The sequence below is a fragment of the Drosophila nasuta genome, chromosome 2R (genome assembly GCF_023558535.2).
Source record: "Drosophila nasuta strain 15112-1781.00 chromosome 2R, ASM2355853v1, whole genome shotgun sequence".
In the NCBI taxonomy this organism is placed as follows: domain Eukaryota; kingdom Metazoa; phylum Arthropoda; class Insecta; order Diptera; family Drosophilidae; genus Drosophila; species Drosophila nasuta.
The window spans coordinates 4,203,667-4,428,092 of record NC_083456.1 but is presented as its reverse complement, the minus strand read 5'-3'; the positions used below and the strand labels follow the sequence as shown (position 1 = coordinate 4,428,092).

Genomic DNA, 224,426 nt, shown 5'->3' with positions numbered 1-224,426 from the left:
AAGCGTAGAGCCTGTGGCCTTGTCTAATAGAATTAAAACCCAACGGAAGTGCTCCAAGCGAGCGTGGTGCAAAGGTCGTGCCGGATTTTAATGGTACACCCGATACCGCCACCTTCACCGCCACAGAGACTATAACCTTAACTCTCAACCCCCCAGACGGATGCGGACGAGTGGCATATGAGTGAAAATAATAATAACAGTAATTTGAATGCTCAACTAGGCAAAGTGCAAGAGGCGTTAGAGTTCAAAATTCATATGCAAATGATTTGGAAACATTGCTAAAAAACAGTTAGGGCATGAGACTGATGGGAACAAGGAAATCCCTTCCTTTTTTGTAATGGGTAACCCTTTCAGTCGTAAATTGAAAATAAAGCATTTATCGTTTTGCTTTTTACTATACCAAATCATAATTTAGGATTAGTCGTAACTTATTAGCCCCACGCCGACTCCAAGGTTAATGGCAACATTTGGTCAGGTCGTCTAAATTGCTTTGGTCACCCGTTTGGCTAAAGATAACGTTATCGCATTGTAGAATAATATTCTCTATTAATTATGCACAAACGTGCTATGAGTAGAAGTGTACACAATTTAATTAAATAACAAATATCGTCTACAACAATGTATTTAACTATGATAATAAAATTGTAAGTCGGAAAGTAAAAAAAAAAATAAATATAATATAGTTAATGAAACATTTAGCAAATAGCGATTGTGGAAAATAACATTTTTGGGTATGAGATATCTTGAATAGTATAATATATATATCTTTTGGTACCTTTGTTGGGTATGGTATATCTTGAATGTAATAGTATATATGTATATCTTTTGGTACCATTGTTTCAATATATATATTTGTTATTTCAATTGAGTACTGGTTCTCATTGAGTACATACGTCTGAAGCGAACATTTTAATTCTTGAATTTGAGACCAAATCATCGAACAAATGTTATATTAATCATCAATTTGTTGTTAATAACATTTGTAATTATAACAAAAATCTGCCTTTTAAAATGGTAAATTCAATATATTTGCAAAGTGAATAAAGATTGTTTAGATTTAGATTTACATTTTTCTCTTTATATTCTATATTCTTATTTTAAGGTGAATGCAAACTTACGCCTTGTTAGCAACACCCATGTCAAAGTAAACATACTTTTGCACATTTTTTAGTCTAGTTAAGATTCGTATCGTTTAACTTACTTAAATTAAATGTAACATTTTTCTGTAAGCTCGCAACAAACATTCGTTGTGAGGCAATGCGGTGCAGTGAAGCAACCCACGCTGTCGAAAATAACAACAGACACCAGTTAAGAAGCAGTTCATGGCAAAAGAGACTGTTGTCGGGCATCTTTTCTATCTACCATACTCTCTCAGTCACCGCAAAGTATGGCAAGTAAAACAAACTATTGCGGCAATCTGGCAATGACGCAATACAAGAAATTGAATGTGCTCAACTATGAAATATCCGTTACCCATTTTGAGTAAAAGCAAAACAGTGCAATACATATATACCGCAAAAATATTGAAATATATGCTATGTTTTTGGTAGATTGATAAAGTGGTACATTTAAAATATACCATAGATTGAAAAATACCAGATTGTCACCCAAAGCATTCATTTTTCCCCATACAAAAGTATTTCCAAATACCATCTACAACATTTATCTGATCTGTAGTTATGATTATACGTACTCTTGCTTCAAAATTGCGCTTGTTGCTCGATATTTGGGGTGGACGTGGTCTCGTCAGAAATTAGATGTTGACGCTGAATCAAGAATATATATACATTATGGAATCGGAGACGCCTCCCTAAGCCTGTTACTTACAATTCTTGCAGGCACAATGTTATAATATCCCTTACAAAATTTAAATTTCAGATATTTCCATATAAATATTTTTGTTTTCATAGAGATTATTTGTTTTTATTCTACTTGTGGCGTTTATATTTCTTAAGAAATTATTTAAATACAAATTTTTCCGCACACATTGCATATCTAAAATTGTCTTTGCCATAGTTGTCTCCATCTCAAATATTAATAGCAGTCGTTTTTAATTACAAGTGAATTTTCACTAATTAAAGCAACGCCTGTTCTATAGAACCAAAGGATATCAATGACTTCAAAATAGATGAAACAAAGAGCAAAAATTATTCACGCAACATAATTAAAACAGAATGCGACAGAAAAGGGTTGAGGTTTAAGCTTTGACATGGTGTAACCACAGGCAACCGCAATGTGGCAAAGGCAAAGTGTTGTCATTTGTTTTGGGTATTTGCAAACAGCGGGGCAGGATTTAATTACACACAATTACCGGATACCACAAGGCGATCCATTTACACTTAAGCTCCACTGGGCACAGCCGATGACGCTTTCAAGGCAACAGGTAAGGTTCTCCCAAGCCTCACACTTCCACTAGCTTGCTCATTAATGCCGTTAGACATTTTAACGAATTTTATGCAAATTGAAAACGGAAACACTTTGAAATCGCGACTCAGCTGTCTCCCTTGGGTAGTAGAGAGTCGCACGACCTGAGCTATGGATTTTTGATGCTCCCGTTCAACTCTTTCGCCGGATGAAAGTGGATCCGGTATGGCAGGATTATTGGGGAGGGAGAGAGTAGCAGCTTGTCGCGTCGTTTCGTGTTAGTTGAGTTATTATTGTATGGTAAATTAATTTCTGTTCATTAGATTTTAAATTGTCGCAAACTTTCAACACGCAGCTGAGACTGAGTGCTTTGTTAATATTGGATTGCTTTGCAGTTACAGAAGTTCATTGGGACCACTCTGCGAGATCAACTCATTAGGGAATATTGTGTATTACTTTTATAAAATACTCTTTGCAATGAAGAAATTAATAAATTTTGGCAATAAGAAAGATTTAAAAATATCCTTTGCAAAATTTAATACATCTGTAGCTTTTGTATTCACTCACACACGTTTTAAACCTTAGCCTATTGCCTTTGTAACCACACACACACATACACACATATGCAAGGACAATAACGTTCACCCACACACGCACATATGAAATGAGCTGTAAATAATCCTTTTGAAATGCCGCAAAGCAAATTAATTAATATGCCACACAGCCGGAATTTATGGCATGAATAGCGAAGTGTGTTGGAGCTCAGATGTTACAGGTGCATACATCTGGGGGAATGGGAGAGGGCTTGGTTAGGCTGTGCTATCCTGGTCTGGTGGTTGGTTAGTGGTGGCGTGGACTTTACTGCCATAATTACTGGCAACACAGATATAGATACTTATGTGTCTGTTGCCCGTTGCCCGATGCCCGATGCTCGATGCCAGCCCTCAGGCTATGCAAATCGATGCGATTGAAACTTTCACCGCAAACTCGTTTTGCATATTTTAGTTTTGAATTATGGCTGAAAGTTGGCTTTTAATTGAAAGTACACACTGAGTTCCACTCTGGCCGTTATGAACTCATTGATATCTAGGCATTATGAAAATGAAAATGTTTATTATTATCATTTTGTGCATTTGGTCCTGACGACATCGAGATGACAAAGCATAATAAATTGCCACTCTCTCTCGACGCGAGTTTCAGTCCGATTGTGGACCCCATTTCAGGCTGTGGGAGTGCACAGAGTTTTAATGAATTTTTAATTAGTAGCAATTAATATGGTAATTTGTTTTAGTGCTAATATATACTACCAGATTGATTGCTTGATTTGAAGGGTTGAATGCTAGAACAAATGTGTTATAAATGACAGATTTTGAGTAAGTTGTAGATATAGAAATAGGTATTTTGGTGTGGTTATTGCTAATCGATTACAAATATATAAATATATTACAGATATATACGCATGTAAGTTAGATGTTCTTAATTAATTTCTTCATTAATGATAATCTCAACTGAATCTTTACCATTTATTTACACTCCCGTCTAGGGCTGAGGAATACAAATGCGCACAAACAATTTAATCAAACTGGAAGGCAAACCCTCCAGGCGAAAGTCACGAATTCAGCTGCAGATTAATTGCATTAATTAATCGCTAAAAACAAAGTACACAAGCAAACAGAGCACTCCCTGTCTATCTCTTCTCCCTTCATTCCCATTATGACTAAAGTCTGAACTCTTGTAATAAGACGTAGAAACTTTCGGGACCGTTGATGAGGATGCAGAATAATGTTAAAATGGGAAATAAAACAAGTGGTGTTTCCGTTTTTCATTAAGTCGACCAGACGAAATCCGAATCAAAATGTCTAAGCATATCTCAATTCAAAATAATTTGTTTGCTGAGCTCCATTTCAATATAGTACTGGACAAGCAAGTATAACAGAATGTTTTTATATGGTATATGCAGTGTATGGAACAAAGCTTAATTTCATAATTAACATGGGTTTCATTCCATATCCATTTCAAGCAATGCAATAATCATAATAATCAAACAGTTCCACCCTGAATCTGAATGCGTAGACTTGTTCGTCCATGCTCAGTCAGTTGAATGAAATAAAATGTGATTTCAATTGATTGATCATTCCCAGCGGGTGATGCCCTAGCTAGCCCACCCGTTGTATGTACTTGCTTGTAATGTATCGAGTGTAATCCTGAAAAACCTGCACGAAATTCACTCAGCTGGATAGCAATTATTGTTCAGCGATTTCTTTCATCAGTCAATAGTTTAAAGTTGAGTAGTTCAATTAGCTTCGACCTAAAAATTATTCCTATTGCAACTATGGCAAAAATTGGAAACTCTCAACACTCACCTATGCAGATATTTCTTCTCATTTGCACAGAATTTTAGAAAGATACCTGGATATCATATACTTATCTGATGACATCAAAAGTCAGCGAAGTAAGATTTATCTACCGTATCTTCATCCTGCCCACACGCCACGTCCCAAGAGTCAATGGAAAAACACAGGGAGAAATCAAAATCAAATGCCATAGCAAAGTGGATTTTCCACCCTTTTTATTAGCAATTGTTCAATACCCTTGCCTCTCTCCCTCTTAATGTGAGCTTCATCGCCAACGCTCGTTGGTGGTTGGCAGAGTGTCTAGTGGTTGTGGTTGTGGTTGTGTTCGGTAATCCCACAATGAGCTGCCATAATAGATGGCAAGCAAATTGAAGAGCTTTGTCGACGGCATCATCGAGTGGGTCTCGTTGCGGTTGTCGCCGTTAAAGTCGGTGGGTTTGTTTGGGTGGCGGCGTTGACTTCTGTGTTGTGCTTAACATTTGCGGTTTCGCACTTTTGCAACAATTCGACGACGACGACGTCGACGACGAGGACAACGGTTGTCGTTGTCGTGTGCCAGCGGGTGACCCAATGCCACTGCTTTTTCCATAACCGTGGCTCGCGTTGATTGTACGCAACAGGGTGGAAAGTTGAAGTGCATCCGGATGGTCAGTAAATGTGGTTGGATGGTTGCTCTTTGCTGCCTGTTTGACGTTTGTTGATTTCCACAGCCTAAATAACGAAATGAGACTTTTTGTCATTATGCGAATTATACACTGGATAAAAGGTATTAAATATTTTGGTCATCAGCCGTTCGGCTGTTCAGCTGGTTTTAGGCTAATTGAAACCCACCCATTTATCGCTGTGAGCCACAGCTGGCCAACAATTTGGGCAATTTGCAAATGCGTTTCTGTTCGGACGCAGGTCCATTAAGGAGCCCGAAATGATTCTCATATTTTAATAACTAACTTTCATTTCATATTCATTGTTTGAAATGCTTTTGTATTTAATATTTCAATATATACTAAAGTGCAATGAGTTTTCGAATTTTGATATTTTTTAAATTTAACAAATTCAACTATAATAAGTTAGGTGATTTTTTAACCTCTTTTATTTGTCAGCTTTGGAGTTTGTATGATCCATTGATTCCATACTCTCTATTCATTTGAACTCTTTGTACATATTTTGTTATCAGTTATTCATGCATGACATCGCTCACATGTAAATCGAATCAGGACTGAAGTTACGTGTTAACATTACTGACAGTATTAAATTTCAATTTTGACAGTTGGTTGATGAACTCATGTTAAGGTTGACATTTCGATTTAGATAACTTTAGATTGACTCGAGTTCGAATACGAAAAAAAAGTACTTTTGATTTTTAATATGTTGACTGCAAAAAATGTTGAATTCAGAAAATCAATTTAAATCGTAGGAAACTACTTCTGATATATTTCATGCAATATCTACTAAAAACTGGCGGACTAAAATAAAACAAACTGCATTAAGCTTGAGCTGCAAAGAGGACACTTTGTGCCTTCATTTGCATCTGGCTGATATGTGTAATTAAATTTTGAATTGTGACAATTCATTTTACCCTCTTTTTTTTAGGATTTAACACGCATGTCCAACCCATTCAGTGTATATCTTCGCTCTGGCACTGTCAACTCCCCTCATGGGCGAGGAGGTTGAGTGTTGCTACATTATCATCGACATCAAGGAGCGTTGTCCTTATGCGTGTCCTCCCCTGACTTTTGTGCATAACTCTGTCTCGCCAAACTGTTTGTAGTCGTATTGTATGACATCGCTATGAAGTGTTCTCAAATGGCGCGTCTCTTCGCTTTTTAACGTTTTAATGCAACCGCGAGATTTGCGCATTTTAAGTGATTTAATGGATTTTGCATGCATTAAATTGAAGCTAAGTTGTTAATTGCATGCGAATTTATTATTATTATTCATACATGTGTGTATGCAACTGTATGGAGATAAGGGAAATGTGACAAATTTGAAGAGCCCTGCAGAGTGCAATGAGCCGTAAAGCTTTTTGGTATGGACAACAACTCTATTTAAATAGGGTTATAGTTAATGGAGATGCAAAGCGAAGTGGAGGGGTTAAGCCTATACCAAGCATAGCTTTTTAATTTGATTCCTTTTGCATTTATACTACTAAGCTGTACAACTAGATTGAGCAATTATAAAATATTGTGGAATCTAGCTCCTCTCCTCGTATTTAGTACAATCTTCATTTGAGACAATTGAGCAATCAGTTTTCTTTCTTTATTGTTCGTTTTCTTGTTGTATCGTTTTGCTTTCTTTATTTTCGTCGCAACGAATAATTAAAGAATAACAGAAGAGGCTGCGAATCGAACGAACGAGTGAACGAGCGAATACGAACAACAACAGTCAACGAGGCAACATTCTATCAAACTGTCAATAAGCAATTCATTTGCAAATGCGATTGTCAATGGGAGCAAATAAGAGAGAAAACTGAAAAAAAAGATGAGGAAACCCGCAGAAAACACTCCCCAAACAGTAGGTGAGTCCATGTCATTGTTTGTCAAAAAGCCATTGCGCTTAGTATCGAATTTCAAGTAGCGAGAAGAATAAAAAAATCACTATATGAAAAAGTGCATCACTCATGGATACCCTGTAAAGTAAAGAGTGATCTTGTGTGCCATAGGTCTGACACTTACGTTTAAATATGATTAAAATACGTAATTATTGGGAAATCAGAACGTAGAGTAATCAAGTATTACCTATTAAGAATAAAGTACATCTAGCAGACTCCATCGATATACCACTCATTTTTAATAGGTAAAGGGTATTGAAAATTGACAGAATAAAACTGAGTTTCCAATATGTAAGAGCAGAGCTGATGTATAAAGCTATATTGTTATATCATAAGTGAGTAAAATTCTCTGGTCAAACATTTGGGTTGAACTGAGATGATGCAGGGTGTCAGTTGGGTTGGAATCGTCATGGAAAAAGTGCTGTGAAAAATACTCCCCTGGTTGTTGTTGTTGGTCGTTGGTTGTGTGGCAATCGCATGTGACAGAGTCGACGCGTTTTGGCACTCAGACTCCCACATCGATGAGCAGGCGAGGCAGGAGTTGAAGGAGCTATTGGTGTTGCCGGAGTAGTGGGAGGGAGGATGAGGAGGGTGCGATGGCATTTGTTGGCAACCTATCAGGCCGCTGCCATCTAACCGAGCGTTGACATTTGTGCCTGTTCGCTTCATGCACAATCAACGGTTCGATTTAATGGAAAAAATGAATTTCACTCCACGCTCTGCGGTTTTGGAGCCTTTTGTGTGGCACAAAAGAACGACGGCAAACGAATTTCCATGAATGTGAAAATTGGTTGGCAGCTAGGAAAAGCGTTTAATGAACTTTTTTTGCTCTTCCTATTGGCTGAGTTGAAATTCTCTCGCACAACAAATCGAAATTGTAATTGAAGCAAGTTTCGCAATCGTACCGCAAAAAAAAGTGATAACACTTCAGTGGCAGAATACTTGACAAGTAGATACGCTGTAATCGATGTTCACCTCAATTATATCTATAATGATTTAATATAAAATTTTATTTTTGTGAAAGCACTTTTTGTGAAAATTTTAGAAATACACAAGTTTCGGAATGTAAGGTTTTTATATTGCCTTTTTTAAAATTTACGTAAACATAGGGTATGATAAGCAGTACATACATACATAAGAAACGGTCTATGAATATTTGCAACTGGTTTTGTTGCATTGTTGTCAAGAGTTTGTGCTTAATTAATTGTGGTTTGGGGTTTGTGTACAACATATCACAAAAAGTTTAGATATCCGTTAAATGCTTTCCACTTTATCGTTTTTCCCCAACACTTGATTTAAATTTAAAAAAAAGAACGCCAAAGTTCATTGTAAAAAATTGTCAATTTTTGACACAATGCGGCTCCGATAAGCACACACTGAAGCGTATAGGAAATTAAATTTTTTTCCAATCAAAATCATTTCAATGGCAGTTCACACTTGCGCCCAAACAGAGGTGTGAGAGGCGAGAGAGTGAGTGAGAGAAAATGTAGAAAGAGATGACAATATTGATATCAAATCTGTACTTACACTCCCTGAACAATTCATTCGAGTTCGGTGAGAATGGATGTCATATATTTGTAAATTATAATATGCGTTAACATAGTGTATACAACATATTTTTTAATATTTTGCTGGCGTTTTCAATGACACAAATAATATAGCAATTTATAGAAATTGTTGCAAGCACTGAAATATTCGACAAATAGAAAAAGTGTATTCAAAAGTCAAAATGTTTGTTGGATGTCTATGGTCAATTTCAGTCCTGAAACAATTTATTTTATGAAATTTTTTAACTTCTTTAAATAAGCCGAGACTTGAACTCTTTCTATTAGTTAGCTTATATAAATGGAAACATTGCTTTTAATTTCTTTAAAAAAATCTGTAAGTAATTTTAAGTAAATCGCAAATTTTTGGAATGAAACATTTCAATTAAACAGCATGCATTAATATCCATTAAATTTGTTGGGCTTCTGGTATATGAATATGTATGTATGTGATATCCACTCGAGGCTGGGGAATGGTTCGAAAACAATAACATTAAATCACTTAAAGTGTCAACGTTGCTGCAACAGTGTGTGGCGCCCTTGGCAGGCAGGCTGCCCCTGCTCAGTGTCCAGTGCAGTCCAGATGGTATTCATTATCATAATCTGCAACATCATAAAGCAATTTGGAGCTGGAATGGCGTCGTGGAACGGAGTGTGCACTACGCCCTGAGTTGTTTGCGTCTCATAGAGCGACTTTATGGATGTGTGACTGGTATTGCGGGTGCTTGTTGTCGTAGTTTTTTTTTCTTTTGGGCTTGTAACTGTGGGGGGAAAAAGCAGAAATCTTAATTACTTGCCCAAGCGAACGCTTGACCTCGTGCAGCATCTGAACTCACACGCCCAGGACGATTGTTGACTTCGGGCTTAGCTTGTTGTTGGACTTGAAGTGTTGGGTTGAGTGTCGTCGTCGACAGTCGTCAGTCGTCACCCACAAACTCAGTCGCCCATAATGGGGGTTAATTGGGCTGTGTGCACGACACGCATACATCTTGGTAATTAACCAAAGATGCGACTGCTAGGCTCATCCATGTCATGTCCAGCGCAAGTGTCCGGCGTCGGTGTCGGCGTCCAATGAACATGTGCCTTGTGGCTGCTTTCCCTTTCCTGATACGTCCACTAAGTATGGGCAATTAGGGCTATGCCCATTCTTTCACTGGCTGTGTGAAACTGTTCACTTTCACTTGTGCTCTTTGCAATTGTTAGAGATAAGCATCAAGAGAAAAACGTTGGACACCATTGCCACCCATACATATGCGCATTTCAAATTAATTTATGAGGAGTTACATTAATTTTGCGCTTTCTCTAGAATTTATTACCCGACCCATGATAATATTTATAAAAGTACGCATTGTAAGCTATGTGCTTGCTTTCGCCGTCCCCTCGGCTATAGTATGATAATAAACGCATTGTTTGTATCATTGGACTTTCTTCGGAGTACATTCGCAATTTATGGTTCCATTATGTTAATTATTGACAATTGTTGGTCAAGTGCTAATTAGTTCTATTTGCTGCATTAAGTGAATAACCTTAACGCATTCTTTCTGTTAATGCGAATGAAAGAGACTTATTTTGCTGCACAACAAAAACAAATAAGAAAGCTACAGTCGAGTGTGGTCGACTGTGTGATACCTGTACTTTTATTTAAAATCAGTATTAGATTCTTAAAATATATCAAATTAATACACCGCAAAAATACTCTATTAGCTATGTTGACATATTACTACATTTAAAATATGGGTAATTCTCTGAGGGATGTCGCGTGCGACCAGCTTTTCAGTTACAAAAAAAAACATATTCTGAAACAATTTTAAAAATAAGTAAAGGTTATTTTTATAGCTCTAGATTAGTACTTTAATTAGAGCTAAGAATGGTTTTGGAATTTTTTTTTCTGTTTTGTTTTCTGTTCTGATAATTACAAAAATTAACAAACTCGTACGCAAAACCAAAAAATGAACGAATTTATATATTTTATCGTAAAACAGAAAAAGTTACTAAAATCAATCTTAGCTCTAAAAATAGTGCTAATCCAAAGCTTTAAGAAAAACCTTCACTTAATTTTAAAATTGTTTTAGTTTATGTTTTTTTTTGTCACTGAAAAGCTGTTCGCACGCGACATTTACCAGAGAATTACCCATATACAACATTGTCAGCCAAAGCAGCTAAGACCCGGAGTAAGTAGACGTTTATCCCATTCAAAAGTATTTCTTAAATAACTTTTACAATTTTCAGGAATCATAAATACTGTTTTTGTTATTTTAGATTCCGAAAATTAATTCAAAATTGCGCTTACTACTTGATTTTTGTTAATTTGGAGGGTCGGATGTGGACGTGTCAAAAATTTGAAACAAGCTTGATCTGCGTGCAAACATTACGATTACTGTCTAAAAAAATATGTCTACATCTTTTGTAGTTTTTTTAGATCGACATGTCCATGCGGACAGACAGACAGACAGACCGACAGATGGCTATATCGTCTCGGCTGTTGATGTTGAACAAGAATATATAGACTACATTTTCTGCAGGCATAAAGTTATAATACCCTTCTCCCCTATTAGTAGCGGGATGAATTAAATGAATTAATTTTTGAAATATTAGAAAATGTTTTAGGTAAAAGTTTATTACTTTTTGCAATTTTAATAATAGAAAGAATAACTAGAAAACTTTACTTGAAACTGTTAAGAGCTGACTGAAAAGTTTTCGTTATAGCTCACAACTAACAATAGCTCCATTATGAGCAGTGCAATGCATAAAGTCTACCGAAAACCAGGTATAATAGAAAGTGGGAAAAGTCATTGTTAACCAAAAAAAAAAAATTGGGCAATACTGACCACAAACATGTACGAAATAATGGACATTAATGGATGTTCTAGGGCGGGAGTGAAGGACAATGAGTGACAGCGTCTAACAATACGACGCTGATGTGAATCAAACAAGCAGATAAAATGTAAATTTCAACAGAAACACCAAAAAGTCAAATAACAAAGTTGAATACTTTAAAGTGATTAATCATGTGGAATTTTCCACACTTGAATCACATTCTCACTGAGATTTCATTAGCCAACTGTCAAAGGCTCTTTACGGTGCTGCACATCCTGCCCCGGGGGGTGTTTTACGGAGGAGGGTGCGAGGTTGTTTGGTAGTCTTAATTGTTATTTGGACAAATTGTTTTTCGTTAACAAGCCAAGGATTAATGATCTGGTCAGTCAATAAATGGCACAAAGGGGACAGCTGACTCAAGTGCTATAAAGCGCAACGGTTGCCACAATTTGAGACATAGCCTTTTATAGCGGTTATGATTTTGGCAATTAAAGCCGCACTAATTACAAAAAGTCAGACACTTAAGAAAACATGACTTCAGCATGGAAAATTAACAATGAGAAATTGTAAGAAAAGGCTGAAAACAAGTGCAAGGGACAGCCTAGAATTTTCAGTACCCCATAAAAGGATTGAACCAATCTCGAAATAAAAGAGAATGAGATAAAATTTATTGGCCACAAACAAAAGAAAATCTCACAAAATTCAAGAAGATGCTAAACATGACGTCATAGACATGGAACGACAACTGACAGGATATCATTACGACATCGTTATCCCACCAAAATTATTCATTAGCCAAGGATTACCCATGATTCTTGGCGCCCACAAATGAAATTGCAACATCAACAAAATCCGCTTTTGATGTCTCTTTAATCAGCTTACAGCATTTTTATATTGCAGCGCCAGCAAACCGTTAAGAATTGTCCACCTTTTAAAGCTTTGTTCGGGCTTAACTCACAAAATTGTCTATTGTGGTTTTACCCTCAACGTGTTCACCTGTTTGTGTGTGTTTTCGGGCTGTGAGCCCCATACAAGCCCTTTGGCTTTTTGGCTGCAGATAACGGACGCAGTCGTGTTCGAAAAATGTCGCGGTCGGAAAAAAGTTTTGCGTCATAATAAATAATTTCAACGCATTCGTCTGGAAGGATTAAAACCGTAACAAAAACTCTACAAGCTACCGGCTCAAAAATATCTGGATTTAAACATTTTTTACTTTGTTAAAACCTTAAGCTAAATATTTAGATTTTTTAATATGGTATGTTTACATCTCACTCATTGTTATGAAAAACTTGCAAAGGTAGAAGTTAAAAATGCAATCAAACTAGATAGTTGTGACGACGTGGTTTTTTCATGTACAAACTATGTTTTTCTTACAAAAACAACTAATTTTCTACTTTTAAAGAGCACTCAAAGTAATTGAACACGATGACTTCTTATCACAGAAAAGTATGGGCAAGGAACATGTCACTATTGCAATAAGCTATGTACAATTTTTTCAACTTTTATTAGGTACTTGGACGCGCTTCAAATGTGAGCCTCTTTAGCTCAGTGGCAGAGCACTGGTCTTGTAAACCAGGGGTCGTGAGTTCAATCCTCACAGGAGGCAATTGTAAGTCCTATTTTTTTCGTATTGTTTTAGTAACTCGAACTAATAACATTACTTTTTACTTATGATTGAATTGGAGTTAAATGATAGGTTGATTTGAAATTGTAAGCTGAAATATATTGTACACAGATAAAAAACGTATTCCTTTGCATAAATGTTTTACATTTTTAATTAGAAACTCATGCTGACACATGACAACCACAAGAATATACAAAGCAGCCATGTGTGACATTATCGCTGACATAATATTAACAACATCAGCTACACGACGCCAGAGGGCGCTTGTTGACACCCCGGCAGCGGTAACATTTGCGCTTTGAATTAAAGGGCTTGGATAAATAGAAACGGACGGGGATGTGCGCTGAGCGTATTCAAGGACATGCTAAGGATACTTGTGCTATTAGCTGATGTCGTCGCAGTTGTTGATGTCAAATATTTGCCCAAATGTTTGAACAAAATTCGACCCGTGCCGTGAGTTCAAAACTTGTCCCAATGCCGACAACTTTATGTATTTTCTATTTGACTTGTTGTTCGCTTTTAATTATGTTGTTTATTTTATCAATGGCCTCATATCTTTGTCATCTATTTGTTTATAATTAAAACCGTGCTTTTGACATTTGTTTTTTGTTCCTTTCGATTCCTATCGCCAAGCATAAATCGCATTCAATTCGATGTCATTCAGTGCCTTAATTAAAAATCAACAATTGACAGCGAAAGCTTTGTTATTAATTAATTTGGCCTTGGCCATGGCATGAAATGCGCATTAGCCAATAAATCGGAGAGTACCGCATTTATCGAAGCCTCAATATGTATTTCGTATGTATCGACTGCATTCTTTTGTTTTTCTGACAATAGCCCCAAAACGATTCCCGCTGTTGTGACGAGTACATGTTGAGATTTTAAAGGGTTCGTTTATAAATTTTAAATCAATGAACGATTTTGTAAAACCCATTAATAATAAGATGATACAAGCTTAAAAATTTCATATATTATTATTAATTCCGTGATAATGCAAAGAAATCGATAATAAAAATCCAATTGGATTTAAAGCGTTTCGCCCGAAAGTATGCAACACTTATTTTAGAGAGAAGCAAAAGTGCAGCTTATGTGCTTTGGGTGTGAGAGTGCCAATTTATCATTTTATAAAGTTGGTTGAGTTTGTTGCAACTTGTTAAGCGACGGGTGCAAGGGCGACAGACACACAGCACAGTGTTGACGGATGGTGCACAACGCGCTGAGCAGAAAACAGAAAACTCGGCGTTGAGCTATTGTTTAGGGGTGAGTCGTTAGAGGGCGCCAGTCGCTGGCTTATTGCCCTGTCGCCGAGACCCGCTTTTAACTTTTGAGCTTACCTCCCACAATTGGCCTGCACAGTGCCGCTTTGCTTCTTTTGTAATTAATTTTGATGGACGACACGTTCCGCTTAGTTGGCTCCCAGCTGCGCCCAGGTAGAAGAGCAGCATAACTTTTCACTGGTCTAAAACTTTTCTGCCAACAGATTAATCTGACCAGAGTTTTGAGTGTCAGCTGCGCTCCACAATTTTTGGTGTTTTAATTTTTTGTGGTCGTTGTTATCGTTGTTGTTGTCGCAGTTGCTGTTTGGCTGTTTTTGTTTTGGGTGTTTGGCTGGTCCATCAATGTCTGGCAAGAGACAAAAAGCTATTAAGGAAATTAAAAATACATGAAGCTAAAAATGGGGTTTTGCGCTCGCAACGAACTGAACTCAACCAAAATGAACCGCATGCAGTTGCTAGACCTGATTCCTAACTGCCTCGCACTTAGCTCGCACTTAGTTAATTAGACCGAGTCTTTGGCATTTTGCTAGTACATATTAAAATTTTCATAATTCATACTGGAAATTGTTTACGTCTTGTGGTCTATTCTAGCAGACAGCTGCTAATAATTGCATGTTGTCTATTTTCTCCAAGCATCGAGCAGCAGCAACAATTACAAGTGGGTGGCAGCAATTGCCACTGCAATTGCAACTGCCAACACTGAAGCCGTTTAACTGTTTGTGCACTCTGCCTGTCTTGCAACGCCTCCCGCTGGCAATGTTGCCAGTTGCCTCATTTAGTTATGTTGAAATTACAACCCATCATTGCTCCCGTTTGTCTAATTTGTGTGTATATTTCTTGGGAATTAGAGTTGAGAAATTATAAGCACACACACACAGACCAAATACTCAGTCACTCACTCATTCACTCACTCCTCCATTCATGCACTCATACATTCGTTTATTTATTTATTCATCTTGCTTAATTGCGAAAGACGATGACTACAAAACTCTCTCGTCACTCTCACACTGTTCCGCATGCGGCAAAGTTGTTTTGTGTCTATGCTCTGTTGGAATTCTCTGGGTGCATTTCTTTAATTGTTCTATTAGTTTTAATTGATATACTCTCGCATTCACTCGCTCACTAACTGCTTGTCCACCATTTGTGAATAAATAATGTTTGATTAAGCCGTTCATAAATATCAACTTACATGCATTCTTCAAAAGTCTCAGACAAAATAAATAAGATATTCAAACGAAAGTGAAGATCACCCAGATATATTTCGTTTATAAGTTATATATTTCCTTCCCTTATTATAAAATTACATATTCATCGAAAAGAAAAGATAAAAGTTTAGTTATTTATTAAAGAATATATATTATGAATTTATTATTCCATGATAATTAATATTTTGAGATCAAAATATATATCTCGTAATAGTAATTTATATGTGATAATTTTTTGTTAAAGAAAAACCACACTTTCCAATAATATTCTCACCAATTGAAATTCTCATATTTTCATTAAATTTTTTTTGCATATTTTCTAAAATTTCTATCCAACTCATCTAATAAAACTATATTTTTTTAAAAATATTTTTTGAGAAACTCACCAAATTTTTTAGACAATATTTGCAAAATATTTTAAGGCCACTTTAAACATATTTTGGGGCAACCACATTTGTCTTATCGGTATTGTTGGCGACTACCCCAGCATATTGGTCAACCATAGGCCAAGTTATTGATGCCGGTGATCAGATAAATTGTCAGAGAGGCCGACAGAGTTGTTTGAACCAGAAGCAGCTAGCGTTGTGTCTTCTCTGCTTGCCGCATTGCAGTCGTGTTTATTCATGTTGTTGTGGTCGCTAAGATGCATCTTGATATTTTTGTTGGCCATGGGTTACGAAAATGTTGATGACGTTGCATGTGTGACACTTTTGGTACCGAAATGCTTCCTCATCCTTGGGATTCCTCTGCTGACTGCCGCCAAAAATTGTGCCACGCTGTTGTTCTTGTGTTGTCGAGGTTGTGGTGAGAGGAATTATGGCGATAAACGATCAGCTATCAGTGATCGGTGATCAGGGATCAGCTGCCCGCCCGCTGGCTATTTATAATGCCCAAGAGGTGCTAAACTTTGTCTCTCTCTCTCTGAGCGAAGCAAACATTATTTTAAGACATTTTTTGCATAAGTTTGTCGCAATCAACGACGGAGGCTGCGGCAACGTTAACGGCAAAGCAGCTGCTTAAAGTTGAGTCCTTAAAAACCCACAAATTACCTTTGCTGAACAATCCGATTACCTGCACAGTTGGCTGTCCATTTGTTCATTCATTTGGCACCCGCACAATAAAACTCTCTCTCTCTCTCTCTTTGACAGGACACACATCCACCCTTGTAACTAGCATCTTAAGTAGCCCACAAGGTTTGTAAATGTCACACGCCTCTTCAGTACCTATCTGCCCTTTGTTTTTTCCCGCTAAATTTCTGGCTACTTTTCTAACAAATTGATTCAGCCCAACTGGACAACGGTCACCCGACCAAGGCACGAACCGAGCTGGCATATGGCGCAGACCTTCGCATCTTGCCAGTGATTTGCCTCAAAGATTAGCCTCTGGTTTGCTGCAGTGCTTTGTCTTCTTTACAGCATTGTCATGGAAATGCGTATGGCTTGTGCGACTGTCCAGCTCCAACTGCAACTGCAACTGCAACTGCAACAGTAACGGCAACTGCAAATGCAACGTTCCAGGCCTTGTGACATTGTCCCTAGGCAGCCGGAATTGTTTTCTTTAGTGAAATTTGTATCGCCTTTTCCAAATCTACTTAGCACACAATGGCGATGAAATAGTCTTATTGCTTTTTGAGTGGTATTTGCGAAAGATTTATGGTTTGATTTTCTATTTACGAATGACCAAAAACTTATTGCCAAAATAGCTAAACAGGCACGCGAAGGAATAGAGCAAAAATAGGAATATGTGAAATTTGAATATGTTTAGAACTGATCTATTGCATAAGTTTAACATTCTTCTCTTTCAAATTCATCCATAAAAAGTATAATACTTTTTTAATATGTAGACTTTATTAGTATTTAGTAGTATTTGTTATTTACTCAGATTCAATGATCATTTAAAGACAGCACGTGCAAAATTTGAAATGCCCGGGTCAATTAAAATCGCCTGACTGATGAGTTCAAACTCGTGATTTGCAGGTTTATTCTTTCACCAACTCAATTTTGCTTGCGATGAACACAACTTGCAGCACAACCAATGACTACCAAACGATATTCAAATGATGTCAAAATCGAAGATTATTCAATTTGAGACGCTAACTACCGTTCCAAGAATGCCAAACCTAAACACACACACACACACACAGATACACACAAACATACACTCCCACACCTATCCAATCACTTGGTCGATAAATTTCACAAATCTTGGCATCGCTGGGTATCAAAAGCGGCAAAAAAAAGAAAACAAAAAGAAAAAAATAGAAAGAAGAAACAACAAGTAAACCGACAGCAGCGACAACAACATCAGCATTCGATTCTGGTGAAAAACAGTTTTCCTTTGCTGCGTCACTCTATAGCAGAGAGCTTCAGTTTAAGAGTCGCTTTTGGGGTCTGGACCGAGGTTCGTATTTATGGCATTTGCATATATTTTGCATAACGCAATCGATGGCATCGACATGGAAAATATGTTTACCTTACGAGCAGCTACTGCCAACTATCTAACTCCTCCTCTCACTCTCTCACTATGTCTCTCTCTCTCACTCTCCCTGTCATCGTTTCTGTCTTTCTCTCGCGCTCAGCGGCATTCTTGGGCTGCTTGAGCTTAATTCGGTGGATACAAGAATCATTTGCATAGCATCGAGTGGGAGATGCGCATAGATTTGCTGGGAAATGATTATGCTGTGTGTCTTGGCGAAATTTCGCCGTGGAAAGTTGGCCAAATGAAACAACTTGCAGCTTGCAACTGGCAGCAAATGGCAACTAGACTATGCTAGCTGAAAGCCGCCCTCAAAGCAGCCTAATGTATTATGTATAGAGTAGTAAGTAAGTCTACCCATATTACAACAAAAAATGATAATTAAGTCTACTTGTCGTCTATCTACAAATTAAAATCTAAACAAGATATTTTTCATGTTCAAGTAAAATTTTTGAGCTACAACTAAAACGTGCGCTCAACAAACTTTATAGTCTACAAAGCCAAAACTTCAACACTGCAGCAGCTGCTGCAAGGCGAAGACGGGGGTGTTGGAGAGATTATGGGGAGGCGGTCGATGACGACAAACTCAAGATATAAAAATTTAAAATGCAGTAGCAAACTTTTGGCACGTTATTGTTTGAATAAAAAATATCGATGCTTGCGATTTTTATCAAAACTATTTTTGTGCTCGACTAGAGATACTCAAAAACAAAATTAAAGACAACAACAGCAAACAAAATAAATAGATTATTGTGGCGCCCTCGTCTCTTTATCTACCAGCTGCACCCTGCCCTTGCCGTGGTTAAATTCAGTAGCCAGCAGTTGCTTGACCCGTAGCTGAACTCAAATTTTAAGCAAATTGCAATGCCTTTGCTCGTCGTCGCCTTCGTCGTCGTCGTCGTCGACGTCGTCATCGTCGTGCTACTCAGTTGTTCAGTGGCTCGGTGTTGTTCAGCGTGGCTTTCGATGATTGTCTTCAAATGCGAGCAACCGCAGCAATCAACATAAGACAACAACAACTACAACAGCATCAACGACAATAACAATAGCAGCAACAACAAAATGAAGTCATGTTGGTGCAATTGAACTGCAATTGCAAACTTTGTTCAATTTGTTAGTAAAACAAAGTATACATTAATTGAACCAGGAATTTATGCCATAATAAATAAATTAAGCTACAAGAAAAGTTCAAGACAGTTGCTTTGTAAGCCATTGCTAAATAGATAATATCATTTGCATACTCTAAATATTTTCAACTGAAAGTAATATTTCGTATTAGTAGATGTACTGCTGCAGTCTTAAATAATCTCGTTGTGCGTGCAACAATAATAAGTGCAGTCAAAAAGATTGTATCTTTATCTTTTGTAGTCTTTGCGATTTAAGTGTTCATACGGCCAGACAATGAGATGAACAGACTTGGTTATATCGACACAAGAATGCTAAAACTTTTAGGATATAAATCAATAATAGTGTGTATCTTTGTTAAGACAGTACTTTTGTATAGATTGCGTTAATTAATTAATGTATTAATTATACTAACCATAGTGTAGAAAGTTATTACAACTTTGTACATGTAGGACATTCATCTAACAGGCAGAAGGAAGCAACTCCGACCCCAAAAAGTATATATTTTTGTTCAGTGCTAACAGTCGAGGCGATTTAGTCATGCGCGTCTGTCCGTCTGTCCGTATGGACACCTTGATCTCAGAGACTATACAAGATAGATATATACTTTTCACACAGCATTTGTTAATTTTGTGAAACTACAGTATTTATAATTCCTAAACATTTAGTTTCGATTAGATACAAGTTTTAGAAATTATTTAAGACAAGCTTTTGTATGGCAAAAAACGCCTACTGAGATCGGGTTTAAGCTGCTTGGGCAGCATATTTTGTACCCTATGGTACATTTTGTACGTAGTACTATATCAATATACCAAATATAGCCTTTGGTATATTTCAGAATTCTTGCGTTAATACGTTTAATACGAACAACTTATGATGTATACATGGCAATATCATTTTATAAAAACTTATTGAAATAAGTTCAACATACATACATATTTATATTTAAATATATACACCCATATTGTATTTAAATATATATATGTATGAATTTCCCAATTTATGTATGCGTCATGCGCATCTTTACGAAGATCAGATCTGCTTACATCAGTTTGAAATTTGCGTGTGGCTGTTGTCGATATTTGAGTCACGTACAAGTTGCAATAATTTGCAACACGTTTGCAAGTCCCTTCTCCAGAGCACGACCAGCATCGGTATCAACGCCACCGCGAGCAACAACAGCAGTAACTACAACATTAACAGATGCACCACGCTGCAGCATTATTATGGTGCAGTCTTCAATTCGCAAGCGTATTCTAATCGAAGCAACTGGATGGCTATAAATTGGCAACCAGAGCTTGGTCAGGGCAATCAACACCTGTCCAGCGAGCCACAATAACAATAACAACAACAACAACAAGCGAAGAGAGAGAGAGAGCATAATTTAGCACTGAGATATGGAGCATCAGGTCTATTACAAGTTGATAATCCGTGACGATCGATTGCCAGTACTCCATTCTGGTGATATCCTTGGCATTGGCAATGCAATTAAGTAATGTTGCCGGCAACAGTGCAACAACAGAGCTTGCTGCAGACACCTGTGTGCGTATGTGTGTGCTTGCATGTGTATGAAATTCAAATTACATTTATTACCAGCACTTTGATCAGCTAATTTAGTGCACTTATCAAATTCTGATTAGTTTTTGTTAAGAACTTATTTCCCTTAATGTTGTTATTAGGTTTATTAATGGTTGCGGTTGAGCTTTTGATGCACACAATTGTGCATGTTATGAAACCAGTTGTGCAAGAACCAAGGTTAGTTTCACACCAAAGGGTACTCGAAATGGAGCCCAACCCAATAACAGATTCTGAACCCATCTCTGCGCATTTCTAGCGAAAAACGGGGCCAGATTTCAGTGAGACTGCAGTCAAAGTATTGCCGTTTGCCTTTTGCCTCTTGCAGTTTGTTTTTTTGTTATTTTTATTTCATTTTTTGGTTTTTCAGTTTTCCGCTTTTCCTCGCGGTCTCACACAGCGTGCAATTGACGCGTGTTGTTGATTGCCAAAGCCAAAGCCTTTCCATTTAATGGTGTCCATATGATTCACAGCGCACAGCGCACCTTTCCAGCCAGCCCAACAGTCAGCAGTCTCTTGCGTCGACATCAGCAGCGCCATCATCATCGGTATCGGCATCGCCATTTGGATGCACAGATGCTTTTGGTTACTCAAAAATTCGTTAAATACAATTGGATTTCTTTTGGGGCTGAGCCTCGCTGTCGCTGACGACTACGACTACGACTATGACTACGACTACGACTACGACGACGACGACCAAGCTGATGATGTGCCTGTGTGCCCAGACCTCGTTGTCGAATCGTGTCTGGGCCCGGGTTTACTCCTTAGCTGCCTTGGCACTCCCCCGCGGTGCGGAACCTACTCGATTCCCACTCTCCCCTTAAATCGAAAAGAGAGAAAAAACAATTGCAATTTTCAACTAATGCTTATTGCTGGAAATCAGTTTAGAAAAGCCAAAGGAGCGAGCACCCAGTCGCTATCAATACATGTGAGACTGTGTGTGTGTGTGTGGCAATACAGCCAAGTCTGGTCATAGAGCCAAAGCCAGCGCTATAGCTATAGCTAAAGCCACAGACAGAGTCCAGAGTCATCGTCACAGTCACCCGGCTGAACTCTGCGCTGTTGTGCACTGAAAAGGTGAGTCCAGTCCACTAAAAGTCGCCTCTTTGATGAAAACTGTAAATTTACGAACTTTACTTTAATCACCAAACATGAATCGCGCACAGCATGCAGCATGGGGCATGCAGCCAACCATGCAGCATGCTGCTCTATGAGAGCCTTAAACCTAGTTCGCTCTCCCTTAGTTGTTGCAATTGCGCCTCTTGTAGCAGTTGTTGTTGTTGTTGTCATAAGTACTATAGTTATTATTTCTGGTCCCAACATATACATAGACGCTTTATTGGTGTGAAATTTCCAATCACATCTGATTTTCACTTCGCTTCGATTATTACTATTTTAAAGTTTAAATGGATTAATGGATTATTCTTCTCAAATTCAAAATTTATTTAAGTATATTTATTTTTTAAGTTTTATGTTGAGGCTTATATACCTCTTTTCCGCTTGTTGGGATACCATTTAAATTATCTCATCAGAATGATATTTATCCAAAATATATAAACATTTCACTTTAGAATAATAATATATTAAGCTATTTAAATTTTTGACAAGTTTTAGTATCGAAGGAAAGTGTTTGTATTATAAGGAAATTATTCAAATAAAAATATTTTAAACTAATACTATATATGAATAATTTTAATAATAATATTAGAACAATATAAGCTTATAACCGCATGAATTATCCATAAAATAAAATCTGATAATTGTAGGGTATTTAATTGTCCTCTCTTCTGAAATAAGTATTTGTTTTTGGTTGTTTCTTGTTCTTTTTATTGGTCAAGAAGTTTTTGAGTCGTTGGCATCTTTCGAGTCGTTTGGTCGAAGGCAGTAAAAATATTTCTTAACATTTCAACGCATGTTGAGAGTTTTGTTAGCTGTCGTTGTATTCATGTTTTGATATGGAACGCTCCGGGGTCCTTTTGTCTCTCGCACTGCTATTGGCATTGGTAGCAAACAGACGACAACTGGGAGCAGGAAGGCTCTCATTGACTTTGCCCTCAAAGTTGTCATTGCAACGGCTGCGTTGTGCAGTTGCTTCCGTCCCGACTTTTGGCCGATAACCGAGCCACACTCGAGAGTGGCGAAGAGCCTGGTTCAGATTTAGGTTCAGCTACACCCAAATATACAGCTACAGATACAGATACAGGCTTGAGGTCGCAGCATGTTGTCAGTGTTTATGTTGCAGCATTTTGTCTTGTACGCTTTTGCTTTTTGGGCATACTTCTGGTCATTTTGAGCAGAGTTACGTTTTGCTTTGTTTTGCTTTGCTGTGTCTTTTTTTTGTTTGGTATTTCATTCTTTTATGTCGTCAATTGGTTGGGTACGTGCTTTAGTGCCATCTCTTTCGCAGAACCACTCGAATTGAAGTGCTGTGTCTGTGTTTTGACTTCCCTTCTCTTTCCCACTCTATTGAGCTGATAATTTATAGCACCGCTCGGGCCAAAAACGGTCGTGTGCCTGAGTGCCTGAGTCCTCCACTCAGCACATGAATGTCGAACCCGACCGAGCAACTGAATAGCCGCCAATTCATGCGGGCTCTCCAATGGACTGGTAACACCTTCGCATAGCATCTGTTGGCAAAACAACAACTACTTTGGTAGCCTGATACATTGCTAGTGATTTGGTCACTGTGTTGATACAACTTTGTTCTGACCAGGGTTCTCTACTCTTATGTCCTGCTGACTGTCTGTCCGCTGCTGCTCCTGCTTCTGATGCTGTTGGACAACAATAAAAACAAATGAAAAATGCACTTTTGTTTTTGGTTTGTGTCGCCTGTCGCATGGAATTAGTAACTACAAGTATGTTAAAAGGTTCATTCCAGTTGCGCTTGTTCTCGACTTTTGTCTACTTTGTCACCTCCCTAAGTCAATACATTTATGTTACGTCGCCTTTAATTCCGCAAATCTCAAACCCATTCGCATCGTATCAGTTTCATGGTCTGCTCTTGTCTGTAAATTGATAGTCCCCAAATAGCTCGCATATTTGGCAAACACAATTTGTTGATTTCGTTATGGTCTTTTTTTCGATTTTATTTGGTTTCTTGCTTTGTATCGATAAAATCTAAATACAACAGATTTTATGCACAGCAAAAAAGTTTACAAAGTTGAATACATGAACAATTTAATTAGAAATATACATCTAATAATAGACAAAATATTGGCATAATTTATAATCTCATTTCCAGTTTGACGTTTGAACATTTCCATACTTGGTCTTCTGATCCTTATTAACATTATAGAATTCATACTTATCTTCATTTTCTTGATACGTCTTAATTCCTTCCTCAAATTTGATTGCATCTTTATTATGGTCATAGAAATCCGGGGTTTCAGATATATGTTCTGACCTTAACTCATCAGCATAGTAATTCTCAACGGGCTTATCATTCAGACGAGACTGGATCTTACCATCCTTAAAATAGTTATCTGGTGCTGAATACAGTACTTTTTGTCTATCATAGGAAGTCGTCTGTTTTGTACCTTTTCTCGGGATATATTTCCTAATATTTGCTACTTGTACAAACTTATCTTCACCTTTGATATTACCATAGTAATGTGGAACTCCAGAAATCTGTTTCGATTGACGCTCTTTTGGATAGTGAGTTTTAATCGGATTATTTGTCGGTAATACGGGAGATTGTAGTTTATCATTGGAAAAGTATTTAAAAGTTTCCGGTAACGCATAAGATACTTTAGTCGTTGTATCATAAGAAGTCGGGAGTTGGTTCTGGATATTTTTCGGGACTTGATAAACTTCAAATGCAGGCTGATGAATCTCATAGACCTCGCCGTATTCCTCATTTACTGCTTGAGATTTTTGTTGATGCTGTTGATTCTTTTGTGTGAAAGACGCATGGTTATAGAAGTTTGTCTTTGGTTGTTCCGAGTTGTGTTTAACTGGGGACTTCTTTACGTATCCTGTCACATATTTCGTGGTTGCCTTGGTATTTATAGATACATCTTTTGGTAAGCTAGCTTTGTTAAGCTTATTCCAAGAGCTTAATGCCAAGTCAATGCGTTTCTCTTCAATGATTAAATTTTGAATAGTATTAGCAATAGCAGTTAAATTTTTATGCGCTAAATTTTGTAAGGTTTCACTTATTTCTTTTATCTGCGTGTTCTTAGCGTTATTCATGTCAGACAATTGTTTCTCCAAATCATTTAATTTTGTGATGGACTTTATATTAATCGTTCTGGTATTATCAATATTTGGCAGTTCAGATTTAAGGATGATCTGAGAGGAGTTTAATCCCGTGAATCGACTTTTTAAGTTAGTCAACCTTGGAAGCACCGAGCGAGTGATCAATTTAGATAACTGCACAATGCTGTCGTCGATAGTCTGAGATTTGCTTAGAATATTTTTCTGGTAATCCTTAAGCTTGTTTTGCATTTGTACGATGCTGTCCTTTGATTCTTGCTGATTCCTTAACAAGTTATCCATGGCATAAGCAACTTGTCCAGTGGCTACACCAAATTTGTAATTTATGTTGGTGAGATCCTTCAGAAAATATATTGAGTTGTTTTTCATCACGTAGACTGAATTTTCTGCCAGCAATTTTAATGCGCCAAGTTCTTGTATATCGTTCAACTGCTGAGTTATACTGGCTGAGAAAAGTATTATTTCATCTTCGATGTCTCTCAGCATATTTTGATTGTTATTTAATTCAACCGTATTTGTGGCAATCAATTTAACAATGAGTTGTTTGGCTGACGGCATTGGTTCAGTAGTTGTACCTAGGGAAGTTAAATTTTCTGTAGTTTCCGCTGATGTTGTAGCTGCAGAAGTTGAAGTTGCAGCTGACAGTGTAGTTGTAGTTGCTTCATCTGCTCCTCTCACGTGAATAAAGCTCAGCAGTCCAATTAAAATGATGACTTTCATCTTCGGGTTTATAGGGGATCTATAGAGTTGTTGTCTGAACTAAACTTTCAACTCAAGTGTCTTCCAATGACCTCGACCTTGGCTTATATACACCTAACGTATCATATTCTCAGTTCTATTTTTAAATGCATTTTTTGTCTTTTTATTTTTTGCTCTTCATATTTTTATCACTCTCGCTCGCTTTCTACTGCAAGTGTGAATTCTGCACGAAGTTGTTGACAAGAACTTTAGCTGGTATGTTTACTTTCAGCTTGTAAAAAAAAAACATTTGCAAAAACGTTTCTAATGTATCATTATCACGAGTCGTATCATCGTACTATTATAGTGGCGCTTCGTAATGATATCGACTTATAGATTATACTTGATAAGAAGTTGAATGGTTTATAGTCAAGTCATTAATATATTACAAACAGTGGGAGATCATTGAATTTGAAATTTGAGAGATTACATTGAAATAAAAGTCTTTATCCCAGTGTAACTGTTAATACACAGAAAGAAAAATCGTGCTAAAATCAAGAATAAAATCTTAATTCAAGATTGTTTGTGTGTCAAAATATAACCAAGAAGGTTTATTCTTAAATCAAGATCGAGAATCTTCAAGATTATAATTTTGTTTCAAGAATCTTTAAATGGAACCAAGAAAATCTTAAATCAAGATCAAACAATCTTAAATTTAGATTGTTTAAAATAAAAACAACAAAAAATGGCGTATTTTTTTATAAATTTATTGCTACACGCTTATGTATATTCTATATTTTTGTAATATTAGTTACAATTTCGTATCTCTTTGTTATATACGATCCATCTACACGGCATAATGAATCGCGATATTTCTACTTAATGAGCTAGCAACAACAACACTAAAAATAATGTTATAATTTTAAAAGAAGGAATTCCAACATTTTACGAAATGAACAAAATCTTTTTCTCTAGATCGAAAAAATATAAATTAAGATTTGCAATCAACTTTTCAATCTAGAATAAAAAATTCTTGACTCAAAATTTAAATCTTCAAATGAGATGTTTTTAATCTTAAAATGCAAATTTAGCATAAAAAATTTGATTTAAGATTGTCTCAATCAAAAAATCTTATTTGATGATTGTTCTTTTTTAGGATAGATAAATCTTAAATCAAGATTTTATCAAATTAGTTTTTCTTTCTCCCATATTCATTAAAACAAAACAGGCTGGTATTACTATTAAAATATACAAAATTAATATGTTGAAAAAATTTTCATATACACCGAATACTATATTTGGTATTATATATAGATATAATATAACATTCAAAATAAATCATAAAGTATTTAATATGCCAGCTTGTGGCGACTAAGGCCCGACAGCAGCCCATTTTGCCGTATAAAATTTATTATTTTCTAAATAAGCTATACAAGTTTTATCTGATCGCAACCAAATTCAGGAATCATATGCTCAAAATTACGCTTGCTATTTAATCTTATTCGATTTGGGCACTCGGAAGTGGGGCAAAAATTTGATACAGACTTGATCTGCGTGCAAACATATTTCTGTCACTTACAGTGTTAAAAATCTCTGTGCTCATACTGACAGACTCACATGGCTATACCGTCTCATTTATTGACGCTGATCAAGAATATATATAATTTATAGGGTCGGAGATGACTCCTTCTGCCTGTTACATATAAGTTCTCATACATTTTTACCCTATGAGGAATATCTGCTAAATTTTTTAATATTAAAAGATAAACTGACTAATTACAACAGATATTATTAATACAGTCAAATATAATATAAATAAACCAGTATATAAGGTAAGCATATGTAAAATGTTGCAGTTGAGAACTCTTCCCATGATTTGATGTTTTCAATGTTTGTTTTTTGTTTTCGTTCAATGGGGCCGACATTCAAGAGTTATTTACTCGCATTAGCCCAATAGAAGTCAATAACGGCAATATGGGGGTCACGCTCAAAGTCAAATTTTAATGAAAAAGTGATTCATCATTTAAGAGCATCGAGCGACATTGTTAGAGCAATTAAAAACATGGTAAACCGGCGGCCCCTCATATGTCTTCTATACGCATTCGATGCCGAGAAACGACCCCAATATGGGAATGTTACTTGGCTTCCAATAAGCGGGTCAAATTAGAATAAATAGTTACACAAACAAGTTGAGACCCCTTTGGCTGGCCCGACTCGATCTTTGAACGTTAAACAACAGAGAGAGAAGGAATAAGAGTTGGGGTAGGGGTTGCATACTGCTAGTGCTCAGTGTGAGGAAATATTGCAACAAATCAAAAAATTAAAAATAAATAAAAACGAATTGAATAATTTGGGTCAGCTACGAGTACGAGAATATGGATCAGCATTGATGAAGCTGCTGCTCATGGTGGTCGGGTTTCGTTGGCCCGGAACTTTGGCTGCTTCTGGGGTTTACAAAGTAACATAATTAATTGACGCATTATTCATTAATTGCATGCGCCATGCCACGAAGAAAACTTGGAATTTTCTCTATTAAAGTTTATGAAAATATTTTGAAAATAGAAATACTGCAATTGCAACTACATATATGTTATAGTAGACCCTTTCTCTATGGTTCTCTCTCTTTGGGCTGCCGTACACTTTATGCTGGTTGACATTTAAGCCCATTAGATGGGAACAGCGTTGGCCAACCTCACGTAACCGCAAATTGCAGTCTCTGCAATCGTTGATGGTGCGGGTGGAGCTGGGGTGGACTACTGGGAGATGCCCTGTTGCATGGTCGTGAATCGGGGGTCGGGTATAGAAAGTAGAGCTGCCGCATGTCGGGCCAGCAATTATGCATTCATCAAGATTATGACACGACATGCAAGTTCCGATCGACTCAGTGTCTTTAGCAGCAAATGAATTTGTACTTTAGCCACATCGTACTACATCAGCTATTGCTATTGCTATTGTTGTTGTTCTTGTTGTTTTGATAGCACACATTTTGCTGAACTGGCGTCGCCGCCGGCGTCGGCACGCGATTTAGAAGCGGCTCGTAATTAATCGTCAAATGAGTTTAATTGTTTATGTCTTTTATGTGAGACTAGGTTCATACAAAGTCGCGTTTTTCAAGTGGTTGGTTAGATGCCAGATAAACCCACATGCACCTATACATACATGTATATTTGGAAATATATGTACATATATAGACATTAGAGTTAGCTATGTAAGAACTAGGTTTATTTTGTTTCTTTATAGACAGAATAATGCTTATTAGTTTGCAAAAAGAAAATCATTACCGATTATTTAGAATAAAATGTGTTTACAAATTAAGAGCTAATTGATTTTTAGACTTAAGCTAAGACGCAATTAACAATTTATAATCTAAAATAAATTTCATGCATTGTATATTTCCGAAATGAATTATTTTTGTGAACATAAGATGTCCTCAAATAAAAAACAATTATATGTTTCAATTACACGCTGGAAATTAAAAAATATGCCCTAGGTTAAGTCACCACTAGAGCGCCATCAAGTTTTTAAGAGATAGCCACGAATGCATTGGGGTCGAAACATACGGAGAGGTTATTAATCATAAGCCAAGTGCAACCGCTAGACAGGAAGTGCCCTTGGGTCTGTAGGATGGTGCTATGGAGGCAAAAGTCTCGCCCTGTTGGGCCGCTGATTAAAACAGAAACAACAAAATTAACCAAAAATTTGCATTTTAATACAAAAATGCGCGGAAAACGCGGACAAAAATTTGTGGTGAGAGCGAAACAAAGACAAGCTAATAATTTTATCAGTGGCAAACAGTTGACAAAATCAGCATTTTTCGTGGTATGAGCTACTCTAGAGGCAAGAGAAGCAGAATCTGCATCCGTTTGGCGTTGTCAACTTAAATTAACTGTAAAACAGACCACGCAGCAAGGACATTTGTCTTGTGTCGGGTCCAAGGGAAAGTGCAGATTTTCCGCGAGTTTTTCTTTATGCATGATATTCCAAGGAAACGACGAAGGCAGAGTGTGTGTGTCTTTGAGATTATTAATCATCTTTTGTGCGTATCTTTCAGTTTTCGGTTGCCCCATTGCTGGCAGTTCTAATACCAGTTTTGAACTTCTTTTTCCATATCGAGAATCGCTCTTACCACACCTTAAGTTGCTTTCTCGCTCTTTCTGAGTCTCTCTCTCTCTCTCTCTCTCTCTCTCTCTCTGTCGTTTCCATATATCTTTCTCTTACTGTGTTATTTACGGAAGTTTCAAGGCAAGCGGCAGGAAATCCTTTTCTAAGGAAATTATTTTGTCTTTACTTTCACAGGTCTTGTATTCTTTTGATACCAGCATTTCGCTAATGAATTTCAGTTCATAATGAACTTCTTAAATTTTCGAGTTAATTGAGTTTCCAGATTTCTGCGTGAGATAGAAAAGGCTCCAGGAGAACTAAAACTGTTATTGGATGGTTTTTAAATGGCAACGGAAATTATGCTCTTAGTTGGTGTCAACCAACATTAGCTTCTTAAAACTTATTATAGGAATATATATTTATTTGAATTGAAAGCAATCTTGATTTTAAATCTAATTCAGCTGAAAAGGTTGACTATCTTGATTTATATACCAGGTAACTATCAAATTGATCGGCAAATGCCGCACAATGCGCTTGGTTATCATTGGTTGCCCACCCGTGACCCAAAATTCACCCCAAGGCTGCTTGGGCTTCCGCTGCCCCTTTTGGAGGGCCCCAGTTGTATTGCATGTTGCATGGCGTTGAGCTCAAAGCGTTAATTCGTAATTTATGTGTCACACATATCGAAATTGAATGCCAAGCGAAATTATGGAATATTTATCATTTCGCACGAGCTGCGCCACACGGATTGGAGCCGATTCCGATTTCCCAGCACCAACCACCTGGAGCTGGAGCTGAGGCTGGAGGAGTCGGACAACTTGGCCCCCCGCCCCGTAGGAGCGTTTGTCAATTCGAATTACGAATTACGAATAACGACAAAGTGCGCTTAACTTATGTGCGTTGTTCGTGTCGGGTATTGCTGTAAAAAGGGTCGCCGCCATAAACTTGATTCCCCTTTAGTGCATGTTTGGGTCTTGGCCCTCTCTCTTGTTGTGGCTGTTAACCGTAAAAATGGTAAAATATTTATAAGGTTCTTTTTTTGTGTTGTGGCAAAGAATGTGCCTGCAACTGCAAATCTTTGATGCAGTGGCAAGTGTTAATTGGAATCAATTTGATAATCTCCCAGCACACACACACACATACTATAAACACTCAAACCCACACACCCAAACGCACATCTTTTTGTTGTGCTGAGTTCATGATAATTTCGCGGATGTGCGATTTTGATTGAAAATTACGCTGTGGGGGGTTGCGTCGTCTGGTTGCACTTTTTGTATGAGGCACGTTTTGCCTTTGGTCCCCATAAGCCAATGCCGTTCTGGCAGCGTCATCCCAAGGCACATAACTCAAATTGTATTAATTTAAATGCCAATTTATTGCCAAAAACACGATTCGGCTTCGGGTTTTGATTTGGTTGTTGTTGTTGTCGTTGTTTTTGTTTTGTTTTTATTGTGAGAACCAGTAAATAAATGGAGCAGAGAATGCAAGATTAAATATGGGTATGCTAAATCCAGTGCTGTAACTGTAAGCGACAGATTGCGTATAAATATTTATGTCCTATACCCATTAAAGCTGGCTAGAAGAGGGAAGATTGAGAGATCCCTTTCAAGACCAGGTCGCAATTTATATTTCGATGTTTTTATACCCACTACCCATTGGGTAGAAGGGTATTATAAATTTGTGCCGGCAGGAAATGTATATAACAGGTAGAAGGAGGCATCTCCGACCCTATAAAGTATATATATTCTTGATCAAAATCAATAGCCGAGATGATCTAGCCATGTCCGTCTGTCCGTCCGTCCGTCTGTGTGTCTGTCCGCCTGTCCGTATGAAACACTGGATCTCAGAGACTATAAGAGATAGAGCTATCATTTTCGACATCATTTGTTATGTTTGCACGCAGATCAAGTTTGCTTCAAATTTTTGCCACGCACACTTTCGCTCCCGAAAATCAACAAAAATCGTATAACAAGCGTAATTTTTAAGAGCTGCGAACTTTGGTGTATACAATAATAACAATAGTAGTTATGATTCCTGAAAATTTGGTTAGGATCAGATAAAAATTGTGGAAGTTATTAAAGAAATACTTTGGTATGGGCAAAAGCGCCTACTTACTAGGGTGTGAGTTGCTTTGGCCGACAATCTGGTACACTGTGCCGTCTATGGTATATTTTGAATGGTGTACTATATCGATATACCAAATATACCATTTGGTATATTTTTAGTATTTTTGCAGTATATTCGGTATATTTTGAAAATGCTACCGCAATATTTTGCCTTTATTAAAAATGGGTAGCGGGTATCTCACAGTCGAGCACACTCGACTGTAGCTTTCTTACTTGTTTTTAATAGAAAAGTTTTTAAATCCAGATTTGCAGTCTTCTTTTCAATCTAGACTAAAGCAATCTAGAATCAATTTTGTAATCTTAAAATAAGATGTTTTTAATCTTAAAATGCAAATTTTGCATAAAAATCTTGATTTAAGATTGTTTTACCCTAAAAAACTTATTTCAAGATTATTTCAATCTAGATTTTTTTCTCTGCGTATAGTTGAGTTCCACTTACCGATTTAGAATATTTTTTGCAATATGAGTTTTCTTTTTGCACATTAGTCTAGTTTTCGACAAGAGTATATGAAAAAAAGTTTTATTTTCTTCTCAGATGTCTTAGATTGCTTTCCAAGTTATATAAATCTACACAAAAAACGTTAAATAATTCAGAAATTTTAGGAATTCTGGTTGATGAAAGAATGGCGCTTAAAATGTAAAACAATCATGATCCAAATAAATTCAGAAACTTGCATGCACCATTAAGGACAGATGAACAGTCAGACATGGGTGAATAAGCCCGGCTTTTGATGTAGACCATGAGTATATATTTTACAGAATAGCAGCTGGTTGTTAAATACATTGTATTTGCACATAAATATTATATATATTGCAGGTTGTGCTTATATCATTTTGTTATTTCCTGTGGAGTATTGATTGGGTTGCAATCATTAGAGTACAGTTAGTATGATGAAGTTTAAATTTTTAAAAGGGTTTCAAGAAGAATGAAAATTACGTTTTACGTATGGTCATTGTAGTAGCTTTGATGTGGACGTATGAAGGGAAGTCGTTGACCTAATATTTTTATAATACGTATTAATGTGATAGTTATTATTTTGTTTTTTGAATTATTATTTTTATATATTTGTTAGTTTATCGTTGATGCATTATAAATAATGAAAATTAAACCGTGCCATGTTTAACTACGAGTCCACTAAGTCCAACTATGGCAGTTTGAACTCTCCAAAAAAGAGTCACAGAAATGTTGAATGCTGAGTAATCGTGAAGGAATCAAAAAGTCCCACCCACATGGCGTATTGTTACGGCTAAATTGCCAACCACCCGCAATTTGATTTGGACCTCAAGCTTTAGCAAATGCTGCCCTGTCATGTGGGTCTGCTGATTAACATATTATGCGACAAAGTGCCACCGCAAAGGACAGTCGGACAGTCCGAGCCATAAACAGAGTCCAACAAACGAGCAAAACTGTGGCAATTCAACGCCTGTCACTGCCTGTTTGCACAGATAATTCACGCCAACGCCAACAGAAAGCGAGATAGAGTGAGAGATACAGAATGAGAGCGAGAGGGAGAGAGAGATAGAGGCACAGTTGCAGATCCAGCTTCAGTTCCAGTTACGGCTGGTGGATAATTGAAAAAGTTGCTGTCGCCGTCGGACTGCGAGTGTATCTCAAATCTGGCGCGATGGCTATCAATGTCAGCGATAGGTGAGCGTTGCCAGTGGCCACAAAATGTCGCTGCGACGTATGGGCCAATTAAGGGTTAAACATTTTGCATATGCAGCCGACAAGTCGAGTCTTCGATTTGCATAATTTCGGGTTGATATCTCCACATCTTTTTCTGCTTCCCTCTCTCGCTTGCTCGCTCTCTGATTGTCGACATGCGCACGATACATTAATTTATTTTGCCAAATGGTCAAAGGGGTGAGGGGTGCGGGGTAAGGGGGGAATGGGACAACGCTGGTGTCCAATTTCATTAGGAACGTCAGCGCCTTAGTCTCGGGGAACGGGTAGATGGTCTGTGCCATGTATCTGTCATTGAAATGTGTTTCCCTTTTTGTCACATTACGACAATTTACATGAAATGGAATACGCACAGATTTCGGACATGTGGCCCTTTTGTTGTACTCTCTTGTTTGTCCTTTTGTCCTAGACATATTTCGTAATTTAATTAGCAGTGCCAACAAATCCCAGGCCACACCCCAAATCTCGACACTCCAGCCTCCAGTTTGACCCGCCAATCCGCCATTGGGGGAGACTCATAATAAATATCTTACGATTTCATAAGCCATAAATTAGGCAATAGGAATTTGTTTTCCAATTACACATATTTCACACCGCATGCCAAAAAAAAAAAAAAAAAAAAACGTAGAAAAATATACAAAAGAAAGCAGAATAAATTGAAAACTATTTCTATTTGATAATTTATAACGCACAGCAGCGGACCTCCAGCAACAAGTACAAATTGTCAAAAGTGTTTTGCTTTTCGGTATTTTGTATTTTGTATCTTGGCCATTGGCCCACCCATGGCGTAGAAGCCAATGGTATTCAGGTATATTCATACTCATGCACTGGGTAACTGCGACTTCGATCCTTGCCCCCGACCATTGCCACGCGCTCTTAACGAGTCACAAATTCACGTTGCAATTGCCAGTCTTGGCCGTAGCTCCCATCATAACTTCGCAGTCAACAACACCTTCGTCGCGCTGGGGAGAAGAGTGGAGTCAAGGGAACTTTGACTGTGACTCTGGCTACACCAAGTTGCATGCTGCATGCTGCATGCTGCATGCCCCATGCTTCATGCCCACCCGTCTAGCCGCGTCGGCGGCCTGCCACCCAACCAGTTGCTTATTTTTGCGTATTAACGCGCGAAATAATATTTTATTTTGACCATCGTCAAAGGATTGAAAAATGCCCCCTAATATCTTTGGGTCTTTGTGACGGCTTTGTGCATGCCTCTGACTCTGTAATTGTGAGTGTATATGTGCATGTGTGTGAGAGTGTATATGTGCGCTGTGGTATACTCAACTCGTCCTGAGCTGCCTAGTCTTGATAGCACCACACACAGTAGTTGACTTACGATTGCCATTTTTCTTTCTATTGTTTATGCCTTAAACAAGATTTCTGCCTCTTTGTCACAAAGATTTTTTTATGGAAAATGTTTAAAATCACAAGAAAGGTTATTATATACATGTAAAATGCATAAGCAATTATTTCACGACAATTACATATTACTAATTTCTTACGTTTTTTCGGAATTCTTAAAGTCATTAACTAAATTATATTAAAATTAATTTTCTAGTTTATTTGATGCACCACTATAAGCTCGGTATGTTAAAAAGATATATATTTAAAATAGGAAAAAAGATACAATCGAGTGTAATTAAATGTAGCTCCCGTTATCAATAAATGAAAAAAGTTTAATATAATTATTTAAATATACATACACAAATATACTGAAGTATATTGGTGAAATGAATTTGTTATATTGATATGAGAAGTGCTCTTCGCGATCAATGTGCTCATAGGCGCAGACGGACAGACAGACAGACGCTGATTAAGAATATGTATACTTTATGGAGTCAGATGTCATCTTCTGCTTTTTACACACATTTTGTCCCAGCCTAAAGTTACAATACCCTTCATCCCTATTTAAATTCTAAAATACACCAGAAGCTATATTTGGTATATCGATGCATTACTATATTAAAAATATAGTATTTATACCAGATTGTCAACTAATGCAAGGACCGGAAACCTGCAGCTTTTTTTGCAATGTTAAATTTTCTTTTGAATAACTTCTGAGATTTTATCTAATTGAAAATCAGAAGTACATTAAAATCACGACTTTAGCATTGAAATTCGTTTATTATTATTGTTTTTCGATTAAGGAGGCGGACGTTGCCGTGACAAAAATCTAAAATAAACTTGATCTGTGTGCAACAATAACAAGTGTTGTAGCCTCTATGTCTGACAGTTTCTCGGCTGTCGATGCTGATCGAATCTACTCTTTTGGAATGAATATCAATAATCACCATATGAGCTTCCAAATGAACGAATATAAATTTATTTTGACAGACATTTCATTGAGATAATATTTAATTACTGAATCTACGCAAGTACTTCGACGATACTGCTTGTGAAATTGCTGAGTAAAACTATAGCGACAGAATCAAGTTATTCTGCAGAATAATTTGCCTCGAATTATTCAATCAGCCGCAGTTTATTCTACATACTCGTAACTTAAATAATTTTTTTGAAGCTGATTTACAGCTCATAAAGATTATAATTTGCTGTACGAAAAGTAGTGCGCAGACACACCTCCAATTCTTTAAGCCAAATTCCCACGTTTCCCAACCGCAGAACGAATCAATCATTTGCCTAGAAAATGCAGCAAAAAAATTCACGCAGACTCTGATCAAGGCATCAAGACATCAAGGCATGCAAAATAGTTGAATCTGCAGTTGCAACGTTGGCGGCGTTGCAACCGTTAACTATGCCAGCCAGCCAGGCAGCCTTGTTGGTGAAGGTGGCAACAACAATAACAAGTTATCTGTGGATTATCAGGCCAATTGGTCACAAAATTTTAACACCTTCAGCGCGAAGACAGTGAAGGCATCAACGATGATCGACTGGCTGATCGGATGATCAGATGATCACTCAGTGGCGACCATTAAAGTCAAATCATTTTTCACATTTAGATATTGGCCGCGGGGCATGTATATGGTAGAGTCTCTGCTGTGAACGGCGGCACAATTGAAGACCCCAACTGCAAGTTTAGCTGCAACGCCAACCCAAACTTCAACTCCAACTCCAAGTGCAACTCGGAACCAAGCCATTCAAAATTAGCCCGATCACGATTTAAAAAATATGTTCGACTGGCGACTGACGACTTCCAGACTACAGATCTCTGGCAACGATCTGACTGGGTGACTGACTGGCTGGCTCACTGGCTGGCTTATAGTCTGTCTGTCTGTTTGGCTCAAGTCGGTCGCTTACATAAAAGTAATCAAATCAACACCTTCATCAACTCCTTTGGATATGCTAGCCAAAATCGTAACCGCAAAATGCCTTCCTTATTTCAAGCAATTTGGACTCACGGCTCGAGCTGCAATTTAATGCTGTCCTACTCCTCTCGTACTTTGTACTTTTCTACTCATTTCTCAATGCCAGCCCCATCGGTGGCGATCGCCTGTCGATCAAAATGTTGTTTTCGATATCTAATTTGTCATTCGGAACCCGCAACGGGCCAATCAAAGCCAAACAAGACTCGCAAAACTTGCCTCAATTTGTACATTGCACTGGCTGGCAACACGCTGTCTGCGTTGCACGATCCTTTTTTTTTCGACTGAGTCCACTGAGTGAGTTGCTCGGAGCAAGCTAGGGAATCCCGGCATTATATGCGACGATTATCTTGTCGGCGCGTGAAATTTCGCTCCGCCTTCACCCGCCGCCGCCAAAAACAAAAAAGAGAAAAAATCGTATTCATGGCGTTGAGAAATTGACCTGCAATTGATACCAATCCATGGCAATCCATTACAGAGGCTAAGCGCGCGAGTTGCATGTCTCATTATTGGCAATTTTGGAGCAGTTCGGGTAATTGCTGGCTTTGACTGCGGCTTGGCTTGGGTTGTGGCTCTGACTCTGTCTCTGTCTCTGTCTTTGGGCCTGTCTCTGAACTCAGCCGAGGGTCATTTGTATAAAGGTCGCTGTTGGGTTCGCATCTGAGTTGAGCATGACTTGAACATTTATTTTTCCCCTCAGCACCACCTCAAAACCAAAGCGTTAACATGATTGAGACAAGAATGAATTATAACTGATTATTATATATGTATATAGGTTTTATTAAATAAAATTAATTTAACTGACACCACACTTGCATGTTGAAATTATCAAAAACTGTGTGTTTTATTATACTGATCAATACCTAAATATATTTGCTTGATTACAGCAATCGACGTGCATTCCTTTTGATGTCAAATGCTAATTCTATTATATTTACACTCACATATGAGTCTTTCTGATAAGAAGAAATATACATACTCGATTATCTACTTGATCTATAATATATATGTACTCGGCTTGTGTCTTTCCAATCGTACGTACTTTAATTTATTTACCATTTTGTTGACATCGATTGAAAATTAATTTACAAATTACGTTTCCAATAACACTAGAAATTGTATTTACACGAGCTCATCAGCTGCATTCAATAAGTAACTGTATTTATTTAATTATCATCTAATATGTCAAATATATTATTTACACCAATTTTACTTATATGTAATGCACAAATCCTATTTTGATTTATACAAATATTTGTGGAATATTATTCGATTTAATTCTCAAAATGTCTCTGACAAATTTATTTACAATCATTTAACTGGCCTTCTCGTTAATCTACAAAATTAATTATTAATATTTGACTTTCACAAACCTTCAAAATCATAAGTAAAAATTAAAGAAATTAAAACAAAAAGTTCGAAATTTGCTTTTATCTCATCAAAGGCAAAAAAGTTGAAATAAAACAAATAAATTTCTTTGAAAACGCAATTTTTATTATTATAAAATATATAAAACGTTTATATTTATACATATAAATAAAATAATGCTTAGTCTAAAAGATCGTTTAATAAACTGAAAACTTGCACTGATCTGGTGTTTTTGCCCATTTTTTTTATATGTTAATAAAATAATAAAAAATTTGCTAAATTTTGCATGCTGTTTTAAAATTGTTTCAAATTTGACACATCTTTGAGATATGCCTTCGATTGGAGCAGTTGAGAATTTCATATTCTTAATTTCATTTAAATTGAATATTAAATTTAAATTTTACTTAAAGTAAAATAAAATTGCTAAAGCACACAAAAAATGATTGCCACACATAAAGTAAAAATATATATTTGGTATAATTCTGCAAACCACTGGGGGAAGAGTAAAGTAAAGTACTCTATATATATAGTATATACATAGTTAGTAAGTATCTATGTATAATTTGATTAGGTAAATGTATGTATATGTTATAAGAAATTCATAAATAGTTTTTTCTAACATACATTTACATTGTCTTTTTTTTGCATTCGTCTGTTTTCCAGGGGAACATTTAAGATATTTTGCTTGTTTTCGCTTTCCGTTAAAAATTAAGTAGAACTCAGTGCCTTTAAATATTATACAGATACAGATTACATATTACAGACTACAGTTTAACGATACAGATACATTTATATAGAAAGAGATGCCACCCATTCAATTGGCAAATGGCAACTGGCAACGACTTTAAGCGTTAGACGCTACATTTTTGGCCAGAATTGATCAACTGCAACCATTTGGCAGCTTGGCGATCTTGAGCAAGACGCGAAACTCCTTTGGTTGTTGGTTGTTTTGTTGGGGGCCTTGGAGAAAGTTGAAATCTTTTGTTTATGTACAGGATACAACGACTAAAGGAGATTTAAAAACAATTAAGCTACTTGATTCATTTTTTTTTGTTGTTTTTACATTTTTCATTAGATATTTTTTTTCTTTTTTTGTATTGTTTTGTGTGTGTGTTTTTTTTTGTAATATGCATAAATAATTACACTACTTGACATCCACAATGAGAGGAACTTCGCTGATATCGATTAAATTTGGCGGCGATGGCAGCGACTGTTGCTGCAATGCTTGTTGCTGCTGCTGTGGCAGCTGCTGCGATGCCGCGACAGCAATGGTTGTCGGTGTCGACGATGCCGATGACAGTGAACCCGTTGAGCATGAGGAAGAGGCCATGACCGCTGCTGTGGCAGTGGCCATAGCCACTTGCTCATTGCTGTTGTGATTTTGGTTGCTGCTAGTATTGCTACTGGCCAGCAGCAGTCGCTGGTGGTGTTGCTGCAGGCATTGATTTGCATTGACAGCGGCAGCAGCCATCATCATTGTGGCAGCGTCGCAGTAATTAGACAGCATCGTTGTTGTACTCACATTGTGTGGCATTGTGGTTGTTGTTGTGGTTGTCATTGTTGCTGCTGTCGCTTGTGTCGCATATGCAGCAGTCGCATTGGCCATGTAATCGCTGCTGTTGCTGCCACTAACACTGCCGCCGCCACTGTCGTTGCTGCTGCTGCAGCCGGCGCCGAGGAAACCGCTTGAATGCATGTTGTTGTTGTTGTTGTTATTGCTGTTGATGTTATTGAAGTTGTTGATTTGCTGATTGCAAATGTTGCTGCTGCTGTTACCGCAGTGGTTGCCTCCGTATGTTGCATGCATGTTGCCTGCAACATTGCCGTGCTCCGCAACAGCATTGACCGCGCTTTCACCCCCGCCGCCGCCGCCTTCGCCACTGCTGTTATTGATGCTAATGCTGCTGCTGCTGCTGGCACTGTTGCTACTGCTGATGTTGTTGCTGTTGTTGTGGTTGCTGCCAGTGATGTTGTGACAGGAGTTGATGTTGAGCGTAGTGTTGCTATGATTGGCTGCCACAGCGGCCGCCACAGCTGCGGCTGATGATCAAGTTGTTGTCAATTGGCGCCACATTGTGTGTCACATTGAAGGCAGATAGGGCCAAGAGAAACTGTTGCCGCTGAGCAACATGTCGCGTATCAGCGTTTCGATGGGCGTTTTACCGACTAGACGCACAAAAAACAATTGCTCAATAACCTAACGAAGCGAAAAATGCAAAAATAAACAAAAGTAAACGAATAATTAGATTTCAGTCTTAAAATAAAGAATGTGACTGCGAAAAGTTTAAGTTTTGTTTAGCTCTACTTACTTGTGAGGAGACGGTTCGCAAGGAGGGCAATCTCAGCAGCAACTTGCCAAATCTCGTGGGCTGATTTGGATACTGTGTTCGACAGTATTCCTCGAGAGCACACTGGGATTTCTCTTGCAGGGATTCAATGTGTGTGACATCTGACAGACCGCAGGCATCTGTAATAGGTACGAAAAAAAAAAAACAAATTAGATATGTTAGAAATCGAATGCAAATGAGGTATTTGATTCACTCTTTCAAATTAGCAGTTCACCTACGCTAAAAATTCGACTCCAGCGTCTAAGAGGAGGGGCAAGTCCATCGTTAAGTCAACATAAATTGCGACCACGCCCCCACACACAACTACAACTAGAAATGGCACATGACGGAATACGGCGATTGCGTCACTCGAGCATGATTTACACTTAATTAAGAGCCCGGACTTATGACCAAACGAACAGACGGACCAACAAAAGGCCATTTAATTAAATTTTGGAAAATTAAACTAAGCGGCAACGCCCTCAGCAAAGTCATGTAGCACTATAATAATGCGGAACCCAAAACCGAAATAGACTGAACCGATCCAAACGGTTGGGGTTTTCTTTATGCGTCTGACTGGTCGTTAAATAAAAAGACAAAGACATTGCGCATACGCAGCGTGTGCCGTCAAGTGTTAATTGCCAGACACAAAGTTTGCTTATCAATTTTTTCGTGACAGCTCGCTGTTTGTAAATGTGCATGTGCAGTTGTAAAACGTTGTAAAAGTACAACTTCGACAATTTTACACACACGATTTTTTTTTGTTTTCAGTTGTACACACACACAAAATATGGTGTATACTTATTATTTTCAGGGTTTGACTATTTGAAATTCAAATTAGACATCAGCATTTACAAATTTGCATAGCTTTGAGCATTTTAAATAGTTGTTAAGAATGCCGTACCGAAACCGCATATTAGTTTGTTTGCTTAATTAGCCAGAATGCAGCACTTTCGTAATTGACAAAACTGAATGATTTCAGTGCTGTGATAGATGCACCAAAGCGCACAAGTATTTGAGTATCTTTTGCATTATCGCGTCGCTCAACACATTACGCAAAAGTTTACAAGTGGCATTAATATCGTTAGCAGCTGCAATTTGAATTTGCAAACTTGCTGCTTAATGAATTGGCCATTTGCTGAAGCTTACGTGCCAATCTGATGGCATCGCTCGAGCCAAAGGCGAATCGCAGTCGCAGTCGCGGTCGCTGTCGTCGTCAACATATCCGATTGCGGCGTGAACTCGAATTTGATTGCATTGCAAAATGCCACCAATGGGACGTAATGTGTCGTTTTAATGTCTCGTATTTCATTATGCGATTTGCTGCATGCCACATGCCGCAAGCAGACTCTAAGTAATGGTTATATACTAGTTTTTAACTACACGCAAGCGTACTTCAAGTTTCCAACTGTCAATTGAAAGTCAATACACTGAGTTACAAAGTAAAAATAAAAACCTGGCGATGGGTTCATTAAAGTTAACCTTCTCTCCACTGTATTGCCGGTAACTGATAGCTAACACTCTGAGACTTCAATGGAGTTAAACTGGGTTAAGTCTGTTTCAAACTTAACGTCTCTTTTAGTTTTACTAAATTTAACTTATATCTAAGTTACACTTACTGACTAATCACTATTTCAAAATTTTATAATTGTTGAAATAAAATATGGAAATATAAAATTTGATATGAATACTGCTTTTATTTATATTTGTACTCTGAAAATTTGCTTAATGACTAATTATTACTAAACTTATTAATTTATTTAATATGCGCTTTGCTATCCATTTATGAAAGATTAAGTGTTAAATGGTTTATACTGAGCTATGTGCAAAAATAAATAAATGACAAATTCTTTGAATGTGTGCAATGCATTAGGAAGTTGTGCGTCATTCGCTAAGTGAATTGTCAACATTGAAAATAAAAAGTGCAGAAATTGGACATTATTTATACGATCAGTAAGTAGCTTTAACGTGCGCCATAAAGTATTGAACCAAGAGAGGCACTTTAAAATAGTTCCATGCAATTGAAGATGCTTTTAAATAACATTTGTTTTTTACTTACTGTTGCCCTTGGCGACAAATTATTTATCTTGATTTACGCGCTTTGTGTGGGGGCGTTACTTAGTAAGTAAGTAAAAAACAAATGTTATTTAAAAGCATCTTCAATTGCATGGAACTATTTTAAAGTGCCTCCCTTGGTTCAATACTTTAAGGCACCCGTTAGTAAGTAAGTAAAAAACAAATGTTATTTAAAAGCATCTTCAATTGCATGGAACTATTTTAAAGTGCCTCCCTTGGTTCAATACTTTATGGCACCCGTTGAAGCCAAACTGAACTAACCAACGGGTAAATAAATAAAGCATAAGCATAAAGACTACATAAATAATAAATGAAAACCAAACTTAACTCAGGTTTACAAACGCCCCCACACAAAGCGCGTAAATCAAGATAAATGATTTGTCGCCAAGGGCAACAGAAATTCAATTAGCAATTATTAACCATTTCATTTCATAAACAAGTCACAACAACAGCAACAATAACGGCAACAATAGTCGTGAACCATAGATACAAATTTGAGTTGGTCCGTTGAGATGAAAAGCTGAGCGAATCACTTCATTGACCATGGTCATAATTGTCAATTATCTTGGCCATTACCTGAGATGCTAAATTGCCTATTTGGAGAACAGAAAGTCAAATAGATGCACAAGGAAGACATGCAGCAAAATACGAAACAAAATTGTGCCACAATTCGAATCAATATGCCATGTAAAAATTGTATTTTCATTAAAATGCAGAAGACTTCGATAACGACGAGGAGGACAAAGAGAAAGAAATTCCAGTTTTAAGTTTGGCCAAAAAGAAATGCAAGCATAGCGTCTTGAAGGCAGCACAGCTTTCTCGGGATTTAACTATGGTTTTGGCTTAACTTGGCTTCGATTTTGGTTTTAGTTTTTGGCTCTTTGGCTCTTTGGTTAACCGTTTCAGTTCGGCTCGGGCTTCGATTTGGGGACCTCTGAGTCTCCTCCTTCAATCTTTTCCACCTTTTGTGCAGTTACTAACTCAGCGCGGAGATCGTGACCGCGTGTTTTAAATGCATAATGACCGTAAAGTAGTTGATGTAACTACGTAACCGAATTGTGCTTCCAATAACAGCAACAGCAACAACAACAACTTCATGCATATCGAAAAAGGAGCACATTTTTTGGTCACACAAGAACGTGGCACAGGCCCCAAATCAAGCTTCCCTATCGCCCCCTCTCTCTCTCTCTCTCTCTCTCTTCCCGCAGCAGTTCTTTTCGGACAGACTCTGACCATAGGAGAGGTTAAGCTCTTTAACGAAAATTATGAATTGCTGCATTATATTTTATTATATAGTCTTATGGTCAACGAGTCCAACTACGAACAGCGTTGTAGAGGGCGACTTCGATGCAGCTCCGTGTCTGCCCAGCAATAGTTATAACTTTATTTAGTTTTAATAAGCATTAGGAAAAATGATTTTAGATATGGTCGAAGCTTTGGGGTCTATGTGAGGTCAACTATGAATTTATTTTCAAGCGGCATTCTTACAAGTTGTTAAAGAAAGTCCACTACAGAAATGACAACTATTTGGCGTAGATCCGTAGATCCATCTATAATTAACTGAATTATTATTTAAAAATAGTTGTTATTTCTAACAACAATAGTTGGTTTTATTTTCTTTTGCAAAATTATAGTTGGAGGGATTCGTATCAGATTAATCTTAGGTAATGGTTGTGTTGGAGTTTAACTAATAAAACCAGCAACATCATATCATTTCACAATGTAGCGTATCGGCTTAAAGACCGAAACGCGCCCAAGTGATGATTCTAATCAAAGATAACTGTTCGAAACTGTTAATTACAAGGCACAGGCACAAAAGGCATGTCTATGGCAATTTTCAGAAAGTAGCGCAGCCAGCTAGGCAGGCAGGCACATCAATGAGCAATCCACAAAACGATTTGGGCATCAGCAACCGAGTGCAACAAGGCAAACACAAAGGTTGCCTGAGAGCCATAGACGAAGCTTAAAACCAACATAAAATGTTGGTCAAAAAGTGTGGCCAAGACATGAAAGCTACAACTCTTAACAACTGCAACAAACGACAGCAATCAGGCGGAGTGAAGATCTCCGACGAGAGGGAGGCTAGAGACGCAGGCGAAAACGAAGACGATGGCGATGTTGATGCCGAGGCCGCAGCCAGATTGGAAGATGCACCAAAGAGTTGCAGACATGTCGTCAACGTGCTGCCGTTGTTGCTGTTGTCGCTGTTGTTGTTGCTTTTGTTGTTGCTGCGACTGCCTGGGCCAAAAAAGCAGAAGATCTTCTAAGTCTATACCCGGTATTTTACTACCACGATCGTGTCTACCAAAATCAGCGGTAAAGGCTGGCAAAGAGGGGGAAATGCTGCTGCGATGCAGCGATTGATCGGCTGCAGTTTATGGACTCATGCAGCCAATTCAAATGCAATTGCTGTGCAACAGTCGAGTCAGAGTTGGAGTCGGAGTCGAAGTCGAAGTTGGAGTTGCAGTCTAAGCACAGGCAACACGAACTCGCGACGCCCCCTCACAACAGAGCCAAACTCCGAGTCCAAAGACAGACACACACAGCGTTTTGGAAATTGGAAAATTATTTTCATTGCTTGCTGCTTTTGCCAGAGCCAAAGCTGGACCTGAGTCTGAGCCAAAGCCAGAGTTTAGCCAGAGTTTCGGCCAAGGAGCAGCAGTTTCGGCTTGTAAGTAAGCGACATAAACGAGTGTTGTTTTAATGTTCATAATGTGGTATCTCGACGTCAATAAACGTCGCCAGCCACAGGGAGGAGCACACCGGAGGAGGAGCTGGAGGGGGATCTGTGTAGTCAGTGTCGCAGATCGAGGACAGACCCGACGCGATGCGACGTGCGCCCGGGACAGCTGCTTGACATGACCAGACAACGGTTTGACAAACGAACTGAGCAGCCAGCACATGGGAACACATTTTAAGAGTTTACCAAGCAGTGCAGCTGACCAGTTGCTTGAGTTGACTTGACCACTGAAAGGGGGGAAAATGCAAAATGGGAAACTAAAGCGAATGTCTTATAAAAATAATCATGAAATTAGCTTAATAATATACATATTTTAAATTAAATTTTATAACGAGTTGTTTGTGTTTATAATAATATTTGCATACAAATATAGTTGATTTATTTCAAATAAAAATCAAACATAGAAATAATATCTAAGACTTAGCTTTAAACCATGTGCCATGTTATTTTAATATTTTTAAATATTTTTAGATTCGCTTATAACAATAAATATGTGTGTGTTAGATGTGAGCAGGCGTGTATGTGTGTGAGTGTGAGTGCAAGTTGATCCCAAAGTCCAGAATGTGTGCCGAAGCCAAGTTAAAGATGAAGTGTGAAGTTGTAATTTGTTTGTTTTTCTTAGCTTTTATTTAGAAAAAAAAAAATGCAAAATTATTAAAAGAAAAATAATAAATATGTAGTGCAAAAACTACGAAAACAGCTTAAACATCATTAATTAATATTTTTTGTTTGTATTACGTTACTCCTTGAAGAAGTAAGTAATAATGAATATTTTAAGCTGAACTCGTAGTTTTGGATGCTTTGAAGTGCAATTGTATGTGAATTAAACAACAAACAATAATTTAATAATCAGAAACCTTAATCAGCATTGTTTTTTTTTTGTTTTAGTATATCATCATTTTAAGGTTTCCTTTTGTTCAACTTTCATTGATGAAACTTCTTGTTATAAGTTTGTTAGTTGTTAAATTAGATCATCAATGTTCAAGTCGTTTATATTTTCATAATAAAATACAAACGACTGATCATTAAATAATACAAAAAATACTTTTCTTAAGGTTTGCAAATTAAGATAAAGAATCATTTAATTTTTAACAAATCTTCATTAGATTCAATTTGAATTGAAAACTTAATTGATTAGATTAATTAGTGATTAGTACTAAAGCATGAACAACTGTTAGTATCCAAAATATTTCAATCGTTCAAATTAAAAGCAATTTAGAAATTAGTCAACAAGCCATAAAGAATTAGTAACAAATAGAGCGAATAAAAACACAATCCAGGATTAATTTGTTTAACAGCAACAGCAGTATGTATATATTTCTTTCATCTTCGAATTCATCGAACTCTCTTCTACTCATCTTTCAATCATTTTTGGTAAAGTAGTTTCTAGTTTGGTTTTTGTTTTGTTTTGTTTTGTTTTGGAATTGATTCTAAGCTAATTTAGAAGTAGAATAAATAAGACTTAGTTTAAGGCAATAAATACATAAGAAGTAGGCACTAAATATAACTTTAAATACTTGTAGATACATAATTAAGTACAGCATAGTTACATAAGATACAGGTAATTACAGTAGCTAACCTAAGGCAATCGACTAGTCTAGAGGTCTACCAAAAACTGTGTTTCGATTGAGAGGCTAGCTGAAAGACACTTTCGAGAGATTCGGTCTACAACTGCCATCTACTGCCGGCGAGACTGTATGGCGAGTATCTATAGCTAGGACTACCAAAGCTGCCACCGCTGCCGGAGTGTGCAGCTGCCGCAGCCGCTGCCGCCGCGTGGCTGACACCGAAGGGCGTGCTGTGGTGGAACATATCAAAGGCCGAGCCAAAGGCGCTGCGCGGCGGCGTCTGATAGAACATGGCCGCAGCGGCAGCCGCCTGCTGTTGATGGCCCTGCGTCTGATATGCTCCAGCCAGCGAGCTGTTCGCTGCTGTGGTGGCCAGGGAAGTGGCGGAAGTGGTCGCGGCAACTGCGGCGGCACTCAGCGGCGAGGCGGCTGAATTAAGAGAGGACGAAGCGCTCTGGGACTGGGATTGGGAATGCGTTTGTGATTGCGTTTGCGATTGGGTGGCAAGCGAGGCGCCAAGGCCACTGCTATTATTGTGGCTGGCGTTGCTGGCGACGCTGGTCTCAGCATTTGCGTTGTTGGAGCTGGCATAGAGTGCAGCGAGCAGATCGACCTCGCCGGCACTGGACTTGGCGCAGGTGCTGAAAGCGCTGCTAGCGGAGGGCACAACAGGAACAGCAGGCACAGCACTGGCAACTGGCTTCGATTCGCTTTGTCCCAGCGGCAACTGTTGCTGCTGCAGCTGTTGGTATTGCTGTTGTTGCTGCTCCGCTTGCTGCACTGCAGCCTCTACGCCAGCCACGCTCTTCATGAACGTGGCCAAGTGCAGCGGGGCCTGCTGCAGCTGCGACTCAAACTCCTGGCGATTGAGCTCGTCGAGATGCTCGCGCACCACGCTGAGCACATCATCGTTGTTACACTCAGCTTCCCCAGACGCCGCCGTTGCCCGCTTGCCGAGGAGTGCTGAAACTTTGGTTAGCAGTGCGGGCACATCCTTGTAAAGAATGTCCAGCAACTTACCGGTGGTGAAGAGCACAATCGCCTTGAGGCAGGAGTACTCCGCTGAGTCGACGTGCAGCGCCTTCAGCTTCTCCACCTGCTCCTGGAAGATGCGTATGTGATCCATGAAGGCAACCACGCGATCCGCCGCCATCGGTGAGGCGTGCAGACCAGCGGCAGCCAGCAGGGGCGCCACATGCAAAGGCATCGAGCATTGGCTCGCATTCAGCACGAACAGCTCCGACCAGACGAGACGCAGCAGCGCCACCTGATCGGTCACCTGCAGCTCCGGAAAGAAGGGAATATTCTTGGCCCACTCGACTGCCGAGAAGAGGAGTCGGGCGGCCAGCTCGCAGATGTTGTCAATGCCCATGATGTTGTTAGGCTGCAGGCATTGACCGTAGCGGGATGTGGGATACGGTTCCGCACGCAGCAGGAGCGAAATGTAGGAACTGAGGTACGAGTGGCCATTGAAGCCAGCCACGCTCATTGGATCGCCATTGGCCAACTGGTATTGACCGTGCATGCCAGCCAGGCCAGTCTGTGTGGGCGGCACGCGGCCACGTTGAACAGCTGCAAGAAAGAAAGAGAAAGAATAAGTTAGTATATTTGATCTCAGCATCTTCAACTGTGTTTGTAATCTTATATATTTTTTGTGTATCTGTGTGTGTGTCTTTTGGGTCTTCGGTAATTCAATATGTGCGCCTTTATGCGCTTATTTTGACCGCGACATCACACGCCGCACAATGTTGCGCCATTCAACTGTTGGCAAAGCTGCCACAACGCACAATGCCTATCGGGCACCTCAATCTGGACGCACTCTTCACAGTCTGCTCTCCTCTGTGCTGTGTGCTCTCTATTGTTCAGCAAAACAACGTCATAAGATACTTTTCTTCTTTGCTCTATGGGGTTGAGAACAACCCTAAACACTAAAACCCTTGCAACTTGCAACCCCTTTTGCTTAAGCTTCGTTTTGTTGCCGCAACTGCTTAGATATGCAAATTCAACTAAATACTTTCAACGCATCTTCAAGATACAAGATACATGCACGTGTTTTCAGCTACGCATAATGATGAATTGTTGAAGTTGATAAACAAAATAAAACATCTTCAAGGTAGCAACAACGATTACTCATTTAAGAGTTGAACTAGTATTAATTGAACGACAAAAATGTTGGGTGCGCTTGAACTTTGGCCCAATATTTCGATCTTACACCTGCATAGAAAGGCTTGGCCATTCCTTAAACGCATTTTCCTCACAATGCAGTGCTGGCATGGCGCAACTCTGTACTTAATGTGATAGTAAAGTGGGTTAGCAAAGGTTTTTACACCTCCAAGTTGGAGGTACACACCTAACATAGAGTCGCATTCACCACACCTAACCCCACTCAAGACATACACAGTTACAGGCTGGGTCGGGTCGTATTTCAGCCTCGACTTAATCGAGCCACAAAATCAGAAATATATTGTGCCTTGGGCGCATTTAAGAAACAAAAATGTTTGAGAGACAGAAAAGCAAATAAAGCTAAACATGATTATTGATCATGCCAAGTGTTGGGTCCAGCCATTGTTTCAGGCACAACATACACACACACACACACACTCACACGCGCTCGCATGGGGCAGGCAAAAGTAACGTCTTTTGTTGCTTGCAACGAAAAGCGAAAGCATTTTTGGTCAGTCGCACAATGAGGACAAGATCCTAACTGTTTCTGCATAGGATCAACGCAAAGGGGAATGGAAAATGGGTTTGTTTATTGCTTTACCCAAGCAATTAAGTTCCGGGGGTTGATGTTGATGTTGTTGTTGTTAATGCTGAAGAACCGAAGCCGAAACCGGAACTCGGAACCTAGACTGACCACTGTCCAGCAATGCAACGACACAATTATTTATACAATACATTTGCGTAATTGTGACCCAAGCACATCTTGGACTATACCTATTCCTGTTGAGCTACTGAGCTCCTGAGCGCTGAGCTGCTGATCTATGGGCAGACAGAAGACACAGCAAACCAGTTCTAAGCATCTCTCTCTCTCTTTCGCTCAATCGCTCTTTCTCTGTCTTCCCACTCTCCTGTCCAGTTTGGGCTTATTTATGCGCCTGGGAAAATAATTCGTTGACCACAGAGATCAGCAAAAGCAGCAACAGCAGTTGAAGTTGCAGTCGCAGTCGCAGACTGACCGCAACTAAGTGTTGCAGATGCCTCACAAGATCAACTCGATCGACTTTACAGATAACGCCAGCAACAACAAAAGCAGAGAACAGACAACAAACTGTAGATGCTGTGGAATCGCTCTTCCCATTGCTGATTACTTAATGAATGAATCTTCGGCCCCCCCTCTTGAGCACGTGCTCAAGTCCTGGCTGCGCTTTTGCGTTTGCAAAGTTCACTTCATGTAATCGAATATTAAAATTAGCAATCGCTCATAGCATATTATAGTCGCTCTTTCAGTGCGTGCCCAAGTGGCTTAAATCTAATTGCTAGGCTAAGTGGCTTAAGCAACTCGTTGATTTCTCTGCCTTCGAATATTGCTTCCGGCCTGCGATTTGCATGTCGTTAAGTAGTTGAAAATTTCCATTCTTAATGCCTTGACATGCAACTGCATTTCAACATTTTGCGTAAAAGTCCCTCGTTCTATCTCTCTTTTACTTAAAAGAATTCTCCTTCACTGGATTTTTCTATTAAAAAATACCTTTATAATATGCATAAATTAAGCGGTGCCTACCCTTGACTTGAATAAAGAATAAATAAACCCGTTTTTGGACAAATTATTTGTCCAGTTCGCTAAGCCACCCCACCGACAAAATCACCATCACTCTTCCGATTGACACTGCAGTTTAATTAGAGCGACCCCGAAGGTTGATTCTATGCGATTTTTCTGGTTTTTCTTGACCGCGGCAAGTTCAGGTCTCTCAGAGGCATAACCTTTGTGCCGCTTTTGTGCTAAGTAGCGTTCAGTAGAAACACACCGAAAAAAGGAACCCAAAATTCCATGCTGAAAATGTATTTTCTCACGATTTTTTAACTCAGATATTTTGTGAATATGTTGAACTAGTTTTTTACGAGGAAGTTGTCTTTAGGACGGTACAACATCATCATCGCAAAGGTGTTGAACTCTTTTGGGTGGTTTTTTTATTAGGTTGACAACTCGTCGCCGGTGACAGCTACAGGTATTCACATGGTACCAAGAACAGGTAGTCCAAAAAGAGGAGAACAAATGTCCGATTCAAGCCATGTGTCATTAGCCACAAACGACAGTAGTTAAATTTGTTTGTACTTGGCCTAGGCAAATTTATCATAATTTTGCGCAATGCCAGCGCGTACGAGAGTCGGTTAAATCAATGTTTAGATACATTTAATTACAATGTTGCTGTTAGCTGCATTTTAATTGCCATCGTCGCCAAGCAGTGATCATATACTTGTATACTCGTTCTTAACCCAAATCGCACTAGCTCACAGTCAACATCTGCTGCTATAGCTGTAACTATGGCTCTATGTAGCTGAGGCATTATTAGCATTTTGCGAAAAACCTGTCAATATTAGTGCAAATAATAACAGCTTTGTGCAGTAACTCGACAGGTCCCCAGACAGACGTTAATTGTTAATGTCGACAACAGCGACTAACCAAACAATCAGTTAAGCAGTCAGTCAGTCTGTCAGTTGGTCAGTCAATCAGTCAGGCAATCAGGCAGTCAGTAAGTCAGCTGGGCAGTCATTGAATCGAAGTCGCTGTCAATTTGTCGTCGTTTGCCAATTTGTGGACAAAACATTTGGCCCAACTATGCCAAATATTTGCTGACAAATGTTGCCCACAAATTAGTTGCATACATTCATTATTTTCCACTGCTTTTGATTAACTCTCAAAATGCACTGAACAAAATCGTATGCATATCAAAAGTATATCAAGAAAATCAGAACTGTGCACACAGTTTTTGGCTGTGTAATACGTAATTAAATTAATTTCAATACATCAATGGCGCTCTACAATAAAGTGTCGACATACAAATTACAATATCGAGATATTTTCCTTGCTCAAGCGTGCTCAATAATTCAGCTATTCAGCTTGTCAGCTATTCATATATTCTCGAGTATATCTTGTTCTTGTAGCTATGGCATTTTTTTTCTTCTTAATTATTAACCAGTGAACGAACAAGTTTGCATTTGATCTCTAGGGTCAGCATGTTCAATTGAAAATACGCATACCCTGTAGCCATGAAAGAGAGTTGAATAAACTTATAGAATTGTACAAGAGTAAAATATTTGTAAAGTTGCAGTTGCAGTTGCAGTTGTCGCTCAATGTGGTATTGATTTTGTTTTTCGACTATTCGAAGCATTTACTCTCATTCAACGGGGTTCTATAAGTCTCAAGCACTTGGCACCCTGTCCACATTCCTTGGCAGAGCAAATATATGAACCATCGCCACCAGAGACCAGAGAGAGCAGATCACACTTGTCAATTGTGTGCAGCATGTTGTACGAATCTGACATTTAGTTGTCCCATTTATTGGACGTAGTCTCTAACCCAAATTCACCAAATCAAATACAATTGTTGTGGGCTCTAGCTAGTCGTGTGCTACTTCCGATTTGTTGTTTCTAGTTTGTTGTTTGTTGTTCATTCTGTTTCTTGCCTTGGTCTCTGCGCATTTAATTTATTTATGTATTTGCCTCACTGTTTGACTTTTAATTGACCCACACACCCGATGCGAGAAATTTCGAATTTCATTCGCTTAGCGTTAAATTGCATTCTAGACCCCAAAAGTGAAACTTACCTTCGCGTCGCATGCCCATTTTGAGGCACTTTTTCAAACGGCAATATTGGCATTGATTGCGATGATGTTGATCTATCGGGCAGTTTCTGCTGCCGCGACATGAGTATGTGAGATTACGTCGCACGGAGCGTTTGAAGAATGATTTGCAGCCTGAAAGAAAGAATGAGAATAAAAATTAGTTTTGGGGAAATAAAAAGAAGAAATTAATTGGTCGAAGAACTTGAAATACTCTTCCTTAAGCTTAAACCCTTCCTCTTCTCTATTCAACTGCAAACAAATTTTATGAGGCACCTTGTACATATTTATAACGAGGCTGAGGAACAAGCGAAGCCCATGTCAGTTGCACCTCCGAAGGCAATTTTGCAACAAGCGAAACAAATTCCATGGCACTTGCATAAAAAACAAAACCGAAACCGAAACCAGCAGAAGTACCGAGTACCGAGTACGAAAGGAAACCAAAAATTTTTACCACTTGTAAAGCAAAGTACCTAAGCGAAGAACATGCCACCAAATGCGGCAAGTCGCGCTACACTTCTCCATGATGCCTGGCAGTTGTCCTAGTGATCTCCCTTAGACTTGTCTCTCCCTCCCTTGCCCCACGAAGTCTTGCAGTTGATGCCTATGTCAATGGTCATGTTACACGTTTCATGGCTTAACGCCTTCCATAAAATTACCTTTAATGGCTTTCAATTAACAAAGTGTATCTTGGGCACGAAGATACGACTGACTGGGGCTCTTAACACACTCACTCACACACACACAGCTGAAGCTGAATTGTTTTTGGTTTTTTGGCTGGCACAACACGAATTTACTGTTAATACAGAAGACTAGGCTACAGCTTGTTGGAGGAGTAGTTGGGTAGTTGTGGTTTCCCTATTAAGTACTCGCTACGATAGGCTTAGACGTAGCTGGCGTGTTGTTTACAAGCTCAACTGCAATTCGATGTCGCCATCTAGCTGAACATGTGTATCACACGAGAGGAGAAACGAAGGAAGGGAGGGAAGAGGGAGGAACTCGTCCTGATGGCAGTCGTAGACGTAGGACTTGGTCGCTTTGGGCCATGCCACACAAAAATTTCTCACAATAACTCAAAACAATGGCATATGCTCATAAAATTCGTTTTAAGCTGTAAAATCATCATCAAACAAAATATGTAAGCACAGTACGAGCTGCAGAGACCGAGTCAGAGCCACAACTATAAAAGATTTTCAATGCGCACTCTTTCGACAGAGCGGAGGGAGCAGGGTGGGGGAGGGAGAGGAAGAGGGCAACAGAGGGGAGTCTGCATTCTGCGATCGTGTGGACGAAAACGTGGTTAGCGCAATGAATGTGCGCTGTGGGTGAGTTGAGGTCGATCACTTGATGCGCTACACTAAAGCTTAAAGCTTAAAGAGTGCAGCTAAGGAAATATAGCTTTCGATTAAGAATTAGCGAAAGTATTTGAAAGTCATATGAATTTACTTGCTTTCTTAAGTGTTTTGTATTTTAGCAGTCGACAAAATGTAATTTAATCGAGAAGGGCATGTCGCAGCTTTGATGCCGCGCTAGACAAGCCCAAGATCCAACTGAAAGGTATCTAGGAAATATCCAAAACACACACACACAGACACACACACGTTGAACACACACTTAGGCTTTTACACCATATGATCTACGAATAACGATATTGTACCAAGTCACGATTTCTGCACAAAACGTACCGTTGCCTTTACCTCTTTTTCCACAAAACTTTGACTGCACTTTCGTTGTTGTTGTTGTTGTTGCTGTTGTGGTTGCTGTTTGTGGGACAGCTGGACAGCTTGGCAGCCTGGCCTGGCTTTGGCTATGGGTTTTGGCCAGCCGTAGTATATGAGTAGAAAAAAAAGAGAATACAAGAAGAATAGAAGAGGAGAAAACGCGGCGATGCAGGCGCTGTCCATATGCGCATATCGCGGCTTTATCTGGAGCTCAGCTTTGGCTGAAAGCAGACGATGCGAACGCTGTGCCGTGTCGTTATTGATGAAGATACGAGCAGAAGAAGCATTCAGCTATGAGTCGCAGATACCGTAAACAAAATCTCAGATGGCATATCATGTTATATCAATAACCGAAAAAGGGTGGAGCCGTAGATACTTGAAGCGCAGATGCAGATACAGATACAGTTGCCGATTGAGCTGTATATAGATGCAGCCAGGCTCTCCCCCAAAAATGTCATTTGCCAGTCCTGCCCAAGGACAGGCGAGGGTGGGAGGGAGTGAAGGTGAAGCCTTAGAGCATCGAGTGCTGTGTCATTGTCTTGCTATGGCTTCAAAATGTATCTCATAAGCACAGACAGTTTAGCCATAAGCCGCAGCGCACTTTGCGGTAGTTTCAATTACGCTTTGGCTTAATTGCGTGCTGTCTGAGAGGCAGAGAGTACGAGAGGCGTGGCAAGTTGTGAACGCCCTCGCGTGTGTGCTACGCGCCATAAAGCGTTCAATACAGTTAGACTTCCAAGAAGAAGAACAGCAAACAGCAAAGCGTTCTATTAATTGAACTTCCCGAGCGTGTGTGTGTGTGTATGTATGTGTGTGGATCTGCACGATACCCGCCACATCATCCGCCCCCTTTCACCCTTGCGTGACCATGGCAGTGGCGATGGACCCGCAAATGAAAGTGCAGGCAAACGCGAGACTTTTGCCGCATCGCCGCTTAATTTAAAGCGTGAAATTAGTTTGGCTCGACGAGAGTGCAAATGCAACTGCGAATAGAGATATGAGTGTCTGCGAATACTAGATATTTATTCACATTCATTCACACAGCAAGCAAGCGCCTCATAATTGCCTATCAGCGAATGCCAATTTCCAATTTTTGCCCAATTTCATGTGATTTGCAATCTGGCTCGACTCAGTTGCATTCGCTGTCGGTGTTGCATTTGCGGTCAATGCACCGTTGCCAGAAGTGTAACACAAAAGTCAATAGCAGCCCAGACACCGCCCCATTGTTGGCTCATTTTCTAATTATTAAACACACACACACAAACACACATAAACACACACACACACACAAAGTCAGAGACTCGGAGCCATCATTAAGTCGCAATAATTAAATGTTAAGCTTACATGTGCAGGCAACTAGTCAAAGTAATTAGCACAGAGACCAAGACTGTGACGGGAGACGTAAGAGGAACGTGAAGGCAGCGAACACTGAGATTCAGTTGGCGGCGGCGGCGGCGGCGGCGGCTTCAGTAACTAAAAGCAGCAGGTAGACAACGTATCTGGAGTACAACCGAAACATAATTGCAGACCAGACACGAACCGCAAAATGCTTTAAACTTGCATGCACTTCGAGTATCTACAAAATGCGCTGATTATGAACGCGCTTGAACTTCAAGCTGATGCGGAAGCGCAGTTGCAGTTGCTGTTGCAGTTGCAGTTGCTGTTACAGGTGGCCAACTGATTACTGGGTAACAGCAGGGCATCCCCATCACTTGTGGGTTGACATTGCCATAAAGCAGCATGCTTTATGCCCCGATATAGGTCAATGGTATCTCTGGCTTTGTGTGTGTGGGAAGCAAGCAGTTGCCACAGCTCTGCAACTGTGGCAAATTTAAGAACTTTCCACTTAATGAAAATGCTGTTGCTGAATACTGAGCGAATCGCAAATTGCTGCGACTCAGATTGAAACAAGCTACGTGCATGCAGCTCTCTCGGATTGAAGCAATCAATGATTCTGAATAATTTTGTATAGTTTTATATATTATATATGCATCAATTGATGTAGTTGATTATCAATGTAAAATTGATAAAGTAGGTTATCAACACTTCGGGTTAAATACTCGATTAAATTCATGTTTTTAAATAAGAAATCTATTCGTTAAAGTTAATCTGTTTTTCAGCTAGCTTCAAAGATGAAAACGGGTTTGCCACAGCAAAGGGTTCGCAATTTCCAAGGCCTGGCCCATATGCCACCATATGCAGAGCAAACTGCAGCAATTCGCACGTTGCAACAGCCGCAGCAACAACTGCGCCGACGACGGCAACAACATCAACAAAAAGCCGACTTAGACTCGACGAAAATAAAGATAAGCGATTTAGCTTTGATTTAACTGATGCTATGTGAAGTTATGCAGTCCAAACTCTATGTTGCAGTTGCAGTTGCAGTACAAGTCCAGCTCCGCGGTCATGTACAGTGTCTGGGGCTTGGGCAATGGCAGCGACACATGGCGATAAGAAAGGTTATTGCTACGGATTTGCACTATTACAGCGATGCACACTCTCTGCACACTCTTTGCACCGCGGGGCATGTCGTCGTCGTAGTCGTCGTCGTCATGGCGAGCCACAAGATGTGGTAAAAATGTTGCAAGTGCATAAGCCACAGAAGATGCCACAAAACGTGCTAAGCAAAAAGAGCAGAAACCAAAAATAAAAGCGAATTTATTTCTGTGGAAGACGTTCAAAGGAGCAAGGAGGATGCGGATGTTGTTCGCTGGTTGCTGCTGCAGCTGATCGATTAGCCAAGTTAGCTGAAAACGTAAATTGCGCATGAAGTGGCAACAACTGTGTCTGCTGCTGCTGGGCCCAGTGTTGCACGTTGCACGTTGCCGCTGCTCGTTGCCGTTGCTCGTTGCAACTGGCCCAGAGAGCCGAAGCTTAACATAATTAATTAAACCGTTACATTATAAAGCGGATCAACTAGCTCAGAGTTGCTCAGTTGCTAGTTCACGATTTTTCCAGCCCAAAAGTTTTTCCACCCGTTCAAAACGGGGGAAATGGGGGGGGGGGGACTGCATTTTCGAAATCACATCGTGTCAGGATGCATTTTTTGCGCCTCATTTGGCAGAGAGGCAGAGGAGGCACAACTTCAGGCTGCAACCGAACTGAAGCAGCAGCTTTATTGGCTTTAACATTTCCTCTAAGTACAGCGATTTGTACTACAAGTCAGCGCTTAATGATTACAATGTCTTGCCGCATTCATGTTGTTGTTTTAGTTACTCTCAGTTTGTTTTTGTTTCTGCCAAAATCTGTACAATTAAGTTTCTGCTGTTGCTTTTAATGAAGGGCTTCGATTTCGATGGCGCTTGTGCCGAATAATTTCCAGGCCAAGTCGCTGGCTCATTAAAATGTTGACAGGAAAAAAGTTAAGCAATTCCCCCAAAAAGAAAACAAACCACAATCGACAAGCAACAACGAGCAACAATTGCTCCCCCAATAAATTCGAATATCAATGCTATTATTTTTCCTCACTAGAATATTTTATTGTCACGTCGTGAGGCGAGTCATAAAAATAATTTGTCAAAAGGAAATATTGCGACACAGTCCTAACGGCGTATGCGTATGTTCGATCAAATCGTACGGAAGTTATAAATGTTTATCAAAAAGCGATTTATTTTCATATTCATTCACTCGTAATAAATGATATTTTTCTCCTCCCTTGCGATGCAATGCAAATTTAATACAAGCTCAAAATTTATTAAGCTTTCCATTGCTAATTAATAAGTAAAATACGTTTGCTGCAGGCGTTACTGCCACGCCCAGTGCGCCTCCAAAAAAAAACACAGAACTGCATAAGGCTGCAACGTCATAAATTGCAGCACGAAACACGAGAAAAAAAGCAAAACAGATCTGAAAAATGCGCAGTGGGCGTAGTTAATTTTTTTTTTTTTTTTTTTGGTTTTTATTTTGCAAGTCGTATTTACTTTGTTGCTCTTACTTGATTTTTTTAATATTTATTTATTTTGTTGCTTTTTGGGGCATTGAGAAGACAGCTAATTGATTTATGTGCGCCTTTGTTAAAGCGCAGCAAATGTGTCGACCAAGTGGAATTTTCATGAAATTTATTAAAGGCTCTCTCTGTGATCAACTGAAGAACTGCCCCATTCAAAGTTCAAAAGTGAAAAGCCAATGATTTTTATAGTACAAGTACAAAATAAATCCGCTCGAAAAATACTAAAGTGAAATATGTTCAAGGAGATAAGCAAAAAGTATAAATATTTAGCAAATTTTATATTAATTTTTTGCCTACTTTGCAGTGAATTCTACTTTCATTGAGTCTGCATTTATTTTGTAACTTTCAGTGTGCGTTATTCGTCCGCTTCTTAATGAAGTAAATTAAAAAGCCACACATGTTGTTCAGCAAAAATAACAAAAAAATACCCAAAAAGCATGCAAATGGACAGCAAAGATACGCGTATGTAGATACAAAGATACATTTATGGACAAGCAGGAACAAAACAACAACTGTGACATTGTTAACATCGAAAAATTTGTATTTTTTGGAAGAAGACTTGACCGTCGCATCGTGAGGTTCCCTCTCTCTCTGTCTCTATCCCACTCCTCATCGCTCTTCCCGCTTCTAAAGATATAATAATAAAACTGAATTCTTGAGCTTGGGTTGCGCTTTAATTGCGGAACGTGGGAACCTATTTAAATGAGTTTACATCAAACTTCCTTTTCGTCGAATGCGAATACGAATGCGACTGCGAATGCAACAATTCTGCCTACAACAGTTGACAAACTGTCTGTGTGTATCTGCGAGATACGCAGAATGGAGTGTAGCGCGAGACTTGAAGATACTCGCACTTAATGCGCGCCGCTCGCGCTTAACAATTAGACATGTTGGCAATTTTTCATATGTTTTTATCAAGCGCCAGTTCGTCATGAGTATTTTCCTTTTAGCGCATTGCATTTTAAATCGTTGCGCGGTGTTGTGGAAATTGTGTCTGCGTTGACTTAGTTTATGTTGATGTGTCAGTTAATTAATTACCTGCCCGGTGGAACAAGTACTTAGTTTGTTGCAACTATTTTTCATAGCTCAAATTTATTTGTCATTTTCATGTGGGCCACGCAGATAAATCAACTTAATTAGCTTTTGACATGGGCGCTAAGATACTTTTCTTGTCATAAATAAACGCACTGCATTCAATTTGCAATTCAAAGTGAACTACAATTGAAGCAAAGTTTCTTGGAAATATGTTAGAGTGAAGTGAGGTGTCCATATCAATGCTCACATTAATGCTGGTCTCGCTGGCCAACTAATAGCCATGACAAATAGCTAAATTAATAGGCGAGAAGTCAACTCAAGACTCGGAGTCTGAGCCTGAGCCTAAGCCAGAGTCTGTGGCTTACCCCATTGCCACATTAGAGGCATGCACTCATCATTAATATTATCTGCAGGCTTTTATCAGCGGGCATTTTTCAGGCGGCTTGAACCGTGACTTTTATGAAAGGTTAGACGGCATTTTGCAGCCAATACGACGAAGAGTACGAGACATGAATCTTCCTAGTTAGCCTCATCTAATGAGTGGGGACTCGAACGTTGTTTTTCAGTGCCTAATTTCAGCAAGTGCGACTCTCGAGAGCAGCCAACGAACAGCTGTGCTGTGTGTGCTGATATCAAACAAGTTGCTACTACAATGGGTTTCCTAGACAGGAACAGGAACAGACCGAAGACAGAGAGTACAGAGAGAAGCGGCAACACGCATAAGCTACAATTAATCTTATGGATAGGAAAAAACACGGAGTGGGGTGGCTTTTGGCATAAATTTCACATACATCGCCGACAGGCAGACAAACGGACAGACGGACAGTCAGACAGCAAGACGTACAAGTGAGACAGACAGCGAAACGAGTTGTGAGAAGTATCTTGCAAGAGCAAAAGTACGTGTATCTTGAAGTGAATGAAGCCGAAAGGACGCGCCGCACATTATGGCATTTGGTTCAGATCCGCAAAACTAAATATCTAACTGCGAAATGATATGAGTCTCGGTCGCCGAGCAACAGAGCGCTTTCTAAGCGCTTCACTATTTATTTTTGATATTTTCTTGTACTTTTTATTGTTGTTGTTCGTATTTTTCTTCGTGTTGTCTTGCCTCAAACTTGAGACTTGAGACTGAAGACTGAGTGTCCGTCTGCGACTGGCGATTGCATAGAACAAAATAGATTGCTATCGTGGCAACATCATCAGCCGCACAGCCCCAAAGATACACAGCTACACAGCTACAGATACATTGTATCTGTGAGCACATGCATGTGAGGCAAGCGGAGAAACACCTTCAGAATGCAACGAGGCGGTCACCGAGCAACATATTTTGATTGTTCTTCTTGTTATTATTGCTATTGCCATTGTGGTAGATGTTGTTGTTGTTGGGCATGCGTACAAAATGCTTGGTGATTAATAATAATAATAGCGCCTACAATGCAATGCACAGTGGATGGAGTTGTGTGCACATTTGAGTCACAGATACATTCCAAGCATACAGTGTTTAAGTGAGTTGGTGCCACTGTGCGGCGTATCTATGCATTGTTGCACTACTCATTTCTCTCTGACTAAAAGCAGAACATTTCAAGAGATACGAATATGACAAGTTCAACTTGAGTTTGTACTAAATGCCAAGCACTGCGTGCAGCGTTAATCTTAGACCTCATGAATGCACTTTTTCCCCCTTCGGTATTCACAACCCCGCTACTGAAACACAACACACAACACAACACAACACAACTGTCTGGCTCTGAATGTTACTCTGACGCTGGCTAAGACAATAAAAAGGTGGGCGCTTCATTTAGCAGGCAGCCGCACAATTTGCATGTTTGCACAACAATTGTTTGGCTTAGTACAAAGCGCACCGTATTTTATTTAGATAATATTTTTTGTTGTATTCTTTTCCCCCTGTTTTTGCTTTTTATCTAGCGATAAGCGAGCCGAACAGAGCACAAGATGCGTGTTGCGGGATCGCGGCAAGCGATTCAAGTGGCTGTAACGGCAAAAGTATCTCTGAGATTCTGCGAAATTCCATTGACTGTAGCGCAAGATATAAAAGTATCTCAATGAGCAAGTAGCTGGTGAGAAAGCCTAGCGACTTGTTACACTGGCAACCATCTAGCAACATTTGATTGAAGCACTGCAATTCAGTTCAGCAAATAGTTACAAAAAGTATCTAAACTGACTGCCAGTCTCCGTCTCCATCTAAAAGTCTGACTGTCTGTGTGACTGCCTGTCTGTCTGTCCGTCCGTCTGTCTGCAATTCGCAAGCACACACACCCACCTAGACAACTCGCCATACATCTCCAAATTTTATTGCCAACTCATCAAACTGCCATAATTCACCGTAACTGTCAAAATCAGCGGCTGGCAGGCACGCTTTTGAGTTTCCCAACTCGAAAACTATTTAGAGTTGGAAGATTTCTGTTTGGTCATCATCCCACAACAGATCTCAGTTCTCAACAGATCGCATTGCGATGCGCAGATTGAATTCAACTGGCGATTTCTTTAGATTAACCCCTCGACCCCGCTTCGCACTTCTCATAATCACAATTACAACTACAACTACAACTACCACTACAATTACAATTATCCCCTGTACTCACCTTCACAGGTAAATTGTCCGTAGTGCTTGCCGGAACTCTTGTCGCCGCATACAACGCACTCGATGTTCTGCTTGGAGTCGATCTGTGATCCGCTGTTACTGCTCTGCGAGTGCGAGCTATTCGCCTGCGAACTGGGCGTGGTGCTGCCGCCTCCGCCTCCTCCTCCGCCGCCACAACTGGCCGACTGTGATCCCTTGATGATGGGCACCAGATCCGGACCATGGCCGGACTGAGCGGAGCTTGTGTGATGTGCGGATGTGGAGCCATTATTGGCGCTAGGCAAACTGGACAGATCCTCCTTGATGACATGGTGCGCGCTTTGGTTCAGATTCGCTGTGGAGCCACTGAGGCCGGACAGATCCTGCTTAATGCCCGCCGACTGCTGGCTGGCCACACTGCTGGGCGTGGTGCCGCCGCCACCGCCGCCTCCGCTGCTGCCTGTGCCGCCAAGGGATCCGGGTCCGGCGGAGGCGTGCAGATGGCCACCCAGCGTGGGATCGTGCCAGGCACTGTGCGGCGGCACGCCCAGCGTCATGGAGCGCGATAGGCCCAGGTCGAAGGCGGACAGCTCCGTGCCGGACTGTGGCCGCGGGTTGAAGAAGCCGGGAGCTGTGGACGGGGAGGCGCACATGACGCCGCCACCGTACACGCTCAACGAATTGTGCGTAATAATTTTGGCGGCCGGATCGGAACACGTGGAATAACTGCTGGAATACACTTTGCACGGTCCTCACTTGGGCACACTGGTCACAATGCAATCAATGAGAGTCGCCAATTCAATTCGATTTTCGAAAAAATTAATTTTCTTTTTTCTTCTTCTTTAATATTTTTTAGAATTTTTCTTTTGCACTTTTTAAATGCAAAGTATTTTTGCTTTAATTTTTCGTTGCAATAATTTGTTGTATTTATTTGATTATTGCACTGCACATTTAAACACAGCACGAAAAACACTTTGCGTTTTTTAAATTTTTTGTTGTATTTTGATTTTCTTTGAATTTCGTTGTATTTGAATTTTAATCAACACACACGTTCAAAATATAAGTAGTTGAAATTTGTTAACTCGCTCAGCGGCACTTGGAAAATATATAAAAATTTTCAAAAATTTTTCTATCTTTGTAAAAATGCGCGTCATGCGAGCAGCAAAATCTCAGCTGTTCTCGTAAGGCCTTTTAGAGCCTGACTGGCAAAACATTCGTGGCAAAAGGTACACGACCCGACCCGACTCGACCGTTTCGACCTAACGACACATCACACAAATCTCTCTCATTCCACCACTGACTGCGGCACCACAGCCACAGCGGCAGCGGCTGCGGCACACAAATACAATTGCACCCTCGATGTCAGCTATCGCTGCGCTGCTTGCACTCCCATCGACCCAACGGCCTAGCTCCGTTTGAGTGGAAATCATCGCTCGCAGTCGCACACACAGCCTGCTGCCTGCTGGCTGCTCTCACTCACTCTCTCTCTCTTTCGTTGTCTCTTTGGTGGCGGGGCAAGACCTTCAATGCGTTTGGCTGATTTGCTCACTGGCGCTCCGTTTACCACCACCACCAAAAGAACTGCCACCACCACCACCACAATTCTCATCTCACAATCACACACATGCTTACACAATTGCGCTCTCTGCTCTTTTTCGTTGAGTGAAACTCTCCCTGAACTCTCCTGCTCATTGGATTTGGCTGTGGGCTTTGGCCGTCCAACAAGAACTCGTTCTCTCGCCTTCTGTTTGCTTTCTTGTTGCTGATAGATTTTGTTCGTTCGTTCTTTCGTTCTTATGTTGTTGTCGTTTTTTTGTGAGCTTATTAGTTCCCAGTTGGCGCATCTGTTAGCTGCCTTTCTGTTAATGTTCTTATCTATCCACCCATGCTACTACTTCTACTCTTCTTAAGTTTCTTAATTTGGGCCATGACTTTAAAATGAGCTCCACCTATCCAACAAAAAAAAAAAAGCAAAGTTGATAAAACATTTTGTCGAATAGGTTTTCTGGTTGGTTGATTAAAGTCTGGTGTTTACTGTTCTCTACTTTTTGCCCTTATCTCCAGCCAGCAGCTAAGTAAGTAATGGCCGATCTGAAAAGCATACATACATATATGCATATATCACAAGCTCTTTCCGATTGGCTACTTTATAGATAAGCTAAAAAGCACGCTTGACAATGTGCGGACTCTGAGACTACGTAGATAGTAAATTATTATTCCCGTAATTTCCGAAATTGTATCAACTAGGAGAATTTCTGAGAATCGAACTGAGATTAGAATTGCTTGAATTATCTATTTCTATCTATATTTGCACTAACCAAAAATTATTGCAGAAAAATTTACAATATATTTATTTTTGACTGTATAAAATGGCTTAAAAAGCTTTATTTTTGTATAAAGTTGAAGGAAAGGAAGTTTAAAGTCAAATAAAATTAAAAATAACTCAATAAATTCATCATTTAAGTTTTTTTTTTTTTAGAATTTAAGCACCAAAATAATATTTCTGAATATTTAAATGAACTTTAAAGTATTTCTTTCTGGCTATTTTAAGAATAATATACATATATCAATATTAAAATGAACTTAAAAGTATTCCTTGCTGGCAGTAAGAGTTCTTTCCTCGATACCGTTACTTGGGGGCATTCGCCCCCTAAACGCAGTACTGAAGCCCATTGAATGTTCTGAGTCTACAAAAAATGGGAATGATATTTTATGCTAATTGGATAAGGTGTTCGCATCGGAGGTGTCGCGACATGCAATACGAGTAGGCGCTACTTGAAAAGTGCCAAAACATGAAATCATAATTTAATTTGATTTTAACGAGCCTTCGTCACTCCCCCTCTTCCTTTGCTACCTTCGTACAATGTGCAATGAAATCTGCAGTTGGGAATGCTAACAGCTTTCAATTACAGACGCCAACATACATTTTTGTATAGCATTATGGAATTAGCATTTTGCTGCAATTTGCACGCAAAGAGCGTAGAAATTGAAAATTTAAATGGCTCTATTGCAATAGGGCCTAAACAATTCTTAGCCACGCGAACTCAGCACATCATTTGTCTTCAAGAGAGAAATTGTCAGGGAAAGAGGGAGCTGCAACTGCCAGTACGAGTGCGAGTGCGAGTGCGATTGTAGATATATTGGAAAAGTGTCGCCCCAGTTGAGGGGCCAAGTAGTGACACGCCACTTGGTACTATTGCTTCTGAGAGGGGGCGTTCCGAGGTAGGGTAAATGTGCATGCAGTGCAAACGTTCAATTGGATGATCAAGGAGCAACTGGCCATTTGAGCAGAGGGTGGGGGGAGTAACTGCAGTCGTTGCTACTAATAAGACAACGCACAACAGCAAGTTGAGTTGGTTTCCAATAAGCGCCGTTCAATTCACTCAACATGTTTCGTCAAGTTTCGTTGAGTCGTTTGCCTTTTCACGTACAGCGCTCTTCTCTCATGCGCGCTTACACACACACACACACACACACACACACACACACACACACAAGCGCTCTCTCACTCAAACGCGATTGCTGGCAACGCCCACTGTAGCTCTTGCTCGCTTGCACTGTCGCAGCAGCTATCTTTGTCGCACTCGCCAGCCAAGTGTGCGAGCTTATCATTAACTGTATCGGAATTCGCTTTCTGTGTGCTCTGTTCAAAGTAGAAAAACAAAAAAACAGAAATAGAGAATACCAAGTGGAAGAAGCTAAAAATGTTGAGTTTGCTTTTTATTAACACCGCTAGATGTCTCTCTCTGGCACCCATTAAAGTCTAATTCAATTGGATTTGGATGCTGTCGCTGTCGTTGTGCCCCAACACCCCAAATAAAAGAGAGAAAAAACACAGTAGAACTAATGAAAAAAAGAAAAACGTTCTGGGGCGCCACCGCATCCTGCTGCCATTTTTTGCGTCCTGCTTGCGCCTTTGCCATTGCTTTTGAACCTAATCTCGTGGTTCTCGGCACCTCTTGTTAGTGCCTCGTATGTTATTCGTGTACACACGCACACACACACACTTATGCATTCACTGCAGTCCTCCCGGTCCACCCTCCCGCTATTGGCAATCCATTGTCGTTGTCGTGCTCTGCGCAGAGTTCGCGCAGCCAGCCAGCACCTCCACCCTTTTGGGTTAAATACTGACAACCCCATTTGAGCGCCTCTTTGCACTCGCTGCTTTGGCTCCTAACCCACAACTTTGCCATCATGTTGGCAACTGGCCAGTTTCCCTTCCTTCTTTACCCCCAAACCTCCTTTGAGTGCCTCTGCCCATTCTATTCATCATCCTCTTCTTCGGATTCTTCTTCTGTTTTTGTTTTTTTTTCCCAGTTCGCTGAGGCTGATGCTTGGACAGTTCATTGAAAGTAGGTGGCTGTCCGGAACATGTTCTCTTTAAATATAATCTCTCTACGAGTATGTGTACCGTTAAGCACAGTGATTTTACAATGCTCTGAGACTTTAATGTATGACATCATTGTTATTTATTTTATTTTTATGTTTTTACGCTATTGCACATTTTTTAACTGAGAAATTTGGATTTAAATTACACAAGCATTTCCTTTTTAAGTAATTCTCCTTCTTATATTTTTTCATTTAACCGTGATACAAGATAATACCGCACAATGATTAATCTTGTATTAATCTTAATTATTAATTATTGCCTTTCAATTTTCTCTGTATTTGAATGTGTTTTAATAAGTGTTTAACATTTTCAAACCACATTTTAGTATTTTATTAATAGTATGGGTAATTATTTTTTTAATTTTCAAGCTTTAATATAGAAATTTAATTATTATTAACTTTACAAATGTATATATTTGTATAAAAAAAACACTTTTTTTGTATCTTGCAATATAAGCTCCTTTTGTAGATTAGATATTTTTAATTTACAAACACATATGATATTATAGCTAGATTATATTAAAGATTATAAAAGAAGATTCGAATAATTCGAGGATTTTGTAGCCTAAATCTATTAAAATATTTAAGGTTTATTTTGACATTCTATTCCTCCAACAGAGTTAATTTGACACTAATATTAAATGCAACTTGTAAAAAATAAAGTTGAAAATTCTTGATTTTATGAACGGTTTTTTCTCTGAGTACAACGTAATATAAAATAAATCTATTTTCTTATCAGCAAAAATGAGAATTGAACCAAGGTACATAACATATATGGGAAATTATGTGATTGCATGTAAAATTACTTGTTAGAAACTGCAACATTGAAAGCAAACTACAAGCTACGTATATATGTACATATATAAGTGTGGTACATTGTATGCTTATAGTACACCGATCTGTATACAAATGTGCAGCTTTAAAAGTAGCATGGAAACTTTTCATATTTACACACCTTAACTGGGAGCAGTTTACAGTTCCGTGTAAATAGTTGGATGCAATTGTACGGATGTGTGCAGCAGGGACTCGGGCAGGAAGTGCACTTACATAACTCTCATGCACACAGCTACTGATACAAATACTATGTAGTACACACAGCTGTGGATACACACATTCTGCAGATACACGTACTTAGACTTTGCACAAACCCTGCTGCTTTCAGTGGCAGACAAAGAAAACTTCAAACTCCTCCTCTCACTCTCTCGGTGGTTCCTCCCGCGCAAGCAACTGGCATATAATTTACATTGTTGCTTGTTTCCTTTAACATCGCACCCTCCCAGCCCCGCACCCTCTGGCTTTTCATCCGCCTGCTCCCATTTGGCGAGCAGTGCAAACTTTTACATTGATAAATTTTTAGTAATTCTTCTTTGGGTGCGACGAGTCGCGTTGCTTGTTTTTCATTTTGGGGCAAGTTGTGGGCGCACTCTGTGGCAAGGCAAGGACTTTATGAATAAGTGCTAAAATGCCAGAGTCCAGGACCGCAATGGACCGGGCCATGTCATCCTGGTTAAACTGACGAGCAGCAGCATCAGAAGCATACCATCTGCCCCTTCCCCCGTTGTGCTACAGAAAAAAACATTTTTTTTTATTTGCTTGTTGTTTTAGCTTGATGATTCATTGGGAAAAGCAGAAAGCAGAGCTGCCGCCGGAAAATGAACCAAACTGTATTCGCGCACTCTTTCGCTATTTTCGAAAAACACACACAGCACCCACAGTCCCACACACACACACACACACACTCTCACGCACTCACACAGCCAAACAAATTGCCATTTGAAATGAAAACCCTCAGACGAAAGTTTGTCAACTCAATATAGTTGATGGCTCTTCGTCTCGATGATGGATTTTGTTTTACACTGTGCAACAAAGTTCGACAGTGTTGAATGAAAACGAAGTATGTTGCAGATTTGATAGTTACGAATTTAATACCATTGTATAGGAGCAATGTAAGAGTACAACTGGAATGCTAGGATTTAAGTTGGCAGAACTTGCATAGAGTTATTATATGGATTAAATAAAAGTAAAGTTGTAAAATATAGAGAAGGTTGGAGATATCGTACTTTTTCATTAAATATTTGTTTATTTAATTATTATCAATATTGAAATACAAAATGATAATAAACTGCTGACCATGACTAACTTTATAAGATAATAAAATATTTTCTTTAAAATGTAAAAATATTTTTGGCAATATTGAAATTCTTAATTGAAATAAAACCAAGTGTATATCTTTGTATCGATAGCTGATATAGAATACAAGCTTTTAGGTAAAGAAATAACATAAATGACCAATAAGAAATGAATGCAGGTTTGAAGCCTTTTCGCCCCATCGAACGGAATACATTGCAACAACATGGAAGCAATTTAGGGGTATCAAATGCCAACCAAACGTATGCACTTTTACGTATGTATATAACATTCTTTATACATACATCGTCTATATATGTACTCGTATTTACGTACATATCTGTGAGTGCTCCCCCCAGAAATGTATTTCGAGCGCGCATGTCAAAAGGTCACTTGAACGCCAGTTTTTGTATACATATCTGTGTATGTGTGTGTGGCAGTAATTACATGCGAGCCTCCCCCTTTTAGTATGAGCAACTAAAGCGCTCCATTTTATTTATGTGTCTGACAACCCCCATCCAGACCGATGGAGCATGAATTCCATTTACGAGTACTTCTCAAATCTCCGACCCGATTCCCGCTGCCCCTTTTCCCCATCTCTGTTTGGCTCTGTGCATGCGTGTAGTATTGTCCAAGGCCCTATGAATTAAACATTTGCGATAAAAGGCTGACACATGGGTAGCTGGGGTAATACGAGTAAGTAGGAGAATTCCGAGCTGGACGAATGGAACATGTCACAAATCATTAGCACATATTCAAATCGGGGACCAGAGGTCAGTCAAATGGGGCGGAGTCCCAAGCACAAAGTAAATAGCTCTAGTGCTTGCTTTTCGACCGACAAGAAAAACATTTTCGAATGCATATTTTTGACCTTAAAAACTTTGCCTAATTGCGGCTACAGCCAAACACAGACAAAGGTCAGAGGCTGCCGGGAAGACGCACAAGACCAAAAAACACAATGCAAAAGGATCTCATCTAATGCAGATGCTGATGCTGGACACTCAGGTACAGATTGAAGACGAACTCGAGTGTCCACGACTGACCCCGTGCTATAAGAAAATTAACCTTTGTGTTGTGGACGACGATCATTCTAGCGACGATCGTTGACAAGTTCAACCCCCAAGGAACTGCGTCCTGGACCCTCGCAATGGTCAGTAAAATCAATTTTCAGTTTTGCGTAAATTTTCTGCTTGATTTTCTTGAATTTTTACACATTTTAATAAAGGGTTCCGCATTGGATTTACCTGGATTGTCTCGTGTTTTGAGTCTTGAATCTCGAGCAGCAATTGGGGGTTGATTTTTGGGTCGATTTTATACGCATTTCATCTGCATTTATTCAGCGTTTTTGCATACGGCGAGACAAGCCAAGATTTTTGGAGATTTGTCCTTTCTGGTCAGCGTGGGAATCGCTACCGAGGGATATTGGTCAGCGTCAGCTTGCAAAGGACCTTAATCCGATTTTAATGAAGCGCAACGTTTTGCGGTCTGCTGAATTTATGCGTCTTTTCCGTGCTGCTTTCATTTTGGTCATTTATTTTAGAGCATGCATTGAAACAATTTTCCTTCTGAGGTTTCCTTAACGTTCTCATACTATATACGTGTCCGAAAGAAAGCACGAAATTGTTAAGGATGACGTTCTGAAGTTAAAGAAATGCAGTTTTTATTTTGCAAGCTACAATTAAAATTTGAATTCAAAGAAGCATAGTTTCTGATATTATTCAAATGCATTAAGCGCATTGATGATAAATTTCTTATACCCTTTATACACCAGTATGATCGTTGAATAAAAACGAAAACAAGTTTTTGGCTGAGATCATATAATATTAAGTACAATTGCTTTAATTTAAAAATGGTTTTAAGCTTGTAATGTAGATTTCGACTTTTTGGTAAATTTGAAACAAATAAATTAAAACAAATTTATAAGATATTTTTGAAGACGAATAAAAATTGCAAGATTTGTTTAACAGTAAAAACAAAGCAAGTCGAAGAGCGAAGTTTAGACAATAATTTGATAGCTCAACAACGATTTACATTGAAAGCACTTATGACTCTTTGGTTTCTCTAGTGTTAGCTGAAATTCAATGCGATGAGTGAAGTTAGTGTGGTTGTTGTTGTTGTTGTTGTTACGAGTATGTGGATGCTTTGGATGCGATAATTAAGCAGTCAAAGTCAAACGATGGGAGTCTGGGACCATCGAAAATGTTATGTTTCATCTCAGGCAACAGCAACAGCAGCAGCAACAGCAGCAGCGCAACAATGGCAACTCATTTCACCCGGTTAGAGTTTGATGAATGATCTCATCAGCGAGGTGTCGGCCCGAACACAGTCGATGATTGGCTTCAAGATGTGGCACAAAGACAGACACTGAGACTGAAGCTAGGACTGAGTTGTGATGTGGCCCCCGTACGCTGATGAGCCTCATTTGTGGCAAAGTGTGTAAAATTTAAAATTTAATAATTAACAATTGTTTTTTAATACCACGGCAGCAAATCTGGAAACTCGGCTCAAATTACTTTCGCCCAAAAAAGTTTGGTAGCTGTCAATCGTCGGCATCAGTTGGCTTCGATTGTCCTATTTTGGACCCGACGCCACAGCCCCAACACACCGAGATCTCTTTGTTAGGCATGATTAATGATGCGAAATTATGAACTCGCTTGTTCTAAGTGACGTGCTGCAAATGTGGCAGGGGCAGAGACAGAGTCAGAGGCAGAGCCAGCGGCAAAGGGAAGGGTAAGGTCAAAGGCAGAGGCAGGCACAGAGTCACCAGCTGGAAGAGCCTCTGTGGCAGTGGAAGTGGAGCGAAGGCAAAAGCGAGGCAGATCGGGGCAAAAGATGTTGTGAGTAGTTTTGTTAATCGGTTAAAGAAAAATGACTTCATTAAATTCATTAGCGCCCATGTGTGAAATTCGTTCAATTGGTACTCGATGGTTAACCTTTGGCTGTAAGCTTGGTCATAATGGGATAGTAAGATTATCTGTTAAGAAAACTTATGAAATTGTAAAACAAATGCAAATAAGCGATGGAGTTAAAATAATGTCTTGACTTTTTCCATATAAATGCTCTGCTGTCAGGTGTACTAATTATTACAATGTGCACATTAAGTTTTCCCTGTAGTCGTAACTCTTCAATTGCATTTCGGGTTTTCCCCATACAAAAAAAGTGTTACCACTAAATCAGGAAAGCAAGCTGCTTATCTATTTCAATAAGATATTAATATCTTCTAGCCAGCTTTACCCACTCCAGTTGCCATCAAGTCGCATTAAGTTTACCACACACTGGCCTTATTTAGTTGCACCTTTCATGGCCCGTTTACCCAGTGATGAGCTAACCACACAACCAATGGAGAACGTTCAGCCTGGAAACCTAATCGTACAATGATTTCCTTGGCTTTTGGCTATTTACTCACACAAAGACCATGGGAAAATCAATACGCAAAAGTCAGTTGGGCAACCGACTGCAAGTAAATGTGCTACATAGATGGATTTACATGGATTGTGGCTGTGTCTGAGTCTAAGACTGAGACTGAGACTGTGCCTGCGACTAAAACTGGACGTGGACCATAAGTCATCGACATTGATAGCCATCAATCGCAGCCGCTTTCCGTTGCTCTAGCCACAAAGCTGCACAACTCGCGCGAAGTGTAACTACAATTAGTCGGAGGCTGAGAGACTCAGCCCCAGAGACTCGGGATCGGGAACTGAGTCAGAGATAGTTTTGCCAGTTGGCCAAGAGGCAAGTTGGAGCCAACACTCGCACTCACACATCCACACACGGTTGCATGAAAATCTTTTTGTTCGTTACGTTACTCCAACGCATTTTCCAAAACTTGGTAATTTTTCTTATTGCACTGCAACGGCGCGACGGCTGTCCCGGCAACCAGCCACAGTCAGCCAGCTTCGGTCTCCAACTCCCCGTTTCGTACGTCACTTTGTCAGTTAGTCAGTCAAGTCAGTCAGTTGGGACGTTTGGAAACGTCTTGTCTGTGCTGTGCTGTGCTCTGTTGACGGCTTCAGAAGTCTGCGGCTCGTTGAACCTTTTTAACCGTTGCTTGGTCAAGAGTTGTTAACCATATTAAAGTGTTCAATGATTAATTACACGCGTCCAAGATTAATTGAAATCAATCAAAGCTGAAGTTAACTAATGGCAACACGTTTGTAATCTCCTCTTACCATATCCAGCACTCTCCTCTCATCCGATCCGTTGTATGCACGCCTGGAATTTCTTATACTATATCACCGAGTCTCACATGCTGTACTCCTACTCTTCTCCTGGCCACAATCACATACCACACAATCACACATTCGTTTTTCATGCCGCATACATAAATGAATTTATTTATTTCTATGGGTTTATTCTCCCGCTCCTTTCCTTTTATTCCCATGCTTAATTACAATTAGAGCTCTGTAGGTTAACCGTCCAAATACTCGTAACAAGTTGGCAGCTGAGTATGTGTATCAGCAAAAGTAAGAGTAGTTCCCAGCGATTCTTCTTTCATTCAATTTATTGCCATTATTAATTTATGCGCAGGTTTTGTTAATTATAAATAGCTTCTAAATAGAAAATATCTCTGTAAGATCTTTCTCAAGTTTTGGACAATCGATAGTAGAAGTAGCAATAAGAAATATCGTATCGAACTAACATCTTGCTTCATCGATACTTAAATACCGGTCAGTCGATAACGTATCAAATGTTAAGTGACTGTTAATTGATCATAACAGAATATTCTTCGATTATTTAGTAGACATGCAAATTGATGAGTGCTCAACACATATTTTAATACTTTTATTGGAATATATTTCCCGTTAAATCTAGTAATTTTGCCAGTGAATGTGAAGATAATTATTTTCTAATAATTAATACTTATATGTAGAAATAATCATCAAGTATTTCACGGCTTTGTGGAACATATTCAACAGATATTCGCTTCAAGCAATTAAGACCACAACGCAGCACGTGTCTCGTACAAAAGTGTAAACTTTAGAATCCTCCACTAATGAAAATTAAAATTTCGTAATCATGTGAGATACATATATAAAATCACACACACACACACACAGGACGGAACACATAGACACAATCTGATTAAGGCAAGTAATATCAATTGGCTGACAGTATGCTAAATTATGGATTATGCCCCTGGGGCGACAATCCGCATATCGGTTACAATGTGCCCACATACCGCACGTGACACAGGAGCTTGCGCATTGCAGCCGTAATCGTAACCGACTCGTTTCCTTCCGCCAAAACACCTCGTTACAAAGGCCTCATTGAGGAGCGGAAGCAGTTGGAGGACGAAACGAAGCAGCGGTAAGAGACAGAGGAGGAGGAGGAGAAGGAGGATTTGTTAAGCCATTGCCTCAACTCTGTCCACATGTGCTTAATTATAATTACGCAATTTTAATATCAAAACATGCCCGACACGAAAGTCTTTCAAGCGAGCCAGGAAGCCAGCTCATGTCCACGCTGAGGTTCAGTTTCAGGTTGAGGTTTAGGTCCAACCTTTAACTAACTCTAAGCGGCCGAACTGGGGGGTTGTTGAGTTGTTGGCTTGTTGCTGACGTTTGTCAGGTTTGCGTTGAAAAGGCGAAAAATGATGAATGAAATACGACGATTTTCAATGACAACAAGCGAGCAAGCAACCCCCGGACTCAAGCAACTGAGCTATAGTACATGCCTGACAGGTTCACCCACACCCATCCACCTTCTGGTCACACCTCACTCCAGCACGCACACTTTGAGCTTTGATTGAGCATATCCGGTGGGATTAATGGGGGGATGTTTGCGGTTATTTATGCCCACAAGTCAGTTTGTCAGGAATCGGCGTAGCCAGGCTACCTTTGCCTTCTCTTTCGCTCTGCCTCCCTCCTTCTCTACACCGCATCGTTCAGCCAACCGAAAAATATTAGCTTTTATGATATTGATAGAAGCCGATGTCTATTGACAATTAAACAATAGCACAACCACAAGGGGCGGTTCTCGGTCCTTGGTCCTCTTCTTTTTTTGGGGGTAAGTACTTGCTAGTTAGCTGGGCGTTCTTATTGCCACAACAAACCTACGAACTCAAGCAGCCATATAGCTCACAGGGCAACTCCGATAGCCATCTAATGTATTGCTGAATTTGGCGCTAAATTAATATGCAGCCCCGTTCTGCGGCTGAGTTTGGGTCTGAGTTTGCACATAATTTGCTGAGAGCTGTATGTTTATTAGCTGGATTATTAAGTCGTTAATATAATCTGGATGTATTAAGAGCATGCTTCGGGTTTGTTGCAGTCGCATATGCCGCAAATTTTATTCAAAGCAAATCAAATTTTATAAGAGTAGTCTTTATAGATATATAAAATAGATATGACAAAACTAAGGAAAGGGCGTTGCACAAACTAGCAGCAACAGAAAAGAGATCATTTTAAAAAACGAACAATAGGTATTTATTTTGTTTTAACATGACAACAGTTGCTCAAGAAATAACAAACAAGGTGACAGAAGCGGAGACAGGACCGAAGGTCATCTAATAAAAAATTCCAATGATAATTATGACAATCGTACGTGATAATTGCAGCAACACAAAGACCAAAGACCCTCCCACACACACTCGCACACCTACACGTTCCCCCAGCACTTTGTGTATGTCTGCAAATGCTCAAGAAAAGCGATGCCGACTCGTGACAGCTCTGGAACATAAACAAACAGACGGCACAGACAAACTTCTAATTAGTAGGTAGAGATATACACAGTTTCAGTTCCGAAAATGTTTTGGGGTCTGAGCAGATGGAGATGTGCAGGGAAGTATTAATAAATATATGAAGATTTGATGGTGTTTATCTTTAAAATATTGTCTACTAGACATTGAGGCATCAGGCACGCACACTAAGATGTGTGTGGAGGTCAACATATTGCAATGGGCGAGGTCAAGTTTTGGTCCATTTACTGTGATAATTTTGGAGTGCACCACGTGTTCTCGTTCAATTTGGTTGGATATTTCACATCGATATGACCTCAAAAATCACAAACACTGTTGTATAAATTTTCAATGGGATTTTATTGTGCAACATTTTAACCATAGAAACCGCCGGGGTATCCGAAACCGCCAAAACCGCCGTATCTGGGGTATCCGCCGTATCCTCCAAAGCCACCAAAGCCATGATGACGATGACCATAGCCGCCGTAGCCGGGTCCAAAACCATAGGGTCTTCCAAAGCCTCCATAGCCTCCATATCCACCATAGCCTCCAAATCCAGGACCAAAGAACTGGCGTTTAGTACGCACTAGCTGCTCCTGTTGGTCCTCGGCATAGACCAGAGACAATAGGACGCCAACAATCAAAGCGAAGAATATTAAAGCGCGCATTTTGGTTTATTTAATTCACTCGACGAGATACGATATTTGCAAAATTTTAATTCGAACTGTGCTCAACCAAGTGTCGGGAATTGGCTTTTATAGTTCGCAGTTGTGTCATTTATCGTCTTGATATTAATGAAATTCAAGAACAATCTCTGTAGAATTCCCCAGTTGTTTACCTAAATCAGATGCTAAACTCGTTTCTCATTGAATGTGTAAACAAAAAACAATACTCGATGTCCACTTAATCTTGTTGATGTTTCTTTTTATTTGTGGTGTGGCTTTAGATTTGACGAAATAAACGTTTTGAAACCTACAAAAAAATAAAAAACGAGTTCACATATACTTTCAGGGGTATAGCCCCATGAACATTGAGCTCAAATTAATAAGTGTTTATTTATGTTCGGCTTAGGCAAATTTACAAATATCTATTCTAGATACGCTAACATGTGATTTAAAGTCATCTCTTAGAATTCTTTTTTAGAAGTATTTAGTATAAGTAATTAAGAAATCAGTATAACTCTGGATAAAATGTTATTATTATGATAAGATCTGTGAATCTGTGATTCATTCACTGTTTCCAGTTTCCGCAAAGAGGCAAACTGGTTGCCATAACTGTGGGCAAGGTATTAATGCAAATAAGCTGCAGAACCGTCTCACAAATTAGTCTAATATACAAATTTAATTTGATTCAAGTAATAAAACGAAGATAAAAGTTAAGTAACATTATTTAATTAGCGTAGCATATGTGCGAATCTCTCCTTTTAATAAAGTTTTAGATAAAAACTTTTAACTATATTCAGTATAATTAAAAAAAATTTTGCATTTATTAATTTTTGTTATTCATATCAAAGAATTAAAATAAGTTAAAATTTTTAAGTCGACTAAGCGAGAAATAATAATTTAAGACGCTCATATGAAATGTGAGTAGGTCTTCTACAGTCAAAACTTACTCTAACTGTTCCTAATTTTTAGAATATTTTAGTCACTACGAAATACAGTGGGACAAATAATTTAAAATATAGCGCAAACTCGTCAAATGGCGAGGAATGGAAGTGAATGATTTCTATAAAGAGACGTAAACCCGCAAACAGGTGTGAAAATATATTTTTGTCACTCACGATTCAATTGTTTTTGGTTTTCTTTATCAAAGCGAAGATTTAGTATATTAGTTGAACGTTAACACGGAAGCTGGAAGACTTTCAAATATTTAACAGAACCACATATATCGCTTAGGGTAAGCACAACATCATGTTTATGCTTGGAAACTCCCAAAGTGATCAATGACTCGATGCTAAGCAGAAGCATATTAAATTACCACAATAACCGAATAAACAAATATTCTTTTGTTGTAGCTGTCTGTCCGAGTGACTTGCTTTGATCTCGTGTATGTTTCTTTTGATATTCGAAGCGATGCGTCAGAAAGATCGCCAAATCGAGACTTCCACTTTGTATTACATTCGATTTTGCGCCATAAATCAATGAATGCATGTGAGTTGGACAAGAAAAGCAGATCGATTGTGGATTGTATCACCAACAGCAAAAGAGAGAGAGAGAGAGAGAAAGAGAGCCATCAGAGATCATTATTATCATTTATACGCTGATATCCATGGTCGAATACTTTATATACTTTGCACGCGGCTCCAAGTTGTCCGTTGTCCGTTGTCTGTTGTCAGTCCCAAGTCCCAAGTTGCTAGTTGCACATGTGCGGCACAGACATTGATATCTTGACAACGCATTTTCTTATAGCCCGACGAGTTTTCACTTCGATTTTCGATATGTGCCGTTAAGATATTGCTCGCCGAATGTATATATCTGTGTGTGTGTGTGGTTGTGTATGTGCGGTTGTATGCTTGTGATTTAAGGGTACCGTAAATCACGTCGCTTGTCTAATTTCGTCTCGCTTGAGATTCCCCACATACTTGCCAACTCAATGGAATTATTTCTTCATCTCTTTGGCTTGTCAAGTGCTTCCAGCATAGTCTCCGACTCTGCCCCACAAATGTGGCACATTTTGCACATGTACACATGTATATCTGTGTGTACTAAGTGTATGTATCTCTGACTCTCTATCTGCCTCTGACTTTGTATCTGCATCTTTATCTGCAACTGTATCTATGACAAGAGTTTTCTGCCTTGTTTTGTCTGCCTACATTTATCGATAGCTGTTTTGCACTTACAACTGAAGACTTACTTTTGTTGCACAACTTTTAAATTGTCGTTATAATTGTCTCTCTTTCAGTAACTACACTTAACTGACTTAATATGTCCAAGTCAGATAGATCATTTCCAATGAGTGCCGTTGTCAGTATTTCTCTCGAATGTAATGAACGATCAATAGCTATAATTTAAGTTGTTAGTAATTTACAAGTTGTTTCATCATTATGCCATCTAAGCCATCTAGACCTCTGCTTAGTAGTTTATTTGCTTGTATGGTAGTTGATTTGCTCGAGCACAAAAAATGTATTTCTCTAAAGTCATAAAGACATTAAATAGAGAGGTTATTTTTTTCATTATACGATTTGAGATAGAAATTTATTGCAAATTTGTGATTTGTTATTACATTCTAAATCTAACTAGTGATGTCAGTACAGCTAATTTATTTATTACTAATCGAGCCCCAATGACTCTAAAACCCGTTACTCAAATTAAATTTTAAGTTGTCGAATTTAATAAAACGGTTACTTCCGCTTATCAACCCATTCAAAATACAAATACTTTTAATGTAGAGTACAAAATATAGCAGATTGTTTCTTTGGCTGACAATCTGGTATATTTTGCACTACATATGTTACATATCAATATACCAAACATGCAATTTTGAAAAATTTTTCAATATTTTTGTGGCATATTATTTTGATATATTTTGAGAACAATACCGCAATATTTTCCTTTTATTCAAAATGAGTAGCATGTATCTTTCTTACTTGTTTGTCATATAAAATTACTAAAGCATGTGAAATGTGAAAATATAGGTAATTGTAATTTTAAAAAATCGTCCATTACATTTAACAGATTTTTTACTATTTTAAGAAGATACTCCAATAAATTGGAACATTTTTTTAGTATTTTGACTCTGTGTGATATTTATTTTAATTTAAAAAATCGAAAAATAAGTTTTCATGGCTGAAATTTTTTTAAAAATGAAAACTGAATTATTATTTTATAACTCAATTTAATAAAAACAAATTTTAATAATCTTAAGAAATTCAATAGCTTATATTTTTCTAACGTTTTTAGAGAACAGTAGATTCTGTGCACCTTAGAACAAGTTTTATTACACGTGTATATCTAACATATGCACATAAATTAATATATTCACATAAATTGTAAGCAAGCAAACGAAATTTCAATGGATATTTTGCGTTTTGAGTCATATTGACGAATTTAGATTTTTATTGAAATTTATTGAAACACCTTTTGTCAAATGTGATTTACAAATGTCTTAAAGTTATATTCGGTATTATAACGAGTCTAAAAGTACAGTTAAACGAGAAAACCAGTGTCAACACTTACTCAATCACGTTAAACATTTAAGTATAATAATTTAGTGAGAACCAAAGCTCTGGTAATACAACATTTTTCATATACATTTATTAATTAGCTTAATAGCTTCATTTGAATAATGTAATTTTACTTATAACAATGCATTATCGGAATTTAATAAACATATTTATGTATAAAAGTAGTTTGAAAGTATGTCGATCGACAATGAACTAGAAACTCTTCGAAAGCGAGAATAAACTTCGAAATATAATTAATATAATTAATTCGTTACGAAAAAAATTAAATTTACATAATTTATTTGTTATACGAAAAACCAAAACTTCAAATTGGTACAGGATTTTCGGAAATCTTTCAGTCCAGTACAATTAACTGTACATTTTATATATAAGTATTTAAAATATACATGAATGTACATTTACAAAAAATATCTTAATTCTTTAGTTGTTATCACTTGACTGCATTCTACTCACTTCTTTTTTTTCGTAATCCAAAATAAAAATGAACTTAAACTCGACGCTCCAGTTGCAGTCCCGGCATTTCTTTGAATTTAAGTGTAACATAATCAACTACTAATAAATCTTCGAATCGGTAGCTTGTGCTAAATTTAAAATTTCGTAATATTTTGGCCAATGTCAGTTTTATCACCATTATTGAATATTTTGCACCTAAAAAAATAAGAGTTTAGAATTAAATTCAAATATGAATAATATTATTAATTATTAATTTTTTCATACCTATACAAGTTCGTTTGCCTTTCAAAAAAGGCAAAAAGGCATATGGATGTTTATCTCGTAAATTTGATGGCAGAAAATGATCAGGATTATATTTATGTGCATCCGGCCCCCAGATGTCTTTACTGCGATGTGTGTGGATAATACTAATGCCAATTTCAAGACCTTTTGGTAACACAATGCCATTTGAGAGTTTAAAATCATGAGATATTTTACGGGCTGTCATTGGGAATGTTGGCATCAATCTCATGCTTTCATTGATAACCATGCCCAAGTACTCTAGCTTTTGAAGATCCTCATATGCGACTTCAAAGTCTCCAGTATTGGGAAACACCGATTTAATTTCCTCAAAGACTTTCTCCTGATATTCGGGAAACATTGCTAAATTCATCAAAGTATATACCATTGTAAGTGCGGTTGTCTCGAACGCTCCAAAAACGATTGTATTTGATTCTTCCACGACATTTGTATAATTAAATAAACGGTTTCGGAACTGCTCAATTGCAACATCAACAAATGTTATGCTCTGAGTTTTTGTTGTATTATTTTTATAATCACTCTCGAGTTTTGCGACAATTATCTAAAAAGTCGTAATGCATAATTAAATTAATGCAATATTGTAAATTTGAATAGCTTACCTTTTTCAGAAATGATTGAATGGTCGACCTGGAATCGTCTACAATTTTTAAAGTTTTACTCCATGGGCGAAAAATATTAAAGTTAATCCAAGGTTTTAAGAATAACACAACCCCTGCTGCAAAAAGACTTTTCAAAAAGACAACATAATAGTTAAAATAATATAAAAATGGTCTGATCTAAAATACCTTTTATATTTATTTACTAGTGTGTCGTTTTGAATCATGTTTTCCTTCTTCACTTCAGATCCCATCGTGGTTTCTGTTAATGAATGTTGTTAATATCATTAACAATTATCTTATTATCTCTGAATTAAATTTCACTTACGAATCGCGGTTCTAAAAGAAAAATTTTGAAATCGAGAAAGTAACTCTTTCTCTCCCTTGCCAACAAATGCGTCCAACTCTTGAACTAATGAACTCGACTCATCATTGAAGATAGTCATAAAGCTGAGCAGGATATTATGTCCAAAAGCAGCATTCAAAACCCTGCGATGCTTGCTCCAAACGGGATCTAGAATAGGCAAAATGTAACAAAGCAAAACAAAACGCAGTACGAATGTACAAGTGCAACATACTATCAAGAGTTAAAATGGCAGAGCCAAGAAGCTGTTGAATAACGCCGAAAACTAAACGACTTTTGTTAATGGCATTGGGTACGGTTAATAGTTCCTGAATCAATCTTGGATCACTGACTACATACATAGGTGTCGGACCCATCCAAAACAAATATGATGGTCCATACGTGCTCATTAAATTTCCCAAAGTGTTTACGCCTTTAAGTAAAATAAATTAGAAACCAAATAGACGACATTTTTTTGCATACCTTCGTTATTCCATAACTTGTGTAAGCTGCCTAGAATGGGATATCCAATTGGACCAGGTAACTGAAACATCACTCGGTAAAAACCTCGACGTCGCCATAACAAATATATCCAGAGAATCACTAGATAGACGAACAACAGTTGGATGAACAACATGTTATGGACCTTTAGCTTTGAGACATAGAAATATATTGACCGTTTCAGCTCTTCTTCGAAGCTTATATAGGTTTTTAGAGAACAAACGAGATTAGCTGACGGCCTTCAACTTTATTTTGATTTTATATCGAATCTCGAAGATAGTTAAAATAGTTAGCAAACCGGTGTTAATGAATAAATATTCAAGCTATGCAAAGGGTATATTATCTTAGTGACAAACGAATCTGTGTTCATTCGCTCTGGTTTTATAGTCAAAAAATGGGTATCGGATATTTCGCGGTCGGGCTCAATAAGCTGTGGATTTCTTAGTTATTGTTAATGGGGATATTGACCGCAACAAGAAATTGACAATACAGTTTTTACATATTTATAAAGTCTATATATATGTTACACACTGATCTGTACAATGCGTACTGGAAAGATTGATTGTGTTACATGTAACATAAATCGAAGAATTATTGCTTAAAATAATTTAAATGAATCATTAAACGTTTATTTTGGAATTTGAGGAAACTCGTAAAGTAGTTAAAGTTTTCTGATTATGTAATTGCGTTGTTATCGGAGAGCATCAAAGATATTTTGGGGGACTCGTATTTATAAATATGTATAAGTTAAAGATTATATTAATACTATCATTAAGGATTTTGCTATTTTTTATTTGTATATTAGATATGTGTAGAGTTAGGGTATATCGCTGTCGAGCATTGCTACCCAGACATTATTAATATTTTTGCAAGTTTACCATTTTGTCGCGTATCGTAGAATTTATCATTGATTATTTGTAAAAAAACGTCTGCTCCAGTCGGGTCTTAGCTGGCAATCTGGCATATCTGGTTACTTTATGGTGTATTTTAAATGTAATGGTATATAGACATACCAAATATATCATTCAGTATATTTTTGTATTTTTCAGTACATCCTTTTGCTTTTATTGAAAATGGGTAGTGGGTATCTAGATATACTTATATTATATTACATACAGACTAGTTAAATGCTGATTATTTGGTCGATTGAGCATGATTTTATTTTGCATGAAATGAAATCAATATTCTTTAAACCATAAATAAAATGTCAAAAATAAATTTGACAAATTTGTTCTTAAATTGGAGAATAGTTGAATTTATATATTTTAATTTTTCAAGAATTAATACAAAATAAGAGCATCCAAAAAGTTTCTTTGTTATTAGAATTAACCAATTATTAATGTGTGTGAATGTGATCGACTGTTATATACCTGCTATCCATTCTTAATAAACACAAAATATTGGGTTGTTTAACCTTTGAAATATTCCACACAAATATATTAAACCATTCCATACATTCAAATTATACCATACAATGCAAAATATATATATATAAATGTTTACCAATTGAATTAAACCCCTGCAGATTTATATGAATATTTGATTTAAAGTTATTTATTGGAAAAGTTCTTAGTTTGTTATCAATAAATATGCAGAAAGCATTGAGACTCTTGCTTTAATTAAGCTTTATATTCAACATTAAGTCTGTCTGTTCGATTTCATTAATTTGCAGAAGGTGGGGGCAATGTCTTATACAAAGTTGATGTTTTTTATATAAATAATGGTCGCTCGTACTCTTATATCCGGAAATGCATATACAGGCAGTCAGACAGGCGGCAAGATAGCTGTTTTTGGACATTTCGGTTGTTGGCGATCAAGAATATATTATATAAACATTATGAAGTTGAAGATGACACGGGAATAATGATAAGCTCGAAGATATCTTCAGTATTTTAAATCTAAAGAATATCGCATAATTTAGGCAAATAAGGGCTTAGTATACTTTTCATGCAGAGTAGATGAATGATTGGTTTTTATTTTTTATTTGATAACAAAAATAAATGTACAATAGTAACTGTAAAGATTTCAATTTCGTCGATCTAGTTGCAATCCAGGTAATTTCTTTAATTTCAGTGTAATACTGTCGACAAATTCTAGATCTTCAAAGCGAAATTTTGTGGTTAATTTATAATTTCTTAATATTTTTATCAATGTAATTTTCATCGAAATTAATGCATATCTCCAGCCTGAAAATATATAAATTCAATTGGGCTTAATAAAATATAGGAAATAATAAAAATATTAGTTAGATATACCTATGCAGTTTCGCTTGCCCTTCAGAAAGGGAATAAACGCATATGGATGTTTATCTTGTAGACTTCTGGGCAGACAATTATCTGGATTAAACATATCTGCCTCTGGACCCCAAATGTCTTTGTTGCGATGCATGTGGAAAATACCAATGCAAAATTGAAGTCCCTTTGGCAACACAACTCCATTCGATAGCTTTACATCTTCAGTAACTTTTCGTAGGGACAATGGAAGTGCTGGCATCAGCCTCAGGCTTTCATTGATGACCATGCCTAAGTACTCTAGATTTTGTAGATCCTCATATGCGACCTCAAAGTCTCCAGTATTGGGAAATACAGATTTAATTTCCTCAAAAACTCTCTCCTGATATTCGGGAAACATTGCCAAGTGCATCAAAGTGTAGGTTATTGTAAGAGCGGTTGTCTCAAATGCTGCAAAGACGATTGTGTTTGCTTCATCCGCTACATTTTGATAATTGAAAACTTGGTTCTTAAATTGATCAATGGCAAGATTCACAAATGAATTTGTCTTGACCTCTGGTTGATTATTTCTAGAAGCATCCTCTAGTTTGTTGTCGATCATCTAAATCAGAATTAGATAAAGAAATTAAGGGGTTTTTGAAAGACATTCTTACTAACCTTATTAATAAAGTTTCTAATATTCGAATTAGAGTCTTTGACAAGCTTCCCAAAGTTGGTCCAGCAGCGAAATAATTGAATTCCAAGCCATGGTTTTAGGATCATTTCTATTCCAGCCTCCGTACAGCTAATCATAATATTTATAGTTTTAAACCATATTTTAAATGTTCAAGTGATAAAATTACATTTGATACTTCTCCATTAATGTTTCATTTTTATATATTTCTTCTTCTTTGACATCAGATCCCAAGGTAGTTTCTGTGCGTGTGAATAGGTGTTAATTAAGTCTGATTTCAGTTCATCAAATTAAACTTACGTGTCGCAATTCTTAAGGTAAAATTTTTCATATATGAAAGCATTTCATTTTCCCCTTTACCAACTAGATTATCCAGTTCCTGAATCAAGCTACCTCCCTCATTATTGAAAATGGGTATAAAGCTGAGTAACACCTTGGGCCCAAATGCAGGATTCAAAACCTTGCGATGTTTACTCCACTTTGGGTCTATGAAGCAGAAAAGTAAAAGCTTGAAAGATTCAACATTTTTAGTAATACTTACCATCAAGCACAAGAACACCACTACCAAGAAGTTCTTCCAAAGTATGGTAAGCAATTCTCCCCTTACTCAAGGCATGGGGCGCCGTTAATAGGTCTTGAACCAGACTGGGCTCAGTAACAAAATATACTGGAAATGGACCAAACCATCCCAAAAATGCTGTTCCATATTCTTGAATTTTAACTGCTAAGACCCGTAAGAAACCTGAAAGCTAACATTTTATTTTTAAACAACTGTCTACTATTGTTATTATTTACCCTTTTCTATCCAAAATTGGTGCAGGTTTCCAATTATGGGATATCCTTTTGGACCAGGCGTCCTGAGCATTAATTGATACAGTCTTCGACGACTCCATATCACATATATCCATAACCCCACTAGTAAAGTAATCCACGGCAACATTGTATGAACCTTATGCTTCAGAAGATATAAACACTTTGACTTCACAGAGTTTTAGATTTGTGTTTTTATACAAAGTGTTTGAGATTAACTTTATTGACAAATTAAAATTTCGTACATGTACATATTTAGCAAAAAAAAATAAAAATAAATAAATGAGAAGCAAGCAACGAAAATGTATGGAACAACCCAAAGGTGACATTTTGTACTTTGAAATTTGGATATTTATAATTTAGGAAGATTTTTCCATCTCTAAGCAATTACTACACATTCTCGATTTGGATTCGAAGCGACATATGAATCATTGGGGAATGTAATTTTAAATAGAAGATTACAAAAATGACATAGCTTTATTTAATTATGGCGCTACTGTTAATGGTGTAAATTAACTTAAACATTATGTTATTAAAAGTCTGGTAAGCACATTCTGTACTAATAAAAGTTAACATATTTTAAAGATTACTTCAATTCAAAGTCAAGTAAGGCTTGTGTTTAAATATCTATTTTTTTGTAGATACATTCTTTACTAAGTAAACAATTCATGGTATACATTAATAATTGCGGCGATGACATGTACTAGATTTAGTTACCAAATCAAATGAGCTGTAAATTTGTGACTATTCGTGACGATTGTGACCCCCATCCATGACACATTATTCGTATACACTCCAGCGTTTAGACAATAGGTGAAAACTGGAACCTGTCATTTGGCTGTCAGGTAAAAACTTATTTGAACATAACCGAATTAAACCATAAACCATTTGGCTTGTCATCAAAACAATAACCACCCTCCATTGAATCACGCAATGAACTCGGAAAATAAAGTTTCCATATGATATCATTGGTGTCCCCATGCTGAACTTTTACCCAAGTTTACTTTTTTGAGGAGCAACTAATTGGGGCATGTCACGTGGTTGTCAGGCACTCAATGCACTTTAACTAACTTTTATGACACCAATTATTGACTCAACGTCAGTATAGAACACAAATCTAGCACTGACCAGTAAATAAATGAATTGTATTTTATAAAAACGAACAAATATATCGTAGTTTGTGAAAAGGTCTTAGTGAGAGTAACAATGATAATTATGTATTTCCATTTAAATAAAATTAGTTGTTTAAGCGGATATAAAAATTATACCTAAATCCTTAAATAAACTTGTATGACACTTATCACCTATTGAAAAACAAAGTATCCTTTATCGGATTTATATTTTATTTATTATAAACTTTATCGTATTATGTTAAACTATGTTTAAGTTTACTTCAAGCAAATATTTTCCATTCCAAATATTCAAATATAATATTAAAAGTTATTTATGTGAGTTTCATAGAAAACTGTGGATTTTGCTTATACAGAAAAATTCTTTTGTTATAATTCGTATAGAAAATTCTTCGAATAAGATTTATGTAGATTCGCTGCATAGGTAAATGAGAACGGCATACATTTCGATACATTCTCAGATTCATTTCAATATCGCTGTCTTTGTTCGCGAAAACTTTTATTTGGGAATTTCATTAAGATTATGGGGTAGATTTTCGCACATGCTGAGGTGCTCTAGATTTCCTAGCTGTTAAATACAGCGACAATGGATTTTCTCGGACAGCGTAGGGTGATGTGGGTCTCAGGTAACTGCAATGAAGCAGCTGGGCGTCCTCTGGACCCCTAAGTTTGGTGGTTACCCTGTAAGATGCTGCAACTTCTTTTATGTATGTTGGGTGCAATTCCTCAATTCCAATCGATGTGAATATTTGATGATCGGTTTTTTGTATGCAAAACATGTTTGCAAATTTTTAAAAGCGTTTTTCCCACTTTTTTGATGAGGTAAGAAAATTAGGTTTGTTTTTTTTACGTTTTGTTCGCGCAGTCATAATAAGGCGTCCCATAATTTTTAGGTACATAGTGTCTACCAGATCTGCATGACCTCAATTACGTATGGATGACCCCTTTTGAAAATGGAAAAGATTTTTTTTAGATTTCGAAAATAAAAGGAACATCGAGATATTCTCAATTTAGAACGAAACTATTTCTTGAAGCATATAAGAGAATTTAAGAGTTGCTAAAATTTTAGTATATATTTAGTTGCGAATTTTAGTACAATTATAACTATAGTAATTGCGGTTGTGATCAGATCAAAATTGTGGAAGATATTAAGAAAATACTTTTGTATGAACAAAAACGCCTACTTACTAATGGTCTTAGTTGCTTTGGCTGACAATCTCGCATATTGTGCCGTCTATGGTATATTTTAAATGTGACACTATATCGATATACCAAGTAAACCATTCGGTATATTTTTAGTAATCTTGCATTTTTGGTATATTTTGAGAATAATACCGCAATATTTTGCTTTTATTCAAAATGGGTAACGGGTATATCACAGTCGAGCACACTCGACTGTAGCTTTCTTACTTCTTAAGAATACTATCGAGCAAAGGTTATTTTAAGGAGTTGATTTATTTGCTCTTAGCTTGAAGTTATTATGTTTATTTTAAGTATTAAACTTAACCCTAACAAAATTTAACAAAAATACATACATTTGCATGATTCTTAATGTTAGAAACACTACTAACATATGTCCATTTCCCGCCAAAATGTATGCGAATGCAGTCCACTATAAACCCGACTTCACGCCTAATCAGCATCTAAGGCAACGAACAATAAACAAGAAAAGTCTGCATAAATTTAAACCCAAAAATCGGAGCAAAATAAATGACAAAAATGTCAGTCTTTTAAATTTCTTCTTGGTCATTTCTTTGCCTGCTTGAAATTACAGCTCTGTCAACATTGATCTTTTGACCTTTACGCTTGAATAGTTTAATCGCCAGACATGCAAAATAATGCATATGAGATTGCACATGAGTGCTCCAGTCTTACTGGACGCTTGATACTGTTCTCTAGGGGTGGAACTGGACGAAAGGTGCGTTAGAATCGCCAGCCAGCCTAGGACAAAAGAACAACAGCAAAATAGAAAACCAAGAAATGTTAGGACTTTCAATTTGAGACTGTAATACCATAGGTGTCGTTCTTTAAGGGATGAGAAAGTATTTATAGAGAGTTGTTGGGTTTAAAATTGACTCAGATTATCGAGACATCTGTTGAACTATTTCGAACTATATTTATTAATATGTATCTGATTATTTATTACAATTTTCCATCAACCGGTCATAAAAATGATATCAAAATGCAATTTTCCAAAAACCAATCAAATGAATTGCTGCCGCGAACTGAAAAACTTTCAGGTGGGGTCTCGACTCGGAATAATTTTATATGCCCCTCAAGCGAATAACACTTGAACGCTATCAAATTTATGAGCACAAGAATTGAACCCTTTTAGAGAAAACGAAAACAGGAGCCGAACTTCAATGAAATTGCAAGTGTAGCAAACACGCGCCCGACACATAAAAATCTTGGCACTCAAGTGTCGCGATCGTCGTATCCCTTTTTGGTCTGCAGATCTGTTCAGTGTGTGTTGACAGACTACTTAGGGTCAGATCCAATTCTGGGCGTGGGCGCTGAAGCACGCGCCGACGACAGTTGCAGGCTGTGCCATAACTTTCGGAGTTGTCAGAGCGTTTAGCTACTTAAACACTTGAGATATGATTTTGGGGAGCGGCTGCTGGTCGACGTATGAGTTCGTCTCCCAATGATTTCAATGCCTTAATTGCATTGCTTCGATTCCACACATGCTCCACTTCCACTTCCACTGCCACTGCCAGAAAGTCAAGTTGGCGCTTCATTTCATTTTTCGGGGAGTATCCGCGTTTCTTCGCTCTCATCCGCGTGTTAATTTCTGTATTAGTAAATTTATTTGGTTTTGGCAGAGATTTCGTCTTGGGAAAATTTATTGGCACATTAAGATAAAATGAAGTCGTTTATGTGTTTCTCGCTGGGGCTTCCACTCGTCGCATGCGTTGACGTTAAATTTTATTGCCTTTTTTGCTGAACATATTTGATGGGGAAAGATGGGTATAACTCGTATCGCGACTTTCTGTTTCTGATTTTCTCTCCCATCTGTACTCGAGTATTTGAGGAATTTTGTAGTTTTATATTTTAATAATGTTTAGGCATCTCTTGGTTAGATTTATTTGAGCTTAAAGATTTTCGGTACGCTCTGTGGGCAGAATACAGACAGGTGCGGTCTACTCAGAGAATTATTTTAAATACTATTGGATAATAATGGCATTTTCTTATGTTACCACAATGGGTACACTATTAATGGAACCATACTAACATATTAACTATTATTTTAAAAGTTAAGCTTTCTTACGATTTAAAACACGAAGTAAAATGATTGCATTAAAATAGTAAATTTAAAGCAACAAACTCGAGGTGCAATCTCCTCCCTGTTTTAAGCTTCCATAAAAGGATAATGATAGAAGTTCCGCTTAGGAAGTCAAACTTCCTGTAACGGTTTTAGAGGAGTGAGGACAAGGCTCCGCCCTTAGGCAGAGGGTGCAGGACTGCAACTACTGAGTCATTTAGACCGTTGTGGCCACTTGTCCGGCTCCTGTTTAGACTAACTGATTGAGTGCATGACTGACCAGCCAAAGGCAGCGGCTACCTTGACTGAGGTAAGTGAGTGACTGCTGGCTGACTGACAATTAACTAAGCGACACACAGCGGAAAATAGTCGACGTTGCATGCAACATCAAAGCTGCAACCAGCTGTGGCTGGTCCGTTTGATTTTTCAGTTGTCACATGACACCAGCGTCAACGCACCCGCAGCGGCGGCGTGTGAAAAAGTGACTTGGAGATTTTTACCACAACAGGAAGTTGACGCTGCACAGGAAATGTGATTTGTAGTTTTTTTGTTGTTTCTATATTCAAATTTGTTTGTTGTAGCTTCGCTTGAAGTGTCCTGTTTTATCACAGCTTCTAGTTAAGTCTGCTAGCTTGAACAGGTGAGTGTCTGAGTTGAGTTTCCACATCATTTTCATCAGCTTTTCAAGTCAAGCGTTGTAACGAGTCGCCATTTTGTATGGAAGTCAATGCTCCAGGTTGACGCTGTTCGTTCCGAATACGAGTTCTGCTTCAAAGCCAAGTCAACACAAGCAAAAGATGTATATATGTATATTTATTTCCTACAAGTTCATTCACAATGGGGCATAACATAGTCTCAGACTGAAATGTGGATTCCAAGTAATTTAATATTAATTCCACTTAATACCATTAAATTAATTTAAACTGAATAGGTAAAAATAACAAAGTATTGTACAATAAAAACAATTTAAATAAACCATTTTATTTCCATTCAAATTCATGCAGAGAAAAATTGTATTTTATATATTAAAAAATATTATCTGTATATAGTATTTTGTATAGGATATCTAATGCTTCGCTCTACATTTTTTATTCAATTGCTGCACTGTGAATTGCGTTTCGTAATTTTTTCATTTCCTTTGGCTCGTTTTTGGCGCATGTCCTTTTGCTTTTGCGGCCTCAAAGGCGGAAATGTCGGGCTCATGTGTCGCCGTGTACCAATGATATTGTTTGTTGTTGTTGTTTGCTGTTGTCGCTGGAAGTTGTAATCAACATTTTCGCAATAAGAAAAAGACAGCCTGAAAATCGTGCCTTTGTATGTGTTGTGCCTTGTGCTTGTGTATATGTGTGTTTGTCTGCTTGTGTTTGTTTATCAAAAGAGTCAACTATGGCAACCTGGTTGCTCAGAGTTGAAATTTTCAATTTAATTTTCTGAGCTGCCATTTCATGCTGTTTGCTTTGACTTTATTTTTCTGCCTCATTCCATATCTCTGTTTGTGCGTCTTTTTGACGCATGACAACGCGCGAGTGACAGGCGTATGTCCTTCTGCCCGATGTCTGCGACGACGTCGACGTCGACGACGATGACGATGACGACGGCTGCACCTACACACTCATTCAGAGCCCAGTTTAGTCGAATACTCATTCTCTTTCTCCTCACACTCTGCGTGGCACAAAGGGAAACGAGCGCGCTGCTCATTTGTCGTACATTTGGCTCGGCTGCTTTTTATTCTTCTTCCTTTTTGCAAGAAATTGAAGTGTCAAAAATTTTGACATTCGAATTATGCCCTATGACAGATCGACTCAGTCAGGCTCTGATGTATAGTAGAAAAACGAATTACCGCAGAGCTAAAACCATATGGTTTGTATACTTTCATTGATACAATTGCTTTGCACCTTGGCTCGCACTTTGAAAAGTATCCTAAAATATTGTTATTCTCTTAGTCTTTGGAGAAAGTTCCTTCTTTTCTTTATTTCTCAATGTCACTTCTTTAACATCAGATAGCATCACATATTAAGGTATAAAGCTACTGTCGATTGTGCTTAAGTGTAACATATCCACCACCCATTTTCAATAAAAGTAAGACTTTTCCATATTACTCAAAAATATACTAAATTAATATATCAATACATACTGAAATATACCGAAGAATATAATTGGTATACCGATGCACTAAATTCAAAATTTGCATATACAAAATGTAACCGATAATCAAAAGAATCTCCTCCAATAATACATATGTATGTATATTTAATAATAGTTTATTCATCTACAAACTGAAGAAACAATCAGTCAGTTTTAAGGTCACAACATAGCAAGTATAATACTTTCTCGTATGCATGTGTTCAATCCTTTTCCTGCCTGACCGTGTGGAAAAGTCAAACCGCTATCCCTAACTCTAAGACAAAGTACACACCCCGATAGCATTTAAGGGATTTTGGCTTGGGTCGGTGAAGAGAAAAATTATGAATTTATGCAGATCGGGTTGAAAGGGAGCGACAAGGATTCATTTGTGTCATCAGTCAACTTGATGGTGTAATTATAGAACATTACCCAAAAAAGCAACAATGCTGGAAAGTCAAGTTCAAGTGCTGCGCAGAGCCGTGGAAAGTGTTAATAATGATGATGATGCTGAAGCTATCCGCCATCCTGAAACGGGATGCTGATGGCTGGAAACTGGATATTCCGCTCAAATTCGAATAATTGACTGCAGTTACGCGCCTGTTACGAGGACACTATCCTGGAGTTTATTAATTTGCATGTCAGAACAATTTCTCTCTCAAAAGGTGAAATTTTAAACCAAAACACGATTGCCACTGACAGATACATGACGTTCTTGGGAAGTAAATAAAAAAGCATAAAATTTATCTTCATTAAGATTGAGCAACGGTTTTATAGCCGTCAGAAGTTCCGGAAGTGCACTACCTGTAAATAAACTAAACAAGCATCCGGAGAAGAAGGCGGTTGAGCTCAAAGAGTGTTGCATCAAGTCAACAAACGCCATATGCGGAGTGTAAATTGAGATAAAAAGATCAACGGATTTGAACTTCACAATTGCACAGTTGCATCTGTAAGAGACGATCACCAAGTCAAAGCTCAGCAATGATGTGAGAAAATTAGCAAGATCTGGCAACAAAGTGAGTCGTTTGTTGTTGCGCTAGTTGTCACCAAAATGAAGCTACAGGTGTCAAGCAAGGTACACAAGATGTGGCCATAAAGAAGACATCGCCCAGGCAGTTAAACTGCCATTAAAACACACAAAAAATCATTTTGACGGTCGCTGCTCTAGAAAAACTTATGAAGATACGACAATAAATTAAAAATTTTATGAGGCACACGAGTCAACGCTTGAGGTCTGCAAAGTTCACCTGAATAGTTAGCTAGTTTTTATTTGTCTCTGTTTTAGAAAATCTTTTTTTTTTTTTGTGAAAAACACCGGATGTGTATGTAGATAATTAGTTTTTCGGAACTCGCGCACCACAAGAGTCATCAATGTTAAGTCGGCTTCTATGATGAATAATAGACAGAAAGACAGTGAATTTTTCAGTATTACACTTTGACTTTGAATGTTAAAATTGCAATGCATATCTAAAATAGTTTCTACATACTCAAGACGCTCAATGGTTGGTCACATTTCGACAAAATGGCCACCGTTTCATTCTTAATTGTTGCCCTTTCAGAGATTGACCCTTTTGCGGAATTGTAACAAGTTTAACCGAACACGGGACATGGGCCATTTTGAAAAGTTTCGCGCAGCTTGACCTATGAATGCGAGGCAACTGTAAAAGAGAACAACTGGGACACTGAAACTCCCCTGTCTTGGAACTGGGCAAACGAGTTGCAGCGCCAAGACTATGAAAAAAAAATCTGCGCACTTTGGAAAAGGCGGGCAAAGCTAATTTGAATATAAAAATCATTAAAATTCAACGTGAAAACGTCTTAAGTTTCCTTCGTTGGGACGAGAACTCGTACTGTGAGAAGAAATGTTCAAAAGTACGGTGCTGACCTCTGATCCCGCTGGGTGTTCTATCCCTGTCCCATCCCTGTCCCAAAGGAACTCGGAAATTATGTGCGTGACTGACCAATGCGCTGACCAATGTCCAGTTTGTAAGCTGACCGCTGCACATCCTTTAAGACAATACATCCCTTTACTTTAGACTCGTTGTCCTTCAACTGTCCCGTTTTGGCATTGGGCCGCGCTTTATACTGGCCGATTGCCTCATGCCCCATGCTTCATGTTGTCGTCTTAATGATTAATAAAGTCTAATTTATGAAAATAATCTGTTTGCTTGCCGTTGTTATCCAGCAGCATAGACTCGTAATTGAAATGGTTGCTGCCTTTGTTTGCGCGTTGCTCGACTCAACAAATTTTTACTTCCAGGTGTAATTTGAATCCCGAAACTGGGTGTCACTGCCGCAATTGCGTTGCATAACTTATCATCCTGACAAAGCATAACAATGCCAACATCAATCAACTGATTTCCACACAAGCTCAGCAGTTCAGCTTAAGCTTTCTTCGTGCTTTGAATAATTAGCCTAATGGATCTAATATACTGCAAAATGAATACATAGGACATATTGAGCTTTGAAAGCCGAGAGCTTGAACATCCCAAAGAAGTATTGTAAACAAAATTTATTCTTTATTTATATACTGTAATACTGAAATAATATTTTTTTTAAGATGAAATTGGCGACCAGATGAAGTAACATCCTCAATTACATTGACATTCACTTTTTATTGACATTTTAGTGGCACGTGCAGCCCCGTAGCGGAAGATGAGAGTGCAAAAGTCAAACTAAATAGGCCAGAACCAAGAGGCTGATCATTCAGCTATCCCGAATCAAGATCACCTACCCAGATATATAGATCATACAAAAGGAAAGAGATAAAATACACAAAAAAAAAACCGAAGACGTTCAAGAGCAACAGGATCAACCCTTCAGTGCAAACATTTTGATCTTGGGCATTAAAAAGCAAACAAAAAACTGCCAAACGACCTCAATGAAATCCGAAAAAGAGAACAATGATGCTGAGTGCCCTAATTTGTCGAGCTACAGTCTGAACTCGAATGGGTTAACAAACAGCAGACGAACCGCATACACTAAATGGTCCACAATGGGATCGACGGAGGCTGCTGCCTGCTGACGATTGCACGCGTAGGGTCTAGGACCTCGAGGACAGGGTTATGATGGGCGAGGTCCAAGGGTTTCATCTCGTTCTGTCGTTTTGCCACGCCTGATAGGCTTAAGTGGCGCATTGAAAGGATTACTGAGATCACTTTTTCCTCTTTCTCATTCCTTTGCTTTGTTTGTTTGTGTTTTTTTTTTATCTGCTGCTGATGTTGCACTATCCCACCCTGTCCCGCTGCGTGTGCGCAGCTCAACTGAATAACTCGCAAAAAAAAGTAAAAAGATGATGCTGCGCGTTGGTTTCCTGGTCCTTGAATGCTCATTGAGTTTTACGCATCAGAATAGAAATGTGAATGAGACGATTAGCATAGAAATCCGATTGTGAGGATCTGCAATTGTTTATCCATTGTTGACAACAACTCTTGTCTTGAGGGTTGTACTCTGTTGTGGGCGTGTGTGACAAGTGACAAAGTGACGGCGATGTTGCCACTTTTCCCACACTTAACTCACTAAAACCCACGGTTCAGCGGGGGAATTTTGCCGAGCGCAGCCCTTGCCAATTTATACTATCTCTCTTGCCTATTAGACGACCACTTGTCACACTGTGGGTGTCTCTACACACACATACATAGTTGAATACATGTGACCGTGAGAGAGTCGATGTGTTTAAGTGCCATTGAAATGGCGTTCAAGCGGGAATTTTGCGTGTTATTTTCGCTAAATTGCGCTAATCACTTAAACTTTTCAGCACGCTTGCAATTCTTAAGCAAAATGTTTCAAAGAGGGTGCTTAGTTTAATATTGTTGCTATTGTTATTGCGGCTTTTGCTTTTACATATAAATGTATTCATCATGTTTACATGGCGACAGTGCAAAGCGCATTTCAATTACCTTTTCAAAAAAATACCCCTTACCTCTTTGCACAGATTGTTAAACATAAATAATCCCCTGAACATTGATGATATAGTTACCGATTAGTAATTATTATATGAATTTAAATTATACATCAACTTAATATGTAAGAAAGTCGGGCAGTCCCAACTTTGAGATATCGTGAAATATACGAAATTAGTAGATCGAAAAAATACTCATATGTATATACTGAAAGCAATTTTTGGTATGATGATATAACAAGTACAACATACATTTAAAAGTAGAGTATAAAATTTACCAACCATGGAGATCGACCACTGCTATTAGTTTTTACATAATTAAATTATGGCGTGAATAACTTTAAAATTTCGTTTTTATCACAACCAAATTTTAAGGAACCATGTCGACTACATATATATTTTAAATATTTGTTCTAGTCATTTTGAATGTCTTGACTCATCATGCCTGAATTGCATTTTGTGAATATTTATTTAAATAAAAAACTTTCCAGACATTTCAACAAACAGAACGTATCAAATTGTACGAAGGAAGTCAGAATTGTCTGCTTTTATGTGTATTTATATGAGATGGTATTATATGTATACCACATATTCATATAAGTGTTGTATGTATAGCCGATTGATGTTGTGTTGTTGTTGTTCTTATTGTTCTGTTGCTGCAGACAGCTTGTTGATAAGAAGCATTTTGTTTCTTTGAACGACTGATAAGCCCCATTAAATTGCTGGACGAGGTCGATTGACCTGCTTTTAAGCGTCGACTTGTGTGCGTCCGCGCATCAAAAGTACCCTCGATTGCCCCTCAGCTCCTCTATGGCATCCATCTTTAGGCTCTTAAACACACAGACTCCCTCTCTCTCTCTCTTAGTTGTAGCTGTAGCTGTTTGTTTATGACAGGCTGTCAATTGTCAAGCTGAAAATGTAAACAAAATGCGCAAAAAAAATAAATGAAGAAGAAGTATATAGTTTATATGCGGACACATAATTAGCTGCTAAATAGCACTTAGTTAAATATACTGGACTGTGAATATATTTATGACAAAAACAACAGCAAAATCTGTGCTTGTTATCAGACTAACTAAACGGAATTTCCGCACAGTGGAAGCGATTTTAGTTACATAGTATATTATATATATACCTCTATACGTATATGGTTTATATAAGAATCATAGATAGTAACAGCAAGTGTGATTGTTTGTTTGCTTTGTTGTAGTTGTTACGCCTTGATTAACTCTACGCTTATATTGGATCTGGTTGAGCACTGAACTTTTGGTCCTGATCTGTGCAGTGCACCATTGCCGATCTTTGGTGACATCAATTTTTAGGGTGAACAATTTCAATTAGGTTTACGCTGAACCGAGATTGAGATTAAAGTCAGCTGTTTAGTTGAGCATGGACAGCCAATCGATTGCTAAGTTGTGAATTTGCCATTGATAGTGATGCACAATTGTTTAATGTGTGTTTATTGCTATTAACATGTCAAGTTAATCAGCCAACAGCAGAAGCAGCAACTCACACGGCAGTTTTCCTAGAGTATCTGCATCTGTATCCCACGCTGCATAACAATGCCGCTCATTTTTGTCGCAGAAGACAATAGATATATATTCATATTAGAAGCACATTAGGAGCCCACTCGCAGGAGCAGCAACATCAGGCAAGCTGTGAGTGCACTCCAAACCAACGTCAGGAATCACACGTTCTCAAGCTGAAACTGAAACTCACACTCGCACTCATCTTCAGACCCATCTCTCTTCTCAGTTGCAGTTCTAATTCTTAGCCATAACAAAGGCGGCTTTTTGTTTACTGTAGTTGAGGCATAGATGGATGGATGGATGCTTCGCTGATTCGTTGGTGCTTTGGTTCGCTGCTCGCTTCTTTCGCCTACCGCAAATTGTAGCCAAGGAAGCTGTAAACCTTCGTCTAATGTTCACCCTCGCACACACTCACACTCGAAGATAACAAGATGCAAACTGTTACGTACAATGGGCAACGGATACGGTCGGACGGCCACAAAAATACCGTTTAATGAGCACAGCTTGTCTATTTTGTAGATCTTGTCAAAGGATATTGATATTAGCCGGCTGCCCATTTATCTCCGAATCTTTTCTTTTTCCAGAGCCAAGCCACAGCCATAATTCTTACTACTTTATGTGGCACTCAATCGGTTGCTTTGTTTGACCACAAAACGTTGTCGATGTAGTTGAAGTTGACGTTGTTGGGATCCGATTGAATTACGTTTCCTTCCGCACATAAAAATTTAAATAGTCAACCCAAAAGAAGGACCCAAAAATGTTCAGCGTCAAATCCAATTGCATGGGATTAGTTTTTGAATTGGTTAGCACAAAATGTGAACTAAATACGATAAAAATCCATATACAACAAATATAGTATGTATGAGTATGCCAAGTGAAGTTTTTAAATATATTATGTTAAGCTAATTTAATATTAATTATTTTATTTATTTGAGTTTAATCCCGTCACTAATAAGCTCTGTGGTAGAGCATACTGTTGGCACTTTTGCCTCTCTTTATGCATTGCCAGACAAAAGGCGTAAAAGGATAATGCTTAGGACACTTGAGACCCATTGTCGCTGCACTCCACATGAATATGTAATTTAACATGCAGTGAACGAATTGGTGTAACAAAAGCTTTAAGCTCTTTTCTAGTTCGCTTAAGGATACTCTGAAAAATCTGTCCATTTAGCACAGAAGAGAAATTATTACATTTGTGTGCACGACTTGTAAAATCGAATATTTCATTTGGTTTCAAGAGAAATGAAATTAGTCAGTAAGTAGTAAAGGGTCAGCTGATGGTCTATTGACCACTCCCTTTGCCGCCTAAGCGTTCGCTTTATTTGGTCAATTTGTGAAATTTCACACAAAATGAACGACACATCATTTATTATCGCCCTAATCCGTCAGCATCCATCAACGCCTGCCACTTGGAGAAGCCTTTCGCTCACCTTTGCCACCACTTCGAGATCATAGACTTTGACGATTGTCCAGACGCAAATCTCGGCATCATTAGGCGCTACTTTCTCACAGTCAGTCAGGAGCAGAAAAATAATTAACCATGCCAAAATAGCGAAACTGACCATTAACAGCTTGGACAACCTGAACTCATCAGTTCCGACGGTCAATGTCAGAAACTATTATTATCTCTCTAATAACTGAAAACACACGCGTTGTTCTGTAAGGGGATACTTTCTTGACCAGAGAGACATTCCTTCAGGTATCAGTGAATATTTCATAATTTCTACTGTCCAGTCTGATGACGTGCTGTGCAACCCTTTAAGGAATCTCAGATCTCTTCCTTTTCCTTTTATTTTTTTCGTTCTCGTAGTCGCACTCGTATCCTTTTCTTTGCTTAAGCCTTTTGTTTTTCTCGCCATTGTCCGGTTCGGGCACTTTGCATAATCAATAATCCTTGACGCTGCCTCACATTGTCGCGCTGACCAACGAACCAACACGTCTGAAAAGATAAATTATGGTTTGTAGTCAAATTGAAGGCAAACAATCCTTACAATAACCGGCCACGGGATCGGAATGCCTTTTGCATAGTCCACCGAACTACTCCTATGTGTGCATATAAATATTTTAAGGGGTGGTCCTGCAACAACGGCAGCTGCCTCTGAAATGGACAATGGTCAGCGATGATCTCCCGATGCACACTCCAAGCTTCAATCCTCAGCTTGGTGATGATGAAGCCGTGACTCGTGTCCCATGTGCAGGGACTGTTTATTTTTTCTTGGATTTATGTTTTCATTTAGTTGTGGATATTTGAATAAAAGTTATTTGTTAAAGTTTGCATGTCTTGATAAAGACTGTTTAAATATCAGTTTATTTAGCACTTAAGTTACTTAAATTAGTGATATAGAAATTTATTTTAGGAAAGTTTATTAACATTAATTTAATTAGAAATAAAATAAATAGATATCTATTAGGGAATTAGTTTAACACTATAATATAATTAGAATTAAATAGTTAGAATCACCTTAGCAACTATTTCCATAACTAATTGACTTTAATTTGTAGAAAGTGGGAATTAAAGTAAAAGAAAATAATAGTATATTATCACAAGAAAGGTGTTTAAAATGTTTTATAAAATCATTGGACAAACATTATATTTACTTTTAACAAATCTCTGCAATATTTAAAACAATTATCTGATTGACTAGAAGCTCCATATCATAAAAGAATTTTTACAATAGCTCTGGTTGATGAATTCAGTGACCTGAGGGAAAGTAAATATAATTAGAGTTTTATTTAAATTGTGAGAGTCACATATGGATGGAGTCAGTTTGACCTTTGCTATCGCATTGTTATCTCAAATGGTTGCAGTCGCCCCGAGAATGACCGAAGAAAGTCTTAAGACAAACGAGCAGCTGTGCAAATGTCAAGACGTAAGTGTCAAAATGCTCATTAATAACAACGTCCTTAACGCAATTCGGAATCTCTCTGCAATGGTGATGCGGATGTCGATGTGGTTGTGAATGTGAATGCGGATGAGCTGAGCAAACACATTGGCAGCTTGCGAAAGATGAATCGATGAGAATGCAAAAATGAAAGTACAGGCTAAGCCATCAAAGTAACTGGACAATGGAAAAGTTTGTCAAAGGATGTTTACGCAAGTAAACATTGAGAAACTATCCACACACAAGCACATAGGCCAGGACACAGGACATACGAGTATAAGGACAATATCCCAGGAGTAGTATGAAACGGTGTTAAATTGAAAAATTATGATAAATAGTATAATGGGCTGAGCTATAAGTTGCACAACAACATCCGAACATACCAGCATCCCACTGAGAATAAGTAATATGCAAAAAGGACATAAACAGTCGCCTAGTGTGTCTCAGGACATGAAGCCAGCAAAGCCAAGGAAAGGGTTGAGAGTGAGGCTGAAGGTGAAGACAACCGAGGTGTCGGGTGAGTGTTGCTAAAGTGTGCAGCGGCCTATAAGGAAATCCTTTCGCTACGGGATATCATTTACGCAAACTGCCAGCGGCATCCAGTGGACAAGGCTTTTGACCGATCGATGGTTGAGGATGCCGCGTGTGTGTGTTTGTCCTTCTGTTTGTCATTTGTGCTGTTCCATGGCTTTGTTTATCTACCCGGCAATAGTTCACATAAGCTTATCTCTCCGCGACTCTGCGGCATATCCGAACGTGGAAAATGTTTGCGAAAAGTTTGCCAAAAGGATGTGGTTCCGTATGTGAGGGTGGAGTTGAAAGGATGAAGCAAAGGGTTAGAAAATTGTAAATGGCAGTGGTCGCAGCTTCGCTTCTACTTAAAGGATATTCACAGCTTAGCAATGTAATGCGTTTTGCGAGTGTCCTGTTTTCGTTTATTGGAGTAAGCCAACGATAAATGTCTCGTAAATAACACACTGAGATTTTATTTTATTCCTTTGCTGCAGCTCATTTAAGTTCAATGGCTATCTGAAAATGCATTTGTTTGCCATCGGAAAGCCCAAAAAGAAAGGATTAATCGACAGACGAATAAATAAGTACAAGTTGGTATTAAATATAATAATAGCTTGCAATTGGAAAATGTTCCTTTTATAATTATCTTCTTGAGGACATCGTAGTACTTCCAGCCGCAAGTTTTCCCATGTCAAAGCATACTATTAATACATCGACAGGACTCAAAATTTCCCACAAGCCCACTCGTTTTCACAGCCTGCAAGCATCCTGTCATATTCCTTTTGCAGGAAGTGATCTTTTGATCCGGAAACTATAAAATTGGTAGACGGCGACCTCACAACGGCGACAACAAAATCTCTGTGAAAACTGCCTGACTATGCGACTAGGCGAATAGCACGCAAGCACCACTGAAACAAGCCACCTGCAGCATAAAAAGAGACACGGAGTTTTGTCGCTCACGAGAATATATTCCATTCGGTATACTAAACTCTACACTCGGGCTTAGGGAATTGCTGGCAAGGTTGTAGGGGTGCTTGCTAGGGGCGAAATTAGGCGTAGTTTGAGTCAATGCAACTGCAATTAGTGTTTGCTTTAAAATTAAATTTTAATTGGAGCTGCAATACGTGTCTTTATTAGGGTAGTTTGTGAGAAACTTTTTTAGGCTGCACTTAAAAATAGACTGACAGTTGTCAATGGACACATTTCGAGCACTTTGAAAATATCAATTTCTCACCTCACAGAAATCACAACCGCATAACTAGGGCTTCCAGAACTGTGGACCCTCGTTTGAATGGCATTTTGGTGGGCGATCGTATTACTGCCACTGCCTAATCCGCTTGTTGACAAAATAAATACCAATATCAGGAAAGGGGTGATCCATATGTACGCCTCTATGTAGCAACCGCTTGCCATTCCCCTCATAATTAATTGCCTTCCGAAGGCAAACGAACAATTTATGCGCGTCAACAACGATTAAGCGGCAAATGAAGCGGGAAGACACATGCCCAGAGCAGACAGTCAGAAAGACAGCTCCACATGCTGATTCATCTATAGCTCCATCTTGTGTTAAATAGTGCAGATGTGTAGAGGATCAAAAATGCCAGCTTATATATATGTTTATTTTAAATTTTATTTAATATTGATCACATGAATAAAATAATATTAAAATGTTAAAACTAGAACTCGTTTTTGATTCAGAAAACTATAAAATCCATCGACAGAAAATTTGATGCATTACTTGCAAATCACAAAAATCTTTAATGTGGTGTTGGAGTATGATTTACATTTGGCCATATTACATTGTAGTTGGTGATTATTGAATTCTGAAAGTGTTAACAAAGTTAGTGTAGGGAAAACTACATTAGCCTATTTTCGTTGGGTAGACAAAGTTCGTTCGACTAAGAGTATGTGATCAGGAGAAATTTGACTGTATATATCCTTCTACTATTATAAATTATATTCCTTTATTTAATTTTAATTTTTTGTTTATTTGAATTGATAAATATTCTACGTATTAAGCCAAAATTAATGTTCATAGATATAAACATTTGAATTCATATTTCGGAACATTTCCTAATCCAGGTTTTAACTTGTGTTCCTTATGTTTATACTTTGCATAATCAGCAGCCATGACCCGCTTGTAATATGGGCTATTAATAGGTTTTCTCCTTTTGACTACTGACCCAGCAGGAATAATAGGAAAACCGCAAGAAGCGAGTGCTAAAAGTGCTCCTACCATCTGCGCTAAGGACAGGCGATGTCCTGTGTCCGCAAACTGCAGCTGAAATTGAACACTGACCGAGATTGAGCTACGCCTGCGCAAACCGAACATATCCTGGAATCAGGTAGCCAGCTCATGGGTTTGTGCACTTGACTTGCTTTTGTTTGACGTGACGTGATTTGTATGGCTCTCGATTACGAGTGCAATTAGGAGGCACAAAGCAAAACCGCAGCATGTGCCGCATTACAGGTCTTGGGTTGCATGCAGCATGCTTGCAGGTAGCACAAGGTGCACTTTTGGTTACAGTTCACCGGGGTCAACATTTCGCCATATGCAACTATTTAATGTACTTCCTGCGACAGTTCCAGAAACTCAATACACAAAACAAATTAAGCATAAACAGACTAATTTTCCTACATTTTCCCCCTATATGGAGAATGTGTGGGAAAATCTTATTGCGACCAAAATCAAATTGGAAATCTTTGTGTCTGCTCCCCGGTGTATTACTCCATCGTTTTTCTCGCGGTGTTCAAATTACGCTTATTGCGCCGCTTGTGCGCACCCGCACTCTCCCCGATTTTCCCCCATCCATTTGAATATTGTAGTTGAATATCCTTGAGAATTTGTAGCAATTGGTGGTTCCTTCTGCTTTCTTCCTAAGATTATTTACATGGAGTATATTATGAATTTTACGTGATTTTGGAGCAGTTTGATTTCCTGGCGCATCCGGATACAGGATGTGTTTGCATAGGCAGGTTGTTGTCAGTTGGACAGGTGTAGGAAGTCAAATTTTCTCATGATTTCATCAGACTTCGATAGTTTCAAGAGCGTCAGTCTTACCTATGATCTGCATAACATCACTTCGAGTTCGAGTCGCGACTTTAAAATCGTAAACATATTAATAAATCATGCAGCACTTGCCTGTCATCCATCCAGTTGAGTGTCAATAAAGTAGCAACGAAATCAATTGCCGTAAAATGGTTTGACAAAGCAACCGTAAAACACACACACAACCAAAAACTCAATACCGAAACCAGCAGAAATCACAAATTAGCTACACGAGTGTGAGAACTGAGAAAAGAAAACCCCAACGACAATATTTAAATGTGGAAAACCTCCGCGACACATGGTAAAATGCTAAGAAAACATCTGGACAAGCATTAAAAAAATATACATATTCCTGTGGAGGATCTACAGGGCAACAGAACAATTTGGCCGTGGAGGATTACGATTTATGAGAAGGGGCCCCCAATAAGCATAAGCGGGGGAATTCCGCTTGGAGGCGTGCATTTCTTACACTCTCTGGAATTTGTTACAGTGCGAGTACAGGAAAAATAAAAAATATAAAAAGTAATGAACTGACATCGGTTCGAAAAGATTTCCGTGAGAATTGTACAAAAACTATACATTCTTTAATCAATTGAAACAGGATGAGGATATACCAAAGTATGAACTATAGTAAATGCTATGATTTTTTGTAGAAATCCTTTCAATAGACCCTTGGCTATCTCTCTGTTCTTCGATGAGTTATTTACGAGTTTTATGAACTGTGTGTAAGCTGAGACCAAGCAGAGTTATCTTCAAAGACACGCTCTGGTTTCAGTTTATTTCTATGTCTTACATATCATTGATAAGCATACTCTCTTATCTGTTTTAATAAATAATTTTTCGAAATTTTATTTATGCATTGCTAGCAACAAGTGACTAGATATTCCATCCCAAAGGCGACATAAAGATAGATAAGCAAACAATTTTATTATATTGGAACCCTGACTGGAACTCTTGCTTGAAATTTCACACGAATTCGTTGCACCCTTTTTGGCAATTATGGCTCAATAATACTTTCAATATTTATATCAATTGTTATTAAATATGAGCAACCCATTTGAAGGGTTGTTTATTGACCGCAATCGTTACACTGATATGTTTACCCCGTCTCAGATTATTGACAACTGTCGCCCTCGAAATTGGAAACCACAAGGCAATCAAAGTCGAACCGTGAGTGCGACATGCAATAATTTATCGGGTTTCTTATGCCCTAAGAAGGGTGATTCAAAAGTGTTAAGTAACCAGGTTCCGGTCTGACTTCGACTGGTCAATTGAACAGTTGTCGATTTGCATTACAAACAGTAATCAAGGAAGTAATTAGCTGACCTGCAAAGAAATGCAATAAGAAATCTTATAAATGGCTTGACTACAACCGGATGGACTTCTGATTGTATTCAGTTTAATTTACATAAAAGCAAGATATTTTGTTCCACAGATGTTTCAAGGAATGCGCAGAAAATATGCATATATGCGTGATATTAATTGACAATTGTGTGAGTGGAGCTGAAGGAAGTTTAAACAGTTCAATTATGATGTTTACTTATGATGTGAATTATTGCCAAGTTCTTTAAAGAATTAAAATACAATTAAAGTACCTCCCCTTCTTAATGTCGCAATGTGTTGCACTTCCCTCAAACGGAACCAAGTCTATCTAATAACAACATATGTTCACCTTCCGCTTGAAGATCTCTACAGTTCCCACAACATTTTTAACCTCTGCTGTATACGACATTCATTCAGATATAAGAAAGATGCATACGTTGACTAAGTTGGAGCCGAATCAAATGCTGGAGTGACCCAGTTGCACCAAGACATAGTCTGGTAAATATTTAAAAGTTGATAAACTTCGTAGATCTCGTTTGGGATGTTTACATTAAGTTAGTTGTTTGCTTATTACTGCATTACGCATACTCGCACTTCCTTCGACAAACTCAAGAGAATTCATTCATAAAACTAAAAATAATTTCGGTGAGAAAGTCGGTAGATTGCGTCACGCAATTCCACAGTGATCACAACTATCTCCAAAAATGTTGAGATTTCAACAAATGTTGCCGCTAAATGCAAATAAGCTTAAATAAATTTGTTTACTGCAGACTTGAGTTATCTTTTCAGCTGATAATGCTTTGTTAGCTTTTGCTAGATTCGGAAGGCAGCTGCAGATTCAGTTTCGGCTCCGGTTCTTTCCCATCGTAGAGGAGAGAATCCATACTGGAAATATTGGCCCAAACTGTGATGGGACTTGGCTAAGTTCAAAGGTCAAATTAAAATAAAATACCAAAGAAAAAAGTGAAATAATTGAAGTTTTGCGATGAAACAAGTTTTCTATTCCAAAAAATAATACTGACCCATGAGAAGTTTTCGTCCATTTTGACCTTTGACACTGTCCGAGCAACAACCCTGCAATAAAGCGCGACCTTCCAGGCTGCGAGTCCTGTTAAACAGGATGCGAGATCACCTAACCCCGTTGAACTGTTGGACAACCTTTCGTTCATTCGGCCAATGACGAACTATTCGATAGTATTCTTTTTTACAATATTCATATTCGTAATGCTAGTGGAGATTCGAATTCATTCAGTTATTCATACAATCACATTTATTAATGAGCGATCAGAGTTCAATTGTTCAATTAGCAGCCGCGAACTCCTGTACAAAATTATGAATGAATTACATTCGCTGCTCCCCAAGAGTGCAAAACCCCCAAAGGGCTGTCAGCGGGAGCCGCCGCCTTTCTACCCCACTCCATCTCCCCCTTTGTCGTCATAGCACACCCAGTTCTCAGGCAAAGCCAGTCACTTAATCATGTTAATGGCATTAAGCAGCTTAATCGACGGCGAGATCTAAGCGCTGGCGTCGATAATCAGCCCGCCTGAGAGACCAAAGACCAAAGACCACTGTGACTGGGGAGACCAGAGACCAAAGACCAAAGACATATCCAGAGACAGACTCAGAGTCAGAGTCACAGAGCAAGGAGACCACCCAGCAGCTATTGGAGTTCATCTAATTAAAAACAAAAGTGAACCGCCTTGTAAATGTCAAACGGATTGTCAGAGAGTCGCAGATCACGAGTCGAACCAGTTGCTAAATCAAAATGCATTTTACTCTCTTGCAAAAACTTGGCGACAATTAAATGAAAGCCGACCGCTCTTGCCGACAAAACCCGCAAATGTTTTCTACAAAACGAAACAACAACAACAACAACAAAAAAAAGAAATCATACTCGTAATACAATAATTGACGTTGAGCAACCTCAGTAACCTCGAGTATTGACATTTGCCTACTTGACATTTTAATATATTTGTTTTGTGAAACGAATTTTGGTGTTATTTTTTCCTCTTTATTGTTTTAATCACATTTTCATAAAAAATACAAATATAAAAAAAGATGTGAAAATATATTTACTTTGTTTTGACCACAATAAAAAGTTGTCGACCAAATTGAAAGGGGTTAAGCTTTTTGTTGATCTGTTGGTCAAGTCGTGATATATGGAGAGATCAGGCATGCAAGATGAGACATATGTATGTAGGGGCAGTGTTCAACGCACAGTCTAAGGTTTTTTTGAGAACTTGATTTGATAGAATAGCTTAATGATTAGTATTACTGACCGTTGTTACTGTTAATTTAACCTGAATGTTATTCATACAATTGCTTAAGAGCAGTCAATATATTTGATGTGTCAAGCTAAGTAAGATATCCACACCTTTGCCCCGACCATATGCGATGGTCAAACAGCCAGCTTGCTGATGCTGGTAGTTAGACATCTGGCTAGAGAACAGTCAACGACAATAAACCAATTTGAACGCCCACAAAATGAGCATTAAATTGCTTACGGAAGGAAGTTCATGTGCCACAAAAACAAGGCCAAAAGCAATTGTTTTTGCCATTTGGGACGCTGGCTGGTGGGCTGGAGAACGGCCAGAAACTAAAATAGTTGTCAGTGCGAAAGAAATGTGTAATAAATGCTCAACTGGCAAAGGAAATATGCTTACATAAAAGGCTAAAATGTCCATAAATATGGTCAATTATTTCGGCAGCAGACAATACACCAGCTCTAGCTCCCGTTCTAGTTTCTGGTTCACAACTTTTTCCATGCCCATGTCTCTTGTCTTCTGTGTTCGGTCTTATGGCTTGGTCAACCGAAGGTCGATTCACGGTCCTTTCATCAGCACGTAAATCATGGCACATACACAAAACAATGCCGCAACAGTAGGTGTTGCCCATTGGCCATTGTCCTGGCCGTGCAACACCTTCCACAAATGGCCTCTGTTGTCTGTTGTCGCTGTCTCTGCCTTTGACAAAGACATCAAAACCATGAGCTGACTTTGGCTAAAAACTATTCTCGAATTTGACCACATGCTCAGTTTAATGCTTAGAAGTCGGCCAACGCCCACGTGGCAAGACTGCAGATGTTTCTCAGTCGGCAGCTAATGCGGTAATTAGAAAACGCCTTGAGGCAACTCGGCGTTCGGGGCACGCGGCAGCCGCTGCCTCATATGGGTTAAAGATTGCAATCTGCGGCGTAATGCGATACTTGACTACCTCTTGAATCCGTAATTGTCACAACTTTTTGCTACAGTTTTCAGCTACCATCTATCAGCTTCCCAAACGAAAGGGAAAAGGTAACAGTTGCCACCCCTTTTGGTCAGATCTCGGGTCGGTATCAATTTCGGTGACTTCGGAGCATCCCTTTGAGAGCATCATTTGAAATCCAAACCGCAAAACATTAGTAAACCCATTTTTTGTATTTATATTGCTGTTGTTGTTTTTTTTATTGTTCCTTAGCCGCAATTGTAATTTTATAACCCAATTTGAAAGATTGCGAGTGCAACGCGATACTTTGTTAGATGTTTTGATTAGCTAACTTTTTAGGCAATTTCATTAGCGATCAACTTGCCATTTTTTGATTGACAGTCAATTTCCGTTAGTTGGCAACTTTCAACTCTTTCAACCCTTACCCAACACCAACACCCCAGTTGACCCATACAGCATTTCATCGCTGGACCACTGCAATGGTCAAATGTCAGTTATAATCTCTAGCCCGAAAACCAAGAAAGGGCAACCGTTAAGCCTCATCGTCAGATTTTAAGACGCTGTACTACCCTATTGCAACCCTCTGGATGATGGATGCTGGATGTATCGGCAATGAAAGGAAAATCAACATCTTGTTTAGCAACTTTGTCAAATACAATTAAAAAAACACAAAAAAAATGACATGAAAAAATAGGAAAAAAGCAAAATACTCCTATAATATCAAATGCAATTTAATTGAAATACTGGCGAAATGTCAATCATAGACTTTCGAATGCCTTGGGATCAAAAATATAATGCTTCAGGGATATGAAATACTAGTGTGTACGAGTACTCGTCTATAATTCATCGAATCAAATGGTTCAATGAGCATTAGAAGTTGTCTGAGGGGATTTTCTTTCCATCGTTAAAAACTCGGATTTTTACCCAAAAAATTCAAGTTTTTTCCGGGAAAAAACATAGAAAATCATGTGAGCCAAAAAATAGAAATTCATCGAGATATTTCATTATGCAAATGTTCAACGTTCGTTGGAAGTCAGTTAAGGTCATCGCTGACCGTTGTTTTCTTTATCTCAACCACAACGAAGGGTTGTTCCTTAGACTTCTATTTGTCCAGGTGCTGTCTAGTGTCCCGAAGCTCAAGATCTTTAAATGCGATTTTTCATTAGAAAATCATAAAAATAAAATCGCAATTCCCCAGGCTTATTATGCGTGACAGCCTACAAAAACATTTATAAGCATGACAATCAAATCGCATCGTCTTGGTCCCGTCACATTTTCAGAGGTTTTTCGTTTGCGCTATCAAATTAAAGCAGATGTCCTGCGAATACCATCAAAATTGGCGCCACATCACAATTCCCGATACTTGCCCAATTCAATTAGCACCATTAAAGATAGCCAGAGTTCGTTTGCTGCCTTTCTGTCTAACGTTTTTATGAGGCATTTCGAATTGAAGTTGCCTTCAATTAAATTGACATTTGAATCAGTCTCAGCGTGTATTTTATTGAAGTGTGATAAACCCGAACAATCGATCTAATATTGCTACTACCATCAGTGTCTGAAGTGAAGATAATTGTAACTCGAAAGCGTATTAGAAATTTCAGTCTTGAATCTTTCATAATTATGATGGTTAAATTTAAGGCGGCAAAATCTCACTGTTTTAAGGCAATTTTGGCAAAGAATGCGATAAAATCTTTTTTGAGCATTGAGTCCATCTCCTGCTTCTCTTCTACTTGGCTTAAGCTGTCAATAAGTATTTTGCATTATGCATAAACAAAAATAATAATGTGAAGTCAACTTAAAAAAATGTATACAAAAAAAAACAAAGTCTTGTGAAGTATTCATGGGCGATGCCTGACGCCACGTGGGTTTTCTTTTACAATTTTCATTTCCATTTTCAATCTCGTTGGCACCTTTTGTAGCTGACGTGAAGGAAGAAAGCGAAGGAATTTGTTAGGCCTTCAACGCATTCACATTTGATATTCAAAAGGGCGATGACTGCTGCAAAGATGCAAAAATATTTGCAAAGCCTAAGAAACTGGGTCAAAGGTGAAAATGAACATACACGCACACATACACACCCATATATGGTAGTAATTTTCTATGCCAATGGATTTTGACCGACTCGACGCATATGCAAAAATTAACTACCCTAATTCAAACTGTCGATTTCTGATTCCCCCCTACCCTGGCGATTCCCTTGTTACGCTCGACATTATTTTTGCCAATTTTCAATGCATTCTCTACTGCAAATAATTTGGTAGATTTCCGTGATTTCCCATTTTATAGTCTCCTTTTTCCTTTTATTCTTTGTATTTTTTGACAATTTTGTAACGATATTTTCATCTTTCGTTGTTGGTCTTTGGGGTGTTAAAAGTAGGAGTGGGAAGTGCGAAAAATTAAACACAGTTAACATTTTCCTATAGCTGTCTAGTATCAAAGATCATTAATTATTATTTTTATCTTTTGCTGTGACTAATTCGATTTTTATGTTCGTCCCTCAAGTTGGCTTTTGTGGACAGTCTAGCAAATTTCAGTTAAAAAATTCTACTATTTTAAACTAGAAAAGCTGCAAATGTTAAAAAAATTAAAAATAAACCGGATATATTTCAGTTTAGATCTGGGAAACTTCCTTCGTTTTTATTAATTTTCTCCTTTTTCTATTTTTGAGCAGTAAACGCAACTTAAAATACGCACTTTCTCATAAAAAAATTGTTTCTAACGGTCAGCTGTCCATCAAATTGATGCTGTGAGAACTGGACCAAACCGCTTATCACCCTGAACTGGATCTGGTCAGAACTCTTTCATGTCAGCATCAATTAATAAAGAAAGTTCAAGATTTTTGGCACAAAAAGAGCACACACGCCTGGTTTCTAACCCTAAGGCTTGGCAAATGGTCGAAAGGTTCAGCATCTTTGATCTCAGAAGATCGAGGAAAGGGCTCAGTATCATCCCTTTTCTTTATGAACTCTTTACCAAAATTAATTTCTGTGTTTTCGGATTTTTTACCCAAAAAAATGAAGCCAAGAATTGGGATGAATGGGCTACAGCATCTTTGAGAAAGGGCGCAGAATCTTTGTTCAGAGTTCAAGGGGTAAGAGTCGATGGCTTGGTTTACTTTATTGGTACAACAAGTTATTAATTACGTTTTACAGTCGAGGTGTGAGGTTTCATATAATATATAGAGAGAGACAGAGAAACTGTGAGGTAATCTAAATGTAGCAAAATTATTTCATTTGATTTGGAATTATCTGTTGTTTGCTTATGTCACATATATTTTCAAGTCTTTTGTATTGTCTTCTTTAATTAGAAATGTGATTTTTTTTTGGTGAGATTTTTAATCTTTATAGAATTTTGCTGCTGCTGATAAACAAAACATTTTGAATTGCTCTGACTGTAAAAATCTCAATATTTTATTGCTGCTCCGAAAATAAATAAGAACCGGCGACAACCACACGAGAAATTCATTACTCAACGTGATAAGCGCAACGCCAGTTGATAAGCAAATCGTTAGACGCATGCCGTTGTTAGCTGCGTGCTCCACTTCACTGTCTGCCGTTGCTGCCCGTAACTGGAAAATTTCTCATTTCGCATGTTTTCTCTACGGCTAGCCTCTCACTCGATTGCCATCTCGCTCGCACTGGGCAGCTTTGGGCCACTATGGGGGGCTCACAGTGCAAGTCCGAAGGTTAGAGGAGCACGAAATTTGATTAACAAATAACAAATGTGCGTTGCCTCTCACGTACACACACACATACGCGCTAGTGTGTTGCTCAGCAAACAGCTCTGAAAGGGGCGGAGCTTCGCGCTCTCGCTCTGGCTCTCTGTTTGCAAGATAACGTTTATGGCTGAGTGTATGTATGTGTCTATTGAGTGTGAATCATGTTGAGTGCGTTGACTCAGTGAAAGTTCTAAAGTTTCGTTAAAAATATTCTGATTGCACTCGCTCGTTAACAGTGAGTCGATTTCCAGTTGGACTGTTTAACAGCGATGTTGAGTGTTATTTAACAGAATCGTGAGGAATATGATTTTATGGCAAAGTAAAGCAGAATTTATAGTAAAGTCCTTGTGATCCTTTATAGTACATTACAAATATGTATGCACCCCTTTTAAAAAATAAATTTATTATATCGCAGTCATGTAAAATATTTTGAATGTTAAGGTATGTATGTTAAATGTATTTTATCCATAAATGTTTAAAATTTTAATGGATAGATCTAAAATAAAACAGCACAATTTTATATTATTGCTTGTTGTTGTTAATAATATTAGCAATGGTTCTTGTAATAAATACTCTGAACTTACTTTTTATACATAATTTGGATAAAATAGGTTAGGATTTTTGGGTGACATATTTTTAAAGGCAGACATTTTTCAAAGTGATATAATTTCTAATTTTGCGGTATAATTTTCTGCTTACTATTCTTACAAAATGAATGACTACATCGTATTAGAGAATAAATAAATTGAAATGCATAATTATTCGACAATTCGAGTTTTCCAATACATCAAATAAATCTCGTACTATTAAACATTCAATTTACAAATGTAGCAGATAGCCTGACATACTCGATGACTCCCACATATAGTAAACCATTAATTTGCTTCGATAAGAAAACTTTCACAAGGAGTTTTTCAAGAATTTCTATAACCCTGACTACACTGAACAATACCAGTTTCTGTCGTGCCTAACGATAAATGGATGCAGCTTGGATGTGAAATTGTGAAATTCCAACGCAAATTTCTATTAATTAACAACCTTTCAGAGAGGCATTCGACCGGTCCCAAAGCCCAACTCGCAGTCGAGCCCGAATCTGAAACTGAAACTGAACCTCGCTGGCCGAGATGAGCTGTGTTAAACTGAGCTGAGTTTGTGCCTGAAATAATTAATGATGTGGCGCGATTGCGTTGCACGCAGCAGAAGGCATCGAAGGCATCGTGCGACGTGCGGCAAGCGGCATCTCAACTTTTCTTGCTGTGCAAATATTAGCAAATTATTTTAGTTTTTAGAGGGAATCTCCATGGAGCGCGTTTGCCTCTGCCAGGACTATGCTGTGGACTATGCTCTGGCATTTCGGTTGTTTACATTTCGCTTGAGACAAAGTCAAAGTCGAGCATCCATCCCCTGAGCAGAAGCAGAAGAAAGAAGATAGGAGGCAGGGGCAGAGCCAGTGTCAGAGCCACTAATGATGTTCTGTGTGGGTTTTGCCGCTTCCCTTTCTCAATTTGACAATATTTGCACTTTTCCATTTGGTTAAATGTCACCCTGAGCCTGAGCCTGAGCCAGAGCAAAGTCAGTTCCTCATCTCGATTTCAGCCTTAATTGTTCTTGTGTTGTCAACTGCTTCAAGTAATTAAAAACACCTTTCAACTGTCCAAGGCGAAGATGTGGCAAGCTGTGCTTCGTCTCAGACTGCTTTTCCTTCTTCTTCTTTGGCATTTTGTTTGATTAGCGAATTTGTCAAATTTGCCACAAAAATCAATTTATCAATGCTGCTAATGATTGCCACAATGTTGCAAATATCTTGAATGCCAGTTACCTAATTCCAAAGGTTTCACGAATTTGTTATGCTGTACTTTGCACAATACTTTAGATAAAATAACTAACAAGTATCTATAGACACCATATATGACTATCTTCGATATTTTTAATAATTAATAGTATTTTAATTGTAATTACTTTGATGGTCTCATTCTGAACCCATCAAATTTATGAGAAACTATTAAAATATAGTATTTATTTCAATGCTCATTTTTCTAATCTACTATTAAATGCAATAAAATAACTAAGTAAAAATAAATGCCTTAATTACAACAAGATAATCTTAAAATACATTAATTAAGAGTAGCTACCAAATATATAATATACATATAATACATACATAAATGACAAGTAAGAAAGTTACAGTCGAGTGTGCTCGCCTGTGAGATACCCGCTACCCATTTTTAATAAAGGCAAAATATTGCGGTATCATTTTCAAAATATACCGAAAATACTAAAAATACTAAAAATATACCAAATGGTATGTTTGATATATCGATATAGTACACCATTCCAAATATACCATAAACGGCACAATGTACCAGATTGTCGGCCAAAGCAACTCAGACCCATAGTAAGTAGGCGTTTTTCCCATACAAAAGTATTTCTTTAATAACTTTCCACAATCAAATCGCAACCAAATTTTCAGGAATCATAACTACTACAGTAATTATTGTATATACCAAAATTCGTAGCTCTAGCTTTAAAATTACACTTGTTATTCAATTTTTTTGATTTGTCAGGGCGGAAGTGGGCGTGGCAAAAATTTGAAACAAACTTTATCTGCGTGCAAATATAACAAATGCTGTCGAAAAAATATATATAAAATTATAGCTTTATTACAGTCTCTGAGATCCAGTGTTTCATACGGACGGACGGACAGACACACAGACGAACGCTGATCAAGAATATGTATACTTTATAGGGTCGGAGATGCCTCCTTCTGCCTGTTACATACATTTCCTGCCGGCACAAAGTTATAATACCCTTCTACCCTATGGATAGCGGGTATAAAAATACAAACTATGTAGAATATTTTATAAAAATGCTTCAAGAATGAACAAGATTTAGAAGAAATTATAATTTAAATACTCCGTTTCAAAATGTTGAAGACATTTTTAAGCTGGTTTCCAAATATGAATTCATATTAAGATACTTAGTTTAAAAATGTGTAGAACATTTTATAAAATGGTTCTGAAATATGAACAGAATTTAGGATGAGTTACCATTTATTTAGAAATGTGTTTATAAAATGTTTCTAAGAAATCCAAAACCTGAGGGACATTATCTTATGCCTCTCAGATCTTTCTGTAAAACGTTACGACTACTGAAAATTAGAATACCCTCTGTTTGGGTAAGAAAGTGGAAATAAAGCCAAGGAGTGGGAGAAGCGAGCAATTACCCAAAGACAGTAACAATTAATTTTCAATTAAAGTAGGAACAACATTTTAATTGTTTGTCTGCAATTTGGCAGCCAACACACGAATGAATAAACAAACATATGTTAAGCGCGAATGCCATCCATATTTACACGCATGTTAGGAGACCCCCTTCCACCCCTTCACAACCCCCACAAATCCCCACACATAACCTTAATCTCTAACCACGTTTTCTCGTCACTGCAGCAGATTAACGCTTGTAGCACGAGCGAGTTGCTCGACTTGGCTTTGTGGCACGTTTGGTTACAAGTGTCTTGGGCAAGATACACATACATACACAATAAAACATAGCAGCAGTCGCTGCCGCTTTTCTCTTAGTTTTGGGCGCCATGAATTTCAATTCGCGTCTTTTCATTTATGCCAGAAAGCGTAAACAAACTTCAAGACATGGCAATAAAATTGCTCAAATGCCGCAAAAACTTCCGGAACCACTAAATTCACGTGCGCTGCTCGGCATCGTCATACATATAGCATTGTATTTGCATATGTGAGGAGAGAAGAGGAGAGTGGGAATGGGAATGGGAGGGTAGAATGCAATAAAGAGCTACTGGAGACAGCCGGCAGCTTCCTCTTTGCCTGTCGCTTGTCACATTTCCATTAGCATTTGCCATTTAGCTCATCATCTATGCATATGAGAGTGTGTGTGTGTGTATCTGTGTACACAAGTGTATCATCTCGCAGCGGCTGTTTAGCACATTTATTACCCATATTTTGACATCCGGCTTTTATCCTTTCGCTCCACGCTCTACGTTCAGCGTCTTCAATCTGACGCGCCATAATTGCTGCCTTTAGCGACAGGCAGAACACCATCCTTTAGCTTCTGCTTCTGTTTCTACATATCCGTATCCAAGTCCATTCCTCTTCCTTAGAAAAGTTTATTATTGCTGCGGCTGTAGTTATTGTTGCTTCACCCACACATGTCCTGCGTTTTAATTATTCAACCACTTGCGGTACGTGCCACATGAGCAACAATATAAGCGAGCGTGTAGCGATTAAAAAGTTTTGCCTTCTCATTCCAACCCACAGCACATGGCTGAGAGATTGGAGAACGAAACAAGAAAACGATTAGCTTTTGACTCTGACATCTATCAGAGAACTAAATAGTAGTTTATAGATATTACTAATACTCAAGCATTGGTATCTCAGTCATCTATGTAAGTATACACAAATAAGTAAAATTTAAATTTGAAATTTTTATAATATACGTATATACCTTAAAACTGTTACTATTAATAATCTATTTCAATATTTACAAACAAATTTTATATTAAATAAAGATATTAAAAGAAAAAAACATTATCATTAAACAATTGCATACTTTCGGGCGATCGATTATCAATGTTAACTTTTTATAAATTGCAAAAAAATTGATTAGATCATTGTCGATCTTTATGTTACACAATTCATTGTCGATTATTAGCAGTTTGTCATTCGCGATTTTATTGATTAGTTTGCACTTTCAGTTCCATTAAGTGAGCCGACACGATCCATTGATTGAGAGATGGAATTTAACCTCGAGCGGAATGAAATAAATGAGCTGCTATTGGCTACTGATTGTTGAACTCATGAACTCTATCGGTACTTAATAGAAACGCAATCAAATAATTGTGCAAAGTGTGCCACAATCAAATATAGCAACAAATTAACCAACACCAGCCACAACAGCAACAAAAGCAACAACAACAACTACTGCAAAATAACTGTCATTGTGGTTGCTGCCGCTGCAAATCGATAAATCGACAAAGCCGCAAAAAATAAAAGAGCTGAAAAAGTTAGCTGAAAACCCCTCTTCGCCACTTCCCCTTTTGCTTCTCACCATCTTCACGTCATATCTTCTGGAGTCTTGGAACATGCACCAAAGCGATAAGTTTACAATTGCTTATGACTTCAATTAATCTGTGGAAAGCGCCTACGCAGCCAGTGTATGGGAAGAGCGAAAAGTGCAGCAACAAACGCAAAGAATACAACAAAACACAAACATAAAATAATAATATTAATAAGAAAAAAAAAACATTTGTGAGTTGTGCAATGGCAACACTTTAATACTCTGCAAACCGTATTCAAGCTTTTATTTTTTAATATATAATTCCGAAAAGAGAATTACCAAAAATATAATTGACGGTCGCTAGAATAAATTAATGTATCCACATTTATTATTTAACTAATGCTTTTCAGATTTTTTCTTATAAATAATAATAGCCATACTAAATTCATATAAATTGATAAATTGATGATTAATGAGAATTTGCAAATACACATTAAGTAAATGAAAAGAATGTATCTTTGTTATATATGTATATGTAACATATATCACATATTTTTTAAGAAGACAACAACACTTTATTAAATATGGGTATTTTATTTTCATTATGTCATTTCACACATGGTATTTTTCAAATATTTTTCAACTACCTTCCGATAATATAATATGTATATTAATTTGATGAACACATATGTTCTTTTAAAGTTGCCGTATTGATCGAGAAAATTGTCATACCCCGCCTCGGAATATACACTTAAATTCTGAGCTTGCTCATAGAAATGCTGTCTTCAATTCCGCACGAAAATAGAAATTGGCAAGAGCTTCGACTCCGACGGCGGTTTCGTCTGCCGTCTGCGGTCGACTCGGCAAAGCCCCATAGTTGGAGGCGCGATCTTAGACTAAGAGAGCCACAGCCGCAGAAGACAATTGACCTGAAATTTCATTGAAGATGAGCTCGAACGCAGTGCGCGCAATGTGCAGTGTGCAATGTGCAATGATGTGGCAGCCACGGCCAGGGGCAGTTCCAGGTGCAAGGCAAGGCAAGCCAAGACATGGCAAGGCTTTGAAATCTATACAAAACGGTAAATTGCTTAGTCATTTGGCCAAGTTGCTGCGTTGATGATGCTGCCACAGCCTTAGCTATTGCTACAGCCTCAGCCGCAGCCTCAGCTTTGGCCATAGGCCGAGTGGCAGCCAACGGGCCAGAGACGCTGCCAGCATCAATGATTGTAATCATGATCATTATAATTATTTGCCTTTGCCATTATTATCAAAATGAAATCGCATGCTGAGCGACCCGCCCCACCCCGAGACTGCACAGCAATCGATGCAACGCATTGAGCCTCTGCTGCGCAGCTCTATTTCACACACCCACGTAAAACGATGATCGTCTGCAGCGCCACTTCCACTTGCCCATGTCCATGTCTAGTCCACGTCCAGTGAGCGCTGGGTTGACCTGATCCGAGGAGAAGCCAAATTGCTTTCTTAAATTCGGTTTCGATTCGGCTATGTTCAACAGCCGTTGGGCTTTGGGCGTTCATCTATGAATCTGTTCGCTATCCAGTTTGACTAATATCTGAAAGATACACAAAATTATAGAGATTAGTTATATCTTATTCGTATTTGCCAAAATTTATATTCTTAGCTGCCTCAACAATCGAAAGTACGGAAATATTTCTACATTATGTGAAGTATCTTAAACCGAAAACATACTAATTCATCAGGTCTTGCATTGAAAAATTTGGCTTTGGAATGGAAATTGGTTACTTAAGCTTCAAACATTCGTATATGAAGTATTGTAAAAAAAACTTAAAAAAGGTCAAATTTAAAGATATTTATTTGCTCAGACTAGCACAAAAATAGATTGACATTGATGTTTATTGATATATTTTTGTAGGCAAGGCTATATCTTTTCTCAAACAAATTTCTTATTTTTTCAATATAGTAATCAAAAATTTAAAAAGAATTATTACATTCTTGCTGATAATTAAAAAAAATGTTAAGAAAAGAATTCTAATTAAAATATTTTATACACTTTTATCAAATGTAGTCGATTGTACCTTTTTTTCAATGTCAGCGAGCTTTATATATACTTATCTTTTTATTACAATTGATATTTCAATGTAAGCATAAATTGATTACAGCTGCTGGCATTATGCGAGAATTAAGTCCTTGACAGAGGCTCATTTTCAATTTACGCAAATTCAGAATGAAATTGGCCGAGGGAAAACGGGAAATGAGTTCAATTTTCATAGTGCGCTCCACATGTGTGTCTGGATAATCGGAACTGCCAGGTGCTTAAATTGCTTCAGGTACGATTGTTCACTCGCACGATTGCAAGACGATGAGCCGAAATTCAACAAAAACAGCAACTTCAAACTGCAGCAGCAACAACAACAACAACAACTACGAAAGGTTAAGCGATCAAAGTTCGTGGCCGAAGTACGTGTGTGCGCCTCATGTGTGTGGTGTGTGTGTGTGTAAGTTGCAGTTGCAACTGCGTCTCAATTTCATCTCTGCAGCTGTGCAGTAGCTCCACCACAGGCCACTGTTTGGCAAATGCAATGCGGCTCCTATTTGGAGTCTCGCTCTCCGTCTCAGCCTTAGTCTTAGTCCGCAGCCCCAGCCACCTCTTGACCGTGTCGTTTGGCCAACCAACGCAGTCAACATTCGCCGCATGGAAAACTCTGACCCGCTCACGTGTTGGATGCAATTTCGTAATTGTAAGCGCCATTTTATTTCTATTTCTTTTTTTTTTTTTGGCTTTGAATTTGTTGCGGAAGAAAAATTATTATTGGAAAATATAGGAAACATATTAAGTGATTATGCACAACCAGGATATTATTATAATACAACTTAGAAAAAAATAATATTCTTGCAGAATTCTAACTATAAAACTCGATATTTCAGCCTTTAACGTTTTATTTCGCTGAAAAGTCGAACTAATTTCTAGATGTTATTTAAATGTATTTATAAAAATTTAAAATACTTTTTTTTTTTTAATTTATTATATGTTTAGACAACATTTGGCTTTATGCATTTAAACGATTGAATACGAGAGTAATAAATATCACTATATTCACAAAATATTTGGATGATAATAACAACAATCAGCGACTTTAATCAATATGACGAAATGTCAAATAAATCTAATTTACAATAATATATGTATAGTTTCATAAATATTTGAAAACTTTAATTTTATAACTTTAAACATATTATTTAAGCTACTTTGGGCTTAGTAAATTTTATACGATTTAATTTTGTGAAACTCAAATATTATTTTAATAAAAAATCAATTGTACGCATATGTAACATATATGTAAATATATTATTATAAAACAATTTTAATAATAAACTCGGCTACATTCGATTCAAGAGTATGTCATCAATCATATGTATATATATATATATATTTACATATGTAACATATATGTAAATATATTATTATAAAACAATTTTAATAATAAACTCGGCTACATTCGATTCAAGAGTATGTCATCAATCATTGAAAAAAGCAATTAAGCCGCAAATCGTGTCAACTGTTAACGTGCTTAAACCCAGCTTAGAACCCTAGGCTGCTCTGAGCCGCAGGTGGCAAAAAGAAGGCGCATAGATGTGTGGCAAGTAGCTGGAGGACAACTTCTTACGTCTCTAAGCAATTAAAGTCACAAAAAATGTCAGAGGCGATAAATTTTGTTAAGTGCGTTCCACATGAAAGTTGTCAAAAAGCGTTTGAGAAATTTTCACCGCAAACCACACAGTAAAAAAGACAAAAACAATAATACCAACAACAACAAAAACACGAAAAAATCCAGAAGACACATGACTCTGGATGTTTATCAAACACCTCTGCCAATGCGTGAGGCCTTGAGGTGTGGCACCATGAAACATGGACACGCAAACCGAAAGACCCCAAACGACAGAGACCCAAGCATGGTCAGTGGCATTGGGACTGGGACTGGGACTGAGACTGGTTCGAATACTGGCACCTATCGACAACGCCGACGACGACGACGACGTCGCCTGATAGGCAAGCGATAAGCAACATTACCGTACAATTTTCAATTAACACGAAGCAACTGTAAAGAGCTTGAGCAGTCTATGGTCCAGGTGGAATACCAGATGATGGCCTGGCTTTGCGCTTACCACCAGAGTGGCGCTTCCAGGCAAAACTGTCCAAGCTCTTCTACAAATTGTCTAATCTCTTTCGCTCTTACTCAACGACTGGACATCGATCTATGGAGTAGCTGCTCTTGGTGTCTCTTGGCGGTCGCACTGAAATGTTGTCGACCTGCCGGGCTATAACTGACTTCAGTCGACAATTTATCATCCAAACTGCCGCCACTGTCGGTCGTAAAAGCTCTTTATGGTTTGCTTCTGCTTCTGCTGAAGATCACAGCATGTCCAGCACTTTTGCTCCTCTTACCCAGGCATATTCGTATTTGAGTATCTGTCTGTCCGTTGGTCAATTTGTTGGCTGATCGCATTTACTGAACAAGTTGCAGTTGATTCGACGGAAATTTTCAATGCGCATTGAGTTGTCAGGCATTTTATGCCTCAAATAATTTAGTTGACCCTTCTAATAAATGTTGTTACACCAAAAAGAACAATAATAAATATAGCGAAGCCAGAATCTCGAAATTCTGACTTGAAATTATAATTATATTATGTATATATTCCTGTAATTTATTAAAGAGTGCTAGATTAGCGTGAGGTTAATTGTTTTGCACATAATTTTTTGCTACTTTTAATACCATAATTACTCTAAATACTGTGTCAAAATTTTTTTTCTTGATCTTTGTTGTCGATCTATTTTAGTGTTTCACACAAATAATTTTAAATAACTGGACGATAGTTAAAGACAACAGACTGCAGAATAACAACTAGTCAAAAGCAAACAAATGAACAAAAATTAACTAAGCATCATAAGTTAAAAACTGAGCAAGAACGAAGTTAAGAACAAAATCGAAAAGCTGAACAAAAATAGCGATGAAGTTCAACAAATCGGATCTCTCACTTTACAGAATAGATTATTTTCGTTCGTGAATGAAAGTTGTCAGTAGCACCCGCACACAAACATTTATAGGTGTGAGTTGAGTGCTGATATTTGCCAAATATATTCTTAATCAACATCAACAGTCAAGTCGATATAGCCATGTATAAAAATCAAGTAGCCAACGTAAACATATATGTACATACATGTATGTACAATCATAGCAATAGTCAATTTAAAAATTGTAGTAGCGGGTATCTCAATGTCGAGCACACTCGGCTAATGTTTCTTACCTATTTAGTACTGTTAATAAATCCTTAATGTAGTCTGAAGATACTGCCTTCTGAAGCGAATTAAAATTCTCAAATATTTTTGACTTTAGCAGATTGCTTTCTGTGGCTGTAGCTTTCTTACTTGTTTTAAATTTCAAATCAATTCTCATTGCAGTAGTTCACCTTTTAAAGATCATCAGTTTAATGATAGAATCACTTTTATTCGAACTCTAGATAAATGGCTGCGATGTGGAAGCTGTGTAATGTTAACCAGATGCTGAGTCGCCCAAGAAGCTGGACCCTGGAGTCGCATCGGATGTTCTCCGAAAAATGTGAAGTGAAGAAGTTCGTAGTCGTAATGGTGCGTCATGGTGAATCCGAGTGGAATCAAAAGAATCTCTTCTGTGGATGGTTTGATGCCATGCTTACTAAGAAGGGTAAAGAAGAGGCTTGTGCTGCGGGAAAGGCCATTAAGGATGCTAAGCTTAAATTTAATGTTGCGCACACATCTCTACTGGTCCGAGCTCATGACACACTCAATGCGGTTCTCACCGTATCTAAACAAACCGGAATACCAGTATGCAAAAGCTGGCGGCTAAATGAAAGACATTACGGCGGACTGACAGGACTCAATAAGGCGGAAACAGCCAAGAAGTTTGGCGAGGAGCAAGTGAAAATTTGGCGTCGCAGTTTTGACACTCCTCCGCCTCCAATGGAAAAGGATCACAAGTACTACGAATGCATTGCCAAAGATCCGCGCTATAAGGATATAGATCCCTGCGACCTTCCCAACACTGAGTCGCTTAAACTGACCATCGAAAGAACTTTACCTTATTGGAACGAGATCATTGTGCCACAAATAAAAGAGGGCAAAAAACTCATTATTGCCGCACACGGCAACAGTTTGCGCGGCATTGTCAAGCACTTGGATGGCATATCTGATAAAGATATTATGGAGCTGAATCTGCCAACTGGCATTCCATTTGTCTACGAGCTCGACGAGTGCATGAAGCCATTGGTGTCGATGAAATTTTTGGGCGATCCTGAAACAGTGAAGAAGGCAATGGAAACTGTGGCGAACCAGGGCAACTGATTACTGATTTGTGATAAGTTCAAAGGTTAGCAACATTTGCGACAGTCGCAGCCAAAAAAAATTGCCATAAATACAAGAAGAAGGTCAAAACAATATACGAGCTTCGTCTCAATCCACACAAGTCTTCCATCTGATTCAGAATCGGAGAATTGGAATCGGAATTGAGGAACTGAAATGAGAATCAGAATCTGCTCGCGAATGTCAAGCAGCAAATAAATTTATTTGATTTTAATTGACAATGAAAAGTCAACAAAGGCAGAGCCCAGTGCCCAGAGCCAGGGCCTCACATTCATTCATTCATTTTCATACTCATATATATTTTCACTCATACTTGCTTCTTTGGCTCAGAAATCTGTGGCTGTAGCTTTAGCTACCAACGGTGCGAGAGTAAGTCTCTGTGCCAATGCCCAATGCCCAATGTCCAATCCAACTCCCATTTTTTGCCGTCAATTTTAATTGCTGGACGGGTTCAGTTGGTTGAGTTCATTCGGCTGTTGGAATTTTGTGCGCGACATTCAAATGGGTCGAATTTTAATTTGTTTAAATGAAATACTCATTTAGGTTTTATTGACAAACAAATTGAATTGATTGATCTAAATGAATTTATGCGGTCAGCGACGAGCGTCTAACAAATGCACTCTCTCAATCTTCCTCTAACCTTCTCTCTCCGTTCTGTCGCTACTCACTCACTCAGTTTCACACTCGCGTATTCATGTGACTTTTTGTAGAATAAAATTCGTATTAGAACGGTTCAATTATGAATATTAGCTGAGAGAATAGATGACATATAATTTTGTAAGACAAAATAGCAAATAAGCTTTGTTAATAAACTACACTTTTATATTGTAAGTATATCTCGTAGATCACTGGAAAGTCACTTACATTCATACGTTCATACACTGCTGGTGTTAGGTTAGACGTACGTTTTTTTGCATTTATGAAGATTAAAATAAAGGTGATATGCAAAAACAATTGGGTTCAAATTACACTTTAAGCATAATATTCAAATGGTTATACAAATTAACAAAATTGTATTTTTCAAACATTTTCTTAAAGCTACACAAAATTAGGGCTGATTTTCGTGGTCATTAGAATAGACGCACTTAAACTTTTTAATTTGTATATTACATAGATACTCGTATACAGCAGAACGATGAGAAAGAATCGATTAAAGAATTAATATTGTTTTGGAAAAAGCGATTTCTGTATATTGATATCATTTGTAATTGTTAAATTTGCAAATTTATAATTTGTGCTTAATGAATTGTTATTAATAAATAAAATTATTAATAATATACCCAACACGTATTCATAACAAAAACATTTAATGCCCTATGTTATGTTTGGAAAAACGTATCGACATTTAGTAAAATAGTATTGTATAATATATTCGTAAAAGTGGTATCCAGATCGAAAAGCGTGAGGCCCACATTAGGAGTATTTGAAGTTAATTATGTTGGAAAGCAAAGCTGGTCGATACGGAACGTTGCTGGGGTGCATCTTCCAATTTTTTCCACTACAAATACGAATGCAGCATAGAAATTGAAGAAACATAAAAATGTTTGCACTTCGTATTTGTCGCACATAAAATCTAATATCGAATTACAAGCGCTGTGCCATGCCACGGTGCACGGACCACAGTCCGCAATCCAGCTTGCAGCATGCTGCATGCCGCGCTCGAGGCTGCTCAGTGTGTGAGTGAATATGTAGTGTGCGTGTCAGCTAAACTTTGTCTGGCTGGCAGGCTTGCCCCAGCCAAACTGTCCACCCCACCCCACCGCCTGCATCTGCATTTGAGTGTTGCTTTGAGGCAGAGTCTGAGTCTGGGTCTCGGTCTGGGGTTGGGTTTGGGCCTTTGGCTGCCCATAAAGAAACTGAATTGAGTTAAATGTGCGATAAATTGCTTTTTGCATTTATCATGGTCCACGGAGTGCAGGCCAAAGCTGGAGCCAAGCCAGAGCAGAGCAGAGGAGGCAAGACCTAAGCCTAGGCCGATGAAGATGCCCAGCTGTACTGCAGTCAGACTCCGACTGTGGCGAATATTGAACAAGATTTTTAATTAGCCGGCCAAAAAAAAAGCAACTAAAATGTAAACCACAAAGATTTTATTAGTTTTGCGCTGTTTGTTGAGGTTGTGGGGTCAAGTCCTGGTTAAGGACTTTGCTTATATAGGGCAGAAAACTGGAGACTCGCGTATAGACATCGGGTTTGCCCTGGGCACAGGTGGCGCTACCATAGGACACGATGCCAGCCAACTGCTGTCGCCCGTTTGACAAGATCAATGGACCACCAGAGTCACCCTGTGAACAGTCGTAAGCTAAAGTCAATCATCTAAAATATGTACATATGTGTTGTACTCACCATGCAGGCGCCTTGGCCATGTGAGGCCAAAGCGCAGATCTCGTTCGGTGTGACGCGAAACCCTTTCTGTACGCATTCCTCATTCGAGATGGTCTGATAGTGAAGCACCTGCAGCCGGTCCGGCACCTTGGCCCCAGTGCTGTTCGGCGTTGTCGATCCCCAGCCAGTGAGACGAACTGGCGTTTTGCCGCCAACACGATCGGCATCACCCAAGTGTATGGTGCTGATCTCAGCGAGATGCAATCCGAACGGTGGACTCACCTTTAGCACCGCAATGTCATTGATAATGCGTGGCATCATTGCGTATTGCGGATGCACATGTTTGCTCACAATCTTGTGCCGTTGCCCACCCGTCTTCCAGTTGAGCGTGCCAGCCAAAACACTCAGCTTCTCCAGCTCCATCTTCTCCACACAATGCGCCGCAGTCACAACATGCATCTTACTGATTATGGAGCCGCTGCAAAAGTGACGCCATCCCCCCCGTCGATGCATTTGGAGCGACACTTGAAAAGGAACCGTTTTGTTCATCATCTGACCACCATTGATGCGGGTTGCTTTGAGGTCCTCATCAGCATCAGCAGCCAGACTGAGGTAAGCCACAATGCATAACTGAATTAACTGAAGATATTTTACTGTCATTTCGTCAACTCACTCGATGATTATTGCTTGGCATAAAAGTGGATCTTATTTATACCTTCGTAGCTTTTGGCATTTATCTTTTTCATGGTATGCAAATCAAACAAAGATTAAGCATTGTTTTTAATATAATATCTTTTAACATCAGCATAAACATAGTACTTCTTGCATTGATAAAAGAATTGGGCCATGGTCGAATTGTAATTAAAATATTTGTTCTTTATGAAATTCCAAGTTATTTATCTACAAATATTGTAATATAAAATTTGGTTATGAAATAAGTGTAATAAAAATGCATATTTCACATGTTTAAATAACCTATTTTATGAATTCATTAAATAATAAAAAAGTTAAAATATTTTCGCCTAATGATTTATTTAATTACTCTAATAATTTATGAGAAATATAAAAGAACTCTGAATCTTTTAAATATAGGTTTTTTACTGTTCATGTAAATCTAGATTATTGAAGTTAAATATTTACAATACTAAACATAATCAACGTCTCTTATTAATCTTTATTTATCAAGGAAAAACAATTGCCATACTTAATTAAATCTTTTAAATCTCGCTTATAAAATGTATTTAAATCATGCCAGCAAATTCGTTGAACTGACTGAACTGAAATGCGACTTTGTCATTCCCCATTCTTATTTCTTTATTGCAGTTTAAATTTAACGCCAGGCGGCAAAAGGTACGGTGTTAACAAGATAAGCATCCTGTCTGTAAAATCCGAAGAAGCCGACGGGAACGCCATCATTATTATGACGTTTTGGTTGATTGCCCGCCTTATTGTCAGCCTTGTTCTTCGCCAGTCAATTTCAGCAGAATTGTGCGTGTGGCCGCTCAAAAAGAGTATCTCATTCACAACTTAAGAACAGAAATAAAACGCAGTGGAAAAAATAAAATAAATATTTATATTGCAACTTTTATTATATGTGCGGCAGGTTTGTGTTGTTCTTTTTTGTCTTCCAGGTGATTTATATGTATGTCGGTTTTTAAAGCAGAGCCGCTTGTTTTTATTACCTGCGTCAGTGCGGTTGCCAATTGAGCCTTCAAAGTCCAGTAGTCAAGTATTTAATCGTCTTTTGCACGTGTGCTCTCAATTGGATTTTCAGATTTGATAACGTAAGAGAAGACATGAACGGTGTGATCTAGATAGGCCAAAAAATTTTAATAATCTTTATTGCAATACGATACATAAATGCTGGAAATTCCCATTGTCAAAACTATCCATTATGCCATTGTTATTATTGGATTTATATTGTCACCAATTTATATTTTATTTGCTAGTACTTTGATCGATATTATGGTGTGCTTAAAATAAAACGAATTTTATTATAGAATTAAAATTGAATTTGCATATAATATGTTAGTTTGAAGATCAGAATGTTAAGATAAAGGCACAAGAAATTAGTTTGTTATTTGTTTGTTTATTAAATTAAACCGTTGTTATGAAAATGGTTCTATTACGGTCTAAAATGAAATCTTCAAGAATAATGAAATACACTCAGATTTAATTTCAGAAGCTAATGAAAGGTTCAACAGCTTTGGCCCCTGGACCGAACTGTAAGAGTGAAACAAGAGTGGCTCCTGCTGTTAGGCTGTGCGTGTCAGAATATCATAAGCAAATCTTCGATATGAAGATGAACAATATCATACTCACCATACTGCGTCTCGTTTGTCGTGAAGCTAATCTGAGGTCGGTTGCTGGCTTGACAGAAGCACCTACCTGTTGTCATCAATTAGGTAACAAGCTCACGCGACCGATAAATTTAGCAAAGAAGGTAGTATCAGTATCTGATATTTGGTAAGCGTATCTACACATGGTTTAGCTGCTCACTGTGCCCAGATCTCTTATCTGATTTGCAAATAAAAACGTATTTCACTTGTCGCACTGCGAGAACTTATTCGAAGCGCCTTGCGACTGCAGTCATAATTTATAGGTATGTCGGGAGGTTGAACAGAAGGGGGACAGACAGACAAACGTTGGGCAGTTTGTGGTGCTGGCAAATTAAGTACGTAAAATAAACGACCAATTTAGTGATTATGCAAAACATGCAATTAATTTTCCCAACTCCACATTTGTTCCAAATGTTCCATGCATAGTACTAGTTAACTAAACTTGTTGTTGTCATTTATCGCAACGAGTGCAAAATTAATTGCCACAACAAATGGAAAATTTATTCGGCATCTTGTTGTTTTCTTGCTTGCCAAGAGCTACCAATAATTTATTAACTATATCTTAAGGTTGACCAAATACAAAGCATATTGTTGGCATAGATTGAAGAGAATAAAATATACAGATAATTAATGATTTTTATTATACCTTAACTTATTAATAAGTTACGCCATCAGAAAAACAATCCGAGAAGGAAGTTTTAATAATGTTAATTGGATTTAGGAAGGGAATAAATACAATGTCTAATGAGTTAACATAAGGATTAACCTGTCAACGGGACCCAGCGAACTCATATGCAAATTATATGCTAAAGTTAAAAATAAGCTACAGAGATAAGTCGTGTCTGGGCTTCTTTCCAGGGTGGTCCGATTAACCAAGAGCAGAAGCTAAAAGAAGGTGGGCAGCTACAGCCTAGAAGCCACAACTCGTTGCCAAAATAATAAAGCCATTTTAAGTTCAAATCGGTTCGGAGGCAGTGCCAAACTGCGCCGAGGCAACAATTAACACAGTAGTCCAAAGATCAAGACCTCAACATTCGGCTGCAACGCCGACTGCTGAATCCCGGCGAATCCCCAGAGGTGTGCATAATTAATTTGCGCCAGTTGCCACACACAGTTCTCGGGAGGCGCAGTAAAATGATTCATTAGAGTGGATGCAATCAGGCCGGAACTGACACATGGCAGGCAGCGTCAGGGTGCAAGGAGGAGAGAAGCAGGAAGAGTCCATCGCAGATAGCACAGAGCTTGTGCCCTCCCAGACGTCGGCCACTGAAGTTGATTTGCATCGAACATGTGAGCTGCCCAGATAGCCAAAGCGAACCGAAAGTGTTGATTGTCCAATGGCAACTCCAATTGCCTGACTGCCTGACTGCCTGCCTGCCTGCCTGCCTGCCTGCTTGCCTGTCCATGTTTGTTACCGTTCCTCCTCAACCACGCTCTGCTTCCCCATCTACGTCAAGGAATTAAAAGAAATGTCCGCGACCAGAGCACCAGCAGCAGCAGCAGCTTGTTTAATCGGAATATTTAAATTATTCATTGATTAAAACTGCAGCCTGATCAACCTGATCCTTCCTCTTCTGCCTTGTCCCACGAAACCACTTGTGCCTTAGTCTCAGTCCTTGCTCGTGTCGCGTCAATTTGGATGTAGGTGTAACTGTAGGTGTTGATGTCATTACCGAGAATTGAGGAAGCAACTCTACCCCACACTTTTTCTGTTTGGCTGGCCACCCAAAGTCCGACTCACAAGACGTAGATGCAGTTTTTCACTGTTTCGCTAGAAAATAATATGCCATGATGCACTCAATTCTAAAGGTTTTTCCGAAAGTGCAATTCTCCCACTGAGCTGTAGCCAAGTTTATCGCATGTTAAGCTTGCGACCTTGTTACACATACTTTGGGGTCAGAACACCCACAGCTTTAAAATGATAAAATTCTAATGAGCACCTAGTACAATGTATATAAAGCGTCAAAGTCAAGCAAAGTCAAGTATCAATTCAATTCCCAGCCACATTATGGAAACTTCACTCTGCTTGCTGCTGCTGTTTGTTTTTCTAACAGTTGCAAAACCCATGGGCAAAGTAATAGATCGTAAGTATCACTGTAAAAATTATGATCAACTGCTAATGAAGATTCCTTGCAGTGGACGCGTATTTTGAGAGTGCGGACAGCAGTTCACAGGAGCGAGTAGTTGGAGGCTATGATGTGCCCAACGATGAATATATTCCATACCAAATATCCATGCAGTTTCTGACACGCAGCGGCAAGCAACGTCATTTCTGTGGCGGATCTCTTATTGCACCCAATCGAGTACTTACAGCAGCACATTGCGTCAATGGACAGAATGCCAGCAGGATCACTGTGGTGGCAGGTGTGAGGGATTTGAACGATGACAGCGGTTTCCGTTCCCAAGTGCAGTCCTACGAGATGAACGAGAACTATGAGGAGTTGGTCACTAGCGACATTGCTATACTGAAGATTGATCCACCCTTTGAGCTGGATGGCAAGAGAGTCAGTACCATCGATGTGAGCAGCAACGAGCTTGTGGGCGCAGATCAGGATGTGATGCTCACTGGCTGGGGCTCAGTTTTCCATTTTGGCACTGGTCCTTTTGCCAAGTATCCCACAGTACTGCAGAAGCTCTCCTACAAAACGTTGGCCAATGATAGGTGCAAACAGACAATGACACAGCTGACGGACACCGAGATTTGTGCCCTGGAGAGATTCGGAAAGGGCGCTTGCAATGTGAGTAAATTCACTATTGAGTTAATTTCATAGTTTGCTGTAATTTGTGACTTTTTAGGGTGATTCTGGCGGCCCATTGGTTATGGCGAATGGCGAGTCGCTTAAACAAGTGGGTGTTGTGTCATATGGAACCGCTTTCTGTGCTTCTAATAGTCCAGATGTCTACACTCGCGTCTCTATGTTCGACACTTGGATAAAAGAACGTATGGCATAAACTTAGTGGCATGTTTTAAACCAAAATGAATTGATTTTATGCAAGCAGTGTAAAATTATACGAAGCAGTGCTAGGCAAATGTGGACTGCTTGCTTCAGTATTTTCACCTCACTTTGCATTGCATATTTTAGGGCTTGTTGAAAAAATGAAATTCAACTTTACAAACTCAACTACAGCCTTATAATTTAGTTTATTGTTTTAAATATTTTCCTAATGTAATTTTCCGCATATTTAGTAATCGTCATAACTTCGGTAAATGTTAAATGGATTCCGAGGCTTACTAATAGCCAAGATAAGTGGTCGGTTTCTACTTCTTTCTTGCACGACATAGCTTTGAAGGGGCTGCTGGCTTTCTGTGATAGTTTTTGCTTCACCCTCGTCACTGTCATATCCTTCATTGGAGTTATATTCGTTGTCCTGATTCTCATACTCGTCTTTAGTGGATTCGTCCGTGCTTTCGGATATACCGGATTCTAGACCATCTTCTTCTTCTTCCTCGTCTTCTTCATCCTCGTCTTCATCCTCATCGTAATCTTCCGATTGTTGTTCCTGGTCAAAAACTTGCTCAGGATCTTGACGTAGTGTTGAATTTACCACTTCATTGAATGTTGGACCCGTTTCTATGTCGATTTGAATATTTTCGATAATTGGACCTGACAAACGTCCTGGAGGGTCAGTAGTTGGTTCCATTGTAGTAGTTGGTTCCATTGTAGTTGTCTCAGTATCTGGAGGGATTGTCGTAGTCTCGGGTGGTAAAGTTGTAGTTGGCTTGGTCGGCGTGGGAGTTGGTCTGGGAGGTGGCCTCTTAGTTGTATGTGGTTTATGTGGCTTGTATGGTTTATGTGGATGGTGAGGCTTATGTGGATTGTGAGGTTTATGTGGATGATGTGGCCTTTTTTGTTGGTTTGTGTGGATGATGGGGGTGGTACGGTTTTTTGGTTGGCTTGTGTGGATGATGTGGCTTGTGGGGTTGCGGTTTATGGTGATGGTGAGGTCCTTTATGTGGTGGTATTACTGGGTATGGAACAATTATTGGCGGTGGTGGTGGTGGGTGTGGTTGTGGATGATGGTGGTGTGGCGGAGGTGGTGGTGGTGGTGGTGGTGGGGGGAGGAGCTGGCCACGTTGGCGGTCCTGGTGGACCTGGTGGCCCTTGCGGACCAGGGTTTCCTTGAGATCCCGGAGCACCTGGTGAACCAGGCGAACCTGATGTTCCTGGTGGACCTAAGGCACCTTGAGCACCTGGAGATCCTGGGGATCCTGGAGATCCCTGAGATCCTTGCGATCCTTGTGCTCCTGGTGGTCCTTGAGCTCCTTGGGATCCTTGTGCACCTGGCAGACCTTGAGAACCCTGAAGGCCTTGAGGTCCTTGTGGACCAGTTAAACCCATTGGTCCCTTATCTCCCTTATCACCTTTGTCACCCTTATCTCCCTTTTCTCCAGGATCACCTCTGTCACCTTTCGCTCCTGGATGTCCCGGTTTTCCTGGCGTGCCTGCATAACAAAATGTTATTAAAGTTTTATATTTTTTAATGTTAAATGAATTGGATACTTACCATTAAGGCCTGGAGGACCCGGTGGCCCAGGTGGTCCAGGAGGACATTTGCATTTAGGCGACGGATGATGAGGTGGCGGTGGTGGATGGTGTGGTGGAGGTGGTGGGTAGTAAGGTGGCGGTGGTGGTGGTGGATAATAATGATGGGGTCGCTTGTAGACAACTTTTGGAGGCGATTTCTCCGGTGCTGGGACCTGAATTGCAAGAAGTCTGCCGGTGTCTGGGCTACTTGGATGCTTTCCAGCGGAGGTAATCCTCCAACTGATGCCAATAACTATATGCAAAATAAGGGTCAAGATGAGCAAATTAAAGTCTTCTATTCTATTTCAATGCAACCTACTGAGGTAGCAAAGTGCTATGCGCAGCTCCATGGCTCAAACAGAAGTGTTTCATTTTGCAAGTAATTGATCTCTTTTATACTAAAGGAGAGTGTATTCAAATGAAATCACTTTCAGAAATCTAGATTTAAAGGAACCGTTAAGCATAATATCCATCAAAATCACAAGTTAAGCGTTTGTTTTATTGCCTTACTGTTGTTTTTATGGTTGCGCCGTGATGATGATGACGGAACATCATCAAATATCTAGAATATACATAATCTTGATCGCAATGACAAGCTGAAATATGACTAAACTGGTTATAGTCCTCCTCAAAGCACGGTTGGCAAGTGCCGCGATTATGAGAATCAAATTACTGCAGAATGTGGGTCAACTTTTGCAAAATTCTTTTAATCAGCATGGGAGACACATTTAAGATCATTTTTATGAAGTCAAAATAGTATGCAAATGCTACTGACGGATCTTTAAAAAGCTACTTTATATTCTCTATGATGAATAAGACGAAAAATGAAGAATATATGTTTATTGGTTTAACAAAAGACGCGTAGGCGCCTTCTATTGACATATCCAGAAAACAGGAATTTAAGTTTTGGTAGATAATAGTAAATAAATTTCTAATATAAATCGGCAAGTAAACTGATAAAATTTTCTATTAAATTGAAGGTCAAAGCTATTCAATAAAAACCATAAAATTAATACAGCATAAAAACCTAATTTTAGGCAAGCAATAAATCATGAACTTACATCAGAACGACTTAAGTTTATTGCACTAATGAATAACTGACATAATTGAAGTTACTTACAAAAATATAACATAGCACTTGCAAAATATTCAATATTAACTTTGCTTTCCGATGATAGAATATGTATTTGTAAGAAAACATAACCCAAGGAGTTTTTGTAATGTGTTCACTCTACCAATTTGAATAGTCTTAAAAAACACTCATTTGTTAATTCACCGCTGAATGTTTCCGTTATAGTTTATATCTGTAAGTAACTGTTTTTTGGTAAATTCCTATCTTAACCTACAATAATTATTACATAATATTCTGCGATCTTTAAATTAAATTCAAATTCTTACAACCATACATTATTCAAAGCATAAGATCTACCTAAATTTACTAGTTTGAGCTAGAATAAAATGTATACTAATTTTTACTAATTTGAATAGATGTTTATTGATTCATCAGCACGATTCAGGTGACAGAAGAGAACAAAATGCTTTTGTTAACTTCTGAATGGTCGAATTGATTTTTATCACAGGTAGATTGCCAAAATGATCCATGAATCACATTATTCTTGAATTGAATCCACACATTAACCCACATAAAGAAGCAAGTCAGAATGAAATTAGAGTTTTCAATCTGATAAAAGTAAGATCATAGCGAAAGTGTTATGTCAAACCAAAATCGAATGCAAACTAGTCTCAATATTCCAATAAAGGTCAAAATTCTTTGCATTTTAAATTATCATTAGTTTATAAATGTCATCATCTAGCTAATAATAATTGTTAAAGAGCTAGAATATTTTTAATAAACGTAAAAACAGAGACCCTAACTTTTACTCTGTGATATGCACTTTTTTTATACGTAATCTTTTCGCCACGCCCATCAGTTTAGCTGATATCAACTTTGCAGATTTATAAATCATTAATAGTTTCTTATTCAAAACTATTTCAAGTAATTGTTAAAGCTGTAAAGTTAACCCCGATTATAACAAGTTTTCATTTAAATTTTTTCAAGATTCAATTTCTCAAAAAGCTTATAAATTTACACTAAAAATGTTAGTCAAATGCAAATGCTGTCACTTAGACCAAACATATCAACGCATATTTTTAAATAACATTTTGTGGTCGTAAATAAAATAAACGCTTAGTATTGTTTAATGAAAAACGGCAGTTGCTCACAAGTAATGTTGAGGTCTAAGGGGTTAAGGAATGTGCTACGAATGTGTTCGCTTCATCAAGGGAAGACGACTTCCATAAAGATGGTTTATTATACAAGTAATTTAATACAAATATTCTGCACTATATATAATATAATGTTGGCCCTCCACAAAACTATGAATAAAATACAAATACTCACTTACTGGTGGTTGGGAGCTTATTCCAATTACCGCCATAAACGCTCATTACATATTTGAATTTCAAGATCAAAATTAATGGCATAACTTTAGCGAGTTGCGATATCTATGTAAATTTTGTGGAATGAGGGTCACGCCAAATACTATTTAGACTGATGCATAGCATCAGTTTAAGTCACTAGGAAAGTGACATGGGTCTCATTCAATTGCTTTTTCTGACAACACTGTGGTTGGTTGTTGTCAAGGCGCGACTCAATTGTAAGCTACTAAAAAGGAATTACTTTTCATAATTACATTAAATCTTCCACAGCTCGACAGCCAAGTGGCTACACACCCAGCCGAATTGTAGGTGGCTCGGATGTGCCAGTCGGAGAATTTGTGCCCTACCAGGTCTCGATGCAGTATTCAACACGTGGTGGTTACACGCATTTCTGTGGCGGTTCCATAATAGCATCCGATCGCATATTGACAGCAGCTCATTGCTGTGAGGGACTCAATGCTTCACGGATGTCGGTGGTGGCGGGTATTAGAAATCTGGATGAGCGGGGCGGACAGCGGTCTCAGGTGGTGTCCTATGCCATACATCCGAACTACAAAGAGCTGGAAACGAGCGATATTGCTGTTTTAACAATACAACCACCGCTGGTCTTTAATAATGTTTCTGTGGGTCTTATAGCATTCAATGATAAACAGTTTGTGGGCGGTGGTGTTCCAGTTACTCTGACCGGTTGGGGCTTAAGATTGCCTGTACCATTCCCATTCTTCGACAATGTCAATTATCCAAATACATTGCAGCGCATGAGCTATCACACAATTTCAAATGATCTGTGCAGAGCAAGTGGCATGGATAGCGTCACAGAAACTGAGATTTGTGCACGGGGACCGTTTAGAGGGGCTTGTTCGGTGAGTAAATACATTAAAACTTTAGAGGGATCATCTAACATCATTGCGATATTTCTAGGGTGACTCTGGAGGCCCCTTAGTACGAAACGACAACGGAGAAATTAAGCAAGTGGGTGTGGTCTCCTATGGATTGGTGGTTTGCGGTCTCTTTGTCTCGCCCGATGTCTACACGAGAGTTTCAACCTTTAGCGATTGGCTGCAAGAACGTGTTGATGCTTAAAAGTCTGATACTCTGAATATAACATATTCTATTCATTCACATATTGAATTACACGTTAAACTAATTTACAAGCAGAAGATCACAAACTTATATGAGCGATTAAAAGTTATAACATTAAAAACAACGTTCCATTTATGATTCTGCGGCAGGCGGAGCTTCTTCGGTGGCTTCTGCAGCGGGCTCTTCGGCAGCTGCTGGCGGCTCTGCGTTTTCAGCTGGAGGTTCTGGTGCTACCGCTTCTTCAGTTGGCGGAGGCTGCTCTGCGGATGTTTCAACCTCAGTAGGAGGTTGTGTCTCATGAGATTCTTCAATCGTGACAGTTTCTATGGGAGCTTCATCTTGTGTAACTTCTTGCTTAACCTCGCCGGCATCTGCTGGTGGCGTCTCTTCAGCAGCTGCAGGCGAAGCTTCGTCTGTTGAGATTGCAGTGGCGTCTTCATCAGCTATCTTTATTTTTGTCGCCTCAGTTTCATCAACAGTTGCAGCAATAGTTTCCGTTGGAGGTCCAGTTGGGGCACCAGCAGCTGCTGATATGCTATCTCTCGGAGTTTCTTTTTCCTCACACGGATCACCCATCTAATGAACAGAAAACTTAAAATACCTCAAATATGTAAAAAGAAGCAGTTTACTTACCGGTTTAATTGATTGCCGCTGAATATAAAATAAAGGTTAATATAAATAGTTTATCAATTAATAACAGATACAACTTACTAAAAGCATTTTCTTAAAGAACCGCTGTATAGTACGAGCAGCAGCTTCCCGTTGTTTAGCTTCCTCCTCATCTTTGTTATCCTGTAGGAATGTACATTAATCAGACATCAAAAAAGAGTTATTTTGAATATCCTTGCAAGGATTACCAGAGTGCAAATGCACGTGCAGACATGCTGAGCCAACGTCCTCCGGACTGCATAGCCACGCCAAGCAGCCTGGATGGTAGTAGCCGCTTTTTTTTTTTGGATCAATATTTCAATTCGCTTTAGTTCACGATCGCGGAAATACTGGTAGAGTATCTCGGTGCCCTTGGTGTCGACAGCAGCAGCCATATAGGCGTCAACAAAACGCTTATAGGCGCTCTCAATTGTTGGTCGTGATTTGTCCAGTTCCTCCTCTGAGAAACCGCATTTCTGTATCAACTCCTCAAGCATGTCGACATCTGCAAATTGAATGGCTTTCTTGTCGCGCCGCATTTCACATCTACGCTTCTCTAAGAAATTTCGGAAACAATCCTCCAAAACCTGACTCATCATATCGGATTTTTCTTTGGTTAGATCGCAAACACACAAGTCCGATATGATGCTGTCCACTTGACGAAGTGCACGATCCAATATGCTCCTTGCAACTGCACAGCAGTTTTAAGAAATGTTTTCTTGCTCGATATGCATATAATATAGCTCACCCATTGCCTTCTCCCGCGTTACAATGACCGAATGCAAATAGTCTATGATGAACTGACAGAGACACTCTTTAGTTGGTTGACATCTTAACACCTCGCGAGTTATATCTGATAACAACTCGGGCAGACCTTCAGGAACACCGATAGCCTGTTGGCGAACCTTGCCGCGTTGTATAAGATAGTTCATGTTGATTTATTAAAATTGTTCTCGAAATGACAGTTGTAAACCAGATAAAATAATTAGAAACTATTTGCTGCAGCAGCTGTACTATCTACGAATTATTCTTAACTTTAAATATACATATATTATTGACATAAATAAATACCGTCTACTTGGTTCACATAATTTTTTTTGTTAGAAAATGCGTTCTATAATCGACATTCTGAGTGAACTATAATCACATAGCGCAAGGGCTAGTTTGGAGAAATATCCTACTTCCTACTCAAGTTATCTTCAATCACTTAATGTCTTATAAATTGGATATTTAACCATTTAAGCAAATTGAAGAAAAGACGAATGAGTGGTTAATCGTTAAATTTTTGTTAGTCGATCCGCAAACTAACAGTAAATGATAATTAAAACTCACTAAGAAATGTTTCAACTTAACGGAATTAAAACAATTTTCCAAATTTTGTAAAGCCCAAAATTAATAATGATGCGTTTAGTGGATGTTCCTTACAGATAGCGGAAGTGAGTATCCATAATATTAATATACAATAATGTCAAATTTAATATTTATTTTCATTTATTTCTAAGTACTCCTACTCACTAGCTTTGCACCTCAGATAATAGCCTTACTGTGGTTTCTGTAATCATTTTCTTTTAAAATCGTCTGGGAGGGTAGTCCTATCTAAAGGATCGGATGCCATCTTGGCCAATTTGGAGTGACGACAAAACAATCCGAAGCTTTGTAATGGACCAGAATGAGGTAATAGAAGGTTGGATTGTTGCATTTAAAAAGTGTCCCTCATGGTTGTATGCTGATTAGTGTGAGACGTGATTCCAACCGTTCTAACCACTATGCATCTATCTATCTAAACTCTAAAACAATCTAAAATAATGTGTATTTACTAATAAAATTGTTAAATTATTAGGATAATGTTCCCGGGTGTTTTGTCACTTGTTCTCACTTCTAAAGAACAATAAAATCTTAAGTATTTCTTAGATTTTATACTTTTTTAAGCAATTATACCTAAAATTTACATATGGAAGAGAAATTTTACTTCGAAAATTGAAAAGCCCATAGGAACCTTGTCTACTTCATAAAGTCGGCATGTCTTCCGCTTGTATAGATAGGGTCCAACAAGAGCTTAAATGGCAAAAAATATTATTCTAGGAGTTTCGTTGCGGCTAGTAAGGAAAAGATATACAAAAGATACAACGAAGTAACATACATTCACTTAGTTACTAAATTTAGTATACTAGATGTTTAAAATGAATGGTATATATGTATAAGCTAAAAGTGGGTGTGTTGTATTCCGCATGCCTTTCTTTACGAAAGTGAATTTTTTAAAAGTCGTACTTGAATTTGAATTGCAAAAATTTTTATCGACGATTTCCGAAAAGCGATGAGCCGCTTTTCATTTCTGCTGCTGACCCTTTAAACACCTTCACTGCTACATTCGTTCTTTGCCTGACTATAAAATACCCCCTTTTTAAATACATGAATAATTAATATTTATTCAACATGATTACCAAAAAATTCACTAAGTTTTTAACGCAGAAATTAGCTCACAACAATAATTATGTGCACAATTTCTAAGTATATTAGTCGATAATAAATAAATGTTCATAATCCTGTCTCATCAACGTACACTCCCTTTTAATTTCCAGTCTCCCAGGGTATAAAAAAGCTCAATACGCAGAATTTGATACTATGCAAAACTTTAATGAGCAAAGCGTGCATGCCAAGCCATACAGAGGCGTCGCTTAAAAGGTTATTAAAGTGGATATGAATTTCCCTTGCGATATTGTTTACGTAATGCAAATACAGAAATATTTTTTCTGTATAACACGACACTACTACTAAAAACTCTGTTGTGTAAAACCTTTAAAAAATAATAATAAAAGTTGCAGGCTGACCCCAAAGTAGCTGCGCCTCTGGCGCTAGTTGACGCCAGAGCTTTCGCGCTGCATATAAAAGTTGTCGATTTCAATCGCCTTCAGTTTGTAGTGTGCGACGAACCTTTTTGGCAGGTAGACGGCGAAAGCTTTAGCGCATTGATCATCAGCGACGTGTAGAGCTTTAACGAAATGCAGAAGCTGAGCAGAAACGCTTGGACGCTGTGCAGTAAACACCAAGTTCACTAAGCTTTATAATTTATTGCTCACTCTAATCGCTTCCCAGGTCAACGAACCAGCTTATTCAGAGCCAAAGCCAAATCCAGAGGTATAGCTTGCTTAGCAGCGCTCTCGGAAACACACCAGATATTACAAAAGAGCTGTCGCGACTTCGCGAATGCGGAACTCGCTCCCCATGCAAGGCGTCATGATCGCGAAGAGCTTTACCCGGCGGAGCAGGTGCGACGTCTGGGCGAGATGGGACTGATGTCAGTGGTCATACAAGAGGAGTACGGTGAGCATTAGAGAATAGTCACACTGAGCATGCTTACGACTTGCCCGATTACAGGTGGTACAGGACTGGATTACCAGGCGTATGCCATAGGCATGGAGGAGGTGGCTCGAGGCGATGCAGCCGTATCCATTGTGATGGGTGTGAACAATCTGTACTTGGGTGCGGTGCAACAACACGGCACAGAGCAGCAGAAGCAACAGTTCCTCGTTCCCTACACCCAAGGTGAGCACATTGCCTTTTATGCACTTTCTGAGCCAGGCAACGGATCCGATGCAGGTGCCGCTAGCTCAACGGCCAAATTGAGTGACGATGGTGCATATCTGTTAAATGGCACCAAAGCATGGATATCAAATTCGAAAGAAGCGAGTGGTGGCATCATTTTTGCAACTATTGATAAATCGCTGAAGCATAAAGGAATCACAGCATTTCTAACTGACAAAAACGTTTCCGGGCTTGCCATATCCAAAAAGGAGAGTAAGATGGGTATGCGTGCAACATCCACATGTCAGCTTACGCTTGACGATGTCGCTGTGCCGCAGTCCCAAGTGCTTGGTGCTCCTGGCAGCGGCTTTAAAATCGCCATGGAATCCCTGGACTGCGGACGCATTGGCATTGCTGCACAGGCTACGGGTATTGCTCAAGCTGCCCTTGAGTTGGCCACCGACTACGCTGATAAACGTGTTGCCTTCGGGCAACGTTTGTCTCGCCTGCAAATGATCCAGCAGAAGATTGCTGATATGGCATTGCGGGTGGAGACTGCTCGATTGTTGACTTGGCGAGCTGCTTGGCTGAAAGACAACGGAATGGTAATTACTAAGGAGGCGGCAATGGCAAAGTTACACGCTTCGGAAACAGCCACGTTCTGTGCCCATCAGTGCATCCAAATATTGGGTGGCATGGGTTATACGACGGATCTTCCGGCTGAGCTTTACTATCGAAATGCCCGCGTAACGGAAATTTATGAGGGAACTTCTGAAATACAGAGGATTGTGATTGCCAACTGCGTTTTGAATAGCATTTCCAACTAGTCAATAAATATTTTCATGCTGAAATAATTTATACACATTTTGAATATTAGATTACTTGTGTATCCACTAAAGATAAAATGCTAAAGATTCAACAGCTGTTTTGCGATGTGCCCGCAATTTCGAAATATACCAAAATAAATTTCGTATGGTATATTCGTATATTTCTGAAAAGAGAAAAAACAGGCGCGTAATTTTAAACATATTGTAATTGTCTATGCAATTTTAGTGCTTTGAGTGTTCTTTAGAATTTCATTAAGAATATTAATTGACAATTGTAAACAATTCTTCTGGCTCGTAAATACTATAAATGTATTATATATTGTGTGCTGCTGGTATTTAAATACCAAATACGATTAATCGGCTTGCCACCACAGCAAACGAACTAACAGTAACAGTTTAGTTATTTGTATGTTAATGCAAGCCGTAAACAGATGATGACAACTATAAGAATTTGTAAAAAATAAATATGAGTGTCGATTTACTGCAACTAAATGTGGACGCACTCTTCGAGCAGCACAGCGTGCTCGAAATCGACACAGTGCAAAAGAAGATTCAAACTGTTGTCGAGAACAAGCGAGAGGAGTTGCGTACCATGGTCGGGTAAGTTGCACGTCAATGATGTGGCACATTAAGACTTCGAGGCCAACACGACAAATAAACAATTGAATTTGTAGAGAACGCTATCGGGATCTTCTGAAGGCAGCTGATACAATAGCCGCCATGCAGTCCTCGGCCGGCACACTAATTGAACAGGTGCACTGTGTTCAAGCCAACTGCCAAAGTCTCAACGAGCAGCAGCTGTTGGGTTTCAAAACTGTGGCAGCAACTCCGATTTCCGCATCGTCAACTGAGGTGCTGCAGCAGCGAAGTGCCAGCAAGCAGTTAAAGAACTACTACAGCACCATGGTTCAGATCAAGCTGCTGAGCAGCTTGCCCGAGTTGATTTGGACACACCTCGACAACGAGGAGTTCTACGCAGCCACTGAACTGTTCTTGTTCAGTCGTCACATCAGCACTGGATTGCAGTTGGATGCGAAAAACGAGTTAATGCAACAGCTGCCTGTGGCACGCAAGCAATGGGAGATTCTGCGACCCTTTCACGTGACCATCAAGCAGACTGTGATTGCTGTGCTCGAACGGGAGAATCTCACTGCCGAGATGGCAGTGGATTGCATGCAGAGTCTTCTGCTGCTGGACAAATGTGAATTGGGCCAAGTACTGCAGACCTTTCTCAACCTGCGTGCCACAGCATTTGTTAACTCGCTGCACAGTGACGACAAGCCTAGGCGTGTCAAGGAGCGTATTCTGGCAAGCTTGAATATACTCAATGGCACCATCAAATTGCTGGACAAGTGTCTACTCGGTAAGCACAATCGGAACTCAATTTGGAGTACTTTCTAAAATCCTTCTGCTCCACAGCCAATGGTTTGCTCTTCACACGCTTGGCAGAGTGTGCGGCGACTATTGCGCCACCTTCCATCACACGCATGGACAGCAGTGAGCGGCAATTGGCTCCTCTGTTGCCTGACATCATATCCGGCTATAGGCCGCAATTCGATATACCACAACTGTTGCCCGAGCAGCTGGGCGAAGCATTGCGCCAGTGGATGGCCAAGATTGATGGATTGGCTGCCCAGCAGTTGCAGGAAATCTTTGCGCTGGTCAGCAACATGCAGACTATACAAGACATTAAGTTGGCAGCCAGCGAAACAGCCAAAAAAACCTACGCTGACTTGGAGCAGCAACTGAAGCTGCCACAGGCACAACTGGATTTTTATAGAATCAAATACATGCCGTTGATCAATGCTCGAGTGCGCGAGATTGTGCGCAGCAGTTGGGCAAGCGCCATGCAGCAGACTTATGAGCAAGTGGTCAGCTTAGTGAACTCAAGTAATGCATCAGCAGCACAGCAAATATGGCGCGAGCAAAATGATGATTTGCCACTCAGTTTGGCTGCTGCGCTGAGTGATCAACCCAAGCGTCTAGCGAATCGCACCAAAGGCTATGATCGGGCAACCATTGAACTCTGCTCCCAGTTTGATTCGCAACTAGGTGGGATTGTGCAGGAACTGAATGTATTGCTACAGGAACAGACATCGCGGGCCGAGGACAAACTGACTCTCATCAATTTCCTGCGTGAAACGGCGCAGCAGCAAATCACCGACTATTTGAGTAAACTCAAAATGTTGCAGCTGCAGGAGCGACAGGCGTTGTTGCAAGCATTGCGCATTACGCTGGCTTTGGTCGAGCTATGTCCCAACCTTAAGCTGTGCTTCTGCCAACCCGCCAGTTGGCGTCAATGGGCTGGCAATCTAACATCAGCTGGCATAGAGCATTGGCAACGAATTTGTTTGATGATCGAAGAGGAAGTGTTTAAGATGTGGCAGCTCATCGTGGATGACGTGCTCTCCTCTCTCAGTTGTGCTGAAAAGCTTCCGCGCACAATTACACACGATGTTGTTTTGCGTGATTTTCCGGTAAGTCTGCAGCCTTTAAAGAATGCGTAAATATATAAAGAAACCTTCATTTTAGCTCTGGCAGACACAGACTATCGAGCAGCGCGATGAGGAGCACGATCAGAATGTGCAGTCAACTATTCGCATTCCCAATCAGCCACGTCTCTCGTTACAAACGTATTTGCACCAGTTGATCGAAGCTCTCAACATCGCAGTGCCCCAGACATTGCCTTCCAAGGTGCTGCAGGCCTTTAACAACAAGCTGCTGACACAACTCTTAAGCCACTATGAAGAACTGGCTGCCTCAGAGTGCACCAAGAATAGTCAAAATATAGCCTTGCAGCTGTACTTCGATCTGAAGTTTCTGGAGCGCGTCTTTGGCGTTAGTCGCGAGGAGCGTTCGCTATACGAGCATTTTCACACTCTTCAACGCACACTGCGTGATTGCATCGACCCATTTGACTTTGAATTGTTTGCCGAACACATTACTATCCACGTCACAAATTCGTCGGCACGATTGCATGGCGAGTTGGGAGTCCTCACACCGCCTCTGGCAAATGCGCAAGGAGCAACTAATGTTGGTCTGTCACATGAAGCTGATCCGAATGTGCTCTGCCTGAGTTCTACGGGATCTACATCGCTTTGGTTTCCATTATTGCCAATTGTTATGCCTCTGGCGGCAACAGGAGCTGCTCATGTGGAACGAAAAAGCCTTGCACTTGAGGCGGACAAGGTAAGTCAACAAATTCCTTGTAAATTCCTTAATATGAAATAATCTAAAGGTATTTATTGCTATGATCGAGAAAGGATGTTTAGAATTAAATTAAACTACTATTTTTCTATAATTTATAAATTATACAACACATATTTCTTTTATAGGATCTCTTTGAATTGTAGTTTGAAATAGTCTCTTCCTTTGCATATTTTGGTAGGAAATTTATTTGAATATTTAACTTTTGTTTCTATTTTTATTTGTATATTTATTGCATGCGCGTTATTGTTAATACTAATTATTTTATAGGCATGAAAGAATAAGAAAAAGCGAATATTAAATAATATTAATAGATGTTTTGATAAAGCAATAGATGAACTGCTTGCTATACACTGCTTTCTGCAGTTCGATTAAAGAAGTACTAGCTAAGACACGAACCATTTGCACTGCCACTATAAAACTTCAAAGCATCGATATAAGATAGTCGACTTCATTTAGTCATATAATAATTTATTAAGAATTTTTATCGTAATAACGTGTTTACGCAAAAACTTTTTTCATTAAATTTATTTTAATGATGTTTTAAAGAAAAATCTCTTTTGAGGTGACCCTATCTTAATCAAGAAAGTCGTCTTGTTTTTAGTTATTACTTTATTGGCAAATAAAGAATTGACAAAGAACAGATTGTCACATAAATTCGCGAAAGAAATATAAATACGTCGAAATTCAATTAAATTCAATAACAATCTCTTAATAAATGCATTTAAATAAATTGTTTTTAATTTTTTTTATGAGAACTAAAAACCACAATAAAAACAAGTTAAAAATAGCTACTAATATACACCCAATAATTGATAGGCTATCTTCAAATGCAGCAATCTATTAATTTTTATTAATGTTTTTAATGAAAGTGCTTGAAGTGACTTGCATCTAAAACTGCTTTTAATTACAAGAGTTTGAATTTGCTCGTTGGCAATAAATAAACCAAATTGGTTAAAAATAAATTCTAATTAGATGCTGTGGCAATTTCCAGTGTGCAACAGAAAAGTCGTCGACCAGCCGCAAGCGAATCTGAAACCTAAACTTTCAACTGGACGAGAGTAAGAGCACTTCTCATTCCAAGAGTGTGCGAGTGTGTATGTGCTTCGGGGTGTGTGTGTGTGGTCATCATGAATGCCTCAAATGCTAATTAATGAATTGGCCATTATTGAAATGAAATCGCAAAGCAAATGTTAATTTATTGCCACTGACTTTGTCGGTTATTTGATCGCAGTTAGCCGCATGTTTTGGCAATTAGTTGCGATTTGCTGTGAGGTTATAAATCGAACTCTAATTATGCCGATACCCGCTGTTGTTATTGTTATTTTGTTTCATTCTGTTGTGCTGCTCATAAATCTCGCTGCGTCTGCAAATTAATAGATTAATCACTAAAATTACCAGTTAATTAATAACACATATATCTCTTCTTCCCTAAACAGCCGACAACAACAACAACAGCAACAACTCCAACGCGTAAGCCGACAACACGCAAAAATGATGGCAGCAAATCGAAGTCGAGTGCCGCCTCATTCTTTGGCATGTCCCAGGAGTGGTTTCGATAGAGAGCATCCCGCCAAAGCAGATGAGCCTAATAAAGTGGCCAGTGAAGTAGGAAAAGCTCGCTCCCGCGCGCAGCCAGCCGGAAGAGCAGGGAGCCACTGCAGCCTCATGTGTAATCAGATGTGTAATGGCAACAGCCAACGGGGAATTGTGCTAAAAATTCAATTTGCTAGTGTGCGTGTGTGAGTGCATATTAATATAAATAACATGCATTCAAAATGCTTCATTTAAATTTAAAAAAGTAACTTTCTCTACTATGTACACAAAAGTATCGACTTATCAAGACCACTTTCGTTGTGGTTTCCCAGAAACAAATACAACATTCATTGCAACACACCAAAATGCATAAATGCATAAATAATACTTAAAAATCATGTTATTTAATATATCTTTTCGACTTAGGATATACATATGTATAGTTGCAAATATATATTTATTCTTAAAATTGTAATTTAATGCGCTTTGATGTCGTCTGTTCGCTATTTTTTTCCTCCTTTTTTACCACCTCCGCCTCCACCTCCTGCAGCTGCCTTTTGCTCCTGTCCTTTCTTTGCTCCACCTTTGTCAGCAACTGCTTTGTTTTTTGCCACCGCCACCGCCTCCACCACCTGAGCCGCTGGCGTTGCTACCTTTTTTCTGTTGACAGAGAGCGCAAAAAAGGATTACAATTCAGTGAAAGAGTAAATAATGAGAAACGCTTATTAAGAATAAGGACAAGTAATATTTATAACTAACTCGAGTATAACAAATGGAAAAAGTCCATACTAAAGGCTCGGAGAGAAGGAGTTTTCTAAATAACTAACTCTCTATACTCTATATTTTGTTTGACGTAACTTTTAATAATAATTGTTCATGCCAAGATACTTTCTTATTTATATCATGCTGTCAGTTTTAACGAGAATTTCAATCTGTCGGAATCTAAACAATTTCAATCTGAACAATTAATGTACAATAATTATTATCGTATTTAACAATTGTAACTTGTGTCAATCACTTTCGTTATTATGTTGTTTAACTTTCGATTAATGTTAAGTGATATTGTGAAATTATTCAATGATAGAAATAGCCTTTACTTGTGTTTGGGCATTTGTGTGCTATATTATAGAGTGTTTCTAAATTTATAATGGCAATTTTAGACTCACAATTAAAACGCGAGTTGCATAACACAAATATTGCTTACATTGCCGCCCCCACCGCCTCCGCCAGCAGAACCTCCACCGCCACCTCCTCCACCACCTCCTCCGCCTTTGTTTTTGCCCATTTTATCAATTTCTTTTGTAGTAAATTATTTAATTCGTTTGACTACTTGCTGGCGAACAACTTTGGCCGCAAGCAAATTGCAACTAATAAACGCTGACTGCAAAACAAAATGCATAAATAATTTCACAAGCCAGAGCAAAGCGTAATAAACCATAGAACCAAAACAAAATTCACGAAACAATACGAAAGCACCAGAGAATGGCGAATCATCCAAAGGCCGTTGGCCAATGGACGGGGTGGGAGGTGAAAGAATGAGACGCGTCTAGACCTCGGCCGGACGCCAAAGCAGCCACAATGGCCATGGCCAACAGCTCTCTTAACTGATTTAGCTATCGACCCCTTTTCCCCCTGCTCACCCCGCCTGTTCTCAACCTCTGGGCACTCTCTTTGTCGATGCATTGTGTGCTCTTGTCGGGCATTGGATTATTCTGTAATGTTTTGTATTTGGTATTTTGGTTTTTGGCATTTCCCTGTTTTCTATTCCTTTCTTTCGATGGCAATGGCATTGACAATGGAAAATTCTTCTGGTTTTGTGCTCACCTTCGTCGCGTAATGAAAATGAAATCCAAATACAGTGAAGGCAAGTGTTGGATAGAAGAAAGCAATACAAACCGCCAGAGAATATAATATAATTCACGCATGTATTTTAATGACGTGCGTATACGTAATATTGAATTTAAAGTGCATTTCTTGTTAATTGGGTCCGCTGTGCGATTGACAGTGCATTGCTAAATGCTGCAAGCATATTTGGCATATTTTTATGCTACTATAAATAGCAAATTGACGGTACTGTGGTATAAAGACAATGATGAAGTTAGATAGATTAGATCTTAGACATTCACGTCCGCATTCAACTTTGCTTATATTTAAAAGAATTGCAGACCAAACTTAAGAAATGTAAAAATCTAAAGTACAAAGCAATAGTTTCTACAATTAGTGTAAAGCATACTTAGGTTACACTGCAACCTAAATTACTGTGCGTAATTTCATTAATTTGATAATGGATGAAATGAATGAATACCATATGGTAAAAGGGTATTATAACTTGGTGTTGACAGGAAATGTATGCAGTACGCAGAAGGAATATATTCGTCAACAGCCGAAACGATATAGCCAAGTCTGTCCATCGGTATGAATACCCAGATATCAGAGACAACACTTCCTATGCTTCTAAGTAAATCAAGTTTGTCTAAAATTTTTGCAACGCTCACTTCCGCCCCTGCAAATTGAAAAAATATAATAATAGTCATTGAAGATACTAGTCGTGATTTTTTGGTACATACACTGGTGCCTGAAAATTTTGTTGCGATTCAAATTTTAAAAGTTATTTTAGAAATACTTTTGCTTGGCAGAAAACGCTTACTTGCTACGGGTGTTAGTTATTATTCATATGGTATATTTGTAATACAGTGCAATATCAATATACCAAATGTAGCCTACGGTATTTTTTAGTATTGTTGCGGTATATTAATTTGCTATATTATAAGAATAATACCGCATTGTTTTGCATTTATTTGGATCCGGTATGAAATTTAAGCAACTTTAAATTTATTTTCTATATTTAATGTTGAAACATGTTACGTATACGCTTCGTTTCTGTACCAAATAAATACGGCATCCTTGTTGAATATTCCTTGAACAAACTGACAAATTTTGCTCGTTCGTATGTAGAAGTCATTCAATTAAATTTACATGACAACTTTTTGCCAGGAGACGAGCAGTTTTATAAATTTTCCACGTGCATGAGTTTCAACGAATTATGTATTTTGAAAGGGACAGATGATATGTGTGGAGTACGCTTTCTGATTTTCTTCATATGCTAATTAGATGAGTTATCAAGTTTCTCTGGCTTTGACGCCTGTGCACTGGTATCTGAATGAGGATAGTAAACTTAATGCATACCTAATGAATGGGGGCACAGCTGCTGACCACTCTGTGGCCTTTCTCAGTCCTGTCAGCTTTGAGGGTCAGCTCAGCTAATTAAATGTGATATTTTTTTCGGTCAACTCTAAGTGAAACCGATATGAAGAATGTAGAGAAAATTGTGCCATCTAATGGCTGGCGTATTTACCTTAAGTACACTCAATGTCCTGACCAAAAGAGAATTTTATTTCTCTTAGCCCAGGTGAGTTGAGTGCTCGACTCGAGATTCGAGATTGCGGACTAGAGACTAGAGACTAGACTTGAATCGTAGTTTGTTAATTCAACAAGTTGAAATCTGTTCATAGCACATAAGCAATGAACATAAAAACAAATTAGAAGTGAAAAGTATAAAATAAGCTCATAAAATTACACACATGCAACATGTTGAGGTAAGGGGGATAAGGAAAAAGGAAAAGAATAAAAGGGCATCTAAGGCGAATGGCAACTGGGCTACAAAGTCGCATTCCTCGACCATTTGCAGCAGGTGCAGCAATACTTGCAGCCAAAAGATAAACGCCATCAAGACCAATCTCACTCCTCCAACTTTAATACACACATACAAACATAAAGAGCAAAGACAGACAGATAGACACTGAGAAAAGGAGAAGAGGAATGAACTGAGGGCGTAGTTTCGAGCTGAACTGAACTGCGAACTGAGTTGCGTCGAGTCGAGCTGAGCTGAGTGAGTGCAGCACTGGGCACAGGAAAAGAGCGGAACTTTAATTAAGTTTTGGTTCTCCCAGTTGACTGACATCTTGAATTACAAATGAAAAACTTGTGTGCAGCTACAGTAAAAGTTAAAAAGAAAACCTAAAAAAAGGAAAAACGAAGGCTAAAAGCTGGCACCATAATAACACACCAGCTATAAAGGTGGGACAGCTGAAAGCAGCGGACAAGAATGCGAATAACTTGCATTTGGACAGACAGACAGATGGACAAACAGACAATCACAACGACAGCCAGACGGGTAGCACGCCGGACTGATGGACAGACAGACAGAAGGAGCTGCGTACAAAACCTAAGCACACCAAAATACATGGTAGCTAAGGCTAGTTAGCTATTATAAGAGCAACTGACACAGACTCAAAAGGAAGCCGAGTACACTGCGACAAAATCACTGCAGCTACACGTTACTGCCTCAAAAGGAATAAAACGAGAAAGAAAATTGTAAAAAGGAAGCCCCGAATCGAACAACGGTCAGTAACAACAGGCACCCAACTAAATAGAAAATGTAATATTCATGCCATTAGGAAATGGTTGAAGTTGCATAAACTAGTCGAGTAAGCTAATACACTGCAATAAATTAATAAAGAAAGCTTAACATATAACAGTTATGTATCTTGCTCTATATTAATAATAATACAAAAGTGTCGCGCTTTACAATGAAAAAAAAAAACATAAACTGAAAAAAATGTTAAGAATAAGTAAAGGTTATTCTTATAGCTCTAGCATTATATAATATTGATCTTTTTACACTATAAATTCGTTAATTTTATGTTTTCAGTACGAATTCGTTCATTTATGAAATTTCTTCAAACGGAAAATAATTCCTAAATTATTTGTAGCTCAATTTAAAGTAATAATCAAAAGCTATAAGATACATCTTTATTTAAAAATAAAAAATGTATTGGTCTATGTTTTTTGCACTCTAAATAGTGTTGCACGCGACATTTTCACCAGAGAATTATCCATATTTTAGATCAATTTACCTGAAAAGTGTACCGTATTCATAGCCAATAAACTCGGAAAATTCAAAGTTGAATATTGAAAATGGGGTACATCGCTGAAAACCGCATTGCAAGCTCATCACTTGCGTTTGCTTCACGTTCTCTGAGCTGCAACTTGAATGTGGCAGTGGCAGAAAGAAGGTAAGCGGGCTACTTTTGCAAGCAGGCAACGAGGAAACAGATGTTTGCAAATATCTTGAGAAAACTTTTGGCTGGGGTATTTAAATAAAGGTTCGCTTCAACAACTTTTTCGTCAGCCGCAAAATCAAAATGAAAAAAAAAAGAAAAACACGAAAAAGAAAAAATATCAATGGCATTGAAAGAGTGAGTAAAAAAGGAAACCGAAACCAAAGCTATTCAATTGCATTGGTAGATTATTCCAAAGGACTCCGGGCTGTAATGGAAATTCTGACAATATGTTACTGCGTTTTTCTTTTACTTAGTCTGGCTGAAAATGCTGCAAACTCTTTGTTGCATTCACGAGCTTAGCACTGAATCGGATAAGCCAAGTAATTGGATATTGCAATGTAACTAATCTTAACTTTGGACTGTCGGGTATTTAAATATAAATATTCAGACAATCAGTCAACATTTATAATAAATTATTAATCATTTAATCCTACTCGTCTGTTTTCCTTAAACAAAAACATTTATGTTAAGAATTAATGTTAAAGAAGCTTTAATAAAGATCGAACGAATGTCAACTGTGAATAAATTGAGGAAGTTTAATAACAATTAAATCTTTTTTGATTAAATTGTTTAAAATACCAATAAATTTTACCTTTCGAAAATAAGTGAATTTTCGAAATCTATTATCAAAGTTTGACAACATTTATTCATTGATTGTCCTTGACGTGAGTATAAATAATAAAATTGGGAAGCTCACTTTTGATTAAAGCGGAACATGCTTTATTGGTATATATATATAATCTCATAAATCACATTCCAATACTGTGAGAGTTTATTTATGAGCAAGCACTTTCAAGTTCATATGTGCAGATCTGTAGCAATACAATTCGTCGCTGGGTAAACATAAATTGGCATTTTGGGTCAATAAACCAAAGAAGTGTCAAAATAGGGAAGCTTCACAGCTCTACGGGTATCCTATAAGTAAAAAGTGCCTTCGGGAGAGGAGCGAAAACGATGGGTATAAAAACATTTTATTTAGTCATAAAAATCGTACGCGTTCAATTCAACAATTGGGGAAAAGCGCGCAACGCCAACCTATAATACTGACACATGTTAAAAACTGTCGGATGTCTCAATGGGGTGTGTGGACACACACACACACACACACCTAAACGGGGAAAATCACATTAAATCACGGGGCGTCACAAAAGGCGCTTCTCACGAAATTAAAGGTAAATAAAATGTTTATGAGTGGAATGCAATCGTTCATATGATTTCACATTTGATTGAATAACATTTACACACGCAAACGCAGCACTCGAGTGCCTTTGAATCTCTATCTGTTTCGAAGGGAGCGAATGGGAGAGGGAAGGAATTTGAGCATATCCCTGTGTCCCTATGCCAAGCCAATGACGGGGGCAATAAATTCAAACATGTGCACATAAATTTTTATTTCGATTTGCTGAGCCCAACATACTATATATACTCCTCCCTTTCTCCTCCGCCCCTTTGTTCAATTTTATGAACTGTGAATATGAACGATACGGAAGGAGGACTCGACTTTTGCTCGACACAGAATCAGAAGTAAGGGAGAGGCTTATAGTCTGTGTATGTGTATGTGTGTGTGACTGTAGCAAAGGATACGCCGGATGCTTGTCTGCCCCCGGGCAGAGCATGCTTCCCACAGAGCGGTGCAGTCATCGAACCAAGCCCAAGCCCAGCCCAAGCGAATGTCAATGGAATTCGGCATCACAAATTATTGCATGCACTCAATGCTTGGCCCTAAGCGCATTTCCAGCTACCATTACGACAGCAAATTGTTGCACTGTCTGCCAATTGACTTGTCGTGTTCTTACCAAAGGCATTCCCTTCTTCCCCCTCTTAAGTTGGGCTGTGGAATGTGCATCACCAACCAAGTCAAGTATTAGCTTATTGCAGACTTGGCTAAATGATCCACACATAACATATCTTGGGCTCTATTCTCTATTTCGTATTCATTGAATGCTTATCAAATAAAAAAGTATGTTCTCCTCTAATTGCCTCCTGTGAGGATTGAACTCACGGCCTCTGGTTTACAAGACCAGCGCTCTGCCACTGAGCTAAGAAGGCTCTCGAAGCTGCAGGTGAAGTTCTGAAAGAAAATGTTGAGTTTGTTTGAGAAGAACAAACTGAATTCAATTACTTAGTTCGATAAGAGTTGAGACTGTCTTGTCAGACATACTAAACTATACATGTATAGTATGTAATGAATATTACTCAATGATAACTTACGTTTTCCTATGTCAGTTTGTTGATGATAAATATACATTGTATTCCTTATCTTAGTTTGAGAAAATATAGTTTTACAGCATTTGCTTGCTCTTCCGTGCTTCAATTAAAATCTTGTTTACAGCTTCAGGTAATGTAAAATGTAGAGCAAATTATCTCTTTGTTCCATGCTGATGTTTAAGCATAATTAAGCTGCTCGATAAAATGTTTTATTGGCAACATTTGTGTCCTGCTTCTGGCAGCTGCCTGTCCTCTAGTCTCCCTCTCACTCTCTCTATCTCTATGTCTGCTACTTTCAGTTGCTCTGTTTCCCATTGTTCGTCTCAATTGATGTGTAATTGCGTGAGGCAGTGAGGCGAATGTTTGTTTGGTAAATTGGCAAATCAATTGGCTGTAGGGGAATATCTTGCTAATGTTGGCACCTGCTGCACACAGAACTTTCCATTAACTCTGTCAGAGTCGCTGACAGAGTATAAGAGCCATTTGCAGCATTTTGGCATATCAATTTCGCCTGTTGCATGCGAATGTTGTCAGACCGAGCAGCGCTTGAGGGGATGAATAGCTTACACAAATTGACAAATGTGGTGATGACTTCACCTCGTTGCCAGCGAAAGTAATTGCAAAGTGAATTTAATTAGTGTAATGAAATTGTGTGATATCGATAAATGCAAATGCCACGACGACAGTTCTGGATGCAGTTCTAAGCGTCACTTAAGTGCTTCCACCTGACACCGAGCATTGAAATGCAATCAAAAGTGCGGTAGATGATTGATTGATAACTAGATAAGTGAACTGCCATCCGCTAATAAGACAATTTCATTCATTCCGAACATTATTAGTTAAAAGCATGAACTTCATGTTTACTTTTTATATGAAACACTCCCAGAACTACTTTCCAAGTTGTCTATCGATATGCATTAAAAATGTACCTACTGTCGAGTACTATTCGTGCCGAGTGCCAATTGAAAGTTAAAAACAATTTGGATGTACTTAAAAAATAGCAACATCACGTATACGTAGCGTTAAACGGCGGCTAAGGAGCGATTTCTCTGGACACCTTTTTTTTGGAAGTTGCTCAACCGTCGCGGATAATCAGCATCAACAGCGGTAACAGCAGCAGCAGCAGCATTGCCAGAAGCGAAAACTTAACAAGTATTTATCGAGTTTTTCAATATTTTTAATGTCAGTTTAAATACTTGATGCGATTATTTTCCAGCGATTTTGTTTTGCATAGCTCGGATTTAACCCCTCCTCCCTCCACCTTTTTTTCCTGCCGGGCAACTCGCGGGCTCTGCAAACTTTTTCAAGTGCCAAACACACGCAAACTTTTTCGAACATGCAACGGGAGACATAAAACTTTTATGCAAGTTATTAAAAGTGCAATGTTCGTGGGAAAACAGTCTGGGGATGCCGGGAGCACATCGAAGTCCAGTGCTCTCAGTACTGCGGAGATTTCAACACCGCTAAAGAGTTTTCCAGTGAACTGAGAATGAATGGAGGGCAGATAGAGTTTGGAGGATAAAAACGCAAAAAAAAATGATTCATCTGGCATTCAATAAATCTTAACGCTTTTTTACTGGCAGATGGCCGCCGCGGCGGTTCCAAAGAGGGCCCAGTAGCCTTCTCAAGGTCTGTTCCGGACGCTCCTAAATAATGACCGCGTGACGGCGCCAGTTTGTACATTGTTATCTACCGTGGGTTGAGATCGGGACAGAATGCTGTGTGGCCTCCGCAAGGTGCACACGACGGGCGGCTGCATTCATTATTCAAACGCATTAACTGAAGTTGAAATTGTCCGGCAACTGTACGACAATCTCGTGATATCCTTGACTTGGCATAACTTCTGCGCAAGTCGGAGCCGAAGGCGTGGCAAGCCATCCCCTGCCCCCCGACTCTCTGACTCTCTCTCAGTAGCGGCAAAGTTTCCGTGCTGCACACGAACAATAACAGAACCAAGTATTTAAATGCAAATTAGCCCCAAATGATGCAATCATAATGCAAGCTTCTCCAGGCACTTGCTGCGAGTATAAATTCAGGACTATGGGAGAGGAGACTCTCCATTGCACTCCACTGCACTCCATTCCACTTCACTCTCCATCAGTGGAGTCCTCCACATTCCTAGACGCCGTTTCGGTGCATATCTTTGTGCCCATTTCGTTTTTAATTTTCTACTGGCGGTCGCTGCTCTCATTTAGCACTATTTGGCAGGTTTTCCTAGTTGTAATTCGTGGCCCACTCCACTTTAGAATTAATTTCCACCTTTTTGTGCAGTTGTTAAGCGAAGTTTCAGTATTTCGCCATCCAGAGGGAAGTCGTTATGAAAGTCCGGAAGATAAATGCATTTCAACACATGTTGTTGAAAGTTAATTTCCAAAACGCAGCTCATTTTTGCTAAATGCGCATTTGCTGCTGTTCTCTTTCCTTTGCTTGGCCTGCGTTTTCTTTACTTTTTTTTATTTCATTTTGTTTTATTTCAATTTTTTGTTCTCCTGCCAAACGATTTTCTTCCTCATCATCCACAATTTTCGTAATGTGCGCAAATGTATTTTTGATACTTACAACTGGAACCATACTCAGACTGTGGACTCGTAATCTTGATGGACTTTAAATGGGCTATGGCTTGAGAACTCATATTAATTGCTTTTTATTTTCTTTGTGGAGAGTCCTTAAAATGAATCATAGCAAAGCACAGCTGGGACAACATGTCTATGATTTTACATAGATTTTAATTTGAATCATTTAATTGTGCGAATGTTGCAAAAGTGAGTGCACGTTTACTTATGGCCGCCTTAAAAGGTCGATAACGATCATAATATTCCATATAATCTGGCTTAATTATAAACACATAGCGAATTTAATATTATATATGCATTTTTGATACGATATTACAAATAAATACTAATGGACCCAATATAAAATTTGGTATAAGGGTATTTAATGATTAAAGAAAAGATAAACAACAAATAAAATAGTAGACCATTTTGTTTTTTTCTTACTTTTTAATATGATCAGAGTCAATAGCCGAGATGATAAAGCCACGTCCGTCTGTTTGTCTGTCCGTGTGAACTTAGATGTCTGAGACTATAAGAGATACCGCAATACATTTTTTTTCAACAGCACTTGTTATGTTTGCATGCAGATCAAGATTGTTTCACGGTCACCATAAATCGACAAAAGTTGAATAAAAAGCATAATTTTTAATGTAGAGTCGTTTGGTATAAACAATAATAACTATAGCATTTACAATTCCTGAAAATTTGATTAACATCAGATAAAAATGTTTTCGGGCCTTAGCTGCTTTGGCTGACAATCTAATATATATATACATATTTCGAACATAATCGATTGTAGCTTTCTTACCGATTAAGTTTGTAAGTGTGTTTGGTAACAAATATTAAATGAATAAACAGAATGTTTTTAGACGGCCCAAGTTCTACCATTTGCTTCCCACTATGAAAAAAACCTCCTTCAGCTAAGGTGAATCATGAGAGTTATTTTATTTTCATGACTAAAATAACAGTATATAATGATTTAAAAGAATAGATTGACTGATTAATATAAACTATGCGATAACTGATTCATCTAAACTTTGCGATAAAAGGGTAATTAATGCTTAACTTTGTTCAGATTGCTATTTGGATCATATGATTGTTGCTTTCAGCTATTAAATTCAACTGTTTAAGTAGTCTAACTTATTTCTTTGCGAGTTTCCCACCCAGATTGCTCGAAACAAAAGAGAAAAATTTGAGCACACTTAATTTGGCCAACTCAATCCAATCGACGGCAGCCAGAATTACAGAAAGCCAAAATAAAACATGGCAAACGACTGCCTTGAGAGTTGGACATTGAGTGGGCTAGAATGCTGGCCACAGGACACAGAGAAACTTTGGTGTTATAATCGGCATCAATTTTAAGTGCTGCTGATACTCCTAATTATCACTCACACACACACACGTACACACACAGACAGAAATACTTTCTGGGTGAGACATTTGAGTCTTTGCATGCAGCAATGAAAGCAATTTGCGAAATTAGAAAAACAATGCGCCAGTGGACCATATCCGAGAAGAGTTTGTGTGTTGTGCGCAAAAAGTGACTTTGTTTGGACAGTTTATTATGTGTCTGTCGAGTAAATAATTTCGGAAAATTGCTTTGCCTTTTGGCCGTTTGACTATCAGGAGAGTTTGACAGCTGTCTGCTTAAGGGGCGTATGTGCAATATGTGATAACAATACGTTGAGCACTTTAAACTTATAAAACTGTCTCAGCAACAAAATTTGGCTACAACGCTTGAGAACACACTTTAAAGTCCATTAGCGTCAAGTGGCTCAATAACAACATGAAAGCTAAACTGAATTGAACTAAACTGAGTCAAAAGAAAGGAGTAAAGCTTTGCAAATCTGCAAATCTAAAATGCTAAATCGACATACGATTGTATCGAGTTTGAATCTTTAAGTTTGTTTCAATTCTGTCAATATTTTGTTTATACAAGTATTAGAATATATATGTATATAAATCTTTAATGTCGAATAGAAAAAACATTTCAAATCATTCGACATTTTCTTGGGGCATTCATCGATTCATTTCTTTAGACGGAAATAAAACTTGTATTTGGTATTTTCTGCTTTGTGTCAATCGTCGTCCTATTTCGGGTGGCACACAATTTCCAGTCTTGTTTTCTCTCCCTCTTGACAGCAGAATATAAACAAAATAGAGTTGCAAAGAAGTTGTCAAAAAAATCGCACTTACCGTAGCATAACATTTTCTTATTTTTATTGCTGTAAGTTTTCTTTACTTTTTATTGGAGTTGACAAGAAGAAAATGCAAACGATCTCCAAGAAAATATTATACTTTTGCAAATTATCGTAGTACATTGCTTATGAAAAACTTTTTCTTTGACAGAACTTCATATAAATACAGAAAAAAGCTGTTTCTGAATAGATTCGATGTGACTAGCATGAATATTGTCATTCAAGGATTAAGTTTCACTAAACCGAACTTTAAATATGAAGAGTAAATATGAAATATATTACGTTAATAAAAATATTTAATTAAACGAATAATGATTTAAAATGCATATTCGCTTTATTGATTTTTTTAAAAAGGTTTTATATTGACGCGTTAATCACTTTGAATTTCTATTTTGCACCGTGATTAAGCAATAAATATTTCAGACATAACTTTTATATGCTCTTAAACTATTAAATGAAGTGATTTCGCTTGTTCCACATTCATTGGAACAATGTAAGTTTAGCAATCAAATTGAACAGCTTAAGTGTATAATATCAATATCACTTTTGAGCACAGAAAATCGACTTTTATAGTGCGGACGAGAGGAAGATTCTTTTGAGTGTCGCGACATTCAAGGATATATTTACGAATCCTCGGTGTCATCAGTGTCAAGTCACTAACAAATTTCAGAGCAATGAAAAAACAATGGATACACGATTTGCCATTATGCCGGAAATCTTCGATAATTTCAAATAATCCACATACACATACATGCAGACAGTCTGAATCGATGTGCTGATTCAATGTTAGCCTCCAGCAATGTCTCAGACAATCAGCACTTCAGACACGCAACAACAAAGACAACAACAACATAATGTTGAGACATAAGCAGAAGCCAAGGACAAAAAGTGTCTGTGGGTTTGCGGCTGCCTGGACCACGGGACTCGGGACAGCGAAAGGGAACAGCCCGAAAAGGGAGGACTTGAGTGAATAAGCAACTGAATAAGCGACTGCTTGGCTGGCTGCCGGGATGCTGAGCTGCTTGGGTTAATGGCAGGCGACATCAGATGCCAAATGAGGCAACGGGGGCACAAGGAGTTGCCTCCGCATTGCCATTGCCTGCCAGAGCTGCTTACAAAGTAAGTATAAAACTTTTGCCATTTCTTGCAGAAACACACACACACCTAACTTTCAACATTTGCAGTTGTGTGTTGTTGATGTTCATGTTGTTGTTAGTAGTATCTTTGTTTTTGTTGTGGTTGTTGGTGTAACAAAGTTACAAGCAGCATTTCAAACTTGTCGTTGTCAAAGTCAAAGTCGCTGATGGGCTACAGTGCGTATGAGTAATTTTTATGAGCACAATTCTGCGCAACTGTCTGTTGGCCTTGTTTTTGAATAACTTCACTTCGTTTTTTTTTTCATTTTTACATCCAATTTACTTTTGATTTTACTTTATTTTCTTTGTTCTTATGCACTTATTATTGCCAATTGGTCTTAGGCCACGCTAATTTTTCCAGTTGCCAATGCGTTTGACTTGCCCTCGGCCTGCCTTTGCTTACCATTCAGCTTTGTCGATGGACTTAATCGAATTAGCTTCACTTAATGGCAAAAACTAAGCCCCAGGACATTTTTCCCCGCCGTACCTAAGTACAACTTTGAAAATTGTTTTCATTAATTGCATTCAAGTGCTTCACTTCAAGCGAAAATGCCAGATATCCGGTCATTGTAAAAAAAATTTTGAGAATACCCCTAAGGATATTTGGAATTTCAACTTAAACACACAAGACCTTGCTGTCACAGGTGACTGTGAATTTTAATAAAGAATTTAATAATAAGTCCTGAATCTTCCGAGAATTTCTTGCGAAACAATAAATGTAGAAAAATAATCATAAAACATAAAAAAATAACATACATAGAATTATGGGCAATATTTTAAGGAATTCTATATTTTGTATTATTTGGAAATCGGATAATTGAATAACATGATATACAGTACATTAGTTATATTAGTTATATTGGAAGTATATCTCCGCTATAGAATGCTGTTTCGTTCCTTTGATGTTAACTTGAATAAATCTCTTGCTCGGCAAATTTATGCCGCCAATAACTCCATGCCACTTGTTGGATTCCGATAGATAACCATACGAAGTGCGTTTGACAAATCTGAAAACTTTGCAGCCACTTGGTTGAAATAAAAGTTTTGTATGAATTTGTTTGCCACAAAACTTTTGGTGCATTGAGTACGAGTACACAGAGTATATATACGTACATAGATGTACGCATGTGTGCATGTTGGGAAATTGCATTAAATTAGATGGTATGCGCATTAAGAAATCTGAGTTCCTTGGAGGATGAGCCAAGTATGAACTATGACTTTCCGCTGCACTGTTTGATTGTGGCTTAGTCATTTCATTGTGTGACTGCTCATTTTTCCCAGCTAATTGTGTGTCCTGCCAAGTCGAAAGATGCAGCAAGAAATGCTAAGCCATTCAGTACACAACGCTGGAAGTGGCATTGCGCGCATGATGCCATAAATCACAATGGATATATGCATAAATTATAGCCGGGAGCGTTCAGGACTGCATCGTTGGAGGCTAAGGCAAGAAATCAAAGTGGAAAAAGCAAGCCAAAGAGTGATAAAGAGAGCGAGAGTGAGCGAGAGGGGGAAAATATGGTGTATAAACAGGCTGGCAAATGTTGAAAAACAAAGAGTACGATAAACGAAGCGACGTTTAAGGATTTAACGAGAAAAAATCGCTGTCACGAGAACGCAGAACGCATCGTTTTAATCAGTGGGCGACAGCCACAAGGGCAGCTGCGGAGGTACGTACTTTTCCTCACTCTCTTTTATTCTCTCTATCTCTCTCTTTCTCCCTCTCGTTCGTCCTTTCTCTCTCAACGCCTCTGAAAATGGATGCAATATTTTGTCGTCGCCAAAGTCAACAGTCTGCACTTCATGGCTGGAAAAAAGACAAAAGCTCAGCACCGCGGAGTGAGGGTGGAAATTTACATTGGCGCTGCAAAGTATGCAACGCATATTTTTACTTCACTTCTGTTTGCTCTTTTCAGCTCAGTGGACCAAACAAGCCCACATTCACAACCGCGTCCCGCGTCCAATACAACTCACCAACCGATTGCACATCCTTTTGCTCTCGCTCTTGACAGTTTTCGCTTCACTCCCAATGCAATTGCCAATGACATAAGCAATGAAGCCAGAGAATTGAAGTATTCAACAGCCATATTATTAACTATTTTATTGAGATGATTATTTGTGCTTATGATTATTATGCTTATAACTTTGATAAGATAATAATAATTGATAAGCTTGCTTTGAAAATCTTCGTTGTTTGTTGATGTTTGCAGAATTGTGGAAAAGTTGTTATCGCGTATTAGCTTCTTAAGTTTCTGAAAATAATTTTTGAGTAAATGTCGAGCTACCATTAAATATTTAGATCATTTCAACTGATAGGTCTGTGAAATCTTTTGCAAATTTGTATCTCCTGAAACTACCCTGTGAGGCAATGTCTTCTACATCTCAAGAGTAAGCATGACTAAATAATTCTAAAGCTATTTAAGCCTTAGTAGTAGATTATCCTCCCGCCAATGACAATGGTAATACAAATAAAGATGCCTTTGTATTTTCGGTAATAATTTATTTTCCAATTGTCTTTAGATACAACACTCATTGAATTTGGGTAGCTGATTGATTTGTACACCAACAACGCGCATCACCTGTTGAGAGGCAAAGATTCCAGTGCGAATGCAGTAGTCGAGGGGCATGCGTTGGACGAATTGCGAAAGGAAACCGCCAACAAAAGCATCAGCACAGCCATTGGTGTCCACAATTTTACTCTTATCGGTCTGAGGCACAGGATATTCCAGAATGTGATCGTTATCTTGAAAGCACAGAACAGGGCAGCCCTCAGTACTAATCATCACAATGCGTGATCTTACGTTCTCCTTGGGCAGCGACTGCATCCGTCTGCCTATCTCAAACACATCCTCGGTTTCCCAGTCGTGAGTTTCCGCAAAGGCTATAGCTTCATTCTTATTAAGAATTATCACATCCGTATAGGGTATAATTTCATCAATCTTATTCTTATGTATTTGGACAACGAAGACTGCGCTTAAGTTGAGTACAAAAGTGCGATTATTTTCAGAAGTCAATCTTGCAACTTCGAGGACAGTTTCAGCATTGACAGCTATGAAAAAGCCGGTAGCGTAAATAAATTGTGCACGCTCCAGAACACACAGATTAGCCTCATCAAGAAGCCAATCCTCCGAGAACAGAGCTGCGGCACCCAAATTTGCCACCAACGAACGATTGCGTCCACTTAGGATGACTGCACAGGTGCCCGTCGGAGCATCATCTATCTGCTGGTACATCGTTCGTACTCCGTCGGCATTCGCTCTTTTTCCAATGACTTCCGCAAACTTATCCCTGCCGACAGACCCAACGAAATATGCACAATATGGCTTGCCAACAATCCATTCAAAAATTCGCATTGAGTTTTGGCAGGCACCGCCGGCAGAGAAAGTCACATTTTCCATATAGATCAACTCTTCAAATAGGGCCAAGTGTCTCTCCTCGGCAATTATTGCGGCATTTGATTGCAAATCGTATTTTTCCATCAAAACATTGTCTTCGATGGTTGTGAATATGTCCAATAGCGGATTACCAAAGCCAATTAATATACCTTCTGGAATATCCATAATTGTCTTTCAAATTGCCTTAGAAGTCTTGATGATGATCTTAGATAAGCTTATTGTCAATCTTGGCCAGAATGAGTCTTACTATTAAAAGTTAGGTGATTGCCTTGGAATGCGGATCATATTAGTCGAACCGGGACAACAACAGTAGATTTTAAATATTCAATAAGACATTATAACTAATAAATGGAAAAATAAATTTTGATAGTGAGTACACTCAATATCTAACATTATTGAAAATTAATGCTAAGGTGTGTTTTTGTGTATAGTTAACTGAATTTGAAGTATGTATTTCAATTATCTTCTAAAAATTTAAATTTATTTTTATTTTAAGATAGGCGCAATAAATCTTAATTAATATATGAACAAATAGGAAATCGACAGTCAAGTGTGATCGACGACGCTACCCATTGTGAATAAAATCAACACACTGTGGTATTAATTTTAAAATATACACAATTAATTAATTACCGCGAAAATACTACAAATCTACCAAATGCTACACTTGGTAATTGATTCAAAATATACCATAGTGTGCATAATTTACCACATTGTCAGCCAAAGCAACGAAGACTCGTAGAAAATAAGCCATTTTGCCATACAAATGAATTTCTTAAATAACTTATACAATTTGTAACTGATCAAAACCACATTTTCATTAATCAATAGGAATGGTCCAAAAATCAAAATTACGTTTGATTTTTTTCGAATTGTGGGGGAGGGAGTGGGCGTGAAACAAACTTGATCTGCATGCAAACATAACAAGTAAGAAAGCTACAGTCGAGTGTACTCGACTGTGAGATACCCGCAACCCATTTTAAATAAAAGCAATATATTTTGCGGTATTATTCTCAAAATATACCATATATACTGCAAAAATACTAAAAATATACCAGACGGCACAATATACCAGATTGTCGGCCAAAGCAACTAAGAGCCCTAGTAAGTTGTCGTTTTTGCCCATACAAAAGTATTTCTTTAATAACTTCGACAGTTTTTATCTAATCGCAACAAAATTTTCAGGAATCATAACTACTATTGTAGTTATTGTATATACCAAAATACTTTAGCTTTAAAAACACGCTTGTTATTCGATTTTGTTGATTTGCGGGGGCGGAAGTGGGCGTGGCAAAAAATTTGAAACAAACTTGATCTGCGTGCAAACATAACAAATGCTGTCGAAAAAAAATGATAGCTCTATCTCTTATAGTCTCTGAGATCCAGTGTTTCATACGGACAGACGGACAGACACACAGACGGACAGACGGACATGGCTATATCGTCTCGGCTGTTGACGCTGATCAAGAATATATATACTTTATAGGGTCGGAGATGCCTCGTTCTACAAAGTTATAATACCCTTCTACCCTATGGGTAGCGGGTATAAAAAAGTGCTGTCGAAAAATTCTATCTCTGTCTCTTATAGTCTAAAAGATCTATGTGTCACGGAGGGTCAGATAGACAAACGGAGAGACCTACACGGCTATATTATCTCGGCTGTTGACGCTGATCAAGTATATACATATCATACATACATTCTGTCGGAGATGCCTCCTTCTGCCTGATACATAGATGTGTCATAAAGTTATAAAACCCTCTGGGTAGCGGATAAAGAAACTAACGATGTTAACAGGATCTTACTAACAAGAGTCGCATTTACACCTAGGGGTTTGTTAAAGAACTCCATTACAAAATAAATATTAGTTTTACTACTATAATTTATTTTGTGGAACAAAAGCTTTGTTCAAACTTCGGTAGTTTCTCTATTTGAATGCCCACAACTCGTAGAACCTGTTGCGAGGCAAATATTCCAGTTCGGACACAGGAATCGATGGGCATTTGCTGAACCAATTGAGAAAGGAAGCCACCAACAAAAGCGTCCCCACATCCATTGGTATCCACAATTTGATTTTGTTCCACTTTTGGCACCGGATACTCGATTACTTTATCGTTCTCCTGGAAGCAGAGCACAGGACACACTGCGTCCGTGATCATTACGATACGGGAGCGTTTATTACACTTGGGCATAGACTGGAGACGTCTACCAACTTCAAATACATCTTTAGTATTCCAGTTGTGAGTATCGGCGTAGGCCAGCATCTCTTGCTTATTGCCAATAACTATGTCTGTGTAGGGTAAAATTTCATCTAGCTGCGATTTCATCTGTTCGGGGACAAAAACTGCACTAAAATTTAACATAAAGATGCGATTATTCTCAGAGGAGAGTCTGGCAACCTGGAGAACAGTTGGTGGATTGACCGCTAGAAAGAAACCCGTAATATAGAAATATTGCGCCCTCTTTACATAGCACATATTCTCATTGTTTTTCATCCACTCCTCTGAGAACAAGGCGGATGCACCTAAATTGGCAACTAAAGATCGATTGGAACCATTGACAATAACTGCACAAGTGCCGGTCGGAGCTTCAGGTCGTTTCTGATAAAGTGCTCGAACTCCGTCTCCAGATGCCTTCTTTTCAAGCGTCTCTCCGAAATTATCCGTTCCTATGGCTCCCACGAAGTAGGCCCGAAACGGTTTACTAATAATCCATTGAAAGATACGCATTGAATTCTGGCAGGCTCCACCAGCCGAATATATTATGTCATCCATTTTTGATAACTCTATAAAGAGTTGAGAATGTTTCTCTTCTGCTATGATCGCCGCATTCTCCGACAATCCGTACTTTTCCAGAATAATTTTATCTTTGACAATCTTGGTTATATCCAGCAGTGGATTCCCAAAGCCTATAAGTATGCCCTCGGGAATATCCGCCATATTTCTTACATATATTCTCCATGCTCTTGAGCATCGCAATAAAAGTGGAACTGACAGAGCACGCTTCATAATTGGTTGGTTTGTTTATTATCTATTGTCTACTGATAAATTTCAATGTAGCATTAAGCCATACTTTAATAAAATTTGTGTATTTGTGTGCATAGTATTTTTGAAACTATAGAATGAATGAAAATACTATGTATTGCAGGTGCTAGAGATAACATATAAATAATGTTATCGATGTATCGATGTTACAAAAACTCCATTTCCATACATTGAACGATTGAGTAACACCCTTTTGCTAATACTCTTTATACTCTATTTAGACCAAGTTCATCAGCTTCAATGTTTACGATGTAAATCGGAAATAAGTAAAGTCAATTGATGAATATTAAATACAATTTATTTATATATATATTTATACTTTTTGAGTGCCCTCAATGTCGGATAATTTATTGATGCTAATTTTCGGTTGATTTTTTTTCTATATAAATTTGTATATATGTATTTAATGTATTATTTATCAGTTATTAATTAATGTTTATTACCGTTTTTTATTATATTATATTAAGCAACTTCTTATAATCCGATGTCTGACCAAAAAGATTAATTTAATCTCTTGACGATCTGTAAAAATATTCTTTTGTCTCTGTCAATTTCGTCTTAATTTTTGGTTTCAATTAATTTTTTTTCAAAATTTGTATCCCTCGACTTTTTTTGAGGGATACACCAAAGTATTAGCCAAGATACGGCCACACATTCAGAATCATTGTCGCATCCTTGAAGATGCGGCTCAATCAGCTTTCCCTCTTTTACGCACATTCGAGTATTGAATGTTGTAGAGGAAAGTTATTCTTTTCAGAATCTTGCTTCTCCTTGAAATGCTTGTTTTGAATCGATTCAAACACACAAGTTTTAAATTATAAACTAATTTAATCCATATAATTTATTATCCCTAACATATGATTTCCTTATTTTAATAAATAAATTCGTTCTATTCACAATAACATTAATTTAGTCTGTGTAATCGAACTGTGTAATCCACTGAAGCAATTTAGGCTAATACATTAGATGACTTTTTTGTATGATTTCGTATAAATTTATTAACTTTAATTTTGAATTTTCTTAATTGAGACACACTTATAAAAAGAGCTAAACTTTTTTAAGTACATAATTTTCAACACGATATAATATTGCCTGTTTTGGGTCATCCTTCAACTGATACCATATCAATCGAGGTACTTACCATACTTGAAATTCTTTACTAACATATGCGTACAAAATTTCACTTTTTCACTGAAATAAAAGCATATCGGAGTTGGGCATCCAGATACTTTAATTTAAATTGTAATTACCCGCATAAATCAATCATGATATATTAATGACCGGTCCATTTAATATGCTATTAATTACGATTGCATCTTGTTATGGAATTTTTATGTTTGCCAAGTGCCATTACGCCGAACACAGTGGCATGGAAAGGGATGGTTTGCGGCATAAATTGCGGCCTTTTACCCTCCCTTGCACTCTCTCTTTTTCTTTGTAGGTGCGAGAACACTTTTATTTTCAATGGATTTTTGCTTTCGCAGTAAGGGAATTGAACATTTTGCACCTTGTCAGAATGCATTGCGTTTTGGTTGACGAGCAGAGGTTGCAGTCCCGGAACGTCCTTGGCATGTCATAAGCAGAAGCAGCAGCACATCCAAAGACAGATGCTGCTGGGTGTTGTTGGTTGGATGGAAACAATGGCAATTGCAGAGCTTTGCACAAGTTGCCTCGCATAAATATTAATTTTTATGCAACAAAAGCAGCCGCAGCGGCAACAGCAACAGCCGTTGCACCAGCATCAGCAAAAATAACAATAGCAACATGCGTCGCTTATCGCCTGCAAGAGCCGCAAAGTATGCAAGCGGTTTTTCACTTTGCTGCGGCGTCTGTTTTGCACACCCTGCACACAAATCGCAATGGGGTAGTTTTGGTTTATGCTCCATTAATCAAATGAAGAGTGATTTGCTAATTAAATAAAATGTTAACGGAAGGGGATAAGTGTGTGACTGTGAGTTTTTGAACATGAAGTTTAGTGCATATGAAATTTACGAGCTGTTTTATTGTTTCGGCCATATTTCACACAAAGCTCATCGTTGCATCTATAAATGAAAAAATATTTTTGCTTGAAATCGTGGAAAATATAAACCAAAATTCAATTGTTTCTTTTTGAATAAATTAAGGCAACTGATTGTAGGGGAAACAAAAGAGAAGACCATTGAATTTGATATCAGTGTTTTCAATTAGATATTTTTATTTTTTTTTGCAGGATATTTGAGAGATTGCGATGATGCTAGCGATATGCTGCTAGCATATCTCTGGGTAAGTACTTACTTATGTGTGAACATTATTCTTCGTCGTATTCCTTTAGTAAACCGCAAGAAAGGGGGAGAAGTAAGTTTTTGCTGGCAGGGAACAGGATGTAGATGTAGGAACTGTAGCTTGAGCTTGAGCTCGACCGCAGCGGCAACGTGGCAATGCAGCTGCATAATGTGGCATGTGGTTAGCATTAAAAATGATATGCAACATGAGCCGCATCTGGATGCAGTGGAAAACTGCTGCGAAGGGCGGGATATGGGATGCGAATTCGGAGTGAGGGAAGCGTTTTGAGGTGCAGCAGGCAGTCACTGACAGCAGCATGGCAATTATAATCCACACACGACCAGACGCGTACGACGACTAGTCGCCCCACCCACCAAAAATTTGGCACGCACACCCAACCGAGCGTATGTGGCTTAAGTGTGTTAACTGTAGCTTGAGGATGCCACGATTGCGATTGGTGGTTTGGGGAAAGGGAGCTACGTTGGTCGGGGTGGCAGCAGCAGCTGCCACTGACACACAATGAACACATCAACATGACACTGTCGGCCTGACAAAAGCTTAGCAGCAACAACAGCCAGCTGAGTGGCAACCACAGCTACATCTACAGCTACAGCTCTCCACATATCCATGTCCACATGTAACTGGCGCTCAAGCGAAGGATAGACATTCACACGCTCGTCGCTTTCTTTGATATCCGCTTCCGTTTTTCGTAGCGGCACTCTCTCACATTGTTATGTAACAAGCTTTTTATGTGATTACCTTTACCTTCTGTTAGTTTTACTATAATTTGGCCTTTACTTTTAACGAGGTTGTTGTCAGATTTTTCAGCTTGAGAGCAGCTAACACGCATCGCCATGAAACTAAAACGTGCCACCATTTGAGCATAAAATGCAGGATGCTTCAGCATTCATGATTGCTCTGCACCAGAGTATCACTGTTAATACTTATGAGCACTTGTATGAGTACGAGGGCGATGAATACGAGTCCGAGTCTATTGTACTGTATTCTGCGACTCATTTCCTGATACCTAAGCGTACAATGGCCAGCATTAAGTTGACTATCAACAAATAAGACAGCAATAGCAGAGTGTACTGGACCGTGAGATACTTGTAAGGTTATATTTTTCAAAGCGTTTTTGAATCAGAGAAGAAATATTATAAATGTTGTAGTGAATATTTCAACCAAAGTAAATAAATTGTAGATCCAATATTTTTATAATCTCACATTTGAATTAAGTAATTATTATATTTTATTCCACGTTTAAAATAAATTATTATTCCATAATACGCAACACTTTAAATAAGCAGTATCGATCAGCGAAGGAAGAAAGGTTATTAAGATTTGCAAGCGAAAAGAAAGAAATGAAAGTATTACCTCTCTTCAAAATTAAAATTTCATTAACTTTATTGTTTTGTTTTTCTTTTTTTTTTAATTACATTGTTAGATTTTATACCGAATTTTAGATTATTTTAAACTTACGTGTATTGTACTGTATTTTGAGACTCATTTCCTGATACCTAAGTGATTAATGGCCAGCATAAGGTTGCCTATCAGCAAATTCTTACGGACTGTTTGTCGTCCCTGGGTCCGCGCCGGCTGTCTCATCGGTACTCAGGTAGAGTTCCATCCCTGGCCCGCAGTCCGCATAATCGATAACTTCACCGACACTGCTGGCACAAACGATATCTAACAACGTAATAATCGGAGTGTATCACCTCCGGCACTCCGAATTTAAAGAATACCTCATGAACTAGGAAGTCCACGACATCCGCGGACGAAGAAAAAATGATCCACGACTATGAAGATCCAAGCGTGCCCACGCTTGGATCGTGGATATACAATTTGATTTGGTCTCCTTGCAGGTTGCACATCCCCGTAAAAAGTCTTGAACTTGTACCGCTATGCCAGGCCAGTAAAAATGCCTCCGCAGTGCATGTAAAGTTTTCGCCACTCCGCCGAGTGTCTCGTCCGAATGAGTTTTTTGGATTAGTCTAGCAGTCTGGTATCCACAACTTCCAACTCGCCTGGGTCGTTGCATCGTCAACCGACTCCTCCGTTACCCTCTTCAACAGCATGCCACTCTGCACCTTTACATCTGGCAACCGATGTTGTTGGCTGGTGACATCGCTAATGAGCTGCTTATAGTCGGTTGACTCGAACTTGTCACCATCCCAAGAAGATCCTCCGGCGTCACACCCAACTCCTCTACGCTTCTTGACAGTCCCCTTTTTAAACTGCATTGTGAACGGGAAAGCCTGAGTTCCAGTGACCATCTGGTCAGTCTCCCTGTCAAATCTTTGAGACTCATGAGCCATTGGAGGCTTGCGTGGTCCGTGATTACTGTAAATAGCATCATCTCAACATAGCACTCTTTTTCGATCACTGTATAGTTGATTTGGTGCTGGTTCAGCTTGGCCGAAAAGAACGCGGTCGGCCGGAAGATCGTGGTGGACGATCTTGGCTGTTCTTTTTTTTTGTTGTGTCATCGAGGAGTCGCTCGATAAACGCAAGGTGCCCTTCGATACCAGATTGAGAGTGTTCAGAAAGTACCGCAGCAGACAAATGGCAGCGATTGCGGCATCTTTAGCTGCATGTTTGCTGAGTATAGTACATTACGCGGGATCAACCGCTGAGTTTTACGCAGGAGAACATGAAATATTTGGAATGCAAGAAGATGGTCCTCGAAATCTGGGGCGGCGACCTGTGGAATTAACCGATTGATTGATGTGGATTTTGCTTGATCGAGGAGTGCACCCGGCGAACTTTGTTCCGTCCTTATGAAGTTTTTTTGTATACCCGCTACCCATAGGGTAGAAGGGTATTATAACTTTGTGCCGGCAGGAAATGAATGTAACAGGTAGAAGGAGGCATCTCTGACCTTATAAAGTAAATATATTCTTGATCAGCGTCAACAGCCGAGACGATCTAGCCATGTCCTGAAAATTTGGTTGGGATCAGATAAAAATTGTCGAAGTTATTAAAGAAATACTTTTGTATGGGCAAAAACGCCTACTTACTAGGGGTCTAGTTGTTTTGGCTGACAATCTGGTATATTGTGCCGTCTATGATATATTTTGAATGTGGTACTATATCGATATACCACATATACCATTTGGTATATTTTTAGTATTACTGTAGTATATTTGGTATATTTTGAGAATAATACCGCAAAATATATTGCTTTTATTCAAAATGGGTTGCGAGTATCTCACAGTCGAGTACCCTCGAGAAGAGAAAGGGAAGGAGAGGAAGGTAGGTTAACAAAGAAGACGGAGCCACTTTCTCATGCAACACAGCTGTTATTGTGTGCAGACGCCCACCCTACCGTGATCCTGCATTCATTGCCAAAAACTAAAAAGTTGGCAGGATCCCTAAAAGACAGTGGTTCGGCTAACCTACTCCTGCTTGGTTAGGCATGGTTCCAAATAAAAGTAAACAATTAAGCGGACATACTTAATTTATTAGCATATAAGAAAAGTGATTTGAATTTTAACATTACAAACGAAATGACAAGAAAAATAAATAAATTAACGGACAAGCATAGTAAGTGTGTATGAGGCAGAAATAATTAAATAAGGCCAAAAAGGAAAAAATAAATAAATAAATACTAAAAATAATTAACCTATAAATATAAAATATGTTCTAGCATAATTATAATATAAATAATTATTTTAGCATTTAAATGTTGATTAAATTAAGAGACAGTCTTCGACTAGCTCTCGTTGCGGGCAGACGTCGCTTCTCTTATCAGCAGAGTCTATTCGGTGTTTTTTCTTTTGCGACCCGCGCGGTCTATCTTCTACTGATCTTCTCACATTCTCTCGCGAGTGCAGTAAAGCTTTAGCTATCTAATACAAAGCTTATATCGTCCGACAATGGGGCCCCCCCCTCGGCCCCCTAATCTGAAGGGCAATCAGTTTGCGTTGCTTTCTGAAAGCCCCCCAGTGAAAAAAAAGAGACAAAATCAAAAAATCGACATGACCTTTCCCGATCTTCCAACAATAACACTTGAAAACCCTAAGTACATTGTTATGGCATCCAAAAACGTTGAGAAAAAAATCTCTGATTTCTCCTGTATCGCCGTTTACAACGCACTGCGTTTAATTTCAAAAAACATCACTTCCATCTCCAACTTGCGCGACGGCAACCTGCTGATGTTAGTTAAAAATCAAAGCGAGGCTGACAAGTTCATCAACTCACCTACTTTACCGGGCATTTGCGACATCACATGTAAGATGCATGAAACCCTTAACCAAGTGAAAGGCACAATATACGCACCCTATCTCTCCGATGTCTCCAACGAAGAAATTATAGAAGAGCTGCGATCCCAAAAAGTCAGCGATATTTTCAAGTTCACTAAAACCATCGACAATACTACCAAACCCTCTGGAGTAATTCTGGTCACTTTTGACCTATACCACCTTCCCAGCAAAATCGATATAGCTTGGCATTCAGTAAAGGTACGGGAGTATATTCCGAACCCAATGAGGTGCAAATCTTGTCAGCTGCTTGGCCACACAGCCAAGCACTGCAAAAATGAACCTCGTTGCGGTAATTGCGCTTTACCTCCTCATTCGCCTGACAACTGCTCACAAACGAAATGCGTCAACTGCTCAGAAGAACACCCTTCCTCCTCTCGACAATGTCCCAAATATCAGCAGCAAAGAGAAATTCTGAAAATCAAGACAACAAAAAAAAATGCACAATGCGCGAAGCTAAATTACTGTTTAACGGAACTACAACAAAACTATCCAGCTCTTCCTCCTACGCTGCAGTAGCGAATGCTGGACACAATAACAACGGAAAAACAACGGAACAAAATAATAACAAAAAACAACCACACAAGAACAACTATCAATAAGACAAGCAGTGATAAAACATTTACCGATTCCAACAAAGGAACTACAACAGCAACAACAACAACATCATCATCATTTAACTCAGCATCTACATCGCTGTCGTATCAGCAAAATCAACACGATAATAGCACTACCGAAACAGTCGATGATGACTATGACTATCTTGGCCTGACGCCTAAAACTACTGAATACCTAAAACAACTATCTAACAAAACTAAAACTACCTCTACCACCAACCTCCCATCTACTTCTACCTATTTAAAACGAAATGATCTTAACAATATATTAGATGACTCTATGGATGATTCTGATATATAATATAAATCTAATTATTATCTTAATTGCATATAATATCCACTCCATCTCTTCCAAACAATGACGCTCAAAATTCTTCAATGGAACATAAACGGATACTTCAACAATTACATTGAACTATTGTTATTAATTAATCAATCCAATCCGGATATTATATGCCTACAAGAGACTAATCTCAAATCTAATACCATTCAAGTCGCTACTCCCAAACCATTTATTGGTTATTTTTTTTTAATAATTCTGCCATTCACCATGCGAAGCATGGCGTTGGTATACTTATACGACAAAACATCCCGCATAAAACTATCAATTTAAACTCTCCCACTTGCTCTATGGGCATTGAAATTTTATCCCACCCGAATATAATAATATTAAACTCTTACTTCCCCCCCCCCAACCAAAGCCTATTAGCCTCCGATTTAATAAATATTGTAAAGACAGCTCTAAAACCTATAGTTTATGTTGGGGACTTCAATGCTTGGAGTCCGCTATGGGGGTCCTGCTCTCGCAACTCTAAAGGTTTTCAAGTCGAAGATCTCATAGTCAGAACAAATTTAGCTATTTTAAATGATGGTTCTGCCACTCACCACTCGACTCACAACTCCTTTACCAACATCGACCTGAGTATGGCTTCCGCTACCCTGGTACCCTACTGCAAATGGTCAATTGGCCAAAACTTACATGGTAGCGATCACTTTCCTATCACCATTAACCTCCTGACCCATATCCCACCGGAAAAATTCACACCTATAATTAGGTTCAAGACTGACCATGCCAACTGGATTACCTTCCAATCCATTTGTAAAAAAAACTTTCAGTTTGAGTCTACCAATGATTTGAACCTTTTTACTGCCAGAATCACGAAAGCTATAAAAACAGCAGCCAACGTAGCCATCCCTCAAACTAAACCAAAAAAACAAAGGAGAAACCCTGTTTGGTTTAGTCCATTTCTCCAAGATCTGAGAAAACAAAAGCAGGTTCTCTGGCACAGCTATAAAACCTCTCTTAACAGTACCAACTTAATAGCCTACAAAAAAGCTAGAGCCTTGTTTAAAAGAGAAGCTATTAAAGCAAAACGTGAATCTTTTGGCAATTTCACCTCCAACATCAACCCTCTTTCTACAACCAAAAAAATATGGGCCGATATCAACAAATTAGTTGGGATTTTCCCAGGGCCAATTAAATCCATAAAGGATAATAATATTGAGCTGCATAATTCGGCAGACATTGGCAATGCTTTCGGAGCTATGTGGTCCAATTATTCCAAGGACGAAAATTTCTCTAATGTATATATAGCTAGTAAAGAAAAATTTCTATCTCAGGCATATTTGCCTAACCACTTATCCGCAGATGCTAAGTTCTCGAATCGCAGTTCACTTCGATTGAACTGGAATCAGCTCTGCAGCATGCCAAAGGGAAAACTCCTGGTCATGACCGCATCTCCTACACTATGCTTCGTAATTTACCCATAGAAGGAAAGCAAAAATTGCTAGAAATATACAACAAAATGTTAGATGCGGGTAGCTACCCACATACTTGGAGGACTGCTACTATAATTCCTATCCTTAAGCCAAATAAACCTACCCATGAATTATCATCCTTCCGTCCCATATCTCTACTCTCCTGCCTAAGCAAAACCCTGGAAAAAATTCTTGCCAGAAGGATCATGTGGTTTATGACTAAGAATAAACTTATCAGCCCCAACCAAACTGCTTTCAAGCAACAGCATAGTACCAGGATTGGCTATCTATGGATGGTGCGCGCCTTCCAACATCAAATTGTTCTCCCCCGCATACCATGCAGCAGTACGGCGAAGCATTGGCGCATTTCCAACAACTCCGACAAAATGCTTTTTAGCTGAAGCTGGCTTTCCTGAAATACATACGAGAACTGCTCAACTGACTTTTAAGCTCATTCCAATAATTGTTTGCTCGACAAACCAAATTCTTTTAAAGGATCTTAAAACAACGGTTAAGCAGCGCCGAAGATTTAAAGTCATGTCTACTATCCGCAGATGCTCCAATTTCTTCAAAAAACATCAATTGGATATGCCGCATAGTTGGAACAAAATCAGCCCATCCCCTCCTTGGCGACTACAGGACCACACCGTGAATATGTCTCTCCACGTGTTAAAGAAATCGCAAACACCCAAATGTATATTCCTACAAATGCTAGCTGCCGAAACGGAAAAATTGCCCAATTGGAGTTGGCTATACAGTGACGGATCCAAAACCATTGACTCTACTAGCTTCGCAGTCGTGAGCCAATCTGGTACCGTTGCAACGGTTGTTGCATCAGGATTGCTCCCTGCTTACTTTTCAATTTTCTCCGCAGAAGCTGTAGCGGTTCTAAAAGCTATCCAACATGCTCTCGAGCTTAAGGGAAAATTCATAATTTGCAGCGATAGTCTTTCTACTCTTAATGCCGTTAAAAACACGTATAACTATGACAGCCTGATATGCCAAATCCGACATCTTTGCATTAAACACGCTTCAAAAATAAAACTTTTTTGGGCCCCAGGGCACATGGGCATAAAGGCAACGAACTGGCAGATGCAGCAGCTAAACTTGCAGGACAATCTCCTTGCCTAATGGTCATCCCTGATGTCCGAGACGACCTATGGCGCAACATTAAGGCTATTCTAAAAAGGAAGGAAATGACACATTGGGACAACTACGACCACAGGTTTAAACTATATAACCCAAACATGGAACCCGTTCGTTATCCACCTTCATGGCACAGAAGACAGTGCAATGTTATCACCCGGCTCAGAACTGGTCACACTGCTTTAACCCACGAGCACCTACTAAAAGGAAAATCTAAGCCCAGATGCCCCAAGTGCGGGGGAGAATTATCAATGCAACACATATTAGATACCTGTCCCCAACTTATTAACACGAGAATCCGCCTATTTGGCCAAATGCAACCCACCTCTCTTCTTACCTTACCTACTCACAATAATGTTAAACTACTAATTAAATTCCTAGACATCAACAAATTATTAAACAACATATAAATTAACTGTCGAGTCGATGGCCTTAGTTGCTAGCACTCCCTTTCTTTTAGTTATTATATTATTCTGTATAATAATTAACATGTAAATAAATAAATAAATAAATAAATTAAGAGAAGGAAAAAATTAGCTAAAATGAACTAGTTTTGGTTCTTTTAGAAATGCAATGTTAGACCATCACACCGAATATAGGCAAACACTAGATGCAAGTAAAAACGAGGATCAGCTGATGGCTGTTACTCAATGAAATGTTTTGCTATTGCCAGTCTCGCAAGGTCATTGACCGCTGGGACTGCAGACAGCTGTAGCAGCGCTATGGTCAGATGGACCACCAGCAACAGGGAAGCTTTAGCTCTAGCTCATAGATTATTAATTAGTTAGAGTGAAACAGAGTTACATACATTAGAGACTCTCACGCAGAAAGATCTTTCCTTGTGTTGGTGCCTGTCTGTGGTGTATCTGTGGGGAATAATAATAATTGCGAGCTTTTGCGCCTGCATGAAAGCTGACTGCTATGACCGGTAGCGTCGATCAAAACAAACATGCATACATATGTATGTACAAGTGTATGCAGGTATGGTTTTACATGCTTTTCAGGCAATACAAAAACATTAAATTTTATAACTAAATACAATTTTACAAAGATATTTTGCCTATAGGTGTTGCCTTACATGCCTTCTTAAATGATTGCCATTTCTATTTTATACAATAGTACAGTGGTACTTGTATTATGAAGGACCCAGAAAAGTTGTTGGTTCAACTTTCTCGCCACATCATATTACACTTACAACATTGATGGACTATCACTTATAGATGCATAGTTAAACAACATAACGTAAATTAACAATAATAAACAAACAAACAAAAAAAAACATAAGCTGTTAGTCAGCCGTTCGCCTTCCTCCTGGGTGACGCAGATACTCGGCCTCGATGCCACCACAAGTGCGGAGCAAATAGCCAACGGAGATCGCAAGGCTGCCGGACGCAGGTGTTTTGCAGTAGAAACACAACCTGCTGGGAAGCAATTCTCCTGTGCTCAATGAGCGTCTGCAGCTAGCAACAGCTCATCTGTTTGCGTTGCCCAGACAGCTGATGTGTCCAGCACAGCTGCGACTTGGAGCTTTTGGTGGTTGGCCGTTAATCAAGCAGTTGTGTGTTTTCAAGTTTCATTTTAAATTAATTTAAAATTCTACCACTGGGTTATTATAATTTACACACGGGGTTATTATATACATTATGACTGGGTCATTATATTCAGCTTTATACCGGGTGTTATATAAATTAATACTGGGTCATTATATTCAGCTTTATACCGGGTGTTATAGAAATTAATACTGGGGTATTATAATTTATGACTGAGTTATTATAATTTAAGACTGAGTGCCGAATCTAAAAATAAATAGACAAAACTAAACTTAGAACAACAAAAAAAAAAACTAAATATACGTATAACAAATATTTACCCTAATCTGGAAAACGGCACTTGATATGGGACGACAAACTCCTGAAGTGGACAACCATCTATTGCATGTGTTGGGTGGACGGCAAAGGTGCACTTTTGCGAGAACAAACACCATTAATGTATCAGTAAAACAATTATACATTGCAGTATCATTGTATACTTACAAGTAAGATGTATGCAACAGGCTTCGCCAACCACTTCACTGAGATAATTTTTTTTCTTCAGACACATGCACTTTAACACATTTTTTCTCAGGTTTTTTTTTTCTAACCTTTTAACAATTGTGTTACAAAAAAAAAACCCAACAACAAAAACCTCTTTTCGGAATTTGACAACTAATCCTACTCAAAAAGGTAATCGTTGTCTCTTTTGGTGTGGACTTAACACGATCAGCTGATCTTGTAACTCACGCTTGTAAGAATCGTGGTCCACCAATAAATGGCGCTATATTTGGAGCTTTCAGTCTCATTTGTATATAAAGCTCCGCTTCTCAGAACAAAACATGACAAGAGTACCATTTTCTCAAACTACAAATTATTTTATACAACTAAACAAATTAAGTAATACAAATTAACTATGACAATACACATATAAATAAATATAAAATAATAAATAATAGATAGAAATATGTAGGTGTGCAGAAAAAGAAAAAAATATTGCATACTTTTAGGCTTAGTCAATTTCAAATACGACAAGCGGCCTATTACACAGCCTACTTACTGTTATTCATTACTATAAGTGCAGCCATGTCGGTGGAGTAAAATTTGCGCTGTCGAACGAGATAAGAGAGTCTCCTGGCTCTATGCTACCTCGCTACCTATTTTTACTCAAATCTGTTCTGCCGTTCTTGATTTAAAAGTTGTCAAACTTTATAGACTCTCTTTTATATATATAGATGTTTACTAATTTATATATATGCTGTGTCAAACACCACGAGGTTCTACTCGTCTAAGCCTACTCTGTTTAACTAACTTGTCGGCTCAGTTCAATGCTGGGGTGGGTCGTTGGCTTCGATATATGTATATTAAATTGTAGACAGAGTGGCAGAATCGCGGAGAGGGACGGTACTTATTTCATATTAATTTTTAAGCTCGCATATTCGGCGCGAAAGAGGTTTAATTTAATGCATTTTCGGTAACATTATTTCGCTAATACTTCACAATTAGACTTATTTTCAAGGGCGGTCAATACCCTATAACTTTTCTTAATACTTAAGGCAATAAACAACTATATATAATACTACAAATGAGGATATGGCAGGGGTTTATACCTATACTGTTGGCATTATTCAATTCAATAGTATATTATTATTTATCGGCCAAACCGTATTCACATATTTTTTTTTTTATACCCGCAACACATAGGGTAGAAGGGTATTATAACTTTGTGCCGGCAGGAAATGTATGTAGAAGGAGGCATCTCCGACCCTATAAGGTATACATATATATTCTTGATCAGCGTCAACAGCCGAAACGATCTAGCCATGTCCGTCTATCCGTATGAAACACTGGATCTCAGAGACTAAAAGAGATAAAACTATAAGTTTTTTTTTTGACAGCATTTATTATGTTTGCACGCATATCAAGTTTGTTTCAAATTTTAAAGCTATACTGCGTATTTTATTGTATACAATATATAGTATTTATGATTCCTGAAAATTTGATTGCGATCAGATAAAAATTGTGGAAGTTATTAAAGAAATACTTTTGTATGGGCAAATCGCCTAGTTGTCATAGTTGCTTTGGCCGACAATCTGGTATATTGTGCTGTCTATGGTATATTTTGAATGTGGTACTATATCGATATAACAAATATACCGTTTGGTATAATTTTAGTATTTTTGTAGCATTTTCGGTATATTTTGAAAATAATACCAGAATATTTTGCTTTTATTCAAAATGGGTAGCGAGTATCTCACAGTCGATCACACTCGACTGTAGCCTTCTTACTTGTTACATTTATTTAGCGCAATTTTCAATTGCACGGCAGCTGTTTTGTTTTGGTAGTGATGCGTTTTCCTGTTTTAAAACAGCTGTTTGTATCGGTGGAGTTATCGATTGTGCGGGCTGCGGGATGGAAGTCCACCTGAGTACTGATGAGCCAGCCGGCTCGGCCCCTGGGAGGACAAAATGTGCGTCAAGATAGCTCAGCAACTTTAGCGTCACATATCGATAAAAAAAAATATCGGCTAAAAAAACTTTTTATTTTCGTCGTTTTACGTGATATTTAAACTAAAATTAAAAAAGTTTAAATGCAAAACAATAGAAAATTTAATTATCTTTCTATTAAATCCATGTTCGTCAAATTTCATGCAGTATTTATGCACTAAAATCGTGATTGAAAAATTGGGGTAGCAACATTTTTGCAAATATCTCGGTTTTGACGAGTTGTCGGTCAAATCGGCTTATGACAAGTTATAGAGTATTGTTTTATAAATCTACCCTCAAAAATTCATAGTTTTAAAACTATTCGTTTTTGAGATATTTCAGGAAAAGTACGATAACCTCAGCTCCAGCCCCATACAAAATGAGCACAAAAAATTAATGCTGCCGATTAATGACCGTAACTTTTTTTTGACTTTCTTGTCGCACATTATACTTTCGTAGATACAACTATAAGGAAGATATATAGCAATTTTGGTTGAAATCCCAACTATCTGTTTTTGAGAAAATTGACCTTTTCCTAACCCGCAAAAACAAGTTCATTTCGCAGGTGCATCAAATCACTGGAACCAGCGTGGAACCAGTCAGTGTTAAATAACACCATTTGGACTTTGACGGGACTTCAAATACTTGCAGAAAATATCTAAATGAAACAAATATTACTATAATTTAAAATTACATTTAAATACTCTATTTATATATATATTACTTTGTTATAATTAATAAATATACGCAATTTTATATTCTTATTTAAATCGTAATTTTGCAGTTTACTTGATCACTGTTAGCGGCAAAACTTTATGTTAACGCTATCATCAAATTATTCTTAATATTTGCAGAACTTATAGGCCATGTCGCGCTATTTTATTCTATTCGAATCAAATAGACAAATATTTTGCTTTTTATTTTATTCAAATCGGTTAAGCCGTTTTCGGGAAAATTCAATTTTTGTGATTATTGCGAAAATTACAAATAAATTTCAATTTGGCATGGCAACGCTTAACATCTGCAAAGCTAGTAAAAAGTTAGCGTCGAATTTTTGTTTTGCAGATTTTTCAACATTTTGACTATGTACATAATTGGTCAATACTTTAAAAAAAATAGATAATTAATATATGTATCATTTCCCAATATATACTACATAGCTAATTATCATAGTTTCCGAGAAAATTCAAAATAACATTTACATTTTTCGATTATACGCTCTCCTAGACTTTGTCTGAGAAGGCGCTCATTGCTATAATATAAACATAAAAAATTCGAATGCTTTGCAATTTGTTTTATTCAAATCGTGATATTCGTTTTCGAGAAAATCTCATTTTAGTAGAATAGTACACATTTTTGAATTTTTGCGCGTTACCTAAAGTAGTCAAAACGTTGCCAAATTTAAAAAAATGGCGATCATGCACATACCTATTTATCATATTTATTACCCATATATATCCCCAACTTATTGGCCATGTCGCGCTATTTCATTCTATTCGAATCAAATAGACAAATATTTTGCTTTTTGTTTTATTCTAATCGGTTAAGCCGTTTTCGGGAAAATTCAATTCTTGTGATTATTGCCAAACTAATATTACCATGGTGGCAACACGTGTTACGGCCGAAAGTTGGGCCACCCTTTATGAACTTGGTGGCAACTCTGGAACATAACTATCTACCCAGCAGAACTGGAGGTGTCGATTGGCCATGGGTAAGTACTTACCTCGCCAATCACTACATGGGTACATTTCATACAAAAACGGAAATTAAAGAACGCATTGCTAGGTGCCACTTTGTAAGTAGTGGTGGTCTGCTAGTATGTGCTTATTTCCCCAGCAACGAACTAGCGCTCAGAACTGCAGGGCAATCATTTTGAATATATATATATATATATGTAAATTCAGAAGAGTTGCAGTCATAATATAGCTCTTCAATTATGCTCTAATATACATAGTATGTTCATAGTTTTATAATTATGGTAAATCAAGTTTCTAAGGTTGTGTAGAAAATCTAATCAGAAAGAGACAGTACAGTACTAAATTGATATACCACAAAATATAAAAAAATATAGTGAAATTTATATTTGGTATATTGATATGGTACTATACTCAGTATATACTATAGAGTGCAAAACGTACCAGATTGTGTCAGCCAAAGCAACTACGACCCTTAGTAAGTGGGCATTATTTCCCATGTAAATATGTACATATGTATGTGTTTGTGTTACCTTCGCTTGTGAAATTCTTGATAATAATTAATATCTATTACACAGGAAAGAGTAAGAAACAAATAATAATTCAACGCTATGGATTCATCTATTCCTATAAGCACAAGCCTGAATCTACATCAATTACTAGGCCTTGTACATCAATTACCCACCTATGAAGGCCCACCTGACAATCTTGAGAGATTTATAAGTAGAGTAGAACAGCTACTATTGTTAGCCGGATCAGTGGACAAAGCAACATGCGGACAGTACTTGCTAGGAACTATCCGTAACATAATTAAAGGCAGAGCAGACGAAGCACTGAGTGTCTGCGATGTACTCCTCAGTTGGGATGACATTAAATCAAATCTCAAGCGACTATACTCCAGCAAGAAGACAGAAGAAATGCCTGTTAGAGAGTTACATACTCTTCCGGATGGACTCAGTATGGGAAGATTATATTTCACAGCCACGAGAATAAGAAGTGAATTGATGTCACTGGCCAGAGAAGCAGACCCTAGTGGACACTCCCTCGCGTCCATGCCGTGAAAGATTCTGCCTAAATACATTCCTAGTTGGATTTAAGGACCCACTTAGGTCAGCCATTAGAAACCAAAGGCCAGAGACGATCGAGAAAGCGTACGAGTACGGACAGCTTGAACTAAACTGAACTAAACTTTTCTAGAAGTGTCTGAGTAAACATCCTAGAAACCATAACACCGACAAACAATACATTAAGAACACAACCCAAAAATTGTAAAATTCAAAATATCGTCGGAGTTCGTGGCATATACCAACAACACGTCACCGAGCCATCCTTCTCCGTTCCGGCCATTCCCGCCTATGGTTGACTGTATGGCCTTCTCTTCGGACTGGGGGGGAGGATTTAACATGCCCCTCTCTCCGGCCACATGGAATAATGCCGATCCGGAAACTACAAGCCTACTCTATGCAACTCCAAGCATACTCTATGCAACTCTGACGATAATACACTCATACATAGATTCTGACATACACACATGTTCATGCCTTTTGTAATAAATTGCCACTGACGAAATAGTCAGTCTTATTCTGTTCTCCAAACAGCACAGTGCTTTTATTTGTGAGTATTTCTAACATATTACATATTATCATTGATTAACCAATGATTTGATTAAGGTTTTACTGGGTTTCCCTTAATCCTAGAACTAGTTTGTTTTAATTTGTTTAAAACTATTTATAGATGAATATGAATCATTATTATTGTTCCCAGAATATACAACTGTTCGAATAAGAATATTATTGTAATACTAATTTTTTTTATTGTTCAAAATTCACTTGTTCTTTTCAAGATGAGCGGCTTGTCGTATGAGCCATTGGCGAAGCAAGCATACATTTTAAAGCGCACGGCCATCGAAGCCAACTTTCGCGTTTGAGCCTCAACAACAATGCCAATAGCCACAACAATAATAACAGCAACAGTGCTGCCGCTGCCTCCGCCAATCAACAGTATGTTGTGTACGAGCTGCTGGGCGGCAACGGCGCCAATGAGGCTGAAGCAATGGCCTCCCAGGTGGAGGAGGAAGAGCTTGAGGCCGAAACCGAGGAGGTCGAAGAGGGATCAGATGGTCATATCCAATCGATAAAGTAATTGAGCCATTCAAGTGCGACGAATGCATCAGGGCATTCCCAACCAAGAGAGGCCTCAGTATCCATAAGCGTGTCCATAACTGCGATTTCAGTGCATAAGAGAATCAGATTCATGTTGTTATATACCCCGGCCATACTTCCATTCGATGCTTACTATCCAATACAATCTACAAAATTTCATACCATATTAAAAAATATATAAAAAAATTACACATTTTATTGCTTACCTTGGCTTGCGGATCGAAAAAATTGCAGGCCTTCCGAGGATCCATTGCCTCTACCTACGCTCCTTATTTTAATGCTTATATTCTCTCCTGAACAACTCTTGACAAAGAGTTCCAAAACATATGGACTATTAGGTGTGTCCTTGAACTTGGTGGTGCAGAACAACTGTGCTCTCTCAATAAGCCCCGACGTAGGAATGTATTATCAACATCGGGCGAGAAATCAACACGGTACTGACCAATTGGGACGAACAAGTTTGAACAGTGATTAAACCAATCATTGCCTGTAGTACCCATTTTAGTAAGCACAATTTTCTACATATTAAAGAATTCCGTAGGTTTGTGGATAATTCATATTTAAGTACGTCCAAGCACATATACGCATGAAACCATTTCAATTTATTTTGTTTTGCACTAGCACCGTAATTCGCCGTTATTATACCCGCTACCCATAGGGTAGAAGGGTATTATAACTTTGTGCTTTGTAACAGGTAGAAGAAGGCATCTCCGACCCTATAAAGTATATATATTCTTGATCAGCGTCAACAGCCGAGACGATATAGCCATGTGTATCTGTCCGTCTGTCCGTATGAAACACTGGATCTCAGAGACTATAAGAGATAAGAGCTATAATTTTTTTTCGATAGCATTTGTTATGTTTGCACGCAGATCAAGTTTGTTTCAAATTTTTGCCACGCCCATTTCCGCCCCCCGCAAATCAAAAATCGAATAACAAGCGTAATTTTAAAGCTAGAGTTCCGAGTTTTGGTATATATAATAACTACTATAACTACTGCAATTATTAATATTCCGCTTTATTCGCGAACAAAGACTGGACCTAATTGTTGTTGTGACAATACGAAAAGCAACGAAAACGGAGTAAATGACGCGCTGATAAGTGTTCGATTTCAACTGTGTTTATAATTCTATGCTAAGTTACATTAAGCCTAACTTAACTAGAGTGGCGAAGCGAAGCGAATTCGCTCAGAGAGCAAAACGAAAGATTTATTGCGCTCTCGCTTCGCCCTAATTCTAATAACTTCATTTGACAACTTCATTATCTTAACTAATGTACATCAAATGCGCCAACAACTACTATAGTAGTTCTGAAAATTTGGTTGCGATCAGATAAAAATTGTCAAAGTTATTAAAGAAATACTTTTGTATGGGCAAAAACGCCTACTTACTAGGGGTCTTAATTGCTTTGGCTGACAATCGGTATATTGGGACGTCTATGGTATATTTTGAATGCGGTACTATATCAATATACCAAATATACAATTTGGTATATTTTTAGTATTTTTGCAGTATATTCGGTATATTTTGAGAAAATACCGCAAAATATATTTCTTTTATTCAAAATGGGTAGCGGGTATCTCACAGTCGAGTACACTCGACTGTAGCTTTCTTACTTGTTTTTCGTTTTTATCTCTCAACTATACATTCATAAGTGCAAAAGTATACATGTATGTACATGCTTTGTACTTTTGGATTCATCATTCTATTTTCTTCACCTTAATACAATTAAAAAAAATGCTGTAGCGTTACAATTCGCCATTATTTTTCGTTCTTCATCTCTCCACTACACATTAAAATTGTCCTATTTTCTTCATCTTCGTATCGAAGGAATAACAAACAAAACTCTGTATTTTAGTGTATGTGTATAGGGACTAGCATGAGTTCATTCAATTATTTCAGCACAAGTCAATTTAAATTTACTGATATTAAAATGTACATTCAAAGTTATTTGAATAAATTAAATAAAAATAGAATGTACTGTATATGTATATTTACCAGTTGAGGAACTAGGCCCCTTCGTTGGCTTCGATGGCCGTGCGCTTTAAAATGTTTGCTTGCTTCGCCAATGGCAAACAAGCCATGCAAATTTGCTGTGGCAAACGTGCTGCGGCGCCATCTTGCGGCTCATACGACAAGCCAAAGCAAAAGGTGAGCATCTTTGCCACGGTTGTGCTGCTCTCTGGCCCAATCTCGATCTCACATTTCAGCGATTTGTAGTATTTACATGCCTGGGTACATACGCGGCAATTTAGCACCACGACCGCTTGGTTGCCGCTCATCTTGAAAAGAACAAGTGAATCAATTAAATAAGGCGAGTGGTTGTTTTGTTTTAAATTAATTCTTGTTATATTTCTTTACTTACTTTACAACTTGTCCGTTCTCTGTCAAAAATACAAAAGGGAAGAGATCTTAAAGAGCAGAGAGCGAAACACTTTTAGTGTGACCAGTTCACGGCTGTTCAAGAATCTTTTGTAATGAGAAATACCAAATTGGTATATTTCAATACACCTCCTCAAAAGATATTTTGAACAATAAAAAAAATTAGTATTACAATAATATTTTTATTCGGACAGTTGTATATTCTGGGAACAATAATAATGATTCATATTCATCTAGAAATAGTTTTACACAAATTAAAACAAACTAGTTCTAGGATTAAGGGAAACCCAGTAAAACCTTAATCAAATCATTGGTTAATCAATGATAATATGTAATATGTTAGAAATACTCACAAATAAAAGCACTGTGCTGTTTGGAGAACAGAATAAGACTGACTATTTCGTCAGTGGCAATTTATTACAAAAGGCATGAACATGTGTGTATGTCAGAATCTATGTATGAGTGTATTATCGTCAGAGTTGCATAGAGTATGCTTGGAGTTGCATAGAGTAGGCTTGTAGTTTCCGGATCGGCATTATTCCATGTGGCCGGAGAGAGGGGCATGTTAAATCCTCCCCCCCAGTCCGAAGAGAAGGCCATACAGTCAACCATAGGCGGGAATGGCCGGAACGGAGAAGGATGGCTCGGTGACGTGTTGTTGGTATATGCCACGAACTCCGACGATATTTTGAATTTTACAATTTTTGGGTTGTGTTCTTAATGTATTGTTTGTCGGTGTTATGGTTTCTAGGATGTTTACTCAGACACTTCTAGAAAAGTTTAGTTCAGTTTAGTTCAAGCTGTCCGTACTCGTACGCTTTCTCGATCGTCTCTGGCCTTTGGTTTCTAATGGCTGACCTAAGTGGGTCCTTAAATCCAACTAGGAATGTATTTAGGCAGAATCTTTCACGGCATGGACGCGAGGGAGTGTCCACTAGGGTCTGCTTCTCTGGCCAGTGACATCAATTCACTTCTTATTCTCGTGGCTGTGAAATATAATCTTCCCATACTGAGTCCATCCGGAAGAGTATGTAACTCTCTAACAGGCATTTCTTCTGTCTTCTTGCTGGAGTATAGTCGCTTGAGATTTGATTTAATGTCATCCCAACTGAGGAGTACATCGCAGACACTCAGTGCTTCGTCTGCTCTGCCTTTAATTTTGTTACGGATAGTTCCTAGCAAGTACTGTCCGCATGTTGCTTTGTCCACTGATCCGGCTAACAATAGTAGCTGTTCTACTCTACTTATAAATCTCTCAAGATTGTCAGGTGGGCCTTCATAGGTGGGTAATTGATGTACAAGGCCTAGTAATTGATGTAGATTCAGGCTTGTGCTTATAGGAATAGATGAATCCATAGCGTTGAATTATTATTTGTTTCTTACTCTTTCCTGTGTAATAGATATTAATTATTATCAAGAATTTCACAAGCGAAGGTAACACAAACACATACATATGTACATATTTACATGGGAAATAATGCCCACTTACTAAGGGTCGTAGTTGCTTTGGCTGACACAATCTGGTACGTTTTGCACTCTATAGTATATACTGAGTATAGTACCATATCAATATACCAAATATAAATTTCACTATATTTTTTTATATTTTGTGGTATATCAATTTAGTACTGTACTGTCTCTTTCTGATTAGATTTTCTACACAACCTTAGAAACTTGATTTACCATAATTATAAAACTATGAACATACTATGTATATTAGAGCATAATTGAAGAGCTATATTATGACTGCAACTCTTCTGAATTTACATATATATATATATATATATATATATATATTCAAAATGATTGCCCTGCAGTTCTGAGCGCTAGTTCGTTGCTGGGGAAATAAGCACATACTAGCAGACCACCACTACTTACAAAGTGGCACCTAGCAATGCGTTCTTTAATTTCCGTTTTTGTATGAAATGTACCCATGTAGTGATTGGCGAGGTAAGTACTTACCCATGGCCAATCGACACCTCCAGTTCTGCTGGGTAGATAGTTATGTTCCAGAGTTGCCACCAAGTTCATAAAGGGTGGCCCAACTTTCGGCCGTAACACGTGTTGCCACCATGGTAATATTAGTTTGGCAATAATCACAAGAATTGAATTTTCCCGAAAACGGCTTAACCGATTAGAATAAAACAAAAAGCAAAATATTTGTCTATTTGATTCGAATAGAATGAAATAGCGCGACATGGCCAATAAGTTGGGGATATATATGGGTAATAAATATGATAAATAGGTATGTGCATGATCGCCATTTTTTAAATTTGGCAACGTTTTGACTACTATAGGTAACGCGCAAAAATTCAAAAATGTGTACTATTCTACTAAAATGAGATTTTCTCGAAAACGAATATCACGATTTGAATAAAACAAATTGCAAAGTATTCGAATTTTTTATGTTTATATTATAGCAATGAGCGCCTTCTCAGACAAAGTCTAGGAGAGCGTATAATCGAAAATGTAAATGTTATTTTGAATTTTCTCGGAAACTATGATAATTAGCTATGTAGTATATATTGGGAAATGATACATATATTAATTATCTATTTTTTAAAGTATTGACCAATTATGTACATAGTCAAAATGTTGAAAAATCTGCAAAACAAAAATTCGACGCTAACTTTTTACTAGCTTTGCAGATGTTAAGCGTTGCCATGCCAAATTGAAATTTATTTGTAATTTTCGCAATAATCACAAAATTGAATTTTCCCGAAAACGGCTTAACCGATTTGAATAAAATAAAAAGCAAAATATTTGTCTACTTGATTCGAATAGAATAAAATAGCGCGACATGGCCTATAAGTTCTGCAAATATTAAGAATAATTTGATGATAGCGTTAACATAAAGTTTTGCCGCTAACAGTGATCAAGTAAACTGCAAAATTACGATTTAAATAAGAATATAAAATTGCGTATATTTATTAATTATAACAAAGTAATATATATATAAATAGAGTATTTAAATGTAATTTTAAATTATAGTAATATTTGTTTCATTTAGTTATTTTCTGCAAGTATTTGAAGTCCCGCCAAAGTCCAAATGGTGTTATTTAACACTGACTGGTTCCACGCTGGTTCCAGTGATTTGATGCACCTGCGAAATGAACTTGTTTTTGCGGGTTAGGAAAAGGTCAATTTTCTCAAAAACAGACGCACATAAATAAAACAAACAGTATCGACACTATCGATGGTTGGGCGCTATCGATAGTGCCATCAATAGCTGGCGTCTCTACTGTTCTGTGTAAAATCGTAATCAATTAAAAAAAATAAAAATACATGAGAAGCAAATTGGAATATGCAAGTTAAGAAGCAACACTTCCCAACATTAATTAAGCAGCCCTCGCATGCGCGGGCCGGCAACTTATTAAACGACCAGCGCGGATAAGTCTCATGTGCCGCAATGATTGTGCACCGTTATCCTTAGCAAGCAGCGACGGATTTGTAGCCAGTACTTTTCCACTCGCGATGCTTAGCTTTAGCTGTAGAGGTTTATTTTATAAGTTTTAGTTTAGAGCTACCCAGCAGCCATAGCGTACGAATAAACGCTTCGGCACTTGTTACATCGACTTAACATATTTTTTATTGGAAACTTCACTGAGCCACAAGGCCAGTGATTAAAGGGGAATAGTTTCCTCCAACATATTTCATCTCCCAGGATTCCCAGCGGACAGCGAAATCACAACACTGGAGCTGATGACTTTAATAACTTGCATGCTCTTCCTTCAGCAACCTCAGCAAATCAGCTTTGTCCAAGATTCAAAGCCACGCAAATTGCCAGTTAAGAAAAGCTCTGGGACTCATTAAGTGTACACCCGTCCCAATAATTTATCATCTGGATTTTTTTAATGGTTCCGCAAAGAACAAAAAATCAATTTGCAATTCTAGTATTCTCCTTCTATTTAATGAAAAAATTGCACATTTAAAAAACTATAATTTTGAGCTATTTTTTACTGACGGATCTGTTACAAGAACACATTCGAGTGAAGCCTTTTTGCACGAGAGGTCAAAGCACATAGCCAGTTATTACACAGACAAAGTACTGTCTTCAGTCTCTGCCGAACTCCTTGCAATTGACTAAGCACTTGATTTCGCCTTATCCAACAATCTTCCTCGTGTCGCTATTCTTACGGACAGCAAAAATAGCATTATCAACCTATGCAAAACAATCCACGACAATCATATTGCAGCCAGCATCATTGAAAAAATAAACCGGCATCACCATCTAAAGTTCATAGAAATTCATTACATTCCGGGACACTCCAACATCCCACAAAACACAATAGCCGATAATGCAGCCAAAAACGCACCCACAGAAGGCAGCTTCACATTGCTAAACTGTTCAGTCAAAGACGCAATCAACGAGATATACAAACGCATTAAAATGGAATGGGAAGAGGAGTATAACTCCTTCGTAGTTCGTAAACCTCGAGGTTTCTGTGACATCTTTTCAGCTTTAATCGAGAAACCCTAGTTTTCCAACAATAAATTCAATATGAAACCAAAAGACATAAAAACGATCAATCGCTTATTAAGTGGTAACGGCTTCGATAAGGCCACTCTTTTCAAAATGCATGTCACGTTGGACGACTTGTGCGATACTTGTGGAGTTATCGATAACGCTTCACATGCAATACTCAGCTGTTCAAAATACGATGCTGTACGTCAACGTTACCCAACACTGAGGAAACACAACAACATTCACGCCCTCTTGAAAGAAGGAAACGTTGAGCACATTAAAACCACCATAGACTTCGTAACAGAAACAAATTTGGACCTCTGATTGAACATTTCAATCAATTGCTAGTGGCGTTTTTCACCTTATAAAGGCGTCGACCAGTTCTCCGTCGGGTGCTTAGGGAGCGGCCAAATATGTAATTCCCCCCTGCCCTTGGGTCGGGAGGTAACTTAAAACACAAAAAAAATAAAAATAAAAATAAATATGTATGAATCGCTTTTTAAAAAGAGGTACATATGTTAAATATAAACGAATGACGAATGTCCGTAACACCTAGTGAATCAAGTACAGACATGCTGGACTGCGATTGCAAAAGCACAGGCTTTGAAAGGATTCTGTACCAGATAGTACTACTCGACTACAAAAAAGAGTAATATTTCTCAACTTCTTGTTCATATACATACAATTATCTATAATTGTATCATGGTTCAACGATACTCCGCTCTTTACGTCATCGATATCCCATACGTTTGATCAGTATACCGATATTTCGGCATTTTGACAATATGCATAATATGCATTGCATATCTTCATGTCAGTTGTAGTTTACAATTATGCTTTATTCAGTTTATAGCTTATTCTAAAAGGTTTTAAATATGAAAGAATCAAGTAATGTTTAGGTATTTAAGTAAGCTGTGCATTTTTGAGCCACTGCCACTATATTGTACTGTACTGTAAAGCAAAAGTAATGTTTTTGCTTCTCAGTTTTTATCAGAAAATAATCAAGAATTTATGTGCATAGATTCTAAAAAATTACAATTGTAGTATAATAAGCTCGATATAGTATCATTGAATTCTGCTGCGATTATGGCTCAGTACGCTCCGTTTATTCAACCCTATATAGAATACAATCAGAATGGTTGGGGACCATGTGAAGTGCCCGAGCTAGAGGTGCCTTATCAGCCATTTTGTAAGAGCGATCGCCTGGGCAAGATCAGTGATTGGATGGTCCCGGTGCAGGACAAGAAATATTCTAGCAAGTATGCCTCGACATTTGGCAACAACAGTCAGTATGCGTATTTTCATGAAGATGATGATGCCACCTTCCACTTGGTGGATGGCAACAATTTGCGAGACTTGAAACCTTATCAACGCAATCGCTATCGTCCCAATCAACGCAACAATTTGCGTGGTCATGGACGCAACGCTCGGGGCAACACAGTTGGTGGCGGAGGAGGCGGTGGTGTTGGCCTTGGTGGCGCTGGACTTGGTGCTGGCAATAAGTATGGCAAGGGGCGGGACATGCGTCGTGGTCATATGGGTCGTCGCTTTATCCGAAATGCGCCAGTGCGTCTGCGAGAGAGCTCTGTTGTGGTTCGTTCCGACTGGGTGTCTGTGGAGGAGATTGATTTCCCTAGGCTGTTGAAGTTGTCGCTGCCGCACATTAAGGAGGGCATCGATGTGGCCACTTGCGGCAGTTTGGAGTACTATGATAAGCAGTGCGATCGCATTAATGTGAAGAAGGAGCGACCTTTGCAGAAGATCGATCGCATCATCACTGTGCCCGGCACTATAGATGATCCCATCATCCGTCGACTGTCAAAGACAATGGGTACTGTGTTTGCCACAGACGATATAATAGCCTCCATCATGTGCTGCACTCGTTCCGTTTACTCCTGGGACATTGTTATCGAGAAGTTGGGCTCGAAGATTTTTCTTGATAAGCGTGACAATGCCCAATTCGATTTGTTGACCGTGAATGAGACGTCGCTTGAGCCACCGCAGGATGAAGATGGATTTATTAATTCTCCGCAGAGCTTGTCCTTGGAGGCAACGTTGATTAATCACAATTTTAGTCAGCAGGTGCTCAAGCTTGGCGATCAGGAGCCCAAGCACAAGTTCGAAGAACCAAATCCCTTCGAAGCACCTGGGGTTGAGCTAGCCTCCGTTGCTTATCGCTATAAGCAGTGGAAACTGGGCGACGATGTGGTTGTCATTGTGCGTTGCAAGCATAATGGCGTGATGAAGACTCCTGGCGGGGAACTGCAGTTTCTTTCCATCAAGGCACTCAACGAGTGGGATTCAAAGGTGGCAAACACCGTCGAGTGGCGCCAGAAATTAGACAGTCAACGTGGCGCGGTTCTTGCCTCGGAATTGCGCAACAATGCGTGTAAGCTGGCCAAGTGGACTGTGGAAGCGGTGCTCGCTGGTTCAGATCAACTTAAAATTGGATATGTTTCGCGAGTCAATCGTGAGTATCCCTCATAGTGATCTTTAGTTTTTTTAAGCCTCTCTTTTATTTAAGGCAAAGACCATTTGCGCCACGTTATACTGGGCATGCAACAGTTTAAGCCGCTAGAGTTTGCCACACAAATCAACCTAAATATGGACAATGCTTGGGGTGTGCTACGGTGCCTTATCGATATTGTAATGAAGCAGCCGGATGGAAAGTTTCTGATCATGAAGGATCCAAATAAGCCGATGATACGCATTTACGAAATACCAGAAAATGCCTTTGACTCGGATGACAACGAAAATGAGGATACCAGTGAGGACAAACCATTTACCAAATAGATAAAACGTTACAGTATTTGTTTCTATTCCATAACATATAATTTGCACATATAATATTTTAAGTATTCATTTCAGATTATACATTCATTAATACACACAGTCATCTGTTAAAAATAGTAGTGTAATCTAATAAAATGTCATTTCATGACATATTTATTTGTTTTTTCATTTGCCAGTTTATAATAAGTTTTTGGGCACCTCATAAAATTGAGATGTTTTATATTTTCTCATTTTAGGCTGCACATTCGTTTTCTTATATATACATATTCGATATTATAACTTTGTCCCAACAAGAAATGAATGTATGTATCAGGCAGAAAAAAATATTTCCAAGCCCATACATTTTTCTTCAATTTTTTTGGGAACTTTTTTAATTGTTGCACGCAGCTTACGTAATTGTCGAATAGTAAGTGTAATTTTGAACACACATAGAATAATACTTACAGCCCTTATAACTCGTGGAAGTGCACTTTGGGCCGGATTGACGATTTGGTGGCATTAAATCGAATATTGCATTTATCGAGCTGAAATTTGGCACACTTCAATAATAGACCACTCTAAATATTTAAGCAAACTTCCAAGTAAGTGTGACCACGCCTACTCCAACTGCCCATATAGACATCATGACGTATACGTGATATTTTATTTTAATTTCTTTTATTTTATTGTCACAAAAAACAGCTGTTCAATTACCTGACTTTAAAAATCTATAGAAATTGCAAGGTTGCATTTTAAACAAAAATATTTATTTATACTTTCTATCTAGGGTATCTAGTTTAAATATACAAGTATAAAATAAAAATTAACATTTTCTTCCATAAAATTTTGGACTTTATGCCATCAAATCGGCATTCTCTTAGAAATGCTTGTACAGATACGTATTTGAAATTAATTTAATTTATTTGTTTTTCTCTAGGTGAACCTTGTTCTGTAAATGCCCATATATACGTAAGTGGTTTTGTTTTCGCTTGACTTAATATCTAATTTAATGAGATCAAATCATTTTGAATGTTTTCAGATATTCGAACTTGCTACCAAATAAATGTTTAGTCGCATTTGACTAATAGTTACCCTCGAGTTGCGAATCCAGATAAATGAGCTCCTGACAGGCTCCAAACACAGGAGACAGCTGCGCTTGACTGGCGCTAAACAATGGAAATAAATACAATTTAAATCGAGTTTTTGACCAAAGGAACAAACGCGTACATACGGACAATACATATGTTAGACAGTATACATGAACGCATACACACATCTGTGTGCATTCATTTCCCCAGCTTTCTACACACTTCCCCGGCAGAGTTCCATCTCAGGAGAGTCACAGTTTGATGATAACATGTCCGCATCAATCATTGCGGTTCTGCATACACATACAAAGATATACAAAATGAAAATGAAACCAAGTTAAATAAATGTTCATTGTCAGCATGTGTAGCATATAGATGACATTTGACATTCCCACTTCCCAACAACACACGCTCACACACAATCGCAATCACATATTCCCACATACAGTAGGTAAATGTTGAGAGGGAGAGTGCGAGTAATTGAACTATAGTCTCTTGTTTAGCTGGAGATGTCTCAGGTTCGATAAATCACAAAATGGCATCAATCAATGCAAATTTCGAGGAATTTCATTGTATTGTATTGACTGTGTCGCATAAAATATTGTGTAACACTAAAGAGGCTTGCAGCAAGAGAGAGAGAGGGAGAGAGAGAGAAAAAGAGAGTTTAATTAAATTGTTGTGGCTGCCACACGATTTAAGTTTGGTACAAATTCAATTACAATCTAATTATGTGCCTAATTGCTATCCTGTCATCCACTAAACCCTTGGGAACACAGTCGTAAACAAAACTCAACCTAACAGCAAAAATATTTTCCACAAATATGCAAAACTAAAAATCCTTGAAATTTGCCTGTTGAATGAAGTTTTATGTATGAATAAAATCAATTTGATAGGTCATTAAATTCAAATGATTTAATTGTTTTAAATAGTCAACTGTGGTTGTTCACTCTCATATGTTAAATAAAAGGTATACATTTTAGATGCTTGTCATATGTTTGTCTGTATTTGTTTAGGCAATTTAAATACTATTGACATTTGTTTGGATGCTACTTTAGCCATAAGTTAAAGCTGTTTTAAGTGTTAGAGATTCAAACAATCATCGAAAAAATGAGATTTATTGTGGGAGATCAACTAGCAGGTACCCTTTCAATAGAAATAATTTAAATTTAATTCTCAACAGCAGCAATTGGGCAATTTTTATCTATTCTGATAAATTATAAAATATCAATATTTTTTATGAAATGTAAAATACAGGGAGAGAAAGGAGTGTGAAATACATAGCTCATGTCATTATTTTATAGTTATTAGTCGCAGTTAAAAATGAAATATGTCTTGTGAGCAGTCATAACAGATTTCAGGCTATACAACAAATGCAGGGTAGCGAAGCACTTGAGTGTTATTCAATTAAAACATTTTGTTTGCAAAATCAACATATCCGTTGAAGCAACAAAATGACTTTTGTTGATGGTTTAAAGTGGTTGCCACAGTAAAGTTATTGCGTTTGGTTAGCTGCCTCAGTGGCTGTTGGTGGGGTTCCCCCTCGATTCCTCGGCCCCTTTTCTCATGGACTTGCTGAGCTGCTCTCTATGCACTGGACATTTCAAGGTCTGCGCTTGGCTAACCACGCTGTTGAAAGGCGTTTAACAAACTGCGCAGTTGGCAACGCAATGGGAAGCTGCAGCAACTCCAAAACCAACTCAAGTGGCGCCCCGATGCAAAACTTTTGCGCATTTTATCCTGCATATTCAGGACTACTCGTACACTGTATGATGGGCTGAGGAGTTCGGCTGGAGGAGGTTGTGACTGTTGTGAGGGCTGCGGGCTGTTGGCTGCTCACTGCGAAGCCAGTGGCACTCAGCCGAAGGCATTTGCATATGCAACCGCAACCGCTGCTGCTGTCGCTTCTGCCCCGCTTCATACAGCTTGCCACCAATCCCAGGCCCGAGTGCTAAATGTAAAGTTAAGCGTTGAATGAGGGCGACAAATTGCAAATTAAACTCTTTTGCATTTTACACACATGAAAATAGTTGTAAATAAAAATTAAACTTTTTCCACAACTGCAAATTGAATTTAGCTTCAATTTAGTATGAATTCCCCACATTCAATCTCTTCAAATGCAACATCGCCTGCTCGATGTTTCCCTCAAATGTTCAACATTAGTGCCGGCGGCCTTTTAACCGTTTAAGCAACAAATCTGCCAAATGTCAAGCTGAACCTTACCCTATACATAGTATCCAGCTCCATTCCCATTTTTCTACTCTCTGCCTAACAAGAAGTCAAGAACAAAAAAATAAATAAAAAAAAAGAAAAAAAGGCCCTCTAGCGTTTTCCCTTTACTGCGGAATTTGAAAAAGAGTTTAGAATTGGCTTGGAGTATAAACTTTTGGATTCCTTGGATTTGCGTTGCCTTTTGGCATATTTAATTTGGCGACTTCTGTCAGTTGCGTTGGTCCAAAAGACATTGGCCATGTCAATTTTCTAACTGTTTGCGAAAGTACCGTTAACTTTTCAAATGCAGCTCATTTAAATATCATTTGTCAAGTAAACTTTTATCCCCACAATCCAGCAGTTAAACTCGGACTTAACCTTTTAGAAGTGGGCCGAAGTACCAAACTCATTTCAACGTTTTCTTTGATTGAGATGGCGTTCATTCTATTTAATATTACACTTGAAATAATTAATTAGTAGCTTGGTTCTTATTAATGATCACGAAAGTAAGATGCAAGAATCTAAATTAAACTTGATCCACGCATATGGCTATATCGTTTCGGCTGTTGTATATATGTACTTTAAGGGGTCCAAAATGTCGCATTCTGTCCATTACATATATTTTTGCTAGGAACAAACTTATATATATCATAATTTATATATATAAATTGAATTATGGAAAATACATATTATGGAAAATTTAATTTTTAGAGAATCTATATTGTAAACTTGAAAATATGTCAATAATATTTGACATAATAAAAGTTCAGTGCAGACATCACTGTATCGAGTGTTAATCATTACTTGAGGAAATATGTATGCAAAAAATGTATGCCTCCTGTGAGAATTGAACTCACGACCCCTGGTTTACAAGACCAGTGCTCTGCCACTGAGCTAAGAAGGCTTCTTGCGTTATGCCACTAAAAAAGTCAACAAATGTGGAACAAGTATCAATGATCACACCCTTATGATAACAATAGAAGATATCATATCATAGATACTATCGTAGTTCATTATCTAAAACATATGTTTGATGTTAAGAAAATTAACAATAATGGAGAATTGGATGTGCTAAAAAGTAGCAGAGCTATAAATTGAATTTGAACCGATCTTCAGTGATCTAGTTAAGCGAGAACTTTTTTATATAAAATGAGTTTGGTTTTAATACAAATTTTTGTTCCCGCGACTCACAGGGTCATTTGAGTCTGCAGGAAATGTATGTAATAGTAGAAGTCATCACCGATCCTATAAATTATATATATTCTTGATCAGCGTCAACAGCCAAGACGATATAGCGATGTCTGTCTTACATTCTGTCCGCATGACTATAAGAGATAAGCCGACAGCCCTTTTTATTTTTCCGCGTAGATCAAGCTTATTCGGTTTTTGCTACGTCCACATCATAATAGCAGAATGTTTTGCTTTTATTAGTAAGTAGTGGGTAGCTCACAGTTTCACATACTAAACTGTAACTTTCTTATTTGCTTCACATTTAATTTTAATACAAATTTGTGAGCATTAAAATAGTTGAAAACTACAGGAATGTTGGGTACTGTATTACTTTAGCAAATTGCGAATAAAATATTAAAAATTTCTATTTCGATGTAGACTATGGTTTTGAATACTTCTTGCGGAAACCACAATCCTCGCTAGCCGCAAAGACAAGAGAAAGAAGAACATCAACAAATTTTCACCGTCAATTTGCAAATTTGTAACAATAGTGATAATTTTTCTCAACCGCTGAACAGAACCATAAAACTTTTCCAAACATTTTGACAAAGTTTTCGGGCATCCAATTTGATGTTCCTTGCGCTCTCCTGAGCGAAACGTTGAGCAAAAGTTTTGAAAAATGTTGAAATATATGAAGCAAAGTGTAAAAAAAAAAACGAAATAAAATAATAAAAAATGTGAATATAATTCGAAGGGCTTATAGAAGGAGGAGTCTAGCTGCAATATGCCGCCTTGGTATGCTTAAATCATTCATATTCAACCAGAACTGTAGTTCGAGTTGGACTGAGAAAGGCGGGAGAAGAAAATCATTGCACTGACACTCTGCACAATGGCTGTAAAAAGTTTTCAACCAGACTGCCTCCCAGCCGTTCGCCTGCATTGCATTGCATTGGATGATGGGTAAAGAATTATCGCCCGCCAGGCCGGAAATCATTCCTGCTTTCCGGCTGCATCTCACACAGATTTTAGCCCCCAGCTTCTGGTCTGAACTGCCGGCTCCCAGTTGCCAGCTTCTTATAGCCACAGAACATTTTTCATAGCTACCGCTGGGACCTCCAGCTGGCAATTGAGTAACTTCTGTTCTACACATTTCTAATTCGTTTCCTCGCCCCAGACATTCACATACACACCCTTCAACCCCGCTGCTCTCCCTTTATCCATTCTTATCCGAAGAGTAACCTCTGTGAATGCAGCCGTCGCATTTGGCAAGTTCGATGCCTGTGCCATTGGCATCCATCCGGTTGCCGTTGTCTGCATCTGCCCATTGACTGAGCTGATCTGTGGATTGTGGGTCACACGGGTTAGGTTCGGCTCTATTTTGGTTTGCCACGTGGTGTGGTGGAGGAGAAGAGTAAGGTTGTGTCAGAGTGTTAGCCATCTGGCTGACTGGTTCGCAAATCTCAAATTAAATTCATTGAATAGTTGTCAAAATATTCCAACGCCCGTAATTGGATTTTGGCTCGTGCCACATGTGCACTTAGCACTTTTGAATAATTTCAACCGAAATTTGGGGTACTTTTGTTGTTTGTTGAAAAAATTCTTTAATGAGAAATAAAACTTGCAATCTGAAGAAGAATTTGTAATTAGATTGATGTCTGATTCGAAATGAGTTTGAAAGGTTTAAAATTTATTACGTATACTTTAATCACATCTTAATCTGCTTTAATCTATTTCATTAAATGGCAATGAATAATTACAATATTTCATATTTGCCTAAAACATTGTGATTATTATGACTAACTTAAAATGTTTAAAATAAATTTGCATTAAATCGATATTCCTTATACATTCTATGAATGCACTTATGGTTGATTTCATTTCGAGAATGCTAACGTCGAAGTTTTCATAGTTTGAATTTCAATACTTACTTTGTTTTCACTTATCTGCTGTGTTTCTGAGAAATTCAAATTGTGATACAAATTTGTTTCTCTTCTCGATTGAGGGAGTTTTAAGACAAAATTCACTCGTTCCATTTGATCTAATTTTTGTGATTATTCTAATCAGGTCTTTCTGTGGAATTCTCCGACTTTTCACAAACTGTGGGATGCAATGTGTGGGGGCTTTACAAAGTGTGGAAAAAAGTAAATCAACAAGTTGTTGAAGTTCAACGCACACCGTCAGAATATTTTAAGCTCGACGAGCTCTTAACTGCTTAAAGTTTTCAACATAAATATTAAGTAACGCACGGTGTAACATACAAACACACACCCACATACACACACAGACAGACTAGCTCACAGCATAACACAGCAAAATGCACAAAGCATAAGAATAAGGTAAAAGAACTGAAAACCAAATTCAACACAGGTAAAAAGAAAACAGACGCACAACAAAGTTGGTTTACTTTTTTGTTTTTTTCTTTTTTCTGTTTCTGCTTCTTTTGTGCATTTTGCCAAAAGCATGAAAATCGATTACCTGTGCGAAATGGAAAATACCCATGTATACATAAGAGTGTATCTGAGAGGGGAGAAAAGAAGCTTCCCCTCGAATGTGTGGCTTATTGGGGAAGGAAAGCTGATTGTTTTCCGTAAGCAGACTTTGCATAAACGAATGTGAATACATTTCAACAAAACAACATTCAAATTACGAATTATATTCCCCAAGGTGTTTGAGTGGAATGCAAATGTGAGCCAATACAGCTTAAATGCTTTTTGATTTCTTTTAATTTCGCATTCTCTGCGATTGATAAGGACAAATGAATACTTCTCGCACTCATCCTCACTCGAAACAGTTAAGCAGTCAAACAACCAGGCTGATGGCCAACAGCTATCAGCCATCCAGCCAAGCAGACAAAGATCCGTCAGATTCAACTCGTTGATTTCGATTTCAACTTAAGTGCAACTGGCTAAAGTTTTTTAGAGCACGAAAGACAATTTGCAATGATTTTGTTCAATTGCTTGCCATCACTTGGCTTTGTCTTAGCAATTTTTCTCGGCTGGTCGTCTTCATGTTGTAGTGTGTATACACTTTAAAAAGTATCGACTGTTTACTATGAATGAAATTAAAACCAAATTAGAATGAAAGATCCAACGTGGTCGTATTTATTTAGGAACATACTTTTGTGTATTTTTGCGTTTTTCATTTATTATTTTCCTTGATACTTGAAGTAAATAATTACAGACTCTCTGAGAGGGGCGACTGTTGACTTAAATATAATAAATTTAGAAGAGTATTAAATCGGCAACATTCGCATATCAATATATAATGCGTCGTTTCATTTCTTTTATTTGCAACAAATTAGGTTTTATCCGTGTGTCCTTGCATTGCACAGAAGAGCCTTGGCCGGTAGCTGATGCAGTGACAAAGTGCAGGATGATGATGTTCTTAGCCTGTCTTCGTATCGCTCACAATGTTAGCACAACATGGGGATACAGATACATCTCTAAACACAGCAACAACAACAAACTGTTCACGTGTGTATGTTCTGGTATGTGTTTGCACAGAGTTGTACACAAAATTAAATTCCAGTCTACCCAATGGCCAATCCTTACCTCATTGCAATGTGCGGCCAAATGCAAGTATGTTGGCATTGGCAAAATTTCCAGCATGGCAACAGAGAAAAGAAAAACGAAACACTTGCAACACATTTCCACTTCGGCAAAATTGACCCAAAGTCCGTTGATGGCTCGTTGGCAACTTGTGTGTGCATTCACTCCATACTCATGCTCATGTCCAGACACTCAATCTCGTTGCCATTCGCCAGGCCAGAGCAAGTGTCAAGAAAACGATCAAGTGCAACACTTGTTGGCGTCACAAAAATGCATCTCAAGTTGATTTTGATAAAGTTACGCGAACAATGTGAACAGCTCTTGGCATCTGTACAGATTTCTGTTGTTTCCCCTTTTTTCTGTTTTTTCTCACATATTTGAGTTGGCCAGGGTAAATATGCAGGAGCAGCAGCAGCCGCAGGTTGAGGTACTTTCAAAATGGAATTTATTTTATGACTACCAAATACTTAGCAAATTTTTTAAGGGCAATTTGAAACAACATAGCTTCAGTGGTTTACGCTATGAGAAGCTGTGAGATGCACTGCAATAAATATTTTAAGAGAATTGTTTAATTTTAAGAACTTCTTCTACTGAATACTTTAGTTGTTGATGATTGTTATCATAATTTCATATGTGTTATTACAAAATATTTCTTGGCATAAATACTAAAAATATACCAATGGCTAATTTGGTATATTGATATAGTACTACATTCAAAATATACCATAGACGGCAAAAGTATTTCTTAAGTAAATTCTACAATTTTTATCCTACAAGTGCTGTTCAAAAAAAGTACATAAAAAAATAGAGTTGGAGATGCCTCCTTCATGTAAAATATATATATTCTTCATCAGCGTCAACAGCAGAGAGGATATAGCCATGTCCATCTCTTACATATGTACATTTCATAAAGGCACAAAGTTATAGTACTCTTCTACCCTATGGGTAGCGGATATAAATTCATCATATCGAATTTTCTACATAAATACTAAACAAGTTGATATTCCATTTTCCATTCGAAGAATTTTGAAAATTTTACATAGTTGCAAACTTTGAAATATATTTTTGCAACTTATTGAACGCGAAGTGAAAAAATATTGTCACTCTATTTGATGTATTATATTTGATTGCTGCAGGTTAAGCACACATTACTTACTCGATACTCATTTTGAATTAAAGCAAATATATAAATATATATAAATAAATATATGAACGGCCAAATTTGGTATATTTATTTAGTACTGCATTCAAATTATACCGTAGAGTACTAAAATACCAGATTGTTAGCTAAATCAGCTAAGACCCGTTTGCAGTACTTCGACAAATTTTATCGTTAGTTATAATTGTGGCCGTAACAAAAATTTGAAACAATCTTGCAACCATAATAATATTAACCAAAACTGTTGCCAAATTTCTAAAAATTATTTCATTCCTTTTAGCCAGAAATTAAATCTCTCTCTCTCACTCTTACAATTCGATAATCTAAATAGTCCTGTTCAGTAGAAGAAAGTTTTATATAAATTATTATTATGATTTATTTGTATTTTAATCAAAATTGGTTCCCATGAAAATAAATCACGTTTTAGCACAAACAAGGACATTAATATAATGACTTTTTTGTAGGACACAAATACTAGCACCAAGTTATTATATTACTACTCTTTTAACATAAATGTGCAGTATTACCATTCAGCCTAATAAAATTATTAAGTCATGATTATAATTAGTCAATGCATTTTTTTATGAGTAGTAAATTTAAATTCCTTAACATCGTGTTCGTACTTGATTCTATGGCTCTAACATATATCGTCATATATTTTAGTCAACCATGCCATGTAACTTATCTTGTGTCCTTGCTACCGTCTTGCCAATACATATATCATATTTAATGTGTCTGAAATTCTTGTTGTCGCTCTTGCTGTCTCTTGTTCTCTTCCCTTATTTAGCTTAGTGTGTCGCTTTCCTTGTCTAGTGTCTCAATTTTCCCTCTTTTTGCCCTTTTTGTGGCACCACTTACTTCCGCGCTTTAATGTCCACCATAAACTCAGCTTTACCGTCCTCCTTGCCAAAACAAAATGCTGCATCGACTCAACTCCCCCTTGACACCTTCTCAGTCTCCACATTTATGTCTCTGTCGACGCACGAATGAGTGTGTCAAGTGCCAGGCGTTTAATGAGCTGATTTGAATTAAATTTTATGTGCACAAGCGCATTAAAAGCAAAACTAGTGCCAAGTACCGTAATGTACGATATGTTTGCCTACACGTACATATGTATGTAATATATGTATGTAATATACATATAGTTGACACACATGCGAACTCGACTGACTAACTAACTTGTCATTAAACTTAATCGATATATTAAATTATGAACATTTTATAGATTCGATACGTCGTACAGAATAACACTTGTCTAGTTCTGGGCTTGCGTAAATTATGGGTGAAGGCTTATTGTACCCAAATTTAATAAATAAACTTTATTATTGATGTGAGCTCTTATAGTCACCGAGATCCAAGTACAGACAGACGGAACTGCCTAAATTAACTCGGCTGTGTTGATCCTGAACATGAATAATGGGTCGAAGTTGGCTTCTAATGCTTGCTTGTTACACAAAGTCAAATCCTTTTTATAGTATATTGATAAACGAAATATTTTCAGTATATTTTTACCATTTTCAGTAGTATTTATTTGACATATTTTAACAATAACAATAAATACTACTCCGATTTTTGTTGTAAGTTTGTAACGGGTGTCTCACACTTACTTGTTTTATAATGACAAGTTTTAGTTAACCTTTTTCCGAAGTAATTTTAGTACGAGATTTAAAGCAGTTGGAGTAGAAAAAAAAGAACACTAAAAATATAGCCTTCTACGACTTGCACAGTGTTAATATTTCAGAGTAACTGAGTAAATGAGAGTAAATGGACCTCGCTTAATGGTCTCTTTGTTTTACGACATTTTATACCAACATTCTTCTTACCATTAAAACTTAAAGAAAAATACGAGACAAGCATGCAATTTTTCACATTAAATTTCTTCGGTTAATGAATCTTTTTGAATATAATTGCCTCATATGTACTTAATAGATTTTTGAGAGGCTCGGCTGTTGATACTGATCGAGACAATAAATACTTTACAAAGTTTGAGGTGTCCTCCCATATATGTGTCATTCGTTGAAATGGGGTAACGGGAGTAAAAATTGTGGCGTTATATAATTTATTAACATTGTGGATAATTTTCATTTTCACACTGCTCGCATGGCATCTAGGAACAATGACACTCATTAAATATTTTACGCTAATCAGCAAAAATGAAATCTGCACCTGCTTCCAGTTATTATTCAGATGTGGTGATGCTGGGAACAGGAGACAGGAGTCGGATAGCGGGAAGAGAGAAGAGATGAGGGGTATGCAATGGCGATGGCAGTAGCGTCGGCGGCGACGCCTGTCAACTGAATTTAACATGACATTTGCTTAATTTGAATTTAAATACCTTCTTGTGCGCAGAAATTTTCAGCGACAAAAAACAAGAGGAACAAGAGAGTCAAGTAGATAAATCTGACACACGAAAATGTGGCAAATAGTGGGGGCTATGTTTTGGGTAGGGGGTCGAAGAGAGAAACGTTTGTTGCTGACAAAAAAAGAAAAGGAAAATCAAGCTAAAATAAGCGAAAAACATGTTGGATGCGCTAAAAACTGACGTTGCGCAAAGGGAAAGCTTTGTGTGTTGTAGATGTGGATGGAGGTGGTGAGGGAGGTGTATTCTAGATGTCGGTGTGTGCGAGTGTGTGGTGGTCACATCACCTGGTTGCTCTCTGGCCGCTCACTAAATAAGAAATTATTATGAGCATGCTGAGCAATGTTGTTGCCGCGTGCCACAAACACCAGCAGCGCCATGTTGAGCTTCCTCTGACACACACAGACACGGGCACAGACAGGAAGTGCCACACACGTGTGTTTGTATTTGTGTGTGTGTGTATGTGTGTTGGCCAACTTTCATAAACGACAAAACAGACGCCAACAGCAGCAACAACATTTACGAAAAAAAAGTTGGCGTGCCAAAACAGGCGCATAGACACGAAAAGGGAAGTTGACCGCTCGCCGCCTCCATTTGTCTGTGTGTGCACGTTTCTGTACGCAAGTGTGTGTGTGTGTATCTGTGTGTTATTTAATGTATCCTGGATTTATTGTGCTGTTTCCTTGTTGTCGTTGTAGCTGCTGCTGCTTCTGCCGCGTTTGCTGTCGCGCATTAAATGTACATAAACTTCTCTTCTTTTTTTTGCCAGGAACCTGTTTCGCTTTTTAGCCTTGTGTGTGCTGGTGTATGTTGCATGCCGCTTGTCAGAACTGCGCTCGTTTCCGCTTGGTCTTGAAACCTGCAAAAAGGCACACACATGTCCTTATGCAGATGTCTGTCTCTGTGTATGTTTCCTTGCCGCTGGCTGAATTTTTGCAATTTACAGCACGAAAAAGACGTCGCCTGTCTGACATTATTATGCAGCAACGGCGTCGGTGACGGCGACTTTCGCCCTGCGGCCCATCATGTGTGTTTCCGACGACGCCCATCGCAGCAACTCCCAACGTAGCAGTTACCTAGGCGGAAATATATGTCCATACAATTCCCATATTCAATGTCAATTCGTAATCGAATAATACTCTCATCATTTATTAAATGTAATGAGATGTTAATGAAGATTTAAATTTCTGACCTTTGCTGGTACTCCACTTCGGATACTTGATATCAGTTTGTGTGCTTGGCTTTTCTTTTTTCTAGTTACCGCATTGTCGGGCCAAAGTGACAGCAAGAGTCTTAAACTCTGCTCTGTTTGTGTCGACCTGCCCCCCTAAGCACATCTGCGTCTGATTGTGCTTTGCAATACGAAACTTTTTGCCAGCAAAACACCACAACTGGCACAATATATGAGAAAGCAAACGATATAGACAGAGAGAAGGGTGCTGAGCTGTACATGTACTGCACACATGCGACACACAGTTAAACATAAACAAATGACACTGACACTGTCACACGGGGCGTATGATTTCCCTTGTTAGCGTGCACTTGTCCCGCATTTAGGAAGCCATAAACAAAACAGCTACCACGCATGGATGAAGCATTGTAAGAAGGTCGACAAAAAGTGCAAGTCACGATATCTAATCTCAGTCATCGCTTTGTCTAAGCTGTCTGTGATTCTCCGCCATCCAGGCATGCTGGCCTTCTGCGGCCATTTCTGGGTTCTGCTATGATTTAAGCATGTGTGTAAAAATATAACAAATAAGAAAGCTACAGTCGAGTGTGCTCGACTGTGAGATACCCGCTTCCCATTTTAAATAAATGCAAAATATTGCAGTATTAATTTTAAAACCTACGAAATCAACTAAGACCCCAGATAGTATGCAATTTCCCTATACCAATGTTTTTCTATCAACATTTTCTATATGATTGAAACCAAACTTTCAGGAATCATAAAGTTTATAGTTATTATTGTATAAACTCTAGTTATAAAATATCACTTCTTATTGGATTTTTTTCGATTTGAATGGCACAAATTTGAAACAAGCCTGTATCTGCCTGCAAACATAACAAGTGCTATCAAAAACAAAAATAGATCTCTATCTATTATAGTCTCTGAGATCTAGGTGTTGATACAGACGGACGGGTGTTGACGCTGATCAAGTATATAAAGGGTCGGAGATGCCGCCTTCTGCCTGTTACATAGATATCAAGCCGGCAAAAAAGTTATAAACTTATAAAGAAATTTTATGTACTCAATAGTTCAATTTTCGAATTTCTATTTATCTCAATATCCAATTTCGATAAATGCAGACTTTATGCTTAAAAACTAGGCAATTATTCGAGAAATAATTTTATAAGGCGAAAACAGGGTGTAGCCATTTCTGGGGTTATTTCTGTTATGGGGAATATTTAGCACAAACAGCTTCTCTTTTTTTTTATATATATTTTTTTTTTTTAGCATTTTTTGATATATTGTTTTGGTAGATTGATTAGATATATTTTAAAAATAATGCCAACTTGGTTGTATTTTGCTTATATTCCAAATGTGTAGTGGGTATTTCACAATCAAGCAAACTCGATAGTTAAACGTTCTTTTAAGGGAGAAAATTGACAAGTCGAATACAAATTGTGGCTCGCCTAAATTCGTATATCATAGCCTTTCTTTTTACGACTAATCTAATACTGGGTTAAAAAAAAAATAGATATGCCTTCTTGTGAATTTTCATTTCAGTATGTTACAAAATACTTTTCGTCATTTGTATTATATTTGCAACATAAAAATAAAACCAGTATAAGAAACGTCGTGCTGCCGTGTAAAGTGAAAGAAAGTTTCACTCTTTCACTTTCCACCGTTCTCAAGCACGAGGCCTGGGGGATTTTCGTGTTTGGTGTGTGAAAGCATTTTATCCTATAAGCGACCACATAACACGCTGCATTGAGGAATAGCTAAATGACCGCAAAGAACACACCTACAAGAGCCGCAAACCCGTCTTCGCCAGCCAGCCAGCCAGTCAGCCAGTGCGCTTGCCCCCTTTGAATCGTACCCCAATGACATGCATGCCTGGCAACATTCTGTGGCATGAAGAGCAAAGAAGCAAAGCAAAGTTTACTTTCGCTTTAAGTAGTCACTCATCAGGCAGGGGGGCAGGAAGCAGAGCGGGTATGGCACGTCGGTAGCAGCATTCTATGGCATCTCCACAAAGGGAACAAACACACACACACACACTCACTCTCATGCACATATCGTACATACATATATGTATGTATCATGGCAGTCAAGCAAGCAAGTGCAAGTGCATCCCCACTCTGCCAGTCATCCGGAAATAGCTTGCTCGGCACTCGAACTGTTTGCATTATGATGCACTGCGGCGCCTGCTGCTCTCCAAGTCCAACTTGACTCCCACTCGCACTCTGCGCTCGAATTGTACTTTCTTTGGCGAAACCCGATCGCCAGATGCCCATTGCCCATTGCCCCAGCTCCTGCCCTGCACTGCTTCACCTTCCATCTGGTGCTTTGAGCCTGCGTCTGAGCCGCAACTGTCAATACTGCCAATGAGCAAAATGGAATTTGTCTTGCCTGCCAGTGACGTCAACTGACGTGCAGCAATTTGCCGCTTGCTAGCAGGCCTCAGCATCCCAGACACCGCCCTTTGAGCGGTAATAGTTTCAAATGAGATTCACAGATACTCAAATGCCACTACCAACTGGGCTAATGAGTTTATGCAACAGCCACAGAAATTTGGGAATGTGTTCTTAAATCTGTCATTTAGTTTCTTTCATCATTGGGGGGTAACCACTTACTTTAATTATGCAAGGTATAATTATATTTAGTTTAATTTATTTTTTGTGGCATATTTGCGGTTTGCTTTTTATTTAAAGAAAAATGTTGTATAACTTTGTGGGTTAGTGAACGTGCTCATGTTGCGGTTGAAACCCTTTCAGGTAATTATGTTAATAGACTTGTTTAATATACGTATGACTTGAAAAGAACTAAATTTGGTAACTACCCAAAGTAACCCTTATCAAACATGTACAATAATAGATTTAAAGTTTGACTAGATGAAGGCCAAAGGCAATGTGCAAAAAAAACATCATTTAAACTCACGCCTAACAAGATTTTATATTTTTAAATTTGATCATTTTCTTTTCACATATTCGGAATTCACTGAAATTTGAATATTCAATTTAGGATATTCGGCATTTGAAGTACCAGTTTATTGCTGTCTCTTTGAATGCATATTTAGCACGAACAAGAATGTTAAATGAATGTATTGAATGAAATTCAAATATGGTTTAGTGTTTGTTTCTACTTTCTACATACTACAAATTGAAAATGCAAAGTAGTGTGAAATATTTGTTGATCCATGCGCATTTACTTTTTTGCTGCAGCATATTCCATCACGGACTTTGAACTGGTATTTGATATTTTTGATGTGGCATATGGTCCGAAAATGTGCGATAGTTGCGCATATTTTATTTCTATTTGTCATAGATTCGTATTCGCTTGCTTTCCTTTCCATTCCATTGCTTCCCCTCCAACGCCTTCGCACTTGACATTGATGCGCATATCGAATCAGAGAAATGAAAATGTAAACAAAAAGCGGAAAACGCGACTTTTCATCAATTCATTTGCATTTATTACTGTTTGTTGCCACCATGGAAACTGTTGCGAAATGCGGCCAAGAGCGAAATCGCATTTTGAATTATTCATATTTTTGCCAATGGCCAACGCCAATAAGCAGAATTTAAAAAAATGTATAAAAAAAAAATTGCAAATCAGCTTAGCAAATGAAAAATCGAGAAAGAAGCACATAAATAAATTTTGAAGAGAGGCAAAATTGTTGCAGAGAGAAACAGAGCTTGAACTACTAAGCAAAAAAAACTTGCACTCATTTGTAACAATTTATTTGATTTCTACAAATTCTTGGTCTACGCTTCTTCAAATACGGTTTTTTTTACCATTTGCCTTTCTGACTTTCATATCGTCGACTTCTTCCTTACCGTTTTTTTTTATTGTGTTCAATGCAAAAACGCTTTTTATTCAATTTTCAGCTCACGTAATATTGACAAATTATTAGCGGGGATTTCTGATAGCATTTGGGGCATATCTCGCACACACACAAAAAGAGAGTGAAAAACCGGAAACCATTCTTGGCGCAGCAAATTTGTATACCAATTTTATGTTTTGCAAAAGGGTATATTGAAATCGGAAGGTGAGGGGAATGTCTTTTACAAGATTAAAAGTGAGTGACCCATTGATTATAGAATAAAAATAAAAAGAATAAAGAAGGAATTCAACTTTGATTTTCATTTTAATAAAATTATCTTATAACAATCTTTAAATTCTTGTTTCACATGGAATCTATTTACTTATTGAGCTATATATAATTTCATACCGCACTTAAAAATGTATGTTACTTAAAAAACAATCTTCTAATTATATTCAAATATTTGATCCACTGGGAATCCATTCGTCGATCACTCTTCAGTTCTATAACTTTGCTTGTCTCCTGTTGTTATTTTATTCGCGTAGCCATAGGTGCAGCTGGCTTCCAATTGGCGTCCGTGGGCTTTGTTTTAAATTTTTTATTGGCGCGTGTGGCCCGCTTCATTTTCAAGCTACTGTTTGAGAAACATATTTAAATTGATTATTGCCCGCTCCCCTCGATGTCGGTGGCTTCTAAGCAGCAGCAGTTCGCCTAGCGTACGCCCCAAGCAAACAAATTGCTGTACAAATATTTGCTATTAATTTCTATAGACAACATTTTTGCGTGTGACGCTTAGACAGAAATTAATAAAATACTCGACAAGACACTGACTCTAGTAATCACGACTCTCATTGTGTCAGCCCTTGTCCCTGTCTGCCTTTTAGCAAATCCTCGAACAATGAATTTTTAAAGCGTTAATTGACATAAATTAGCTGTGCGTATTTTACCGATGCCAAGCAAATTAACAATTTGCCACCTTTTTTACAGCATTATTCAAATGTTCGAATAGCTCGTTAAATTACTGTACAGACAGACAGACAGACAGGTAGACCATCCGCTGTCTAAGCAGTTAACAGAGAGTTAACAGCATCCGAGAGAGCGCATCTGTTGCGCCTGCGCTCTCTTCACTGTTAAGCTTATGTGAATGTTGTCCATTGCCATAAATCGTCATCGTTGAGAGCTCAGAAACTTGACATTCGGCATTTTAGCAACACGAATGCGTAAAGGCAACTCTCATTGGCCCGTTGACACAAATTTTCTAATTGGAATTTCCGTTGCAATGCACAAGCAACCTGTCGCAATTCTAATACTTCTGAATGCGACTATGTGACAGCATAAAGAGCGGAACTCTATTTAAGAACGTTCACATCATTCGAATTTAATTAACTGTTAAAAATGTTATTACAGAAACATGTTTTTATTTTAAGAGTCTTGAGCAGTAGTAATGACTTTAATTTCCAAACTGTGTTCAAAATTGTCTATTATATCCCAGTGATTTCGTTAACAACTTATTTCAATTTAGGACTCGATGGGCGACCTTTAAGTCGGTCGAGCGTGAAACAATCAACCCACAAAAATGCCTAATTCAATTTCAAATCTTTTGAATGCCACAAAACTAACGGAAATGGGCAAAATTAGCAGTTGCCTTGGGGCATGCCTCGTGGCAAGTTTTGTTATGCTAAAGACATACATATGTATGTTATGTATTCAAACAGCGAAGCAAACATATAGAACATATAAGTACGCAAAGCTACGATTCAATGCACACAGACAGAGGCCAGCGTATGTATACCTAATGCACTGATACACACTCAAACATTTACTTATATTTATACACATATTTAGTATACGTGTATTTGAGTGAAAGTGAGAGGGTATAGAGAGAGATCTGAGTTCTCATAAATCTTCATGCATTACAACAAAAGGGACGAACCCGCTGGAAAGGTTAACGCCAATATTCTAATTAACTCATGCATAAACGAATAATAACAAACAAAAGTGCTATAAATTTCCACTTGACTTGATTGATGGCCTCTTAATTTTATATATTTCGATATAACAAACACACATACAAATCACAACAATACGCAGACATAATACACACCAACACACACATATGCTCCCTTCCTACCTAAGCACATACATACATAGTACACACATATGCCAGGGGAGTAAATATGTTTGACTTTTTGTAAACCCATTTGGCATTTTGGCCAATTGGCTTTTCAGTTTGACCCATTCATATGAGGATTTTCTATTTTATTTATGTCAAATTAAATTGTGCTCTTTAAATTCAATATTCTTGTTGCTGTGTTTGTCGTTCTGTCGAACAATTGAAGCATTAAACTTCAATTTACAATTTTTAGTTTGCTTGTTTGGTCAACACATCAAGGCACCCACTGTGACCTCATTCCATAATCAATTAGGTTCCCAACCGCAACCGTTGTTTATGGAACTGTTGTCTAAACACTACCAATAACCTTTGCTTATACCCACAAGGCAAAAGAACAAGCTTTTGACTTATACTTAGTTTGGTCACCAAAGATCAAACGTCAATGATTATTATGCAATATTAAGCCACTGATTACAAATGCATATTTTGAAGCATCAAAAATAATATTCAAAATATAAATTACAATTTAAATTGTACATCAACTTATTAATTCACACTTTAATCGGATTCAAAGTGGTCGATAATCCCATCATCTACTTGACTTGTCTTGCCTACTTCACTGCTATATCTTGTTGACGAAGAGTCTTTAAGTTTATTTATGGAATTCAGACTTAAGCTCTAAAGGATTAAGACTTAAAAACAATTGTATGTTAAATTTTAAGAACTCGTTTATATATTGTTTTTCTTATGCATATAAAAATGTGAAAAAAAATTATAAAACTTTTTGCATGCTATTTGACCAAAAGTCGGCAATCTTTTCATATTTTCCTTCTCTGTTTTTTTTTTGGGTCGCATTTGTTTCTTGGAAACGTGTCGTGGTCATATTTTTCCACATTTTCATTGTATTTTGCACCTTTCCTCATTTCTTGTGGGTAGTTTTTTGTTGCTCTTGATGTTGTGTTTGCTTTGCATTAACTTTATGGACCTTAACACGTCGCATTATACGCCCTGTTGAATATTTGTGTGAATGAGTGTCTGTGTGTGCTTGTGTATGTATGAATAGATCCCTTAGGTTGATGTCATACGCTATCGTCTTCGCCCCGGTCGTAGCCGTGGTCGTTTGCGATTGTCCCACATTTGATCAAATAATCGTAAATAAAATGTCATGGTAATAATTTTTTGATGTCCCTCTAATGAGCTTTACGTGAGAACAACACGAATTATGATTTAGTGCCTGAGAATAGAGAAGGCCTCATCCATATGCTGTGACTCACACACTCACAGACAGACCAAAAATGTACCTAAGTTACCTTGAAGCATTTTCTTTACTTACTTCAGTTTAACGCCATCTTTAAGATTTTTAATTTTTGATACATTTAACTTAAAAAGATATTTATATATATTCAGCAACACTTATTTTTCCATAAATATAAGTTGAGTCATTCTTTAAAAAATGTATTAAGGAACAAAGAAGACTATGGAGTTATATATTATATTTAATCTACATCAAAATAGAAGTAAAATATTTGTATGAATTTTTGCACATTCGTTTACTATTTTTTATTTATTAATATTTAATATAATTTACTTACATATGTTCTAAGCAATTATATATGTTTGAGCTACAGAATAATATTCAACAAAAACAAAAAAGCTACAGTCGAGTGTGCTCGACTGTGAAACACCCGTTTCCCATTTTAAAACAAGTAAGAAGACTACAGGCAAGTGTGCTGGACTGTGAGATACCCGCTACCCATTTTGAATACAAGCAAATATTGCGATATTATTCTCAAAATATACCAAAAACATACTACAAAATACTAAAATTGTACCAAATGGTTCATTTGGTATGCCAGATTGTCAGCCAAAGCAACTAAGACCCCTAATAAGTAGGCGTTTCTGACCGCAACCAAATTTTTAGGAATCTCAATTACTATAGTTATAATTGTATATACCAAAACAAAATTACGTTAGTTATTCGATTTTTGTTGATTTGCAGGGGCGGAATTGAGCGTGGTAAAAATTTAAAACAAAATTGAACTGCGTGCAAACATAACAAATGCTGTCGAGAAAAAAATATATCTCTATCTCTTATAGTCTCTGAGACAGACGGACATAGCTAGATCATCTCAGCTGTTGACGCTGATCAATAATATATATACTTTTTAGGTTCGGAGATGCCTCCTTCTTTCAAAGTCAAAAAGTTATAATACCCTTATACCCTATAGGTAGCATGTATAATGAAGTAAATATAAAAAAATTATGAATATTTATCTAGAATATTTAAATTTGGTATTAAATATTCCAGATTAATATTCCTCAAAACAACTAAAACATACCAAAAGCTAAATTAGGTATATTGATATAGTACAACATTTAAAATTTACTATAAAGTGCAAAATATACCGAATTTGCACACAAAGCAGATAAATAGTTCAATCTCTTTTAATCTCTGAAACTTAGGTGTTCACACGGATGGACGCACCGACAGATGGACAAGCTTACATCGTTATATCGTCTCGTCTGTTGACGCTGATCATGAATATATATACTTTTTGGGGTCGTAGCCTGTTCCATAAATTTCTTGCAGACACAAAGTTATAATACCCTTCTACGATGCAGGAATAAAAAATTCATTTTAAGCATGATTGCCAAGAGCATATTATCAAAGTAATAACGAAAATTTAAATTAGATAACATCTAATTCAACTTGAGGTAATTAATATATTATATATAAATTAAAAAAATAATATGCAAAAAAGGAGTATTTTTGTATGCAAATTGAAATAGGTAAATATTATCTAAACATTTGTTTAATTGAACGAAAAAAGCGTTTTTTTCTATACGCAATTAAAAGTAATTAAATATGGATGTGCTCTATTGACATTAAACGGAAATGAAATTATGTATTCAGTCGTATGAGGCATTGGTTTGTTTGTTTAAATGCATAAAGCGACCGCAATTTGTGCTGTCTTCCAACATCAATCGATGTGGTCGACACTTGTGGCTGAAAGTGTCCAACAGACATAATTTGCTGGTAGTCCAAGCTCCGACCAGTTAAGCAAACACATTTTAATTAAAATACTAAGGCAACAATAATTGCTTGAGAGAGGGAGGCCAACGTAGTCAAAGATATGTACATACAGACAGAGAGATAGTCAGTCAGTCAGCATCGGCATCGGCATCAGTTGGTCAACTAACTCCACTTTGTAGGTCTGTTTCAAGGAGAGGAATCGGAGAGCGACGTGAGCTAAAATGTATTTGTTTTAGAACCATGGAGCAGCTTCTTGAACAACGACAACTACAGCTAGAGCTGCAAGGAGAGAAGGACAAGGACGAAGCAACGAAGCCAAATAGTTTTGGTATCTGTGCCACACGTTGCAGGCAGGTTAACTGAAGCGCATGGGACACAGCTGGCCATACAGGACACTGGCAAGTCAGCAAATGTGTATCTGTGTATGTGTGTTTTGTTATTGCAGGAAATAAGCCAGTTATGTGTAAACGGACAGGCTTAAAAGCGAGTCCTGCGAAGACAACTGCCCAGCGGCTGGGACTAATGAATGATGACAGCCATTTAACGTCTGTACAGGTTCCCATCTATCGCTCTTTGCCCCTCTTTACTCTGTACGCCATGTCATCATTAATAATATAGCAGCAGGAGCAGCAACAGCAATAGCAGCAGCAGAAGCAGAAGCAGGAAGACCACCTTCATCAACAAAATCAAATTAAAGCCAAAAATGGTACTGTAAATTGACAACGGCATTGAATAGACTACAACTAGATACATACTTTATATCGCTTTGTCTCTCTGACTATGATTATATCTGAAGAGCAAACCTGTTAGAGGGCCGAAAATGTTAACCAGCCATTTGGCCACAGCCTATTAAAAATGAACCCTTCCAATACACACACACACATACAATATTTCCGGCAACAATGGCTACGCATTATGGGGCAACTCTTGCTGCTGCTCCTGACACTGCACTCATTTCCTCATTGCCCACCTCAAACAGAGAACGAGGAGTCCACCGCCCTGGCCCCGCCCTGGCTGTACACGTATAATTACTCTTGACTGGGCTGCTCGAAGGGGCAGCGTAAATGGAGGCTACTGGATTGCCCACAGCAAATTAATGATGCTTAAAAGCGTCAGTGCCTGTCGGAGTCCGAGTATATGTATGGATATGTGTATCTGTGATATCAATATGTGTGTGTGTGTGTGTGCGTGTGTGTGTGGGAGAGAGACTGGACTTGTGCTGGAAAATGTGTTGCCACAGTTGACTGAATTACTCATACGCACTGTAGCGCATTTAATTCAGTTATCTAAAAATGCAGCAAAAATCATGCGTGAAATATTGCATCCATAATACGAGTTTATAACCATTTGCCACAAAATTTGTATATTTTGAGGGATTTGTTACTGTGGCAATAACAAATTATATGCAACGCCATGTGGTATACTATGTTTCACCCCTCTGCAATTTGCATATTTAAGTATCACCACATATGATATATGTAGTATATACAGTGGCTCATTTAGTTTGGATCGTTATTGGTAATTGCTTGAGCACGTTTCCCCACAAAATTCAATTCATAAACATAAACATGACTGAATGATCATATTGTATTCAAAATACTTTCACAGATTAATATTATGCGATTGCACACTTAATCTAAAACAATTTATTGGATTTTCTTTATATTTATTTAGAATATTTATATACTCTTTATAAAATATGGAACTGTCATTTGTTGGCAGCATTTAAATTCATTGATTTTTTTATTGTTGGTGAACTCTTCAACTAACCCAAAGAGACATTTAACCAATTCAAGTCCGCGCCACTGACAACAATTCTGACACTTGACATATTTACAATTCCGTTTGAGCGTAAATGTGCAATTTTTAATTAAATCCATGTCTCCAATTTCGATGTAAAATTGTTTTTCCTCATTACAAGCGCTACAACACATTTAATTATGCATTTGGCTGCCAGATAGGAGATTGCTGACATGACGAGGGGGCGTTCAGTTATGCTATTGCTGGATGCTCGTTGCTGGTTTCTGGTCATATTTGGGTTTAATGTAAACATGATGCAAAAATAAAAAAATGGCAATAAAAATTTAATTTTAATATTTTATAATTTGCCATTTAAATGAATTTCAAATTGTTTTGCTGACATTGGCGCCATTTCCATCTCGAGAGCTTCAGTTGAAAGCACACCGTCATGACCCAGAAAGGGCCAAAATTATAAAAATAAAGAAAACTGAATTTCTAATTACAACGAAGAGTAAATGCACTTATAATTATATGGAAAACAAGACCACTCTAATAAACTTAAATTTTGCTATAGAAACTTTATCATCAAAAAGTACTATAGAATAATTTACTTCTCTTTGCTATTCTTCTAAAATAATACCTCATTACTTCAATGTTCTTTTTAAAAGGGTATAGAACGCTGGTGGCTTCGGAAGTGCTCTCCAAGTTTTGATGTGTGAAAAAGCTGCTCAATGCGTTTACTTTGCCTTGGACGCCGACCAGAGCTGAAAGCGGCGCAGTTAAAGCCGAATGCAAACATAGCCAAAGTTTACAAAACCAATGCCAAACCAAACAAAATGTGCTGTGTTTTGCAATTTTCAGCATTTTCCATGGACATATTCGTGGAGTGCGGGGGAGCATGGGAAACGGTCAAATGGGTTAGGGATAGAACCGAATATAATTGGTAAATGTTTGTGGCAAATTGTTGGCCATTTTCATATTATAGCTTTTGAACTTAGTTCCAAATTGGTTTTATTGCAGTCATTTTGCAGTTCTATAGCTACTCCATGCCAAGTGGCGTATTTAGTCATTCCCAGTCCACAGTCCAACATAATTACCAGTGTATGGATGCTCTCTAAAATGTTGAGTACATGCTTATAAAGCTTGCCATGAATTTAATTTGAATACCGATGCCAATTAACCAAATACTCAAGCACAATTTACTATAACTGGTAGTTAAAATAATTTTTAGATAAATAATCGATTTCTATTTATACTAAAATATGTTTGTTTAATAATATTAAAGATAAAGTTGAATCGATTTAAATTTACCTCGAAACTTATGCTTTCAATATGAGAGTATATACATACATACATATGTTTACGGAAGTGAACATTTTACCAAGTCGTTACACATTTTTTGTATAGCGTCATTTATGCGTCGCACCGTTTGCGAGGTACGAAATTATTCCTTGGCTTTAAGAATCAGTGACAAGGCAACAACGACGACAACGAGCTGAAAACGCGAAATATGTGCTATAAAAATGGAGAAAGCCGTAACTCGGCGATATTTCCTTTATGGCACACTTCGTTGATTTTTGACAGCGCATTCGATTTTTTGCGCCTTATTTACTTTATTGTAGGAAATCATCAAACTGTCATCGATTTAAAGGCGGCTTTTGAAATTTGTGCTAAAGTAATGTTTTTTTTTAAAGCAGTCAATCAAATATTGAAAGTGGCTGGATTGAAAAATTCAATTGTATTGGAAAGCAAACTGAGAAAAGTAGAAAATTTAAATTTGGATTTATAAGACTGCTGCTTACTTTGTATTTAAAATAAAAAAAAACTTGCGAATTTATTAGCAGATGCTGATCTTAGGCCAATGCAGAGTGCAGCCATTAACTTTACTTATACTTAATATGGACAGGTGACTTCTTATACTCCGTTATGCTGATTCAATAAATTTTTAAGAGTTGCGCAATAAAAGTGGATTGAAAGGACACAGAAGAGCGCTATTGCATCGCGTAAATCAATCAGATCAATATTTTTTTCATTTTGATTGATAAAATCGTAAAATCACGCCATGCATGAAGTGCATACCGCACACACACACACACATGCATGTGTAGGTATGTATGCAATTTGTTTGGCAGTGCTCGCTCAGACGTGGTCGTAGCTTTTCCCTTTCAATTTTTTTTTTAACAACCAAACATTGGCAAACGATTCTACACGTTACACAAGAGAGGGACAACTAACATATAAGTTGAAGCGCGACGCATCGAGAGAGGCAGAGGAAAGGGGAAGGTGTGTGTGTGTGTGTGTGTGTGTAGCGGTGAGTCTTAGCACTTACATTGGCCAAAAGTTTCACGTAACACTTTGAAATGAAATATGCACCACTGCAGCGATTTTAGACATTTGCCATAAAAATCATAAATAACAAATTTTTTGACATTAAACACAAATACTTTTTCCTTTTTGCTTCTTTGCACTTGACTAGAAAATCGAGCTGCCAAATGGTTTTTTAAAAGCTAAATATTTTTGTGAAAAACCAAGTGAGTTTTGTCAACGAAGCTTTTAAAGAATCGACTTCGAAAAGAGCAAACATTAGTTAAATAAATAACAAGTAAGAAAGCTACACTCAAGCGTGCTTAACTGTGAGACACCTGCTACCAATTTTCAATAAAAGCATAAAAAATATACCAAATTAATTAAACACAAAAATACCAAAGTCTAAATTTGGAATATTCTTAAATTCAAAATATATTTCAACATGTATGAAAGCTTAACTCGAGCGTGGCAGCCTGTAAGAAACCCGTTTCCTATATTAAATAAAACCAAAACAGGTAGTTTTCTTAAAATATACTAAATTCATATACCAAAAATAATAGTACTATTTAAAATAATATTTGGTATATCGATACTCCATTATATTAAAAATATGCTTCAAAAACAGTATAAAATATACCAGATGATAAAATTAAATCTTTAATTATCAAAAAAATGTACATTAATGTATTATATCAAAATATGCTTCAAAAACAGTATACAATATATTAGATGATAAAATTAAATCTTTAATAACTTATCCAAGAAATATACATTTATGTTATCTACAAATAAATATCTCTTATTTTTTATGTTTTTATGTTTCTTAAATTCTCTCAGCCACTTTTCCATTCTAACTTTCCCTGTAACTTTCCAAAATAATATCCTGAATTTCTGACTGCTAATGAGCCTTTAAAGCTCTCTAACGCCAAAACAACGCAAACTTCAACAGCTGCTGGCGTAAATCAGTAGATTCATGGTAGTAATACGGAAACAAAGCGACCAAACCGTAACCATAGCGACCACAGAGCTTCTACCCGAATCCCTGGCAATTGGCCTATGGTGAAAATGCATTTGATGGCTGCCCCGATCCTCGAAAAGAAGCTAGGCGCAGAGCAAGGTGGAGCAGAGCAGCTCGGAACTGTGGAATACAAAATATGCAAATCCACTCGAGCTGCAAACGGGTTGTTGGAGTGACGGGTCGCTGACAGTTACCGGCAATAGTTAGCATGCAGCATGTGAAGAAGAAAGGGTAAATGGGGAATTGGGAAAGGGGAAAGAAGCGTGTAGAGAGGGCAAAGTCCCGCGGGGAGGCATAATCAGCGTAGCCAATGCAAAATTGCTCACAAAATGAAAACTAATCGATGGCAACGTGGGCGGAAACCGCTGCGCGAATAACGCAAATGATGGCGGACGAAACCTTGTAGGAGCTAATGGACACAAGGGGCATGTGACAGGGGGAGAACAAGAGGCGCTCGGTTCGGCACGCTGGTATTTTAGGTGTTTTACACACTGGACGTGCATAAAATGTGTGTACAGCGTTGCGTACGTGGTGAGAGCACGCGACGCAAGCGGGAAGTGTTTTCCAACGTTGCGAATTGAGCAGAGGGTGGCGTAGGATGGGGGGAGGGTCCGGGTTGGAGGGTGGTTTTGTGATGGGTGGCCAAATCGACTTTTACACCATGCTGCTAGTGCGACGCTCTTTTGCATTTGCAGCACGTATCAAAATTTAAATTAACACTTTTTTGTTAACGTGCCGCGGTTGCGAAGCGTGCAGAGAGCCAAATCATTTTTCAGCTGTTTGACTCAGTCTAACAGGGTCTGAAGTGGCAATAGATTGGAGCAACGCCCCCGGCTTCTCATTAAGGAACATTAGCTATACATACGTTTATTCAGTCGAACACATTTTATATAAATTAGCCAGCATTCAAGCACTCATTTACAATTTTTCCTAAAAATGTTTATGATTTATTTTCTGTTTTGTTATTCTTGCTTTATTGGCTGGCCTTTGTTTTGCATTTTGTATTGTGTGCAATTCCTTTGTTATTGAATTCAATGATCATGGCCAATCTGAAGCGATACATTTCCTGAATTAGTTTGCAAACAATTTTCATTCAATAACAAACAAGCTTATAATTAACTCTGATAATTGTAAAGAGTTATCTGCTTTGTTTAAAAAAAGTTATTTCGTCTAACCTCAATAATTGTTTTCATCTCTGATATAAAATGAAATACATTTGTTTAGATTTAAATTAAAAAAATTAAAATTGTTCAATATTATTCCGATTATTAAATATCTTACAATACTTTTCTCTCCCATTTTTTTGAGACGAAACTCAAACGCATATTTTATTGGCTTCCTTCGAATACACAAAAGTCACTGACAAATCTAATAAATATTTCTATTTGCAGCTCTCGCGTATAACCAAAGATTTTCAAAGGGATTTCCATGATGATTGCTTCCCCTGCAGTCAATTTCTTTTCCTGCCTCAGCCCGTTTTTCTCCAGCTTACGGAGACCAAAAGGAAATACGTTTTTTCATTACGTTGCGCAAGTGCGTTTTCTAGTGTTTCACCGAGTGTTCTTGTCTGTCTCGAGCGCACTTCTCTTCCCCTCTGTCTCTGTCTCTCTGTTTCTGTCTGTTCCTCACCTATCAACAATTGCATAGCCATGGCTCTGGCGCCCCAAACAATTTGTTGAGGATGAGCGAGGAGGAGAGGGGCCAGTTTTCATAACGCCATGACAAGGCGTTGGGTTGCTCTTCACAAATGAAGCGCAATTAAAATGTCATTTTTTATGCAAATTTCGTGCATAAGTGAACTTTTAATTAATTCAGCGCGAAAATAAATGAGAACCTCGCCCATAATTATGCATTTTTCTCCAAAGAAAACCTTCAACTTGTACCTTTTTTACTTTAGCATCGTGTTTCTTATCTGATGTCATGCAAACTATTTCTAACCAGTTTCGCTTGTAAGCAGTTTGTCGAGCTTTGTTTTAGTTCGTTTGTATGTTCTTCATAAAAAGAACTACTTTAATGATAAATGTAATAGATAATTTTCAAGAATTTATAGCCTTAAATTAAGTACATTGATATTTATTTAGCTTTCATGCAAAACTTTGTCTTGAACTAAACAGCCTTTTTACTGTAACCAGTTAACAAGAATATTGCTAATTCTAAAAATCTGGTAAAATAGTTTTGTACTACGTAAGACTAATAAAATCTCTAAATAATTACAGTTTGGATTATTTTAATATTTAATACTTATAGGGTAGTGTAGGATATAAAAATTTTGTGCAAGCAAGAAATGTATATAACAAACAATCTGGTATATTTCGTACTTTATGGTATATTTTGAATGTAGAATTATATCCGAGTACAAAATATAGCCTTGAACAAATTTTTAGTGTTTTTGGAATATTTATTTGATATATTTTAAAAACTATACCACACTGTTTGGTTTTTATTGAAAATGAGTAGAGGTCATCTCACAAACGAGCAAACTATTTGTTTATTACCTCATGCAAGCCTCTAAATAGTATAACAATAACAAACACAAGTCAAGCTCTTGGTTGACAATCTGGTATATTTTGAACTTTAGTATATTTATTCGGTATATTTTAAGAATTATACCGCATTGTTTGGTTTTTATTGATAATAGAGCACACTCAAATGTAGTTTTACTTGTTCTACTTGTTCATCACCCAATGCAAGCCCCTTGAGAGTTTGTTAATAGGACTGAAATAATATATTTGTTAGAGCAAATATAAGCAAATTATGTTTGGGTAAGTAACATATAGTATATTTTTAGAATATCATTTTTATTTCATCCCAAAATTATTTTGATAGAAATACATACGATTTATTATCGATTACGATTAAGATCTGCGTGTACTTGATGACAGTCGTTTAGTACTAGCAGGTAAGCTAACAGTATTAACAAAATGAGTGGTATAAATATGTGCCACAAAAGTGGCAAAATGTTTGGGGCTTGGGTATGTGTAAAGTGTGTATAGACCCATGCACTTGAGAATAGTGTGCGAAATCTAAACGAAGGCTCATTCAAGGTAAATTCTATGGCGGTTTTTCCATTTCATTCAATTCGATTCAAAGCCAGCTGTGAACTGTGAAATGAGAGACCGAATGGCCCTTTGAGGGCCAACTGAATAGGAAAGGGAATACAAGACACGATGGAACGAGAGAGGGAGAGAGCAAACGAGGGAGCAGCCGCCATAATAAGCTCTATTTCCGCACACGAACACTAAATTGCCCACACTTACACACCTTGGATGGCAGACAGAGCCGCAGGTGCGAATAAAACGCTGAATTTGTGTGCATTTTGTAGAACGCGTTTGGCTTGGTGAATTTCCCCCCAAAGAAATTGAAAAACATTTACCACAAACATACGTGAGAGTCGAGCGGGAAATTTGCCCCAAAAAAAAGAGCAAACAGCAAACGGTGAAAAACTAACCCAAGGAAAGCAACAACGTCAAGCAGAGGTGGAAAAACCTTACGGCTGCTGGCTAAGCACCTAAGTGCCTAGCATATGTCTTCTCTGCAAAAAAGTAAGAAAAAAAAACAATGTGAAAAAAAACAGAATAGACAAGAAGCTATTTGGACATACTGCTCTCCCACCAAAAACTCCCTGGAACACCCTCTGGTCACACAAAAGGCGCTTCCAACTTTTTGCTTCATGGAATAGACGTGAGGAACTGGTTCCCAATGGTCCCAGCCATATATAATGTTCTGCAGAGGTGGATCCTCTGTGGCAGAGCTGCTCCCACTTATGGCTCACATCGTTTTATTTGCTGAGAATGCTCGATACTCATGCATTTTGGGCAAAATTTAAGCAATGTCTACAGATGGAACAATATGGACATGAGATTTTTGCCAACAAACCAAAAACAAGACAACAATTTCGAATATTTTGCGAGATAAATTTGTCGTATTTAGTTGCAAACATATGCATGTGCAATGTTTTTGGTTGACAGAAATATAAGAAAGATGGTCCCAAAATTGAGTGTCCACAAATTACCACTTTAAACTTAAAGGAGTTGGTTATTAAGTTATGTAATTTATTATAACTATATTTCATGTAATTTTGTGTAGAGTCGACGAGGGTCATCATTGGAACTAGAGCCATTCACTTGGCAAGCGATCTATGGACTACTCAGATAACGAGCCAAGCATCATTTGTGGCTGTGGCGACTATGGCCATTTATTACCTCCGACGACTAAGTAAGCCATCATCCTTGTATTTACAGTTGTTTTTGCACCGTGCTATTTTTTATCACGTGCTGCTGCTGCTGCGGCGCACGTGCCACCGTGCAACCATGCCACCACGTTGAAAGCAGAGTGAAAGAAAGGCGAAAAAAGAAAGATTGAAAATAAGCTCAGGTCCGTTGGGTCTTGGAAGCGCAGATTCCTGTCGGATTCTGTCAGCATCCGCGCAGACAACATAAACACCGTGACGTGGGCAGGTTCAAACAAAAAACCCGAAAAGCAAAAAAAGAGTTGCCTCAGCCAACAGGGTTACCACCCAATGCTGTTTGTTTGCCGAACGTAACATAGTCCAAGAATGCCAAAGTTTTAA

At 38.1% G+C, this 224,426-nt stretch overlaps 17 protein-coding genes, 4 long non-coding RNA genes and 3 other non-coding genes across 27 annotated transcripts; 10 read left to right on the top strand and 14 right to left on the bottom strand.

Annotated features, from left to right (window-relative positions):
- The first annotated feature begins 13,161 nt into the window (after nt 1-13,161).
- Nucleotides 13,162-13,233, top strand: Trnat-ugu (transfer RNA threonine (anticodon UGU)). Its single transcript has one exon. It is a non-coding gene; the product is annotated as a tRNA-Thr (tRNA).
- Nucleotides 13,234-38,561: 25,328 nt separating this feature from the next.
- On the bottom strand, nt 38,562-40,210 carry LOC132784894 (RGS domain-containing serine/threonine-protein kinase A-like). The gene has a single exon (XM_060790791.1). The coding sequence runs from the start codon at nt 40,205-40,207 to the stop codon at nt 39,545-39,547; it is 663 nt and encodes a 220-aa protein (XP_060646774.1). The 5' UTR covers nt 40,208-40,210; the 3' UTR covers nt 38,562-39,544.
- Nucleotides 40,211-40,472: 262 nt separating this feature from the next.
- Nucleotides 40,473-63,588, bottom strand: LOC132784893 (steroid receptor seven-up, isoforms B/C). 2 transcript variants are annotated; one of them, XM_060790790.1, is made up of 5 exons: nt 62,203-63,559; nt 52,880-53,029; nt 48,132-48,683; nt 40,710-40,867; nt 40,473-40,597 (listed from the first exon to the last, which is right to left on the bottom strand). In XM_060790790.1, exons 1-5 carry the CDS (start codon nt 62,831-62,833, stop codon nt 40,481-40,483), a joined length of 1,608 nt encoding a protein of 535 aa, XP_060646773.1. In that variant the 5' UTR covers nt 62,834-63,559; the 3' UTR covers nt 40,473-40,480. The 2 variants fall into 2 exon arrangements, with proteins under 2 accessions (XP_060646773.1, XP_060646771.1); XM_060790788.1 differs by lacking the exons at nt 40,473-40,597; nt 40,710-40,867 and having other exon boundaries at nt 46,773-48,683; nt 62,203-63,588.
- Nucleotides 42,607-43,214, top strand: LOC132784895 (uncharacterized). Its single transcript, XR_009632293.1, has 3 exons — nt 42,607-42,680; nt 43,011-43,070; nt 43,136-43,214. It is a non-coding gene; the product is annotated as an uncharacterized LOC132784895 (long non-coding RNA).
- A 12,158-nt stretch (nt 63,589-75,746) lies between the features above and the next one.
- Nucleotides 75,747-76,040, bottom strand: LOC132783943 (keratin-associated protein 19-2). Its single transcript, XM_060789272.1, has one exon. It carries the CDS (start codon nt 76,038-76,040, stop codon nt 75,747-75,749), a length of 294 nt encoding a protein of 97 aa, XP_060645255.1.
- Nucleotides 76,041-80,042: 4,002 nt separating this feature from the next.
- LOC132783942 (probable cytochrome P450 313a4) lies at nt 80,043-81,160 on the bottom strand. Its single transcript, XM_060789271.1, has 4 exons — nt 81,094-81,160; nt 80,908-81,034; nt 80,273-80,849; nt 80,043-80,077 (listed from the first exon to the last, which is right to left on the bottom strand). The coding sequence occupies exons 1-4, from the start codon at nt 81,156-81,158 to the stop codon at nt 80,043-80,045; spliced, it is 804 nt and encodes a 267-aa protein (XP_060645254.1). The 5' UTR covers nt 81,159-81,160.
- A 64-nt stretch (nt 81,161-81,224) lies between these two features.
- On the bottom strand, nt 81,225-81,893 carry LOC132783941 (probable cytochrome P450 313a4). Its single transcript, XM_060789270.1, has 3 exons — nt 81,731-81,893; nt 81,483-81,680; nt 81,225-81,418 (listed from the first exon to the last, which is right to left on the bottom strand). The coding sequence occupies exons 1-3, from the start codon at nt 81,882-81,884 to the stop codon at nt 81,225-81,227; spliced, it is 546 nt and encodes a 181-aa protein (XP_060645253.1). The 5' UTR covers nt 81,885-81,893.
- Nucleotides 81,894-83,709: 1,816 nt separating this feature from the next.
- On the bottom strand, nt 83,710-85,635 carry LOC132785420 (probable cytochrome P450 313a4). Its single transcript, XM_060791513.1, has 7 exons — nt 85,448-85,635; nt 85,194-85,394; nt 84,953-85,138; nt 84,822-84,894; nt 84,637-84,763; nt 84,004-84,580; nt 83,710-83,934 (listed from the first exon to the last, which is right to left on the bottom strand). Exons 1-7 carry the CDS (start codon nt 85,590-85,592, stop codon nt 83,774-83,776), a joined length of 1,470 nt encoding a protein of 489 aa, XP_060647496.1. The 5' UTR covers nt 85,593-85,635; the 3' UTR covers nt 83,710-83,773.
- Nucleotides 85,636-91,955: 6,320 nt separating this feature from the next.
- On the top strand, nt 91,956-94,153 carry LOC132785479 (uncharacterized). The gene is made up of 3 exons (XR_009632323.1): nt 91,956-92,094; nt 92,147-93,477; nt 93,535-94,153. It is a non-coding gene; the product is annotated as an uncharacterized LOC132785479 (long non-coding RNA).
- A 28,367-nt stretch (nt 94,154-122,520) lies between these two features.
- LOC132786951 (phosphoglycerate mutase 2) lies at nt 122,521-123,572 on the top strand. Its single transcript, XM_060793736.1, has one exon. The coding sequence runs from the start codon at nt 122,623-122,625 to the stop codon at nt 123,475-123,477; it is 855 nt and encodes a 284-aa protein (XP_060649719.1). The 5' UTR covers nt 122,521-122,622; the 3' UTR covers nt 123,478-123,572.
- Nucleotides 123,573-125,585: 2,013 nt separating this feature from the next.
- LOC132783939 (chymotrypsin-1) lies at nt 125,586-126,477 on the bottom strand. The gene is made up of 2 exons (XM_060789269.1): nt 125,839-126,477; nt 125,586-125,777 (listed from the first exon to the last, which is right to left on the bottom strand). Exons 1-2 carry the CDS (start codon nt 126,475-126,477, stop codon nt 125,586-125,588), a joined length of 831 nt encoding a protein of 276 aa, XP_060645252.1.
- A 3,687-nt stretch (nt 126,478-130,164) lies between these two features.
- LOC132783928 (chymotrypsin-1) lies at nt 130,165-131,108 on the top strand. The gene is made up of 3 exons (XM_060789242.1): nt 130,165-130,240; nt 130,293-130,894; nt 130,953-131,108. Exons 1-3 carry the CDS (start codon nt 130,165-130,167, stop codon nt 131,106-131,108), a joined length of 834 nt encoding a protein of 277 aa, XP_060645225.1.
- Nucleotides 131,109-131,339: 231 nt separating this feature from the next.
- On the bottom strand, nt 131,340-133,116 carry LOC132783927 (collagen alpha-1(X) chain-like). Its single transcript, XM_060789241.1, is given in 5 exon segments — nt 131,340-131,977; nt 132,009-132,217; nt 132,219-132,600; nt 132,663-132,935; nt 133,002-133,116. Coding segments are annotated over 5 exon segments (1,533 nt in total). The 5' UTR covers nt 133,033-133,116.
- A 2,156-nt stretch (nt 133,117-135,272) lies between these two features.
- On the top strand, nt 135,273-136,204 carry LOC132783916 (chymotrypsin-1). The gene is made up of 3 exons (XM_060789227.1): nt 135,273-135,339; nt 135,392-135,984; nt 136,043-136,204. Exons 1-3 carry the CDS (start codon nt 135,273-135,275, stop codon nt 136,202-136,204), a joined length of 822 nt encoding a protein of 273 aa, XP_060645210.1.
- Nucleotides 136,205-136,215: 11 nt separating this feature from the next.
- LOC132786811 (uncharacterized) lies at nt 136,216-137,879 on the bottom strand. The gene is made up of 5 exons (XM_060793474.1): nt 137,601-137,879; nt 137,062-137,543; nt 136,916-136,996; nt 136,838-136,855; nt 136,216-136,780 (listed from the first exon to the last, which is right to left on the bottom strand). The coding sequence occupies exons 1-5, from the start codon at nt 137,782-137,784 to the stop codon at nt 136,337-136,339; spliced, it is 1,209 nt and encodes a 402-aa protein (XP_060649457.1). The 5' UTR covers nt 137,785-137,879; the 3' UTR covers nt 136,216-136,336.
- Nucleotides 137,880-139,768: 1,889 nt separating this feature from the next.
- LOC132784882 (short-chain specific acyl-CoA dehydrogenase, mitochondrial) lies at nt 139,769-141,412 on the top strand. Its single transcript, XM_060790773.1, has 3 exons — nt 139,769-139,888; nt 139,946-140,173; nt 140,228-141,412. Exons 1-3 carry the CDS (start codon nt 139,852-139,854, stop codon nt 141,199-141,201), a joined length of 1,239 nt encoding a protein of 412 aa, XP_060646756.1. The 5' UTR covers nt 139,769-139,851; the 3' UTR covers nt 141,202-141,412.
- A 188-nt stretch (nt 141,413-141,600) lies between these two features.
- LOC132784881 (conserved oligomeric Golgi complex subunit 1) lies at nt 141,601-146,346 on the top strand. Its single transcript, XM_060790772.1, has 5 exons — nt 141,601-141,801; nt 141,876-142,564; nt 142,621-143,678; nt 143,734-144,390; nt 145,848-146,346. The coding sequence occupies exons 1-5, from the start codon at nt 141,668-141,670 to the stop codon at nt 145,968-145,970; spliced, it is 2,661 nt and encodes an 886-aa protein (XP_060646755.1). The 5' UTR covers nt 141,601-141,667; the 3' UTR covers nt 145,971-146,346.
- On the bottom strand, nt 146,330-147,392 carry LOC132784884 (uncharacterized). Of its 2 annotated transcripts, none has more exons than XR_009632292.1 (2): nt 147,111-147,392; nt 146,330-146,604 (listed from the first exon to the last, which is right to left on the bottom strand). It is a non-coding gene; the product is annotated as an uncharacterized LOC132784884 (long non-coding RNA). The 2 variants fall into 2 exon arrangements; XR_009632291.1 differs by having other exon boundaries at nt 147,149-147,392.
- A 5,652-nt stretch (nt 147,393-153,044) lies between these two features.
- Nucleotides 153,045-153,116, bottom strand: Trnat-ugu (transfer RNA threonine (anticodon UGU)). Its single transcript has one exon. It is a non-coding gene; the product is annotated as a tRNA-Thr (tRNA).
- An 8,254-nt stretch (nt 153,117-161,370) lies between these two features.
- On the bottom strand, nt 161,371-162,968 carry LOC132786699 (adenosine kinase-like). Its single transcript, XM_060793308.1, has 2 exons — nt 162,801-162,968; nt 161,371-162,745 (listed from the first exon to the last, which is right to left on the bottom strand). The coding sequence occupies exon 2, from the start codon at nt 162,716-162,718 to the stop codon at nt 161,675-161,677; it is 1,044 nt and encodes a 347-aa protein (XP_060649291.1). The 5' UTR covers nt 162,719-162,745; nt 162,801-162,968; the 3' UTR covers nt 161,371-161,674.
- Nucleotides 162,969-164,418: 1,450 nt separating this feature from the next.
- On the bottom strand, nt 164,419-165,709 carry LOC132787071 (adenosine kinase). The gene has a single exon (XM_060793954.1). It carries the CDS (start codon nt 165,557-165,559, stop codon nt 164,435-164,437), a length of 1,125 nt encoding a protein of 374 aa, XP_060649937.1. The 5' UTR covers nt 165,560-165,709; the 3' UTR covers nt 164,419-164,434.
- A 25,614-nt stretch (nt 165,710-191,323) lies between these two features.
- Nucleotides 191,324-193,266, top strand: LOC132786649 (eukaryotic translation initiation factor 3 subunit D-2). The gene is made up of 2 exons (XM_060793234.1): nt 191,324-192,825; nt 192,880-193,266. Exons 1-2 carry the CDS (start codon nt 191,442-191,444, stop codon nt 193,146-193,148), a joined length of 1,653 nt encoding a protein of 550 aa, XP_060649217.1. The 5' UTR covers nt 191,324-191,441; the 3' UTR covers nt 193,149-193,266.
- Nucleotides 193,267-193,379: 113 nt separating this feature from the next.
- Nucleotides 193,380-194,567, top strand: LOC132787190 (uncharacterized). 2 transcript variants are annotated; one of them, XR_009632519.1, is made up of 3 exons: nt 193,380-193,554; nt 194,065-194,096; nt 194,167-194,567. It is a non-coding gene; the product is annotated as an uncharacterized LOC132787190 (long non-coding RNA). The 2 variants fall into 2 exon arrangements; XR_009632518.1 differs by lacking the exon at nt 193,380-193,554 and adding an exon at nt 193,630-193,729.
- A 2,688-nt stretch (nt 194,568-197,255) lies between these two features.
- Trnat-ugu (transfer RNA threonine (anticodon UGU)) lies at nt 197,256-197,327 on the bottom strand. Its single transcript has one exon. It is a non-coding gene; the product is annotated as a tRNA-Thr (tRNA).
- Between the last annotated feature and the right edge of the window lie 27,099 nt (nt 197,328-224,426).

Excerpts from the sequence above, each read along its gene's own strand:
- LOC132784894 (XM_060790791.1), bottom strand. The coding sequence starts at position 40,207 with ATGCATGCAACATACGGAGGCAACCACTGCGGTAACAGCAGCAGCAAC.
- LOC132784893 (XM_060790788.1), bottom strand. The coding sequence starts at position 62,833 with ATGTGCGCCTCCCCGTCCACAGCTCCCGGCTTCTTCAACCCGCGGCCA. Across the intron at positions 53,030-62,202 it reads CGGACAATTTACCTGTGAAG|GCTGCAAATCATTCTTCAAA; the intron begins GTGAGTACAGGG and ends TCTTTCTTTCAG. Across the intron at positions 48,684-52,879 it reads AATGGGCATGCGACGCGAAG|CTGTTCAACGTGGCCGCGTG; the intron begins GTAAGTTTCACT and ends TCTTTCTTGCAG.
- LOC132783943 (XM_060789272.1), bottom strand. The coding sequence starts at position 76,040 with ATGCGCGCTTTAATATTCTTCGCTTTGATTGTTGGCGTCCTATTGTCT.
- LOC132783942 (XM_060789271.1), bottom strand. The coding sequence starts at position 81,158 with ATGGGATCTGAAGTGAAGAAGGAAAACATGATTCAAAACGACACACTA. Across the intron at positions 80,850-80,907 it reads TTCAATCATTTCTGAAAAAG|ATAATTGTCGCAAAACTCGA; the intron begins GTAAGCTATTCA and ends ACGACTTTTTAG. Across the intron at positions 80,078-80,272 it reads AGGCAAACGAACTTGTATAG|AAATGCCGGGACTGCAACTG; the intron begins GTATGAAAAAAT and ends TTAAATTCAAAG.
- LOC132783941 (XM_060789270.1), bottom strand. The coding sequence starts at position 81,884 with ATGTTGTTCATCCAACTGTTGTTCGTCTATCTAGTGATTCTCTGGATA. Across the intron at positions 81,681-81,730 it reads CAAGTTATGGAATAACGAAG|GCGTAAACACTTTGGGAAAT; the intron begins GTATGCAAAAAA and ends TTTTACTTAAAG. Across the intron at positions 81,419-81,482 it reads TGCCATTTTAACTCTTGATA|ATCCCGTTTGGAGCAAGCAT; the intron begins GTATGTTGCACT and ends TGCCTATTCTAG.
- LOC132785420 (XM_060791513.1), bottom strand. The coding sequence starts at position 85,592 with ATGTTGCCGTGGATTACTTTACTAGTGGGGTTATGGATATATGTGATA. Across the intron at positions 85,395-85,447 it reads CCAATTTTGGATAGAAAAGG|GTTTCTTACGGGTCTTAGCA; the intron begins GTAAATAATAAC and ends GTTAGCTTTCAG. Across the intron at positions 84,764-84,821 it reads TTAATGGAGAAGTATCAAAT|CTGTACGGAGGCTGGAATAG; the intron begins GTAATTTTATCA and ends TATTATGATTAG.
- LOC132786951 (XM_060793736.1), top strand. The coding sequence starts at position 122,623 with ATGGCTGCGATGTGGAAGCTGTGTAATGTTAACCAGATGCTGAGTCGC.
- LOC132783939 (XM_060789269.1), bottom strand. The coding sequence starts at position 126,477 with ATGACAGTAAAATATCTTCAGTTAATTCAGTTATGCATTGTGGCTTAC. Across the intron at positions 125,778-125,838 it reads ATGGCCAAGGCGCCTGCATG|GGTGACTCTGGTGGTCCATT; the intron begins GTGAGTACAACA and ends GACTGTTCACAG.
- LOC132783928 (XM_060789242.1), top strand. The coding sequence starts at position 130,165 with ATGGAAACTTCACTCTGCTTGCTGCTGCTGTTTGTTTTTCTAACAGTT. Across the intron at positions 130,241-130,292 it reads CATGGGCAAAGTAATAGATC|TGGACGCGTATTTTGAGAGT; the intron begins GTAAGTATCACT and ends GATTCCTTGCAG. Across the intron at positions 130,895-130,952 it reads TCGGAAAGGGCGCTTGCAAT|GGTGATTCTGGCGGCCCATT; the intron begins GTGAGTAAATTC and ends GTGACTTTTTAG.
- LOC132783916 (XM_060789227.1), top strand. The coding sequence starts at position 135,273 with ATGGGTCTCATTCAATTGCTTTTTCTGACAACACTGTGGTTGGTTGTT. Across the intron at positions 135,340-135,391 it reads TGTCAAGGCGCGACTCAATT|CTCGACAGCCAAGTGGCTAC; the intron begins GTAAGCTACTAA and ends AATCTTCCACAG. Across the intron at positions 135,985-136,042 it reads CGTTTAGAGGGGCTTGTTCG|GGTGACTCTGGAGGCCCCTT; the intron begins GTGAGTAAATAC and ends CGATATTTCTAG.
- LOC132786811 (XM_060793474.1), bottom strand. The coding sequence starts at position 137,784 with ATGAACTATCTTATACAACGCGGCAAGGTTCGCCAACAGGCTATCGGT. Across the intron at positions 137,544-137,600 it reads AACGCGGGAGAAGGCAATGG|TTGCAAGGAGCATATTGGAT; the intron begins GTGAGCTATATT and ends ACTGCTGTGCAG. Across the intron at positions 136,997-137,061 it reads GCACGTGCATTTGCACTCTG|GATAACAAAGATGAGGAGGA; the intron begins GTAATCCTTGCA and ends ACATTCCTACAG.
- LOC132784882 (XM_060790773.1), top strand. The coding sequence starts at position 139,852 with ATGCAGAAGCTGAGCAGAAACGCTTGGACGCTGTGCA. Across the intron at positions 139,889-139,945 it reads AAACGCTTGGACGCTGTGCA|GTCAACGAACCAGCTTATTC; the intron begins GTAAACACCAAG and ends ATCGCTTCCCAG. Across the intron at positions 140,174-140,227 it reads GGTCATACAAGAGGAGTACG|GTGGTACAGGACTGGATTAC; the intron begins GTGAGCATTAGA and ends GCCCGATTACAG.
- LOC132784881 (XM_060790772.1), top strand. The coding sequence starts at position 141,668 with ATGAGTGTCGATTTACTGCAACTAAATGTGGACGCACTCTTCGAGCAG. Across the intron at positions 141,802-141,875 it reads GAGTTGCGTACCATGGTCGG|AGAACGCTATCGGGATCTTC; the intron begins GTAAGTTGCACG and ends TTGAATTTGTAG. Across the intron at positions 142,565-142,620 it reads GCTGGACAAGTGTCTACTCG|CCAATGGTTTGCTCTTCACA; the intron begins GTAAGCACAATC and ends TCTGCTCCACAG.
- LOC132786699 (XM_060793308.1), bottom strand. The coding sequence starts at position 162,718 with ATGGATATTCCAGAAGGTATATTAATTGGCTTTGGTAATCCGCTATTG.
- LOC132787071 (XM_060793954.1), bottom strand. The coding sequence starts at position 165,559 with ATGAAGCGTGCTCTGTCAGTTCCACTTTTATTGCGATGCTCAAGAGCA.
- LOC132786649 (XM_060793234.1), top strand. The coding sequence starts at position 191,442 with ATGGCTCAGTACGCTCCGTTTATTCAACCCTATATAGAATACAATCAG. Across the intron at positions 192,826-192,879 it reads ATATGTTTCGCGAGTCAATC|GCAAAGACCATTTGCGCCAC; the intron begins GTGAGTATCCCT and ends CTTTTATTTAAG.